The 288,358-nt window shown below is 38.4% G+C and overlaps 2 protein-coding genes and 2 long non-coding RNA genes across 4 annotated transcripts; 2 read left to right on the top strand and 2 right to left on the bottom strand.

Moving 5' to 3' along the window:
• Window positions 1-73,591: 73,591 nt before the first annotated feature.
• Window positions 73,592-86,829, bottom strand: LOC137298438 (homeobox protein Hox-B7-B-like). Its single transcript, XM_067830706.1, has 2 exons — window positions 86,228-86,829; window positions 73,592-75,285 (listed from the first exon to the last, which is right to left on the bottom strand). Exons 1-2 carry the CDS (start codon window positions 86,742-86,744, stop codon window positions 74,969-74,971), a joined length of 834 nt encoding a protein of 277 aa, XP_067686807.1. The 5' UTR covers window positions 86,745-86,829; the 3' UTR covers window positions 73,592-74,968.
• An 85-nt stretch (window positions 86,830-86,914) lies between these two features.
• LOC137298440 (uncharacterized) lies at window positions 86,915-192,802 on the top strand. The gene is made up of 6 exons (XR_010957747.1): window positions 86,915-87,042; window positions 102,187-102,287; window positions 148,162-148,199; window positions 180,636-180,698; window positions 185,471-185,626; window positions 191,798-192,802. It is a non-coding gene; the product is annotated as an uncharacterized lncRNA (long non-coding RNA).
• On the bottom strand, window positions 178,757-260,147 carry LOC137298439 (homeobox protein Hox-B6-like). The gene is made up of 3 exons (XM_067830707.1): window positions 260,083-260,147; window positions 184,310-184,959; window positions 178,757-181,934 (listed from the first exon to the last, which is right to left on the bottom strand). Exons 2-3 carry the CDS (start codon window positions 184,845-184,847, stop codon window positions 181,693-181,695), a joined length of 780 nt encoding a protein of 259 aa, XP_067686808.1. The 5' UTR covers window positions 184,848-184,959; window positions 260,083-260,147; the 3' UTR covers window positions 178,757-181,692.
• LOC137298441 (uncharacterized) lies at window positions 219,065-256,554 on the top strand. The gene is made up of 3 exons (XR_010957748.1): window positions 219,065-219,197; window positions 255,485-255,578; window positions 256,076-256,554. It is a non-coding gene; the product is annotated as an uncharacterized lncRNA (long non-coding RNA).
• Window positions 260,148-288,358: the final 28,211 nt, after the last annotated feature.

Raw genomic sequence — 288,358 nt, 5'->3', positions numbered from 1 at the left:
AGCAATACCATTGCGTCCTTAATGAAAGTCTGAACCCACCTCACCTAGGCTCCTTTGCTCATTAAATGGGGGTTTGTTTTTGTCAAAAATATATATTTCCACCGCCAAGATTCAGGTTTTTGTTCAATTCTTACCAAGAATTCCCATCGGTGTTGTGGTTACACTTAAATGGTCACTATCGGTATCGTCGCTATATGCCTGACATATTCCTGAAATGACGTTTGCAACTCACCCACTAACGGTAGTAGTGGATTTTTCACTTTGCTTCTGTGTAATATGTTTCTACCCAATCTTTTCAAGGCAATTTAGTGAATAAAGTGATTAACAAGTATATTGTACATCACACAAGCACTGGTGTGTAAACGTGGGATACTCGATGGAAAATTGGATACCTCTTTTATTTCTCAGCGGGACATCAGGAATATATGTCTTAGTATATGTCTTAGTATATGTCTTAGCAGTTTCAGTATTATACAAACCAGCGATTAATATAAGGAGCAACGATCCAAACAGCTGACTTGCAATCAAGTAACCTATTGGGCTGCAAACCTGATCCATTTCACCATACGAACAGCACGTGTTATTGGTACCAATTCTGACACTAAATCCTTACGGGGAATTTCACGGAGGTAGCGTTAAACGAGGGGCTTGGAATACGGACATTCGCTTCAGATAGTGCAGTTTCCTTTTCTAAAACGTTTAAGATGGAAACGCTCGACCGCAGACTGCTATCTTTGTATCACTGACACTCTGGTCGTTATATTCTGATCTCTGCCAATCATCAGCTGATTACAGACAGACTTCCCCGTCCGTAATGGATGTAACAACCACGATATCTCTTGCCCTCGACATAACGTTCTCATAAAGATCGCCAGTGGCATATTGTTCCCTTCGACCAATATATATTAGCTGGTTCGTAAGGCGGCCCACGATGTGTTCATTAAAGCATGTTTTCAGGTTTCCTGCTAAACATTAACATCAACAGGGCAACGCACGTTGTGCTAATTTACTATTATGTCTATACAATCATCATCACCATCATCATTATCATCATCACCATCATCATCACCATCATCATCATCATCAACATCGTCATCGTAATCGGCATTATCATTATCATCATGTCGTCATCATCATCATCGTCATGGTATGATGAAAGTGTCATGCAGATGTGCTGAATTAAACAAACTTTTATCGATACAACTAATGACACGTCATGATATATTTTTGTGATAAATGTAACGCATTGCATTAACACCGTGTATTTTAAGAGTTTGTTACAAAACTTTATTTCAAGAATAAATATCATGTATGAAGAATGAGCATTGCATTTAGACAGCCTTGCTGGGATATACACCCAGTGCTTATTCCTACTTGGGTGTGTTCTAGGAGGTTACACATCTTCTGATCACTGAATAGATAGAATATCTATGCACTTATATCCATTGGGTGCATTCATAAAGCGGTGTGATCCTGCGTTTGGAATTTGTACTGTTTTCATTGAGCACATTACCAATCTCAAACACACGGACGTGATAACGTCTATGGCAAAGACAGTTATTCTTAACTGAATAACAAACAGTGTATAATCATTGCCAGTTCTTGAGTTATGTGCACTCATATATTATATCTCCGTGATAATTCGGTCGGACATCGAGCGAAAAGAAATGCCATTTCGTCAATTACTTGTACTTTTGACGTTGATGTATCTACATTTGGGCAAATGGCAGCTGCATGTACAGACTGTTTCATGGTAATTCTCTTTAAGCATAAAATCTGTCACTTATCGTTTTCGCGACTATCAATAGGGACAGCCCAGTAGAGTAATTCCCCTTTGTTAAAGGGAGGATATCCTAGTCAGACCACATTACATTTTCACAACGTTATGGCTTGAGGTCATCAAATGTCCCACAAAACAAAACAAAATGAAACAAAGTGTCATTTCGGGTATATTTGTGCAAAATCCTGCTACAGCAATAAAAAAAAAACAAATAAACAAAGAAAACAATTCAAGCACATACAGGGAACGTGATCTGTACGTGACGTACGATGTTAGAAAATGGCTTTGCAAGATATCTTTCCACGGTGGTCTTTGTTAATCAACCGCCTCAGCTATGATCCAGTAGGTCAATGACTTTCGGTATTAAGACTATTATCGTAATAATGAGAACAATTGTTCATGCAATCTAATGAGCAATACTGACTCGACTGACATCAGACAAAGAAGATATGTTTCTTTTAGAGGCATGAAAATAGTACATACCGTGGTCTACTAGACACCCAGCTTTATCCTTCCCAGACGACTTCGCATACTCTGAGAAAGCATGCTACCACATAATACAATCAATAATTATGCACGCCTAATTGCACCTTATTGATGTTTCGACAGCTCTCATTGCATATCATCTGAACAGTGGTTTATAAAGAGGCAATGTTGCAGCTGGTGTGTGTCGAAATAGTATTGGAATAGGCATTGTAGCCACACACGTTGATACTGGTTAATGCTTTACTGTATGCAGCAATATTCCAACCATATGACAGCATTCCGTCTGTTTTTGAGTCTGTAGAAAGCAATTCTGACGCAGATGTACGATTACACGTCACCAACTACGTCACCAGCTTCGTCACAAGGTCTGGCCACACTCACCCACCATCCTTTTCTGGGACCGACTTTTACTGGAATCTGCATCTATGTAACACTTTTAGTGTACGGCCGATCATGTTCTGTTTATCAAAATTTCAAAGAACGCCACATGGCGCGAGCTCAGATGGGGTTTGATGTAAAGTACAGTATTCAAGGCTTCACTGACGCCTTCAAACATTTGGCGGTAGATTTGTGGAATACATTTCCAAATTAAAGGATACGTACTTATTTATATAGCGCACATATCCACGCAACTGGTACATGGTCAAGGCGCTGATACTTTCCCTGTCCCTTTTTGATCTCAACTCCGGAGAATCATAAAACTCTTGCAGTCACTAGGCGCACTGAGTATTGCTGCTTGCCACATCGTGGATGCAATTTTCCATCTTGTGTGCCATACGTTCACGTATTTCTTAAGCCAACAGTTGGCTGTATTTGTGTAGGTTGAGTCCTATCTTTGAGGCATCACACTCGCGCATGTTTGCGAACTCATGTATGGCGATTCGTAAGCACGTGCTTATAATGCAGATGTGCTTGCACAAATCTCAGCTTCTGGACGAGATTTCTTATGAAATACCGCTTATGGCTATGATATCGTGATTCGATAATGGTGTGTGCGAATATCGTATTCACCACTGTAATATTTCTTGGCGTTACCGGAAACATGGCACCTCATTCGAAAACAATGTAATAAGGATAAAAGAATCAAGCTGTTTCTGGATGTCATTGGTTGTGGAGATATGTAAGTGCCCAGAACTATGCTACTGCAGTCCGATACGAAGAAAAGCGTCCCTTAGAGTGCCAGGATTCGGTTGGTTTGTTAGTATCAAACCCGCGCTCGCACGTTTATGGAATCCTAAAATGTATGTTGCCGGACTTTGATTGACTTTGCAAACTTTTGTGCTTGCAATAAGACGACAGTGCCCTTTCTATGATTCATACATGTTTAATTACATACATATGAAAATGGTAAACGTATGTTCCATGGCACATGTGAAAAGTGACACAGTTTGCGGCTAGTTAATGTGGGACGGTAGGGTAGTCTTGTGTTTAATGCGTTCGCTGGTCACACTGAAGATCCGGGTTTCTATAACCCACATTAGTTAAATGTGTTAAGCCCATTTCTGGTGTCCCTATAATATTGTTGACAGTTTGCCAGAAACGGCGTAAAACCATACTCTCTCGCTCATTTAAGCTTCTGGTATGCCTCAAACACGTTCTCAAAGCACAGAAGTTTAAACACCCCTCAACCTTTTCGGAAAACAAAACAAAAACATTAATCAAGAATCCACTGGAAGAAAAACACCGTATAAGTTTTTTTGTAATTTAAAAGTGTTCCGATTCTCACAGAAATCTAAGATTATTTCATTTCCGGCCGTACGCCCCAGGCCCGTGGCATATTTGCATCGAAAGTAGTTATCTCCCTTTATATGAAATATAAAGAACATTCTTTGCTTCTGCAGGAGGCTATAGAACAGGTTTAGAAAGCGTATTTCTAGTCAACGTTTAACAACACTATCAGAGAAATTCACAAAATCTCCCGATGTTTTCTTTTATCTGACAGAACGGTACGTATAAAATCTGATAATTAAAATGAATCTGCCAAATGAAATGGATACTAGACGTTCGTTTCCTGTGAATATTGTACGCATTTCTGGTCTCACGAAAAAGAGGATGATGGTAAATTTACCTTCGCTCTAGGCCGATCGTCGTTCGTGGAATGCGAATACGCCACGTAGATTACAGAACCTAGCTAAATTCATATTTATATAATAAGATCATTCTGTGGAGCTCGTGTCACTGTTCATGGACTTTTACTAGCATGAACACATCACAGGTACAGAGCAGGACAATTTCAGACCAGGTGTATTTATAAATATACTTACCATCAAAAGTTTACACTCTCTTAAAGCACCAAGTATATGTTATGTACACTTTAAGAGAGTGTAAACTTTTGATGGGAAGCATATTTATAAATACACCTGGTCTGAAATTGTCCTGCTCTGTACCTGTGATGTGTTTATATACATACATACATACATACATACATACATACATACATACATACATACATACATACATACATACATACATACATACATACATACATACATACATACATACATACATACATACATACATACATACATACATACATACATACATACATATATATAGACACACACACACACACACACACACACACACACATATATATATATATATATATATATATATGTGTGTGTGTGTGTGTGTGTGTGTGTGTGTGTGTGTGTGTGTGTGTGTGTGTGTGTGTGTGTGGTTACATCGAAGATTGTTTTTTCCACTAACGTCCAATAACAACTGCAGACCTTATGCAGATGAACCGCACGAGGATCATGAATCAGAGTTTTGCAAAACGTGCACATAAAAATGTGCGCTTTGGAATAAATTTTTGTGAAGAATTTGCCATTTTTAACCGAGTTTTATTGAACATGTGGCAATTGATGGTTTCAGCTTGAGTTCCAGTATAAAACGTACCTTAAAACAGCGTGGGAAGTATCTAGCAAATCGTTTTTAGTTAATAGTTAATTGGAGTTCATGTATGCTGTTGCATATTTACATGTACTGGTGTGTCTAAACCCTTGATAAGGTAGTATCGTTTCAGCAGGATGAATACTTACACTGTCGAGCCCTGGCATACCATTCTCATCAGAAGAGTTCTAGACATTAAATGAAGATATTTTATGGATGCAACTCTATTCTGTTATATGAGACGTTTTGCTTGGGTACTGTCACGGTCAAGCAAGAGGTCAAGATTTAACAATATAAACCTATTAATCTTAACTTCGCACCATCTTAGAACCAAAATGCCATCTTAAAATATCTTGTCTATACTTTTTCGCATCTTCGGCGCATTACTTTCACAGGCAGAGTGGTTCCAATACAGGTAGGGCGGCGGGGTGGCCTGGTGGCCTGGTGGTTAAAGTCTTCTCTCGCCACGTCAAACACCCGGGTTCGACTTCCCACGGGCTCAATACGTGAAGTCCATTTCTCCCGTCCTGATATTCCTGGAATATTGCCCAAAGCGGCTTAAAACTAAACTCACTTTATCACTCCAATATAGGCAATTTCGAACTGAACAACGGTCTTGAGTAGATCTATGGTAATTTGCATACGATCAACTTTAAAACGTAATAATCTTACATAAGTATTTAACCGTTTAAAATGGTAACTTCCTTCAATCTAAATAAGACAGTTTAACTTTTTTACAATGTGTTGCAATATTGTAGCACTCGGTCTAACAAAAACATCTTTCTTTTATTTGAGTGTCTGTTAAGAAGGCAGTACATGATTGAGAAAGGTTTGGCGATAGGCCTTCCTTCATCAGCTAATTGACCTACCACAACACAACATCGTACTGCTGTGAGATGCGGGCGGTAAGGGTGTACTTTGCGTCTCAAATTACTTTTCAAACGTAACAAACCGATCGAAGTCCCTGCCAATTAAGACAGAGAAATAAATTGGGGACATTAATCACATTTGTCTTGGTGCACCCAGCTGTCTCTACTTGGACGACATTAGCTTCTTTCGACGGGGTTCGGATTCGCTTGCCAATGAGAATGTTCACGATCACTTTCTGTGCATTCGTCTTATTTGAAATAAAAAATGAATTTGACACAATGATCGGTTCAAGTTAGTCACTGCTATGTAATCTGCTTAAGAGCAATGGATCTTGGTCTATGTTGTCTGAGAATTTTCTTAATGACGCATGTAACATTACTGACAACTTCTTGTCTTTAGCATAGAGCGACATTCACATTGACTCACCAAGTTCTTGAATGCTGTTAAACAATAGACACTTTATGTGGTCATGCAGTGTTCCATGGTCAGTATATATGACGATATAGATGTTGTGGTCAATCAGTTAGGAATTGTGATTGTGTCAGATTGTGAAATCAGTCATTTCATGCAATGACAAAAAATTCAATCATTTCGTGAAATGACTAAGAGGGTCAGCCTGATTTGCGCCGTATATGTTTCTCAACAATCAATATCCTTCAGTCATATCATGAAATTTCATATATGATGCACATGGGTTTGCGGGATGTGACTGCTTTTGAGAAAACAAGCGCCAAAGAAACAGGTGTAAATGCTTCAAAGCCAAGCTGAAGTGCTGCAGTCGCTGCCAAAATAGTTTTAACTATGAGTGATAATAACTGATGTTGACTGTGATCCACCTTTGTGTGTAGATTATGGTATTAATTGAAATTTCATGAAATGACTTAAGAATATTGATTGTTGTTACACAAAATGATATGACATTGATGACCCTTGTAGTTGTTTCACGAAATGACTGAAATGTTTAGTCACTTCACGAAATGACTGAAATGTTTAGTCACTTCACAAAATGACTGAAATGTTTAGTCACTTCACGAAATGACTGATTTCACAGTCTCACCTTAACCAATATACGTTATACTTCGGCAATATCGAACTCAAAATCGACTTAGCTCAGTTCGTTATCTGTATTTCTACCAAAATATATTGCACCAAAACTAGTTCGTCATAGCCGTTTGATATAAGCGTATTCGTCATATACTTGGTTTGCTCTTTGTGATGTAATACGTAACGTAACTGCTAAAATTCCAACATCATATTTGAAAGACAAAACTTTTTGAAACTTCATTTGATATGGTTCTTAGTGCTATGTGATATGACTTTCAAACCTTCATTCAATGTAACAACATTTTCTTCACCTTCAATAATTCATATTAATTACATAAGGCATGGTTCCCCATGACTCTATGGTCCATTCTTTGTAATCATATGGCGGCATACGATATGATATATAAGAATGTCCAGTTTAGCTGAAGCTGGCGCGATTCTGATAACAGGGATTTAAGCATTATATTTCAGAAGATGATATTTGATGAACATAAAGAATTTTCTTAATTCATCTTTTTTTGTGCTTTGAAAACAACGTTTCAGGGCTTGTTCTGGCCCATCTCCAGGTAAGACTATATAGTTTCAGGGCTTGTTCTGGCCCCATTACCAGGTAAGACTATATAGTTTCAGGGCTTGTTCTGGCCCCATCACCAGGTATGACTATATAGTTTCAGGGCTTGTTCTGGTCCCATCACCAGGTAAGACTATATAGTTTCAGGGCTTGTTCTGGTCCCATCACCAGGTAAGACTATATAGTTTCAGGGCTTGCTCTAGACCTATGGTTCGCTTAAACGATATAGTTTCACGGCTTCCTCTAGCAACATCATCAGGTAAAACTATATAGTTGTAGGCCTTGCCCTAGCCTTATCATCAGGTAAAACTGTGTGGTTTGGGGGCTTGCTCTAACCTTATCATCAGGTAAAACTATGTAGTTTGGGGGTTTGCTCTAGCCTTATCATCAGGTAAAACTATGTAGTTTGGGGGCTTGCTCTAGCCTTATCATCAGGTAAAACTATATAGTTTCAGGGCTTGTTCTGGCCCAACCATCAGGTAAAACTATATAGTTTCAGGGCTTGTTCTGGCCCGATCACCAGGTAAAACTATATAGTTTCAGGGCTTACTCTAGCCCCAATCATCGGATAAAACTATATAGTACTAGTTTCAGGGCTTGTCCAGGTCCCATTCGCAGGTAAAGCTATATAGTTCTACGGACGTTGGGGTCAGAACAAACCTGAAACGTTGTATTCAAAGAATAAGGAGAAGATACAACTTAGCAAAATTCTCCTTGTTCAACACAGCTTTTATTATGGCTCAAACATCATTGAAGTATTAACGAAGCATCAAATTAATATGATTCACTATTTTTATCTTATGATTTATTATATTGATTACACATCACACAGTGTGTCACTGTGCACAACACTAACATTTATGATATATAATGATGATAATGTTCAAGGTACATTTGCACTTTTTGATTTATGGGCACCAGGAGAATGCAGACGGTTTCAGCTCCATGTAAGTGTCGTGTTACCTCGTGCAGCAACGTTCACTTCAACGTCCTTTGCAATTACGATGACATAACATAATGTCCAGTCTATAATATATTATCACAGTCGAGGAGGGTGTACATCATAGCGCTCAAGGATATTTTTCATTTTTTACTTTCGCTGCACAGTTTCCGTAGATTCGAAAGGAAGAACATGTAATGTTACAACAGTTTATGTAAAAAAATATACTAGACAAATAGATGAAGCCAAGAGGAAGCACATTATGAAAATTCAGGGAAAATGTGACAGTTTATTCCATTCTATTGGATATGTGTCTTCAGTATGGATCTACATTACTTTTTCTCATATACATATACATTGGCTAGTGGTGTGCTCGCAAAATGGAATATACCCCTTTGTTCTGAATGGTAAATAAATGTATATGTGCATATACAATATGTAGTCAATGGAACATGAATTCAGGTACATTTCAACTTACTTGAATATCAAACTGTAACGTATTTACACCAAAGATCCCCGTAGAACGTTTGACGTTTTTTTGCGAATGACTTCGTGGGTGTAACTCTAGAGTTTACCTTAATACCATAGGTGAAAGGGTGAAAAAGATCTGCGCTTTATGTCTTTTCATTCCTTTCTCAGACTCTTATGTTTTATGGACGAATTTCGGCATCTGAGTTATAAAAATCCATATAATTGATAAAAAACTACAATGCTAATTTGTGTCTGGTTTCCCGCTCGCCCTCGTCAAGGTGATTGTTATGAATACCTAATGGGACTTCCTTCGTCTCGTTATGATGTTCATATACAGATGTGTGCCACACACGACCGTCAACTAAATCACAAGTAATTAGCAAGGGAGGAATTATGATTGATGACAACTTAATGAATATTCATTGAGGGTCGCTGATCGGATATTTGTCTTGCGAAGACTTGTGGGAGATTAAAATTCAAAGGTGCTGGAATTTAAGATGGTTGGTTTCAGCGCAATTCATCACTTTGGGATAGACTCGGGATAGAAATGTGCAAATATTCTCTCATTGACTTCAAAAAGATCGCAGGTCGACTTCCATGTTAAGAACCCACATCATTCACACCGTCTTACAGATGGTAATGAAAACTCGCCGTGAAATTAACATGCTTTCCAATGAATATTTTGATTGTTATGTTACGTTTGATTCGGTTTTATGGAGTATGTACTTGTGTTATTCCCCTGTCTGTGAATATGGATTTGCTGCTTCCGTCCTTCTTGTTTCTGGGTTTCATCTTCCTTTCAAGAGCTGTTTGCAATGTTTACGTGCTGTGCTGGCGCTAATCCTCTACTGCCGTCACCTATATATGGTCACTGCTTTCCCTATACTCACCCTGGAATATTCTGGAATATTGCTGAGTGCGGCGTAAAACTAAACTCACTCACTATTCTCCCCCTGTCTTCACTCTCTTCTTTAATTGTTCTCACCGTTTTCCCCTGTCCCCGTTTCTATTCTACTTTGACGGTTCTTCCCAGTTCGCGTCCTTGTGCTGTACCAGTTTTACCGTGTCTTCACTGTAATGTTTTACTGTTATCCCCCTATTTTCACTCTCTTCTTTAATTGCTATCGACGTTTTCACACTTCTTCTTTCCCTTTTTCCACTTCCTTCTTTCCCACTTCTCCCCCAGTTTTCCACCTTCTGCTTTTTCTTCATTGTTGCCACACGTTTTCACAATCAGCTTTCCCTCTTCTCTCCTCGTTTTCACACTCTTTCTTTCCCTTTTATCGCCCTGCTTTCACCCAATGCTTTCACAAATCTCGCCCTGTTTTCACTCTCATGTCCCTATAATCACCCACCCTATTCTCGTCCTGTTTTGACTATCCATTTTACCTATATACCAAGTTTTCACTCCGTACTTCACTGGTCTTTCCCTGTTTTCACGCTCTTACTTTCCGTTTTCTGACACCACTTTCTCTCCCATGACTGTTCTATTCCTGCCACTGTTTGTTTTGTTTGCGTTTTAATACTTGTCGTCTGTTCACTCCCTATTTTTCTGCTTGTCATGCTCCTTGATCTCGTCTTCATCACGATCTGTTCTAATTCTGCCCTCCGTAACATACTGGACAATTCGCAAAATGCATGTTTTAAATGTCACAGGTATTATACCTGTATATACCTGTATACAGAGAACGGTACCGATCAAAGAGGAGATCTGCATATTTATGTCCACATTACAAGCCTTTGATATGACTGTGATTTTCATTTGTTTCTATGAGAAAGTAACAGACACGTTACAAAGTTTTACTCTTTCAACATTTATCAATTGTATGCACTGAGTGAGTAAGAGAGTGAGTTTATGGTCTTTTAAGAACATTCCAGCAATGTCACGGCTTTGGACGCGACAAATGGGCATCACACGTTGTACTCATATCGCGAATTCGTCGTAAGCATGTCTTCAGTGTTTTAAAGGTGTTCACATTTCATCAGCAATCAGTCGAATTGAGGTCAAATAACTCACAACTGTCTTCAAACACATTCGATAATGTACTGCGATCAAAACCGGTGAAATCAGCGCACAATGCATGTCCTAAGAGACGACTAATTTGATTGGACGGTATGACTCACAACCTTGTTTGAAACAAGTCATCGTATCCGAATTGCGTAGATCGTTGCTCATGTTGTTAATCACTGGATTTTCTAGTCCAGCCTCGATTATTAGCTGTAGATGGAATATTGCCGAGTACGGCGTAAAACTCATCTTTCTCTCTCTCTCTCTCTCTCTCTCTCTCTCTCTCTCTCTCTCTCTCTCTCTCTCTCACACACACACACACATACACACAGGGTGAATGAACCCGTGTGGTTTAATAGCAAAATGTATCCCCTGCTACGTTGCCGTGTGAAGACACACACACACACACACTCACACGCACACTCACACACACAATCACACAAATGTGAATAAGGTTTAATAGCAAACAGGCCGACAACTATCCTCTGCTACGATGTCATGTGCAGTTACACCATCATTTGCCTGACCTCAGCACCACCGTCTACGTAACAAATGTCACAGGTAGGCCAAAACTGAGGCAGGACTCCAAGGACACAGACAGAAGAATAATATGTCCAGGCCATGCTGTAATACCCTGCTGTTATAACACCCACTGTTGTTCGGTAGACTAAAGGATTAGTGCAACTGTTGAAGGATAGAGCTGAAATATTGCACTAAGAAAGCAAAAAAGGCAATCAAATCAAATTAAATGTGGAAATTATTTGATTCACCATAACGACCAGTAGGACGTATTTTTCAATCACAATGCTTATAATTTCTTTTCCATCATTATTTAGTGAGCTTTACGAGACATGATCCGTTAACCTGCAATAACCTTTTCCAGTTCATTAGTATGTTTGTTGAAAACCTGCAACATAATCAGCTCGAATCACTGCTTCGAATCCGCGACCATTTCTGTTTCACACATCGACATACAATGAACTACACGCATGGAACACCGGTCACCCTCGATCTTGTGTTACTCTTGGGGACGAACTATATAATTCAATATATACCCTTCCACTACCACCATGTGTAATTTCATTTCGACTTCAGGGGGGTTAACGTGCTGACCAGGTCCATTCATCAACAGAGATGACCTTTGCGTGCAGGCGTGTTTCCTGATGATGGCCTTCTGCAATGAGCCTGTGTCCACTCAACCCCATGTCTGGACTGGTCAGACTGTTTAATACTGGACAGGAAGGACAAGACAAAGTCCAACTGGTCTAGTCCCCTGTCAGTGTCAAGGAAATAGGAACATATTTATCGCTCTCTGGTAGTAATTACATGGCATTGTCCTAAAGCTGCTATCTTGTTCAACACAGACGCTAGTTTATGTTGGACAGATTTAAACTGTTTACAAATTTGGAGGGACCACAAACCTTCAGTACAGTGTGTGTTTTCTGTCGAGATGTCAATTTCGGACTTCATAAGTTCCCAGGGCCATGTTCGTGACCTGTGGCTCATAAAGCACGTGAATCACGTACTTTTCACTTTTCACTGCCAATCACCCGCAGTTTGATGATGTATCAATCGGTTTCGCATTGATTTTATTTTAATAATATTTGAACTACCTCTACATTTGACTGTATTTGTAAATCTATGTAAAACTGTATACGCTTAACACGTTGAATGCATTTTCCCAGGACACATCAAAATTGCTGGACAATAGTAGGTCAGTTTAGTTTTTGGCTGCTTTTAGCAATATGCCAACACTATCTCGCGGGTGATACTAGAAATGGGCTTCACTCATTGTACCCATATAGGGATTCGAACCCGGGACTTCGCCGTGACCATCGGGCGATTTAACCACTAGACTAGACTACCCCTACCCCCTACTGGACAAGAACTGTAATCGTAGGTATACTCAATGACCTTTTCACACAGCGATATAAGCACTAGGACTGTCCTACCTCTATGTTTAAGTACAGGAAATAAGCGAATTCTAACGTTATCCTCTCTTTGCGAAACGCAGCCAAGCCATGGTGTGCCATCCGTTATGCGACTCATGGAGATCCGGGTTAGAATATTGATCAAGTAAGAGGCGACTAACGGGATCGGGTGGTTAGACTGAATGACTTGGTTGACACGTCATCGGTTCCCATCTGCGCAGATCGATGTCCATGCTGTTGATCACTGAACTGTCTGGTCCAGACTCGCCATATAGCTGGTATACTGCTGAGTGCGGCGTAATACTAAACTCACTCACCCCGAGAAGAGTAAACTAGATAACCCCAGCTCAAAAACCACTGTTAAAGACGCGAACGAATCAACATCAAGCAGCTCAACTCATATTTCAACTCTTTACTAACATACAAAATCCGTTCAAGTTCAATACGATTACCATCAAATCCACATTATAGATGCCCGATCGTTGCTCACTCAATCGACCACTAGTTTGTCTGGACTAAACTGGATTATTTTACGTTTAATTTATGCGAAATGTTATTTCCCCGACATCTCCGGAGATAGGACTCACTGAACACGAGCAATTACATGATAAACGATGACAATGACACCTGGTGCTCTGCAGGGAATTGATGAACGTATTCTTTCTGTACGTACGTCCAAGTATGTTCTGTCCGTGAAGATCCGAGTTAGAACTGATATTCAGTAACCGATGCGTGTTGTAAGACATGACTATCAGGTTCGGGTGGTCAGGCATGCTAATTAGGATGAGACATGTAATTGTATCCCATTTGCGGAAATCGATGCTCATGTTATTGATTACGGAATTGTCTGGTCCAGACAAGACTATTTACTGGCCGCTGCCATAGGGTTGGAATATTGCATGGCTCGGCGTAAAAACGAACGTACTTTCTCACTCTTTCCAAGGAAATGCTACGTCGGACCAATTAAATATCTTAACTCGTACATTACTCCTTCACTCTATGACTGCTTACGTCGATTCACAACCTGAATTGGATTGACGCTAAATCAGAAATCGGAAAAGATGGAGCATGGTCGGCAATGAACAATTACGTATTGTCATAAAGGGAGTTCATTAAACACTTCAACGAACTAACGTGCATAAACCGTTAACAATCGCTACCACATCTACTGTATGTCTACCAATCTCTGGAATGGTTCTACCTTGAGGCCCTGGGGTAGAATTGGCCTTCAGCAACCCATGCTTGCCATAAAAGGCCACTCTGCTTATCGTAAGAGGCGACTAACGGGATCGGGTGGTCAGGCCCGCTGACTTGGTTGACACATGTCATGGGTTCCCAATTGCACAGATGGATGTCCATGTTGTTGATCACTGGATTGTCTGGTCCAGACTCGATTATTTACAGACCGTCGCCATATATAGCTGTAATATTGCTGAGTGCGGCGTAAAACTAAACTCACTCACTCACTCTACCTTGAGTGTATCATATCTCTACATTGTGTCTACCATATCGCGACACAACCTTATGATATTATCAACCTTGTCTTTATCACATATATACCATTTTAGCGTGCCCTCTGTACATATATCTAAGATGCATACCAATTATGAACCATACATTTGCCTTGTCTACCATATGTCTGCACTGGATCTACCTTACTTTTTTCATTTCTATCTTGTCTCCATCACAACTCTTCCAAAGCTTTAACATATCATATTGTATCTCTATCATTTATATACCAACGCTCTATGACATCTTTAACACTTCTACCGGAGGTTTATCATAATATTTGCTATATCATACCATACTATGTCTCTACCATACACCTACATGCACTGGATGTAAAATTTATCTACCCAGACTCTACTATTTCTAGCACACCTCTTCCAGAGGTTTACATTATATTTACCGTAACGTACCGTGTCTCTACCATGTGTATCCCAGTCTTCTACCATATCCCTTATAAGTTACGAAACAGTAGCCTTGCATTGTTTCCTACTGCACTAATTAGCCCGGGGGCCAGGCATCTGAGGAGTGGGTAGGCCTTATCTTGGGGCCAAAGGTTTATCTCCTTCATTCATTAGCCTCACGATTTATGCTGTCCCCTGTCAGAGCCTACCCCGTGTCAGAACCAAATTACGACCCACGTCGATTTGCAAAACATTACGATAAGTTTTCCTAACGGAGCAGTCTTCACGCGTTGTTTCATCGATGAGGCGAGACTATTGCTAGACTTCACATTGATTATTGTGTTCTTTGTCATTTTGTGTTGGAATGATCTAATGATAATATTAATTCATGATAATATCCACGTTTTTACTTCTGCTTGCCCTGACAATTATTTCATGCCAATATACAAATGGACCGACCATTTCAATTTTTATTTTCATATGCGTTTAAAGGGAATTTTAACGGAATCTGGATTAGGGACGAAACTGAGATGCGCATCAATGAAGTAAGAGTGTTTATTTGATGTAGCTTATGCGAAATTTAATGTCTTCTTGAATATGATCTAAAAGTACATTTTATCTTTTCAACTATGTATTATTTGTTGCGAATACAATTTAAGTATCGTATTGCTTTGTACTGATACACTTGATGTCGGGTGTGGGTGTAGAGTTTCCACGTCATACCGTGGCGATGGGGTAGCTAAGTGACTAAGGCGTTCGCAAGTCCCACTGAAGATCCGGGTTCTATTCCCAAAATGAGTGCAATGTGTCCTCATCTGTGACTGTGCTAGAACATTGCTAAAAGCAGCGTAAAACACTATTCACTCACCCACCGTCATACCGTTTCAAACAAAGGACATTCATGCTCATAGAAAGTGTTTAAGCTAAGAGTAAAAACCTATTTCTAAATATGATCCCTCATATCCAAAACTAATGTTCTTTCTATAACATACCGTAAAAATCCATTTAAAATGCTTGTGGTTTATCATTGATATTGATGATTCCCTGACGAAAAAAAACCACTTACGCCTTTTTCTCGCCGGAGTCCGTTGGTCAGCGACATTCTTCACATTTTGAGAGTTCAGAGTTTACAAAAAATGGCCACTCTTGAATGTTACATTTTATACGCTCTGAAAATAATTCGGATGGTATTTTCGGATAAACTGTGCAAAAGATTACAAGGGTTGGCAGTTTGACACACAGAGTTAATTTGGGTTCGATGTTCCTGGATAATACGGTGTCCAATGTATCCGAGTTGACTGAGGCCAGCTTAATAGCTCTGTCCATTTGAGACCCACAAATAATTTACTTTAATCTGCAGGAATCTGGGTCATATTTTCCAAAGTCTTTGGAAAAGACAACTCTGATGGGCACCGAACAACATGTCAGACGCCCAGACTTCATCAATCTAGCCTCCAGGACGATAGCTGGTCACTAGGGATCTTCCTGGCTATCTTTTCCGTTAGTGTGTGTGTTCCTCTAAATGATAAATAGGGGCGGTCAGACCCGTCAATGTTTGGCAACGCGAAGTTAAGACTCGGCTGAGTGTGCGTCTCTTGACCAGGGAGTCGATAGTATCTAGAACTGGTGTTTCTGTTCTGCGATATTTCCGCTGTAGTTCTGTTCACTGATGATCGCTGAAGTGGACGTCAAGACGGCCATTTTCAAAAAGCATCGAAAGCCCATGATTGAGAATTAATTTGCTGCGGAGAATCATTGAAGTGCTTTAAGATATATGCAATGTCTTGTTTATGTAAAAAAAAAAATTGAATTAATTATTGTCTTTTAGGGATGAGCATTGTTATTGCAATGGCAGTTATAGCGTGTACTGTTATTAGTGCCTAGTCGTGATGCCACTTCGATTTATGAATTATGTATTTATTTTAATTCAAATAATCAAATTATGAAACATAGAAATACATTAATTAGAACATTCATCAAAAAACCAGTTCTTTGAATTCGTTCTATATTGGCACCAAAATCCAAACATACCGTTACGTCGAAATAACCGCAAAGAGCACATTCGTCTAGTGGAGTTCTATAATGTCAGACTGAAGGATTCCTTTTAATTTTACCAGATTGATTGCACTTCTACACTCACTGAAATATATCATCTATTGTTGCAGCTGAAACTGAAGATCAAAGCCACAAACAGAGCGTTATTAATAGGCGTTTGTTTTAATTTGAATGATACATAGAAAAGAACTTGACAATATGCACGTTCCATGTATTCCGTGAAAGAAAACAAAGAGTCGACGTTCTGTTAAGAGGAGCACTGTTCGACAAGGAAACTGTGATGCATATCGTTGTTTCTGAAATTGATTCGGAACATAATTATCCGCGCTTTTGTGGTATGTCCGTCTTTGGAGTCTGTCTGGAGTCGGTATTGAGGACGTTCCTGGAATAAGGTTACCGGGGGTATTAATAACTTGCAGGATGCAAGTCTCATTAATAAATTTTAAAACAATGAATTATTGGACGTAAGTTATGAAGTCTCAGCTTCTAAATTCTCGACCAATTAAATGTTTGTGAAACTATGTCATGTTTTAAAAAAAATATTCATAGCAATGACCGTACACAAATATGTTTTCTACAAGAGTTTCAGACAGATATTACTTTTTGGTGTTCTAAAAACAGACCTGTGCTTGTTTTGGTACGCAAAAGTGGCACTTACGTCTTCCTATCTAAAATGGTTCAATGGTTTTGTATGCCCTCAATGTGGTAAAGGAATATTGCTAAAGCTAAATCGTGCACTCCCACTTACTCATTCACCTACACGAAACCCACTCCCTATACAAATACGGTCTTACATCAGATTCTCTTACAAATTATCCGAAAACATAGGCGGGTCCAAAGCGGATGGGAAGTGCGGGGTGCGGGATTGCGGACACGTTTTGTCTAAGAAGGTTATTAAATGACCCTTGAAACTCGAGAAAACGGGTAAAACAGAATTGTGAACATACACATACACACAACGACACTCCTATGCCACGCACCCCCTTTTGAAAAATGCTGTATCCACCCATGTAGTGTGCCATTGAACTGCAAGTTTATAAAATTAGTCATAACCCAGGGTAACAGACAAATCTCATATGGAATATTCCTCGCCATTCCGCCATCGGGGGATTTCATTACAGGGCACAGTCAAGAAGGGCCTCCACGGCCACGTGAATATTTGACTAATGGTTAGTGTCACAATTTCCATCTGCGGTCTCTCCTAGTTACAGGACAGGTCAGCACTAGGCACTGAAACAAACGTCAGTGTGTGCCTCAATATGATTGGTTGCTGACATAGATTATGTGCATCTTTTGGCTAGGTTGAAATATTTTCTTGTCACATCGTTATTCTTAATGCGTTTTTTCGATATATTGTCATGAATGACTATACATAAAGAACAATTATTGTTTTAAAAACTACGTAACCGATGCCACTAATACAGTTTCCATGGGGACAGATGACGTCGCGAGATGTAATGAGGTATTTGAAATGTCTCCTATTCATACGTGAAAAGAGTATAATGGTTATCTCCCCTGTTGTATACTTACAGTCAGAAGAAAGTAATAATAACATAACTAGAGTTTTCAAAATGTTTACACCCGTGAAGGTCCCAGGGTAGAATAGGCTTTCAGCAACCCCCGCTTACCATAAAAGGCGACGATGCTTGTCGTAAGAGGCGACTGACGGGATCGGTGGTCAGGCTCGCTGACTTGACTGACACATGTCATCGGTTCCCAATTGCGCAGGCCGATGCTCACGGTGTTGATCACTGGATTGTCTGGTCCAGACTCGATTATTTACAGACCACCACTATATAGCTGGAACATTACTGAGTGCGGCGTAAAACTAAATTCACTCACTCACTCACTCACTCAAAAATGTTTACACAGTGAATGCAACATCGCATAATTGGGGCCCGAGCACCGAATTGGAATCTGCGTCCAATGGATCAACACTGACTGATCACTTTCTGTTTGATCTATCGCAAGGACTGGCGTATAATTTCTTCCGGGAGGTAGACCTGAGTTCGGGTTCCCCATATAAAGTGTGTGCAGTGTGTGAAGCCCATTTATGGTTTCACCCGCAGTGATATTGCTGGGATATTCCATAAAGCGTCGTAAAACCGAACTCTTTCACTCTATTTCACGTTCTGGCAAGCTATTCTCGAAACGTTCGTAGCCCTACGTACTTCTTAAGCCCATTCTTAACACATTGGCTACGATCAAAGTTAAGAATTCATAAGGCTAGGAACGTTTCGAGAATAAGGGCCCTGGGCCTAGATTTTGGAAGCTCTCTTAGCGCTAAGATAGTCGTCGGTTGATGCTGATGCATGGCACTTAAGACTATCTTAGCGCTAAGAGAGCTTCGAAAATGTAGGCCCAGGGGCCCCTTTCACAAAGCTCTCGTAAGCCTAAGGTCTCGTAACTTTTCTCGTAGCATTCCTACTTCCTATGTTATGGTATAGGAGGTACGAATGCTACGAGAAAAGTTACGAGATCTTAGGCTTACGAGAGCTTTGTGAAAGGGGCCCCTGGTGGGTAAATCAGCGACAGGGTTCTTTACTTGCAGCGCTCTAGATCTGTGATTTGATTCATCAATGTTTGTTTGATTGTTTGTTTGTTTGTTTGTTTAACGCTGCCAGTATTCCAGGTATGTCAATAACCATTAATGACAACAAAAAGCACAATTATTGTTATGTTTACACATGTGTTTATGATGATTCTGTGTCTGAGTGAAATACAGAATGTGATGATTACAACGACTGACTCTACAAACACAAACAAAAAGCAAACAATAAACAACAACAACAAAGAACAAAACAAAAAAAGCAAGTAAACAAAATAAAAAGAAAGACACACAAAAAATGAAGAAAAACTTTATGCGTGTGCACATCGCAGCAGAAACGACATCATGACTCTGTCACGCGTACTGCCTAACGGAAAGGGTGAAAATATGAGGGTGGCACATCTGGTTAATACCGTGGAAGTTCAATGAGTTCACAGCAACAATCAAGCAGAGCAGCCATGGCGAGACAAGACTTGCGCACAGGTGTTCTGACTTGACAGAACAAGACACCTTAAGTGAGTATTTTTTGTTTACATTTGGTATTTTCACGCCGCCGCCGGAGAAGATCTGCATAATAATGGGTAGAAATAGTCCGATCTTTAAAATCCCAAGAAATCGAAATCATTATCTTGGCAGCTGATGAACCAGATTTTCTCTTCATCCTACGTGGACAAGGATGTTTCCACCGGTTTGGTTTCTCTGACTGATGGTCGTGAACCCAACGGTCAATACTGCTCGGCGTTGCCTGATTCGTAATGATTTCGAAAGATTATGAATCTGTGTTTCTGATCAGATGTCATGTCTTGTAGCCATGGATTATCAGATGCCTGCTGTATCTTAGAGTTTGCCGCCAATACTCCACAATGATGTTATTATTCTGTCAACAGTTTCTTACGGGTGGATGTGCGTGTTTTCAATGCACCACAATGACATCAGTATTTTTGTTAACAGTTTCCTTCGGGTGGTGTCAGTGTTTTGTCGAGAGTTCCTTACAGGTGGGCGTCTTCCTGACACCGAATCAGTATTTGTGTTAACAGTTTCCTTCGGATGGTGTCAGTGTTTCGTCAAGAGTTACTAACAGGTGGGCGTCTTCCTGACACCGAATCAGTATTTTTGTTAACAGTTTCCTTTGGGTGGTGTCATTGTTTTGTCAAGAGTTACTAACAGGTGGGCGTCTTCCTGACACCGAATCAGTATTTTTGTTAACAGTTTCCTTCGGGTGGTGTCAGTGTTTTGTCAAGAGTTACTAACAGGTGGGCGTCTTCCTGACACCGAATCAATATTTTTGTTAACATCCTTCGGGTGGTGTCAGTGTTTCGTCAAGAGTTACTAACAGGTGGGCGTCTTCCTGACACCGAATCAGTATTTTTGTTAACAGTTTTCTTCGGGTGGTGTCAGTGTTTTGTCAAGAGTTACTATCAGGTGGGCGTCTTCCTGACACCGAATCAGTATTTTTGTTAACAGTTTCCTTCGGGTGGTGTCAGTGTTTTGTCAAGAGGTACTTACAGGTGGGCGTCTTCCTGACACCGAATCAGTATTTTTGTTAACAGTTTCCTTTAGGTGGTGTCAGTGTTTTGTCAAGAGTTACTAACAGGTGGGCGTCTTCCTGACACCGAATCAGTATTTTTGTTAACAGTTTTCTTCGGGTGGTGTCAGTGTTTCGTCAAGAGTTACTAACATGTGGGCGTCTTCCTGACACCGAATCAGTATTTTTGTTAACAGTTTTCTTCGGGTGGTGTCAGTGTTTTGTCAAGAGTTACTAACAGGTGGGCGTCTTCCTGACACCGAATCAGTATTTTTGTTAACAGTTTCCTTCGGGTGGTGTCAGTGTTTTGTCAAGAGGTACTAACAGGTGGGCGTCTTCCTGACACCGAATCAGTATTTTTGTTAACAGTTTCCTTTAGGTGGTGTCAGTGTTTTGTCAAGAGTTACTAACAGGTGGGCGTCTTCCTGACACCGAATCAGTATTTTTGTTAACAGTTTTCTTCGGGTGGTGTCAGTGTTTCGTCAAGAGTTACTAACATGTGGGCGTCTTCCTGACACCGAATCAGTATTTTTGTTAACAGTTTCCTTTGGGTGGTGTCAGTGTTTTGTCAAGAGTTACTAACAGGTGGGCGTCTTCCTGACACCGAATCAGTATTTTTGTTAACAGTTTCCTTTCGGTGGTGCCATTGTTTTGTCAAGAGTTACTTACATGTGGGCGTCTTCCTGACGTGGATCACATCCCATAATCTCACGCTTTCTGTCACTGGTCTGCCAAAACGAGCTTGAATATTACTCTTCAGTGTTACGTATGTATTACTCCTGAAGGAATTACTCCTGAGCAATTTCAGTTTGCATATAGTTGGACAGGTGTGAGCTTAACTGTCTAATGACCCATTGACACATGTTGTCTTACCTGAAAACAACAGGCATGAAACATATTGTCATTTGTGGCAAATCGTACCGCCTCGCAGGCGAGTGACAGATGTTAGGAACAGTAAAGAACTCTCGGAAGGACGGAGTGTTTGTTTTTTTTTCAAATCGTGACAGCTTTTCTGAGATACTGCTGCAGAGCTATATATCATGTTTGGACATAACTTACTGGCATCGACAATGGTTGTCAGGGGCGTGATCTTTTGTCATGGACTCTCGTAATAAATCAGCCATTGAGGAGATGGACCGACGAGTGACCTGGAAATGTGTGTTCAAGGCACTTGGGACGAAGTGACCTGTTGTTGTCTGCAGGTCGAATGACGTACCACGGAAAACATGCAGAGACGGACTCCAACACAAAGAGTAGTGAGACCGGAAGACCATGCAAGAGGTATAGTACAATGATCATTTTTGTAAGAGCATCGTGATAGAATCAAATAGACCTGTGGCGATATACTTTTTTCATATCGCTATACGTATCGCTGACCCTTAAAATTGTTAATTTCACAAGAAATTGAAGATTATGTCAAATGTACACAGTTATTACTTGATATACATTTTTGAAGGAAATAACTAAAAATAGCATATCGTGTTGTACACCGAATCAAATGTTATCGTTCGAAGATATCGGAAAACATATCGTATCGTGAATTTTCTGTCTCGTCACATCTCTAGAATGAGAATGGATATTAGCGCTAATTTCAGATTCCTCGTTTCCAAGGAATACGAACGATTCCTGATCTTTATTTTGGTATTTGAATCTTAGATCATGGTTGTGGGTCAGACATAATCAACTGAAACAATCAACAAAGCATCCATCACAATTTAGTTCCAAGCTAAGTCCATCTTGGGGCTATTAGACAGAGAGTGGTTTAAGGAATCATTCTTGTGGAACGAGTCGACTAAAGGGGATGATAGTCACGCATGTTATCTTGCTTTATATATGTTATCGCATGCTCGCCATGAAGATCGATCCTAATGAAGTCAGTCACTAGACTGTATGATCCCCAAATGGAACATTTATAGCCCGCTGTGTAAGTGTGACTTTGAAAAACAACACAAAATGTAACCCTAAAAATCAAGCCATTACCACACTACCGCGTCATGCTGTATTACGTCAGTTAGACATATTCATTCTCCAGTAGAGCATCCTCGCAGTCGGAATCATTCGTCACCACTCGTCCCTTTCCGTTAGTGGTGAAAAATGAGTCAGAATTTCCGACTTCAATTTCTGATGGTGCATAATTATACCAGTATACGGAATCAGGATGTAGGGCTGCACGTCTCTCAGGTTAAGAAGAACATAAATGGTTGAAATTTTAAAGCATATGATGCAGCGACCGAGATCTAATTACTGGGGCTGTTGTATATTATGTCCACGGGGCGACATGAAGGTGAAAGGATGGGGCAAAATATAGCACTCGGCTTCTGAAAGCTGCGTGCCGTAAATGAAAACTCAGCACGCCTAAGATATAGGTGCACAAACTTTGTGTAGTCTAAAAGTGTATAATCAGGTTTTGCATCAAGGTTTCTCTCCTTACACAACAACGTGTGCGTGCTTGCGTTCGTGTGTGCTTGCGTGCAGTCGTGTTTTATGTACGCTTGCCGCTTGCATTTTAAGGTAACCCATGCGTGTAGTGGCGATTCAAACAGATCGGGTGGTCAGGCTCCCTGACCTGGTGGACACAAGTCATCGTTTCCCAACTTCGTGGATCGATGCTCATGGTGTTGACCACTGGATTGTTTGGTCTAGACTCGAACATTTACAGACCGCTGCCATATTGCTGGAATATACTGCTGAGTGCAGTTTTAACCCACAAACCAATCAATGTTGTGAAAGAGGACCTGTGTGAAAATAGTTCATTCAGGAATAATTCATGTTCATTCGGGAATAATGCATGGGCCAAAAGCGTCATTGTCGTTGAAAATGTGTCACCAGTCGGATGTTTTCATGCATGTTCAAGATCAAAGAAAAACAATATATCCTAAATACAAAATAACCTAACGCATTCTAACAAAACTCCAGACATAAATTAACACGCTTGGAACGAGTACATGTTCAAGTTAAATATACTTGTGTGCATGTCACACCATGTCCACCTTTAGGTGTTAGTTTGTAAATAAACGTATTTTCAACAGTGATACGCTAAAACAATATCTCACCACGTTTCTATAGACAAAAAATGAGCTGGACGTTTCAACCTCTTTCTTTCGAACATTCAAAATGTCTTCAAGATAACAATTGTCTTGACGTCACCGGATGAATGTATGACAAGAGGAGTAACTTCAGCAGTCTAAAAATACTTCAGCCGTCGAGAAATACTTCCGCCGTCGAGAAATACTTCAGCCGTCGAGAAATGCTTCAGCAGTCGAGAAATACTTTAGCAGTCGAGAAATGCTTCAACAGCCGAGAAATACTTCAGCCGTCGAGAAATACTTCAGCCGTCGAGAAATACTTCAGCAAGTCGGGAAATGCTTCAGCAGTCGAGAAATACTTCAGCCGTCGAGAAATACTTCAGCAGTCGAGAAATACTTCAGCAAGTCGGGAAATGCTTCAGCTGCCCATTTCACTCGTAGGGAACTTGTTTACAGTGAGAGTGGAGTCTGTGTGATTTTTGCGACAGAAACTTTGCGATATGTCACATCGTCTTTGTGATTTCAGTATCAACAAGGGAAGGGTATGGTAATAATTTGCCTGTTTACCTAGAAAATAAATATCACAAGACAGCTAAAAATGTACTAACATTAGGTCCAAATCCGATTCACTGACTAGATTGGACGGATCATACCCCGTCAGATATATATTTGGGATTTGGGATTAACTAACTCACTTACTCATCACCACAGGTCAATACCATATCATAATATCATAAAAATCGGCTCTGCTTGTCGCAGAGATGTCTGACAAAAACAAGATGGAATGAAAGTTTGGAAATGTATAACTGAGTTCTTTGAGGATGGTATATGAAAACAGAAACTGTATTTTGCTTCTGATTCTCTGTTTTAGCAACCAAAATATATTTCTTAAAATTTTAATACTCTTTTCCATATCAAAAATTACAAATTCGTTAAAATAAACATGAATGCAATGAAATGTTCACAAATTGTCATACACAACACATATCGTGTTATTCCATAACATTAAGAATTCAAAATATTTCTCTAATTATATAAACAAGGCTAAATTTATATATTTTCCCACCAAGCATATCTTACGACACATAAACCTTCGGGTCATCTTTTGTCCCGCAACAGTAAATTATCACCTGTGTTGGATTTCAAAGGCTTGTGTTTATTGGTGTACATTTCAGCTCGTGCAAGTCATGCGGGGAATCACGTAGGCGGACTTGGGAAGAAATCTGCCACCTGGTCCGACGAGAGTTACGATGTTGTGCCGCTTGTCCCACGTCGGTTTCATGTGGATGTCGTGTTTATCAGTGTCCAGTTAACTTTTTGGACACCGGGTCACATGTGCGTGAAATGACAGATGGGCGTCAGAATGGACTTTTGGTTTCTGTCAAAGGTTTATAGTCCATGTTAGCGTGTCTAGGTGAGGTGTGAATGAACGGCTGTAGGTCTTTCTTCGCACGTTGTTGAAAGACTAGCTGTGAAGACGCGTTGAAATGCGTGGTTTGTGTTTGTTTTACATGCATGTGTGAATGCATGCATACATAAGTAGGTGAGTTAGTGGATTTAGTTTTACGCCGCACTCAGCAATACTCCAGCTATATGGCGGAGGCCTGTAAATAATCGAGTCTGGACCAGACAATCCGGTGATCAACAGCATGAGTATCGATCTGTTGCGACCATTGCCATTAGTATTACAATAGCTGGTCGCAACAGACTATCGCTATGGCAATAGGTTTTTTTTGCAATAGACTAACTGTCATGATCAATACCGCTGTAGTCCCTGCTTCACTGAAGTGATTTCTTGAGTTAGTGATTTGTCATCGCTCAGTGATTGATGCTCATGCCATCAACCACTGGTTATTGTGCGCAAGCTCATGCAGTCATTATATCTGTGCATTATTGTTAGCTTTGGTGTCAGTTAAGGTTTATTTACTCAAAGGAACAGATTAATTTACGGTTAAGGTTAAGTCATCAATGACTAAAAATTGCAATGACGTCATATCTGACAGTACAGTCATAGTGCCACCGCTGTAGTCAGCTTATGGAATGCTGCTGTACCCCTAAAGATTTACTCTTGTATTTGTTTCTAAAATAGGAAGATGTTTCGTATGAAGAATACTATCCCCGCCTGAGTATTTTATAATACAATGTGTGTTTCACTTCCACCTGTATGAAATATTACATTTCCATATGGCGTTATGTGCGATCGTTTCCTCAAGTATAATTTTATTGATATATATATGGTTTCCTTTCACAAAGAACTAATTTGATCGTAAGTCACTACAGTAACCTTACTGCTAGTTTAAATAATATGAGTTTGGTTCATCTTAGTAAACTGGCAGCTAGCCCAACTTCCTCACTCATCACACAGAAAAAAAATTCCTAGGCACAATATCATCTCCAAACCTCCTCCCAAAACACAAAAAGGTGACAACAGACATCCTGACAGAAGAAAAGTAACGAAAAATGCTATTTTAAGCAAGTATTTTAAAAACCAGCGAAGGAACAATGGCGTGAGATCTATCTCACACTCTGTTCGTCGTGTTAGCCGTGTTATACATTGTTGGGGAAACAGTGAGAAACGGATACCTGAAGTCGATACATCAGGGACTGGCTCACCATTCCATCCTCCCCTAAAAGTAAAGGTAGAAAAAACGACTTTAGAACACAACGAGGGAGGGATCGTCAACATATGTACAGTTGCACGCGATGAGAACATTACAACGAAATGTTGCTTGTCAGTTCCGTGAAAATGCATGCGCATTGGGGTGCAAGTCACAGCTTTTTCGGTCAGGTGTACGATACGAGGATATTTGTCTTCGGACCTTCTCCGTGCGAGACTAAATGCCCAGAAACAGATGTCTAAAGGTTCCATTCCACCGTATTCCATCGTTCCGTTTGCCATCTATTTAGTTGCGAGGCATGTGCGCCGCTGACATCAATTTCTTATCGGCGCCAGAAAATCACTAAGTTAATTGTGATGAAGCGTTGTTTGGCATTCTTAAGAATATGCCACTTGATTGCGTTCTAGATTGTTATTTTGTCTGTTGTTTCCTAAATGAACTAGAAATATTGTTATTTTGTCTGTTGTTTCTTAAATGAACTAGAAATATTGTTATTTTGTCTATTGTTTCTTAAATGAACTGGAAATATTCTACCTGTGTCTGTGTTTGTTTCTGTGTTGTTTTACACAGGCAAACAGTATTCCAGGTACATGGTGGCGATGTGTAAATAGTGAGCGAATTTAGTTTTACGCCACTTCTAGCACTATTCCAGAGATATCACGGCGGATAGTCTGATAGTTACACCTGTTATGTGTTGTTTGCGCGCTATTTAAGTGTATTTTTGTAGCGTAAAATGTCATTGATATAACATCAAGTCAGTACCAGACAGCCAAACACTTCTAGCGGCCAAGCCTCGTTTTGAGATTTCCATATTTCCATAGTTCCGTTTGTATGAGCGTGCTGCACGTGTTTGCAAGGCTTAGAAGGAAACTAGTGTTGCAATATACAAGTAATTAGATGTATCAGAAATTACTGATTAATATTTATGTATCCACTTGAATGATTTGGCCTTAAAATTCTGGACTGATTATTGTACGCAGTTGCGCAATAGGACAAAACCCAGTCAGCGAGAAACGAGACAGTTGTAATCAGTGATTTGACTTGATCTTTACATCTGATCCATACGCGATCCACATTTTACCTTTTTTAGCAAACGAGGTTTGAATTTTCACGAATTTGAGCAATATCAAGCAATAATAAGGAGAAGGACAAAACAAGGGTTTCACTTATATACAGCTTCAAAAGTTAAAGATGTTACGCCAACGGTAAACGAAGACCTAATTCATTGCATAACTGATTAAACTAACAATATGGAAGAAACTGGCGCCCTTTGATTACCAAAATACCATGTGGTGGCGAGTGGTCCTGTGCGTAGTGCTCAGGTCACCATCAGTTGAAGTTAAGCACCGTCGGGCTCGGACAGTCCGTGGATGGGTGGCCGTGTTTGGCAGTTTACCTCCTGAGAGTTTCTAGGGCTTCTGTCCTGCCCCACAACGAAGCACATGGGAAACATGTGGTCTTAAGTTAGGCAAGTGAGTTTGTTCAAATTTGCCTCTGTTCACCCAGCAGAAAATGGGTACCCGGTGAGATAGAGTCTTGTGACTATAACCTTCTAACGCTTAAGAGGGCAGCTTGGGTTATCCGGGGTAATGGTAATCAGATTCTGATTAGAGCGTCCAGTGAGCAACTAGTCAGATGGATACTAGGCGTTATATAAGTGAATTATTATTATTATCATATTGTATCTCTCACGTGTATACCAGATAGTTTGTTGTTCAACATCGCGCTGTTTAACACTGAGGTCTGCAGACATTCCACAGATCAGCAGCAATGAACATCGATCTACGCAACTTGGTTACGGTGACATGTGTCAACCCGCAAGCCGAAACACCTGATTCGTGAGTTGCATCTTGAGACAAGCGTGGCTGCTGAAGATCGGTTCTTACCCGGATATTCACGTATCCCTGCTGTGCACAGCGCGGAGAGCGAGTGGTGTTGCCGCTGCGCAACCCAATAATAAATTAGTTGCCTTCGGATACAAGACCAGACATGAACTTGTTATTCCGTTGACCACCTTGTACCCCTTGTAACAGGATGCCAACCGTACCAACATTTACTGTAAATCGCCTCACTGGTGAGGTGGAACATTTCATTGAGCAACATCACACAGAAAGGTGAATGATATTCATTCAGGAAACACCATATTTAGTCCTGTTGTATTGAGAACTCTTTATTTATCTGTCTTCAGTATAGATATCAGAATGTTGCTGCGTTCTTGAGTGTTTACTCCTAAGCAATTGGGACAAAAAATTATACGTTTTTACACAAAGTGTCACAAGTTTTAATGATATGATTTACTTTTTTAGAATGCACGTTCTCAGGAACTGATGTGAACGCTTTTTATGTGAATACGTCAGTTTGGAATACGGCGTTTTAGCATTATTCCAGCAATATCACGGCGGGGAACAGCAGGAATGGACTTCATACGTTGTACCAATGAGGGAAACCAAACCAGGGTCTTGTTGGTGACAAGCGAGCGCATCAACCACTGGGCTACCCCACCCGGCTACCCGGGCGATGTTGAAGCACGCTTGACTCGGTTGTTTCAGAGTCTGGGAACGAATTCAAACCGCATTATCACAGTAATGTTTAAATGCTGCATCAACGACTGTTTATCCTGACGATTTATTCCGAGATGGGGTGGTGCTTTGGGGGTGGGGGTGGGGGTGGGGGGTTGGTTGGGGTGATTAGGGGAGGGGGGTATCATGCAGGTAGAGAACATTTTCTGTTTCACTCTCCTAATTAAGTCAGTTTTTTGCTCATTCAACCTACCAATTTATGCACATCATTGTACCTTCATCACAAACCTGCCCCAGCAAACTATACCCAATGTCGGTATGCAAACAGGTAATTCATTCATTAGACATTCTCTATAACTCAAGACGCAACAGTATTATTTACACGTCATCACTCTCATAACTTTTTTCTTTTCAACAACTCAGTCTGGAACAAATATTGGAAATGCCGACATTGTATTTGCCTGTGGTTACGCTTCCTTCACATGATTAGTTGGAAACAAAATGAGTCGGTCTTGTTCTTTTCGTGTCATTTCATTCGCTAGATTAAAGTACTTATCGATTTCTTCAAGCCCGCTATCGAGACGAAAGACTTTAAGTTGAAACAAATTAAAGCGAGCATGCTATTATTCAATTACAACATAAAATTTCTTGCGGTTGTCAATTTAGTTTTGTCGCGAACAGACGAAATTGTAAACTTCTGAGAAGGAATGAACGCGCATGATACATAAAGTAGCGGCTTTAGGGCGCCTGGGATTGGGGTAAAACCAGTCAGAGTTGCGAAATGGCTGACCGAGGACTTTTATTAGACAATATAATCTGACTTAAAGGAAGTTCGGTGATATGCGGCTGTGCCTTCAACTCTAGCGTTCGGAAGTTGTGTGATCTAACGTCCGCTGCTATTGCAAGACTCGTTACTTCACGGGGCTAAAACGACGGATCTTTGATTCTGAGACAGACCTATACTTTATTAATGAGCATAAATCATACAGACAACCCACATCTAATAATTAATCGCCGGACATCAAAGCGCCTAGCATGATGGACGGCTTGTAGAAATTTGAGGAGGCCCAAATGCAAAGGCAGTTTCATTTCAAAGCCCCAATGTGGTGACGTCATTAATCACGATACGTAAGTTAGGGATTAATTACAAGCGATGGACAATATTTTTGAATTTCAAGTTATCATTTTCGTAAACTTCAAATATGGTTTTAAATGTTTTAGATAAAATGCATTTGCTTGGCTATGATTGTATCAAACTCGAATATTAGAGTTTGCTTGTGATTGATCTTGATCAACTGAATATTGATTTATTATATTGTGGTTTCGTCTTGTCAAAGCCTTCATCAATGCGGCGCGTTTGATGTGATCTGATGTGTCAATTTAAATGATGTATGACGTCATGAAAAGTACAACATCACTTATTTGGTAATCATAGAGTTCCTTGAGGAATAAATATTGAGAGTGATGTGTATTTTGATTGTCAGCGTTTTATTGTGTCTCATTGACTGAGTTACATTGTCTGGTTTTGGGTCATGTTAAACGTATTTTCAACTTTTGTTGCAATTTTTGTCATACATTTTGGCCTTTGGTCTGTATACGTTGCAAATGAACACGCTTTCTAACTCACAGGAGTGAAGGGCATAGCAAAACACTTGCCCGTCAAGACGGAGGTTTGATTCCCAATATTATTCTATACCAAATTTAAGGACATATTGTATTGCTGCATTATGTGATGTGGATCGTATATTGCTAACCTCGACGTAAACATTAATCACTTACTCTAAAACATTGTCTACATTTCGCCCTAATTTGAATCGGTTGTTTGAGGCGGTCGGTTGTAATGAGTTGCCTCCCTTGTGCGTGACCGAACCCTGTGATCGCATTCCCAGCTTCACCCATGCTTTCATGAGTTGCTCCAACAAGATGAAGATCTATGGCCTTCCATCACATATTATTTAGTGCATCACGATATGAAAGACAACCCATAACTACCACACTAGCACTGGGCATTAGTAAGATAAAGACACATCCGACCAATCACTATAGTGTAGGTTGGACAGTCACACACACATAAGGCTGTACTACAGACATACAAATACAACCCGACATACAAACAAAGCTAAAAAAATTCAATTCACATATGTTGTATGGGTAAAAACACACAAACACATATATACGAATTCATATTGGTACTTCACCAAGGGGCTGGAAGCTGCGTTCGTTGTGCGGACCTCTGTCGCCTTGTATGCCAGAATATTCTGATTAGGCATTCAAACATCACATATGTTGTCTCCTGAATGTGATGACAGATAGAAACTCCAAAATGGTAGCCATGTTTTTGAAACGTTCACCAGTGACACAAAACCCAGGGTCGAATCACAACATCCTCACTGTCTTCGACGTGATGTTGCTGGAATCATGTGTAAAGGAAGACGTATAACCATATTTGCAAATTCACATACATAGAAAAAGGGTTGAACAGAAATATACGCTCACTTATAAATGTAAACTTGAAAGGGTAAAACTGATAAGGTCATCTATGTAGTGACGTCGGTGATCAAAGTCAAGTCAACGTCAACGTCAAATTCAATAACCGGAGACGCCAACAGCCATCCACTGTCAAGCAAATAATACATCGAACAAAACTCGTTTCCTAAAACCATGAAACATGTTCTTAACCGTTAAAAATGACGGACAAAATCTTCCTCTACACATATGGCAATTGAACCAATTCAGAAAATGTAAAGACAATGCATTCTTCGAACGGACTCCATAGGCGAGTTTATCGCGTAAAATATCAAGGAAAATTAACTTTAAACCTGTGAATTTGTTTATGCATATGTGGTCATGGGCGTACATGCTTCTGTACACGGGAACAAAACTTTAAAATAACCACACAAAAACAGGCCCAGAAATGTACATACTGTCCCACGACGCGATGTAACATGCCTGTCGCCGGCTTCGCAGCCAGGGGTGTTGATTGAAAGCATTCTTTTGTTCCAGTGACATTTCCCCTTACTCTTGTGAAAATAAATTGTTTTCTTGTGTCATGGCTATTTAATTAAGACTCGATTTTCAGTCTTCGTGATACTAGTAGAGGGGATGACAACGCGCTCGACATAAATGAATTTATCACGTTCTATTATTTTTCGTTTTTGTTTGCTTTCGTTCTTTGGTAGCCACCAAGAAGAATTGGCCGAACTTTAATGAAACATTTGAGTTGAATACAAAATATATCCTGGCTATTTATCACGAACAAGGAAGACCTCTTCCCTTTGTTCGCGTTTTGTATTCAATCGTGATGAACTCATTTGAAGCCATTGTTGGTGTATTTTTCACGCAAAGATTTAATTCAAAGGATTTTGGATGTTTTGTTTTGGGTATGAATTAATCTCCCGATGTAATTTGTGCAACATGGCTGTTTTGATCTGTTAACTTCGCCCCTGCAACCCGATGACCTTGAACGTCACAATTTACGTGGAGTCCGCCATTCCATTAAGCGTCCGGTAGGCAAAAAACCCACACGTGATCAACACACTGCTCCAAGTGTGTATAGCTATGTAACATAATAAAACACAGCGTTACATGTGCCCTTCACAAACTACATATACCTTATCGTGTGCATCCCATAAATCATAAAAACATGTCTAAACTGTACACAGCAAAGCTAATTTCAAAATCCAGATTTTCGAATAGAAAAGTACAGCATACATACCAAAAAGCAAACCACCATGCAGGAGTAGTCGCGAGAGGCGTCACTTGGGTGTAGCAGAATCCGATGATCGTGAGTTTGAATCCCAAACTCGCTATTTAGGATTGGATTAGAGTACTGGACACACTGTATCCTGACCATTTGTGGTGTTCTACTGGACATGTTGATCGCCACCCGTGGTCATTTGTTGAAACTGAGTATAAAGCGTCATCATGGACACTCTACCTTCTTGAAGCAGGCGGACGAAGTTTTAACTTAAAAGCTGTTGGGGGTGTACTTGCATCATAAATAAAAAAACGAGATGGTTTCATTTTTGCTTCATAAGTGGTACCACCGGAGGATGATTTTATAATGAGATTTTGTTTTCACTGAGATGGTTGCAAATTGTTATGTTTATTGCAGTTTTGTAAAAATAAAAGAACAAATTATGTACCGTTATGGGTCTTAACAAACAACTGTTTGTTAAAGTGGCATGTTGGTAAAATGCGGTAGATATTCAAGTTGTAATCTGAATATTATGGGTTATGTTTTGTTTACGGTGCATGACGCTGCAGATGTGACAGATATATGTTTGCATGATCTATAAACACGTCAAGTATATATATTATAAGTCGATATTTTCATCGTTTGTTACTTTTGGATGTTTGCACAATAACATGTATAATATAGCTGGATGTTTGCACAATAACATGTATAATATAACATATGTCATATTTGGGATTTCACTTTCTTAGTAAAGTACAAATTCTAGTACTTTTTTCGGTTGAGTCCCATCCGGGATTCGAACCCGCACCCTCAGAGTCAGGCACCTAATCGCCAGCACACAAAGTCAGCCGCCTAGCCCGCTCAGCCACCGCGACTTCCACTGAGCGGGCTAGGCGGCTGACTTTGTGTGCTGGCGATTAGGTGCCTGACTCTGAGGGTGCGGGTTCGAATCCCGGATGGGACTCAACCGAAAAAAGTACTAGAATTTGTACTTTACTAAGAAAGTGAAATCCCAAATATGACATATGTTGCATTTGACCACTTTCTAAATGGCATCGTGTAATCATGTATAATATAGCTGGATGTTTGCACAATAACATGTATAATATAGCATGATGTTTGCACAATAACATGTATATATAGCTGGATGTTTGCGTGATAAGATATATATAACAGAGGGATGTTAGCACAACGCTTTGCCTATAACAGCATCATTACAGTTAGCTATTTGCATGATACGATGAATATATCAGTGGCATGTTTGCATAACGTGATCTGTATTGTAGTAACTTTCATGAAAGGCATTTTAGAAGTTGTATAGATGAAGAAAAATCAAGTTCTATGGATAGTCAACTTCTTTATTGCAATGGGTGCGACGTTTAGGTACCAACACTGTCATCGAGCAAGTGATGAATTGTTGTACCCATTAATCTACAGGTGGGTGACAGAGAATGTGTGACATGTGAAAAAGTAAAGATTAATTTACACACTGAAAAGAATGCGTTGTCAGTCTGATGATGGGCTTCTCATAGGTTTATTCCTGATGCAATTGGCAAAAGTGTCTCTAAAAAATCAAATTTTCTGAACTTTGGGTTTCGACATACACAGACAAAGTTATCCAGACTTATAAACCGTTTGGCTCAAAAGCGATGAATAGATGAATTGCAGTCTAACTGGGAAATTATTTAACATAGTATACTCAATGAAACGCTGATCATAAAGAAACCATCATACCAACTCTGTGGGGTTTTTGCCCTAAATATAAACAAGCTTAACAGTCTATTGCTAACAAAGTGACACAATTCACTATTTGTCACGAGGGAGGAATGCAGAGAAAGAGCCAGCCAGGTGTTCGAGAAAGCTTGGACAGGACAGGTTAATAAAAAGATAACTTTCCCGGCACTTGTGCACGTGCTTCTCGAATACCTGGCTGTCCCTTTCTCTGCACTCCTCCCTCGTAACAAACAGTGAATTGTGCAAATAATGATAGTTTCTTAAACTACTTGTTAATTTGTATGACACAAATTCTGCAAAAAGGTCACAGAGTTGGTATGATGTTTAGATTATGATCATCGTTTCATTGAGTATGCTATGTTTAATAGTTTTTTAGTTAGATTTTGAGCCACATGGTCTATAGCATACAAAGGAGTTAAAAGGTGGATGACAGATGGATGATACATCGTTATGTACATAATGTATTGATGGATTTGTGGCTGAACACGAAAAAATATCAGGTATAAAGAAAAAAAGATATTTAAAGCGTATTATGTTTGTCTATACGGTTGTGCTTTTTCGAATCAGGATTCTCTGCATGTTGAAGGACTAAAGTCAACGGGTATACAAGGCCGGAAAAAGGGTGGCGTTGGAGAGATATGTACACCATGCCATTCTGAGGAATATTAACGACATTCTATGTCACATGCCACTCGGGGATATAGCAGGGGCGGTACAAGCGGTTAAAACCACTAATCTCATATTGTTAGCACCGAAGACACCCTGCTGAGAGTTTCGGGTACAACCCCACAACTTGGTGGCATCGTGAAAGTCTGCGTGGCGGATGTCATCAAAGGTAAAAACGTTAATGGTGCTATTACCATTGTGGACCATAGAGAAATACCTCCGTAATAGTCTTTTTGTCATTGGGACAAGGATCATGTCTTCATGACTCTTGTTGTCTGCAGCACCTGAAACTGGTGTCAAAAAGTTTCTTTTTTTCATACCTCAATGAGTGGTTTCTGATTGCTGGCACCGGATGTAACAGGTCCGGTAAGTCTATATATAGAGAGATAGGGAACAAGACAAGACAGGATCGAGGATGTAAAAGAACAAATCATGATTGATGTACAACAGGAGTTTTAAACCCAGGATTTTAACACATTTTATCATGTATATATATGAAACAATACAACATAAAATAAGAAAACAGAGTAAGAAGATAAAACCTGTAATTAAGGTATAACTCGAGATAATCCCCGCTTGATTTAACATAATTTGCATATAAAATGTGGCATATATTGTAACAATAAATCTACGAATATATATCGAACATGATAAGATAAGATAGTTTCGCAGAGTTCAATTCAAAACCCAACATAATTTAGAGCTGCAAAAATGCTGGATTTTAACACAACTTGACCACGAAAATGTAGCGTTGTTATAACCACGTACAATGTACATATTGTACAAGGTATGATAGGATCAAAATGGTTGAAAGAACAAGAACATAATTAAGGTAAAATGAGAATTTAAACGCTTGATTTTAGCATAATGTGTCCTCGGTGATGTGGCATGTTATTAAGTTGTTATTTACATAATGCTCATCAGTTTAAACCAACACACACACAGATAATGTTTTCATATGTCAGTTTCGCAATGAATAGCATTGACTGTAACATTTTCCGTTTGTGGGGAAATATGAACGGGAATACCGCTTATTAACTATCATTGCATGATCATTGAATTTTCCGAATTTATCACAACAGATATAAGTGTTTGAAAACGTTTAATGAACATCAACAGCACGATTTATTGATTACAATCTTTAACGTTCGTAATGAAGTGAGGCTAAATTCTCATGTCAAATACAAAAACAACAAAAAAAAAAAGAAACATCTTAAAAGTATAAGACCTTTTCACGTCCTACAATCCAGAAGTTCTTCCGACCCCAGTTGTGCTTCGTTCTTCGTGAGTCCGTCACTCAATCAGAACCACATATCTTAACCTTTCACCTCGTGCTGCCCTCCCGATCCACCCAGCCTGTCGACAGTGACATTCAACTAGTGAAATTACCTCTGTGCTCCACCCTCTTCTTAACTTCTCCCTGTCCCCAATGACGCCCTTGTACCCCTCCCCACCCCTCAGTTAACAAAACCTCTTGAGTGGATTCGACTTGAATACCAGCGGATTGCGCCTTTCCGACATCTTGTTTCAATCTGATTCCGGCAGCGCTTGAGGCTTATGATTCAACGTCACAGATAGATGTATTTCTGATAAACCGAGGGCGAAAATGTCAATAAATCTGTCAATTCGATGAAAGGAGAGGGTATTTTCATCAAAATCTATTTAACGCGAGTCTCAAGGATGCTTTGATTTCGTCAAAGGCGGGTCTTCGAAAGCGTCTCCCTCTCAAGCCATTTCCAGCGCGACGCCATCTTTGAATAAACCTCTCTTTGAACTCGTGTTCCGATGGCGACTAGTTGAAGAGCTGGGGTTAGTGTAACAATTATTTTATGGTGATATATTACGGTGAAATACCGCCGCATAGTTGTCACTGCCTTCAACAGTGATTTAAGCCGTGACATCGAGGCAAAACAACACGTGACTGCAACATACGTTTTGAAGTTTTCCAATACTAGTATTATTTAAAAGCGTGGAGCACAGCGGCTTTAAATTAACGTGGTATTAGAAACGTTGTGTGATTTGTTTGATGCTCAAGTGTCGAAATGGATAGGTACCCTTGGTATGATATTCTGATACATAGCCCGTTTCAGCAGGCCTTCTTTCAGCACGTTGATAAGGAGTGCTTTTATTTGACAGTTCTACTTCAGTCTTGATAAATACTTTTTAATGTTTTAGAAGTTGAAAATTTCTCCCCGAATGACATTTTTTCGGGATAAAGTCTTTGAACGCCATTTCGGTATGTTTTTTAATGCTGCAAGCATCAAAACTAAAGCAAAATCAATCTTTATATTGAATTCATGTAAAGAAGAAAACACATTTATGTTGAAATATTTTAAGATTAAAGGAACCTACGTTCGAGTTCATTGTCGGTTTCCGAGATTAATGCTGTACAGAAGAAGAAAATAACTTAAAAACGTAAGTTGAAACATTGTACAAATATACATACAATACATGTGCATGAGCTCGACTATACTATAAAATCAATAGTGGGTGAAAGAGTTTTTGACGTAATCAAAATAAACATCAGTTGCCTGTTTTGACGTACATATAAATGTTTACCCATGTTTTATGTCATATATACTATCACAAACTGCATTATGGGTAAAGGAAACACGTGCACAAGATGGAGAGGTGTTGAGATTGGGATTCCTCCCCATATGAAAAGAAATACTGCTTGAAACAAACTTTGATTAAGATGCATTTTGGTTGCGTTTGCCTTTTCAGTATGTATACTCTTAAAAAAAGTAGGGTAACTTTACTTTCAATGTACGATTGTCGAAACTGGGAGATATATGGGATTGAATCAATGTTGATACAATAATAATGTTTTGAGAATGCATTACCACATGGATTTCATTCAAAGCAAAACAGTTTGGTCAGTTATCCCCCTTGGTAGATGACTGGAGTATGGCATGGCAATTTCAGGTTTACAAATTTCAGTCAGTAGTGTGTGATTTGACCCTGAAAACCCTGACCATGCACAGATGCAGGAAAAGTATCAGAAGAAATGGTCTACAGTGATTTACCGACCTGCCTGAAAAAACGTCAAGATTCATAATGACACCCCAAGCCCGTGCAGGAGGCTCTCGTAGTGTACGTGCTTCCCATGCATTGTGTGACGTAGCGTAATATATACATTGTTATATTTAGCAATAAGTTAGCACTGGAAAGATAGTGTTCATTCCATTTTGTTTGCATGAGGATTAGATGATGATTAGTTGATCAGGATCTATCATACTATGATCCGTTGGCAGCGTGACTCCTGAGAGTTTCTAGGTCTTCAGCCCTGCCCCACAACGAATCCTATAACACATGTGGTCTCACCTTAGGCAAATTGCCTCTGTTCGCCCAGCAGAAAGTGGGTACCCGATGGAATAAGTCATGTAACCACTAACCTCCTAGCGCTTAACAGGCAGCTTGGGTTAATCGGGGCAATAATAATTGATTGTTTGGGCCCTTCGAGCATGCATTGTGCATGGAGTAATGCGCATGATAAATAGACTATTATTATTATTTACAGATTAGAATGAAAATGCAGCAGAGAGGGTTCGGGTGATCCTGTCACAGTCAGGCTGGTCAAGCTCATCATCAGCTCAGGGCCCTCGCCCCCTCTACACGCAGCCCAGACAGCGAATGGGACTTCTCCCAGGAAACACTGCCTAGTCGAACCCACCAAGAACTTTCCGGAGAATATGGAGGCTCCCCAACACTGCAGCCTTCTGCATTACCCAGATTGTCAGAAGGGCTGTGCTCCCGGTGGAGAACCCGGGCACTCTCCTGATCTGCGCCAAGAGATCAGGAGGTACCAAACCAAGGGCACCGAGAACAATGGGGAGCCTGACGACAGTGTACTTGGGATTATTATTATTATTATTATTATCATCATTATTATCTCTCCAAGGCCGAATTGTATAAGCCCACAACATAGTGGTGGCGATAAATAATATTCATTCAAAACCTAATGTACCAGGGTGTATATGATGACAAACAGATATGACAGTTCCATGTTTATGTCAATAAATATTTATGATGATATTGACGACCTGTCTGTGAAGATTGATTAATTGCCTGCGTACATAAAAAACCCCTTGTGAAGACAGAACCGGATAGTTTATTTCTCTTAATTTACACTGGGGTCAAAATAGGAGTTGCACAGCAAATGGTCCCTCACAATCAAACTACCGAGGATCTGTAATGAAGAAAACAAATACTCATATACCTCATAATCATTTGTGTAACGAGTACCGAATTACTCGACAGAGCTCGGATTAGAAATGTGCTTGCGTTTAAAAATCTTAAATCTTAATAAATCGAAAAGTTCATCATCGGCGGTACTGTATCAGTAAATTTGAAAGTTCAAAGAAAAGATGATTTCTGAGTTAAACTTTTACAGTTTTATGAAAAGGAACACATGCACAATATAAGAACAATATAAGGCTTACATAACTAACGTTAACTCCCATGATCATTACAAAGTTATTCATTTACTGATAAAATATTCACACACAAAAAATAAGTGAATCCCCCTATTTTTCAAAGTTGCAATGTGTTACCATTAACAATATATTAATAACAACGTAAACAATTTAATTTACGCTCTTGATATACTAACCCTCAACGGGAAACTAAATGACAAATCTAGACGTCAAAGGAACGAAGCGCTGTAGTTGTTCTCCGAAACAAATATGGTTACGGTTAATAATTTGCCGTGACGAAAGGTGTAAGAAGTCCACTCAGAACCAGCAAAATTGACTATCAGACGTTGGATTTGATGTTGAGATATCCTGTTTTGTACCTATACATCAACATTTGGACTGACGGATCTCTCTGGTCTATTCTGGACTGGTGACGGGCCATGGTACAGTTGCTTCCGTCTTGGAAGAAATCACAAGCGCGATGAGGTCTGGCAATTTCGTTCGTGAAGATGGCCTTCTTGTGTTTGAGAGGATGACATTCGAAATGTGGTACAACAACCCTTTTGAGGAAGACAGTAATGTACCTTTGTCCACTCATCCTGTGTCTGATGATCCCACATACTGACATGACCTTAACGGATGTGATTCTGAGAAGGGTGTATCCTCCAAAGAGGTCGACTATCTTCAAAAAGGTATCTACTATCATCAAAATGGTATCGACTATCCTCAGAAAAGGCATCGACTATCGTGCTAAAGGTGTCGACTCGCAGTCGACCTGAACAGAGTCAGCAACATTCTGCATGATGTATGAGTAGTCTTGTGATTCTCTTGTCAGGCTAGGGATCCGGGTTCGGTTCATCATAATACAGTAGTACCGGTCTCAATACCAGATGTGCACTTATTCTGTCAGTGCTCTTGCCTTCTCCTAGAATGGAGACGTTTACAACCTCTGGGACAGAGTCCTTGAACCACATTATTTTACCCATTGCCAAGCCATCTCTGCAGTGATAAAGCCATAAATGAAGCAAGTGTATGTTTCCTCTCCCTGGGTTTCATTTCAGTTAAGATCAAAATTATACATATATTCGAAGTCTAAGCCTTAGTCTACCTTCGTTACATTAGCCTGTTTGCCACATTAAAACGGACACCATTTGATACATGTGGGGTAGTTATAAAGTACGTTGTTTTCTCGCGTCGAAGGCCCAGATAGAATCACAACATGCGTACAGTATGTGAAGTCGATTTCTGATTTCTTATATCATGTGTTGTGATGGTGCTGGAATATTGGTAATCTAAAGAACCAACTAGCTCTCTACCTCTGTCATCCGTAATTTGTGACAGCGTCAGCTTTGACAACGCATTTTTGTACTTCACTTGAAAACTTAAATTCACACGCAAAGTTCGCCAAATCGTAATGACCAATAAATCATTCAATCACCAGTGTTGTGAAATCATGAAATATTTATCTTCAGTCAACTCTCCCCGGCGTCCACGCTCGAAGTGTGAACACATAACACCAAAACGTCGTGAACGAGATACCATAGCCCCAGTCTCACCCCACGAGCCTGTGGGTGTCCGCCATGACACCCCATTAAGACTCGGAGGATGTCCTCGATAGCTGTGCTGAAGAGGACGAACAATGTCCTCACTGGCTGTTATTGTACTTCAATGTACCACCACGGGACACGACGTCTGCTATCAATGTCAGCAGGTTCGTTTTAGCTTCGTCCATAGGTTGAGACGAACTATGTGAGGTAAATAAGTGCCAGTTATGGCCGTGTTAAGAATTCCTCTGATACTGTGTTGACATATATTTGGTGGTAATGGTTGTCAAACTATGGCGGAGGTGATTGCTATGTGTCAGGTGTAAAATACCGCCTGGCAGAGACACTGTGGCAATTTTTTAAACATTTTCATTTGAGAACTGTAAAGTTTTCGTTTTGTAGTATTGGTTTGTTTATTGTTTGTGTTTTTGCGCTCAGCAGTATATGATGAGTTTAGGCCAGTTAACTCAGAGATTTTTATGACCTATGACCTTCACATATTGCATAACATGACACTGCATCATGCAAGTCTGCGAGCCTGTCCGCTCAATTCGTTTAGTTGCCTACCCGTGAAGATCCCGGGGTAGAATAGGCCTTCAGCAACCCATGCTTACCATAAAAGGCTTGTCGTAAGAGGCGACTAACGGGATCGGGTGGTCAGGCTTGCTGACTTGGTTGACGTATGTCATCGGTTTCCAATTGTGCAGATCGATGCTGATGTTGTTGATCACTGGATTGTCTGGTCCACACTCGATTATTTACAGACCGCCGCCATATAGCTGTAATATTGCTGAGTGCGGCGTAAAACTAAACTCACTCACTCACTCTCGTTTGGTTGCCCTCTTTAGTCCAACGTCAGTATTCCAACCTAGGTCACCACTTGCTCCTTGTGTAGTCGGAATACTTATGCTCAAACTATAGCTAGCTTTAAATTTACAATGAAACGACGATGTTTTATGTTATCATATTAGGTAACACTGGAGTCTCGATCGTTCAATTTTAACAAAATTTGTTTTGGAAACCGGACATGTCAGAAGCCCAATATGTTGTGATTGATTACCAAATTGTCGGCAGCATATTTGCTATCAAAGATTTCAATGAGGGGAAAATGTTGACATAAAATCTCTGCTTGTCGTAAGAGGCGACTAGCGGGATCAGGTGGTCAGGCTCGCTGACTTGGTTGACACGTCATCGGTTCCCTATTGCGCAGATCGATGCTGATGTTGTTCATCACTGGATTGTGTGGTCCACACTCGATTATTTACAGACCACCGCCATATAGCAGGAATATCACTGACTAAACTCACTCTCTCACTCTGTCATTTGCGTATATTGTAATAAATGACTGATTTGCTATCGTTTTCGACTTTCGTCAGATGTATGTTGTATCTACATTACATTCGATATGTCATCAGTGTCAAGCCGACATGAAAAAAATCAAATTCCATTCCAGAAAGGAACAAATGCTGAGTAACATAATCACACGAGTTCGTACGAGGCGATCAGATGAATCCGTTAATCAGTTTAAATGACTTGGTTTATCATTTCCATATCTTACTCACATGGCTACGAACGTTGCTCGCGATACCCATCTACGGACTGTGAAGATCACACTCAATTTTGCTATCTGCCGTCATATATTTAAACCACTGTGGAGTTCGGCGTTAATAATAACACATTCAAGCTGACAGATAAACAAGTAATATAGGCTTTAGGATTTTATTATGCTGGTGAAGATTACACATGGTGAGAACGGTTAAAACGCATCAGCTCAAATGCGTCAGCTATGGAGCAAGGTTTCGATGTTTGTGATAAATAGAAGGGGGTTACACGACAACCCTGTAGCACACACATGATGGAAGGGATAACGAGGTATGTATTAACAGACACTTTGTTTTTTGTCTTGGACATTTTGTCTTTTGTGCTTACTATCGTTCATCGGAGCACATCCTCCTGTCGTCTAACAAGAATACGTGACCTCAATACGTATAATACGTCTTAATTGTCATTTAGAACACGACCCAGGTCCGTTATGCAAGCGGGAAGCAAGTGTCAGTCATGCATGTCTTGTATTTATCTGCGGATTGTAAGCGCAGAGCAGTGGTTGGTTTCAGTAATCTTTCATGTCTGTCAAGTGGCACAAGTATCCATGTACAAAAATAACTAAACAAAAGGTATAGCGTATTATGACATGTGATCCAACAAACAAAATAATCACCTAACCGAAAATTAAGTGACATGGTGTAAATGATTTGTTGGTACATAAACTAGTTAATGAGTGACAAACTATTGTGAATGTTGCTGTTTTTATTCCTGTGTATTATTCGAAAACCCAAACAACTAAACGTGGAAGTATAAAATATTTTTTTAGTGTTTTCAGCCACTGATGATAAAGCACAAACAGATTCTGGGCGAAGACAGCAGCAATGAATGCAATTTTCGAAAGCTCGTCTTGACATTTGACCGGGTTTGTGATATATGGCTTAAGACTACTAATTAGATAGCGAACTTTAGCATTTCCTCTTCAGCTATTCCAATTACAAAACATGAACGCTTTTAGCATCAATATTTGACCATAGTTCCGTCTCCGTTAATTCTTTAATTAGGTTGGCTGCTTGTCAGATATTTCATGGAACTTTCAACCAAACATGTGTCTCTTCTTCGTAGTTTGGATGGAACATATGCATCATTGCCTCACTCTTCATGAAAAACGACATAGCTCCGATCATGAATAATTTGTAGAATGCTTCATTAGGAAACGGGTCCTTTACATTTTCAATACCCACAGGACGTTACGACCCAATACTACAAATAAACGTGAAAGCTGTAATACTAAGGACATCGTAACTTTATTGATTGTATGTCTAGCTGAAATGAGAGCTCATAAACCTAATGACGTAGTTCAATTTTGACCGTACTGGGTGTTCAGTACGTTGCGGCCTGATTGCGGTGGTTATTATTGTATTATGTACAATGCCTGATTCAGCATGCACACATCCATCACTTTACATGTTTGTTCTCCTTCTTCTTCTTCTTGATCATCTTCTTCTTCTTCGCATTATTTCCTCTGATTCTTCTTCACAGGAATAGCATATGTAATGCTCATCACGAGAAACGAAAATCTTACATCATTAACCAATACCTCATTCAACTGAATAACATTGACAGTACTACGACATGTGCTTACAAGAAAGTGTCCAAATAAATGTAAGGCAACAGGAAGTATTGAAAGATTCGCTAAATTCCCACTAGTGACGTTTGCAGTTATTCGGCAGCCGTAACACAATGATAGGTGCTAAAGCCATGCTTCAGTTTTAATATGATGAGTGCTTAGCGGACACATATAATGCAAATAAGTTACACTACGAATACAACAGTGCTGATTTGTGATCCCCTTATTCGGGACCTTGTCATTTGAGAAAGTCTAGATCTTCATCGTCATTGTCATCGTGGTCGTCGGCGTCATCGCCATTGATCATACGACAGTTTAAAATGTATTTCATGGTCACAAAGAACGCCTTTTCTTGTGAGAGTTTTTTTTTTTTTTTTTTTTTTTATTTTTTATTCTGGTATAATAACCACAGCATGAAAGAATTTTGTCTGTCTTGCTGTCTGCAGGTCTTGCTTCAAACCAATCAAAGTACAGATTTCTTCATATACGTGTCGCACCCTCATCAGAAAGACAATGTGTTCCGAGGAAACTCGAACTCCGCTAATCACTCTTCACAGCCAGCCGTAAAATATAGAATATCAAGATGATTTTAAAAACATGTCAACCCGCTCCACGAGTCACATCTACAGGGGACCATTTATTAAGCTACACGTCGAATGACAAATGACAAAACTGAATGCTCCCGTCCTGTCGCTCTCCCCAAGCTCCCGACATCGTTCTCATCGTATCGGCGTCTTACTAGACGCTCGCCATGATATGTCAGTGCGGCGATATCGAAAGCTCCATGGGGATTCTCAACTTCCTTTGTGCGACTTTTCTATCAATATTTGTCGGGTAATTGATTCACCGAACCCCATGGTTCAATGCATCATCGAAGGGAGTCTTCTGTTCAAAAGCCTGATTTCGTTTGAAACGCGGATAATAACGCTAATGAGCGCACAGGTGTAGTGTCGCAGTGACTAGAAAACACCTGTATAAGAGTATAACGTCCTGTCAAGTCTCATCCGCTGGTTTCCTACCGGAACGCAGGTAAATCTATAAAGAATCGACTACACCTGTGCTGAAGATGCTTTGATGACTTTTTTTGTTTTTCATGTATCCATTTTTCCTGCTGTATCCTGTTTTTAATGATTATACAATCTCATTTAGAAAGCGGTCAAATGTAACACGTTATATATGCGACTACTTTTTTTGTATTATGACAGTAAACACCATAACTATCTTATCACATTTAGCACGCCTTTTGCTTTAAACGGGATTTTAGTGCAAAAAAACGTTGAAGAGGATATAGTCGGTGGCAGGAGCCTTCCTTGAATCTTAGTTTATGTATGATATCCCAGACGCGTAATGTCACCTCTGCGAAGGGCATCTTGAAACTTTCCTTCCAGGATTTGCTACATAGTTTTTAATACAAAAGGTCGTATATTTGGTGGTTATGCTAATGTGGCAGAATACAAAGTAAAATAATGAAACGAATTTTCGTTTACGTTTTGCAGTAGAGGGTGTAGGTGTAATGACAGACGTGGTAATTGGATTAATGTTTGTGTTGTGGGATGTAATGGTAGTTGTAGCTGTAGAGGTGTTCGTAGTAGGTGTAGCAACCGTCTTGGTAGCGTAGTAATCGTTACTGTGGTTGTAGCATCAGCTGTAGCAGTCGTGGTAGTTGTTGTAACAGTCGTGGTAGTTTGTAGTCGTTAGTGTAGCGGTCGGTGTAGCTGTAGCTGCGATTGTAACAGATTAAGCAACGTCATGGTGACGCAGTGACCGTTACTGTAGTTGCAGTAGCAATTATGACAGCTGAAGTAAAAGACGTGGTAGTTGAAGTGACCGCCGTGGCCGTTGCAGTAACAGTGATCGTAGTTGTAGGTCGTGTTTGCAAACATCATTGTAGTGTTATTCACACAAGCTGTAGACGAAATACGATCATGAAAACGCCTGCTTGGTTTTATTATGATTTGTTCTTTGTTTGCCGTTTATAGACGCACTCAACAATATTACAGATGCATGGCAACGGTCTGTAAATACTCGCGTTTGGACCAGACATTCCAGTGATCAGCATTGTGTATAGGCATCGAAATGGGAACCGATGACACGTGTCAGCCAAGTCAGCGAGCCAGACCACCCGATCCCGTTAGCTGCCATTGCATGGGTTTCTGAAGATCAATTCTAATCCGGATCTTCATGGGATGCCTACATAATAAAAGATAACATATGAACTTTGATGCATAAGAACACATGTTGTGATGTCTCATAAGCTGAAACGTCGCATACCAGGAAGAGAACACGTGCATTTTGAACTTGAAGCAAAACAAAGCATATATCATGTGACCTTGACATACAAAACCAATACTGGCGGGCGTGTTTGTGTTTTTCATTTCTCTGCTATTCGAAGTTATGGTTGCTGTCACTGTCTTTTAGGTATTGGTTTGAAACTACGATTGGCTTCAATTTGTGTATTTTCCACGTGCAGGAGACAAATTGTGCTTTAGTGAAATATGAATCTCCTTTTTTGATTGGGATATTTTATTTACTCTTATAAAATGTCAAATGCACACTGTCGTATACACATCTGATAATCCGATAAATGCTAAAAACCTTTGGTTATATGTATGTGTGTGTGTGTGTGTGTGTGTGTGTGTGTGTGTGTGTGTGTGTGTGTGTGTGTGTGTGTGTGTGTGTGTGTGTGTGTGTGTGTGTTTAGCCTACTATGCCGAATAGTGGGATGTGATTAGTCACTAGACGGAAATGGCTCAACTAAATCTGAAAATCATCGTCATCTCTTTCTTATACTTCAGGGACGGTGGTAGGCCAAGTTTTTCACCGTTCGCCTATCACTCTCTTTGGTTCTACCAAAATGACAAACGTTTACAGTACGAACCTACTGACGTATTCTTACAAACGGGATTGAAAACAACTCGCTCACTTCCGTCTGGACCTGCAGCTGAAATGATAACCTGTGGTGGTGAGGGATTTTAACAACTGAAATACATTTCAAATCCACGTTATCGCATGCGCTGTGTATATTTCCAAATATGTGTGAATATTAGATCAGCTAACATTATAAATACGACGATAATGTACTGAAGTATCCTGCTACTTTACTACGTAAAAATGTGTTGCATTCTGATTATCCAGATAGGTTAATGCATTTTCACTTGTGCGGCGGTAGGGTAGCCTTGGAGCGAAAGTGTTCACTCGTCACGCTGAAGGCCCGGATTTGATTCCCCACGTTGGTACAATGTGTGAAGGACATTTCGGTTGTGCCCCCGCGTTATATTGCTGGAATATCGCCAAGGGCGACTTAAAACCAAACCATTCATTCACTGGTGACACCACGAGTTCAATACAACACATTTGCACATTGCGTGAAGCCAATTTCGGATGCCCCTCCCGTGGAATACGTACATATGACACCTTCATGATATGCACGTGCAGCACGAGCAGTATCAACAGAGGGATTTTAGTCAATTTCATTATAGTTTTATTGTCCACTTTTAAAACGCGTTGCCATGTTTGCACCTTGCGCTTTGAAATAAGGCCTTTAACCTTGAGCAGGAAAATGAATATTTAGGGTTGAAAACAGTGTAAGTATTTTCATGTCCTGGTCAAGTGTCACGGAATTTGTCACGGCGATTCCTGGAACCCATACTGAGGGACGGTGACAAAAGTGAAACGAAATAATCTGTACACTTTTGTTTCATTCTGGAGACAAGCAAATAAGAAAAGTTATTCAGAACACGGGGTGGGCAACATGTCAAAGGGGCCAGGCCCGTAATCCAGCGAACTTGAAGGTGCCAGTATCGAGCCCACCTGTGACCAGGTATAAAATCCAAGTCAAGTTTGAGTGCCGACTCTCTCAGAGTTCTCGCAATCCCTACTGTGCAGGGCCCAAGTTTAAATGATTTCACGATACAACCACACCGTATTGACACATTAACGCTATTGTGATGTACTCTGGGCCGTGAGGCCTTAAATCCTGAATAAAGTCTCTCTGTGTGTCATAACCTTGTGCACTTAAAAGAACAAATGAATCCCTTGGTAGATGAACAGGCGGTGGTCACAAGAATACATGCATACACCTAGTTGCCGCTGCAGCAACATGCAGTAAACATGGACAAAGTTCTGTGACTATGATTCCCAGTCCGCCCAACAGTGGGTACCTAGTAGGGATGGAAAAAGCCTTTAATTCGACGCGCGTAGTAGACTGCAAGAGTTGTATGATCCCCAGGGAGTTGAGATTGAAACTTCGGTGAGCCGTTGTTATGGACATCCAGCGACAGGGAGAACACAAAGCGCCTTTGAGCAGCTGAACAGGATATCGGCGCAAGACATATGTTTAGTATTAATTTGTAATTATGTTGCGTGGGTGTGACAAATGGAAGCTTGCGATATATATTTGTTTGGTTACATGCATTTTTAGTTTTTACTTTCATATCCTCTCGGCGTGTAGTACAAACATGGCACTGTAGACTGTACTTAAAATATATAATTATGATTATGATTACAGCTGTCATGTGTTTTTTACGCTTTTTCATATTGTAGTTCTGTAACGCACAATGAGATTGAGACAATATCATTTCCATGTCACACCGCGAAAACGTTTCCAGCGTTTTGAGATTTCCACGATTTTCCGGTTTCATGTGTCAGAGCTCGATATACGACAGAGCACGCTATACGACGTGTTTGTTAAGATTAGAAGGAGCGTAGAGTTGCAATATACAAGTGCTTAGATGTATCAAATCATGCTGATTAATATTTATGCATACAGTTAAATGAATTCGTCTAAACATTTGGACTGGTTATTGCACTATTTTGCCCGATGGGACCAAACCCAGTCAAAAAGAAACGAGACTGTCGTGTAATCGTTGATTTGACTTGGAAACCTTTGGTGATAATCATCTTTGTCTGTGCCGTGTCATCCTGGTACAATCATTAGCCATTAGTAGATCCAGCATTTCTTGTCAAACAGAATGCACCGGTTTGAATGTGTAAGACCTCATTTTAGCGTCATCCACAGAGGCACTGACTGACGTATTTAGACGCGACATCAAACATTCTAAGGGTAATCGAAAAACTATCGTTTTACGCCGCAACATTCCTGCAGTATATCACTTCGGGGGACGTTCACTCATTGTGCCCAGGTGAGGAATCAAACCCGGGTTTTGGCGTCACGAGCGAACACCATAACAACTAAGAGACCCCACCACCTCCTTATTGCCCGAGATCCGTGAAACGAAAGCGAATCTTGTTATTGGAAATAATGTTTCCAGCAACATTTATATACACACAGAATGAGACCTCACTGCAGATATTAAATTGAACCATATTACTCACCGGAGTCCGTTCACAAAGACAAGTATATTAACGACTGATACTGGGATTAAATTATGTATATTACAATGTAGTGTATCCAACATTGCTGCGGGAAACTAATATTGGATTCAAAATCAATGAAAGAATTTCAGATTAAAGCGATACATATTTGTCCCCATTCAGCCCCTTCAAAGATTTACGAAAGTACAAGGCTAACGACAGTATCATTCTTTGAACAAGTCGACAAAAACCACCAGCAACAAATTCACGCGCTTTGATTTTCTTCAAACGGCAATTGTTCGTTACGTGTTTGGCAATCAATTCAACTTTCCTGACTTTTAAGTAGTGGTTATTCAACTGAACGTGATTTATATAAAATCATTTGAAAGAAATCGAACACCCAGAAAATAATACACTCTTGGATGAACGTACCAAACTTCACTACAAGCAGAGAGGCAGGAGAACAATACAATTATATAAATGAAATACAGAACGTGTCACCAAATCCCATATTTCTTAGCACCGAAATTGATTTAGACGATCCTGTTAAACCTCTAAGGAAACGGCAATATCAGGGTTATTCCGAAATCAAAACTTCCTCTGCAATTTTCTAGTTTAAGAGCCATCCGTCTGTTGAACGAGTGTGCACGTTTAGACAAAGATAAATATGTTTTAAAAATGTAATGAATCGCTCTGCCTTGCAAATGACACGGTGGTCGATTCGAGCAGAGAAAACTAGCGCACTAGTAATTTCAGGCCGTGTGTGATGACACAAGTTGCCATGACAATACAGAAAGAAACTATTGTTGATTTCGAGTCTAATGAGAAAACGCCAAAATCTAAGAAAATTGACTTTAAAAATGCGGAAGAGAATATCAATAAAAGACTCAATTTAAGAATAGATAACAAGGCATTTGACCCTTCGATTAGTCAGTTGTGAAATGTGATCCGTTATGAGTTCTGCAAGGTAAAAAATATTCTTTTTCTTTCACTGTTAATTACGGTTCACACTACTAAAATATTTCCAAGTGGATATAATATTAGATATTGAATAACTGTTTCCATACTATCCGATTACACGATGTTCCGGGAAGATCTCCAACTGGTGCCAGCTTGTACACAATGACGACAAACCTGTTTCCACGGCCTTAGGTAATGTCAGCAGAGATGATAGTATATTTTCGATTATAAAGTATGCGTTTAGAATCACTACCCAAATGCGATGATACCATGTGTTTACGACAAGGTGAGCGTATCACGTCTTACGTAGTGGTGAATGACACCTGTCTTAAGCACTCGCAAAAGACAGCTAATTTCTCATCTCAAAACATGGAAACGTTTCGCGTGATTGATACACCATGCCCTCTACATGACTACCATAATATTTAGAGCTCGAAATGAAAATTAAAGTTATCAAAAGCCCTGACCAACCCGGGCACACATTCCATTTTGATCACCCCTCAGCAAAACACCTACCAAACCAATTACACCTGTTAGGACTTGAATATTCTTTCACTTTTCCAGCAATGCCACATTTCGAATTTTCGGTTTGTAGTCATTCCCGATTTATCGCTTGGATTGTATACAGACTCGTCCAAATACGTACAGGTGTTGAGTCCTTTGGAGATTAAGGTGACGTAATTAATATACCTGAACATGTTTATAACACTGTTCTGATTGGGGTAAAATAATTACACAAGACAGCTGCAGTGGCAAAATTATAATTTCATTATATTTAATAATCAATTTATCTTTCTGAAGAAATTCATAATTATTGAAGAAATTATTTTTTGAGAACTCGCGATTTAAATAATTCCTTGAAAGGATGTACACGTATATCGTATTAACGCAGAGGAACTAAGACGTGTATATTTCAACTATGATTGAAATTAACATAAATGTAAACAAAACACAATGTACCATAAGACATGCATACATTACAACAACAAATGGGAACGAACTCGGTTCATCGTGTATTTCTTGTTCCCCAGACTGTTGAGTCGGACCCGTGACGTCACACATTGTCAAGGTATGCCACGCATTGTGTATGTATCACATTGCTTAAGTCAATATCTGATTGCGGTTGTACATTTCATAATTGGCTGTAGGGTCGAATGAACGTCACTGCTCTTTCACTGCTTGACTTTTAGTGAGGAGACTATTTGCCGAAATAGACATTTGACTTCGTAAATATACAATAACGTATTGTTTAATGCCTTTCGGACAAGGCGCAGTGTGTGTTTCAGTTGTTCAAATCCGCGATATCGGTGGTTTCTAAGCATGCCCTTCATTGTTCTTAAGGTGTGAACACCGGGTATGGATTTCAATTTGACAAGCTCACTGCAGTCGATCACGTAAAGTTCTCATAACTTGTCAAGGTAAATGCCGGGGTTATTGAGTTCTTGAATGACATGTGATTGAAACCATGGTGTACATGGCAGGCCAGGGGTCACTGATTTCGAAAGAACAGCAACCCTTTATGGCACTTCAGTGATAATCGATCACTGAAGAACTCCGACTTTATCGACAGCTGGCGACGAAAATGATCAAATCGTTATGAAATTGACGAGTCGTCCTATTGTCCATTTAATCTTTGATAGTGTTAACATGTCACTTTACACCCCTGTCATGTCTTTGATGCAAAGGCATGATTCATTTCAGTGTCAATATCTGTCATGTGTAACTTTCTAGGTGTACATAGCTCATTACGCCCTAATAAAGGCTTAATAAAAAGAGTTAAGATACTGTATGATAAGGGTATACTTTTACACACGCTCCCTTGAAGGCTTTAAGGACGCGTTTTCGCAAATATTTTTGTGTTGAGTTGTACATCAAATTACAAGAGGATATATATTTCGTTTACAGGCGTGTGTGTCTGCCATCACAGTACGAGGATGGGTTTTAGGGAGAAGAGACAAAAGGAAATGACAATTGTTAATTTTCGTGTGGAACAGAGAGTTCTGTGACTCACAGGATATGTCTGGAGTGACTCAAGATTTCCTTAAACAAGTATGACCTGCAGTCATATACACGACATGTTGTTTCTCCATACTACATCCATCTCCAGTGTGGAAATCGACACCTACATGGAAAGCATGTCTGTCATAATTTTCATTTTCTAAAGAGGATATTTACTTTTGCTGTCTCTAGAAATAAAGACTATAGTTGTATAATAAAATAATATATTCTAACATGCTTTACCTATTGATTAAAACGACACATTTATATGATTCTTATATTGTATTTGTCATACCTGTATGAATGTATGTGGTATTGATATGTCACTGGCAAGAAAGTCCATTTTAACTGGACCGTATTCAAGCTGGAATCGATTCGGTCATTCTTGGCTTACGTTGTGTTTATGAATTTGTTACAACTTGGGGACCGGTGCCTGTCTTTTGATTTTATTGAGTTATACTGCGAATGATATTACAACGCAATGGAGAATATCAGTACAAAAGATACCTAGTCTTGACTCAGGAACAAATACCATCTGAGTGATGCACATTTGCCGTTAACATTTAATGAGAGGATTACTAAAGATCAGTAATGACACCTAGTGCACGCAAAATTAATCAGTGTAATATACTGTCCAGTACTCAAGGTTTCTCTTAAAGACCATGGGTGCACTTTGTGTTACCTTTTACTTGCAATCTGTGCTGTTGTAAGATAAAACAGATTGGGTGGTCAAGAGTGGTGACCTATATGACGGGGGCATTTTACACAGGTGATCTTGATTGATGCTCCCAATAACAATCACTGGTTTGTATACTTACTCCAGTCTGTACTGACTCTCATCGTGCAACTGATATATTGCTGCATTATTTCTTAATCAACAAACAGACAGTTAGGAGGTCATTGAATGAAAATGATGCATGATTTGAATCATGCATGAATGATTTGAGTCTGTTTACTTGTAATTGACGCTTTGATACATCAACAAATGTCTCCCACCACCACCCACCACCCCCTTCCCCTAACATAATCCTAACTTCATTTTAATAAATTTAACATGTTTGTATATTGACATAGGCGGCTCTTGATGTTTCAGTTCTGTACAATGTTTTCCACATAAGGATTTTGCTGATTACAAGTAGAGCTCATGAAGTTTCTTCTTGCATGTTGGCTTGGGTCATATCTAATGCATTCTTTCATGCATGTTCATTTTGAAATGTAGTGTATTCATTGATGTCATAGGGATACTTTGGTCAGGGTAGCTTGCATTGATTGAATTTTGTGCAAAGGAAAATTAATATATTAGTCTGAGAATTTATTCAAATTATATTTAAGATAGTACCATTAGTAAGACGATCACTAGTAGTATTCACTTAATACAGCAATCACATGTCACTCAATATGACTTATTGAAAGGATAGAATTAAATGTTCACGACATTCACGATTTACTTTGACAGAAAACATAAAACGACAATATTAATTAAATGTGAACCATTTCTCATTTCAGTCTTGTTCGAAAGAAATTATTGATAAGTATATACAAGTTAATAAGAACGTACACTAAATAATCATCTGTTAATGTTGTTTGTTTGTTGTTTCTTTATACGCTGTGGAGGTAACGGCTTCCCTGCACTACGAGAGATTGTTGAACATTTGTAGGGTGCTTCTTTCAACCTGTGGGATCACACTTTTACCGCCGATTCAGTGTCTTCATACTTCCGCGAGGACTAGACTTCATAGCATGGAGCACCACGCGTGGCTTTACCAACACAGTTTCATAAATTTATTGCTGTAGTAATTCTGTCGTATTCTCGGGAACCATTTATAAGCTATAATAGTGTCACCGAAATTTACATATTTATATAATAAATATTGACTGAGAAATATAAAATATTATAACCACGTTTATGATTCATTTATGAAATTTCTTAGGTCAATAACCTACCTTATAGAGGTTCAAGGTCGAGCCGAACGAGATTTATCGTCATTGGAGGTGCATTGAATACTACTGACAATTTAATCGATATTATTGTGTAAGAGTGGCATTTGATATGATAATCAGAATGGAATATATTTATGTACGTCTTAAAATATCGTCAATAAGGGGACCTTGAATGCAGCTGTTACGCTCATATAACGGCTGTAGCTATATTATGAATAATGCCTGTCGTCTTTCCGTTTTCATGTACATGTACGTGCTTACATCAGGTGCGTTTGGTAATACATTCAAGATTATTTAGTTAGACGAATTCTTATTAATTCGTGCGGAATAATGCAATGTAAGTTGTCATAAACACAGAATTGTGGACGCTGGTTTGCCTGATTCTGACTCGATCATTTTCGAAATGCCGCTGTATAGCTGGAGTGAGTGAATATAGTTTTAAGCCGCAATACTCCAGCAATGTCATGACGGGGGACACCAGAAATGGGTCCACGCATTGTACTCATGTGGGGAATAGAACTTGGATCTTCGGCGAGACGGCCGGACACTTTAACCATTCGACTACAACACTGTCTGAAATTGAAGACATTAATGAGACGAATCGTCTCCATTACTTAAATGTATATTCAATGTACCGGTGGGTATTCACAAAGTTTATATTAAAGGAAGATAGGAATGATATTTTCTTTCCAGAAATTTACATTCCTCTGTGTAGAAAATATTGGAACAGTTGAAGCCTTCGCGTCTCAGCTGCACATTCTTAGGTACATTCAAGCATGGTCTTTCTATGGATTTTCCAGGGACTTGTACGACGTGAAGGCTGTAAAAAGTAATGATGGGGCTTTGTGGGTTTTAAGCGCAAACCCGGAATTGGAAAAAGTATAAATAATGGAAATGGGTATATTATCCAAGGGTCGCTCCATGGCATCAGCTAGCTTGTTTGAGAGACGTAAGTTTGAATGGGAATTTCTAATAAGCTGTGTTTTAAGACTGCTTAATGTTTTTGTTGTTGTTTGTATCATTAAGGAAAGTGTTGTGTTGTTTCTTTGTCATTATTTATGGTATGCCGGTTTTATCGCTTTAATAAGGAGACTTGGATAATGTGGACACCAAAGACCTCTGCCTGAAATGAACGCCCTGATTGGATTGACAGAATCATATCGCTTTGATCATTTCTTTGATGATTTCAAAACCAATCATTCACCAGTATGCTCCCAACTGGTGAACTTAATCCCCTGATCATATTTTAACAACGTATATAAAAACCAAGTATGAAACAACATTATCCAAACTTCGTTAAGTCAGCTTTAAATTAAAGAAACTACGGTTTACATAAGTTCTTTTCAGCATCGTATTTGTCAAAACCAATATTTGTCTTGTGCGAGGTTCTGCATAGAAGAATTGTAGCTATACCACAGCTTATCTTATTTCAAGTTGTACTTGTCGGTTGTTTATCATGACCCAGTATCGTGTCCGACATTTCTTGTAATATTCTTTCAGCCATACCATTGTCAAATATCCGAAGTGAGATGGCGGTTTAGCCTAGAGGCCAAAACGTCCGATCGAAAACCCGGGTTCGATCCCTAACATAGGTACAATGTGTAAAGCCAATTAATAGTGTCCCCCGCGCGATATTGCCGGAATATTGTTAAGAATGGCATAAAACCAACCTTCCTAACTCTCTGTATCCGAAATTCGTTATTGTAGCCTTTTAGCCACACAAGACACGAGTAAATCCGAAATTCGAAATTTATAAAAATACGGTGTACCCCGTTTTGTCAGAGCAGCTGAAAAAGCTACATTGATCTTCATATTTGAAGAAAGACGTGAAGATCCGGGCAAGAATTAGTTTTCAGCAAACCCGCATGGATAAACGATACCGAGTGGCCTGTCATGATGACTTGGTTAGTAGCTGTCCTCGTATACCAGTTAGCTTGATCGATGCTCATGATATCAATCACTGGGTTGTTTGCTCCAGACTCGATTACTTACAGCCCGACGTCCATTCGCATATTGCCGAGGCTGAGTGCGGCGTTAAGTAATAGGAAGCACCCAAACAAACATGGATACTTTTAAGGGCAGCGTGATTTAGAAGCTCTAAACAGGTTTCACAACACGTGTAAGCATGTGTTTAATCTTATATTAATCATATCTTATTCTCATATTTATAAGCATGCGAATTTAGTCATGTGTGAGTGCAGGTATCTAATATATGAACTTTGAAAGGTTTCCGTTGTTATTGTTAATGCTAAGTCACTGTGTCCTGTGTCGTCAAAGAAGTATAACATGCGTTTCGTTATCATTAAATGATTTCACTATAGTATGATGCGCTTACTGGTGATTAACTGTGCATGCTAGAACCCCTATTAGTATATTTGTGTAAAGAAAGTTGTTGGGACGTTAAGAGTACCGCCTTCGTCGTTATGCATAATATATAACAATGAAACATTCTATCACAATATCTGAAATCACTATCCTAAACCAAATAGAGACCTATAATCAAACGTGATTATAGTTAGTCATACACGGTAGCTACAATGACGTCAACGTAAACCAAGGGACACAACTCCGCATCTACATCTAGTTTCCTTTTTAACACTGGGGATCAGTTTGTGTACATAAAGGATTTTATTCACGGTAGGAAAGGGGCCTATGTCATGGAAAGGGAAATAACTCTATGTCACGCAACAATAGTTATCTCCCTTTGATTACGTGCTTAGGCTTCGAAATCAAATTGTGCTTTTGGCAACGTTTGCAGGTTTTGGTGAAATATACTCATGGCAACAAATAATTGAACACATTGAAATAGAAGTGTTCCCTTATTCTATTCCAGGTTTCTTCACAAAGTACGTATTGCACTGTGAGCGAAATTCTACAAATATATAAAGGAACACTTGTACACTCATGGCTTCCCTTATCCGTTTCTGTGAATATGCATTTCACTCTGGGAATGCATTCGGATTTTATCGAAGTTAATTGTTAATGTCCAAATGCAGGTCTGAGGTGAGCATGTGATGAAGTGCAGGAAAGATTGTCTTTTATCGCCTTTCTCAGCCTGTATCGCTCCTTTCTTTGTAGAATCGAGTCTGAACAATCTAGTGGTTGATGGCATGAGCAGATTCCATGGCCATGTGTAGACAGCAAAGACGATGGCTTGACCATTCCAAGAATTGTGTCCCATGGTGCTATTCTATCTGAGGAGCAGTGTTTTATTTCGATTCTATATCCCTAGGGGTCCACAGTACTTACGACAAATTGAACAATTATTGTTAGAAAAATTGTAATCGCAACTACCATGGTAAACAAAAAGGTTAAACACATGTGTCATGTTTCCAGATGTGTTCAAAACAATACACGCCTACAGCTAACACCGGCTGATTTCCAGGTCCACATTCTCTTGTGATTAAGTGTTTAGAAGTTATATTTATCGTTGAGAAACACCTGGGGAATTTTCGATTTAATCTACAAAAATAATTAAAAATTAAATTAATTAACAAACAGGTTTGTCGACTGAACAATTCATGCTTGAAAAACAGTGACTACAAATGTGACAGACATAGCAGATTTGAAATCGACATTGAGATGAATGTCAGTTCCACAATACTGTGCAATCCGTACTCATAAATTTCATACATTTCACTTGAGTGTCGTTCATTGCTTTGATAATTTAGTCGTGATGCGTAAAAAGAATTGTCATTCCAGTGCATTGAGACCGGCGGTAACATCACAAAGTCAAACACTGTTGTAATTGACAGTTGTGTTTAGCAATCTATCAGATGTCAATTTCTGTCATTTCTAACGTGTGTGTACATGTCCATAGTCGATGCAGTCATTGCTTGTACCACAATACTATACACCGTTTTCCTATTGTCAATTCTCTTTGAAAGTGTAAGTTCAAATTGCCGAGAGTGCGTCGGAATTTACAAAATAAAACAATTACAAATACCCCACCGAGACAACTGAATACCTAGTAATTCACCAGTTTGCAAAGGTCAAAATTGAATGTTTAGACTGTACGGTAAATTAGTAGGGCAACTGCCCTCCCTTTCATCTTCTTCCGGACGCGTTCGGGTATTTGTGTGTTGTATTTAATCATTGATCTTCAGCAGCAGTCGAGAAACTTACAACAGTACGTTAACTCGATTCACGACCGCTCATCAGTCAAAGAGCGACAAGAGGCATTGTCCGTGTAAGTGATCACAACATCTTTAACACGAGAAGGTGGGGTTCTGACGCAACGTAAATACTCGTAGAATCACAAACTATTGTCCACACCACTTGTTAAATATGTCGGAAGATATTATCTGCACTTGAACTGACCACGGATCACTGGTCACTCGGTAGGGAGGCAGGGCTGGACATACCTGACCTCGGACAATGGTTGAATATAGAGCGAGGTAGTGGTCAAGCTACTTGACCAGGGGCTAGCGTCCCAAGGGAGGGATTATTGGTTTGTTATCATCTCACAGTTGAAGAATTCGACGAGAACTTCAAAGAAGCTGAAATGATAGAAGTAATCGTGATAAGGAGATTTTGAGTGCTGGTTTTTGAGTTATCTGTCATTGTGGCTTATGAACCACACCGTGGTACCAACTGTTAGGTACACATGTCACTATCAAACATGTCACTATCAAATACCGACAGGCACTGGAATCTTGTCTCGTTACATTCGACAGAAAAGCCATTAGTCACGTGACTCATTCTCCGTCAGTTGATATCACGTCTACGTCGACTGTGCAGATATATTTCATTGATACTACATTAACTACAAAAAGGTATATGTTGAGTAAGACTCAAACATTTTTTTCTAATAGAATTGTCATTACAGCAGTTCACGCTATCAAAGTCACATGCCCCATTAATGCACAAGGTATATATTAAATGTTTCAATCATCGCCTGTTCTTCAAATCTTTAATACACAGGAAACTGTTCATATTTACAAAGTACGCATTTCTAAATACGGCAAAACAAATCTGAAAATATTTTTTCCAAAATACCATTTGTGTTCATGGGTTTGACTTGTATATGTTGATATCGATGACTATAAACTTTATCAAGACACTTAATATCATGTTATGCATTTCAAATTTGAGTGGCATACACTGTGATTCTCAAACATGTTAGCCAGCGTCGGAATGTTACAAACAGATCAAATACCTTAGGTTCAGTTACAAATAACCACGGGTCGAAATAAGAACCAGCACGCGCCAATCTGTTATCAATGACAAACACTGTCCATTCCTATAACCCTGAAACCCATCAAGAGTATAAGACCCCAATTGGAAAACGAACCCAATATTGCTAACAATAACAGCCAGTGAAGGAAGAGTAACATCTAAAGCAAACTCAATAAAGAGGGGAAACTTTATTACAGGGTAGATCCAATGAGATCAACCCCCTACGGTAGCTTTATTATTGTTAAATTGCGACCAACTCCCTCATTGTGCGCACAAACGAGATGATGATAGGTTTGCGTACGGTTACGTCACTAACGGTGTAAGGGAGGTAACTCTAAATACTTGAGCCGCCAGCTGATGTTTTCCCGGCGTGGCGTTTATAACATAACCACTGTTTGAGATCTCGCGTGCTGTTTGTTTACGTAACAAATAAGAAGATAATGACGTTTGAACAGTAAACTGCGGTAATAAATAGATAAACAGATGAACAACCATTCTGTGTTTGAAATTATTTTTGGAACTGTCGTGTCTAGCTATTTCACCTTAGGCGATGCATCTATACTAAGATAACCTGACATGTTTTGGTACTAAGGTGGAGGTACTGAGGTATCACTTCTTCCAAACAGATAACGTTAATAGGACTTCATACCACTGTATAAATTTCGTCTTAATTTAAAAGCATGAAATAAATCCATTTGATTATTTGGTACTATCTGTCTGCAAGAGATAAAGCTCCAAGTTATCAAAGATATCAGTCAGAGAAGCATCTTATTGTTTAACTGTACGAAGCTACAAAGAAAAATTCCAGTGCAATAAAAACATTGTCCAGACAAATTCGAAGCAGTGCATGATCTTGTTGAAATCAACTGTGCAAATGAGGAAAATTTGTCAGTCAAAAATCTAAATTTTCGATCACGGAAATGGCTAGACGTGATTATTGTATGGCTTTGTGATATTTATGGACCAATTGCCTTGTTTAAACATCTTAGACGGGGTAATAAATCCTCCATACTCCCACTGGGGCTATAACAGATCGCGGATGGAAGGCGCATTTTGTGCGTGATTAGGGGTTTGACACAGAAGAGGAAAGTGTAAAGACCTCTAACACCCAGACGCTAATTAAACATTGACTTTCTTCTGACTCTGACTCTAACTTCTGACGTCATTCTTCTCTTTCATTCATGAGCTAAAAATACCTTGAAATTCACCCTGTGCATTCTGTCACTCTCATCCTAATTTTAAACTTTTGCGGGAATTTTGGAAATACAAATAAAATTCGTTTACGTATTAAATATGGGTTTTGTGATTTTTAAGAAAAAACGGATCAAATTTTAAAATTGTGGTTTATGATGAGAATGGATCCTCAATAACTGAAAATGTGAGGCTCATTTCTGGTGTCACCCGGTGTGGTATTGATCATACTCACTCACTCACTCACTCACTCACTCACTCAGTCATTCACTCACTCACTCACTCACTCACTCACTCACTCACTCACTCACTCACTCACTCACTCACTCACTCACTCACTCCAATAACTGAACATAGGTTTAACTTGATAATTCATATTTTGACTAAATATAGCAGGACACAGCAAAAGCTATATTGCAGTCTGGACGTATCGACGTCAAGTTTGTCTCCAACACGGGTATCTCGATATACTTTCAGTGGTAGAGAATACTTCGAGTTATTTGTGAATCATAAGGATCACGGGAAAGGAAGGAATTGTATTCCTTCAAAAAAGACGTAGCATCGAATCAATAATGAACGCGCGACAGTAATTTAAAACATTTTCGATCATATCGAATTATCTTTGAAAAGATAAAGTCCAAACTATTTTCCTCATAAATCGTATTTTGGAAATACAAGACGTTGAGGTTGAAACGTCAACTCCCTTGAACGTCGGTTATCTGGTCCGCATTAGCAGAACACCCCAGAAACTAGTTCAACGAAATAACATGCCGTTTGGGGGTTCAGTAGGATCTGACTCAGTATCGTTGAAGAGATAAATGAAATCTCTTGATGATCATATATAACGACGAATTTCCCTGTATTCCCTGTAATGTCGTCCACTGCATATCGTATGATAAGGTGTTATATTATTTATAGTCGAGAGTTTTAGTATATATTGATGAGATCAAATGTCTTGGAAGATGTATTTAGGCATAATTAATAAAAGACATTTTTTTATATTTGTCTGGATGTATTTAATCTCGTCATTGTCAACCTTCTGAGAGACATCGTCATCCCATGTATGCCGGGATCAAGATGTGGTATCGCGATATCATATAGGAAGGTTTGGTAGTCTCGTTGTTTCAGTATCAGTTCATCCTGAGTTCGAATCTTGTTATAGGCCCAGTGAATGATACACGCATGAGCGGCCGTGAGAGAGGGAGTGAGTGAGTGAGTTTGGTTTTACGCCCATTTGTCCATGAGAGGCACTTTAACTGCCCAATTAACACCGCTCATTCACGCGTGTTTAACTACAGACCGTTTAGAAACAATGTAATGACAGTGCATTTAATAACAGTATCGTTGTTTTTTTAATCAATTCTCAGATTTGCCGCAGTATTCATTTATCACTGTCATATCGGTGTTTGAAGAATTTAGCAGTTTGAAAAACGATACCGAAATGGTCAGCGCAAGTGAATACCAAAATCAGATTAAAAGCACTTTTCATCCATATTTTTGTAAAAATGTTTTGCTTATCAGATATATCCGATCTTCCCAATGTTGTCGCTATCACAATGTAATGTTGACTTACATGCTGCTCCAACCAAATTCCTCATCCATCTGCATCATGCCTGTTTATCTCACAGGGTGTTGTAGTTATTCGGTGGAGGAAGCGGTTGTAGCGGTTCATAATATCTATATCATGTTGCCATATGCATGTACCTCCTTAAGGTGTTTCCACCTTGTCAATGTTTATCAGTCAGCATGTGTTTGCAGCTTGTCAGTATGTATTTGCACTCTCAAATTATATCATAAAGGTCTTACTAGTATATAGTCACACCCCGTCACTATTTCTTTGCATGTTGCAACTTTATGTTTGTACCTTTTAGTTGACATTTACATCCTGTAATATCATGTTTGCGCGTTGAAGTGGAAATTTACACCCTCTAACTGTATGCTTGCCCCCTTTGGTGGACAATAACACCCTGTAACATCATGCTTGCCCGTTTTACTGGACATTTACCCCTGTAACTATATGTTTGCACCTTTAAGCGTGCAATTATCCTCTGTAACTTGCACTTGTAACTGTATGCTTGCACCCTGTACCTGTATGGTAGCCCTCTACCCGTAAGTACTGGCGCCTTGATACTATATGTTGACACCCTCTCACCCCTTGTACCCCTATACTGCATGTGTTTGCACCCTCTCAGGAAATGCTTATTCTGCCAGTGTGTGACTGCACCATGTACGTCAGTGCAGGAACAAGTGTCGCTGAAATAATACCCTACCTTTCAATAAAATAATGAACTAATAATATCTTAATTTACCTAATGGCTCATAAAGTGAGCGCCCTATTAACACAGGACAATTGACACGCTGGGTCACCCTCTCTCGGAACCTGATGAATGTTTCAAGTGATGATTCGTTACAAGCTGGTCTTATTCAACAGTTTCCAGGTTATCAAACAATGATGTGATGGCTTATGCTTTATTTTCGCTCAGGCGCAGCGTGGCGAACCAGGAGCTAATACGTGATAAAGAAAATTCCCTGTTTATTCACAAATAACGAATAAACAATGACGTTTCTGTTTGGTTTGCAGGCCGGGACCAGCTCTCAGATTCATTACTTTACCCAGTCTCATTTCGCTGCAAGACATATTGACTTTGCATGGTCAATCACCAAATGCAATAAAATCCGAATATTCTCAAAAGTATATAAACAGTAAATTAAAAAGTAACAATAAAAAACTGAAATCGATCTCATGCCCTTATAATGGATTAATATCAAATGTTTGTTCACAAAGGTATATCACAAGAAATTGCTAATCACATCCACTGCCGATATGTCAATCTATCTGTGGAGCTTAATGTGGATGCTCAGACACTGCAAATGTTCGCTTCGATTCATATGAATTATGATATGATCGACTTGTTTGATCAGCGCCTATTGGGGCAAAGTACACACATTCGCTTTTCCTTCTAAGAGCTTTTGGTGGATGCTTGATAAACAGCGACTGTATGTGTGACATCATACGTCACACGCGACCCGTCACAGTTGGTGACGTGCGTGTTGGTTTCACAAATGAGTTAGAATCATTGTAAAGGCTTGAAAGGTCTCGTTCAAATAGCTTGTCATTAATTAGTACATGTCTCTGCAATGTTTGGCTGGTTGGGATGAAAATAACACATGGTACTCCGAAATAAAATTAATGAGATGTACAGAGAGACATATTGGAAATGGTTATCGATATAGCAATGGCGTCAATGCAGCTGTCGGGAAAACGGACATGTACATTTGGAAACTGGATTCCCCGCCTGACATACACATTTCCCCACCCCCTACACTGCCTCATTACCTGTACCACCCTTTCAAACATGTCGAGGGGCGGCGGGGTAGCGACGTTGGTTCGTCACGCTGGGGACCGGGTTCGATTCCCTACATGGATACAATGTGTGGCCCAGTTCTGGTGTACCTCGCCAAGATACTGTTGAAATATTGCTGAAAACGGCGTAAAAGCATACTCACACATATTGAAACTTTACTTGCGCGAACGATTCACCGAGGTACTGAGAACGTCAAGCCCACAGCTACGCTGACACAATACCCTCAATTTACCATTTTCCTCATACCATTTCTCTCCACCATCGAAAAATGTGTAAACTTTCTTTAACGATCCAGTTGCATATGATTGATTGACGTGATTGATACGATCCATTACAATTACCTTAATATCCGTATCATGAAGGATAATTAAACCAAAAACCTTCAATACGTGTGAACTAAGGTTGTACAAAGAAACTCTGTCAATGTGGATGATGTAGAAATCGTCCGCATTGTAAGACTTCTATATTGACGGGGTTCTGGATTCACAGGTGTCGGTCTGAGTGGACATGGTTTCTTCAGACCAAGAATGATTCAAATTATCAGTATGTATTGTCATCATGTGAAATCGTGTAGCACGGTGATAGTGTTTCATCGAAAAGTATGTTTCTTTCTTCATTTAATGAATTTCTTATTTGGGATGGATGATAATGAACTGAATTCCAACTTTGAAATTCACATATTTAACCTGTTCTAGTTTATTGAATGTATATTTGTATGTTTGGGGTCACGAATGCATGTCAGTTTGTAATTGTGATGTTACGAGCGGAACTCTTACCCAAGGGTTTAATTTATAAAATATTTTACTTCTGAATTGGTCTGTGATGTTCACCTGAAGGACTTAATTCGATTAGTTTTGGAACTAATAATGTTGTACTAATGCCTTTAGCTTGAACTGAGTTGAAAATATCGTGGGTTATGAGATCACTCTCTCAGAATTCCTCTGACATTAGTCGAAATCACGTTTCAAGTTTTTTCCCTCACCCTTTCATTGTAAACAAATTCCATAGCGGTGACACTTGCCGAATCTGATACGGGGTAGACACATATCCGACACACTGAGACGAGAACTAACATTGAAACAAACCCAAACCCCAAACTCGTCACCTTGCCTTTGTGGAAGGAGAGAAAGGAATTTTTAAAAGTATTGTTCTTTTTGCCTCGAAAGCCGTTACTGGGAAGGAGTTTTCTATTTGTTACAGGGACGCGTACTTCCAAGAGGTAGGGGTATGAAATATGCACCCCTTGACATGCGTGACGGATGAAATGAACAAGGGCGCGAAACACCTCGTAAATATCCCGTTTCGGAAACCGAGACTTTCTTCCAATCGCGGGGCAATAAGTCTAAATTCCAGTTTTATTTTAAGGGAATGCTCCCAGAAAATTTGTTAACAATAGTAGCTTCCGCCAAAAGATGATATACGAGTGTTTTGTTCCACTAATTGACGAAGGGTCACGCGATATCGTGCCGGCTCTGTTGTCATACCGTTCGTGACGCCGCGATATTGCAAGGGGAAGTAACTCTTGCTTTCCAACCTGTTTGTCATCCAGGTGTTGTGTGTGATGGGAGGGCATTTTGTATTGTATGCTTTTCGAACAATTATTGCTAGCGATGGGTGGACTCGAACATGCGTTGTGTCAAAGAAGTATAAACCATTAACCATTTCTAATTACTACTTCAGTCATGCTTCGCTAATCCAATGGTGAGTAATGAAATTAACAATTAAAGTGGTTTTCCTTCGACATGCAGATTAACAGAGCATAGAAACTGCCGAAATGCTTCATATGACTAATCATGTAAATATGCTGATTTGGATGAAGGTATACGCTTTGTAGATTTCAAAGTCTTTTGTTTGGAACATAGCGGCTGGACGTAAGTGATTTAGCGACAAATCTTAATTACTATTAATCAAAATTATTACGTCAACGTGAGGTGCTGCTCAGCGGTAGGTTTTGCACAAAACGTGACGTAAAAGGAATTATTAAAATCGCCATTGATCCAAGAGGATGATACAGCGCCAGCTTTTTCCTAACACAAAGATGGCAAGATATCATATTCACCACACTCCGCATGTTGGATGATCAGTTGGAAACTGACAAGGGACCGGATTTTGACAATGTATTACATTGAGTGATTGACGTGATATTGACAACTGTCATGTTTTACACAACCCGCCAAGCTATGGCTGTAATCCAATTGTCGCTAGAATGATATCATCAGCGTATGGCGCGATATAGCCGCTGTCGGTCTTGATGGCTACACATGTAATGCTACATGCAGTAGGAGACTGCATGCAGTGGCTGTAACTGCTGGAAATCATTACCTAATGTCTGCATTGTTTAGAGCTGTACCTTTATTGTACTGTTCCGAGTTAAAGCTAACGTATTACTTTAGATGCTAATAGTTTATCTCCATAAATTGCATTATGACGAAGAACACTATGGAGTGGGGGCATTTTAAATACTTATGGGGACTATGCCAAAGTTCGAAGTAAATATTATCAGTTGCACTGTTCGAGGCAACCAGTATCAATTGCTCTTGTACTATTCATCTAGAGTATGTTGCACGTATTTGACGCAGGTAGTATCATTGTTTGTATATCCCAGTCAAGCAATGCAATCGAATTCATGTAGAACAAAATTGCTCAAATGAAACACGACTCGAAAAGAGTATTTGTACCCTACACAAGACATGCAAGGTCAAATAGTGTTTGCAGTTGCCATGTGGTGCGGGTGCAGCCATGTGTTTTGAATTTTTTTTCCTTTTTCGTTACTAAGCATGAATGCAGTTACATTCTAACAAATAGGCTTAAGGTGTGTTAGGGAAACCGGCGTGCAGCTTGCAAAGCTGAATGTAAAACAGGCATACAGTGCGTGCAATGATATTATGGAAACCAGAATGGTTACAGCACTACTGGGCGTGGTAACAGCCATGTACGTGTGCAATGATATTTTGTCCACCATGCATACTTATTGCTATTTTTGTAACACGCATATTGTGCGCAACATTGTGTTGAGTATCAAGCAAAGCGATTGCTCTCGCATGCTTGGTAACATCTTTGCAACGTACAGCGATATGTTGATTGCAAAGCGTGCGTATTGCACTATGTGCAATGACATGTTGCAAACCAACCACGTCGAATGTACCTTCAGGCTTTGAAACATGCATACTATGTGCAACGATATGTTGTGTGCCAAGCATACTGACTGCACTTTTAGGTGTTGTTACAAGAATGGTTGTTTGGCCTGACGTATACTGACTGCACTATAACCTTCTGCGTTTTATGCGTTTTACAAACCAACCATGCTGATAATTAATGTTCATAACATGCACAGTGCGCACCGATCTGCTGTGTATCACGCATGCTGACTGCGCAACTTTGCTGAATACAATGCTGAATACAATGTGGCACACTGAATGTATTGCTGGTATCAAGAATATATCCCACACTGTGTACAATAAAAAGGAAAATGCATCTACCATGCATAAAGTTCCACATTAAGTGAACATAGCTGCATACTTTATGAGTAAGAAGCAAACCGATGGCCTTGACACGCTTACTAAGAAACAAACTGAATGTAGTGACATGCTTAGTAAGGAACTAACTGAATGTGGTGACATGCTTAGTAAGGAACTAACTGAATGTGGTGATATGCTTAATAGGAAACTAACTGAATGTGGTGACATGCTTAGTAAGGAACTAACTGAATGTGGTGATATGCTTAATAGGAAACTAACTGAGTGTAGTGATATGCTTAATTGGAAACTAAATGAATGTTGTGACATGCTTAGTAAGGAACTAACTGAATGCGCTGACGTGCTTAGTAAGAAGCAAACAGTACGTGGTGACATACTCAGTAAAAAGCAAGCCGAATGGCACTCTTTATAAGAAGTAATCTGAAAGTTGGGACATGCTGAAACAGAAGCAAACTGAATCAAGTAGCATGCTTAATAAGGAACCAACTCAATGTGGTGACACGCATGCTTAGTATGAAGCAAAGATTATGTGGTGACATTCTCAGTAACAATAGACTGAATGTGGTGACATGCTTAGTAAGGAACTAACTGAATGTAGTGGCATGCTTAAAAAGAGGCACACTGGATGTGGTGACATGTTTAGTAAGAAATTTACTGTATGTGGTGACATTCTCAGTGCGAAATTAAGTGGATGTAGTTACATGCTTAGAAGAAAAGCAAGGTGAATGTGGTGACAAGCTTAGTAATAAACAAACTGGCTGTGACGACATACATATTAAGAAACAAATTAGTTGTGGTAAGAAGTAAGAAGCAAACTGAATGTAGTGACATATGTTATAAGACGTAATCTGAAAGTTGTGCTTAGAAAGAAGCAAACTGAATGAAATAGCATGCCTAGTTAGAAACGAACGGATGTAATAACAACCTAAGTAAGACGCATGCAGGTAGTACTATAATGAGTAATGAGTAACTATCGGCATGTAATCATATGGTATGTAAGAAGATGGCGAATATAATCATATGCTAGGAATAACAAGTACTGAATATAATGGTAAGGTCTACAAGATACGTGCTTGGTATCTAGATAAGAAATATAATGAATACAATGTACAACGTAAGAAGAATAACACAGAATACAGTGATATGATAGCTATATAATGATGAAATGATTAAAATGAAACATGAACGAAACGATACATAATGTAAGGAAAATACCGATTATAATGATACATAAGGTAGGAAAAATACCGATTATAATGATACATAAGGTAGGAAAAATACCGATTATAATGATACATAAGGTAGGAAAAATACCGATTATAATGATACATAAGGTAGGAAAAAGACGTAGACCTGATACATTCTTATACAATGTAAGAAGTGTGCTGAATATAATGATATACAATGTAAGAAGTGTGCTGAATATAATGATATGCAATGTAAGAAGTGTGCTGAATATAATGATATACAATGTAAGAAGTGTGCTGAATATAATGATATGCAATGTAAGAAGTGTGCTGAATATAATGATATACAATGTAAGAAGTGTGCTGAATATAATGATATGCAATGTAAGAAGTGTGCTGAATATAATGATATGCAATGTAAGAAGTGTGCTGAATATAATGATATGCAATGTAAGAAGTGTGCTGAATATAATGATATGCAATGTAAGAAGTGTGCTGAATATAATGATATGCAATGTAAGAAGTGTGCTGAATATAATGATATACAATGTAAGAAGTGTGCTGAATATAATGATATGCAATGTAAGAAGTGTGCTGAATATAATGATATGCAGTGTAAGAAGTGTGCTGAATATAATGATATGCAATGTAAGAAGTGTGCTGAATATAATGATATGCAATGTAAGAAGTGTGCTGAATATAATGATATGCAATGTAAGAAGTGTGCTGAATATAATGATATGCAATGTAAGAAGTGTGCTGAATATAATGATATGCAATGTAAGAAGTGTGCTGAATATAATGATATGCAATGTAAGAAGTGTGCTGAATATAATGATATGCAATGTAAGAAGTGTGCTGAATATAATGATATACAATGTAAGAAGTGTGCTGAATATAATGATATACAATGTAAGAAGAATACTGAATATAATGATATAAAAGGTAAGAAGAATACTGAATATAATGATATGCAATGTAAGAAGTGTGCTGAATATAATGATATACAATGTAAGAAGAATACTGAATATAATGATATACAATGTAAGAAGAATACTGAATATAATGATATAAAAGGTAAGAAGAATACTGAATATAATGATATGCAATGTAAGAAGTGTGCTGAATATAATGATATACAATATAAGAAGAATACTGAATATAATGATATACAATGTAAGAAGAATACTGAATATAATGATGTACAAGGTAAGAAGAATACTGAATGCAATGATATACAATGTAAGAAGTGTGCTGAATATAATGATATACAATGTAAGGAGCATACTGAATATAATGATGTACAATGTAAGAAGAATACTGAATGCAATGATATACAGGGTAAGAAGAATACTAAATATAATGATATATAAGTTAGGAAAAATACTGAATGAATTGGTATACAAGGTAGAAGAAAAGTGAATCAAATGATACACAACGTAAGGACAATGCCGAATATGATGATACACTAGGTAGGAAAATGTATGAGATGAGTAAAATACATAATGCAATGATATGATAAGTAATAAGCATTTTCAACATCTTCATAAGCTGAGAAAGACAATACTAAATGTGATGCTGTGCTACGTTGGACATAATATGTCGATGAATACAAAAGAATACATCTACATTTTTAAGAAAGATGAACCCGTTTGAGAAGAGCATGTTGTGAACAAACACTTTCTTTATATCGTTTATATCTGGTGTTTCTAGATAAGTTAAACGTTGAGTCGTTTCTTTCGTCTAGGATTACGTTCATCGTGGTAAGTATTCTGTGTGACCATGTAAATAGTAACACATGCAATATGCATATGTCAGTCAGTAGTTACCCTGATACATTATTACCGGGAAGGTGTGAAACGTTTTCAGCTAATTCAAAGCATGGATGAAATAAGCAATATACACATATTGTTCGTGACGGCTACGAACGATTAACTGCCAATCAGATAATTGACAAGCTTCGTAGAAAGCATGACATACGTGTTATAAAATACACTCTGAAATGCACTAAAAACAACACGGCACAACGTATTTTAATCACGACTGACGCTGGTATACGGCACGGGATGAAGAAGATATATATGCCGCGTGGGAGATGCAGCGTGTCATCATAATCATTACAGAAACCTGCAGCAATATTGATATTGATTAAGGCCAAATTGTAATTAAATGTCATACACAATCAAGGGATTGATCCGCTGCACAACTATTTCAATAACTCGCTAAATCTGACCAGCTGTATTGTGAGATATGTATTGACATGATAATCCCATGAACGAATATTCATACACTTGGCCGCCTCTTGTGGTACAGTATTGTGTGCACGTTTATAACATTCCGATATTTTGTACTTTGAATTAATCATCCACATTTCATGTACATTTTGGTTGTGTAAAGGTTACCCAAGTTAGAGGACAATAACAATATTTGCATTTGAGTGTACATGTGTGCATTGCCGTCATCAAACGACACCAGCTGATTGTTGTACATTTCATTGTGAGTGGCAGGTCTAACGTTGAGTAGCTTTGCGGTTTGTGTTACATTCAGGGTTGATTTCTTATCAACATTCATAGCTAACGCATATTGGTGACAATCATCTTCGACGCACTGGGTGTTAACTGTGCGTTTCTATAACTGTGTCGCCTGTATAATTAACGTGTCTTACAGGTAAGCGCATACGCGTGTGCATGTGCGTCTGCATGTGCATGTAAGATTTCAAATACACGTGTTTGCGTTTGGATTAAATGCATTTTTATGAATTTGCAAGTATATGTTAAGAGACAAATAAACATTAAGTCTATTATACCACTTTTGTGTTTTCAGTTGATTTCATAAATGATGCATACATCTGACAAGAAACCCCACAATACAAAATATGCCCCTTGTAATCACAGCAATTAGTATATGAGTATACAGCAATATCTGTGAAATGAGAAGGAAAAAGCCCACAAAAATGACAAGGAAAGCGCCCCTCCCGTTTATAAGTCTTTACACATCCTTACACTAATTAAAAATATACCAACGACACCTTGGAGTTTACCTTTCAGCTGACGCAACAAACTTCACGTGCGTGTGTTCTAGAGGAACTTCTGTTTACATGTACCAATCTAGACCAGATGCTAAAGGCTAATTCAGTTGCCCTTCGTCTGCAATTATTACTCAAATACGATGTTGAAAGATCATCCCACTATGACATAAGGCAGGCATCTACTCCCACTAATGCTAAAGTAGAGAGCTTATGAGCACAGTCTTCAACATATCTCTCTTCGGTTGGTTCGTACCCTGTCTCCTTTAATTTACGCTCGTGGAATAACGTATTACCTGGGTTTACAAGCACAAGACAGAAGACTAATTCCAAGCAGAAGGAGATATGAACCAAGAGATAGTCATATCTTCTACACACGTCCTCTCGGCACGGACGTAAATCAATTAAACACTCTAGAGGAAGCATTCTATGGCTACAAAACGAAACAGGAGCCTCTACCACAGTAGATGCGAAAATGATAAATGTGTGCTTCAGAAACGAAATTGACATTCTGTGTGATTGCAATAGACATGTTCAATGTTGGCTGACTATTCAGTGGTATATAGTTTTGAGTGCATACTTTTATTTTCAACTTTCGAGTTGTCATTTCTTAAATATCTTATTGCAACACGAATATTAAATTCAAACAGGAGCCACTACCACTGTAGATGAGAAAACAAAAAAAAACAAAAACAAAAAAAACAAAAACAAAAACATGCGTGCTTCAGAAACGAAATTGACATCCTGTGTGATTGCAATAAACATAGTCTATGTCGTCTGTTTGTGGGTGAATAATTTTTATTTTTGATTTTGAAGATGTCAGTTTTTAAAATGTTTATTGTAACACGAATCTCACATGCAAACTGACATTCCGATTCACTGCAGGCATAATTTAATTTAAGTTGAATTTTCACATAAATATACATCAAAGTGAATTTACGTCAAACAGCTTAACATTTGTTATAACACGAAAAATATTATTATTACTGTGCATATTTGTGTTCAAAACATACAGGTGTGTTTTGAACAATTATATCTATAGTATCACGGCTGCATTTGTGATACTATAACATAAGTTGGAATTGTTTCAAAACACATATATTCCTTTGACCGTGCCCCAAAAGGGGACTTTGTAAATTAGTGTTTTCAGCTGAATACTTACGTAATTCAAATGTACTGTGTACCCTCGACAATATAGACCGACTATTAAACACATGTAAATTTGAATAATTACAATAGGGCGACCTAGCAAACAGTTTGTCGTGTAAAGTAACAGTCGACGGTGCATGTTGTGGTATAATATTTGAGGATTCAGTTGTTTTCAAATTTGTTAGTGAATGTCGGTGATTTAGTGTTCATAAGAAAGAGATCTATAAAGTCTAGCCTTGGTAGAAAAGGCATGAATATTTAACAAATGTAGAACACTGAATAGAAAAGAGCATCTGATCAATTGTCAAATAATATACTTATGATGACGGATGCAGCTGGTGCTGTACAAAATAGAATTAAATTGAAAAATAACAGACACAAGACGGTAAACTGATATGACATTTATTGAAAACAAGATGATATTGTAACGTAAGTTGATAATTTAAACGTCTAATCTTGACTACTGGTATTGACAAATGGAAATGAATATACAAATAACAAAATATATTCATAATTCTCGTTTTTGCAAAAAAATGATGAACCGAGTTTTTTCCTCGCCTGCGCGCACAACACAGAATAGCACTAAATGGCCAGTTAGGCCTGTGGCTATTTATTGTTTTAAAATCATAAATATATTTACATTTCATCACTGTTGGGCTTTACTTGTTTTATGTATAACGTTAATGTTTTGGGACGTTTGATGAACATGAATTTCTTTTGAGCATCTTGTATTACTAAGTCAACGGTTTGTCATTGAGGATTTCAATATTGTGCTGAAACCAACACAGGCAATATATTACATATTAAAAATTCTCGTCTACTGTTATGCAATCAACGAATACAACCCCTAGAAATATGCATTCAAACACTGAATTTCCAGCATTGTATATATAAAACACACAACCCGATACACGGGTTTGTGGGTGGTTGAATAAAACCGGAATGGTAACTAAAAGCATAAAGTTTTACTCCCTCGAAATGTGTTATGTAGACAATTATCACGAAATTACATTCAAGACTTAAATAAATTGGTTGGACAACAATTATTCGTAAAAAGGTATATGGAACAAACAATTCGCAATAGTTTACATATATGAAAATGTTGGCTAACATTTTCCAGACAATTAATGGGAGTCTTCATTTGGTCTAGTTTTTTTGGCGAATGGTTCTCTCTTCCCTTTCATCCTAACGTCATTTGAATATCGAAGATAATCTAATGTGTTTCAGTTTTAACTGAATTTCGATATGGTATTACACTGCAAGGACCAGGAACATTCTGAGATATTTAAAAAGATACTATTTTTTGTTTGAAGATGGATAATGACCGATGAAAGCTGGATTAACCCATAGGTAATACAATATCAGCGTTTCAAATGTAAGAATTGAAGCTTGGCTCAGGGGCATGAGAAACACATATCGTGTCTATTACTGTCAATTGCACTTTTTTGTCAATTTCATCTTGTACATTTCAAGTCTATTTCCTGATCACACTTGCAAGAATCATCACCAATCCGTACGGGCATCGTCCTCCTTTGTAAAGTTTGAGGTGGCTTAAATGTCCTTTTTAACGATCGAGGTACACGGTTCGAACGAATGGACAAAAATCCACCCGCATTCGAGTCTCCGATACAGTTGAATCACTCAAATTGACAAAGAAAATGAGTTCAAAGATCAACTGGTTTAGACATTTACCCTGAGGATATACCGAGACTGTATTTCTCGTTTTCTGTGGTTTCAAGTGGGAGTGGCAAGGGAGTAGCACCCTACCCTGTCGAGTCCTGGGGCGATGGGACATTCATGTTTATGGGGGTGCTGTTTGTGATGCTCTGGGGTGAGAGTGACTCTTCCTTCATGCTTTTATCGGGACCTGTAAGCTTCTGTAAATTATTTTCCTTTTTCCATTTCATTCGTCGGTTTTGAAACCAGATTTTAATCTGGCGTTCAGTAAGTCCCAGCATATGTGCAATCTCAATCCTTCTCCTCCTAGTGAGATACCGGTTAAAATGGAATTCCTTCTCCAATTCAAGAGTTTGGTACCTTGTATACGTTTGTCTTGTCCGTTTCTGTTCAAAATGCACCTCTGCAATCAATAGAAAAACATGTAAGTTCACATTTTTTTAAAGATATCTACAAATTATATATATTTATACGATCCTACACATTTTGCAAGTAAGTTGTGTCATATTAATCGGTGTATTGACTTCCGCGCTGCTCATCAGCATTGCCATTGGTCCAGATTTTTTTCTGAAAATGAATGTAATGAATACATTTTATACTGTGAAAAATATTAGAATAATCATCAGTGTTGTTTCCATTATTTAATAACGTGTTTCATTTTCTTTGAATGCAAAACTACGCACATGTTTATGATGTTATTGCTATAGATTTAACATATCATATCGATATTTATAGATATTATAGACAAAAATGATATTGTGTATCTATAATATTGATATGATCAGTGAGTAAATATATTATTAATTTACATAAAACCAGACATATCAATGCGTACATGCATTTGTGCTGAACTACCTTATTTCTCAATGTAATGTGCAACTGGTGATGGAATGTCATAATAGGTCTGCATGATTTGTCAAGTGTCGTTTGTTGAACGTATCACTTTTCAGTGAACCAACTGTATCCGTACATCATGAAAAATGTCATTGACACTTTGTACTAGACAATCAACAAAGCTCCTAGTTGAAGTTTCCGACGACCAAACACCGACATGTTATTGCTAGTTTTGAAATCGAGCAAAACCGCCCCTTTTTTCAAACCCGCTCATGCGGTAAACAAGTGAAACCTCGCACTAAGCGACAGTGTATTAAACCATCTGTTTTTATACGTATGCATTTTTGATGATTTAATTTCTGTCTCTAAGCCTACATATGCCTTAATGGCCCGTTGCATTACAAAAGCTTGTCTCAGCGCTCTTCCGATTATTACCCTTGACTAGTAATATGAACACACGTAGAGTATTTACAGCAAGAAAAGCTCCACAATCCGATTTTCGGTAGGCCCAAAGTATTATGACTGAGCGGTGATCCTTACCAGCTCTGTCTCGAGTTTAGCGAACCGTAAACGTCAGCATGGGATAAAAGTGTGCGGGAGTTTTCTTTGATTCTGGACCCGATGCTATCTAATAGGAAACAGACAGGGCTATAGGGAACTACCCTACCTGTCCCAAGTGAAATCAATAAATCAAACTACATGATCAAAGGCGTTAAAACCGGTAAAAGAATACGTCCAGAGTCGCGGACAGCCGAGCGACATTTACTCGATTTGACGACACGAGGTAACAACGCCGTGCGAGTTAAAGATCTCCCAGGCACATACTATGCTGTCTGCTATCTCGGTAGAAATATACATCCGACCTCAATATGTAAGTGCAAAGGCAGCGGTTGTGGGTATTGGCGCCTATTCGGCATTTATGACTCGGTGACAGAGTCGAATAAATTTGACAGCAGTCACATGTTGACAATTAAAGACAAAGATTTCGATGGCTACTTGAAAACAATATACAGGGTGTGTTAATCGGTTTATTACCAAAGGGAGATAATTGCAATTCTCTCGCCTTGGCTATTGTTTGCGAAATGCCCAGACAGGCAATAAAACTAAGTGCTACTGGAATAATTGCTTGACGACACTTGACGATAGAACATCATGAGGTGTGATTAGAAGTGATTTTTGTTCCTTGTTGAGGATTAGGCTAAACCCTTTCATTAAATTGTCAGTAAAGAAATTTCGTTTTATATCGAATGCTGTGATTTATGAAATGCTGGGGGCATGTTTATTTACCAAACATTAGTCTCATTGAATGGTCTGCTGGTGTGAAGGATGACCGAGTGAGATTTATCAACCCATCGTGGGAAGATTTATGTCATAAAAGCGATAAATCAAACTTTGATATAACGAGTGAAAGGCATTGATTCCAGTGTCAAACAAGTAAAGTGCCGGGTAAAGGAATGTATCAATTGGATCAAGACTTTACGAAAGTCATCAAAACGTTACTTGGCTGAAACCTGCTACCGAAACACTGTAAACTTAAGATAAATAACACAGACATGTTTATGGTAAACAAACTATTACCACTAAATAATGATCTGTTGAATGATTTAGTTTAAGCTACTATGAAGCATAGGTTGTACTTTCTTTCTTCGGTTTACGACATTTTAACAAACTAGTCATAATTCTAAGTATGTTTACAGGGACACTGGCAGCCTCATAAAAGGCTTTACATATTTGTAATTCAAGTTTTGTATGTAACAAATATCTGTCACGTTAAACTAAACGAACGATGCCAGGTCAGTTCTATATTTCTTTTTTTCTGTTGTTGTTTTAAATTTACGAATTTGAGGACGCAAATACATTGTGACTTGCAACGACAGGATGGTTTGAAATTTACATATCTGCCAAGTTTAACGTCGCTGAAAATGTCAGGTCAAATTGTTTTTCTTTAATTACTTTTTTTTTGTATTTTACGAACTTGAAGATACGACGGGAAATGACTTGGTACGGATAGAACGGCCTAATGTTACGCGATGCGTTGCATGTCTGCAACACTTAACACCTTAAAAATATCAGGTCAAATTCATCTTTTTTTTCAATTAAGTTTTTCTGAATTTTACGAATTTGATGATACGATGGCGATGTGACTTGGTACGGCAAGATCGACATGAAGTTACGGGAAACGTGTGATGTTAGTGTCCGATACACGTAAATGATAATTCATAATGCATGGCACGTGAGGGAAAGAATGAATAATGTATTCAAGACGACTCTACACCATGGAAACACAAGAGATGAATACACCGACGTCGACATTATCGGCACATGCACACACCAAAACATATCGAACACAAGATACAAACAAATCACTGTTCATATCTATACGCAAACATATATTTACAGACGAATGGGTATAATCTCTATTAAGGTTTTCGTAACAAAAGAGCCTAATACTTTAAACATAGTTAAAAATGTGTTCTATGTGGACAAGAATGAGATTTGGCCAATTTCGTGAACTTAATACATTATTGTTTTGAGCAAGCAGTGAGTTATTACGTTTATTTGCAATGTAGCGGACTATTTTTGAGAGGCTGCGGGCTAATTCATTAAAACAAAGTTTATTTCAGCGTGTGCTTTTGAATAATGAATGATGACGACAAAAACATTTATTGATAGACATTGTCTTTTCTCTTTCACATTTCTGAAAATAAAATAATGAAACCTATTTCAAAACGGAAAACATCGGTGATGCCTCGAAACTACCTGTCACTCAAATGTCAATCAAAGATTCGTGTGTATAAATTATGAAAAAAGGAGCACGAAACGCCGTAATGTCGTGGGGAATATTTTAATTCGTCAGTCTGATGCATCATAAAGTTCATATAAGGTATCCCTATATTCACTGTAACGAAGCTCTAAATTTATTTCAAGCTTTGGATTTGTTCTCATTTACTCAGAAAGTTTAACGACTTCTAGAAATACAGTGCGTACACTGGACATTTTTGAAGATATAATTACTCCCGCGCACTATAATGTAAATATCATCAGATAAATTGAATTAAATTAAATTTTATAAACCATACAAAAGAACAAAGAAAACAAGCACAATAACAGTGGGGTATATACGTGTTCTTGGCCGACGCGGATTGGGCGAAACTGATGTCTTTTAGGACAGAATTAATGTGTTTTTTGATCATTAAAAGCAAATTCTCTAGCGTGAAAGTTTAACCCGGGAGCTTTTTAATGTCCGCGTGGTAAACACAAACGCTACTCTGTGTGGATTTTGGTTGTGAGAAACAGCACATCCATTCCCTACGGAAATTCACAATACTTTGCGTGGAGGGTATTCCACAGGGTATTACGAACACTTACAGTAATTGTTTAAGTGTTTGTGTCATATAAGTTTGACGGAATTAAACAAACCAAACCTGACCTGTAGCCCAATTGCAAAGACAATAATATTATTAATAATAATAATGATAAGAATAATCCATGAGTGTTTATCTAACTGGAAAGTATCTCTCCATCAATTACGAATCATACACAGCACACTTGCCTAAAAAGTATCCCCTTGTGGCACGTTTCACCGACTTAGTGGGTGCCCTCAATCGTTAAAGTCTCACACACAAAATATCACACCAATATATCTTCTCTACCCTTGTTCGAACAAATAAGATGAACTACTGTGATACCAAATAATTGTGATTTCCTCTCTACTAAAGTTGAAATAGGTATCTGTAACTCATCGGCTGATGAAATGAATAATTCTGTTTTCCTTATGTCTCATGTCTGGTTCAAGAAAACTACATTATGCAGCTAAAAGCCATATCTTAGTGAGAATTGTTCATGCTGAAATTGATCGATGTCACATCGCATGACAATTCGCTCATAGCGATGTCGATTTCGATATATTCTGCATAAGCCGGGCGTTAATCAATAGATGCCGAAAGCCATATGCCTTGGTAAGATGAGATCCCAACAAGAAATTCAACATGATCACGGTGAAATCAACAATAGCCTATCAATTAGCTTCGTCTGTAAAATAATCCAGATATTAGACTATTGATTGAAAGCTAGATTGTTAAATGCCAAAGTTTGTTTTGAGACAAGGAGCTTCGGTATAGGTCACAGGTCTAAATATAAATTGAAGGTTCCATAATGAATGATTTGGGACTATGCTTGACTGGTAGTCACACTTTCCCAACGCTTGGCCTGTTGCAAAGTGGATTGCTTTAAGGTCTCTTGTAATATTCATTGGACTCGTCTTCACAACCTATGTCCGAAACTCTCAATTTGTACACCTGCGGCGTATTACTTTCGTCAAATAAACGAATTATGAATTATCATTGTGTCACTGACAATTCACGCGAAGAATAACATTTTCGGCCTTAATGCTGTAATTAATGTATTGCACAGAACTACAACTGCAACGATTCCAAAAGAGACCAAAATAGTATGAAACGTTTCTATCTTATAGAAATTGTATTTCGCTTTCTTATAAATTCCTAAATGAAACATTTTCATCACATTCCTTTTGAACAGTTGTGCTTTAAAGTGGCTGAACATTTAAGTCATTTAAAAAAATAATCTTCTGATTTAAATATGGATACATGTTTGTGTTTTATTGAATCGCTAAACGATCTCTTTTTTCTGGATCCTTGAAACCATCAACTTATATTTTATGTATAACATTCTTGTTTTGTTGTAATACTCTTCTTTAACCAATTAACTGAGGCTTTCGCTGCGTATGTTCGTGTTTTCAGATAAAGGGTCTCTATGCACATGGCCGAAATGATTAAGTTCGTATACATATTCACTTAACGAATCTGTCAGAGATCATTAAGTATGTTTCCATAAATTCATGTGTGAAGGTTATTTTTCTGAAACAGCCACGATTTTCGGTGAATATCCACATTTACCCTATTTAGAACTTGTTCACCGTGAGTACAAGGTAAACTAATTACGTTTAAATGACTTCAAACCATCACGTGACTTTAAGCACTTCGAAAACCTGCGTTATCGATGCGTGGGGTACAACTTAGTGAAGTTTCTTGTTGCTGTTCTTATAGACCACAAAGTAGCCGTTTCAAGGAGAAAACTTACAGTTATGACAATTGAAAAATACTCAAAGATACGATTGAAGGAGAAAGCTGTCAAGACGTAAAAAGGCGATGGTGAGATATTTTCTCTTGCTTTAAACACTGCTACAATGATGACAAGATCGATCAAAATTGGATTTCGGTGTAGTTTAAAATTAGTGAAAGTCAGGAAATGAAATTCTGAAAGTGAGAGAGCTTTTTAAAGTGTCTTGGAACTATTTCTCAGTGTACCCCTGACCAGGGTTTGACAGGCTCATGGAGGAGTTAAAAGGAAATTCTCACTTTTAAGCGAAATACATTTTCCGGGCCATTAGAAGCCGAGCTCTATTTCAACATGTCACCACCCTGATGCAATAAAAGAAATCTAGCGTCAAGCTTGTAAACCCCCATCAGCGCTCGGTTTAGAAGTTGTTGATTTCAAACGAATAGAAAAGGGTTATAAAGTCATTTCGCCGTCTGACAGCAGTTCCCATATGTAGAGATGATGAAGTGAAACCGACATCGGTAGCGGAGTGGTCAATTTCAAGGAGGGCGAAAACAAACATCCCTCCTGGGCGGTTTGACAGGCTATTCCATAACCCATACGTGTCTTATGGGAGTGTTAATTTCGTTGGTCGATGGTAGTTTAAGCTTCGGTTTCTTTCAAAGAGAAATGGATGCTAAAGATGGGGAATCGTGAGAAATCAGATAAATCATGGTGTAAAAGACTAACCCTCTTTGATCCTTGTCAAATGAATAAACGTGTATATCCAATAACCGATTACAAAAAGCCATCTATTTTCCAAAATTAACTGGGCATTACGCGAAATTACTTTCATCGTTAAATAGGTATTAAGTGAACAACTTCTTTTGACCTAAAATGCTGATGTGAAATGATGTGAAATAGACCTTGATAAGAAAGTCATGTCTCAGTGACATGTATTATTGAAATCGACAACCCCCAATTACAGGTGAATATCTCAATGTGTTTGGACTGACAACGGCCATAAGGAACATTCACGATAACCAGCCTTGCTTGGAGCATTTAACGTTTTGCTAAACTGAGACCAATTTGTTGTTTGTTTTTTTTAACGGAGAATACAACAAAACACAACGAAGTGCATGGAACGTGTATGGAACACGTTATGGAGTAATAATTTTAATCTTTCTTGCAAATTTTGCCTAATTTGTATTCATAATGTGATTCGATAAGAATAAAACAATTTTGGTACGAATATTAACAAAATTATTCAAATTATGTTTGATGTGTTAATTTTCAATCCAATATACTTCACAAAAAATGTACAGAATATCGTTTTCTTTTCTCTGGAACTTGATGAATCGGTTTCAGAAGAATTACACGACGGATAATTGAAACAAAAACCACAGATAGAAAGAATGAATAAACGCCCAATCAAATTTCATAATCTAATTACATTTTTATTTGTTCATTCGTCATTTTGCGATCAATATCCCAGTGCCGGGCTTAACCATCGCTGCAATATTTTATCTTCTGTGCACTTTACCATAAATCAGCACTTCCCCATTCGCCTTCGTTCAAACCATCGATTGTACATTGAAGGGAATTGAGACGGATTTCGCTCTATTTAGGTCTGAATCAGAGTGTTTTTGGGTCAGTGTATTCATCGTTTGATAGTGAAAAGAATTGCTTCACAAAGAAATTACAATTCCTGTGACATTTGCACCTCAGGATGAATTTCCAGGCTGGCTGAAACATGCAGGGCTGTTTCCTTGAAGTAATGACACCCAGTTTGTGTTCGCTTTGCCTACAAATTCTGCAAAATAAACATTTTCCCCCCGAACAGCATCTTTCAAGACATTTATTCCAGTCCCTCTTTATCGATCGGAGAGTATTGTGAAATTAACAAAATGGCTTCTATAAACTGAATTTGTCTATATTTGCCGCACGAAGAGACGAGGAACGCTCTTTAAAGCGGCATTTCGCTTTATTTCCGTTTAGTGAACATTTCTATTCAAAGTAAATTTCATTTAAAATTTAAGCCCTTAAACGTTCAGTGAGGACGATTTGTTTAAGCGATGTTACACAAAGTTTATAGGATATATACATAGGAAAAATAACATTATCAATACATATCATGCGAATATTTTTTCTCGTGTTTTATGTTATCTGCTTTTGAAGTCATGCTACTACATCGACCGAATACGTTTTATTATATTACGAATTGCGTTTTATTAACGCGTTATTGCAACCGAGGGAGATGGTAATAGTGTTAGGAAAGTCATTCTCCTTTTATTACATTTGCTAAATGAATTAATCATAATCACTAAATGCTATTTTAAACAAGGATTAACCCTGTACACACCTCAGAAGCAGAAAAGTACAACACGGGTTACTAAAAGAAGAATAAGTAGAAATAATACTAGTTTTATTGGACACTTTTATCGTTTTACGACGTGCGAACACTTTACTAGCCATTGAACCTACGGTGAATAGCCACGTCATATAACGCACAATAAATTTCATGGATTGTATATACAAGGTGATTATTTGGTTAAACATGTATTTGATGTTTAACTAGAAATAAACACTGACCTAAACAATGTATATCTAGTCAGATTGGTTAGATAAACAGCGCAGCGTCCATATGAAATATCACCGTTAGACCTTCCCTTTACGACATGTTTTCTCATGCTCTCCAGTGCATTGAGATATTTACATAAGGTTGTACATTTCAGACAGTTAGCAACACAAAAATCATCATTTCGCTTGTGCATTGCAGTCAATCATACCCATCTCAACCGCTCCTAACGGTATGAAACCGCTCCGTAATACATGTACACGGCGCGACCAAGGTTGACCTGTTTTGGCATATGTACATAACCGTCTCAAATGTGTATCATAAATGTATTCTTGCAAGAGTATATACATTTCAATCCTACATTTGGGATTGAAATGTACAATAGCATAACAGGTAGTTGTCTTGTAGACCACAGGAGTCGCTGAATACCTACACACTCGCGATAGCCAAAACGCGAAGAGGCGAGGTGATTTATTTCAACTGTTTGTGGGGTCCTATTTGTTGGGTTTCGTATTGTAGTACGTTCCTCTCACACACTTCAAGGTGTGTGTGATATACATCAGAGAGCGCCGTACTATCATAATGGCCGCGTTTATTTCGTGTCTTTGAAAAACAGTCATTAATCATTAGCGCCTTCTTTTCGCCTTGCTTCTCACGACAGAGCGCGTTGAACGTGTTCGGTTTTATTGTTATAATATTGTTATTTCCTACACAGTTGTTTCACATCAAATAAAAAGCATGTTCCGATCATATTAATAACGGTAATTTATCAGGTTACGCGTCTCAGATTAGAAATACGATGCGTGAATGAATTTATTCAAAATGAAATTGATTTTATCACAAGGATCTTGATGAAAAATATATCACAACAAACTCATTACATGGTCATTTATACTGAGCACAAACCCGTTTCATAACCATAATATCTAAACTGCATGTTGCTATTACCTTGTGTTTTTTGTGTCAACACAACTCAGGTTTTCCTTTTAGTAAGGGAACATCCTATTCAACAGTCATCTGACAAAGCCACGAGGCTTGAGGCTATTTAGCGTTGTCTGTTTACGTACATTTCATATGACCCAGTAAATGGTGACAAAAGGCCAATGTCTTGTTCATATACATATGCTTAACTGTACATTTTCCCCAAATTGACATCGGCCTGTGGACAACTACATTCTATGGATCTACGCAGGCCTACATTTGTCTAATGCTGGATACATATTAAGAAAATCGGTGTAAAACCTGCCCGGCTATAAAATTGACCTTCTTTGTAACAAAACACTGTAATAAATGAGTATTATTATGACGTATTTTGTGAGGGTATCATGCGGGTATCATGAAGGTATCATCAGGGTATCATGGTTCGTTCATGTTTGCATTATGTCGGCGAAAGTTTACAACCAGCAAGGTTTTCTAGGGTTTGTAATATTTTGGTCAGATCTAGTTTTTATATGGATACCTTTTGTGTTTACATTTGATTATTTCTGGTGATGTATGTGTTTGTATCAGTACGTCCATGTTCATATTATATAACGTGCTAAATATATGAACATTGAACACATGCCTATAGTGAACATGAAACCATATCACCTCATACTCTTTAGTGAAAGAAAGCAGTTGACTTCTGTATTTTATTTAAACAATTTGACGAGAATATTGCCAGGTATCGTTACTTGATACACTTATGATGAAATAATTGGATAGCAATTGAAAAATATACCATTCGTATCAGTTACAGTTTCGTTCAAATCAAGTCGTGAAACAAACCATGAATGAACACATGTGCTTGCCATATTCACTGTATGCTTGATTGTTTGACATGGCTACATTATCAAACAAGATATGTCTTGTTGATATGTGCTTGATGTAGTAAGAAATCAACAAGTCTGTGGTGGGCATGGGATGAGTCATGCTGACAGGGAGGTCATGTTGTTAAACATATGGAAGTACACTAATATGTATGGACATCATACAGATGCTAGTTGTCAGCGTTTGTGTATGTTTGTATGTATTCCTGTATTGTTGTGTGTACTCCAGTATTATAAAATAAATGTATTTTTATGCTTTGGGTTTTATCAAGTAGACTGAACCATCATTCAAAGTTTAATCAACGCCTAAAACTATTGATAATTTAAAAGTTTGATTGATGTAATTTTGATGAAATAACAACCATTTTCGATTGATATAAATCCCTATAAAATATCAGTCCTCTCTATTTCAAGCATTTTCTACAAGTCCTGCATTTAATTATTTTCTCTCTTTTTTCATTCATTCCTTTTTATCGTTTTCACATTATGGCGAAGCAATTTCAGACGCCTCGCGCTATTCTGAATAGTGATATTCGCACTAATCAATAGCGAAGCCATTGAAATCAACACCATTACATTTCAGGGAACACGAAATTGACATTGTCTCTCATTCGGCTTTGTTTCGTGCAAACCTCTTCCATAATTTGAAAGCAGAGGAACAAAGTATGGCAGAATTTTACCGTATGTTTATCATACAGAAAGCATTTTGCACGTGTTCTATTATCCAATTAATGCATAATTCAGAATACATATCTCGTGCACAAACTGTCATATACATTGTGAAATATACAGGATGAATATGCAAAGAGTCTGTGTTTTATCCTTGAGTAGCACAAACGCGGTAGTCATACACTGACGTTCAACTTAAACTGTTGATGGCTAACCTACTTCTACGATTCATTCATAACACGTAGGGGTATTTTTGCCGTTTCGAGACTAGACCGCGGAGTGTATTACACAGACGGTGAGAGCTACAATATTGGCAATGACTGTAGAACTGCAACATATTGGATACATTTCATGACATATCTTGTTTCGTGATATGAAATAACGGTGATTATACATACCTCCATTCGCTGGCCTCATCCAAGGGTACACAGGCATATTTTGCGAAGACATTCCGTTTAATGGACCATAGCCATTGGGACTGTTCGTCACCTCTTGCATTCCGCCGAGTTGTTGTTGCGGATGGTAATAAAAAGGTGGCATTTGGTTCGGAGGGCACCCATCACTATTTTTACAGTCTGCCATTCTGTTTTCGAACGATGTCCCATATATATTTTCCGTTGCATTGTGATACACTGGATATTGAGCCGACGCTGGCGGTGAACAACTCGCTAGCTGCTGTTGTTGTTGCTGTTGCTGAGGTTTGATGTCAGTTGTTCGTGGTTCAACTCGCTCATAACCTCCGTAGCGCATATAAGTCCCTGTGCCATATAGCGGCGAACTGTCATAAGACATTTGTGGCGAATTCGGAAGATACATATTTTCCAACTTTGTATCACTGTGATACAGTGGCTGGTCCATATGGACCGCTGTGCCACCAGAAGGCCCAGGCAAAATATTACTATAGTATGAGCTCATGCCGTTGAGGCAGTTTATCTCGACAAATGATTTGTGCTTCGAAGTCCCTTCAACATGTCCAATCTGCAAACCACCCCCACCAAAGGATAGCAGCCGACGGCTGTATGACGCGAACCTCACAGCCAATCAGACGGCGCGGCGTAACCACGTGACCTGCATCGTCTCACGAGAAACGCACCTGTGCGTCTGAAGGGCTTACCTTTTTGTTGTGAGACTGATGAATGACACGAGGTGGAGAATGAATTCAACGCATTGCTCCTGCTATTTAACAGCGGACTCTGACGGAATTCTAGCCAAAGTGAGTTAGTACCCGTTTCTTCCTATTTCACTCGCGATTTGGAAAAGAAGCAAAACGAAGCAAATTTAACGAAAATGTGTCGGCATGTTTAATGAAAATGGGCATTCGAGATTGAATTAATTCTCTAAGACACACTTGTCCCGATCTTGCAATAAAGGATTTACGACTTGATAATACTTCACTCATAAGAATGCATCAGTCGTAACGATTTTATTTAGCAACGATTTCGAGTTTATGACCATTGGGAGACAATCGGTAGCCGACAGCGTGCAATACCTTTCAATGGCCAGTCATTGAGGACTGTAATAAAATATCCCCACTTCTGTAAGCGAACTGTTTTATGGGGGATCAGGTTCCACGGATCCAGAGAAGATAGAATGAGAGCTTACGGTTTGTCGAGTCAAATGCATCTCTATTATCTTGTGAACAGACTTTGATAGGCGATAATCCTCAACCCCTATCATTCTATCATTAGCAACCCTAATACAACCCTTTCGTTGACCCGTCAAAGACGTGTCATGTCGAAGTTCAACAGTTATGCTTCCTCCATTGTGTACATGGGTGTCAATTTCGGAGAAGTTGTCATCTACAACATGTACATTTCACGGACGAAATGATTTTTCGTACATTTGGATAGTGTCGAATGAGCATGAATATTTCCACATGAATGAGAATGCCGGCTCATTTTAATAATTTTGCATAGGATAAATTGTACTAAATAGTGTTAGAGGGAGGGGCTGTATTAAATTAATTTTGTCAAACATTGTTTATATGATTTTAAAAAAATTTAAAGAATTTTATATTATCTTTTCTTTATAATTTCGTGGAAGATATTTTTTTTTGAAGAGAAAACACTTCTTTCATTTTATGCTGTGATATCCGTATTATAGTTCGTATACACACGCCAATGTTAATAAAATTCCTCCTAAAAACTTACCATGTTTTGTTTCAGGTACTCCAAATTTACCAAAACTGACAATACGGAATTTTATTAAATAAAGAAATTGTAAGTGATGTAATATTTTGTTGTTTCTTATATACGTACATATTTTATCGCTGTCATAAAAGCTATGCAAACCAAGTAACACCGAAGTTCGATAAAGACGTATTGGTATTCGGAAAATGAAGATAGTGTTTTCACATGCAGACAGTCACAACATATATGACGCTTTAATTTCAAATTTGTATGCAAACGCATAGCACCTGATTCCAACAATTTCAGAAACATAGCAACCGAAAATGTTGCAAATTCAAAAGAAAGCCCTTTTGTCAGATATAGTATATATAAATAGAAATATGATTTATTGCGAATCCTCCTCGATGGTGTTAGTTTCCACCGTACATGTATCAGTCAAAGATCGTGCATGCTGGGAATGTTGAATTATGTATGACGAAATATACACCACATGCAATATACACTTTTGAACTTAGGTAGATATTTCTACATTGGACATAAATATGATATAATAATGATTATAGAATTGCTTTGCATAGCTCATAACACAGACAATGAAATTGGGGTATGGTGTTGTGTAAGACACACAATCACGACTGGTTAGTAAGGTTTTTGCCTGCTTTTAGAAACAAATATCTGTTGCTGCCATATGTCATATACATTTTAGGTGATTTAAAGACCTTCCTTCGACAGATGAATATTTTGGTATATAAACATGCCTAAAACATTTTGTGTTTAAAACGATTAGTTTTCAGTGAATAAACAAAAGCTTATGGACAATCATATCATAATATTTATCTATGGTAATTACTCGGTGTTATTGTGTGCGACAAAATCGAATACATTCCACATGTTGACACTGTATAAAAATACAAACATGTGCACAAACAGGTTTAGAAATATTTTTCATCTACTTAACGTATTGTGAAAACATACAAATTGAAACGATGAAAAAAAACATGACCTGCTCAATAGGCATTGTTTTTCCTTTGGCTGTGTTGTCTAAGATTTTCCGCATGAATGTTGTCAATGAATAAATAATAGCAATAGATCCAATGAACGTTTACGCGTGAAGCCATATCTTGGAGGTAATTAAATCACTGGTTCACTCGTAAAATGTGAATAATTAGAACCTGTTGTTTATTTTATTCTAATGACTGTAATGTTTTACATATTCGCCTTCGTGGGATGTTTGGCAAGATGATACTTGTTACACATGGGTAGTACACGATATTGTATACACTTCAAAAGGACTCACTCCATTTAGCTGAGATATATTATTTAATAGTTTATGCAAGATAAATTTACAATGTGTCGCGGCATTTATGCAACACTGCTATAGAGCATTTGCCACATATTCAGCTCCTGCACAAACCTTTGATGACAACCTGGCATGCTTTACTTCAAACCGAATGATCTGTTATGATCTAGATAGTAATCAGATCATAACATATTATAAATGGAAAATGGATATCGAGTTTCCAGATAAAACCGAAAGAAAATTTCTATATGAAAGCTCAGATATTTCATCTGAGAAGAGATTGGTCCCGTTTCAGCTGGGCAAAGATACGGAGGAACATTCGTTAAGCACTTGTAGGAATACATTTAAATATTTGACACCATCTTAGCATGAGTTCCCCCGCCTTTGGCCTCGGTCTGTCAGTAGTTATGTTGATACAGTCATAGCAGCTACTTCCACCCAGAGAGAAAACTGGCTTATTGGCCCATGGGGTGACATCTTCCTCTCACTACGAAATGAAGGAGCCGTGGTAATGTCAAATTTATTTATTGCATGAAAATGTCATACCCTGCAGTAGCACTATGCATTAATAAGAGAGCGGAAGCGTGTGGCGCTCGCCTTGGATAATATGCTCAGAAACGAATTTCGTTTAATGCCCTTGAATGAGGAAATTCAAATTGTATATTTATGTATATCGTTATGCATTGCAATGTTAGAACGGAAGTGATAAATATTCGATGTGGGTTATATTATATTTTACTTTTCGTATTACAAGATCCGTGACATTATGCATTCATTGGCTATTAAGAATGATAAATGGAATGTTGTAGAATAAACATACCATATTTCTTAATGGTTTGTGTATTAATTGCACAAATCACCCGAAAACCTAAATACTGGAAAGGTTTATTTGTTTAACAAAGAGACAATGATCACTTCTGAAAATATCAGATCTAGATGCGTACAATTAGGATGTTTGTGTCGAATATTCTTTCCTTCTAAAGGTACACGTGGCAATAAAACTGAAATAGGCAGATGGAAATTGACGCGAGAGAGACATAAATTTCGTTCTTGATTTCAATGAAACTGACAACTGTAACTCGCACCATTAACGAAAGATAAATGTACTCGTAAACAAACAGTAACAATCCTTCTTCAGCAGCCTGTATTGCGATATGTGCAAATGCACCGTGTTGTGTCTAAAAGGAATAAAACCCATAAAACATCGAAAATTGCATAAAAACAGTTCATCGATATGCAGTGTAAAGAAGGCCGTGGATATAGTTAATGTTAAAAGGACACCAAAAATGTTAGAATGGTAATGAATAGTAAAGCCTTTTCTTTTTCAATATACATTTCCAAAATGAAAATATGAACATTTTCTTAAATAAAACCTCACTCACAAGGAACTGACGTGAGTGTCTCATATCGTTTGTGAAGTGTAGTCGATGATTCTGACATCAGACTTCCTATGACTCTGTTGGCTTGTCGAATCAGTTCAGCACCAGACAGCCCCAGTTCCTAATATGAAAAATGTGGATTTTGTTACCGTTAATTTGACATTCACAAGTAATTCGTTAGGTGTACTCTGTGAATGTAACGTTTTGAGCTCCAAAACACGGATATGTAAGTTTCGCTCATTAGTGTAATGCGGTCCTGTCCCAAAGCCAGCTTTCAAGAGTGATGAAGGACCGAAAGCACGTAGACCTCAATTGGGGCTATTTTTAAGTTACACCGAATCTGTGAGGTAAATTCATTTTAAATTTCGTAAGTGATCCCATAAACATTGCTTGTCGGGCGATATTCAATGAATATGGCTTGGGGACGATAACACAGTAATCTAGCAGATAAGCAAATGGCTACATATTTAGCTAGATTTTGGGCCATTGCTCTGAAATGATACTGTAGAATGAACTTTGTGAAATGTTTTAACGGATGCGCGACACTGCTACATGTATCCTTAACGGTTGTGATAACTTGATCAACAATATATAACCCAACGATGTCGAAACTGCAACTTTGATCAATTTATAGTTGTTTCTTAGACGAAAGAGATAACCATATATTACATGACAATGCTTGACTACAAAGAAACACAATATGACACATTTCAGACATCGTGGATGACAATATATAAACGTGTTTATAAAATGTGTTATGCATGCAAAGACTGTCAGACGTTTTGCCCACTTTAAGCGATCCGAACACACCTATCTAACACTGTTTGAAATCGACCACGGATGATCGTCAGTGCAATAAACATAGCGCTTTCAATTACATCCTAAAGAGACTTTAAAGCTTCCCAATCACATGTTCTCCGTTTTTGGCGACGTTGGTACTTAAACACCCATAAACCTACCCCCAGCTGTGGGGTGGCTACACAGTCAGCAGCAAATCATGTGGAAATGAATTAGTCACTCGGAATTTCAAACTTTTGCTTCAACAGAAACGGAACACGACTTCAAGCTTATTTTGTTTTGAATTTGACATTTTTATGTTTTTCCTTAAGTATTTGTTTGTATGTTAGTTCTTTGTAAAAAGACTGAACTGGTTGACAGTAAATCAAAGATACGACCCTTCGTGTTCCCTATGTTAGCCAGGCTGCGGTTGTTATGGATAAAGGTTTGTTGGAGAGATATGTGAGAGTATGTACTGCCTTTGTTTGTGAGCTGTTCGACAGTTTACTTAACACAAACAGTTTCATAGTTCAGTCACTGGAAAGTGAACGTCATTTAGGAAATCTTCACGTGTCTGGATAAAATAGTTTATGTTTATGTTTTGCGTACATAGGTTGCTTTGGAGTTTGTTGTTCTGACAGAAGCTGTGAGTTTGTCACACATATTCACGACTTTCATACGAAATTCACTCTTCATTTTCCTTCTTCTTTCTTCTTCTCCTTCTACCTTTCTTTTTCTTCCTCTTCTTCTCTATTTGTGTCACATCTATATTTCCATTTTCGGGTCTTAACATCTGGTTCATTTGAACGCAAGTTAACCTGGCATGTATCATTACGATGTTCCGTAACGAAAAGTCTAAACCAAACGTTTTATTTAATCTTCAGCGAGTTATCTTAATAGAACACACATTGAAAATAAATAAATTTCTCAAATTTTGTGTTGCACAATATATCTCCACTAGAGAATATGTTCTGTCAGTTAGGCTGACACCTTTCTATGGTCGACATTGCCTGTGAAATAATGTTGATTCTTGCCTTCTCATCTAAGTAATATCGAGAAGAGTTTTCATGTGAGCAAAAACTTACTAAAATATTACATTGATCGTACGAGAATAAGTGAGTTCATATTCATATTGATCGAATCTAGATCTCGAAAGAAATAAAAATAGACAACCCATCCGCTATGGAATCTCTGCAAAGGGCGTTCCATCTAAAATGGCATTATCCTAACTTTATGGGTGGAAGTTTACACGCAAAAACTGTTTTATGAGGTGCAGCGCTATCGATACGTTATTGCTGAAATTTGAAAAATGATACACGTGAATATGGTGAAAAACGGATCTTAAAATGAAAGTGTTCATTTTTTAAAACATGTGGCGCCAAACCGTTAAGTCAATAGATATCCAGCATCACCCAATATTATCTCTCTTGTGGATCTCTGATGGTAAAGGCGTCTGTAATGGCGTCTGTAATGGCGTCTGTAATGGCGTCTGGTGATTCTGATACGGAGGCTCTGTAAATTCTGACAAGCAAAGACTTATGTTATAAAATAAACATACCACCGGTGCGTACTATCTGGTTTGTTGTATGTACGTGTTCGTTGATACTGCAAATGATCATCAAGCAGAATGCAGCTTCCAAAATGTCATCATGTATCAGTATTTCCAGTGGTAGCCCTTCAGAAATAGATTTTGTTAACTTGGGTTTTTTTCAAAATGTTAAAAAAACGCGATCAATGGACTTTTGATAGTAAAACGAAAGTAAGGTGACAAGTGTAAGATCAGGTGATTGTTTTGTTCAGTTCAGTTACCTACTGTACAATTTTTCGTTCTTATGTTATAATGCGTTCTCTTCACAATACTGAATAATATTAACGTCATGTAATTGAAGTAATTCGTGTACCAGTAACACCATTCATATGCAAAGAGCTCATTATCATTTGTTTATTGCTTGTCTAGTTTTGGCGCACTACATTAACAAATTATATCACTATGGCGGTTATTGATTCCGCCACCGTTCCTAATAATTTGCACAATACGCACTTTCTAACATAATTAAAAATTTATCTGGACAGCGGTCAAGCGTGCCCAGTAATTAGTTGGGCTTGATGATTGTCCCCTTTCATGAACTAATGATAATATATAATATAATGGCGGCATACAATGTTTATAGGTAACGGGTCTCATTGTCTGATGTACTAATGTACTATCTTGCAGGACATTGAGTTCAGTAATTGGAAGGTGTAATATGAGGCATATTATCAAAACTGACTTATATTAAGATGCATACAGATATGCATATGCACTTATGACATTATTTCAATGTCATTTATTTTGTAGACACGTTTTCACGGATTCTATGCCCACAGTGTTTTCTGGGTTTTGTGTACATTGAAATATTGTTGACATTATGAATGGCGTACAGTTGTTTCTGATGTTTCTATGCAAATTGGATCAAGTGTAATTCTTCATCCTGTGTGCTGTCTAGTTGATGAATATTAACGCTTACATGTGATGTTTGCTCTATATTTTCTTCTATGTGGGTTTCATCCTTATATTTAAACCAGTATTAAACACTGGAGGTGTTGTGACCGAACGAGAGAGTAATGAATGAGAAGGGAGAATTGTAGCGTATATATGTGAGTGTGTACGTACGTACGTGCGTGCGTGCGTGCGTACGGATGTGTCAGCGTGTGTTAGCCCACTCCCAAATTCACTTCCAAGTTCAAGCCTCGTTCTTGAGTATATATCCGACAGACTGGCACATACATTGACACGTTCATCGCTTAGATACCGCGAATCAGGCGCTGTAACATTAAGTACCATCTTTCGCATATTGTGGCTCGACGCTAACGCTGGATTGAAACACCAACCTTTCTTCTTCCGGTCACAAGACGGACTGAATCTGGTCTACAGCCTGTTCGCCTTTATTCAATCCTCTTGTGTTTTAGTTCTTAAGGACTGAAGCCGGTTCATTGTACTGTTCGTGTATAATCAAATACGGCACAGGCGAATATTATAACTTTTTGCAAGTGCAGGTTGGGATCGAACAAGCGAATTCCTCTCACTACTCCTAGGCCAAATGTAGAGATATCATCAAAATCAGGTAATATGATACATCCAGCCTTATCACGCATACTGCATATCTTGACCACGTTGAACACCAGTGCTTGCCACCACCCTTTAGACAATGTGATCAATACTCAAGCAGTTTCTCTATGAACATGTGGACACTGTTTCAACAGTGGACTGAACCCAGTTGGTTTTTAGAAACCTGATACCTCCTTTCGCTGGTTCTACTTCAACAAGAATTTTTGGAGGGTTGGAGGTGTCATGCTAATTACTGAATAACACCTTCAATGCTGCTGAGAGATCCTAAAAGATAGGTACTTTTCTGGCTTTTGGCCGAGGGCTATCACCGAGCAGCACCTTGACCGATACACTACCATGGAAGTCGATACGACCAAGCACTCTGCCCTGCCTCAGACCATGCGTATTGTCAGGATAGAAATCGTAGACTGAACCTTGCGGTATCGCCATTTAAACATAATCCGAGAAAGGATTAGGATTACAGGATTCTGAACAATGGATTTGTATGTGTTTACAGAGGCATCTGATGAAATTTGGACATACACGTGGAAAATCAAAGAAAATGTCAGGAAACATGCCTTGTGTGTATGTGTGTGTGTGTGTGTTTTCACTGCGTGTGTAGTTCTGTGTGTTACACTGTGTTTTTTTTCTCTCTCTCTCTCTCACTCTCTCTCTCTCTCTCACTCTCTCTCTCTCTCTCTCTCTCTCTCTCTCTCTCCCTCTGTATGTGTCTGTGGACTTTAGATAAGCTAGGGTGTCAGGCAGTGTACCCTGAGATGTGTTGAACTTAACTTTTGTAGAACCATTCTTCTCCGTCAAGACTAACGTCGTTCTCAGAAGAATGAACGAAAAAATACTATCTGTGATTAGTAACTTTCACAAGATGCCATCAATAACTTTTGTGTTTTGCATCATTTTACCAAAACCTGAAATCTGTTCTTGTTTTGCTTATAAAACATGGCTACACTTTAGCATACACTAGCGCTGGAAAAAGAAAACGTATTTCATTGCATGACCTCAAGTCGGACTCATACGGTTTTAATAGCGGTAATGGTTTATAAAAATGGACATTAACTTTGTGTTTGGTCGAAGAAGATAAACGCCTTTATATGGAAACCTTGTTTAAACGCAGATCACTACAAACATTTGCTAACCTTTGTACATCTGCAAACACACTTTGAGCATGTACTGCGGACGCCTGTCAATCAGGACAGTAACATTTATTGGGAAAAATATTCCAAAACTATGACAACATATTTTCTGTTTGACCATTTTGATTCTCATTTCATTTGGAACAATATGTAAATTTTAATACGTGTATCATACCACCGTTGTAGAGTGCCTTTGGTAACGTGAATGCATTTTTTATACACTTAGGTACTGGTCATTAATAAGATTTGATATCACGAGAACTGTTCTAGACATACCATTTGTACTGTCACGTTATACGTTTGTGACTTGTGCCATTATACTGACCCAATAAAGATTTTGGTGAATATGGCTGTATCATTGTAGATATGTTGAATATTTGTATTGTGTCACCTCTCCTGTTATCGTCTACATTTCTAATTTCTATTCCAGCAATTGTGATTACTAATTATGTAAAACAACTTTAACAAAAGCAAAATACAAAAGCAAAAAACAAGAAAAAAAAGCCCAAACAAACAAAAAACCTCCGAACAGATGATTAGTTCATTTACCATCAGAACATGGACCATATTACTATGTTATCGACACACTGTCAATAAATGAGATATTTTATAACGATAATGACATTATAACCTCTCTGTGTGCCATGGACATTCTCTAAACGAGATGCTATTCTTCTTATATTTTGATCGAAACTATTTTGAAGGCTGTCACAAGACTAATGTCTAAACCAAGACATCGTTAACACGTCCTTACTATTATGTCCTACAAGTATTTGCACAAAGACACTCTCCGAAACCGGCTCCATCAACAACCCATCTAATTTTGTTATCAGACACTTGTTTTTACTCTCGGATACCGGATAGCCTACAACGAAATCGAATCGCGTGTAGTCATCTTAACATTTGTATTTTACCAATAAAATAAATCTGTTCGAAATCAAACATCCCTTTTCATTTCTGTTTGCATCTGTTAACTTTATTCGTTTTGTCCTTAATATCAGCCGTCATTAAACACTATTCCACGCACTGATTGACAGCAATTTACAACAACACATATGCGCCTATATCAGCTGGTATTACAGTGAAGTATCATAGTCCACACACTCCAAAAACAGTCTGGCTGAAAAGCATCGATATTAATGGCGTTAACACGTTGTGTGTATGGCCAATTTTGAGCAGATGCGCATCAAATCAAACGGTTAATTGTCAACTCTTTTTGGTTTTAAATAATATTAGGTTTGATCAGATCGATCTACGCTGCACAGTCCCGAACGAAATAAAGAAAATACAATTATGGTGGTAACTCCTAAATGCTTTGCATCGTTTGTGGTCCACGTACCACCTGTATCGTATTGAGAATATCTTATTTCTAGTTAGTAACTGTATACTGTGTATACAATTGTACTGTACAAAACCACCGCGGTTGTATAATGTACCGAGTCTACGTGTGGTTGTAAAATGCATGCGGTAGGGAAGTCGATATTATATCGGAATAGTTCAAACAGTTCTAATTTACACCTATACCCTGCTATCGGAAACAGCATGCCCGCTTTTAAAACAATAAATCCACATCGGATTTACGCAAACTGACCTTTGTCACGAGAGGGACAAATAAGTCATAAGTGACCACACTGAATTAGTTTCAGTAAGCGTAAGGTGAGGGGGGTACAAAACTTTAACTTTTAGAAGCAAATTCAAAACACTTTCAATGGCCTGTCCCTGCCATGGAAATCTGAAAAGAACGGTCGTCAAATTTACGAGGGAAGTGTTGTATTGGTTCCGTGGTTTTGAACCTTAATGGCTGCAAAAGCGTGAGGTAGATTCCCTTGCGTTCGTCAGCTGTCCGACGTCCATGCGTCATCGTCCGGACAGCTGACAACAATGTACTGACCACACGACATCCAATTTGACCGCACGAGCTCCAAATGACCACGTGAGTCCGCGAATAGGATTATCATATGTCAGCTGTCACGGCCCCCGTCTTTGTTGAAAATCTGCTGAATTGTCGCTCCAGTCAAGCTCATACTGTCGCTATAAGATTATTACTCTCCTACAACGCTAATGTGTGTGTGTAGTTTCCTCCTATCGATATTCTTGATTTGAGTGATCTACTGATGTTAAACATAGATCGCATCTATCTCCTCATGCCACTTCACAAACGAATATCACGGCTCTCCATCCACCTTCTACATCAGTTGTAGCTGTTATTCTAGTCAGGCTCAGACCACGACTCTCACACATAAAATGTAGGATATGACGTAAACGTTTGAAGGATAATCCATTTGCTGAACTAAAGAATTTAAAAAAATAATAAAAATGCTAACATCTATTAAAAAAACTACCAGTTTATCCTGGCAGCATGCAAGGTGTGCGCCAAGGCTATTCTCTAGCTATTTGGCGTTTGTAAAATTAACCATAAGTTACGTTGTATTCAAAGGTAATCTTGACAAGTATATTAAACATGGCCTATTTATCGGTTTTTCAATAAAACGCTGTCCTACTTAAGAAATTAGAGGTGGCTGTTTAACAGGCGTAATAAGATCGTTTCCTTTGATTGTCGCCAGCAGTCCCGTCACAATAGCGATTCTGTGAACATTTATCGCTTTGAAATACTGGGAATAAAAAGTATATTAAAGTCTAGCAGCTTACGTTCTTAGTTTTTCACCAACTTGGTTGATCTGATTTATATTCTGGCAACAATTTCGGGTCAAAGTACCCGAATGAACAGAAAGCCATAATATGCACCCAGGCGAGACCTACGGGTGGAGCATCAGTGACCCGAGAAAGCGAGTCAATTTTGCGTTAAGTTCGTAAACTCTGGCAAAGATGCGGAATATGTGAATACTGAAATTGTGACCTTCCACACACACATTTTATAGTTATGTACCTAGTGCAGTGGTTACATTTACATAGGTAACCAGGGACACGTTTTAAAAAATTGGCACAGCCCATACATATCTTGATTCAATATGTGTATGATATAAACATGTTCCCTTTCCATAATTCTTGTGAAGTGCATTTATTTCACCTTTACGCATGTAATTGTGTTATTGCTTTGTTAGTTGTCATGGTATATGCTTTAAATACAATATCACATCGCACAAACACACTGGACCTCTTTTCTAGTCCAAGAACTAGTCCTTACAATAATGGACAATGCGTACCTGTTAATTTGAACCGAATTGTTCTTATATAAAAATTCGTAAATTCTTTATGTATAGGACATTAATAAGTAAGTCCTGCAGGATAAAAGGTCGATTCACAGATCCTCGTAATGGTCAGGTATCTTGACCACTGACGTTTTCAAGTACATCCTTGTAGTGGTGAGATGATATTTCAAACGTAGCGCTGTCAACTCCACTACAAAGCAACGACGCTTACTTTCACTAAGTAAACAAGCAAAGCTTGAAAACCTGATTTATTTTCCTTTACCTCGAGTGTATAAAGTTGGTGTTGAAATATTCCCAGTGTAAATGCTTTAGACAGAAAGCCCATTGAGAGAAATTTATGTCCTCTCCTTTGATTTATAGAGACTTTGTGAGTCCCAGTTGTGTTGAAACTGATTACGCTCACGAAGGCAAATGCTATTGACATACGACCGTGTGAAATAGACACTGTCTGTGGTGAAATTGATTCATGTGAACTTATATTCATTATCATAATACTTCAATGTTGTCGGACGTCAATTGAGTCATACATAATGAATTCAACCGTTTCAGCATTTACTCACGATATTTTGTAATTATTTCCTTTCAAATCAAATCGAACGCTACTCTCTCATGACGAAGATGACTGGTACTTTTGACATATAATGAAATTGACATAAAATATGATATTCTGAATTAAAGCAGTATTTGTACATGCATTCCTGGATGATTTATTTTATGAGTTTATATTTTTGTATTTTTTAAAAGTAATTCGGGTTATATATGTTTCTAGCGTCACGGAAATATAGCTGAAATTATTGTTTAAAAATATTTTGATATGTAAATCCAAAATACGCTACTTCGCCTGTGATAAGAACACAGTAACCATTACATTAGAAGCACCGTTTCAGATTCTGTCAAAGAATATCAGGAAATGAAATATTGATAATAATACCATGTTTAGTAGGAATAAAAGATTGAAATAGAAAAATGAATTGTTATTGCTTTATACTTTCATGAAAAAAATATTCTCATGCCATGGACAGAGTAATATTTGTTTGACCTTGAAAACATAATAAATAGTTTCATTCATGTGGTAGTCATGCACATGCATGAATTTGTTAAATGCATGGAGTGTAATGAAATTGATGAGTAATATGAAATGAACATGTGACACTGACACTGTCCTGAAACTAGGACACATACACCGTTTTAATGAGATGTCGTTACATATTCTAAAATTTACAATATCTTTCGCAATGAAATGTATTTGTTTACTCAACTTAGGTATGATTATGTTTTACATTTTTGCTTATGATTTGTCACGTGTTGCGATTTGTTTCAGTCGATGTTCATAAGAATGTCTCCTCTTTGTGAAACCGAATTTAGGTCAATATGCCATTGTTTTGTCATTTAATTTTGAAAGTAAATGTCTTAATTACAGTAATGTGAAAAGTATACTGTAATACATAAAAATGGAAATGTTTGCTTTGAAGACATTAAGTATAGACTCATATATAATTGAAATAGTTATTACGCAGTCGCCTCTGCTTTCTTTCAGTGGATAAGTCTATACAATATATCATGACAAAAGCAAAACCACATGTTCTCAGGAAGAAACAGGGCCCCGATATATGTTATATTACATACACGCTACTTTGTGTCTCTGGAACTTTTGAAATCAATTAAAAGGGAAAACCACCAACAAAGTTAAAATATGTCAATCAATAATTTTTATGGCGTTCCAATTATTGCGTATGCTAATAAACTCCCTATCATGTGCCCACACATGCAACAAGGCATCGATGTTAGGCATCTTTTGTCTCCTTCGGTGTGACCTGTAGAATTGTGTTAGCCTTACAAGCACATGGCGCGCTGTAAACAACAGCCCAAGTCGTTTCCAGCACGTGTTCTCTTGTGTTGTAATTTTAAGGGATTCTAATATCCAGTGCCTTATAGCACTTTTATTGCTATTGGCATCTGTTTGCTGAGTGACATGTTGCATGGAAATGTCTTTTGCATTGTAGGTTTTTAATATATCTGAAAGTCGAAAACGTAGATGTATTTTTTCCGTTCACCTCGAAAAAACAGTTGTCTCATTTTCATAGTCAAAACATGAATTGATAACTGCACTTTGACTTTGAATGATTATTTGGAACATACAACCTGCACAGTCGTATCTTGTACATTTCAAAATATATTTTCTGTCAATCAAATACCATGACAGTCATGAATGAATGCATGCCAACGTGTTCTATTCTGTCTATTCTCAATGTTTCTCTCGACATAAAGCCCCATCTCTAATGTGCAATTGAAAGTGTATTTAAACTGTATGAGCCGTAAAGTGTAAATAGAAAAAAAGCCATGCAAATCACAAATTCACACAAAAAATCAAATTTGCATTTACGACCGTTTGGGTACATTTCGAAAACATTTAAAGCACATTCTGTCATCGTTAAGAAGACTGTATACTATTACAATCACATTATGTATATTTACAACACCTGCCCAGCAGATAACATCGACTGAAATGAGCATCAATCTTTAGCAATGTCTTTGTAAGCTACAATAGCGAGCGCAATAAATAATCAGCTGATTAAAATCTACAACAATAACAATAATAGTTAACTTATCAAATAGGATATTTATTGTCCCATTTGGAGAATTAATTCATCCCCTATGGTAATCAAGGGACTAGAAATGTTTATGGAGCTGTTTAGGCTAAAATTGACATGGAAACTGTCATTAGAGAACTGTTATCGCTGACGATATGTACATCGCTGCTGAAATGTACATCAGTTCTTCAGAAGGATGTTGAAAGGAAGGGTCGGGTTCTATTGTGTCAGGGATTTGACTTCTGAATACAGAACATCTTTAGGATTGGGGTATAGTTAATGGAACCGAAATCTGCAACAAAAATTCAGGAGGAGTGATGGTTTTAGAATCGTCGTCCAAATCCTCGGATCTGTGTGTGGAATCAGCTCTGTGCCATTCAAACTTTACCAATATACCAAAGTATATCTTAATCGTTCGCGACATTGTTCGTATGGCACTGTTGCTCATTGTGCTCCCGGATGTGTGAATTCTTGAAGGATGTACTTCAACTTGAAATGTGATGTCTCCAAATAAGAACATTGCTTATTGTGACAAGCAGTGTCAACAAATCTACTTCTGGATAATCAGTAATCACGAATAATCAATCAACAGTACTTTTGTGCCATCCATTTTCTGGATTCTGGATTCAACAAAAATTGAGGTCATCGTCAATTCATCTCATCGTCGACAACTCGTATGTGTCGAACATGTTTTGCGTATACGACAAACCGTTGATACCTCAACATTTCACAAGCCTGTCGTTCTAACTATGTGGCACATATATGCTTACAGCTGAAGTAATGATCAAATCAAGAGACACTTGACGAAGAACATTCATCGCCCCAGAGTGAAAATCAGACAACGAATGGACATTGCGTGCTGCAGAGCCCAAGGTAATCTTACATTTTTAACCCTTACTATAATTCATTGCAGTCGTGATGGTCCATTGGTCAACATGTCGGACTTTTGACGTTGATGATGGGAGTTCGAATCCCGCCTTGATATATTGTCTGAAATAGAACATTATCTGTTGTTTGCTAATTATTACAATTAAGCCCTGTTTAATGATGAATGATTCATAAAGATAAGGAAAAGCAATAATTATTGTCTGTTGACGAACGCCTGGACGTTGACACCAGGTGTCGACGTTGAACATGACCGACCCTTTCGTAATCTTGGTTTACTCTGAATGGAATGGATCAATCGAGACGGGTCATTACTTTGTCTTAACACACCTTAACATTTGTTGTCTTAACACTACTTTTTTAGTATGTTGAGGCTGCTACGAATCCTGAGGATGTATTTGAAACCGTATACTGAACAACGTGTCTATTTCATGAACGGGGCAGCAGAAATGTCATCAATTAAACGTTGCTTTGTGAACGTATTGACCCACGAACACACCCTTCATTCTATCTACAGGCAGTCAGTATTTTTAGGATCTCGAGGATCATTTTATCATAAACTGCTCCGTATGGACAAGGCATCCATCAATTTCAGAGAGCACCTTATATTTCCATGTGTCAATTTTATATGTGTGCGATTATTTCCACATATGGCTTCACGTGTTTATAAACAGTCGCCACACGTCAAGCGTTTGATCTGCTGAAATTGACGATAATAGACAAGCTACGACTACAGTATATTCTTAATCAGTGGTGTATATTTCAGCGAATGCGCTCCAGTGGCTTTAAATCCTTCATGTGTATTTTGAACTATTCGTGAAATGGTCGGGCTGATAAAAGTGTTTCAAGTGGAAAAATGGTTTGTAGGTTGATACCATGCTGTTACGTGTATTTTAATTGCCAGTTGTATGACGTGTTTATCTATTGTAATATACAAGATATAAGACTCATGCATACAAAATATCAAACATTGTGACATCTGAAAATAACTCATTGCGGAGATGTAATGTAATAGAAATGTAAAGAGTGCTGTAATATTGAGATATTGGTGATGAATTGACTGAATTTGTAAAGGAAGTTCTTCATTTATTATTAATTTCACAGAAATACAGCCAATTTAGGTTCAAAACTAGCGCGTATCATATGTTGGAAAAGTGTGGTTCTTTTTTAAAACCTTATAAATAATAAACCCCATAGGTATAGGTTTCAGTCAAGTGGAACAAGCTTGTAAATTCAATATCTCATGCTTCCATCAATAACTGCTGGTTTCGCTTGTGGATTAGCGAACATTCAGAGATGATTTATATCCGTGTCATTGGAAAACGGATCAGAAAATCGTTTGAAATATAGAATGATATTTATATATCTAAGTCGAAATTGTACAATGCGAAACATGTGTTGTTGGAATTTAGGATTTTTTTATAAACCAAATTTCCTTCTCCAATAAGTGATTGTGTGTCTTTTCAATGAAACCAACATGGCCGTTGGTTTACTTAATGTCATCATATCACAGTATTTGTATGTCATTATTCATTGTTTGCTTAACTGCAACTGAAATATGTCGACATTTATTACATACTGCTTGATCTACAGGCTTACTTTAAATTATATTGCCTGTCATCTCACGATTTGTCATATTTTATAATCAATTAAATATGATTAAATATACTGGAAATCTATTTAATCTTAGAAAACAAGGTCATTGGATATTTGCATTTGGACGCTATTACTACTGGTGATTTCATATGTACAATGAATACATAAATACTTTACATGAATTCATATTCGGGTTGACCAGTGTCACTTTGATTTTAATTAGCTTGTAATGTAAGTTAATTTATCCCCTGGCCTTGCGCATTTATTTACGGCAGTAGTTCAGCTGTTTGAACTGTCTACTGTATGATAGTGTTTGTGTGAAACATAGCTGCGATCGCCATGCCTCTTTAAACGTATCCGAACCCACATGATAATGATATTGATTTGAACATTTGAGTGACAGGACACTTCATACGTCATTACCCATCATGTTCGCCCAGTCGGCGTAACGTGTCGATTTCACGCGGCAAATTTCTGACAGCTATAGACACTGATAAATACTGAAATCAGACAGAAATGGACATTATCTCTCACGGTTTAATTTAAACAAGACAAAAAGATGCTGGACACAACTCGCTAAAGCTATTAATGTCGCAGGGGTGACATATGTGCACTGTAGGGTGGAGAGGCGTTAGGGTCGAGATTGAGTCGAATCGTACGGTCCAGATGGGAGGGGGTGAGGGTGTGGGGTGTGGGTGGGGGGCACTGGACTATAACGCCTTCTTGCAACAGGTGGGATATATCTCAACTGACGCAAGTGCATCAATTTAGATCAAGTGACCGACAACTTTGCCTTTATCAATGTGCAGCAATAAAATGTTATTGGAAAACCACAGACGTTTGTTACTTCAGTGTTTATTACAAACTAGCAACACAATAGTGATAGCTAAACGTGTATGTATACATACACGATATATTGTCAACAACGACAATGGTCCTCTTAATTAGTTCCATTTCTCCGTTCGTATACATGACAAGTAATTAATTCACGAACATTTGAAACTGATTGAACATATAGGTGTGAGTTCGTACTTGGAGTGGGTTGCTACCTGAAAAGCAATATTCTTCTCCAATTTATTTTTATGAAAGTGTTTATGAAAATTGCAAAATTCTTGATGTAGAGTTTATGATAGATCATATCATGGTCAGTACAGTTTGTGCTAAACATTAGCGGCTACAAGACGTTTTCTCAAGGTATGTGCTAAAGACAACGTCAGGGTACTACCTGCATTGAACAACGCGATCTGTTTGCCAAATCTGTGTAAATAAAAAAGTGCTCGACATTTGCCTGATCGATTGCCTTCATGATATTCCCATCTCATACAATAAATCCCATTGAGATACATTTTAACGGTTACATCATCAAATCTGGACTCACAGCACTACACGAGTAAAACTATCCAAAGTGTCTATTTTTTAAAAGAAATCTATACACAAAATCTCTGACAAAGTGATTCAGTGTTTTGTGATAAAATCGAACAACGGACTCTAAAATGCGGAAACTCAAAACATTTGGATAACTAGTTATTTCCGTCAACGGAGTCCGCTATCATGCCTGCCTCCGTTGTTGTGGAATATACTACGAGCACTCCGCGAACCTTTCCCTGTGGCAAATCGTTCAATTGGAGGATGTGATATAATTTTATAATGTGTGAATCGTTCCAGGGCATAACCCGCAGATAGGAGCTCACGTTAACGGTATATACACATATTCCCCTCACAGACTCAAAGTTAGCCTTCAGTGATAATACTTGGCTTTTACTAAACGTACTTACGATATATTATCAGTAAACCTCGATAAGTTCCATTGACTCGACATTAGCACTCAAATAAAACATTATTTTCATTAAGGCTTAATTAAAACATCATAAACTCTTAGGGGTGGCTTTTGCAGTAAATTTGATATGTTAGATGTTCTCGAAGTTTTATATCATGAACGCGGCATATGTCCGTTGATGTAATGAGTGATTGAGTTGAGATTTAAATGGAATATTCAAGGAATTGAGATGTAACCCTTTGCTGTGTGTGATTTACATTACTGTGTATCGGTATTATCTTTGTTTGGCGTTAATGTGACAAAAATTCTAGATCCAATGGTCAAACATATTTTAATTATCAGTCTTCAGGATGTGCTACCATTTTAGAATGTGTTATATACAGGGGTGTCATTGTGTCGATTTATAATGTGTTATATACAGGGATATCATGTTGTCGATTTCAAACAGTTTCCAGTTGAGACAATGTTTACGAGTTCTCAGAGGCATTGCATCGTGTACATCGTCTCTTTGATGTTCCGTACATGCTGAAGAAAGCGTATCTGAGAAAAGATGGTCAAGTCACAAATCTTTCCAGACACAGAAAACCTGTTGAAAACTATTTCTGCAAGGTGACCAGGAACTTGTAGACAGTAAATCACCAACTATTTTGGTTGTAAAAGTATTTCCTCGCCTTTCATGTTACCGTTTCCGAATCAAAAGGCCATCTGCGCATCACGTGACAAACGTCATCGGGTGCTGCATGAGTGACCGTCGTGAACGAAACACTGTAGGTGACGTAAATTTATTGCCGTCCAAAGGCGGTCAGTGAAAGAAAAGCGATGTAATAGATTGCCCTTGTGTGTTTTTGTGTGCCTATCGCTGCTATTATATCTTACGTGGACAGGAGAGTACAAATAATTATAGCTTCTGAAAGACCCCAAGGCCTATCCGATCATCTTTGTAATATCGCATTTATTAAACCCATTGACAATTAAACTGTTTTCCAGCCTGAAAATAGTCTGCTAGTTTGAATACATTTTGAATCGTATGAAATTATTGTTTGTGTATGTATATCCACCTCTGGTCTATTTTGTAGAAGTTTCAATGGATATTCATGAATTGGACTGTATCACATATTGAATGAAGTTTTCACTCTTTTGAAATTTTGTCCTCACCATATATGCATGGCAGGTCTGTGACATTTAAAGAACGGCTACATCACAAACGATAGTTCCATATATTTGATCAAGTACAAAAAGTTCGAGAGAATACTATATTCCGTTCGGCGCTGTTACACTCTATGAATACTGGCCAATTCATTCCTTTTGCGTCTCTGGCCAAGCACCGTTAACTGACAATGCTAGTATGTCGCATTAACATGTGCAAATTGTAATGTACAGGTGTTCGGGGCTTGATCTGTCAGAGTGAAATACATTGTTGCTGCGAAAGGTGTTAGTCAATAGGACACACGCTATGTACAAGCTATCTACAACTGTGAAACGTCCATTTCTTGCACCAATTCCAACACGTATTATCTTGTACATTTCACTGCTGGGTCAAAAGTGTTTAGCTCTACTCCAGACCGACTGAAAATTGAACTGAATGTGATAACAGAGAGGGTTGTATATTTCGCTACCACATCAAAAGTATTTCACTCATTGCCTTGAACATATTTCATCAAGGCAATACTTTCTCGCAGCGTTGTGCATTTACAAGCTATCAGTGGGCTGTATTTCAACCAGTCCTTGCCAGAGGGGTGTCTATTGCACCATGTCGATATCAACTTCTCGATATATCGGCGGCTCTTTGATCTCTGACGCATGACGTTAAATATGGGTCAGTGATTGACGGTTTCCTCGGGACAGTGAAAAGAGCAACGGGTTGCCTCTAAAACTGGACATGGTGTGTAAACGAGTCAAGATTCACAGAGAAGTGTATCCGCCAGGGCCTTTGATACATTCAGCGCAATGTTGTTTTTCCTTTTATTGTCGAATGTATGATCCCTGTTCACTGGCGTCAACAAACACTCATAATTCACCGTAGGATGAACGCTGCAAAGAGTGATGGCAGAGGCCCAGCAGGAGTCCGACTGGCAAGCTAACAGAGCTTAGAAATGAGTCACACCCAGTCCACCTATATCGACTAGACATGACTCTTAAGTGGACGTTAGGAAATTGACATGTTTGAATGTGAAATATACCAGTGTGCTTAAGAATGGGATTTCGCACGCGCCTCTTCTACAAGACTACGGTGTTAGCAGAATCGCATATAATTCGCACTTATGGGGGCTATGCATTATTGTTGAGAGATGGGTTTGATATTTTTTGTTCGTTTACATCCTGATTACCCTTTGTTCACTTCTAGTTTTTCATCACCTTTGTGAATTTGCTTTAGACATTATAATCTATATGGAAGTAGTTCATTACGCTTTAACATAACTTTCTACTCCCGTAATACTGGACGACCCAACAAAAGATATATTATAGCTTTTTGCAGCAAAGATGCGACTATATACGCCCGATGTTTCAAGTTAAAGCCAATATTCTGAATATTGAAAGCAGTTATTGCTGAAGTTGAAAAGATTTACTATAGCAACATCCATTCCTACTTCTAACGCAGCAAATTCCGTCATGGTTACATGTACTTGTTAGGGAAATGAACAGCTTTCGTGTAGATTGCATATGGTTTGTTTAATCTGTTGGAATCTCTTTTAAATGATTTTCTTCCGATATTTTGTTCGTAACGACTGGTCCGTGAACTGTAAAATAAGTCAAATTTTCTAAATTTCTCCTTTTATGCACAGATGCACAATTTCTGAAGAATAATTTTGTTAATAATTAAGATAAGTAATACAAAGATACACATGTATATTAGTTCTGACCTTATAACACACTTCCTATGGGTTAGGCTTTATCCAGTGACGACATGCCATAGGGAGTTGTGATGAGTTTCTCTTTACAGTGTATATTTCAAATGGCCTATTATTGGTGATGTTTTTATCTTGTAATTCATCTCTCCGTACAAAATGCTTTATGGGGTTCATATTGTTGAAACACATCCTTGTAGGTATAATAGGATCTTTCGTTTATAGCTGTTTTCTATTATATGACAATATCTCCAATATCTCAGAACCTCAAAATATAAAACTGTCATGTGTACAGTGCGATGACAATTAACGTGTGTAAAACTGTGTAAACAGAATCGTTTGATCGGAGACTTCACGAAAGAAACGTGTGAACGGGGCTACTGTGTTTAGGTCCGTTTAATTTATGGTGTGAATGTTAACCGGCGACTCTTTTAATATAGTACTCATCCAAAGCTTAGACTCACCAGTGTAAATGTAGCCCCTGAACAGATTCGTAACGTTGGAAGTATTATTGTCATGGGTTCAAGAAAATGTGAAATTCTGTGAAAATCGACAAAGTCTTAACACAAACTTTACACCTAAAAGCAGCTGTTCTTCGATGTGCCCATACATATTTGCACAGCACTGGTGGATGCTTAAAGTGAGTCTAAACTTTTGATGGGTAGCATATATGCTGAATTTTGTCCGTCATTTTAGAAACATTTAATTGCACAGAAATTTGTACTTTTAATTCTGATTGAATACGTTATTTTCATACTCGAAACTGATTGCTCTTTTACATTGTTGTGACAGTGTTTACATCAGTCGAACCACAAGATGTATTGAAATTGACAAGTGTAATCAGATTGCAATTGATTTCCTGTCTACTTAACTCATATCTTCTGTATGTAAATATGTGTATTATCAAATATCTGCAAATTATGTTGTTGTCAAAATTCAATTCCTCGTTTGCAACGATAAAACGCGACATTTCCTACCACAGTGAACTACGCAATATGACTGTCAATCATGGTTCCATAATCGACTTAATCAACGTGAACTTTCACCTCATTAACGTAAGCACTGTCTTTTATGTCACGTCACTGTCTTTATACGAACTCTAACAAATCCCACTCTGAGTAAAGCGAATCCGATAATCTATGTAGTGGTCACGAGATGGTCTCTATGTAATGACCATTCTTTCTCGGACATCAAAAGGCCACTTTACCTATTGGTGGTCAACGATCCGAAACGCCAGGGAAGTGTTTGTAGGGACAAGCAGTGTCAGCATGCGTTCCTTGTCAAGAACGTCCGTCATTCGTCCCATCATTATGCCCATCGTCTATCACACCTTGTAAATGTGAATTTGATGAAAAGGAAAACTTTGTTGCCGGGGTTTGCGGCCCCTTTCATGATGCCTAACAATAGCGTGAGGGCAGCATTTCCAATAGATCTCCTTATGTTTTGGCGTATATACTTGTTCGTCAATTGAAAAACGAGGTGGAGAGGTTTGATTAATTTGTGTTAGATATGGCCATCGTTTGGACACCGGTACGGCACATAGCAGCTTGTCTTTGATTAAATGTCCCACAGATATTCCTGGGATTTCTTCAAAGATGGGCGTCGACTGCAAGTCCTTTGAAGATGAAGGGATTGGTATTTTTGCATGGCAACAATCCGTGTGGTATTTATGGTATAATTTACTGCTTAAAGCTGGTATGTTCCATGACTTGTGTTGTTCACACTGTTGGTTTCTTGTGTGTATTGATTTATATATGTGCGACTTGGTATAGGGTCACTTTTAAGCAACAAGCAATCGACAATGCCATGGGTTATGTAGATAAGACCCTGTGATGTTGCAAACAACGCCGATTCCGATGTTACAACACGATGCATGACACAATACATGACATAACACAAAACACAACGTGGAAAACAAAGTACACGTAGATAGTTTTCTTCACTTATAGAACAAGTATTACTTTCGTATGTCAGTCAACCTAAATATGATACGGACATGAGAAGAAGGTGATATGAACAAGACTACTGCTGGTGGTGGTGGTGTTGCTACTATTACGACCGTTGTTAGTACAACTACCGCTACTACAACTACCACCACCACCATCACTACTACTACTACTACTACTACTACTACTACTACTACTACTACTACTACTACTACTACTACTACTACTACTACTACTACTACTACTACTACTACTACTACTACTACTACTACTACTACTACTACTACTACTACCACCACCACCACCACCACTACTACTACTACTACTTTTAGTAACTAACTACTGACAGCCAACTAAAGTCCACATAATCTTACACGTGGGTGTAACGCTGAAGGTTCAGTATAGCTGTCCACAGGAGCTTTCATACGACCTATATACCCACGATAAACATTGACAGGTGATGTAGATGTGGTTACTAGAGGATGTCATAAGCAATTTGGTACAGATGCATTTACAGCTCCCTTGGAAACAATTCTTGGGTTTCCGATGATTCCCACTCTCCCGGAAAGGCGTTCCAGAACACCACTGCTGCACATATGAAGCTGCGTTCCCTAAAAGGTTCTTTGCACTGAGGATTTTGCAGCAGTTATTACCTTGGGAAGGCCATGCCCCGATATGCCGCTGAACTAGAGCCTTAGACATGGGGAGCATAGTCAAAGCCGCGGCGGATATGTGCGGGAAACAGAATCTTGAAAGATTTCTCCCTGGAAACTCTGAGATCGTGCGTAAGAATTGGGGTGATGTGATCATTGTGTTGGGCCTCCTGATGAAGATGCCAGTTCCTGAATCTCATAGAAGCTGTAGTTTGTGAATTGACGTTGATCATTTCGTATATATTGATTATAAATCGTAGCTGTGACTGTTTGACTGGTTGACTGGTTATTACCATTGACAGACTGAATGTTGAGTCGCTCACCGGTGTGTATACAAAACAGAACATTTGCAGTTATGAGTTTCTAAATATACTGTTTCAAAATATCCATTTATACCTGCAATACGTATTTGGACTGATTAAGTTCTTTGTTTATCGGCTCCAAACCTCATGGTTTATTGCTTTGTAGGTTATTCAGAACCATGTCAAATGGTTTCTGGGTTTATGAGCACCGTAGTGAATGGTATTGTGTATTTCTACATTTGCCAGTATCATATATGTATCGAGATTTCAGTACTATAACTTATGGGTTTCTAGCTGTGTTGCATTGAAAGGTTGCGAGTAGTTAGTAGTAGTAGTAGTGGTGGTGGTGGCAGTAGTAGTAGTGGTGGTGGGGGTAGTAGTAGTAGTAGTAGTGGTTGTGGCGGTGGTAGTAGTAGCAGTAGATGTGGTGATAGTAGTAGTAGTAGTAGTGGTGGTGATAGCAGTCGTAGTAGTTGTGGTGGTGTTAGTAGTAGTAGATGTGGTGATAGAAGTAGTAGTGGTGTTGGTGGTGGTAGTGGTAGTAGCAGTTGTTGTTGTCGTAGTAGTAGTGGTGGTAGTAGTAGTAATTGCGGTTTGGGTAGTGGTAGTAGTAGTAGTAGTAGTAGTGTTGTTTGTAGCAGTAAGAGCAGCAACAGTAGTAGTAGTAGCAGCAGCAGCAGCAGCAGCAGCAGCAGTAGTAGTAGTAGTAGTAGTAGTCTTCGTAGTAGTCTTCGTAGTCTTAGTAGTCGTAGTCGTAGTAATCGTAGTCGTAGTCGTAGTCGTAGTAGTAGTAGTAGTAGCAGCAGCAGCAGCAGCAGCAGCAGCAGCAGCAGCAGCAGCAGCAGCAGCAGCAGCAGCAGCAGCAGCAGCAGCAGCAGCAGCAGCAACAGCAGTAGTAGTAGTAGTAGTAGTAGTAAGAGCAGCAACAGTAGTAGTAGCACCAAACTGGTTGGTTTAGCCAAGGCGGTATATGTTTGAGACCTACATCGCCTCAGGTCTTTATTACTCGCCCGTTGATGATACTGCAGTGTAATATTTTCACTTCAATATTACACTAGTGTAATACCGCTTGACGTATGACGTCAAAATGGTTCAAAGTTGTGACATCACAATGCTAATGTTGATGTCGCGATTTTAATAGACCCTGCTTGACTTGAAAGCTGAGAGTCCTTACACTGTAGGCACTTTCGCTGCAGTTTCTGTCAATTTATGTTGGCGAGTAATAAACAGAATACTAAACTCGCTTCCGTGAAATACCATTTTCATTAAACTCGTTAAAGATTTAGTATCAAACTCGCTTTAGGTCGTCTGATACCAAATCATTAACTCGTTTAATAAAAATGGTATTACACGGAAGGTCGTTTAGTATCCTCTATTTCTCTCACAAGTACGTAACACGCCATGGGATAATTTAGACTTTGGTGAAAACTATGACCCATTTTCACCGACACAAACGGCGGCTGCAAATCCCTTAACCTTAAACTCTCATTCAGAGCTACATTCATAGTTTACATGTACACCAATAAAGTTCAGATCTGAGTAGCCAATAATAAAGACTTCGACAACGTGTACCTCGTGCCTATCTTACGCTAACCACTCCATGAATATAAAATGGTTACTCTTGCTTATATCGAAAAGAAACCAGTCTGGTAACAGTATAATTACTCTCTCCTTCTAATCATGCATAAAATCTTGGTATTATGAAGACTTCGCAAGGAAATCATGTTTCTCCGTGCTTCAGTTTTGAAAATTATTCAAATCACTTTCGCCCATGTCTTTTAAACGACCTCGACCCACCCCCTCGTTGTTTTGACAATGTTAAGGGCCCGACCCTCAGACGGGAACAGACAGGGGTCAGAGTTGAAGTTGCTCCTGTGTGAAGAGACTTAGACGAACACATGCATGTACTCATGTCAATTCAACTCACGAAATATGCAGATAGAGGTCAGGCAACTACTGAGGGACCTTGATGGTTGGTATTTGTAGGACAATATCAGGTAATAGCGTTGTCTGGACACATGGGGGCAAATACATAAGTAGTGATACTTGGCTCTTTATAACTTCTACTGAACAAGTATGTTTACTATCTGTTTATTCCTCGTTACATTTAAAACTGTAATTGACAGTGATCCCCCAATCACCTAATAGCAAGAGACAAAGTGAGTGTTGATCATCCGAGTTCTACCTGTACCACAGCAACATCTCAAGTACAGGATTATGTGTTGTTTTAGAGGTGATCATGGACCAATATGCATTACGGATTATAGTGATCATATATAAGCATAAACAGAAACGATAGGGCAAAATCAGACCGTTGCGTGAACGATTTGTCAGGTGACATTTATCTGGTCGATGGCACGACTGTGTAGCCTAATGGTCAATGCGTCCGCTCGTCACGCCGAAGACAGGGTTTTCCTTTCACACATAGGAACGACATGCGAAGCCGATTTCTGGTGTCCCACGTCGTGCTGTTGTTGAAATGTTTATTATTAAACGCGGCGTAAAAAAACAGATTCCCTCACGTACTTGTGGAAGAAGAATTTACCGAGCTGGTATACTTATATCATGACACCAATGTTTATTGTTATCAAAACAACTGCATGTTCTTCGGTAGTATATTGCTACAAATATAACGAGAACAAACACGCATAGTCTTTGTTTATTCGAAAAAAGATTATCACAAATAAATTATCGATCTTTCGTCTTTCTTTCACTGTACAATTTAATGTTTTCAGATAAATGATATTTCGTTTCGTTGAAACAGATTTCGTGTTATCGAATTGAAGCTAACCCGTATCACCAGATCTCAGCAAGGTTTCGCAGAAAATAAGTAGCTATATTTGATTCAGTCAAACTTTTATGACAACCTATGATCTCTTTCCTTAAAACTGGAAAAACTGGGTCAAAAATATTTCAGTTGTGCAGTGCATTCGTTGATGCAAAAGAGACGATGGGGATCTTTCCTTGTTTGTTAATGTTGGGAACGAAAACACTTGTTTACTGGAAAACATCACGATTCCCTCTGTAACCCTGAGGTTGTCATGAAGTGCAACGAAGCTTCGACTTCAACGAAAACAAAGTCCATGAAAATGGGGAAAATCTTGTTTTCAGACAATTATGTTTCTGATTTGGTTCTGAACCAGAGCACAAAAAGCAAGTGCAAAATTTGATACAACAACACAATTTTCTAGCTAAAGACTTCATTAATTTCTTTTGAAGTCCAAACTTGCCTGAGATGTGTTTCTCTATTTAGCGCGCATTAAACAATCTCTAGCGGGATTTCGGAAGCAATAAAAACAAATTATAAGTCATAACTAACGATTTGATTGGCTGAAATTTTGATTGGTGGAGCATGACGCTCTGTCGGCTCCGCATTGGCGAGCGGGAGTTGTTGTTCTAACGAGGTGAAATTTACTTTCTGTTAGCTAAGGAAACAATAAGGCAACAACTTGCGTTTATATCCCCGATAAATCGATAAGCATCGTGTTTTTACCATGTTGCACGAAAATTACCAGAGCAATGCGGAATAGGAAGTTATTTCAGCGGGGATCGCTGACTCTATGAAAAGGATATAAGCCCAAAATTTCGGAAAGGACATACCCATCAAAAATAGCATTTTTATCAAAAGAGACAATTTCAATCCAACACGTGTCTTTATTTTCCAGTCGCGCTGTCATGCGAAAAAGTTAATGCTTGTAAGGTTAACAAATCCGGATCCTCTTCCGGAGAAAATTTCGTACTTTGATATAACCGAAAAGACTCCAGGAAGACGAGGACGCAATAAAGATGATAGTGGCATCAATCATGGGACGATTAATAACCAATGGGCTCTTTAGCCATCGACAACAAACACACTACAAATACGTTAATTTTCATGGAAAAGTTTGCGAGTCGTTAATTGGACGCCAATTATTCAATTTCGAAATGGGTTAAATTTCGCCTGGTTCATACCGTACATGACCAGTTTGAAAAGTGGCCCCCATTTTTTCAGCGCCGTTGTTAATTACGGTTTAAGTCCTATAATTTACAAGTAATCGGTGGTTTTAGTCGGAACTGTTGGTTCTGTGATTATAACATCTAGAGTCCAGCGACTCATGGTTATTAACGCGATAAAACCGATTTTGTATTCAAGCAATTTAGACCATTTAACCATTCTTGTGAGGTCGACTGGGCGCATTCTGATTCAAAATTATTAGGCCGTGTTATAATGCGGGGTATTTTACTACATAGTATGCCTAGCGTAAATGATGAGAACTAGTTTATTAATATATATGTAAAGCGATAAAGTGGACTTAGACATCGCGATAAAAATCTCCATGGTGCCGATGGGAAGTCCATAAATTTCAGTTATTAAATACAGCGCTGTATAAACTTCGGGGGTGGTCACACAATCTCTCATTAGACCTATAGGCGTTATGGAGAGTTGTCTCCCCTGTCGTGATCCTGTTGGTTGAGTTTCGAATCCATGTTGGTCAGTGATTATGACCCTAATTTGTCAGCTTCTTAGTATCTTTGTCGCTATGGGTTTCACACAGTTTTGAACTTCGAAACTAATATGTCGGCTACATATATTTTTTTCAAAGGTGTATTCATTTCCATGCTAACGTGAGGGAGTGAGGTTAGTTTTACGCTGCCATTAGCAATATTCCAGCAACATCACTCACCAGAGAGTGGGCGACCCAAGGAATGGAGTTCACGACTTACGAGTGAGTGAATGAGCTTAGTTACGCAGTTACTCGCATCTAACGACAAGCATGGGTTACTGAAGATCACTTCTAACCCTGTTCTGGACGGGGTCTTCATACATTGTACCCATATGGAATCGAACCCGGGTCTTAGGCGTAACGGGCGAACGCTTTAATGAGCATGTTATGACATTCGTATCATGGACAACGGCGTCATTCGTTTTTTATTCACATAGATACATAAGATTCAGAAAGGCAAACATCCATCCAGAAGACAGTATGAGGGTAGGGATGCATCAGTCACCTTTCGCAGGTTCAGGAGCTCTAGAATTTAGTGGATACTGTTTCTTGATGCCACGATTTCAAAGCAAGTCAAACGACTTAATCTCAGATTATGTTAATGGGGTAAATCATACGGGGTACGGTTATTAGTTTTTTTTATTTTTATTTTTATTTATTTATTTATTTGTTTTGTTTCTCTTTTTTCTTTTGGGTGGGGGTGTGATTCTTGCACATTGGGGGGCCTCTTTTACTTAAACGCATCAGTGATAAAATGATGATATTTCCTGTGTGGACTTTTGGACTTGTACAATATGTACCCATGTTTCTTTCCGGCGGACAATGACGTGGCTTTGCATGTATTTTGTGACCAATTCCACCGTTGATGCAGGATACGCTCCTTACTAACTTGTGATGCAATCAGTACTCGACGGTGACTCATAAAAGCATCCCTTAAGGCTGTCGTAATGGTTCAGTATGATTGTGGGAATGACTTTTTCGCTTATATTCAACGTCGTTGGAACCGAATTTACCACCGCGAATTTCGGAAAATATATATTGAACAATATTGTCAATAATCATTTGATCGTATGACTTCGAATCTACAAGCAGAGATCGCGGATAAGTTAGTGTATAGAGCACTTGCTCCCTCTCTCTCTCTCTCTCACACACACACATACACACATACACTCTCTCTCTTTCTCTCTCTCTTTCTCTCTCTCCCTCTCTCTCTCACTCACTCACTCTCTCTCTCTCTCTCTCTCTCTCTCTCTCTCTCTCTAATCTATTGTTTAAATTAACCGTACAACCATTGGTAGACGGTATTTACTTCAGAGGCCATTTCTACAGATTTGCCCGCTTTGAAACATTGCAAAGTCCAACTTTAGTGTATCGGATTGCAGCCTACAAAACGATTTATAGTCGGTCAGTAGTGCTTTAAGTATTCACCGTTGAACATTCATTCACAAAGAATTTAAAACCCTACGCTAAACCATTTGCATCGGGAGCAATGAATATGTCTTTGTCTATAAAAATTAAGATTTTAAACTTATTAACAGATTTGTACGCTAAGACACTTAAGTGTGTAAAAGGTATGAAATAGACATAGCCGAGATGTCTGCGACATGTGCCAATCATCGACATTGCTACATGTGGTGGAAGAATGACAAGCGTGTTGAAGACATCGTCTTGGCCGTCAGCACGTGGCTTCCGTGCCAGCGCAATGCATTCTAGATGATTCTACTAAATATCTCTTTGTCTCTGAGCATTTAGTTCCAACGTTAAACGAATATATTTTGACAATAATGACTTTAGGAGCAAGACATGCACTTGTGTGCACCTTTATGCATCGACTTGTTTTGCTGTTGAGAGATCACAATGGTCGGTCTATATGTTGTGAATTTTAAGCATGAGGGGTTTGAATGGCAGTTGATTTTTCAAAAGCTTATAAAGTCATTGCTAAAAATAAACTTAATTTTAGGTTGAAACAGTCAATGACATTTCCTTGTTCGTCTAGTTAGATGTAGCTAGTCGTCTTAGGTGCATGGGATGTGAAGGGATGCGCGATGCCACTGTCAAAAGATGGAATTGCAAAATGTTTCCTTCGTGTATTTATGCTAATAGTTAAGCATAAAAATGTGCTTTTAGTTTTCTTCTTTCAAATGACAACTCAAAAAAATAGTTAACCCTAAGCTGATGAGAACGCTGGTCGTGCTTTCTAACGGAACTGACAGTCACATTGTCAGACTCGCTGACTTAGCTGACACACGCCATTGTATCCCAACTTCTTTGATCGATGCTCGTGATGTCAATCACTAATTTGTCTGGTGCAGACATGAACATTTACAGACCGCCGGCGGCCACCATATAGCTGGAATATCGCGATGTTACACAACAATCCCATTCCAGTCAAATTTACTTGTACCTTCTGTGTATAATGATATGGACGGAGAGTTTATTTAGATGTCTAGTAAAATTAAACTACCTGCGCGTGTGTGATATAACGGATCGCAGGCTGCATGCCAGTAGGAGCACTGCTACAGGTAAAGGGCATGTCAAACCAATGACATTCAATGAACGTTCCCGATAATAAACTAACTCCCCGTTTTATGAAAATATTATTCAGAAAGGGGTAAAATACGGATTCCGTAACGAAACTATTTCAGCAATTAACACAGGGCCATAAACCGTCATGTAGACGATTCTCGGATAATTCATTTTAACACCTGTGCTTTGTTAGAAGAAGGAATACCTCGCGGTCAAATGAATTATTACATTTTAAGCCATGTAATTATATGCATACGGCATCTTCATCACTCACGCACATTTTCAGCACGACAAGCACATGTGGTTTTTATCAGGACGTCTCAAAGAAATCTACAACTCCTCTCTTACTGTCTGTAGAAACGTGCGAAAAATCAAATATAAACACTGTCTACAAAGGTCTCCTCTGCAGAACCTCTCAGAGCTTAAGGATGAAGATGCGATCATTGCCAGAAATATAAATTGGTCGTGTTGTAGCCACGCGCTCGCACCGTGTTTGAAGGTGCGCTGGAATTCCTTCCAGCACTCCAATAGGATAGACAGAGCTTGATGGATGAATACAGGCATTTATTACAAGCTAAAACATGAGTGAGTAGAAAACCCAGTCGCCGGTACACTAAACAGTGTCCCTTAGATGTGAGCCTGTGTTGTCTTGGTTGTATCATTAATCATTTTGTCACCTAGGTCGAGAAAACCCCGTGCTTCACGTTTGTCAAGACGAAGAAGAGTTGTCTTAAAGGGGCTGTATGCCACAGGAAACGAAACATCCCCTGTCAACCTGTCTTTCATCAATATGGTCCTCTGAAGTATGAAAACAATTTGCGTGCTCATGTACTCAAAACAGAAATGAAATGTATGGTCTCTGCTCAAACGTGATAGACAACCATCTGATCATCTTGTTATAGTCATGAAGTCAAGGCATGGCATTAAATATGATAATATATCCATGGGAACGAATAAGGGAAAACATGAAAGCATAATTGTTCCTTTATCTATTTCCAGATTTTCGCCCTCAGTGCAATATAAAGCATCACAAAAAATCAGGAAAAGGGAACATGAACGCTTGCACTATCGGGTGTTCCTTTATTTGTTTCTATGAGAATATGAAAGAATCGGAGGCTTGATATATATGTAAATTTTTGTTCAAGAATGGACATTGAGAAATGAATTTTAATCAAACCCGGGTAGTGTAATGGTTAAAGCGTTGTCTCGTCTTGCTGGAGACCTTTGTTCGATTCCCAATGTTGGTACATATATTTAAAGCAGTGGCACCACTGGTGACAGTGTTGATTTTAAAGGCAGCATAAGACGTGCTTGCGATACCCATTTAATCATTCGATGTTGAAATAGCTCAAGCTGAGTTTACATACTTAAGGGTATGTTTGTTGGCTTTTCGAGAATACACGGTAAAGTCCGTCATGTTGAGCTCGTGCAAAAGCGTTGTTCTTAGTTTGGATGTTATGAGATCGAATCCCAAGTAACTAGCAATCTTTGTTTCCCGTGAGAAGTGACGAAGACTTTCTGTTAAGGCCTGGCAAATGTGTAGATCATCTCCCAGACTTAAACAGACTGGTTAAAACATACAGGTTTGATGACAAATTATTTAAATGGAAAGGGGACGTAAGTTAAATGGGTGGAAGGGGAAAAAATGCAGGACTATGAGACAAAATAATCGTTTCGTTCCCTTGCAAAGAGCATTTGGGTAGCTTAGTGGTTAAAACGAAGACCTGGGATCGATTCCCCACAAGAATACAATGTGTGAAGCCTATCTCTGATGTCCCACGCCACGATGCTAATACTGCTGGAGTTGTGCTAAAAGCGGCATAAAACCAAACTTTCTCACTCATTCGTGCCCTTACGGCGTCGATCATGTTCACAATATCAATCACCTGCCTTATACGGCCGCCGTTGGAACATAGATTTGGAGTGCAGATGGGTCATCCAAATGCATTACTAGGATTAGTAACGCACGTGCGTCAGTTGAGTACGGGAACCATCAGTAATGTTGGCCAAAGATGTGCCCCGCTTTGTTTAAACCAACGAGAATTCAATTGCTGATCATTTTGACGGTAAGTCCATAATGGAGGCCACTGTTAAGTGTCCTTGATGACTATAACAAATGATTAAGTACGTAAAAGGCATATAGAAGGACTATTGAGGGTATACTATAGATTTTTTTCATATTCCAAAATCGTTTCATGAATGAAAATCTATTAGTGAGTTAGTTTAGTTTTACGCCGCACTCAGCAATAATCCAGCTATATGGCGGCAGTCTGTAAATAATCGAGTCTGTACCAGACGATCCACTGACCAACATCATGATCATTGATCCGTGCACCTGGGAACCAAGTCATTTAGCCTGACCTCCCAATCTCGTTAGTCGCCTCTCACGACAAGCATGAGTTGCAATTCTAACCTGATCTTCAAGGGTTTTGTGATGAAACATCTAATTTTATGAACCTCGATAGTCCTGCGTTAATACAAAGTCCAGACACTAAATCAGATTAAGATGTCAATACATAGCACTGTCCGACTAGTGGATTCATGTTTCAAGTCGTTTGAATCTTTCGTCGGTGAGAAAGACATATCTTGAACAAGTACAAGACACATCGTAAAACCATCTAAAGTTGTTGGTGAAGAAGATAATGACGCGCAGATCCGCACTTATACCTTGAACTTTACATCTTTCGTGCTCCCAATTTCTACAATCTCTTTCATAGTAATACATTTGATAAAAAATCATATTTTGATGTAAGCTATCTGGGAAATCAAAGTTTCTGAAATGGATCATATGTTGAAAGGCTGCGCACACTTATCATCTAGACGTCTAGGAAACATCAGTGTTCTGATACTGCTCTTTGCAAAGCTCTGGCACACCCACAAAGCTTCAGGTGAATTTCGTCACATCTGTCGGATTCATTTCCCAGTGCTTGTCTTTCGCCATATAATGGCCTAGCACCAATGACTGTCTATTGCATGTTCTCATCCCGTGGCTGTCATGCTTGATTTTGTCGTTGAAACGGAAACAGTTAAAGTCAATGTCTTGCTTTTTAACGTTAAAGTGTCTGGAGAAACCTTATGGTTGTTTTGAAAGTTCGTTTAAAGAACATCACACCTAAATCTATTCAATACACAGGATGACTGGTGATGGGGAAATTAAAATTGGTGGTTGTTTGGAGTGAGTTATAAACGTAATGTTCTGCGAATTCTGAATGTATAATAAACCCGTCGCTATCTAGCTCAGTTGCAACCAGCCCTCGTGGGCACTCGCATTGATGTCTCTCTTCCTGTTCTTCTCATGCTCGCCTTGATACTGTTGCGATGATACCTCCTTCTCGTCCTCGTAGGCGCTCTCAATGATCATCGAGGAGATTTCTATGGATATACAGCTTCTTTTTTGTTATATTTTCAGAACACTCCTCGTTTTTCAGTTCTGTTCTGATTTCTGAATGACACTCAAAGGAGTACCCTTAATGACGTATCTCTTCTTGTACTACTCATATTTTCCTTGGTATTGTTACCAAAATACTTCCTTCTTGCCCTCGTGGGCAATCTCAATGATGTCCCCTTCTTGTTCTTCTCATACTCGTCTTGGAATTGTTACCATAGTACCTGGTTCTTGTTTTAGAGGTTGGCATCAGGTCCCAGGGAGGAAAATGCTCTCATTTAATGGACATTTGTCCCAACCATATCAATTTGAATGGATCTTCCCTAATATCAAATAAGAAGAAATTTCACCGCTATAATTAGTGTAATACAATACATGACATGATTATATGTGCACTTTGTTAAATCAGTATAATATAGCGAATAATCATTAGTCGTGTTCGATCATATACACACACATGGAAGTACAAGTGTTCCTTGGTTCTGTTTCCGGTTTCTTCACCGGGAATGTATTGCACTGTGAGTGAAATTCTGGAAATAAATTCAGGAACGCCTGTACTTTTCATGTGTTCCCGTCTTTGTTTGAGTGAGTATAATATTTTGATATGGTCGAATGAACTGCTAACTCAAACATTCGGGTTAACAGAATGTGAGCAAATGACAGATGGCTGAACATCGGCTCATCACCTTTGTCTTGTTAAAAAAACAAGGTTTAAGAAGTTTGACATTGGATAGAATTGACCCGTGAAGGTTCGGGGTAGAATAGGCCTTCAGCAACCCATGCTTGCTATAAAAAGCGACTATGTTTGTCGCAAGAGGCGACTAACGGGATCGGGTGGTTAGGTTCGCCGATTTGGTTGACACATGTCATCGGTTCCCAATTCCACAGATCGATGCTCATGTTGTTGATCACTGGATTGTCTGGTCCAGACTTGATTATTTACAGTCCGCCGCCATATAGCTGTAATATTGCTGAGTGTGGCGTAAAACTCAACTCACTCACTCACTCACTCACTCACTGAAGATACAATCAGACACAAAATCCACTCACCTTCACCATTTAGATGGTATCCCACCAAAGCATAAACCTACTCACATATCCCTATGTTTGCTTTCAGATTCAAATTACACCAGATACAATGGACAAAGAAGTAATGTTTCCCAGACAAGATATAAAACGTCCATAACGGTTAAATCGATCTCTGTACATGCAATAAGTGTATAAATATAATACGACCATCCACCCGGCCTAGCGTGTGGAAAAATAATTCACAGGGTCACATTTACTCTTTTCACTTTAAACATCTCGTTACTTGTGTAGGTATGATCAAATGGGAACACAATTTGATTCTTCAAACAATAGAGTCACGTTTGTCTTTTAGGAAATAGAGACTTGTAAACATAAAAATGCATAGATTTGCAAAGGAGCCAGTAGGTCATTTCAATAGCGTAATGGGATGGGAGAACTTTATCTTGACCTGAATCACAGTAAAACGTGTTTAGATGTATTACTTTTGACAAAAATATTTTTTGTATTGATAATAGTGCTCATAATAGTGTTCCAATCTGTAAGAAGTGCAGCAATTGACACGAAAGAAAGAGATCAACATGTGTCTATATTCCTCCGAGATTGGCATCTGAAATTGACACCGTTTTCTTAATACTCTATTTCAACGAGAAACAATAGGTACACGTGCTATGGTCATTGAAACATGTTTCTTTTACGAGAATTGGCACGGTTTTCAGCGGATTTATGGTACTTAGTTTGGCAAATGTGAGGCGTGTCGTACAGATATGTTTTATCTAACGCAACTGATCACAATGGTATTGAAGATGAAGGGCAAATAGTATCGTTTCAACAAGGTTGTTATGTTTTAGTAAACTTAAGTGTAAAATTCTGCTTCTCATCACATAATGCAGGTAGTATTTGTCAAAGGTATCAGAAACATTCTGACACCTGTGCATTCTCTACATCGTCTTCTTCACAATTCACTTCACTAAGGGTCGTCGATGCAGTAATGTTGTCAAAGCGTTTTCTCTGAAGGGATTGATTTGATCCCTATTTGGGATTATATGATGTGACTGAGTATGGTTTTACGCCGCCTTTAGCAATATTCCAGCAATATCAGTTCCGGAGACACCAGTAATGGGCCTCACACATTGTACCCATGTGAGGAATCGAATCCTGCCGTTTGGCAGTATAAGGACTGTATGCCCTTGGATAGAGGACAGACTTGCGCGTGTCTCTTAGTCTATAATTGTTTAAGTGTATGCAAGTGTAATATATATTTATATAAATTTTATAATGTAAGAAACCATTGTTCCAATAAACAACATCCCCCTCCGCTTGAAAAGTAGGATTACTGTACATGTACATCCCCGGGCGCATCATTCAGTCTTATAGATCAATACAAAGGTTACTGCTTACATTTAGTCTCTGTTAAACTGCATCATGGCTGCGTTGCACATAAAATATGCATATCAAGCTATGTACATGATGTTCGTTGCTTGTTAGATAGCATTAACTTCGTAAACAGAATGTGTGTGAAATAAACACTGTTTTTGTTGGCTGTTAAACTGCCTACTCAGCAATACTCCAGCTATATGGCGGGAAAAGGATACTGACATTTCGATGTTAACAACGAAACACATCGAGCCAAAATTATTGATTTCAGAGCATCTCATTAAATCTGTATAATAGTCCTAAATGTTTTTCGTAAAATCTGGTGTTTCTTACGTTTTTTTAATCTGTTCAAGTCATGCGCACTACTGCTTTGCGATTTTCGTTCAAATGAAATCCGACCGACAATAGGAAAGGACAATTCTCTGTGCGTGCACTGTAATCTATTCATGCCATACGGACTACTATTTGGCGATTTTCGCTCACATGAAATCCGACCGACAATAGTAGAGGATTATTCTCTGTGCGTGCACTGTAAACTATTCATATCATACGGACTACTATTTGGCGATTTTTGCTCACATGAAATCCGACCGACAACAGTAAAGGATTATTCTCTGTGCGTGCACTGTAATCTATTCATGTCATACGGACTACTATTTGGCGATTTTCGCTCACATGAAATCCGACCGACAACAGTAAAGGATTATTCTCTGTGCGTGCACTGTAAACTATTCATATCATACGGACTACTATTTGGCGATTTTTGCTCACATGAAATCCGACCGACAACAGTAAAGGATTATTCTCTGTGCGTGCACTGTAATCTATTCATGTCATACGGACTACTATTTGGCGATTTTCGCTCACATGAAATCCGACCGACAACAGTAAAGGATTATTCTCTGTGCGTGCACTGTAAACTATTCATATCATACGGACTACTATTTGGCGATTTTCGCTCACATGAAATCCGACCGACAACAGTAAAGGATTATTCTCTGTGCGTGCAGTGCGATGGAATGAGTCGGGAATAAGGAACAATCGTAGTGCGGTGTTGCATCTCTTACGCATGCCAGAATTCGATGAAAACGGATTTGAACGAGTGAGTGAATTTAGTTTTACGCCGCAGTCAGCAATATTCCAGCTTCTTGGCGGCGCTCAGTAAATAGTCGAGTCTGAACCAGAAAATCCGGTGATCAACAAACATCAGTCTCGCTCTACTCTTTTGGGATATGATGACACGTGTCATCCAAGTCTGCGAGCACGATCACCCGATCCCGATAGTCGATTCTCACGACAAGCATGGGCTACTGAGGACCAGTTCTAATCTGGATCGTCACGGGTCCACGGATTCGAATTTCATAAGCATCTTAAGAATAATTCTGAACTGTCAGGCACAAAACTCATTTTTCACTTCACATCTTGATTCTTATTCTTTTTGGACAGCATCAAACCCTGTATCCCTGGGTTTACTGAATGGTAAATATCTTCACCTGACCTTCAGTGTTGTCCTCCTAGATAAGACTGATACACAATATAATTTTCTTTGAGAATTATCTGAATGTTTTTAGAAACTGTAACCTCGATGAAACTGATATGGTGCAATACGTGGATAACATATGGTACAATTCATTGATAAGATTAATTACGCGAATCTGTTCTTTGTTTATGATATCACTACACAATCTCCTTACCGTATAAAACCTCAATTCATTATGAATTATCATGATATTGGATGGATTTTAAGGACGAAGGATATTATATCGTAACGCGATTATTAATATGTCCACGATTATATTATATTAAAACGACAGGGAATTAATGTCAGATTCAAAATAATTTATACAGATTATTAAACCAATGTTCCTGTCTGTTTCTCGGGCGTGTGGTACATTCAGCTTCATCTGTGACAGCGACTTCACAGCACCACCTCATCGGGGTCAGTTCGGCCACTCCAGCGAGCTCTTAGTATGCGTCATTGGCCCTTTTCGGATTAACTTAAATCCCAGCTAGTTCACCGCTCACGTCGCTTGAAGGACAGCCGAGAAAGCCCCGTCAAGCCTTGACATCCGTATGCGCAATTCCCTCAGACTCACACACCTCGAGGGAGGAACTTTTATATTCCTAGTCATAAAAATCTCATAAACAGTCAGTAAAGATACAAGTTTATAACATATTTCTCGCCTCTCGGGTCCAGGCCACAGGATACCGTGGACGAACGTCCAAAGTATTACTACATTCAGAAGTAATCTGTTAATTTATGAGATGCAAGTGGACGTGTTACTAAGACAAACTGTTTTGTAATACCAACACGGATATCTTGGGATAGAATAGCTTAGAAGCAAAAAATCCGACCGATATGGTCACTGGTCATATGAAAGTGACCCACGACAGTTTTATGACCGACTGTCCAGCTTTGAAACCTCGCAGCGATTATAGGATCATCGCATATTCTGAAACTATTTTTGGGGACAGGAAACGAAATTGTCTTCAGTGATATTTATGAAGGCTGAAAATGAGGGCCCGACCTTACCAGGTGCAGTGTGGTTTATGGGTTAATTCTATAAAATTATTTTGTCCATTATATTGTCATCATTATTAATTCGTTAGAACATTTTTGTGTTTTAAATGATTAAATAGATATTCTTTGGGACAAGCACAAATTTAATTTGAAAATGTATTTTTTGGTTTTCAGACCAGAATCTAATTGCTTGCTGCAGTGAAGACGGTTAAGTCATGTAATATTTTCATCACTTTTCAACCAATATCATGTTTATTATGAAAATACCATTATACTTAATTTAATCATTTACATGTGACTACTTTCTAAAAGGCAATGTGTACTTAGTGTAACAAGATGTTTGCAAGGATGTCTGTCTGTCTATGGAAGTCATCCATTCACCAAACTACTGATTACACTATTGTCAGCTAGCCATGTAATTTACAGTTGTTTTGTTTTACATGTTTTGTACAGGTTTGTTGAATTCATGCTGTCCGGAAAACCATTTTTGTTTCCTATTCAACAAAACTTATTTTCAATGATGTTTCATAACGTTTGGATCACTATATTCCCCATCAATAAATCTTTTCCAAGAAGCTTATTCTGTAACGGATTGACTTAAAATTTCGAACTTTGACTTAAGCATTCTTCCTACAAAACATCAAGGGTGTAATTATGTCGCTTTGATGACAAAAGAGCAATACTGAAAACCGACATTGGTGTCACTGTTCCCACTTGAGTGTGTCTACAAGAGTTCCTTAAAGGGATTTAGAATCGGAAACGCCCTCTTGGCTAATATCAGACACGACGGAATAACAGACCTGCCCAACAATCGCTTATCGCATCGAGATCACTTCTACATAAACCATGACCAATTGTATAGTGTATTGCAGCAAGTGACACCTTGCACCCAATTGAAATAAACATGGTTTACGACCCAAATAAAATATCAATTTGAGAAAATATTTAACCGGGGGCTGTTAGGGGAGGCCACGTCATGGTTGCCTATGATAGCTGGACTGGTCATCTGTGATCTCTGACCACTGACAGTCTGTCGGGGCGGGTGAATTACGTTCGTTCCTGACATTGATTACAGTCCGTGGACATTAAAACATAGCCGACGGCAATCTGCAATGACTTTAGCCGCGAGACAAATTTGGGCCTTGCGCCAATGCAGTTTAAGACTTGAGGGCTCGCTTTTATTACCTTTGTCTACAAAAGTAGACGAACTGCTCACCTTGAATTCGCCGTCTATCATTGTTCATAATGAGTCTCAGTGAGAAACGGTAGGCGGGGCCGATTGATCTTCCTACATAATGCAGTGATTGGAAACTGACAAGTTGCATGAAATGAACATGTCAGATTTTTCTTTGATATCAACAAGCAATGAACAACAATACGTTTCACATGTAATACTTCAATCAGCAAATGTCATCGTTCCTTTGTGCTAATTTACTTGCAGCCATTAAGTGATGATCTCAAAACATAATATTTAATCTGGAAATCCATGTTTCCCGATGGTTTATTTGTTTGGTCCAGTTTATGAATACCATGTTATGGAATGTTATGACATTATGTATCATGAATGGCTTTAATTCGTTCAATGCAATAATTCCAAAACATCTGCGCACAAAGATCCTATTAAAATCTTATGAAATCACATAAATATATCGTTTCCAGGCAACATTTTGTCCATAGAGAAATATAGTCACTCTGCTTGCCAAAATAAAGCTCCAGTACTCTATCTAGGAGCAGGTGGTGTCCTCACATAAGTCATTACGCGAAATATAAAAACAAACTATTAAGTGACCAGTTTATTTATGCATTCTCGCCAAGAACAACACTTCCCCTTAGAACACAAAGCCAATAAAATATGTTCCCGGCTCAGAAATGCAGAGGTCATCCGTGTTGATACGAAGAAAGCAGCTGCAAGACTTGTTTATCGAACACTACTGATTCTGTAAATATAATGTTGGACTCCTCACGGTTTATGTTTAAAATTACTCACAAGTCTACATTTGGTACAAACATCTTTAGAATCGTTACGTTTTGCAAACTTTCATAGTGATAAAGGCGCAGGGTATATGTTTCCGTCGTGTGTTGTAACGTTGTGGAAGGGTTTCGGATATGTCGATGGTCACAATTAACTCGACAATGTTAACTTATTCAACTTCTTGCTTAGTTGGCAATTTTTAGTCCTGAGCCACTGCACACAATCAAGTCGTATAGTAAAAATGTGTTTTCACATCTGTCTTTTCAAATAGATGTTGCATAATAGAGTTGTTTGATGTTGTACAAGGTGATACTCTTTGTTCCTTCTTATTGCCGACAGTTCTTTTTAAAAATGTTCATACGCAATGCCGGCACACACATGAACAAACTCAATAATTTGATTTGACGAAAACGCTGAACTTTTCAAAAATATCATTACGTTGTCTGTGGCACAGCTGCCGAAGCACCGCATACAATCACCAGACATAGATGCAGTGCACCACAGACGAAACATTTCTGCTGTTTCGCTTCACCCCAACAACAATTATGGTATATGTTTCGTTCCTGAACGAATGCGTTTCACCTCATGATGTCATTTATTTATTTCAACATGGTATGTCTGAAACCGATTGTCGATACGTTTCGACGCATGTCGATTCACAGTTTTTGTTAGTTCACCATTTGACAACGTACCTTTATAACTAAGCTCTTACTAGCACTTGTTCGTAAGAACCTATTCGGGTAGCTTCGTCACATCCCCTTTTCGTAATAGTCACAGTTTGGTCAGACATCGACAGAATCAGATATTGCCGAAAAATGGGAAAAAAAACTATTTCTGTGACAGAAAAAAATGCATATTATGGACGCTGTTGACATGACGTTGACAAGCCTTTTCTTTCAAAGTCGACTAACTGTTTGTGGTTTGCGCGAAGATGAGATGGAGTTTGAATGTATTTTTTATGTGAAACTAATTATTTGTAAACAGTTGTCATTTGACATGTAAAACGAGGACAGATCACAAAATTGTAATTTCCTTGCTTTCATCTGAATTTGCGGGAAGGTTGTAACTTATCTGTGCCCAATCTTGCAAATGACAAATATCTTTTCTTGCCGAGCTTGTCGCGATAGGATCTCCCAGCTTGAAAAACGCGCCAACTTGACCCAAAATGGACAAAGGTTGCTGCAAATTAAACCATAATCCCCCATGCTCTCTTTGCCACAGAAGGATCTATATTATGATGCGGGATTATTTGGGCTTCTCAAGGGAGCTATGTGGTTCCTTATCACTGAGAAATTTATTCATACGCTATTGATTTGTAGCATTGATGAAGAAATAGAGCCAAATATGACAAAACGTGCACGTTAGAAGTTTGCGACGGCTTGTAGGGCGCAATGTCTCGACAGAAAATCTCTTTGTTTTATTAATATCTCGTTTTATCCGCTCTTTATCTGCAATTTGTCTTGTTGATATTTGAATAAACCGATCCATTTGTTTTTGTATCAGAAGAAACTATTAATCACAAATGTTTCGAGGATAATGCTTATGATATAAACTTAAATTTGTCGGCCACCTCCTATCAAGGTTCATTTATTAATGGACATATTGGAAGTTGTCGCAAAGCTCCAAGCGGAACGGTTGATTCGTTGTTCACGAGCTTGCTCTGGTGACGATGTTAATTCATCGTTCCTGCGTATGAAGATGCCGTCTTCGAAGCTGGCTTAATGTGCTGAAAATTAATTAAAATATAGGCGACAAAAGTAATAAGCTTATGTTCAAGAATCTCTATCATCTCTATGATGACATCATGTGATGACAAAAATATGGTCATATGCTGCCCATCCTTGGCAAGACAAGTACATTGTGTACGCATAATAAACGAAAATGCATTTTACTATGATATCAAATAGCTGTCATATCAGGTAAAATTCTATTCAGCGTTTACGTTTGAAACACGAAAAAAATACAAACTTCAAAGATATGTTACTGAAACCTAATATTAATGCCAGACACATTAAGGCCACAAAAACAAAATGAAGGTTTGCTAATTTTTATTCAACATACCTCGCTTTGGTTACGACATGTTCATGACAACGTACAGTGCTACAATCGACTGATAAAACTGCGTGTCATCAGTAGCGCGTGAGTTTAGTTTTAAACCGCTTATTGCAACATTTCAGCAATATTACGGCGGGGAACACATTGTATGCATGAGAGGAATCGAACACGAGTCTTCGGTGTGACGACCGAACGCTTTAATCATTACGCTACTCCACCCTGTCATGAGTATGATGTGAACATAAACAGAGCATCTTCACGACTTGCAAACAACAACCAACCTGTACCACAACATAAGAACATGAAATATATTGGACAAAATACCTAAGGGATATTGGTATTTTTTCATTGATAATTTATCAGTGTGTCAGTGGGTAGAGAGGTCATTATTCACAATTTCAACATTTAGGTATACCCCTAACCATGTTTGCCCAGTATATATGCAAATATTGTGTGCAGAGCATTTTCAAAGGTTTCTCATGTGTAAATGTTTCCTCCTGTTTAAATGTTTTCTGAATAAAATACACATATTCGTCTTCGCAACATAAACAGCCAGAATGGGATCTTTATTTGCCTGTGTTAGTGTTCAAATGTTCGTTAATCAATACAACAGATGTGATACAAAACATTGTAAAGAAGTGAGTAACATGTAGTTTAAATACCCGCATTTGCGGACAGACTGTTCCGAATTAATGGAGCGGGATACTAGCTTAGCATTTCAGAACACCCGGTGTCATACTAATTTAAGCACATTCTTAGGATAAATCGTTGCAGCACAACGGACATTTTTGGAGATTTTTGGATTATTTCATTTAAGGGAATTTTATGAACGTTTTTAATTAAATCCGTCATATCATGGACCTAAACGTATCAATTCATTCGAGGCTCATTTTTGTCCCTCAAGAGGATGTGTTCCAGTAACAGATGAGTTGCAGCGTGTGTTCGAAGCTCGAGTTTAGTACTCCCGTCGTAATGTCGCTGGGATATTGCTAAAAACTCTTACCACTATTAACAGAATTTTATATAACAGTTCGAAATGTCCATTGCCAAAATGTATGAAACCTTCCCTGGTTGATCCGGGAATACATTATTAACTTAAGCTGAAAACATTAACGGAACTAAAGGTGTCGATTTACTTCGTATGCCTTGGCGACCAAAGACAGATTACCTTCAGAATGTCTTTTAGGTACTTTTCGCATGGCGTTGTGTAGAAGGATAAGCGACTTGTAAACGCCCCTTGAAACTAAGTAGAATTGATTTCCCTTCTCTTTCCCAGTCTGACACCAAAGCCCATGTGAAACTGTACGAACAGATGCATGTTATGTTTTATAAGTTAATTATTTTTGAAAATCAATATAACAGCTGTCACGAAACACATATAAACAAGCTATGAAATTCATATAGACCCAAAAAACATTGTTAAACCTCCTGCAAACTAATTGTACAAAAAACTTCAAATATTCTTGAAAATAATTTACAACAGGAATTTATATTATTGCGCAATATGACATGCGGGTGTTTAATCAATTAGGCCATTTCAGAAACAAGAGACAACCGTTTACTAACATATGCTGCTGACACCTGTGACGACTCTTTCTTTTCTTTAGACTTGTAAACAAATTACTTTTTAAAAGACTTTAGAAACGAACATTTTAGTGTTTCAACAGCATGATACGTGTCGACTACAAAGATATATACATTTGGTCTGTTGTGGGGAAATGATTCAGTTATCACCCAACTGGTTTATTTTGATTGTCTGACCCGGATGTTACGCAGGCCTGATCGATATATATCGCGGCCGGGAACCAAGGGATGCCGACTGAAATGTATTTGTAACAGAGTTGCCTCCCTTTGGGTGTAAGATCCCACAGGAGCGGGTTTGATCCCAAGCTGATTCTAACTTCGTATGGAGGCAACATTAATAGTTTGCTTTTGGGTTTCGTCAGTGTGATAAACATGTAAGATCTGCATATGCATACGTCAGCATCTTTATGCGCCACTGCATCCATCCTCCTTTCATTGAAAGAAGGTGAAGGGACGAGTATGAGCTAATACCATCTGATGTCACCGGATTTTTGTGAAAAATCGTGGTCAGGATCGCTGACTTAACTGATTGAAGGCTTTTTTCTTCTTTATTTTTTCTTCTACGTTGGCAGAGCCAGTGGGGGCGTCAGGGGATTCAAGCCCCTGCTTTCCAAATTCCTGGATCCGGCCATGATATCCCAACTGCGTAGAACGATGTTCATACTGTTGATCACTGGATTGTCTGGTCCACACTCGCTTATTTACAGACCACCGCCATATAGCTGGAAGACTGCTAAGTGGAGTGTTAAACAACAAACCAACCAATGATCACAACAGCTTCGGCGGTGTCTTTCAATTTATATGTTAATTTGTTGGGTTGGGTCAACGTTAAATTCGTACGCTTCAAAACCACTTGTCCACTTTTATCATCATACTTTTGAGAGACCTTCATTTGTGAAACGGTTTTGGAAACTCACTCACTCACTCACTCACTCACTCACTCACTCACTCACTCACTCTCTTACACACTCACACACTCACTCACTCACTAACTGAAAGTCAAATTAGCAGTGAAAGAGACCAATGAAATTGCCAGATCTGTTTCATATTTCGAGACGGGCTTGAAGAAAGTGACAATAGGCTTTCCACAAGACTGTGCATGTCGACTTAGCTATCCAATTGCCAGCTGTCCCTTTATGTCCAGCAAATATTCATCTGTTTATTCCGCACCTTTGGCGTCCATACGAGCATGTTTTGTCTGTGATAACCCTGAAAACACCCTTGCACAAAAGTCGATTGATCACAGTAACAACATCTAGCGCCTTAGTAAACATAAGAACAGATTCCTAAAACATTTATGACAGACTCGAGGAAGTCATTCCAAGGATAACAGGATCCAATTTTGACGCATCAGTGACCAAAATATTCTCCGAAGGTTTTCCTAATTTGAACACAACCATATGTTTCCGTGTTTGTTCAGGTGGACACTTGCCTTGCCTTTGTGTGCGTCTGTGTGTGCGCACGTGTTCAGGGCCTTTGGTCGGTTTGTTGTTTAACACCGTACTCAGCAATATTCCAGCTAAGTGCGACGTATCGGTGTAAGTACTAACCCCGTTATCAACCATTAAAGAAGTTGAGTATCCATAGAACGTGATTTTCCGTCACATTTACGACTTCTAAAATGTCTCTCAAAGAAATATTCCAACTATATGAAGGCCGTCAGTATATAGTGGAGTCTGGGCAGACAGTCCAATGTTTAATCTACGCGACTGGGATTCGGTGACCAAGGCTCTGACCACCCGATCAAGTTTGACACTTTTTACGATTACTATGGGATGCTAAAAACAAGTCCAACCTGGATCCTCACCGGGATCAGGACCACTGACAATACGGCTCTTTGTTTGTGATACACACAGGCGTGCCAGCGGTTCAGTCGTTCGTTGGACCGAGGTTTGGCAGAGGTTCCTATCCTATGGTCACGATTACAAAGTTTAAATTTAGGCGCAAATGTAACTCTGCCATGTACAGAATGGGTGCATGTTGTTCATCGCTGCGCTTTCAACGTATATCAAACTGACTTTGGATCCTGTCTACATTAGACAAACCAGTGGTTTATATTAGGAGTGCAGCTACTCCAGTCGGATAACAGGATACGCTTGATTCGTTCCAAAAACAAATCTCAAATCAAACTGTACCTGTTTCCACATGACGAAAGAGACAGTGCAACGTTTAACTTTAGCCAACCAATCTCTCACTCATATGTATCTTCCTTAGAGGTCCATAAAACAACTTGAAAATGAAAATTCTTACTGATGTACATGTAAAGTGAGATAATACTCCCCAGAGTTCCGTCGCGCATCACGATCAATTTTGCGGTGCTGGAATTCCATATTCGCTGCGAATTTAATCTTTCTTTTGCACACTACCCGTGTACGTGGGTCTTACGAAAATCTGAACTGCTGAACACGTCACTTGGGGCCTTTTTCCACAAAGCATACCATAACGGATATTCGCACTGTACGAACAACCCAGACAAATTAAAGCACGGACACTTATGATATTTGGATTCGTTGATTTCACAAGTAGTTCAGTATATGATTATTAAACAACATGCTCCAACCCTATTAACCGAATAACTTCAAAGGGTTATGATTGTTATCGTGATAACACGAACACAACTTCAGCGTCATAACTAGACTATGAGGTAAAATGTTAAAAAAGTTAATGGTTCAAAAGATGTTTTTAAAAAATAGTGAAAACCAATCTGGAGTCGTTTGATACGGTCCGCTTATCTAGACTTGTCCCTTCGCAGGCTACGTCACAACGTTGACGTAGAAGCATTGACGCAGACAATAAAACATCAACACCTTTTACTCGTGTTGTTTCGTTAACATCAACAAACATTGTCAACAATGTTTCTTACATCCACACATTTTTGTGACACCTGGTGTTTTTAATTACTGTCATTGATCGATTTATCTGATTTTCATTGCAATTTTGCCTTGTTACCCTCGTGTAGCCCTGGATAATCTCCCCTTGTTGTTTTGTTGCTTTACGTTTTAGATTAGAGCGGAGAGGTCATTCGTGGCATTAACTTAGGTCTTGGTTTACTAATAAATGAGTCTGTTTTACGAGAACTGTATCAACGTTGCTTCATTCGGCTCATCAGTCTGCATATTTATTGTTGTGTAAAGACTTGGCAAATAGCCGCATGCTATTAACGCCATGTGTCGTAGAATTTGATGGCGTATTTCATGCTTGATCCTTCATCGTTGACAGTTTGTCGTTTGTCATTGTGATTGTTTCTCATGTTTATGCGTAACTAATGAATGCTATGATAATGAAATAATCACATGGTCAAAGTGTGTATTGGTAAATCTAAAACCAATTCGTCAATTCGACAAATGTGTTTAACCATTTCGTTCGGATCAACGAACACCCGTAAACACCGACTCTTCGTCCCCATGAACGAGAGGTGAGCGTGATTTGGCATGTGGGTCATTGTCCATCGTTTGAACATGTTAGCCGTTGTCCGACTTGCTAATCGGTAAATCCATTCATTCGCAGAGGCCAACTGTGTAGGACAGACTATGTGGCGGCTCGGATAGCTAGCTGTGCATTCGCCCCTTTCCTGTCTTCATTGTGATTTATTCGGTGACGTGGCCCAGTAGTTTAAACGTTGTCTCGTCTCGTCTGTGGCCTCTGTTCGATCTCCACATGGTGCAATATTTTAAAGAAACTCTCCAGTTTCTCCAGCAGTGATATCGTTAGGGCATTTCTAATGCGGCATAAACCTATATTCACACACATTGTAATAGGCCTATACTTACAGTGGATTCATTTTATCCGGATGCGATTGCTTACAATGGTGTTTTGGGTCCTTTTTCTTAGCGGAATACGTTAGATTGTTTTCCATACTCACAAGGACTTGAAAGTCCTATATTTTGCGCTCTCCCTCACCCACTCACAAGGACAAACCGAGAGAACCCAGAGTTGGGTAAGCCGAATGCGTTGTAACAGGGAACCGAACCGGGACCTCTTGTACAAGGAGCAGGCACAGGGGGTATGGTGAGTTAAACGTATTTAAGGTCCCCCATTTCATAAACAACACTGACGTTAGGATACAGATACAAACTTATGTGTCCTATCAATCTGAAGATTTAATCTGAAGAATAGTTACCTGAAATGATGAGTATTAAAAAGTGCAGTTGTTGACAATTATTGACCACATTTGCATAAAATTCACAACTTATTACCGTTTTATTCGATTTATTTCGAGATGTGTCTTTTGTGTCTTCATCCATTGCGTCACTGACATTACAACATGCTTAATTTTCAAATTTGCTTCCGTATTTATATCCACGATTCAAATTATTTCTCCATTTATTTTTTAAAACAAGACCAAAAAAACCCATATAAATGATTAGGTATAAAGAATATTTTATAAGCGTAAATATGGTTAAAATAGAAGAACATTAATGGTCATGAGAAAATTAAGTAGGCATTATGAAGATCTATACATCCAATTGCAAGTTAATATTGCTTCCATAAAAATATGATTGTAACCTCTGTAATAGTACCATTTATTTTGCTTATACAGAAGTGGAACTCACACGGATTTATCACATAAGGGTAGATTTTACAAATCTATTAAACTGATATTTTATTCTACTTACAACAATTGCCTGATAAACATAAAATTGCTTTAACATTGTCCAGATTATCGTGTCATCAATTACTGATTGAGACCGGTAGATGATACAGATTTGACATTTGTCCTAAGAAAATGTACTGTGTGTGTTATGAATGACATTGGAGACGAATACCTCCATGTGTTTAATTATTTTAAAACTTTGCGAAAAAAAGTATTACAAATGTTGTACATCAAGAGACCATCTGTAATTAGAAAGTTTGTTTCAAAGTAAAAATGTCTGGGATTTAATTTAATTGTCAACCTTTCGTCGCTCTGTTTTCCGCAATTTTAAATTGACGCCATTACTTATTTAATGTTTTGACCTCTGTAATCTTCATCGTGCTGCGTATGTAGCTTTGAGAGAAATATTGTTCAGCTCAGTTCAGTAACAATGACGTACAACATACCTCCATTTTTCATTTGAATATTTACCGCTTGGGTGTTCTGATCGTAAACCATGACACCGCCATATTGCTGGAATATTGATGAGTACGGCGTAAAACTAAACTCACTCACTCCCTAAACAGGGAACGGTTATTATTATGTAGTGCATGTGAACGGGATGGACAGGTCAACTTTAAACATGGATAACCTCTATAAACCACGACCTTTATTTGGTGTTGTGCGAGATTGGCAACAAAGATAGGATTACAAACTACTCGGCCCCACAGTCCCTTAACCAAAATATTTTGCGTTTCTACCAAATCATTCAATCATGCAACAACCCTAAATAAAGCAAGAGTAGATTTCTATCAGGCTTTGGTGTCTAGGGCCCCATGCGCTATAGAGTTGTCGAGAGACTAGACCATAATCAAAGACAAGTCATGCCTCCTTTTCGTCAAACACGTGCTGTCGTTGTAATTGACGTTGTTTGATCCAAGTCACAAGGCGTACATACAAGGCCTCACTAAAACTCTCTAAACGTTTTGTGGGAGCAAAGTGGAGGACGTTTCCAAATTTGGTGCATCAGTCACAAAAATGTCTGATGCAATTCCCTATATTGACGTAAATCATGCTACGTTACGTTACCAAATTACAAGACTTAGCATATGATTATAACGGGTGCCACCGGTGGGGCAACGTACACTCAGCTTTTCGCTGTGATTCACAAACACACGCTCTGTCATGATATTGCATGGTGAGAGTCACCGGATTGTGCTGTTGAGACCCGATTTGTTTGCAAACAAATATCTGCTGATACAGTGAAAAATGCACAACCGACTCTTAGCAGAGAGGTTTTTTTTATGAAAGTGGAAAGGGTTTTGTGGCTTTTGTTAAGTAAATCAAAGGAAGTGATGTCACACCATATGAAATGTGCCACTTTTCACGGGCGTTTTCTTTTTTTAATTTCTCTGACACAGCCATGGAGGGTATGGCTTTCTGTTATCCCTTGTTTTGAAAGAGTCGTCATAATAATTGTCGTGAGATTTGTAATAATGTGTAACACACAAGGAGACTGGTTCGTATGCCTCATAGTACAAGCAAACATAAAGGGAAGGAAAAATGAGTTCACACAGATTCACTGACCCATGAGCAGTTGCTCATTCCAAAACAGTATTATCATCCCAAATTGTGACACAAACACCAAGGAAGAGGAACGGATATTTAGTGAATTGACACATCGAAACACTTCTCCAATTGTTCAATGGCCGCGTCGTAGAAAGAAAGAAAAGAAAGAATGAATGAATGTGTGGATGACTGTTGCTGCACGCCGACGCAGCAATGAACGAAAGAATAATTCAATGAATGAATGTTGCTTCAATCAAGAACGAATGAATGTTCCTGCACGCCGACTCAGCAAATAACGAATGAATCATTGAATGAATGAATAATAATTATTGAACGAATGAATGAATGAATGAATGTTGCTGCACACCGCCTCAACAGTTTTACAGCTAATAGTGGAAGAACATACAATATCAGTCAATAACTTTACACATAGACCTAAAAAATGTTAGATTATTTTTCTTTTGGCACAGACCATGGTATACTTACAAGAGCACCCATGCTATAATTACAAAGATAGGTTTTGTTTCCAAAATGACTTCGGGTTGGAAAGACTTGAAAACATCCAACATCTTGTCTCTGAAGAGACTGAAGCGTTCGTTCTTTACCAGACCCTGATAATTTTAAGCTGTATTAAAAACCCCGCATACAGCTCCTACTGAGCATCGTGTGCCACGAAAGCAACAGCTTGTAAAACAGATTTAACACAGTTCTTTTTCCAAAATGAAATATAGACTTCTTTTGTCCAGAAAAGTAAGTGCCGTGTGTTAGTCGTGCCACGCATCTGGACTCAACAATAGCCATTACTGCCAAAATAAACACAACACAAGTCATCGTACCCGTTGGTGTGATGTTTGTGGCGGTGAGATGTTGCCAGGGCGAGAGCTGCTGCTATGAGTGTGATGAGATCAGGGTGGGGTCATTGTGAAATGGTCATAAACCTCTTCCAGGTGGACAGTCCAGGTGGGAAGTTCACGATCGCCAGTGGTCAATCTACTCCCTGTTTATCCACCGCTCAGGGTGTGACGATCTGCAAAGTACCGTACCTGATTTATTAGCGTTACTCGTCATACCTAAAAGCTTTTATTCACGGGGTGCAAGCATATTCACAAACGTTTATAGATTTGGATGTGAAGCCACATAATCGAGGAGACAATACCAACTGCTCCTCGATGTGCATGAAAGAATCTATGGCGTTATAATGATATCAACATGAGCCTTTTGTACGGATAAAAGAAATAATCCTCATGCTTACACTATTATCCTCGTATATTCTCATGTTAAATGACAGAATCATTTTCGTATAAACGACGTCAAAAACGCATTAGCCGAACGTTAATTCACAAAACGAGATAACGGATTTGACAAAAATAAGGATCAAACTGTTTGTGTCGAACTCGAATGACTGTACATAACAATGTAACTTATATTACTAGCGCAGTTATTGTCGAAGTATCGTTTAAAAATATGCTACTGTTAACAGGTTATTCATCTCAGTAGCTGTACATGCTGCTCGAATTTCTGGGAACTCGAAACTTCTATTGTCCACAGGAAGTCTCCGGTAGTATTCTTGCGCTAGAACTCAAAAGAAAGGCAGCAAATTTAGGTTTCGTCTTAAAATAACACCCGACATGTGACCATTGTTTTAATGTCATGGTATTATATCGAATAGCTTTCTAAGTCTATTGTCTTGGAACCACACCCACATTTTATATCTCCTCCCACTAATCCCGAGACAATGATATGCTAAACAGATTCTGATGTAACGTCACGGAGAAGATGGGTTTTGTGGGCTGGATTTTCTTTTATATTTGCAGAGACTTGTCAGTAGTCCAAAATGGCCATTAGTATAAAGACATGCACGGGTTGGCTGGGAAAAAGATTAAAACGTCGTAGACATCCGCCAGAACAGCCACCCATTGTGTCTGAAATATGACGGTAAAGGCGACACTAAAGCGCCAACTGTTCACGTAATTTCGTACATGATGGTTTTATGTTGTGCATCAGTACGTTCGGATCATATCTTCAGAAAGTTTAAAACATGTTTGTCCAAACATATTGAGATCTGTTTTCTTCAAGTATAACTAAAGAAATGGTGGCTGGTTCCAAACAGGAAAACACTTGTTATCCAATGTTTGCCAAGAAAACAATTTATGCCATCCCTGGATGATAGTATAGACAGCATGTGAAATTTGGGGATAGGACGGTGGAGGCTTTTCCATTGGCTCCAACCTGCAAAGAAGTTGAATGGATTATCTCAAATAGTTATGAAAAGACCTTTTCCTTAAACTGATTCATCCTACTGGTCTAGGAATGAAAAACAAAGCGTCTCATTCGATTCATATAAAGTCTTCGTTTAAATATTTCACAGAGTGCTGTTCCGAACATGTTCAAAAGTCGATCAAAGCCTTCGATAACCCTTCAGAAGATGTATGTTGGACGTGCGAAGGACGCAATGGCGTTACTAGTATCATGTCTTCACGATGTCTGGTACCTTTTCCCTTCTGCCTTACAACATTTGCCCCCTGTGTCTTGTTAGGGCAAGTAGTGATATCTGTACATGTTTTTGTGGAGGTTCGACACAAACTCTTCTTTCAGTTTATCGCAAAACTTTAATTTCATCATCCTTCTTTCATAGTCATTACTTTGGATATTTTTTTCATCCTGCAATCGGAGATATTTTCCAGAAAGGATGTTTTTTAGAACAGTTATACAAGTTCTTGCCATCTTTCCAAACAACTGACTTTATTCTGTAACCCTTCACAGAATGTGTAGCGAGATGCAGGACGTTCATGAGTAAATGTTTGAGATATTCGGATTACATTAAGCGTATACTATCGCCCGAGCTCCCAGTGTTCTACTTGCCATCGGTCTGGTAGCTCCAGACCTTTCAGTGACAATCAGCAGTGTATGTTAATGTAGGTAATGCAAGAGCTGTCCGTGTTCTCAGCAAATGTGCTGACTGTATCGACTTGGCAGTGCTTCCTGGAACAAATCCCATTCACTGTCTGGGTTGCGTGTACCATGGACCAGGGCCCAGGGTGGCTAGTAAGCCTATTCTACCTAGCCCAACTGTGTCTCGAAATCCCTTTGCTGAGATGTTCAAAGAAATATGAGTACATAATAACAATAACAATAATAGCAGCCTACGATTCTGTACCTCACTAACGGACGTTGATTTGGCGGGAATGTTTTGACCTCCCTGAACTACCATTTTTTGTGGCTCAAGTCCTTTATGACTTGACAACTTAATCTCTGAGGTACCAGTAGGAGTTCTTTCGGAGTCATTTCTGTTAGTAGTGGAATATTTCGAATAACTCACCATCCACTCTTTCCTCATTTACATGACAGACTTTGCAATTCCTGCCAAAGAGAATCCCCCAAAACAGATTCTCTTTGTCGAGTGATGGTATGTCATTGGTCTCGACAATACAACATTCATTCATCTGAAACATGGCTGTGAAGCAGCTGCAGTCAATTCACTGAAGGTGGAAAATTAAGGCCTCTATATACCCAAAACTGCCAACTCCAGGATGCCCAATTAAAATGATAAACTTGGCCAGAATACATGTGTAGACCTAAAAAAATCCGAAGCTCCGAGCTTTTAAACGTTCGCATTAAAATAAAAAGACACAAAGCTATGCCTGTCCTTTTATAATTTGTTGTTTATCTTGACGAGACAGGGCATTCGGGGTATTGACACCCTCAGACGAATCATTTGAGAAAATAGATCTCCCCACCTCACTTTTCCCCTAATTGCATGTTTTAATCACCTTGAGAAGGGGTTGTTTGCGTAACATGAAGACTGCACTACAGAATGTTATTGTCCGCGTTTCACACACTTTTTTGTATGACCATTCTCATTTGAAACATGGCAAGGCTCATTATAAAAACCAGTCGCTCAAAGAGCGAAGGATGTTGGACATAGTCTTAATTTCAAGGGTATTTTTCCTGATGGTTATGTACTTCTGGGATGTACAGAAGCTGGTGTCAGTCGAGCAAGGTGTCGTATAGATTTGGCAAACGCTAATTTCCTCAAAGGAAGCCTCACTAAACGACACCTGCATCAAAGTTTGTATGTCTTATCTGCGAGACGAAGAGCTGAGCTATAGTATGCATCGTTTGGGTATCTCTACTGGCCTGAAAAATGAAACGGATGTTTTGGGTTTTTCTGTTGCTATTGTTGTTGTTGTTTTGTTTATTATTATGCTGCATTGATTCAGCCATCCGCATCTTGGAATCCCCAATGAATTATTTTTCATGAAAATGTTAGAACAGAAAACAGATTTAAAATGGATTTAATGAGACTGGGTGTCCAGCATCTCGTCCAGCTCAGTAACTTAATCCACATAATGGCGAGGCTCAATCATATTATCATCTTCTTCTTCGCTTGTGGTTTTTGCCAAAATGCATATCCAGGATGCAACCTGGGATAAGCAGAGAGCGGCCTGGAAGATGTTAACAATGAAATTCTTTTAAAAGGCCAATATTCAGCCTCAGACGACTTCGACACAGAACTCCTCGTCGGATGTTGTTTTGCTTAAAACCAGGGAACTATTCATATCACGTTGAGGTTTCTAACCCTTTGGACACAATGTGTTGACATAATACAGATACAAGGAGGACTCATATTGGGAACTTCTCTCGCGGAATATCAGCGCTTTTTGGAAGAAGTGCCATTCGCACCCTGGGCTGCATGTAAAGGGGCTGATGATCATCCCAACCTCTCTGACTTTTCAAGGATCATAAGCACTCTGTTTATTGACTTTATTGATTCTTTGATGTTGCTGCTGTTGTTGATGATGCTGAGTGTAGCAATATTACAATATTGTGACACAAGAAATGGATTTTACGTGTGTTAGTGTATTACCCATGTAGGGTGTGAAGATCCGCTCATTCTATGATAGACCCTTGAAGATCCGGGATAGAACTCGCCTTCTGCAACTCATGGTGGTCGTAACAGGCGACTAACGGTGGTCCGGCTCGCTGACTTGGTTGACACGTATCATCGGCTCTCAGAAGCGTAGATCGATGCTCATGTTACTGATCACTGGACTGTCTGGTCCAGACTCGATTATCCACAGGCATCCGCTATATCGCTGGAATATCGTTGAGTCCGACGTATAATTGAACTCAAGCACACACACTTGCCCACACGCCCTCACGCGCGCGCACATACACACACGCGCGCACGCACACACACACACACACACACACTCATACAGCACAGAGTGTGCATTAGTCTTTTATTTCCCAGTTACACCATTACATGGGCGATATTTATATAATCCAAACAGAATTACTAATTATATTGAAGGCATTACCATTGCAAATAGCATTTTTGAAGGACACGTTTCAATACACGTGTCGATTTACTGACAATACACTTGAGAATACACTCAAAATCACTGTCAAAAAAGTATATTTGGGTGCAACCTCTACAAATATATTGTTGTTAACCCACAGCGTTGATCAATTATGCACTCATTTATGGAAACGTGAAAGAATATGTCAACCTGCTTGTGTCAATAATTCCTAAAAGGTAAGATTTGCAACGTTTGTCACTTGAAATTATACATATATTCCTAGTTTTGCATTCATAGCTTAAGAACAGAAATTTCTTTCATAAACTTGACTTACAGATGGGACACTCCATATAGCCCCATGGGACATTGTCACATTCAAGTGAAGCATGCTTCACGCTCACTTTCATTCAATGTGACACACATTTACGTTACTGTTGCTCACTAAAACATTCACATTTTACTGAAATATGACACATTCACATTCATTTTACACACGACAAACTTGCCACATTCATTTATTATTCCTCATAGAAAGGTGTTTAGCACTTATGACTTGGCAATATTTTATTCAATCCTGCTTACATATTATCATAACATAAAATCAAACCTCGATGTCTCGAATGCCGGCGTCTCGAATATTATGCATACCTCGAAGTACCTGGTCCCAACCATTTGTTCTACCATCCCAGACATACCTATGTCTCGAATACATCGATAAGTCGAATTTATTACTTAGTCCCCAGCGATTCGACTCATCGGGATTTGACTGTGACACTGTAAATGTTACGTTTTATTGCATGACATTGGATGACATGATTCAGGTTGAATTAGTTCTGGGATGACATATGATCCCTATGCATGTTGAAGCATATATTATTTCTTTTCATTTGCACACAATATAGATCTTCCACATAAGAGAAATAACTGTCTGCAGTATGTGGGTGAGTTAGATGTCACTCGTCGACCTTGTTCCGATTTGTATCTTGTCATGGTGTTGTTTTGTGTTTGAATAAATTACGTTTTAGAAATGGGCACTGTGTGTTTCTCAGCTAGTTCTATGTCATATTTTCTTGCAACTATTTTTCTACATCATGTTTTCGTAAGTTTAGTTTCACATCACATTTTCCTGCAACTAATTCTATATACCGTCTCCGGGCGACTGTTTTTCCATTACGTTTTACGGCAACTATCGCCACAAAACGTTTTCTGCAAATACCTCAATGCCGTATGTTTCCTAGAACCTTTTTTGCAGTATGTAATCCTATTTCCTGAAATACCATTTCTATATCAGGTCCTCCGGCGAACCATTTCCTTCATGTTTTGCTATGTCTCTCTTCGTTTTCTACATGATGTTTTCTTGCAGAGATTTCTACCAAGCATTGCCTGCAACTATTTCCGCTTAATGTTTTCTGTGATCTTTATTGCGTAACGCTTCCTTCAATTACTCCCATACAACACTTTCCTGTAAAAACTTGTAATCATGTTGTTCCGCATTGATTGTATTTTGATGTGATACATACCTTTTCGGGATGAAATATATTTTTCATTTAATGCTTACTTGTTTCGTTTTCGCAAAATTAGGATGTTTCTATGACAACCAGTAATAGGTCAACAAGTAAACATCTAAATGGATATTTAATATTTAAATCTAATATGAAAAGAAAATCTATTTAGTTTAACTTAACCATTCTGTCAGTTTCAAAACTGAAACCCAATATCATCCATTCATATCTTTTTAAGCTGTTCCCTTAAAAAGCAATTTGTCATTTTCCCGTTTCTTGTCGCCGAATCAACTGAATGAGTTGGCCACGATATCAATAACATATGCTTATGTCTGTATGAATATATGATTGATATTACAATTTCGACTAGTATATAAATATATAATTATCAAAATGTCAACTAATTCTACAAACGGACAATCCCAAATGCGTGAAAGCTGGGGGTTGTTTTTATAATTGATCAAAATCATCCCAATTCATGCCACTACTTTTCAACAGCTCCACACAATAGCCCTTCAATTCCCCAGTCCCAAACAACTGCTTGGTCGGTTAAAAGCTTAACAAAAGCTTCCATGTGAATTGGACAAATTTATGAAATTTAATATTAAAAACAATATTCCGTGTCATGTTCGCGTTTGGGAGGCTGCGTGTCGCTCTCTACATCTTCATTATAAGAAGGGACCCCCAGCGGTTTTATAGCTACCCCGTTGAGTCTCTAAAGCATTAATATCTTTTCCTCTTTTCTGTGAACGCTCTAGAATCCATCGTGTTTTGGTGCTGATAACAAAACATAACATCAGCTGCCTTTGCCATGATATCATGCACCTAATGCACTTTTGCAGACGTTTTTCTCTGTTTATTTTGCGAGAGTTTTCATCGTTGGTTCTAAGTTATGCTTGTTTGAAGGAAAAAATATAACTAAAATATTATTAGCAGATGGTTAGAAGATACTAATGACAAATGGACTTTCAAAGGATTGGAAGTTTTTGATATTCTTTTTGTATGTAGATTTTAGTCTAAAACGCTGTCCAGTAACGGTAATATATATGAAAACTGTATTCAGAAATGTTGTACTCACTTCCTATCATCTTTAGCTTATATGAGTTGATTTCATTGTATATTAGTCATAGTTTAAATTGACAAGAACACAGTGTATAAATGATATATCCGTTCTCTTTGTATCTCTCGGCGATGTTTTTCAAAACAATGGAACATAACGTTATGGAAGAGACATTTCGTTTCTCACATCGGAAAAGAAAAAACCCGTTAATTTTCATCCCTGAATAATTGCACAGATTTACGGGTAATTTATAATTACCATGGGATACAGGGGTGGTATCAGGTTTGAAATTGATGTTACATGGGCTAGATGTCAATAGTCATTACTGTAATCGTTATTACAGTAAAAACCTTGAAAATGCCAACCCCTTTTCTATCTCAGCATTAAGAACTCAAACATAACACATCATTAGAATCGGATGCCGTTTCGTCCACTTGTCAAGAACAGAGGCTATTGGGAATCAACACCCATGAAATACTGGGATGGTAATTAGTATTATTTGCGTTTTACAATATTTCAAGTTCCTGTCGGTTTTTTAATCGTGATAATTGTTGCCTATGGATGTATTTGACTGGGACGGCTAATGAAATATGCAGCGCTGGATTTGAAAAGGGCGCACACTTGACGAACTGTCAGAGCCTCGCTGAAATGAAATTGATTACTCCTGCATTGCAATTGACAAGCGAAATGTTCAAGGTTTGAAATATATGGCCTAATTACAACCTGTGCCAGCCCCTCTAGACATTGGAAATTTATGTTACGGGGTAAGAATGTTTAATTGTATAACCGACATTGACGGAGAAATGTTTGATTGGGGAAGAAATATGTTATGCCGAAACTGTTAAATTTATTGAGCAAGATGTAGGTGTGGAATTTTGAGAATGTTGAATTTGCATAAACGGTGTTGGAGCTTATTTTGAAAGATAAGTTTTGTAGTGTATTTATATCACGAAAACCTACAATTTTAGCTAAAGACCGAAAAATAATCTACATCTTCGGCGTATTTTATGAGGAGTGATTTTTCATGGTTTTGTAGCAAACTAAATAAATTCATTTTCAAATGTCTAAGAAATTTCTTTTCAACAAATCCGTTGTTGACGATCGTTGTCTATTTGTCACATGAACTTCAGGTAAATGCGAGATATCATTTATCTCATATATGCATGCTGTATCCATATATAAACAGGATAATATTTAAGTAGTGCACATCTTAGGTACACAGCGTAAACAGAAAATTAAGACATACACATTTGTTTAGTGTAAGCAATTAAATAAATACACAAATACAATTTATTTATAATATAGTGATAAAAATATTTGTCTAACATTACCAATATTTAATGCCCATCAAAATATGTTTATTGGATATTGGGCATATATATATAAAAACCCAAACATTTACGCCTCTTAACACTTGAGACTCGTTGTTAAGCCAGGCAATAGGCCTGATGAGAGTTGTTTATTGCAACATCGATAATTGACAGATAAAGATGCCATAAACTCGTCACTGGCAACGTCGCATGTGTAATAGACACATATCTATTGTCATCTGTTGAATTTCACTCTCAATAATGGAATTATATCGCCTGGGGATGCAAGCAAATCCCGCCCATTTTGAATCAACGTCAGTCGGATGTACATGTCAATGACGTTTTATTCTGCCAGTCGGCTTTATGAGGGAATGCCATCAAATGTAACAAAGTGCATGTTTATATGTATTGTTTAAACGCCAGACGTTCGAATTACATGTCATCTCACGAAATGTACATCGCCCGGGATACATGCATGTCTATTTCGGTTTCCAGGTTGTCAGTTGCGCCAGCTGAACGTACGTCATTTTCAGGTAGGTAGAATATTGTTAATTTAATTCACCGGTTAGGATTCACGATTTTCTGTGATTTGTTTATACGTGTTACCAATTTGATGTTAGGGCAAATGCATATATATATACATGCATATATGTGAGCATTTGTTCCTCCCTATCTCTCTCTCTCTCTCTCTCTCTCTTTATATATAAGGAAGAAATGCTCACATTTTCATGCTCATCATTATTTTGAAAATGATTTTAAAACGCATGCATATGCTCATGATAATCTCATAACTTATAATTAGTTAAAGGGTTTTGCAGCATTTATTAACAAAGTTTAACATTAGTCGTGCATTGTTCTCTGTTCTTTTGATCATCAATGTATCGAAAAAAAACATTCACCATCAGACCAACAAAGAACCATACAAACAAATCTATTTTAACTATCTACAGACAAACATAAAGGAAACCTACTTTGTGTTTGTTGTAATGTACTTCAGCTCTAGTAGTTCCTGTCATATATTTTCTCGTGCATGTAAGCACGACTGCGTTTGTTATCGCGCGATATGTTTGTTTCATGGTGTTTTAGAATGGTTCAACGTCAAAATGAAATATTTGACAAGATTTGACTATATTTTACATGATTGTCGGTCTGATGGGGACATCCCTTCCATGCTTGCGTTACTGTTTGTACATAAAATATAGCTAATGGTTTGTTATTGTATATTTATATATTCTTAAAGGTAAATGTGCCGTGCATTTCAAGATATATCTCATTCGTTGACATACCACCAACGCCAAGCTATTTTACATTTTATTGCGAACAATTATGATAATAGTCCGCGACGAATTGTCATTCTCGATCTGATGATGTGTATTTATGTGAAATTCATGTCTAAGTCATACGCATTTCGTTTCCTAGCGTCGCTTTATTGATATCAAAGTACACTTAAGTAAACTTATAACATTCTGGCAAGCTTCTGCCTACCAACTTTTGACAAATGTCAGAAAACTAAATGCAGCTGTGTAATTGTGGATCGTTCATTGCATATATTATGCGAACAGTCTTTCCACACACCGTCGACTCCAATTTTAATCCATGTAATATTTCAAAACGACGGGTGCATTTTATTTTAAATACTTAACGTCTCACCTCAAGACGAGACATTTGCAGATTTCACATTTCACTCATTGGCGTCTGAGACAACTTTAGCATGTATGTATGTATGTATGTATGTATGTATGTATGTATGTATGTATGTATGTATGTATGTATGTATGTATGTATGTATGTATGTATGTATGTATGTATGTATGTATGTATGTATGTATGTATGTATGTATGTATGTATGCACGCATTTATATTTTTACATGCATGCATGTTGTTTTGTATAGTTGATATGTTCTATTACGTATAAAACACGTTATGGCTAATTCTAATGATATTTAATAATGTAAAATTAGCATCTGTAAGATTTAGATTATTGTCTTTATATTACATATCAAAATACATATTTCTTGTGGGCTTTCTGGGGTTATTTACCGTGACGCATCCGATTACGGAACTGGAACATGCCATGAAAACTATTATGCTAATGTTCCTTTATACAAATTGAATAATTTTGAATTGCTTGATGCAGCAAATAGGGATAACATTAATCAAGTGCACAGCGTCGTATACTTCACACCAGCAGGCATATTTTTATTGATTATAAATCCATTTAAGTGTGTGTATAATCTTGTTGGTTATGTTCGACAAATTCCTAAACCCTTTGCCATGGAATTACTCCTATCGGAAATAAATTACCAGAGTGAAAAATATTCAGATAAATTTTTTGTTTAAATTTGCTGAGAACTTAGGATGATGTCAGTTTTAAGTGTTACCCAAGAACGTATTTCGACATTGGTATCGTGTTTGAATACGGGAAGATTAGTCACTCTGATTCAATTACATTGCAACCACAGTCATTTACTGATTACAGCGGAGGGTTCAGATCATCAGTGAGAAAGCGACTGGGTGTGTTCGGTTTTAAACCTTTTTTAGCAATATTCCAGCAATATCACGGCCTAGAAACGGGCTTCGCATATTTTACCTATGTGGGGAAGGGAACCAGGATCTTCGTCGTGACGCGCGAACGCTTTAACTACTAGCCCACAGCCCCCCCCCCCCCCCCCCCCCCCCCACACACACACACACACACACACACACACCCCACACCCCAGGTAAGAGAGACGATTCGAGACCAGCATCAATGATCAATGCAAAAGCTAATATTTATACAAACTTCTTTCAAAGGAATTATTTTTTTACAGCGAAATATACCAAATATGTACAGGCAGGGATGAGCAAAGCCAACCGTTTGTAACACATGATAATATGGTTGACTGAGGTCGCGTGTGTGTTCGAATGCACAAGCGTCAGGTTGTTATTAAACAATTCACATACAAATATAAACCTTTTGATCAAACGAGAATGGCTTGTTCACAATGGCTCGTTAACAAATATGCAGCTATATTCGTTATCCGAGAAACTCAGAATAGCAACGGTAAAATGTTAACAACCAACCGGTTTATAGCTATGCATTCACAAGATGATAGCATAAAAACGAGGAATAAGTATAGGTTTCCTCTTATCTCCTTTGTTGTTAAACTGCCCACTCTTCAAATGCCCAGCTATATGTCTGTAAATAATCGTGTCTGGACCAATCCAGTGATCAACAGCATGAGCATCAACCAATGACAAGCGACCTTGTCGCCGCTTACTACAGGCATGGGTCCCCGAAGAACATTTCTAACCCGGGTCATCACGGGTCATCACGGATCATCATGCTCAAAGATGAAGGAAACTAGCTCGGATTCGTTATCCTTGCATGGTTTGTGTACTTCTGACAGGTTGTATACTCGCGGTCAGAAGTAATGAAATATATAGTATTATCTTAATCCGTCAGCTTGTACAGCGCACACTCATTAAATTGTTCACGAGAAACCAACTACGTCATTCTCATTGTAACTGTTCCTATCGGTAAATCATTACTGTGTATCTTTTCCTCGTCTTTACTATTCTCTTCAGAAGAGTTTACACAAACAACCGATCTATATTTTCTCCGTAGATAAACGTCAATATATACTCATTCCGATTCACAGCGGTTGGTGAGGTCGGTTGTCACGCACGAGACATGTGTTCGATCCCAAATATATAACATTACTTTAGCCTATTAATCGCTTATGTGGACACGTATTCGTTACTGAAAACCAAACCTTACCCAGATGTCCTTGTCAGCTGGTGTTTACGTGGCTATGAACAGTTTTTTTCAGATACATAACGGCTTGATAAAGAAAACGAAGTGATTAATGACCGTTATAGCTCATATGGTCTAACCGGTTTCTTTGTCATGACATATGCTTAGTCAAAAAGTACTTAAATGACTCTAATATTATAGCCACTAGAGATCCAGAATAGAATTGGTCTTGTTCGAGGCGTCTAACGGGATGAGGTAGTGAGATTCGCTGATCCTGGCATATGCCATCGTGCTCAATTGCATCGATCGATGCTCATGTTGTTGATCACTGGATTGACTGATCTACACTATTTACTGACTAATGGCATCTCAGTGGAATAAAGCAGAGTGCAGACTTCAGCAATAGCCAGCATCTAATATGACTCTGGGGTGTACAATTTAAAGGATGTGTGCATTCAAATTAACCACGTCCATATCCACGACGTGGATCGATGTTCATAATATCATTCACTGTATTGTCTCGACCACACTCTGTTGTTTACCGGGGTTACGTACCTTCAATATTTCTGAGTCGGCTTTTTGAAATAAATAATAATCCAAATTTAGAGTTGTTTGGCGCAGATATGATTTTTTTAATCAAAACCCAAATTATGAACTAAATATTTCCCAAAATACTCGCTTGGCATATACACGCAGACTTCCTGATAACGGCAGAAACTACCCAGTGGCGATTGGCCCTCAAATTAAACTGGTTAGACAAGGCAATAAAGCTCCGAAAAGTATATGAATGAATGTACTATAAACCACGCCCTCCGGCGAGAGCCTTAAAAGATATCTTCAGCAATTGCACTAGAAATACCTCGAAACATAATAAATTTTCATAACATAGCGACAGAGTGAGTGAGGTTTTACGCCGCTTTAGCAATATTTCAGCAATATCACGGCGGGGGACACCTAACTGGGCTCCTCACATTGTATCCGTGTGGGGAATCGAACCCAGGTCTCGAGCGAATTGCAGAACATAGTTCCAGCTGTGTGATAACGTAATTCTTATAAATATACAGAGGAAGTTCGATGCGAAGGCAAATATGAACCAAGTAAATGAACGAACAATACGTATGTTCAATGTTAACACGGAAAAAATGTATATGGTTCATGTAATTAGATTTTCAAAGTGATAACTTCGAAGACATTTGGTTGTATTTGGTTCAAGGCACACAGAAAATGTAGTGTAATTAACTTATTACTTTTTTCCTTAAAGTGCATGACATTACATGGTGATATATAATATTTAATATGACATTTTAATACATTACCTAAGGGTAAAAATGCAATATAACTGCAAGAACATCGTGTGCTATAAAACCTGAAGTTTTCCAATGAATGTATCAAATGCGTAATCACAAAATGTATTTTGTAAATTTTTTTCTCAATACAAAATTTATGATTAGCATAACATTTTACACGAGGTATGAAATCCGACTTGACACATGATAACGCCTTGAGGTTTTCCAGAGGATTTTCGCTCGAGATTGAAAGCTTAAATAGTTTAAATGTATAAAACTTTACACTTTAAATACAATCCTGAATTCAAGTTATTTCCCTTAATATATCAGGAAATTATCCCTATGAATACCCTTGCAAATTGACAAAACATCAGTCATAAAGTGCCCATGTATTTTACAATCAGATGTGAATGAGATCCTTACTCCAGATTCCGGACATATCTGTGTCTATTTGACGATTATCCCGCCATATTTGTAACATATTTCTTTCTTTATGAACATTATCACGTCACCCAAACATACATTTGTCTCGATGGTGACCCCTCTGGAAACGACTTCGACTGTATTCGTCTTTGGCATTGGTTGATCTTATTTAGGGATATGAATTTTGAAGGCATCAGGGGCGTAAGTTCCTTTGGTGAAATCAGGATCATCTTTCTGTTCTCGGTAAATACATTATTTATCATTGGTTGTTTTAAAAAAACAATAATAAGTATGGATTAAAATGGTTCACTCATTCGTGTTATTAATAACGAGTCGTTTTCTTCCTAATTCCGCCATTTTGTCCTGAACAGTCTGGCAGCCTGAATCAAACTTACTCGGCACATCGATATCTGGGGAGCAATCACAGTTTAAATCTCCTTACTATACTCAACTTAAAACTGCAATCGAAACCCTTCCCGCAATCCCAAAACGAAAAGAAATTTACCATAATTGAAGTGGCAACGCTATAAGGTAGTTTATTTTCTAAATATATTCGAATATAGGTTTTGGTCACTGTTACACGTTAGCTCAGAGAAAGATCTCTTTAATGTAACCGCGATCAAAAACCTGCTAAGAGTTGCATTTAACAAGTACTATATTTATATACCTTGTACATCAAGATATGTGCCAAGTGCAATTACTCTCATTCATGAGGTGTAATAAAATAATGGCGGGAAAGCCGACAATGCGATCTTTATATATGACTCTGCACTCAGTATCCTCTCATATAAACACTTCATCGTAAGCTAATATCGATTTTATCATACCTCTCAGAAAATCACATAATGCATTGTAATTTTCTGATAATATTACTCGATGAGTATTTTATGGTCCATGGGCCATTCCAAGTTTTGTAAAACACCTTCTCGGTGATATTCTAACTCCTTTGCTGCGTAACTGCTTTCCTTTATGGATAATATTACCCTAAGCACAACCTATTTATGGGCCGAATCTCGCGTTTTTATTGCCCCTTGTACGAAGGTTCTGACTATGTGACAGACAGGAGACAGTTATATAAGGTTAATGCTTGAACGAATAAGAATTTCTTGCTTCCCTTAACACGGCAAACCAGGACGTAATTGTATAATTCTATCATCCGAACAAAGCTATTTTAAGAACAGAACGTTTAACAAAGGGAGGTAACCCATCCGTATCTGTTGCGGACAGAAAGGAGCTCTCCTTTACTTAGAGTGCTTTTGTTAAGCAAGTCCAAAAGGCAACGAGCCTAGCAGGGGATGTTTTTAAATGGCTCTTGGTAGTTTGGCATCTAACAACACATAGAATACCTTTTTGTCTGTTTGGTGTCTGTATCATTGGTACCAGCAGCAGAGGATTAAGCCTTTATACGGAAAGTGGCGTCAGATTATGTCTTAGTTCGTTGTTCGGCCTGCGTCCTTTTGACTGTCCGTTCCTCTGTCCGTTTTTCGTTAAATTTTCAGTTGTATCTAAAACGATGCACGAATCGTTGTAGATGTATTGACTAGAATATGCTCCCAGGGCAGAAATCAGATCACCACGGTTGCCCCTCTCATTTCTGTGCAGTATCTGCAAAGACCGTCCTAATTTTTAATATTATCATGATATAATGATATATTTCTTTGTTGTGATATTTTTATCCGGACTGTGTCGTTAGGTTACAGAACATCAGAATATGTTCATGGCATCAATCAACCTCGTTGATTTAGTTACGTTTGTTTAAATTACTTCGATTTCGCAGTTTGTTTTGACTCAATTCAGACTTTTTTCACTGTTATTCAGCTTATAAATTAATTTATATTATATTTATATTTATATTATATTTATATATTTATATCACAATTAAAGACTGTAAAGTGAACAGCGGAACGTTCTTGTTAAGTTTCTAAGCGAAACAAGCATGATAATGCTTTCGTTTCATCCCCGCTGAGTTACGAAATACACATTAGGTGCAGATTAGTCTGACAATTTCAGTGTACAATCTGTACACATGAGGTAAACGAAGCAGGATTTTCTATTATCTGTTTGAGTTTGATCACAGATCTCAAGCATTCTCAGATTCGATTTAAACCACCAAAAGTACCTGCCTCCTCGTCGTTAAGCACGATGCTAACGTCATTAGCTGCCTCACGAGGCGACTTGGAATCCGTTGTCTCGTTGTCTGTGTGTCACGTGTGCTCTGGCTGCAAAGTTCAGACAGTATAACGATGGTGGCACTTGTGCAGTTGACGTTTTTAGCAATATGGGTGTGGTTGTCTCTCGTTTACCTTCGCCCCGGCCTGTCTCTGCTGTGCAATTAAACGAGCCGTATCGTTCGTACTTTGTAATTACCTTTGATTTTGGTTACGATTCATTGCATTTTATACCAAGCACCTGTACTTTTCGGGCACCCGTGTTTCGCCATATTCCACAGCGCACGTGTTACGCTTTGTCCCTTCCGTTTTTGTGTTATTTTGGGTAGGGTCTTACTTCGTGACAACACACCAAATTTCAACATAACCACTGACACGTTACCTATCTCAGTAGACGAGCGGTGGGGTAGCCTGGTGGTTAAAGCGTTCGCTCGTCACGCCAAAGACCCAGGTTCTATTCCCCACATGGGTGCAATGTGTGAAGCCCATTTCATGTGATATTGCTGGAATATTGTTAAAAGCCTCGAGAAACTATAAATTCACTCACTCACTCAGTATACGAGCACAGGTTCTAGTCTGCTCGCATGTGGGCATATTATGGAACTGAACGCTAACCAAGCCGACATAACATGTCTTTCCATTTCGAGTTGTGGCACCTTTGTGTTCGTCTTAGTCTTCGTGGACACGCGTTCACGAATGGCGAGTGACTGTATGTTATTTCTCGTTGTATCACCCCACAGTACAGTCATTACATGATATATCAATTCATGGTGTACAATTCCTGGTATATAGGTACACGTAGAATCATTGAATTGCTACATTACAAATTATATCTGTAAGCGTCACGCAAAATTTGTTCTGAAGAAACATGAATAAAGTAAGCGATATATTTGTCGTTTAAACCAGAAATTTAAACATTTAATGAAGGCTCATCACATGAAGGCACATGATGGCATGATAATATCATTCCAAGGTTTATCGTTCGATGGTAACATAAGTCACGATAGTATTTCACGGTATATCATCACATGGTTTATCGTTCGATGGTAACATAAGTCACGATAGTATTTCACGGTATATCATTCCATGGTTTATCGTTCGATGGTAACATAAGTCACGATAGTATTTCACGGTATATCATCATATGGTTTATCGTTCGATGGTAACATAAGTCACGATAGTATTTCACGGTATATCATCACATGGTTTATCGTTCGATGGTAACATAAGTCACGATAGTATTTCACGGTATATCATCACATGGTTTATCGTTCGATGGTAACATAAGTCACGATAGTATTTCACGGTATATCATCACATGGTTTATCGTTCGATGGTAACATAAGTCACGATAGTATTTCACGGTATATCATCACATAGTTTATCGTTCGATGGTAGCATAAGTCACGATAGTATTTCACGGTATATCATCACATGGTTTATCGTTCGATGGTAACATAAGTCACGATAGTATTTCACGGTATATCATTCCATGGTTTATCGTTCGATGGTAACATAAGTCACGATAGTATTTCACGGTATATCATCATATGGTTTATCGTTCGATGGTAACATAAGTCACGATAGTATTTCACGGTATATCATTCCATGGTTTATCGTTCGATGGTAACATAAGTCACGATAGTATTTCACTGTATATCATCATATGGTTTATCGTTCGATGGTAACATAAGTCACGATAGTATTTCACGGTATATCATCACATGGTTTATCGTTCGATGGTAACATAAGTCACGATAGTATTTCACGGTATATCATCACAAGGTTTATCGTTCGATGGTAACATAAGTCACGATAGTATTTCACGGTATATCATCACATGGTTTATCGTTCGATGGTAACATAAGTCACGATAGTATTTCACTGTATATCATCACATGGTTTATCGTTCGATGGTAACATAAGTCACGATAGTATTTCACGGTATATCATCATATGGTTTATCGTTCGATGGTAACATAAGTCACGATAGTATTTCACTGTATGTCATCATATGGTTTATCGTTCGATGGTAACATAAGTCACGATAGTATTTCACTGTATATCATCACATGGTTTATCGTTCGATGGTAGCATAAGTCACGATAGTATTTCACGGTATATCATCATATGGTTTATCGTTCGATGGTAACATAAGTCACGATAGTATTTCACTGTATATCATCATATGGTTAATTGTCTCTTGGTATGTTATAACGCATCTGTTTTTGGAGACCTTGCATCTCCACTGGAGTGAGTGAGTGAGTGAGTGAGTTTGGTTTTACGCCACTTTTAGCAATATTCCAGCGATATCACGGCGGGGGACACCAGAAAATGGGCCTCACACATTGTACCCATGTGGGGAATCGAACCCGGGTCTTCGGCGTGACGAGCGAACGCTTTAACCACTAGGCTACCCCACCGCCCCCGCATCTCCACTGGACCTGTAAAAAGAGACATATGTTTTTTTATAGCCAACATCAAAGTAATTAGGGTTTAGGCAAATCCAAAGCCCAGGCCTACCACGCCCACCTTCAACATTGAATGACCGGTGCCTTATTGAAGTGGTCCAACCAGTGCTTATTTTGTGATAATACCATTCAATCATGTAACAAGTGTATATAGCGTAAGGATATATTCCTGTGTCATTGTACAAATAAATGTCCCAGTGTGATGGGCACAGGCGACGTTGGCGGACGACCTGTGATATATCTGACAACGACGTCTTGACATATTCAGCAACTTATGTCAATCCTGGAAGTAAGAGGTTGATAAAACATATCCGACAATTAGGAGACAGCCTGGGAAGTGATTTCGCGCAGATGGTTATATGTGTGATACATATTGTTCAAGTGTAAGAGCTCAGGCTTTTAGCAATATTGTAGTCATGTCACGTCGTGACACATTTCATATGAGGTGACGTTTTGGTGAAACCCATGTGTATTAAGTAGACGTACACTTGGGACAAAATGCAGCGCTCTTATGATGTAACCTCATATCTATTGTGAATTTATATCACATATATTTATGTTTGTTTGTATGGTTGTTGTGACACCCAGGACATTGATGTTACGTACACAACCAAAGGCGAGCATTACACCATTAAGCAAATATGGGGCCTCATCAGTTGACATCTGCTCAACTATGGCAAGCTACTGGTTTGCGTAATGCTGCCATGTCCTTGGGGACTATTACAAGAGATGTCAGCCGATTGGTTAGAAAACATCAGGAAAATAATGGCGCCAAGGACTGTTTTCGATCAGGTCGACCACCAGTGGTACCTCCGGAAAGGATACAGCCATCCTCAGAATCACTAGTGTCATCTGACTTAGCAGCTTCCACATTGGCGTTGTCATTCCAAACGGTACGAAATCACCTAAAATCATTCGGGAATAGAGCCGACTGTCAGATGCTATTTGGTTTCAAGCTGGTAGTGGAGTTTGAGGTCATAGGCAAACGTCTACTGGTCGGACGAAAGTCGATTTCTTTTGTTCCTAGCTGATGGTCGAGTTCGTGTTTGGCGACAGAAAAACACTGCTTGTACGGTGTATCTTTGAGAAAGGACCTTTTGACAGGAGTAATGTGTGGGATGTTTGACCTTGACGTTGTTACTATCAACAACAATTTAAATGGACAACGTTACACCATTACGTACCACATCTGGATGATCATCCTCTGAACACTAGGCAATGCTTAACCGACAACAATTCTTGGTCATATCGTGTCCGTGCCGTTGCCGATGTCTTACACAAAGGGGCGGTATCAACCCTATTTTAGCCCGAAAAGTGTTCTGATCTCAATCCACTAGGGCATGTTTGTCGCATTGTGCAGGTCATAGAATATGCAAGAAAGAATTTTAGTACACAATTTTTATGTGTATGTATGCAACACAAAAAGAACGTAATACCCTGAACATGAACTTCTGTTTCACTAGGAGTGTAAGCAATAGTATTGCAGCGGGCGGATGTAGCAGCAGATATTGTCAGTGTGCTCGGTAATTGATGCTTGTGCGATTTCTCGAACGTTGAATTACAGAATTGTTACCTCTGTTTGCTGTTTCAAAAGACTTTAGTTGTTTTTCATGTTGAGATTTGTCATGCAGGTATTCCTAGGGGCCAGAAAGTAAGTACGTTCAGTTGAAGTTAGGTACGGTCATATGCCCTGGTGAAGTATAACATATCTTATACTAGTACTTATGGCAAACATGAAGCGTTGCGAAATAGTTTTCCAAATAGATGGAAGACTTCAAAGAACACGTGACCGAAAGACGTCACAATAAATTTCTGTGTGCACATTAAACCATTGTTTACCTAACAACTAGAAGTCTACCTTGACAACAAAAAGCAGCAGGGTGACGCAAGCACAATTCCAGCTTTACACAACAATTCCAAGCAAAAATGCCTAGTATATTATATATACTGACAATATATTGACACGTGATAATGATATATAGAATTAATTTACCACATCACATGGTTTTATGACTTCGCCCTTACTGATCGTCAAATAAAGTAAAATGCATTAGTTTTGTAGGTTCTGGTGTAGTTTATGAATTTGATATCCTCTCAGTGCAGTTGACAACGTTCGTTAGCCTACACACCTATTTAACATGTAGATATAGTGTGTAGGGTCTTTCAGTAGATCAGCGATGACTTGAAAATAATCGACTTCGACTTCAAGTGAATTTCAACAATTTACAAAACAGGGATGAGTTCGACATAGGTTACCTTTGTATTCTATAACCTCTTAACAATGGGCATTGTTCAGGTGATATAAAGCATTAATGTGTACATTAACGTCATATTTAGCAAAGCAAATTATGCCACAGAATGGGTGTAAAATGCTTTCAAGTTAAAAGATACTTATTGGTGAACAATAACAAAGAAATAACATAAAGAACGCGTTCGTTTCCAGATTACATTTTTCTACATCAAAACAAATTACTAGGCATTTAAGAGGCCTTTTTTCTCTTTATCTGGATCGGTACATAATTGTTACTTGAAGCGTTATGAATCAGTGCAGTGAAAAAAGTTCCACCGTGGATTAACAAACTCCACCAGTTTTGTGCTTTTGTATGTCTCCCCACGCTCCATGTCTCGAATGCCCCAGTAAAAACGTTTCTTTGGAGTCTTGTTGAAAAAACCTCTTTTAATAAAATTTAAAATTTCCGAATAACTTCATTCACCTGCTGTGGTTTTAAATGGCTTGAAAAGAAGCTTGAAGATTTGCCGATGAAGGATATACAGGGATACATGGGTCAGGCTATGAAGGGAGAATTAGACACACACTATCAGTGTCACTAGGGACAGGCGGCGACCAAAGATTAAATGTTCAGCAAAGATTCTTTTATGTGTTCAGTCTTTTTAATACATCATATACTATCCACACAACTCTCTCAACATCGCATATTCTTATTTGAAAATCACCAGACTATATCGAGATTTCTAAAAGTAATTATATCCATGGAGACTCGCCAAAATTGGCGTAAAAGACACATCGCCGTGTTGTCTGAAAACGCTTCCTCGGATTATTTCAGTCGGTAGATTTAAAGACTTGAGGCCCAATCCTCCCTCCCTAACGATTATCATGTTAACTCGACGGTGCCCAGTCTTGCAATAAATGGCTGTCCCTCTCAGCTGGTAGTCCAAAGCCTTGCAAATTTCATCAAAAGCTATTATACATGCAGGGGCACATGAATTGACTTCAGATGAAATGTTGGAGAATTGCTGAAAGAGGAGTTCGCCGGGGCGACACTCTGTTCCCTTTATTATTAGGAAAGCAAGCTTAGTGACTTTATTGAGTATAATTAGGAAGGTAATTCATCTTGCAGATTCAAACCTTAGTCGCAGGGGATATTGTATACACAAGTGGTTGACAAAGTTGGTTAAATATTTCGTAGAACAAAGATCCTGTCTGTTTTGCTGATGTAACAAGTTAAAACGACAGGGGACAGAAAGAAATTAACCCTCGGTCATAAATTATCTGGGGTGCAATTATGTTCATGATAATACATGATATGATTTATGCAAGGAATTGAATTTCAAAGGCAGCGTTTAAATTAAACATTGTATACCTTAGGAGTATTGTTTTGACTCCAATTTTGAAGCGCCAGGATAAAAGCGATGTGAAATAAAACGTTCATCATGGAACGTGTTGGCTAAAATATTTGCAGACGCTAGGATAATATAACCTTTCAGCGTTTTATTCTTTGACAAAAAATACACACCTTGGCTTGTTTTGGAAGCGCTGGGGCTGTATGACACTGATAATGCTTGTTATGTTGACTTAACTTTATCACTGCATACGACATCAAGTTCAACATAATGGACACTAATTGCGGGTTACTTTCGTGGTATGAGCGGCACAACCCACGGCATTGCATAAACATTAAGATGTATTTATCAAGCTGTTAGCTATACACCACAACTCATGCAAGCTAGTTTATTTGGTAACTAGATACACCTAACTAATATCGCTTTAGGAAACCGAGCTATCTTTTTTAAGACGTCTTGAATTTGATACATGTTTTCACATTAATTTTTTCATGTGATTGCAGATTTATGTTTTAAATAACATATTGTTGCCCTTTTTTTGAAGTGATCCCCTTGTGTCATTTTAGAATTAAGACGTTTTTAAGAATCAGTGTGATAGATGTAAACATTTTTATGAGGCACGCCGTCAAAAATAATTCGAAACCATGAGGATTAACTGTCCCTCAACCTGTAGACAAATGATGCTTTATTAAAAAAACATGTAGTCTATGCCGAAAAACTGAAGGAAGATGTTTTTTACATGCTATATCAAAGTACATTAATGTGACACTCCATCGAATCCGTTTGATTCTGTGTTAGCTAAGGATGATAATTTAGCCAGGTTTTGATGTAGGTTCATCCTCCTCAAAAATAGAAGACTGTATCATGTATCTGCCAAATGTCGAATTTAAACACACTTCGAGACATTCATTCACTGTGGTGAGACGTCTACGTTTAAGCTTGAAAATGACCCAGAAAGAAGTCCCACATTAAAGTTGGCAAACAATGTCTAATTGCAGGAGCAATAATGGGACTGCTCATCCCTGATCGATCGCATTTCGTTTCCGAAACCCAGGGGCAGTTTTAGATGATACGGAATTACTAAAAGTGTTCCTCGAAGATGGGCCCCGGATTCAACATTCGATTACGCCTGGGTACAGATGTCGACGGTAGATTGCATCTGTAAGGCAACTGCTAAAGCGAATTGAGCGTAGGCCATAATGTCATTTAGTGCTTCTGCCCATGCAGTAAATCATGGGTCAACATGTGTCGATGTTCGGGAAACTCTTGACCACTGGCCAACCTTTCTCCGGATACCTAACCCCGGATTGTTCGAAGCGCCCGGGCAGTATGCGTCAGTGCTTTAATTTCTCGTAGGATAAAAGCCCGAATGAAGCATGTTTCGATTCAGTAAATGGTAATATATGGGCGCTCTCCCTTAATTCAATTCTGAATCTAGTGGTGTGTGTCTCTGGGCATTACACGACGTCGAGTGTCGCGGTTGGGACTAATTTCGTGGGAACTGAAAACATAGCGGAATTGCTAGTAACTTAATTTAGGGATCATTTGAATCAAAGGATTGCGAGGGAGTGTGGACACACTACACGCACGTGTTGTTTGAAATTGTGAATCGCAATCGCCCACAAGACATAAATTTTCCAAACATGAACAAACGAAGTGTGTAATGATACGGGCATGAAGTCACTACAGCTTTAAGCTTCTTCTGAAGGCTATAAACCAAATTAAACATGTTTTCTTTAAAAATTAAGATAATTTTTCTGCCGTTTCAATTAATTTGCATAAGATTTATCGCTGGTTCTGTTGATGGTGTAATAATCATATCGCGTAATTTGATGAAGATTATTTTAAGCATGTTATTATAGTTAAACAACCAGAAATAATCATTTATCAAGCGTTAACTCCTGGGTGATGCAGGCATTGTTTATGACACATGTCGAAGTTTTCAAAAGTGATAATTTTAATTTTGGGAGAGTATTTTCCTTTCAGCTAGAACCCATTTGATCTATTGCAATGTAATATTTTTTTAAAGTTCATGCATGTTTGTGTTTATTCAGATAGGTCCAAAACTAAAGTCGTTAATAAACTGTAAAAAAATTGCCATGAACATATCTGATTACATAAAGCGATTAAAAGGAAATATGCCACGTGTTTTAACTTGTCACGTTCTCATGTGATATGCAGGTTGATTGCGATTACGTGCAATCTAAAAATATCTTCCTTGAATGCCTTGTTCATTAAAGTTCCACAGGTTTATCCACGATATGGTCATAAATGAATATTTCTCGTTCAATATTATGATATATTCATAAACCAATGATAATTCAGGCCCTGCTCCAAATCTGGTTCTCTAGTTTTCAAAACCAATCAAATCTGTTAGCATATGTTAAACTATGTGTTAACAAATATAAAGGATAAAAGAGATCTTCAGATCTGTGTTCCAGTGTTGAGTAATATGACAAACTACATGTTCGCAAATGTAAATCATAAAAGGGATCTCCAGACCTCTGCTCCAAAGTTAAATATCATGACAAGGTATATGTTCACAAATATAAAGGATAAAGGAGATCTTCAGATCTGTTCCAATGTTGAATAATATGAGAAACTATATGTTCGAAGTGTAAATCTTAAAAGGAATCTCCAGATTTCTGCCCCAACGTTGAATATCATGACAAGGTATAAATATGAAAGATAAAGGAGATCTTCACACTTCTGTTCTAATGCTAAATATTTAAAAAAACAAAACAAACAAACTATTTATACACAAATGTAAAGGATAACAGAGATCACCAGATCTGAGCAGCATCGTGAAATGACAAAATATACGTTCACAAATGTTAAAGATAGTATGGATCTCCAGATGAGTGTCCCAACGCTAAATATGACAAATTATATGTTTACTTCAATAAAGGATAAATGGAACTCATCTCTAGATACATGTTCCAACGCTAAACATAATAACAAAGTACATGTTCACAAATGTAAATGATAAAAGGAACTCCATATTCGTGTCCCAGTGTCAAATATTGTGATATTCCATACGCCCATACATAAGATGGATGAACACGTATGAAAATCCCGTTCGATAATGCTCATTGTTATTATACTACATGCTTATTAAACAACTATATAGCTAACTCATCTCTATAACATGAAGTTTATGTCGACATTTTTGGATATTAGGGATGACACATGTTAATGACAACCACTATTATAACAAACTCAGATTCACACACACCTGCATTCGTAAAGGTCTATTTTATCCCTTTCTGCAGTCGCCTCACACTATCTCGAATATACCAACATCCCAACCATACTTCCCCGATTAACTCACTATTTGAATACTACAGATTTCTTGCGTATCTTCAGTTCAAGATAAAAATACAACAGTGGTATCTCGTACATCGATGTACCCTCCACGCAAACATGTGTTATGTTCATGTCTAGGTCTTAGGTCTGTTCATGTCTTACCTTGTATCTATGTTATGTCTAGTAGTATACTAGTATACTAGTATACTAGTATAGTAGTATACTAGCACATGCTCGTTGATATGTATGGCTCGTTATCTCAAATGTTCGAATATCTCGAGGCCAGAACACATCGAGGCCCATCTGGGTTCGAGATAACGGAGTTCGACTGTAATACTACAGTTCAACGAATGACACATCTAACAAACAACAGATATAACCAGCCAACGTTCAATCCATATAGACATATCTCAGTGGCTATTTTGTTGAAAACTATTGCACAAATTGAACACACATCCCACGATAGCAATCAAGACAGTGTGTTCAAAGACATCCCAGAAGCCCAGGGCGTCCCAGGGCGTCCTGTGGCTCCAAAGTCATGGAACCAGTGTGTATTGATCGAATATAGTTGCCCGAGCTTGTATTTCGTTTGTAATGCTTTGTACAAGGATAAACCAAGGACAGACTTCTCGAAGCGTTTGCTGATCAGTAGGGGCCTTGTACAAAGAAAACTGTCTGTAGCAGATTTCTCTGAGCATTCGTTTCAAAGATGGATGTTTTATTTGGTACAAACAAATGAAAAGCATGTCCCGTAGATACAACGAACATATATTTGTTACGGTTTGTAGTTTTCATTTAATGTGCTGTCATTGTGATATCAAGTGAAATATATAGATATAACCGTGCCTGATTTGAATTGATACAATGATAAACGGTTGGATATATTGTTTAGATGCATTGTGTCTGAAAAAAAAACCCGCATCCTTTACTCATCCCACAAAGCAGGGGAGGATCTAAAGAGTTCTGAAGGAGCTATGACAATGAGAGCTACGTTCGACCGTATCCAGTGTCTGGGTGAGTGAGTGAGTTCGCATTAACGGCGCTTTGAGCAGTTGGACGCTGGGAATCGGGTTAAGACTTTGAAGGCATTGTGCGGACACCCTTCATGGGTATAAGCAAACTGTTCAGCTTAACTAATCGGGACAGTATGTACCAGTCTAAATGAACCTATAGTCAGTACCTTTCGTTACACTCCTCTACAGAGTCTAACAAAAACCTTATGGGAGGTCGTGTCAGGTAACCTTTGATATTAAGCAATGAGAACACAGCTTACCAAATCACGAAAGTGGACATCCGCACATACCTTTTGAACTTTTTATCTCGAAAAGGTTCGCACCCGAACGATTCCGAATGCAATTTAGCGTAGGGTTCTGGGTTCGCTTCCAGGTGATGTACACGGCGTACGTAAAACCATGACAACGGTGAGTAAACAGTCGCTGAAAATAGTATTTTTGGCAATATTCAAGGATGTTGTCTTGCAGAAATGTTAGTTAATGGTAACCATGCCAACAGAAACCTCAAAGCGTATATACTGCAGGTCAAATAACTGTGTTGTATGCTGATTTTTTGTATGTGGAGAGATCTGTGTCAGTGACCAGAATATTTTGAAAGTCCTTCCGATCCGGAAATAGTAGTCGTTGTCTGTTTGGTTAAATCTATATAACCGTCTCGCGTTTGACTCGACGGCCATTGGTCGCTCAAAGGTTACCTGACGCGACCTTCTACTAGGTTTTGTTAGACTCAGTGGCGGAGTGTAACGAAATACACTTAGACTAAGTTTACTTAGACTGACTATGGTACAGGACGTCCATCGGACATTTTGAAATATCCTCCTCATGTCTGCCATTACACGTTGTGGCGGTTCCCGTCAAAATCATGCGATGATGACATACTCTTCAAAGCAGCGCTAAACAACATTCGCTCGATATTTTCCATTTTTAACGATACGTTACAATGGGCTCCTCGTTATGTGACGTTGTCAGGCATCTCCGTTAAAATTCAATGCGCATTTTCCACACAACGCTTTCAAAATTAAATTAAATTACGTTTCCATTACTTTAAGTAAAGCTAAACTTTAAATCAAACAAAGGGTAACTATAACCTCCCTTTCATGTCTAAATGGTAAAGTACTTGTTCTTTCTGAAAAATATGATTTGTCCTTGCATGAAGCAGGTCTTATTAAACACCCTCTATGATAATAAAAAAAAAACATTCAGGCGCCCTTAAAATGTATCTTTATTCTTGATCGTTTCTGGTGATTCATTCCAACTTGCAAATATTAATAACGATCAGCAAAATGTTTGGGTCATAAATATAAAAACGAATGATGTTAAAGAATTAATTCCGATGAGTTAAACAGTGCCGATGATTAAGTAAATATTTAAGTTCTGATAAACATTGACCCCGAGGGCTAAACAGTAATTTACAAGGCGGTGCTGTTGTAAATTAACAATATGTAAATCCATCTAGTGCACCTCATAGACCTGGCTCATATTCGCGACTCGGTGGTATTTGCATGTCTTCAATAATACCGGCAAAACCAGTGCGGAAATTGATTTTTCCGGAAAATATTACTAGCTTTATTTGAACTTTCAGATTATTATTGCTCTTTTGTTTACGGAAGAATGCACCCAATTAGCGAACATATTAATATGAAGTATGCACGAAGCTATGGGCTCGTTACTATAGTGTGTCCTTTTCAGCACTGGTCAGCTTTAGATTAGCTTATCGTCACTAATAGATGTATTTCATTTGGCCTCATGTTGGGCTCTGATCCATATAAAGGGCCATAGAAATATCAGAAATATCAGCTGTGTATCAACCAATGGTTATCTGAGATATTCGCATTTACTGCCAATGCAATATATACAGGCTTATTAAAGGCTGGTATCTATTGACGATCGCTTCAACTGATAGAAGCATTGCCTTATTTGATAAACTGGTTGGTTGGGCGATAAACGAACTCTCTTTGTGTTCAACAATTAATGACAGTATTGAAAACGCAGAATATGGATGTAATGTTAAAATAAATTGCAAACAGATTTCATTCTACATATGCAAACATTTCTCTTATAGTTCTCGACAATACACAACGTTACAAACTAGAACTAACTATGTCAGCTGGCCAACATCTGTCAGAAAACATAAACAATGTTTCTGAGTATGTGGTTGGGAAACCCTATGGAGTTATATGTTTAAATCTCTAAAATAGTCTCAAAGGCTAACTTGTCGGTTAACATAGGGAGTTGTTCCCGTAGCAACGCGCCCTGTGGATCTCTGCCGTTGCTATGAAAAAAGAAGGACTAAGAATGTATCCTTGCAACACCAGATAAATTTGTCATGATGTTTTCTTGTCTGTGTATGTTTTAAGCGTCAGTTGAATGATCAACCCAGGAAATGAAAGGACACTTCGCCCCATGATCTCTCAGGGTAGAACATAAAACGGAAATCTTACAAGCAGTAGATACGCTTTCGTTTGACTCCAGGGTTTATCCCACCGCTGTTCTGGAACATTTCTCTCTATGACATATAGTAATAGGTCATGTCTTTCACCATTAAAATAGACTACCTCCTGTTAGCTTCGGCAACAAAAGTGTCATCGGACTATGGAATGTATACCTCTTAATCCGAACAGTACCTACTTTTGTCCATGGTACAGCAAGCATTACCTAATTTCCAATCTAGCCCTTTAGAGCAGTTGTCCCTTTATTGTCGATACATGTTTCTGGCAAACAAAGACGTGTATAACTGCACACTACATGTGAAGATTTTAATGTCCAGCGATTATGACGTACACAGTCACCTGTGTCATTGGTTTGTATTAAGCTCATCAAAGTAACTCAAACAGATAATCGCGAGACTGATTAGTGTTTTAGTGTTTGGAACGGCCTCTTAAAGTGTTTAGATGAAGGTGATTTTACTCATTTCCAAACAAAATCGAATGTGTTATTTACAATATCTTTATCTTTGCATCAGGATGGTGTGTTTACCAAATCATGATTTCGTTGGGCATCACACTTATTGTCGACACTTCTTGGCAATGGTGTAGACTAGTAGGTACATCGTTTACGCGCCAGAGCGATGACCAAGAATCGGCTTCACGAAAATGAACGCTAGAAGAATTCTATTAGTGCAAGATATCAAAACGAAACTCTCGCTTTGACGAAAAAGTAGTTGTAGTTTCTTGTAACATACACACTCAGAAACGAATGTAGCTGAAACGTAGCTTTGTCCTTTCGTGAAAGGTGCAGGTGCACCCTTTGTGTAACAATGTGACTCTATAATGCTTTGTTTGAGCATATTGTTTTGCCAAATATTTTCACTCTGCACGCCGACAGGTTGAGGTTATGTGATCCTCAGTCCTTAAAGCCATTTAGTATAAGTTGATGACTGCCTTAAACACACCTTGCAGAGATTACTGATTGTTCTACCTCAGCTCTACAGACCAGGATAGAGCTGTCCCTCAGAATGATTCGAGGATTGTCTTCGCATAGTCAATAACGACACTGCACGTAACGTGGTCAATGTAAGGAGACACTTATATTGAATTTTCATTTCAGTTGATCGTTCAACTAGAATCGCTACTCAGAACTGTTTTCCTAAAACAACAAACACCAACACACAGTCCCGGACGTCTGCCGTTGACATGCATTTTGTGTTTTCGTATCAATAGAAACACTCAACGGGACCAATTATATTTCACTTGTCTGCGGGCAAAATAAACTATTATCGAAATGGTGTCTTAGTGTGTGGTGGACGAGATCACCTTTGATCGATTCACCTATCTAGTAATAATTAGAACAGCTAGGGCTTTAGTTATGCACCCTGGCGCACACAAACCATAATGACTGAAGTAGTTGTTTGACAGTCGGCGTACAAAAGGCATGCTTATGAAACATTAATGGATAAACATACAAACAATCATAAATGTCATAAATCATAAATGTTATTCACAGTTTATTAAAGTACATTCACCAATTATTTGACTAGGAGAGCAGTCTTGGTGATAAGGCGTCCTCTTGTTTGCATGAAGGTACAGGTTCGACTCCACATATGTGTGGAGTATATTCATGCCATCACGATCATGTTCACAAAGTACTCGATTTCTGAATTTGTTATTTTGTGTTCATTATGGATAAATGTTTTGCTTTGCATTCCATGCCATGTAGAAATGGGTCTCGTTATATAGTACTCTGTCCTTGACCGTCCTTGACACGAAAGCTGGTGTCATCGCCGATTTCAGTTGTTACTTTGGTTGTGTCATTTGTGTACTACCGGTAGAGGAGGTCATCCTTGACATGAACACTAGTGCTATTATTCACTTCAGTGATCCTTTGGAATACTGGTAGACTAGGTCATGTCCATCCTTGAAATGAACACTGACGTCATCACTCGACAAGAGAAGTCCAGACATCCCTGTGTCACAGACACGTGTAGCCCACTGATCTAAGACGTCACATTTTACTGTGGCATGGACAACTGTAGCCCAGTGACCTACGACGTCACATTTCACTGTGGCACGGACAACTGTAGCCCACTGATCTAAGACGTCACATTTCACTGTGGCACGGACAACTGTAGCCCACTGATCTAAGACGTCACATTTCACTGTGGCCCGGACAACTGTAACCCACTGATCTAAGACGTCACATTTCACTGTGGCATGGACAACTGTAGCCCACTGATGTAAGGCGTCACATTTTACTGTGGCATGGACAAGTGTAGCCCAGTGACCTAAGACGTCACATTTCACTGTGATATGGACAAGTGTAACCCACTGATCTAAGACGTCACATTTCACTGTGGCACGGACAACTGTAGCCCACTGATCTAAGGTGCCACATTTTGTTGTGGCTTGGACAAGTGTAGCCCACTGATCTAAGACGTCACATTTCACTGTGGCACGGACAACTGTAGCCCACTGATCTAAGACGTCACATTTCACTGTGGCACGGACAAGTGTAGCCCACTGATCTAAGACGTCACATTTTACTGTGGCATGGACAAGTGTAGCCCAGTGACCTAAGACGTCACATTTCACTGTGATATGGACAAGTGTAGCCCACTGATCTAAGACGTCACATTTCACTGTGGCACGGACAACTGTAGCCCACTGATCTAAGGTGCCACATTTTGTTGTGGCTTGGACAACTGTAGCCCACTGATCTAAGACGTCACATTTCACTGTGGCACGGACAACTGTAGCCCACTGATCTAAGACGTCACATTTCACTGTGGCACGGACAACTGTAGCCCACTGATCTAAGACGTCACATTTCACTGTGGCATGGACAAGTGTAGCCCACTGATCTAAGACGTCACATTTCACTGTGGCACGGACAACTGTAGCCCACTGATCTAAGACGTCACATTTCACTGTGGCACGGACAAGTGTAGCCCACTGATCTAAGACGTCACATTTTACTGTGGCATGGACAAGTGTAGCCCAGTGACCTAAGACGTCACATTTCACTGTGATATGGACAAGTGTAAACCACTGATCTAAGACGTCACATTTCACTGTGGCACGGACAACTGTAGCCCACTGATCTAAGGTGCCACATTTTGTTGTGGCTTGGACAAGTGTAGCCCACTGATCTAAGACGTCACATTTCACTGTGGCACGGACAACTGTAGCCCACTGATCTAAGACGTCACATTTCACTGTGGCCCGGACAACTGTAACCCACTGATCTAAGACGTCACATTTCACTGTGGCACGGACAAGTGTAGCCCACTGATCTAAGACGTCACATTTCACTGTGGCACGGACAACTGTAGCCCACTGATCTAAGGTGCCACATTTTGTTGTGGCTTGGACAAGTGTAGCCCACTGATCTAAGACGTCACATTTCACTGTGGCACGGACAACTGTAGCCCACTGATCTAAGACGTCACATTTCACTGTGGCACGGACAAGTGTAGCCCACTGATCTAAGACGTCACATTTTACTGTGGCATGGACAAGTGTAGCCCAGTGACCTAAGACGTCACATTTCACTGTGATATGGACAAGTGTAGCCCACTGATCTAAGACGTCACATTTCACTGTGGCACGGACAACTGTAGCCCACTGATCTAAGACGTCACATTTTGTTGTGGCTTGGACAACTGTAGCCCACTGATCTAAGACGTCACATTTCACTGTGGCACGGACAACTGTAGCCCACTGATCTAAGACGTCACATTTCACTGTGGCACGGACAACTGTAACCCACTGATCTAAGACGTCACATTTCACTGTGGCACGGACAAGTGTAGCCCACTGATCTAAGACGTCACATTTCACTGTGGCACGGACAACTGTAGCCCACTGATCTAAGACGTCACATTTCACTGTGGCATGGACAAGTGTAGCCCACTGATGTAAGGCGTCACATTTCACTGTGGCACGGACAACTGTAGCCCACTGATCTAAGACGTCACATTTCACTGTGGCACGGACAAGTGTAGCCCACTGATCTAAGACGTCACATTTTACTGTGGCATGGACAAGTGTAGCCCAGTGACCTAAGACGTCACATTTCACTGTGATATGGACAAGTGTAACCCACTGATCTAAGACGTCACATTTCACTGTGGCACGGACAACTGTAGCCCACTGATCTAAGACGTCACATTTTACTGTGGCATGGACAAGTGTAGCCCAGTGACCTAAGACGTCACATTTCACTGTGATATGGACAAGTGTAACCCACTGATCTAAGACGTCACATTTCACTGTGGCACGGACAACTGTAGCCCACTGATCTAAGACGTCACATTTCACTGTGGCACGGACAACTGTAGCCCACTGATCTAAGACGTCACATTTCAATGTGGCATGGACAAGTGTAGCCCAGTGACCTAAGACGTCACATTTCACTGTGGCACGGACAACTGTAGCCCACTGATCTAAGACGTCATATTTCACTGTGGCACGGACAAGTGTAGCCCACTGATCTAAGACGTCACATTTCACTGTGGCATGGACAACTGTAGCCCACTGATCTAAGACGTCACATTTCACTGTGATCCAGTGATCTAAGAGTGATGTCCGATGTCGTATTTCATGGACGAAAGTAGCCAAGGGATGTAAGATGTCAAATTTTTCTATGGCAAGGGCAAGAGAAGCTCAGAGATCTATCGTAAGAGTGATGTACGAAGCTCCGTGATCTATGACGTCACATTTCCCCTTGACATGGGCAGGAGAAGCTTAACGATCCCAGAAGTCACATTCCACTGTGACATGGACTCGTAGTGTCCGGTGATCTAAGACACAACATTTCACTGTGACATGGACTCGTAGTGTCCGGTGATCTAAGACACAACATTTCACTGTGACATGGACTCGTAGTGTCCGGTGATCTAAGACACAACATTTCACTGTGACATGGACTCGTAGTGTCCGGTGATCTAAGACACAACATTTCACTGTGACATGGACTCGAAGTGTCCGGTGATCTAAGACACAACATTTCACTGTGACATGGACTCGAAGTGTCCGGTGATCTAAGACACAACATTTCACTGTGACATGGACTCGTAGTGTCCGGTGATCTAAGACACAACATTTCACTGCGCCATGGACAAAGGTAGTCCAATGATGAACGACGTCACATTTCCCTTCATCATGGACAACGGAAGCCCAACGATCTCAGACGTTACATTTTACAGACTCATGGACACGTTGGGTCCAGTGATCTCAGTCACATTTCCCTTTGTCATGGACAAGAGTGGATCAAAGTTGATCAAAGACGTCACATTTCAACATATACACATTGAGACCAGTGTGCTACGCATCGTTGTTCACTGTGGATGGATAATAGTTGGTCTGTGATCTAAGAGGTCACAGTTCACAGACCAGTGGTCTCCAACATCACATTTCAGTATGACGTGGCTACAGTGATGTCCTAGTGACAAAAGACGTCACATTTAACCGTTACATGGTTACATGTGACCGGGTGTAAGATGCCATAATTCACTGCCACGTGCCTACTACAAGGTCCAGTGTCAGATCCATTCTGATTACAGTCCCTGATTTTTCATTTCATATTATACTCTATATCTGCTGACCTTTCATATTGAAAGGCGTAAAAGGACTGATATGATACAATGTGCACACCGACACTACATCCTACTACGAAACGGTGAAAAAACATCATATTTTTGCATCGCACTTTATAGCATAACATACAAATGCACCATAACCAACAACACCTCACTGCATTTCTCAGCAATCCTGTAATATCTCCTATACGTTTCATAAAGCTTCTTAAATCTACATTTCATCACTCTGGCAGTTTCCTTCTCAGGGGGGTCACATATTCGAGGTTAAATTGTGACATCCCTCCCAAGATAACGTACAAAAGGTACGAAATGTCAATCTACCTTCGTGCTTCTTTCACAGGTGTTAGCTGTCAGGGGACGGTATAATACGAGAAGTATGCTCGGAATTATACAGAGCCAGGGATGTTATACCCTTTTTATGACCAAGGCGTATGAGACTGGCAGTGTGTATAAGCAGCCCTGTAATGCCAGTAGAGGTGGCTTTTATTTGTGATTGAGCTCTCCTCCGTTGACGCTCAGTTCCCGTGTTTTCTGACAGGGATACAGCGTTGTCCTCTCAGCGGATGCTGAATTCCATCTCGAGTTTAACAGCCCGAGGATGCCATGACGTCTCGGACGCATTTACGCCCTGTATATAATGATCCGGGAGGATAGGTTTAGAGGGGATAAACTACCCCTAGAAAGAATGCACCCTGCTGCTGTTGTGATAATATGCTTTTAGTCATTGTAGACCAAAGGCGAGATTTGAGGATCCGAAACGGCGGACGGAGTGAGAAGAGGGATGTTAATAAAAAGATGATGAGTACGCATCATCATCGAGACAGACATTGCATTTAAACTGATTGCAGTGACATCTAACAGCAAAGCATCAATAAACCCCCTCCGCAATGCTGTTATGCTCACTGCCTATCCCTCCCGTGGGCCTGATATCGTGGCCAGGTTTTCACGCCCTTTTAGAGTACTCATTGCTTCTCCGTATACATATATAAATTCACATGCACTGAAACGAATTTGGGATGAACTTTATCTAGATCTTCTTTATTAAAGTTTGTTTACAATATATTTCATGGTTGATATTGTAATGGTTTTGAAAAACATAGACATTGCTTTTCGTCCGGCGTCAATTCTGGTCAATTGTCCTTGCAGCGCTCTTATGGAAGGCATTTTACGTGCGCTGTAAACAATCTCAGACATACCGACTTGTGGCATTTGTGTTGAACAGATCGATATCTTTCTTTCCTTATTGTATTTTATTTGTTTGCTTTGTTCGAAAAGAGATGCCAAGCATGAAAGTATGGATCATCGCAACAGTGCAGTAATCCACGATGTTTTAGCTAAACTTTGTCTAACAAGGCAAATATAGCGTTTCTTTCAAATCACCAACGGTAGACATTAGTCATCCCCAAAAGGCCGCTCGTTCAAGCCATGCTTTTATAAAAACATAAGATTTAGTTTAAAAAACCACATCATCGCCTGGAAAATTTAAAGGATTTTTAGATACATTTTTCAATCCGCTGTAAACGTTGGAATAAACAATATATTATTTTTCTTAAGGAGATAATATTTCTTGTAGTGGTCCGTATGATATATGATGTAGACGATGTTTACCTCCCTTTGACGCCACTCCCGCGTCCATATATACATCAAACAGCACACAGCACGCTGGATGTGACAGATGACAGATGTATCGTTTTTTTCAAGTAAACTTGCATCTTTCTAACATCAGGATAAAAACCTTTATCGTTATAGTTATGCACTTACATGCTGGCTGCTGATATTAACATTCGAGCGCAGTCGATAGCAATACGTGCATGTATTTGGTATTTTGAGGTTGACAAATAATGACAAATTGTGAAATGTATACGTACATCTGAAGTTGACACAAGGAGATGACATGGCATTTTTCGAATGAAGATGCTTATGTCTGTTTGTGTCTTTGTTTAATTGCCAAATGCGGTTTCCCATTACATGCACTCAATGTTGAATTTCTTTCGGGCATATTGAAACATACACGAAAACCTCATTACTATTAAAAGCTTTATACCGTTATAATTTATGAAGATTTAATTTACAACAACAATACCCTCGGTATTAAAGGATAGAAAAGATCCACTCGTCTCGAAATTCAGATGCCATTTCGTCCCAAAGATCTCCAGCTACGAGGTTCTATTTTTCAAATGTAGCATTTAAATTATAATATGAAACGAGGGGAGCATTTCGGGGGAAATTCCCTTTCATTTTGACGTCACATGTTATGCCATTTTTTAAAATATTTTTCACTGGAATGCCCGAGTTCAATAACACCAATTATTTTCATGTTTGTTGAGAGCAGCTGTTGAGAATTTGATTCGTCTCGTTGAACGAGTTCGAGTCGATGGTTTGACTTTTTCGATACCCAACGTTCTTTTTATCCACTTGACATCAAAAGAATTGTGAATTTAAACCATTGTAAGTTTAACGCCACCGGACACGGAAATTTCAACGAATAAATGGAAGTAAACGATTATGGATAATCAATACTGTTGTCGCAGCCTACCATTAACATCTTCGATTAACATAATCGGTTATTCAAGTAATCAATTATACGTGATCACAATCAGACAAGGTGACATGTGCACGGCCATCCATCGGAACAGTCGCCATGTGGTTGATAAGAGAAAATGTTGTGTAAGAATCGAACAGACAGGTCTCCAGCTAGACAACACCCCCCGTATCGACGTCATAATGGGGGATTTCCCTTATGGCCGGCCATTAATTACGTAATTTGTAAGCTTAATAGCCATTGGCTGGCTTTTGATTACGTAAGTGCCGCGAGGTGGCGCTGTCACGATTCACGAAGCACAAGGAGACTTCTGAGGCTAAAGAGCTCACAAGGGGCACATAACTGTGTTGAGATATTGGCTAAATGTCGGAGTGTAATTCAACGCAGTTAATGGACTTTTACGATTCCTTAATTGACATGTTCTGATATATAGCTGTTGTACATAGCAAAGGCACCATAGCGCGACGGAAGAGGGGACGATTTCAGTGACGAGGGTAATAAAAAATATTTTCTCTAGTATATTTCGTTCGGTGTTAAATCAAGATAAAGAAAATAGGTTAGATCCAGTGATCGTATTTAACTTTAACTTTGGAAAAAGGAAAAAAGGCACTCCAAATCAAATACTGAGGGACATTTCTGAACGTTGACCGCAGATTACAAGAGTCGCCTAACAGCACTGTCATTTACAATTCAGTTGTCTATTACAATGGCGATTGACCCTGGTCCAACCTGCCCATAAATTCAGGTCGACTGGCTTTCAATAGTAGGAATATGAGACAAGAAATTAGCACGCTAAATCGTTATGACGAACACTACCGCCATCGTATCTCCTACATCCATGCTGGTCGAATCTCCGAAACACCACGTGACCCGGGTTTGACCCGCCTGTCAAGTCTCGCGAGACTTCGCCCGCAGACAGGGGCATTCACATTCTGATAAATAACATTGAATTTAAAATGTAATCGAATGATTACCATCGATTTAGATCTCGTGCGAGAATGATTAAAGCTTGGGGGTTGTCAGATTTAGAAGAAATTTATGTCATTGTCACCGGTCCGTCGCGCGGGCTATCGCAAATAATGCGTGGTAATTTATGGAAAAGTGATGGACATGTTTCATTCTGACAAAAGATGTGAATTCGGTCATAACGATGACGAGAGACAAACACTGGATTGCATGTGCGTTTGAATGTTGCATGACATCTCCCCCGTATTCTGCCCTGTTGTCAATTACATACACATTCCATGTAATTGATGTTCAACCAGAATCGACAACAAACAGCGAGGAATGCAATGAGAATAGACAGTTTTGTAAATTCATAAACAACTCACAGATGGCATGAGTTGAGAGGCAAACTTTAAAAAAGCCATGCATTTTATGTTGAGGTTTTTGTGGTTAGTCAAACAAACAGGCAAATGTTTAGTTTATCCAATTAGTTGTAAATCGGACAAACAGGTAAATGTTTAGTTTATCCAATTAGTTGTAAGTCGGACAAACAGGTAAATGTTTAGTTTATCCAATTATGTACATACAATGTGAGAATATATTTATGTATGTTACATATATTTAGCGTCTAATATCTCTAGTTCCGAGCCAGTGACTCAAAAGAGGAGCTGCGCTACTGATTAAGTTGGAATGTCATAAATTCACATATGTCCTCTTCTTTCTGTATATAACACGTACCTAGGTAAAGTTGACGAAGAGTAATTTAACTCTCACTATTTCTTTCGGTGTTTGGGTCACACCATTCCAGAGTCACTTACCGATTGTGTTCCTTCTCATTACACTTCACTGTGATTTGTCGAAACTGATCCCTTGCGAACGATCTAATTTTCTGAACGAATTCTCGTGATATAAGTAACGAAAGTATATTTTTTCAACGATATTACATTGATTCTATTAACACGAAGTGTTTATACTCCCAACGAAACCAATCGCCTTCTTAGCGATTGAAAATATTATTCGTTTATTCGTACTATTTGTCACTGACAGAATAATTTATGACGTGTGCTGTATGCCTATAAACAACAATATTTTCAGTTTACCGTTACACGTACGACACAACATTACAAACGTTGATGAAACCGTTTTGGGTTAAAATGCTTCGAACTCAACGCTTAAACCAAAACTCGTAATAAACGCATCACCGTTGAATAACCATTAAATATATTTTCGTTCGTGTGTATAATATGCATCAAACATAAATAGCTTTTTTTGCCTTATAGTACACACTAAAGCCAAGATATTTGACATTTTTTGGTAAAATTTCTCGATTTTCCATTCCCGAACCAAACAGCCTTAATATCGTAATTGTTTTGGTGAGTCGTGCGGGGTTATGTTTTCAATTAAATACGACATTTCATTACTGAACATAATATTTGCTATATAATTTGTAGCAACGGCAGCTAAATATAAGGAATAGTACCGGTGCTGTAATATAAAACAGAAACATTTCTAAGAAACTGCGTATTATGTATGAATTTTCTTGTTTAAATATTCACATGAAAATGAATACAAAACACACTGGTCTGTTTCATAGTTTATTCTGTAGCAAATAATATATGCAATTGCATATATAAACAATACGTGACGAGAGCGAAATTGCTATAAGACATGCAGGATGAATCTCAAAATGCCAAGCTGAAACTATCACAGTTTAAGGTACAACACTATGTTCGACTTATAAACCGATTGCCAGACACATTGCCTGCGGTTCACCCACATCGGCATGACAGTGTTTGTCGTTTAAAAACCCCACTTTTCTGTATTTAGCTATATGGCATAACTTCTATGACCTGAATATAAGTGAAACAAAAATAAATACAAAAAAAATGCATAATTTTGTGACTATAATATGTATATTTCGTTCAGAACTCAAATTTAGTTTTGTGTGGAATACAAACATATGAATACAATAATTACTGTTAAACGCAGTTGACAAAATATTGTTTGGAAGACAAATCTCAGCCAAATGCAAGAAATTTAATTTTAAATATCATCACTGTCATAATTTAGCCCATTTATTAGCAATTTCAATGTAATAAATTATTTTTTATAAAAAACAAACAAACCAAAATACAAATAAATACCCCAAAAGGACGTACCCTAAGAATATTTAAAGAATAAAGCGCAGGGTTATAGCACTGGCAGAATGCCGGAAGGGGTAAGGTTTCTTTTTGGCGTTGAATTATTCATACGCAAAGAAACTTTCTAGCGCTATCCCCTGAGGTGACCAAATATAATAACATTGAAGCACGTTCAAGCTAAATCTGTACGATAGTATAGTTCTCAAAAACAAAGTATGGCACTTGTAGTTCTTTGGCTGTAGCTATTTCTTATAAAACATTAAGACTTAAGCCACAAATTCATGTAAACCTGGAAGCGGCATTGGTGAAGCTGGCGAAGCTAATCTTTAGCGCTAAAGTTTTTATGTTGCGTATTTACAAGAAGCCAACAATGATTAAAGTATATTCTATTTCGCCCAAGCGATCTGATATATTGGCAATATCGTAACAACATTCTCGTTTTGTAGGTACAGCGGAATTGTCGGAAAACGAATTTCGCGCAATTCTCTTTCAGTTAAACACTTTTAAACCACAACTAATTTTTGTTACTATTGAAGACATATGCAGCACAAAAAATGAATTTGTAATTCTTTGAAGTGTGTTACGACTCTGGGGAAGCTGAAGGATATTTATATATCAAAGACAAATTGAGCATGGCTATTTATATTCAATATACTGGCCAAATAGATCAATCAGCATGTAGACTGTCCGTAAAATTCAATTAAATATTTAATTTTATAAAATGTTATAAAGCTACGGTAACTAAGTAAAACAATGACTAACATAATCTCGCAAGGATGTCAGAAAGTGAGGATGCTTACATTCAAAACATCTCATTTTTAATTTCATAAATCTTTAAATTCAAAACTGAAAATAAAGAGCACGTTGAACAATATCATAATAATGCTGTTTTCTGCATGTGGTTTAATGTGTATAACAATATAACTGAATAATGAAGTTGGTAATACAGCTGACTGACGTGATTTGTGAATGTGTATGTGAATATTTCGGAACAAGATGCATGAACACAGACAACGCACGACATAGACATGTTGACACACATGTACACAATCACAATAACAATAACCAACATTCATATGATATGCAGTACAATAACAACAATAAAATGAATTACATAAACGTAACATTTACTATATACCCTTTTTACGACCGAGATAAGTACCCTTTCGACCGCGTAGAAATGCTAGAAAAAATAGTCCCTTGTCTTTGGTATGTAGTTCCGCTTACGTTAGAAGTGATGGATTGTAAATTTATAAATGGAATGCAACCAACGCTTGTTTTAAAAAATAAATCATCCTGATATTTAATCTTTGGTTTTAGAATTGAAGTGTCATCTCTGCTGACGTTAGACAACATTATCCGTGGAAGATCAAAGAATTCGAGGTACGTGTGGTACTTTTAAATTAGGAATCAAATTAAAATTTAATTGTTAAATCTTGAATTATAGAGTGAGTTAATTTATCCATGCAATGCTTTGATGAGAACACAATTTAAGGTTCACTTAAGCAAATGATGCAATGTCACTTGCCTCAGTTCTTGTTAATGGAATGTTGAAGAACCAGGAGACTTGAGGAAAAGCTTTTTTGTCAAAACTCTAAAGAATGAAGTATTTATAAGAATGATTCATCCCAATTAAGTTTTAACCTAATTTATCGCACGATTCATTCACACATTTTCGTTGAACTATCACCAAATTAAAACTCATCTTACATGAAATTGTTTTCTTGATATTTCTGGTAATCGAGTCTGGCAATTTTTGATTTTTCATATATATGAAATTACATATTTTCGAACACAGGAAACATTAAGGAAGTTAAATATTCTAAAACGTTTTTTCAATAATCATTTATGGTCAACACTTCTAACTGTTCCGTGAAAGGATGGAATGGACTAAATTCACTATCCCCAAGACGATTTAAGTGGGGTTTGTCAGAAATGACGAGATGGTCTAACAGTTAATCATTATCGTGAGTCATTGAAAACAAAAATATTGCTTACATCCATTTGAAAACTTTACAACAAGGCTAATTTCAAATCCTGTAGACATAACGTCCAGAATATCTGTCATGAATTGAGTATGAAGGTAAATATATTCAAAGGCGATGAACACACTGCAATAATTATTCGCACTGAAGAAATTGATATAAACTGACCAATCCATCAATTCTCCGCAAGGCATTTTCTCGTGTAGATATCAAGGCGGACTGCCTCACTAGTGACTGTGTGCATAGTACCATTAACTATGACAAGTTACGTCACATGACTGTCACGCAACACCAGGCCACCAATCAGCATGCGGTGGGCGTGGCCTAATTCGGTGGCATCTGTCGGACTTCCAACCCCATCAGTCTGTCGCTGCCAGTTTTGCTATGATGCCTTATTTTTCCTTATCGGAATCCCTTCCCTCACTACCTGGTGTATCGATCTGCTTGCTCTCCTTCTTCCACTTCATGCGTCTGTTTTGGAACCAGATTTTTATCTGTCTTTCTGTCAAGCACAACGCATGCGCAATTTCTATTCTGCGTCTGCGCGTGAGATATCTGTTAAAATGAAATTCCTTTTCCAGTTCTAGGGTTTGGTATCGGGTGTATGTCTGTCTGCCACGCTTTCTGTTAGGTCCTGCAATGGTAGAAATGATAAGAGTAGCGTTGATTGATGTAAACTTCAAACTTTACGACTTTTGGAAAATGTGGATAACGAAATCTTGATATCTGTGACACTAACGGATTAAACTTTAGCAAAGACGCAGCTCATTAATATCTGACATGACAATAACTGCAGAATAAATATAAATTGATAGATCAAACTTGCAAATAAATATTATATTCGAACGCAAACATGTTTAATTGCCACGTATTTCTAGACGGGTGTACCAGTAAATGTTTTAAGATAATACGTGTTTTGCAAAATTTCAAATATGTGAAGTTATGTAAAATTTGATAATCTGGAAAATACTATTTCTAAACCTATCTATCGCAATTGTGGACCATGCAATATATTCGTAAAATGTTGCCAGAATTCTCACTCTGTTTATATGATCAGGCTTTCGCTAATGAATGTTTGGAGAAACGAGATACTTTGTAATATATAACAAACAAACAAACAAAGTGACAAGCGTCCTGGATATTTTAAACCCCCTACGGAGAATGCCGTCAAAGGAGTGCCAGGAGTTGTCTCCCTTACACTAAAAACAAACCAGCGCAGCAGGTACTCGCCGTGAGTATTTTCAAACGATTCGTTGGTACAACTGTCCGCTGCTTCGTAAAATCGTCAAAAATTATCATACTTAGCAGTTAGGGTCTATTTTTGTCTGCAACGGTTTTCTCTCAGGAATCATTGTTTTGAACATACTCTTTATTCTTTTAACCTGTCCATGTTATCACTCAGTTTTCCTTTTCCAATTTAATTTAAAACCACAGCCATAACAGTTGTGATAACAATTCTCCTCAAACTGATCTAATTTTCAGTTAGACACACATTCTAGCAGCCAATACTAGCATTCTCTGATTCCCCGCTCATTTGTACATATATTTAAGAAGATAAATGTGTTTTTATCCGTGTAAATACAGTTATTTTATTGAACATGTCCTAACATTTCGAATTCGAAAATTTAGTCAAATTATGTTGCTATAAGTTACTGATGAACTGATGCATTTTTTAGATGATTCGTTTTAACATGGATACAATTAGCTAGGATTATTTCATTTTCATCAAGTTATTATATCTAAAAGATTTATGAGTTTTTGTCACTTAATAGATACAGCGTTTTAAGGTAATTATGTTAATAGCATTATCTTCTGTAAGGTGCATTACCCCTTAACTTTAATTAAACATAATTTCGAAACATTGGGGCATATACTTTTAGGGTATCTTAATGCTTTTCAATATTTATGATTTTATCAAATGCTTAACTGTAAATCTTCAGCGGAATTTCACACAAAAAAAAATGTATGCGAAATTTGACATAAAAACGTATTTGTTTCAAAACAAATAACCATTTAATGACATGAAATATCGTTTTCGGTATTACTTACTATGCAAAAGTAGTCTATGTGGGTGTGTGTATTCATCACAAATCATTTCAAATCGAAATCAAAACTAGTAGTTATATTGGTTTCACTCCCACCGTTTGAGTTTGATATACAAATTTTGAAACATTTCACCAACGATACTTTGCTTGCCACTCAAACATCTAAGCATACAATTAAGGGGAAGCGACTCTGCCCGTCCTTTGTTCCACCTGCATGTTTTTTTTCCCTGTACTCGATGGAGCTCGACGGTTATGACAGGTCGTTGTAGGGTTATCGATGTTATGTGATCATGCGAACGAGACTAGTCTTTCCTTTGAAGTCTGGGCCATGATAAAATATTAGTATATTGCGTGACTGTCATCACTTAACTGCTGAGGTTATGGCGACAAAGACTAGGCACATTTCTCTCAAACGTCAGACGAAAATTCGAGATTACAACAATCAATTCACACCTGCGCTTACAGATAGACGAAACAGATGATACAGTTTCATGTATGTCCGTGTATCGAAAGCATGTGTTCACACAAACTGTTCATGCTCTGTTTTTCGGTAATATCACGTTTCCAATCAATTCCTACATGCCAATATTATTTTCAATATAAGATATAGATAATGTGTAGCTGCTAAATATATTTATTATATGTTAATAATTTTTGTGTTTGGAATTTCGACAGTCTTTCGCTTAATTGAAAACGTTGGCACTTACATATTGCAATGGTAATGGGTAGAAGGCTAGTGTTTCTTTTCTGCTTTATTTAGGAAAAATTACAAATTATTATTTCAGCCCAGCTTAAACCTAATTGTAGTCGTCGCGAAATGGTAAAAATTAGACCTCTAGTTAAAGCTCTTTCGTATATTGTTTACATATTTAAAATATAAATTCTATGGTTTTGGTTGCTCTTTCTGTTAGTAAAGAATGCTGTTTTGCTATGTTTAACGTTTGTACTTTGGAAGAGGCCTCACCATATTGGCTCCTCATCCAGGGATAAACCGGAAGTGTTGAGGTAGAGTTGCTGTCACTTCCGGTGTCGCCACCCGTTTCATTTGGGCACCCTGCTGGGTAGCCATCTGACCCATGTGGTGATGGGCTAGGGGAGTCAGATTGCGGCAAGTCAGTAACTGTGTCTTTATCACTGTACCCGTGTCCGCCATTAAGTTTGCAGCTACTGAATTCTGGGATGTCCGCTTCCGGTATTCGTTCGCCGAACTGGCGACAGTTTTCGCTGTTAGGATTAGTGTTCTCATGTGTGCGATAAAAGTCATTTGACTGGGCGTGACCCCCCATGGACCGGACATCCAGTCTGTCGTATGATGGGAAACGGGGGTACATTGACTGAGCATTATACGACGAATAGGAATAGTTCTGTAGCTGCCGAACTGAAGGATAACTAGAGTTCGGCGTCATGTGAATCTGTCCGCCATTGCACGAACCGAGCGATGTTGGGTCAAGGCTAGTGTTGTAGGAGTTCGGGATGTAGGAACTCATAGTGGGACCCTCCATCCTTGAAAACGAATGAGAAGCCGCAGCACAGCACAACTTCAAAAGCGTTCAACCACCGTTTCCCGCCCTCCAGTCTTCACAGATACTAATTAATCTCGTCAGCCCCGCAGACCTGAAAATATACAGAGAACATCAACAATAAGCTGCATTACTGGAAATTACCCTTGTCTTTTGAAACAGGCTCTACGATGAGAATAAAACCCTCAACGACACAATCAACCATGATCTTCAGACAGAAGAAAACAATGTTAAAATGTGTAGGTTATCATTATTTGTTAATGTTCCAATCCTGGCTTAAGTCTCTTCAGGAGCCCCCCCCCCCGAACAATGTCCGGGGCCTGGTCATAAAATCTTTGTGTCCGCTTCCCTCCCTCCCAAATCTATTTCCAGTTAAATAAATTTCATCTGAAGGAGACATGGATAGATAAAGCGCTTTGCAGTTTGCCGAAGTATCCAAAGTGATTTCATTGAAGTTTAACGACTGACAAAAAACGCTCCGTGGAGTGAGGGGGTGCCTTAATGCACCTATAGTATTCGCGGAGGAGATTTCTTTGATTTTATCATAAATCACCTACACCGATAACACTTATTTTACATGGGGAATATTTTGTTATCCATTCTAGCTTCCGAGAAACGGTCGTAGGAGTAAAGTCGTAAATCAGCCCCGACCCACAATAGTGAGGTGACATCAAAGGCGCGTAGAGCCACGTTCGCATTTGCGCCCGAGCAACACAAGACACCGAACCTTTGTACACGCTGCCTGGATTTAAATTTTGGAGGTAAGAAAATATCGCAGTTTTAACACGATAAGACACAGTTTCGTTAACTTTCTAAGTTGGTTTCAGATGCAGATTTTGCCTGACATACCCTCGATGAAAGTCAAGGCAGGTAGTGAAATATCGGCATATGAAACATCGTTGTTGTGAATGTTGTTGTGAATGCGTGTCTGTTATATGTTTTGCGTTAGAAATTTGTTGTACGCTATGTATAAATTGTAAGGCTCTTGTGAACATAATGAATGACACGTGTCTTCAACCAGTCATGCGCGAAAGAGTAATATATATATATATATATATATATATATATACACAACATATATATAACACTCGACAAATAATCCGGACTGTGTACATGGGATATTGCAAAATACACGAAATAAGTATTTATGTTGCTGTAATTTGACCTAAATTACCCATATCCTCGTGCCATTTTCTTCTGAACTAATCAGTGTATTTTCACTGTCACAGGTATTAAACAAAGTGTGCAAACGCGACCCACAGGTCCCCTCAAGGTTTCCGACAAAAACTAATTTTTCCTAAGTGCAATATTTTAGTCGAATATCGAAATTAAGTAAACAAAAATCATGTCAATAATTATGATTTAAAAATATGCAAATATATATTAAAGTGAGTGGTATCAAATTCAAATGTGAGTAAAATCAAATCGTACATGGTAACTCAACAAGCTCAATTTATCGAAAATTCAATTAACTTGTTTCTTTCAAGCATCAAGAGCCTTGACACAATGTAAACAAATCCTTGCTGACATTCTTTTAAAGCAAAGCTTGTAAATGTCACTTGACTGTGAATAAAGATCACTTACTGTAGTGGTCACCGTTGTCTATTACTGGTCATTTTCCTACATTACCAACTCCTGCTAGATCTCTTTAGCTATTGTTCAGCGGAAATGGGAGAGAAAACTCGCCTGTTCTTGTTAACTGTAAAAAATCAATCTTTCTGCCAAGCTGGTTTCCCAGTCGACGCCATTTTGCGGGCTTTCCGGCCATTTTGTTTAAACATAACTGTGGCGATAGATCGTACATTCATCATTCATTCGTTGAGCTAAACACACAAAATTGATGAAAAGAGACAAGCTTGTGACTCGACATGACCAAGTGTCTCAATTAACGACATTCCGTTAGAAAATGTCGCCAACTTCAGTCATACTTTACCATTACACCTTTGATGTTACCAAAGATTGACGCTAATTCCCGTTAGTTAGATATTCTACCCCTTTCATATTTTTGATAAAAATATTAAATTGATATATTTTGAGGAAGGATTTATTTTATTTATTTTATAATATTGCCTTTGAGTAATAGATTAAGCGTCGTGGTAGTTTTCATCAATCAATTTTACAAACGTCCATGAAATAATTCCATGTTCATTTTATTATTCGCTTTATATTCAACAATTTATTGACGATGTGGTATTTCACATTTCTGATATATTAAATGAATATATTTTGACCCAACAAACTATTTATCACTTGAAGTATTTCAGGTAAAACTTATTTTCCATTTGCAGTTCAGTTGCTTTCTTGTTTATTCACTTTGCTACTTAAATAAAACCCACACAGTTGTCGTTTCTGTTAGTGAATTAATAATTACACAGCTTGCCATTCGTGAATAACAGTGGTGCTAAATTCCATATCACCTGGGACATTTCACTGTACCTTAACAAGGAACAAACGGTGAGCCCTTGTCAAGACTGACTGCCATGAAATATACATGTGGTTTACATGAAACATACATGTAACTCGACAAGTGCAGCTATGTTTACATAGTTCCGACGACAACACATTTACAGTTTCAGCATCTTCCGTTGATAATGTGAATAAAATGGAAACTAATATCGACGTCCACGCCTTTTTATTATTTTCCAAGGAATTATTTTGTAACTAACATTAATAAATTTTGTATTACTTAACAGTAAAATGTATTTAAGGATATATTAAAGAAAAATTAATAACGTTGTTTCATTACTAGATATAAAATTGCCGAAACACTTCTATCGAAAACAATAGATTGGGGTGTAGTATTAAAGCATTCATTTCGTTTAACGAACGTAAAAGATATCTTTTTAATGGAAAAAGCATAAAAAACCAGAATATTTCCTATTAAGACATAAATACTAGAAATATATTTGACGTGTAATCAGTAAATATTGAATGGCGAATATTAATATGAATAATTCATCATAGTTTTATATGTGTTATATGCTGGCATTACTATATGCCTCAATCCTAATAAAACGCGTTGTTGTTATAAATATATCACTCTTATGTCATGTCCTATCGAAATGTTTTGTAAGTTTGACAGACATTTAATTATTCGTTTTCGGAAAAACATTTGGGTTGAATCGATTATATTAGGGCTACTTTTTCAATATTTTCTTTTCTGTTAGAAAGAACAGTACGTATTGCGGTGGCTTCTGTTTGACGGGTAATAGAAATAAGAACTAATTCGTTTCTAAATTCTACCTAAGTACAATATAGTTTCTTCAGATCAACATCAACTTGTCCTCGACAGGAGACCCGCGTGATGTTTATAGCTTTCGTTTACAACGCCCAGGCGCTCGGGTAGTTGTAAAAATCAATCCCGGGGCTGTTTATTGCACGAAACAGCTAATATCTTCAATCGATATAACGTTTACAAGACTTCTTCAACATAACGGTCACTTTAGCCCATAAGATCGATAAACTAGTCTGAAAAATCACTAACACCTTAAATTGATTAGCCGACATTGGCAATCACCCTTACTCCATAAAGTGATGAGAAAATGACCCAATAAATTGTACCCATTGAAACACGACGGGGGAATAAAAGAATGTCTGTTAATGTTTCGTTTCGTCTGGATGCCCAGTTGTAGTTTTCCACACAAGACAAATTCGCTTTAATTTCGACCTATTAGGCAATGACTTTCTCGAAATGATCGTACTTCGAATAAACCAAACATGGGAACGTTTCGTTTCGTTTCCCGGTTATAGCTTTATACACCTTAAAACCGTCTCGTATTCTTTCGATCTGTTTAGGAACGGTATTTTGAAATCTACACAGCGGGATCTCAGATGTTTAGGCTATGCGTCTCATACACGCGTTTTGCCTCTTTTTTTTGCTCAATGCCCGGGACTACAAACTCCGAATATGAGCATGCAAAGCAAGAAGAGACGCGTCACAACTCGCTCCCGAAGGCTTTGATAGCAAAGCCACCTGAGAACTCTCGTAGACGTCTATTCAAAGTCAGGATCCGTTCTAAACTCGGCAAAAGATCAAAGGCACATTTCTTTTTCTCCCCCGCCGTTTAAGCATATAAAACGTTAAAAGAAAACGCATAAATCATGTAACGATTCAAGCATAGCGCCAAGTTACTCGAGCTATACGCCATATCGCTTAGCACATCGGTAGCTCGTAGGTAGATGGGAATTTCATCCTCCCATCTGTTTTCAATAAAATTTGTATTGTCGTTTAGTTCAATATCTATTATTTATTTTTTTCAACGTGGTGGGCAAATGTATTTTTGTCAAGGTGCAGTTTCATTCTTAATATCTATATCTACAATCAAGATTTTGGACGGGTGGAAGGTGCAATGTTGTATACATTTCTGTACTATTAGACTGGCAGTGTTATAAGCTGATGTTCGGTTTTAATGGTTTATTAATTAATTTTAATGGATTTAGGTTTAAACATGTTAGGAACTAGATAAGAAACTAGATGTCTGTTGTGTTATCATCACCTGGAACATTGTTATCGTGTATGCATGTAACACATTGCGAAATGAAACATAACGCTTTCATTTTTCAAACAATATTAATTTTGTTTGTGGTGTACGAATGTACATTCTTTACGAAAAATCTGAACATGAGGCGGTTTAGTGCTTAGATATGATTACAAATAGCCTATTACAGGGCAGGTCGTTTGGCAAACTTCTTAAGACAAAACATCAACGATAAAAACAACAATTATATTCTAAATTAATTTGATAAAATTTCCATTAACCTATGACACGGCATCTCATAATTCTTGAAAAAACACTAACCCCATATTAATATTATTTATGACGTAGAAAATTCAAGTTGTAATTAGGCCGAATTAAAGCAATAAATTTAACAATATCATCCGTTTTAAAACAGCGTGTTATAATTGCTTTGACATTGGCGATCTTCGCCTATCGTTTCGATTATCATCTGACAATACCGCACTGCACTGGTGTGCCAGGTGAATTATCTTAAAACAATTTCACGTGGCCAAATACTGATTTTCCGTGACTCAAACCCATTCCACGGCCCAAAACCAGGGTTCACAAATCGAGTAAATTGGACTTGAATATTTAAACTTCTTGTCGTTTAAGTGGTTTAAAATTCAAATTCGTCTTTCGTGTAATTTTGTACGCTTGATTTTCACTGTTAAATGCTTTGCAGAATGTCAGAGTAAAATCTCGGCCCGTAACGCGCAAGAGCACGAACGATTCCCGCTTGATTTGGTAAGGTGCAAGTACAATGACAATAACATAGTTATGACTTCTCTCCTAGGCCGTAAACCTTTGAGGCTTTGCCGAGCAGTCGTTAATTCGCTGTGCAGTCTCTCACAGTCACTTGATATACTGAAACCGTTCCACTAGCATAGACGGTACATTATCAGATCATAAAAAAATCATTTCATTTGAAAACCGATTTGCCCGTTAACCGATCATAAACATTCGCCACTGACTATACCGTAGCAAAAAGCAGAGAATTTATAAGCCTTACAAGTAGCTATGAAATTTTTGATTGGTATGGATGATTTACAAACACAAAGTGAGTGATAGATAAATTTGTGATTCGCAGGTTAATTACAGAGAACATAAACCAGCGTTGATTTACTATCGACAAAGCGTAATAAATCTCTCGCCTTTCGACCAAGCATACAGCGCGTGTTTATATCCAGGCTTCCGCTAGGGAAACGAAGCAGAGAGGCGAGTATCATGGTGAATATTCTGTTGAGTATCATGAACACTTTTCTATCAGTATGAATAAATTGCCGTGTATTGTATATCCGAAATGAATGGTTAATTTGACATATTTTTATGGTTCTCTTTGAATGTGCATCCATCACCTGCCATTGTTACATGATACTGTTTACTTGTCACTCGCTACAGCTGAAGTAGTACAGGATACTCCATGTAATAAATAATACAATGTATCAGTTTCTGAGTATACTATCAATAAACATATTATTTTTATGAAATCTGTTTAATTATATGAATCATCTGTCGATTTTTCATACGTATATGGGATTCGAAATATTAAAAGCAAATAAACAGTTCAGAGTTCGCTTAAACAATTCTCAGCAACCCGTCAATGGAACAAATCCGTGCAGTTGGTTCAGTATTTGTGTACATAAAGAAGTCCGATTCAAATGAGATCTCAAGGTCTGACCATCTGCTACCTAACGCTAAACGTTCAAAACAATAGAAGCACGCATTGATCACGAATTCCCGCAGTGCTGTTAAGTAATCAGCGAGATCATATAATCTCGCCACACATGCCAGAAAAGTATAAATCTAACGTCATCGAAATCGACTCGCTTTTACACGTTTGTCAACGACAATGGTGTTTCAGTGTGACTGACATTCTTTCCTGAGCTAGAAAGATTGCCAGTGTTTACATCATAAGCAAAAACATTTTTCAAGAATATTGCAATAAAAACGAGAACATCTGTGGAAGGATTTAAGAGGCTAACTTACCCCCATAAGAACTGCTTTCCCGGCTGAGAGCATAAACACAGATCACGTGACCACTTCCCACCAATCACTTTATCCCTTTGGCACCCGTCACTTAACCTTATGAACTAAAGGGGTTTCTAGGCTATAAATTGTGTCTACAGCGTGGAGATCTTTCGGGAGGCAAAGAAATGCTCCGCTTGCTAATTTAGCACAAATCTCGGCTTTGATGAAAACCATAATCAGAATAATCAGATTTTACCGGGTTTAAAAGATTTTGCAAAGGTGTTTATTTACTTATTTATTTATTTATTTATTTATTTATTTAATTAGTTAGTTAGTTAGTTAGTTAGTTAGTTAGTTAGTTCGTTAGTTCGTTAGTTATTTAGTTATTTATTCTCAATTTAAATTACATATTCATATAGTTTCACAAATATTATCATACGTTAATTCATTATCTTATTCTTTCAGATGTCAGAGGTGAGAATTGATGTTTTCGTAAGTATGTTTCAAACAAAAGATGATAAAAAATATTTCACTCACACTGGAAAAGTGTTCTGTTTTGCTATAAACGAGAACTGATTCAAGAAGTAGAGTTGCCATTTATTAAATATTGATAAGTTTTATCACCCTAATAACATTTTCTCTTGTGTTGCTTTAACTACTTCATCCTTTCACATCGATCGTCCACACTGTTTTGAAGGCTAGGAGAGCTATTTATACCAGTAATAAACAATGATAACGGCAAGATATATATTAACTGTGCGGAGTAAACGAAAACTTACAAGATACATGGATATGACAAAACACAAATGACAGAAACAGACATCACCGGACTTCGTGAACAAAGTACATCTGGATATTCAAAATAATGATGAGTGTATTCATGAAGCTGTTGAAAGACAGCGGTAAGTATGTTCTTTCGCCACAGCAACCGGTATATTTAGACGAAAAGAAAAGCAACCTAATGGATGTAATACTGGACGATTAGAATGATTGACAGGACAAAAGAAATGTACATCAAACATTTTTGGCTGGAATCGGGTTACCAACAGTTGCTGTGGACTTGCACACGAAGACGGTTTATGTTTGAAAGAAAGCGAGCACCACCTCAGAATGAAAAATTGCTTTGAGAAAATGTTAAACTTGAAAAAGGAATGTTTGCATGAATCTGGTAAATCGTTAACAAAACAAAAATCATGATTTTTTTGTTGACTTATTTGCAAAGTGAACCCCACGAGCAATTTCCATCACAAAGGAGGGTATGTTAGTGAGGAGGACATACGGTTGAAGTAACGAAATTCTGACACTGGTGTTCCCGTGTTTATTATTATTGGGTTCCAAGCTAATTACCGAACGTCTTCTATAATTGGGACTTGAGTATAATTAGTTTTTTGAAAAGATGCCGTAAAAAGGACATTATATAATGATATTTCCACATGTAATTTTTTAAACAAAGATAAAGACATTTGAATAAAATTTCTGTAGAAACGCCAGATCAAATTGTCATTTTGTCATCACCGTATTTGCAGTAGAACGAGCAATACAAAAGGAAATCACATTAATTATTCTTTTCACGTGTTAACATTAGTTTGTCTTTTTATAACAGTAAAATATCGGAATGTTCGCGCTACCTTTCCAACAAGCAATGCTTGCGCTTTACTCAACATCAAACATTCATCATAAAAGCGACAAAACATCGATCCTCTGACGCAACCACACAATCCTCGGAAACAAATACATCATCGTAACTATGAAATATACATCAATATTTTTGATGCAAATCAATTCCTCATCAAAATACCCATTTCAAAGAAATAACATTGACACAGGAATAGTAAGAGACGTAACTAGTGTCTCTAAAATATATGGATGGAATCAAAGATTAACTTCAGCTGTGTCACCTTGAAACTACACAGCAATAAGCAGCCGTGATCGATTTCCACGTGATTCTCGTGGTTGTCGATTTCATGAATTATTCACATCAACCTCTGGTCTTGTCAAGAGCTCTTACATGACATTACCTTAGAAGAAGTGATTAGACATCGCATTTAGTGAATATGCATTTGTATCACATTTCTGCCTGTAATTTCCTCTTAGAAATACGGTCTCATATCCGCATGAGTCAACGGGTACCAAGCGCCCCAGAAGAGTTTGATAAACAGCTGATAATATGCAATTGATACCCAGTGAGAAATCTTTATCAACCATTTCGTTGCTACCTTCCATTTGCCATTTTGTTAAGTTAAAGGTTCAACAAATTCTGTTTTGATGAACATCGTTGCCACAGCGAGAGACGGTTATTATAACTAATTCAATTTATTCTTATGTCACATCAGCCTAGATTTTTAATTGTTTTTTGATTCTGATGAACATATGGTGTTCGTTTAGATGTTTGTTTTTCTAAAGCCTTTTTAACATTTTACTTATCAGGAGTTTGTTAAAGTTGTAGACATTGCACCTGCACACTTGGTAAAAAGTATTTTTCGCATTTTTAATATGTTCTCAAGTTTCTTCAACTTGGGAACGATTTCAGGAAACGACCGCATTGCAGACTTTATTAAAAATTCAAATCACACGCTTTTAACGAAATATCGCATAACACGAAGCTGTAAAATTTTATTCTTGAACAAAAAAACGAGTTCAAGTTACACTGGAATTGTGGCCTGTTCAAAGTGATTTATGCACAGTTCGGTAGATTATGTCTCTAGGTAAATGACGGATACATCTATGGAAAAGGACCGTCATTGTTGATGCTTCGCTTATTTGAGACTTTCATTCAGAGCTTCCCACACAACACTTGCCAACACCAGGAGCTGGTGTTGGTAGCACTGGGTCAAATCACTCAACGAAAGGGAATCAATTCATATGGATACATTTACACGTTGGGGAATTGAACCCTGTGATCGATAGTACGTGACGTCACAAATCTGCGGCTCGGTGCACTATACTCAGCCTGATAAGAAACGCACTACATGTAACACACCGTCTTCGCGATGAATGAAAACGGTAGTAATTCGATCGATGGTCAGTACGTGTTTGTTTTCATAGATGGTTTATGTTGTCAAACACGGAAAGGGGGTGGTGGCTTCGTGGTTAATGCTTTCGCTTGTCACGTGCAAAGTTGGGTTCGATTCCCGCATGGATCATGTATCATATATAGGCGTACCCTACCGCGACAGTGATTGAATAGTCCGTAAAGGCCAAACATCCTAACACAATTATTGTTCTTTGTGATACATGGCCTGTAGCGCTTTACATGGCAGAACTTAGCTGAACATTAAATAAGATGTTGTACAAGCTGTATGCAGCAGTGTGCCTTCGGTGTTTAGCCGAAGGGTTGATCAAGTTATTCTCTGACAAAAGAAACAGTATGACGTGTATTGCGCTGTCATCTGGTCATAATCACGATTCATTAAGCTGTTAAATGTTACCAATTCCAAGATGGCTGCACAAAAAAACAAGATATAAACCCTTAAAAGAAGTAAGTCTTCATGTTAGGTATAAAGTTATCACACATACAATATTTGACATTCCCATGGAACTAGCGCATTTGTACGTAAATCGATATCTCTCGGTAGGCAAATGTTACTGTTTTCTTACCGTACGCTAGTCTGTCGTACAGACTCTGAAGCAAATATATCAAAGAAAGACCATGCAAGTCTAGACAATGTGTCAAGATGGATTCCCTTAACTTCAGGGTCTGTACCAGTCTGCTGAATTCATAGCCAGCACATGGCTAGTAATTATCAGTAGATCGCTAGCTCTGAAAATAACGAAAGTCTCAGGGCTACATTTCATTATATTGTTTTACTATGAACTTTGTTCAGTAAAATATGTTCATTTCAGAGACTAGTTGTTAGTCAAGAAAGAGCTTTAGAGGAAGCTACTTTCAAAATACGTTGACTCGTAATTTTTCGGAGAATCATATTGTTTTTACTTTGAAATAACTCAAGAAAGAAACACTGGAACAAAAGGTGGTCATTAGTGGGGACACACAGTTAACCCTATCTGAGGAACATGGTACAAAAGGTGGTCATTATTGGTGGACACACAGTTAACCCTATCTGAGGAACATGGTACAAAAGGTGGTCATTATTGGTGGACACACAGTTAACCCTATCTGAGGAACATGGTACAAAAGGTGGTCATTATTGGTGGACACACAGTTAACCCTATCGGATGAACATGGTACAAAAGGTGGTCATTATTGACGACACAGTTAACCCTATCTGAGGAACATGGTACAAAAGGTGGTCATTATTGGTGGACACACAGTTAACCCTATCTGAGGAACATGGTACAAAAGGTGGTCATTATTGGTGGACACACAGTTAACCCTATCGGATGAACATGGTACAAAAGGTGGTCATTATTGACGACACAGTTAACCCTATCTGAGGAACATGGTACAAAAGGTGGTCATTATTGGTGGACACACAGTTAACCCTATCGGATGAACATGGTACAAAAGGTGGTCATTATTGGTGGACACACAGTTAACCCTATCTGAGGAACATGGTACAAAAGGTGGTCATTATTGGTGGACACACAGTTAACCCTATCGGATGAACATGGTACAAAAGGTGGAACATGGTACAAAAGGTGGTCATTATTGGTGGACACACAGTTAACCCTATCTGAGGAACATGGTACAAAAGGTGGTCATTATTGGTGGACACACAGTTAACCCTATCGGATGAACATGGTACAAAAGGTGGTCATTATTGACGACACAGTTAACCCTATCTGAGGAACATGGTACAAAAGGTGGTCATTATTGGTGGACACACAGTTAACCCTATCTGAGGAACATGGTACAAAAGGTGGTCATTATTGGTGGACACACAGTTAACCCTATCGGATGAACATGGTACAAAAGGTGGTCATTATTGGTGGACACACAGTTAACCCTATCTGAGGAACATGGTACAAAAGGTGGTCATTATTGGTGGACACACAGTTAACCCTATCGGATGAACATGGTACAAAAGGTGGTCATTATTGACGACACAGTTAACCCTATCTGAGGAACATGGTACAAAAGGTGGTCATTATTGGTGGACACACAGTTAACCCTATCGGATGAACATGGTACAAAAGGTGGTCATTATTGACGACACAGTTAACCCTATCTGAGGAACATGGTACAAAAGGTGGTCATTATTGGTGGACACACAGTTAACCCTATCTGAGGAACATGGTACAAAAGGTGGTCATTATTGGTGGACACACAGTTAACCCTATCTGAGGAACATGGTACAAAAGGTGGTCATTATTGGTGGACACACAGTTAACCCTATCTGAGGAACATGGTACAAAAGGTGGTCATTATTGGTGGACACACAGTTAACCCTATCTGAGGAACATGGTACAAAAGGTGGTCATTAGTGGTGACACACAGTTAACCCTATCGGAGGAACATGGTACAAAAGGTGGTTATTAGTGGTGACACATAGTTAACCCTGTCGAAAGAATATGGTATGATGCTGTGTTATACGGCTGGCATATATTTTAGGGCAGTGTTTACTGTTCCCCCGTACACCTGGGTCTAGATTTTCGAAACTCCCTTAGCGCTGAGATAGTCGTAAGTTAATGTATGGCACTTACGACTGTCTTAGCGCTAAGAGAGCTTCGAAAATCTGCACCCTGGTGTCCACATCGATTAGTCCGTTCATTTGATAATCACAACTATTTTAAATTTTACGCCCAATGTGAGTGGGGTAGGGATGGTGTACCTTTTCCGTGGACACGCCGTGTCGCCAGCGATATTCAGTTGACCATTCACATGATATTCACATATGATTTACTTTATATGATCAGTTGGAGTGACCACGGTCAGGTATGGCGAAACAGTTTTGCGGACACCTGGTGTCGCCATGGGCATTCAGTTGACCTTTCAGGTAATATTCACAACTACGCTTTGCTCCCAGTGTGAGTGGAGGCTGCTGCTGGTGGGGTAATATCTCGTGGACACCCGGTGTCGCCACCGATATTCATTTGTCCATTTATATACTATTCACGAGTATTGTGACTACTATGCCAAGAGGTATATGCTTTGGCAGTCAGTCGGGTTTGGTTATTCTCTGGTTTTAACGTCACGCATATATCACACAGAAGCTGTTTCATAATCCCTAACATATCTTGGTACATTTATGAAACACTGTACATGCATTTCACCTCTAAAAACATAACAGAATTTTGAACATCCACATGTTGATGTAAAAGTGTTAAAAACGGGTTATAATGATAATACAAACATTTCAAAAACATTCACATCCTCCCTGTTCCAAATTGTCTGCTAAAAATATTGGCTAAAATACATTCATGATTCTAATTAAAATCTATTTAACAAGTTTTTTTTAATAACGTTATTAAGTAAGTCATTATCCATGTTTCACTTTCTGCATGTGAGTTATGAAACAATAGATTGTATTTTCCTCACAACACTGGGTTAGTTTGGAATTAGTAAGTATGTGTCATGTACGGTTTTTTAATTCCAGGACTCAAATAAATGTCGTTACATTTTTAACAGTTTTGTTGGAATATTTATGGCATTGTTAGTCTACAAGCTAAGCAGGTGAGAACAAATACGACACGCATGGATACCACAATAACATTTGAAAGTGGCATAGTGATGTTTTGGCGTTGTTAGATAGCCATCAACCAATCAGTGTCGTTGTTCCAGTGTCACAACCAATCAAATTCTTTAGCGAATATGTGACAATATATCCGACCTCCACGACAGCACGGATTAGCGGGCAACGTGAGTATTTGGATGGTATGTTGGATCGCGGACCTTTACACCGAGACGTGTGAAACGCGCTACAAACCTGACAAAGTTATTTAGATATAGCTAAGGCATCGTAATAAATGTTATCCTGCTCCTGGCAGTGAGTGACAGAGAGCTTAACTTTCAAACGATACACCTGTGAATCCGTACTTTTGTTACAACAGGTGGCTGGCATAACAATTTTAACACACACACAGAAAAAGAAAGAAGGAAAACAGAAACAACGAAATAACAGTGCTTAATAATTCCAATTAATGGAATATTGTAAATTTATATTCGTTACTAGGCTGTCACAAAAGAAAACTTATACACGTTAATACTGCACCAATATAATTCCATATCCATGTAACTGAAAACTTTATGAAACGTGGACTGAAAGCAATCGCCGAAACACTGCCGGAAATAGCCTCAAAATTGTTGCGCATCCCCTTTCAAGTACGTCTCCATCGAATAACGATTTGTTTTGTTTCATTTCAGCTACCATCAAACATTGTCCCATTTTTTGCGTTTGCCCAACCGTTCCAAACATTTCTTAATTCGTTATGAATAATTATTAAAAAATGGTTATTGTTTTTCCACGAGAGATGTGCGCCTCCTGCCTGAGGTTTAAGCTCGAAGTCATGAAAACATTCAGTTTATAGTTCATTTAGATTCGTTTTCCCGGCTAGAAATTATTGGAACGATTTATATTATATGTGACATAAGACTGATACATATATCTGTAGAGATTTTCAAGTCAAGTGTACGGGTATATTATCGGTTGATTTCAAATAAAGTGTACGGGTGTATTATTGGATGATTCTTGTGTTCTATCTGCAAGGCCAATCAAGACGAGTTTACATTTATGCTGATCTTCCACGTGAGACGAATGAATGCAGCTTTTACCACTTAGCTGAGTTGTCCAAAGTGTTCTGTGAAACGACAGCTTTAAGCATCAGGCTTGGAAAGATATTTGGTAATTGAAAAAAAAGCTGGCATTGAAAACAAACGTTCCTGACATAAAAATCAATCTTAGGATTTAGTGCTCACCGCTAAAAAATGTTGTGTCGAGTTAAAAGACGGAATTGTTAAGCAATGAATCTGAAATATACAATCTGGAATCTCTAGCCATATGTAAATGGCGGAAATTGATGACGCCGGGAATATATTACTGTCACATTCAGAGATTCTGCGGCTTTCCTTACAAAGTTCCCTGGAAGTGATTCCTGAAAATAATCTGAAACAAACGCCGAAACGACATGAAACCAGGAATGGTTTCTACGAAAACGGTTGACACTGAGGAGAAATGAATTAAAAGGGCTGCATTTATTCTTTTGCCATTCCTCGTTGTGTTTTGGTTTATACATTTCATGAACACTGAAATAATTCATATTCAAACAAAATTGAAACTCCAGAACGAAATGACTACCTGCAGACTTAATGCATCATCACGAAAGAAATAGTCATCTCTTAAAACTTTCTTTGAATTGGCAGATGAATAGTGAGACCTTGTCATTAAAGCTTGCAACAGAATGTGATGATATATCCACAATAACAACAATAACATCAACATAAATAAATAAATAAATAAATAAATAAATAAATAAATAAATAAATAAACTATTTGCAAAAAGATATAAAATGTGGGCACACGACACCGACCAGTATTAGCCTATGTAGCAAAAATAATACGCACATCCTGTTGAAAAAAACCCGTTTGTTTACAGCGACATTAACACGTCAATTACTGTATCAGTGTCTTGGGTTATAACAAGCCAAAGTCATTTTTTCCTGAGGAAGTTTTTCCTCTGACCTTTTCTACTTAACATGAGAAATTAGTTAAAACTGTCGCTGATAAAGATCGCGGTTGGCGTTAGACCTAATCAGACTCTCGACACAAAAATGCGGGCTGGAAAATGTCTTGTTAAAACACATTTAAGTGTTGAAATTGAGTGGAATTGACATGAGAAGTAATGTTGTCAATTTCGTCTCTTGACAAGTGACTTGTCTCTGTTTGTCGGGTAAATTTGTAAATCCTGACTTTGAGTATAAACGAAACTGTCTGCAAAAGTGTTGCGAATTCAGCCGAGTCACCCGACCTGTGGTATCGTATTTGGATGTGTTTTCAGCAAGCTCTGCAACAGATTTTGGCACCGTAAACATACCGAGGTCTGATTCTTCTCCGACAAAGCTAAAGACGTCAGGCACGTGAGGTTGAGTGGCGACAGGGTGGGGAGGTTTAACGAAACACTGCTGTGTGTGTAAAACTGACACTGTGATACAAAACCGAACCCGGAGCGAGTTTGTGAAACGCTGAGCGATCGTACGAAGGACATGTTTTCCGAAGTGTCAGTTTCAAGAGTGTTTGTGAAATTGAAAACTTTCTTTCACAGACATCAGGCCTGAAATGCCAAATCCAAACATATTTATGTCTCTGCACTGTTTCTGGTGAAATATACCCCAGCTCCTCAAGCTAGCGGAACACTGATCACAAGAAACACTGCTTACTATCCCAGCATAAAATGGCCGCTGGGAATATCAGATTCCACATTCCGAAAATGGCACCGATAATTGAAGCCAGCCTGTAAGGGAGCTCTTCATCTGATCGGCTTAAACCTTATCTCCCAAAGTGTCTGAACGGCATGGAAACCACGGACAATGTCAAGTTTTTCGAACTTCTGAAATCTTTGACCAATCGCTGGACACGTTTAGACCAAAGTTTGGCACTCAACAGTTGGGAACTGGAATTCCATGCGAGCACGACTAGTTCTAGCGTACCCTCATAAATCCCTCAACAGTCGTGTTTGTGGAGTTTCCCACCACGATGCCGGGTTCCCCACGATCTTCCGACACTGGCAGTTTACAGGGTTGGAACTGTTCGGAGACTTTTATGTATTCAGTTATCCGGCGTGGTTCATAGTCTGGACTTCCGAACTGCTGACTGTATTTTCTGTATTTATTATTTCATTTTTCATCTATGTTTTTTTTATTATATTGGTCTCCTAGGACAGTACACAAAATGACGCATGTTGAAAAATGTTGGTTGGTTGAATTTTTGATTGGTTGGTATATTGTTTAACGACGCACTCTGCAGTATTATAGTTTTACAGCGGCGGTCCGTAAATAATCGAATCCGGACAAGACAATCCAGTGACTGACATCATGAACATCGATATACACATCTGGGATACGATGATACACATCGACCAGATCAGAGAGCCCGACCGAGTCATGTCGTACGACAAGCAATAGGTTTCTGAAAACCAGTTCTACCCCGAATCTTAGACTAACAACCAGTCTCTGAAATGAACATATTTTACTGAAAAAACGTTCATAGTGAAAAACAAATAATGTGATGAAATAGAGCCTTGAGACTTTCTTCATTTTCAGATTCCTGAAGCTAAGGAAATCTAGACTTGCCACATTTGCGAGACTTGCGTGGATATATTTACATCAGGGTCTGTACGGCAGATTACCCGAATCATCACGGGCCTAGTTTAAAGCTCATTCATTTTTTCACTTGTTGAATTATTATCTCTGAGTCTCAGCTTAAATTAAAACTTAGGTATGTCTTCACCACATTGTGATTCACCTGAGCTCTTTTCTGTAATTTTATGAACAGTCGATATAATATGTGAAGAACCATAATGATTTGCTTGATTTACCGAGATCAAACATCAATAATCATGTCTAATCAATAATCATTTTTAACGCCACACTCAGCTATATTGCAGCAATATGGCGGTGGGGGACACGCATGGTGTCCATATGGGGCATCGAACCCGTATCATCGGCGTAACGAGCGAACGCTTTAACCACGAGGCTACCCCACCGCTCCATTGACATCATGAGTATCGATATACACATTTGAGATACGATGACATCTGTCAACCAAGTCACCAAGTCTAATCACCCAAACCCGGAAGTCACCTAATCCCGGAAGTCACCACTTGCGACGAGCATGGATTGTTGAAGACCTACTTTAACTAGGATCATCACACGTGTACATTATGTCAAATAAGCGAATATGATATAACACCATGAAATTCTTTCATATAAAAAAATAATAAATCCTAATGAAATAGAAACATTCAGTTGCTAGAACAAGGAGCGTACCAAATCATTTTTAGCACCATAGGTCACAGCCCAAGTCCAGATTCAGAGTCCTCGGCATATCGTAAGAGTTGTCTCCCTTGAGCGTGCGTTTTATACCTCTCAGGTCAAGACGAAGTATCCGCTGAATTACCGTTCCTGTGGAATCTTTTACGGAGATACTCCGCGTTTCGCTGTATATGAAGCAGACTCCATGTGCTGTAATCACGGGGTCTGAGATTGAGAACGTGTGTTGTGTTGAACGTCAGTACTGGCGTGTGAATGGGCAAACAACCCGATCGGCTATAAACCATGCAGCGCTCTTTTCGGAAATAAATCGTTCCCTTGTCAGCGATAGGAACAACACATTATATAGCTTTCACTCTGACACTGAGCGTACACGCGCATCGACCCTCGAACATAAACCAGCAATATAGTCTCCGAGGATGCATTTGCAGGAATCTATCCGATGGACCATTATGATGGAATGGCAGCGATTTACTTGGCAAAAAGTCATAGAAGAATACTACAACAGTGTTAATTGGATAACGATGTCTATGAACAGCAAAGTGAGTGAGATTAGTTTTACGCCGCACAATATTACGGCTATATGGCGGAGGTATGTAAATAATCGGGGCCCTTACTCTCGAAACGTTCATAGGCGTAAGAATTGGTAAGTTTGATCGTTGTCAATGTGTAGAGAATGAGCTTAAGATGTTCGTTGGTGTAAGAGGGTTTCGAGAATACCTTACCGATTCTGGACCAGACAATCCAGGGATCGACAGCATGAACATCGATCTACGCACTTGGCAGCGGATGACATGCGGCAACCAACTCAGCGACCCTGACCACCCGGACCGCTTAGTCGGGTTGCTTTCAACTTGTCTAAGCTGAACCTCTTCACGGGTCGTGAACAACAAAGAGTGAGTGAGTGAGAGAGGGAGTGAAGGAAGGAGTGAGTGAGTGAGTGAGGCAGTTTTGACATAGAGCATGAGGCCCATTTATCCGTGCCACAAAACGATGTTCGCACAAGGTTATCGTAGATTTATGATCATCGTAGGAATAAAAGGCGCTTTCCAGAACCGGGCCCACGTTACGTGGGTGTACCGGTCATATTTGGGTCTCACGGGGACCCTATTACACAGACATTTGGAATTCACAGACAGTCTATATCTACCAGTTCAAGTCAAGCGTTCCTTGGAGCTAGGATTCGAATCTCAGGTTTACCTCCATTACATCCATCGGTACCATGCACGACATTGTTGACCAACGTCTTTGTCCTGTCCATCAGAGATACAAGGTTCTGCAATACCGTTGACACGGCTTTAAACCGATGGCGCTGTCCAAATGACGACTAACAAAAGTCGTATGCAGTCCGAGCTGGTCACAAGAGACGACTTACCGGATTGGATGTTCCGACTCGCTGACATCGTTGATCAATGTCAACGTATCCTAGTTGCGTAGTTTGATTCTCTTCTTGTCATTCACTGGATTGCTTGGTCCAGACTGTATTCTAGTTAGGTATAACGGTGACGCTTCGAAACAGATCATTTGACTGTCATTACATGGTTCACATGGCATTATAGAACCCTGTATGCCCCATTAAACAGTTTCCCAAACACTTAAACATACAGTTATAGTGCCAAACCACGTGATTTTCCAACTACATTTGATCTAAAAATAACATCATACAAAACAATAAAGACTGTAGACATACCTCTTGTTTGAGCCAGCTTGCTCTAAGCAGCGGTAGAACGTAATTTTAAAATTTCAATTGCTACCAAAATCTTGTTCAAATTTCCCGCATACATATAGCATTTCTTTTAATCATCAAAAGTAATCGAACGTAATCGAATCTGACTTCCAGTACGATGTGTGCCCAGCTGTACTTATTTGCATTGTTGTTGAGACAAAATATATACTAGTTCCTACCCACTCACTTGTTTTCAATACAAACATATGTTACCAGCTACCATCCTCTCACGTGAAGGGTATGCCAAGAAAAATATATTTTCTACTCGGCTTAACCAAACACATTATTTTCGACCCACCTGTTGTTTCTGCCCTGTTGTATGCAATAGGAGCTAAATAGCGCCTGACAACAAACTAACAAAACTGGTGCAATTCATAACCTATTGACAGGAAAGACACTACGTACGATCGTAAACATGTCAACAGGTTCCCAAAGGGACAACCATTACAATTGTTCATACACTAGTTTCCTCGAGTGGGTTTCAAAGGACCAGGGAAGTCTCTCCAGAGGCCAATAAGTCCCTCAGGGTTCATTACTCTCCTGGAACAAATTCGCTCAAATTCCAAACTTCCTAAAACCTACACAGATTCTCTTCACACAATAGACTCGAAAACATACACAGGGTACATGTGACCAAGCATACAATAGCCCAGGTTAAGACTGATCTTGTATGCCTATTATCATAATTGGTTTGTACCTGATGAACCCGGGTTCAAATGTATCAGGGCCCGCTTGAGGGAGAGGCGAGTACGTTGTGTCGAATTACCATAATGAGAGGTTTTCGACTTCGAGAATGTACCGTACTTTATAAACAAATATATTTTTAAGTGTGTGGTTTTAGTATTTTTATTTTAAAATATTTTTACAATTTAGTTGCTTTTCTTGCATAATTAATAATAATTGATACTAACGGACATTAATAATAATATTCTTACTACGAGTATGTTGTGTTTAGTGACTGTTTTCAGGCAAATAACATTTTGGTCACGATCGTCGAAACAAAAAATATCAACACAACGCCTGCAATGACTCCATGATAATATGTACTTCCGCACACTTCACCACAGTGTTAGAAACACAGTGGGGCTAATGACCCGAAATGTCACTAGTCCTTCAGACACCTTACTGGCCCGAAAAATTCATGATCATTTCTGGACAATAAAACAACGCATATGAGAACAGTTATACAGAGTATTCATTTTACCAATATGTTCTTGCAGACTATTGACCACGAGCCTCTGACACTGGTGGGACACAGTCTAAGAGTACCCGAATCATCTTCATATCAAACTAGCTTAAGGACTTTATCATCACTGTAAGAATACCATACATTATAATAGTCTACATCTGAGATGCTGCCATCACTATTATAGTCACAGTCAGAATCTTGATCTGTTGAGACCTTACCATTCAACGTCATCGTCATCGTCGTCGACATCAAGACCGTCATCATCATCATCGTCGTCGTCACCACCATTCATCATCATCATCATCATCATCATCATCATCAAGTGTGAGTCATATATAGAGGAATGGCATACTCTTACTGACCATTAAGCGACCACTGCCATGATCATCACCATGATCATCATTATGGCAGATTCTCGTGCTCATGCTTAATGTTGTTTGTTGTCTAACGTGTAAACCAATTCATAAACTCCTCCAGCGTGAGACTTCCTCATTTTGTTATCATCGGACTAATTTCAAAGTGCTGTCAAAACCATTGGAGGGTGTATGTTTCTTACAGGTATCATCGGTAGGGCAGGACTCGCTCTCATTCCACGAGCACCTGGTATCCAATGTTTGGGTATTATTTCTTAAACGCATGATGTTGCTTGAATCCTACACTGGAGTCTGATAGTTTTGGACAATGTTTTGACGGTTTAATTCTAATTATGAACCACCATCGTCATCATCATCGTGGTCGATATCGTTGATCTTTGATGTTTGGAAATCGGTTGTAGCAGCATATATGAGTGAGTAAGTGAATTACGATTAAATGTCGCATCGACATACCGTCATCAACGAGAACAGAAGTTACTATCTACAAACACGTAAACGTGAGTGAGTTAGTTTACAGTTACATAGGTAGTATTTAAACCACAACGTGACGACAACTTGTTATCAAATCACAGTAGAAGCGAGTTAAAGAAATGTGTAGGGTTAAATTAAAGCTAAAAACAAATTTATCAAACCTATTTTGCTTAAAACTCGATCCGTCACCTTCGCCATGAGGATGTTCGCAGCCGCATCGTCCTGTACGACACCGCAACATCACGACGACAACTTCAAACGCTTGCTCACAATACAAGACGACAATAAAATAATTACGACCCATTACTAGTGACAGTACGGTAGGTGTTTTGTAAACGCTATTTCTCAACCGTTGAACCCTTGCCATCTGTGATTAAGATATAGGATTGTTCCCTCCCGTGACCTAAGGAAAATAGCACGGCCACTGAGACTGTTTATCGGCTATCGATACCCCACGCAAATCCAAGATGTCTTTAGCGATTTACATTTGTATCAACAAGTATTCACTTGACGGAAGAAAAATGAATAGCGCCTTGGCGAATGAAAGGCCGATATATGAGTTGTACATATAAGACAATTGCATTAAATAAATAAACATTGCCACTGTATAGATTTCAGTAAAAGCTTATGTTCTTTCTCAGGGTGAAATTGGTGCGGGTGTTATTGTGAAAGAACGGAAATATGTCAAGAAGGCACTCAAGCAAGTGTTATTTTTGTAATGTTGTTTTATCTTATATTTAAGGCTTTTGAGGTTTTCATTTTACCAAGATAACAGCGTCCCTTGTAGACATTGATAAAAATGAAACAAGAATTACATACAGGCCCTGTTTACCGATTCCGTAAAAGAACAAATATCTCTGAAAACACCCTGACTAAAAATACAAACGTTATCAAGACTTTACTATAAAGTAAAAAGAGTTCATTTGATGATTACGGTCCCAAACAGTACCATGGTGCTCGTATATCACCATGGTGTGTCCTTTTTGGGGTTTATTTGTAAAGTCTTAAAATCAAACATGACAATCTACTTCTCTAGCGTGAAAAAAAACTCCGGATTAATATGTTTATGTAATAAGATATAAATCATTTAATCCGGAAACTGTTTAATCCGGACCAGAATACGTCTTCAGCAACCAGTGCCAGTTGTAAGAGGCGGCTAACGGGATTTGGTTTTCAGCTTCGCTGACAGGGTTAACCAATGTCATTGTATCAAAAATACTTAGAAAATGCTCATGATGTTGATCACTGAATTGTCTGGTCCAGACTTGATTGTTTTACAGATCATCGCCATAATGTTGGAATATTGCCGTGTGCAGCATTAAACAACAAATTCATTTAATACCTTCATCAAAAATAACCCCACATGCGTCTTTTTACCAACTGTGTATACACGTGTAAAAAGTCGGCAAGTCATAATATCATGGAATTAATTATATCCAAGGTGAGGAAATATGTTTCCTGAATTATATTCAAATGTGGTATTAACGCCATAATGAAGATAAATACGAATCAGTGCGAACGAATCCTGTCCACATTACCAGCCGAGGCGGTTATTGTGGCACATGTCAGGTAATACCACGAGTTTCATTTAAACAGACGTAAAAAGTTTAACTCCCAGTATTCATTAGGATCTCGGTAATTAAAGGACGTGAAGGTCCGTTCTCATTACAGTGTGTGCAAATGTTCACACTATAACGGAGAATTTTGATGCGATTACGTATATTTATGGCGGACACATCTGCCGAGTGAAATTAACAAGGCCACGCGCATGTGGTGGTCACGTGGCATGTCAATTTCTATAATCCAATAAGATGAGCCACAATCTTGAAATATTTCAAGACTTGTTAGAATTGACAGCTGAGAGTGGTGGGGTGTTAGAGAGATGATGCGCCACATTCTCCCTGTCAGTGCTGAAAAGACCACCAATAGTTGGCGCAGCGGTAGAAAGGGTGCGCATGCGTGTTAACAGGTCTGGCTAGTTTAAAATGCAAATTATAACGGCTATCAACGGCGTTACGTTAGCGTAAACGTCGTCTGAAACAGAAGAAGCCCACAGAGTTGAAAAAGGGAACTTCGAGTTTTCGATATAAAAGAGGTAAAACAGGCAGGATGTCACTGAATCATGCCTAATACAGAACAACCTCATTAAATCGGTAATTGGGAATTTCGAAAGTTCGATACAAGAGAGGTAAAGGAGGTTGCAAAAATGCCTAATATGTAACACCTTCATCAAGTGGGAAATGGCGAACTTAGAATGTTCGCAGAAAGAGAGTTAAAGCAGAAAGTACGTTATAAATACACATAATTCAGAATACACTCATCAGTTAGAAAACTGGGACATTCAAAAGTTCGACAGAAGAGAGGTAGGGTAGAAAGGTCGTTGCAGACATGGCTAGTGCAAAATACACACATAGTAAATTGGGAAGTAGTGAATTCGACATAAGAGAGGTAAAGTAGAAGGAATGTTGCAAACATGACCATTTATAGAACAGACTCGGGAATCGGTAAATTGGGAACTTCGAAAGTTCGGTATAATTAAGAGTGATAAAGTAGAAAGCTTGTCAATATGTTTTTATAACCGTATTTAACTGAACTAGTTGTAAACTGCGAACGTTCGAATTCGACATAAGACTGACAAAATACAAAGGGTGTCACAACGATTTCACTTATAGTAAGCAATATTTCGCGAAACAATATGCTAGTAAAGAAATGCTACCCGACTTATTAGATTTAGAATACATATACAAAGCCAAAGCCAGAAAATAACCAGTCTCCATTATTTGCCGTAAACAGACTTCGTTGTGCGTAATAGGCGAATTAGAATTGATGCTTCTGCTGAGACATATTTTCAACTGACACAGCATAACTGATAAATGCTGCTGTGCGCATATTGAAACTACAGAAACACAGGGGATATCAGTTCAGACCAATAAATAAAGAAACAGAAACGTCATATTACGTTAAGCCACTTCGGGCGATTCGGGACATAGTGTAATGACATACGTTACATACTACCATCATATATTTTCCCCCATTTTTTAAAGATCAAACACATTTTTCGAATGACTGTGTCATCTGAATTATGAGTGTAGTTACACGTAAATAAATCACAATTCGTTAGCTCGTCGGCGCTAATTGAAAACGAAAGAAAATCGCCATAACTTAGTTCCGAATTCAAAAGTTGTAAAAGTGTCTTCAAAATGTCTTCACCCTCTTCAAACAGGTATTACTCACTAATTGATTAGGAAGAGGGCGCCAAAAGCCATTTAATTTTGACATAAGCATCAAGAATCGTTCAAAAACTCTTAGTTGGAAGCTGTAAACTGAAAATAATTCCGACAGCTGAAACGAAATATTCCTGACAGTTGAGGGGTAATGTCAAGTTTTTCATCAAAGGGAAAGTATGAAATATTGAATTTCCCGCCAGTAAATTGAAGACGATGATAACGACAGCCTGCTTTACGTCCACGGTGTAGGTCATGTTCAGCCGTCTATCCCATTTGGGGGGAACTGTAATGGTTTTGAGAGAAAATTATTGAGATTGATCATTTGGTTTCAAAGGTCAACCATAGACTATGATCAGACACTGTTGTTTAAAGTATCCTGACGGGTAAAATGCGTATTCTCCGGCCTGTTACACTATCAATCAAGGAACAAATCGTAAAGAACGCCGAATGAGACCAAAGAGCGGCAATATTCCAAGGCTTTTCCAGAACATGAAAGAAACGTCTTCAAGACTGAAGCCATTAAACAACAATAGAACATAAAATATGAGACGAAATCGCCCCTCGCTTTAACATTGCTGTGGTTTTATAGCCCAGGTCCCTTTTATTGCCAGCGTTATATCTCAACATCGAAATTTCTATGCTCTTTTAAAAGCAGTTGGTAGGGCCCAAGTCGTCATTCGTAGCGTGGCCACACGCACGGTGTCTGTACATACAGAAGCGAGGACACTTCTTTCAAATGGATTGTTGTTAAAAATGTTTGGATATTTGAAAAGCTGAAACGGATTTCTTGTCGAAAGGCGGATATATATGTTAACACATTGGGGATAAGAGTGACCATATGAGCTGTGTGAAATGTTTTCGTATTTCTTCATGGAGAAATAGCAGTGTTAAAGCTACGTACCTTTCTGTCCTGAAATCACAGCGGAATTGGAACCCCAAACCTGTGTGTGTGTATTACATGTTTTCGTGGGTGGAACGAACCGGATACTTGAATTCCGTGGAGAAGTCAGATCTGTATTTGGTTTATTTTAATAAAATTGGACACTTTGAACGACCGGATTGTATTAAACGAAACTTTTTGCTTTGTGTTTATGTCGTTGATACAGTGATTTTAATGCTATTTTAAAGAGGTTCAATCTGTGTTTTTCATTTTCCGATTTAATTTGTCCTATTCATAATTCATTGTAGTGATTTGACAAAAAGGCTCTGATATCTTCAAAAGTGTATTGTTTGAGACTTCTGAACACAATCGTCGTACAAGGCATTTCGGGAAAAGCATTCGATATTCAAATACCTAAATGTGGAATTTGTAATGAACGATGTATCATGTTACTATAATATATTTGCATAAAAAACTCATATCATTTCCTCTGGCACATGCGGAACCCCATTACAAAATGCATGTCTATCCGTCAAAATCACACATGTCAATACCGGTGCCTGTTCTACATTCACTGTTTCTACATGATGATGTTATTGTCATGTAAATTTCAGATAATGATTAGTTATTTCATCAGAATGCCAATTTCCATTTGCCTGTGCATAATGCTAGAAATTAAGAGCGTTTGGCTAGCTGGGTCCTCTTGATTACCGCCATGAAGATAGTTACGAGCTTCAAATTTCGGCTTTTTTTCAATTTTGCATGAACATAGCATCGTCTTCTCGTCGTTCGCAATCGCTCTGTCGTAAATGTACATATTTCGTTGGTTTTATTGATAGTACCGATTTCATGCTGTCGAGTTACACTATGGGTATTAATGTAAATTACTGATAAAAATAAATGGCCTGTATTTAGAGCTACAACACATGAATACACCTAAATCAAACAAGCTGTTGAATTTAAACGATAAAGGATATGGGTTGAATTTTACCACATGCTACAAAACGTGTTCCGTGGAAACAGCCAATAATACGGTGGTGACCGATCTATAATTAAATGTGGATTATTAACAATAACCAACAATCTCCTTCAGCATCGAGATAACTTTCCTGGGGACCTTCTATGAAACATGCTTCTCATCTGAAATATATTACTTAAGTTTCTTTCCTGCATATATTACTCAAACTTTTGTGTCGCTGACTAATTCCAACAGCGGTGATTTATATGAATATGTTAAAACAGGAATTTCTCAAATTCCAAACTAAACGAAACATTTGTATAAATAAATAATATTAACATCCGCACCTCTGATTTATGTGAGTATTTCCTCTTCACAATAAACTATCTTAAAGTTTTACTGAAATAACAAGGAATGCATTCTGAGATAATATTTGATAAATCTATTTTTGCCCATTTAACTGATTGTTTAACGTTAACAAATTGAATTCAAATGCACCAGAATATCATTTTAGCTTCAATTGTTATTATACTAACATTTCTCATTCTTTAAATGTTAAATTCACCAAAATTCAATTAAAATTAATCCATAATCTGCGACAACTCCGGTAAAATAATTGGAATTTAAAAGGCGAAACAAATAAATCACACAACGTATTAGTCACAATGTTGAAAACAAATGGACCACGGCTGATCGTAACAATATCGAGACTGGCTGAATTAAATCAATTTGGGGGCGCAAAAGATGAATTATTTGACAACAAGCTAATATCCACTTGAAAATGGTTATATATATCTTCCCATGATATGTAAGTTAGGAAACAGGTATCGCCGTATCAAAAATTGAGTTTTCAAGAGTCCGCAAGCCAAATGTCTGGGCCGAGCTTAAAATCGTTTTTTCGTGCCGCGAGAAGTCCTGTGCTCTTGATTACACTTACATCGATCGGGTATGGGACGGTAACCTCCTAAATAAGATTGCTGGTGCCGACCGTATCTTCGCGGGGCAATCTTCAACTTTAGCTCGGAAATGTACTGATAGCGCTCTTATAATCCAACCGTATTTCTCTATCTTTCCCCACACGCAAAGGGAGCGGCGAGAATCGGAACAGACCGATTTATCAACTTCTCCGTCTTTTAAACTCCTTGGCGGGTCTGTCAAAAATGCAAATCGCTGATTTTCAGGAAATTGAACGTGGAATCATGTAAAAAGCATCTATTTCTTTGATCTTCTCCTTGACATTGAAATCGGATTTTTATATTTTTTTTGTAAAATTGTGGAAGAAATTTAGATTAAATTGCAAAATCCTGTGAAAGCGATACCCTTTGGTATTTGTCAAGGAAATCATCCCAAGAGGTTATCGATTTATAAAAGTTTAATTTCAGCACTATGTGAAGTTTCGACAATAACGTTTTAACACCATGTCAAATCTGAACATGATTTCTTATTTTTTTCAAAGAGCAGCAAAATCTCGATTCCTCACGATTACTCTCAAATATGCACATTAGTTCATGCCCTCAAAGAAACTATAAAAACGATGGCTACATTTAAGCAGAATGACAAAAGCGGGAAAAGCATAAGTCAAAAATGCAGTTATAAATATGACCATAAACTGTTATCATGTATATAACCGCTGGTATATATGATCCCAGCGGGAGCACAGCTCTTTATTCCTTCTAAATCCATGAAAACACGACGAGAAATTACCAGTGAATACTTTGTCACCGAACTATCACCTAAAAGAGGTTTCCATGAGACATGAAATGAAACGAGAGAATTGGAAATTAATAATTCAAATTAGGTATGACACCGGGTGTTCGTACAAAAATTAGCACCGGCACTGACAGAAAAGAATAAGTGTTAAACACTGTCCTAAACTAACAGAATTTCAAGTCATTTACACGGATGAAAAACAAGTATATTTGTTTATCGAACGAAATGTTTGCTGCGCGTCATCATATTTTGTGTAGACCAGTTCATTTGGTTCCGATCATGACAAAAGAACTCATAATAAATAGATAAAACGTTGAGTGTATTCATCTAATGCATATGCACTAAGGTTGTTTATCAAATGTAGCATTGTAATACACATACTGTTTGCATATTGAGAAAGACGTTTCTAATAGCTTAAAACTCACTTTCACAGACACAGATAGAAATGTGTCTGACATATAAACAAGCGCCTAACAAAGGCATGGAGATTTAACATTCTTGTAATCGCGCGCCGATGAAAGCCTATTTGGGGGAGAACTAGAACTCATTTTGACTTAGCACATCCATAATAAAGTTAAGTCTCTACGTTGATGTATGGATGTCCCGTTCGCACGTGCCAGGAGTAATTTTATTTGTCGCATTTGGTACTGTCGGATACGGAGGTTAGGACAGGCCCTGTTTCGTCGCCATTTCTAACAACGTAGATAAATTAGAGAAACGCTTATCCGAACCAACCTATTATTCATACTTTAAGTGGTTCTATTCTTGTTGCTATTGTTTAATGGGCATATAAACCCGACGACATGAGATTAATGTCTTTAATCTCTCCTCTTTATAAGATGGACGTGAAAGTCCTTACTTTTGAAAGAGGTTCTAATGATGAGTGAGATATCAAAACTACTTGTATGTCTTAGATTCCATGTGAATTGTCCAAGAATTGTATTTCAGTAACAGAGAAATGCTATTCAGGAGAGTGTTTGTGTTTTAGACGTTTCCACGATAACCAAATTTCAAACATTGCGGATTTTTGACAACGATTCACGTCACGAATGATATAACAATTAAAGGGATGCTGTGAGCACGCAAAGCTTCCAACCATGTAAATTGTATGTGTAAATTTTGTTCGTCGGGTGGTTGGGGTGGGGTGGGGTGGGGTTAGGGTGGTTGGGAGGGGGGGGGGAGGGGGGGAGGGGGGATGGTGAGTGTGGTTTCCGAAACAGGCCGAGAGATAACGCGGGTTACATGTACACGTCTTAGCCCTTTTTACCAGCGGATTAATGAATATGGGTCGAATCCCAGATTCAAATTGATTGCGATCCTCACTTGGGGACATTACGCTAGTGCTGGTTGGCATCACCAAATGGTAAATGTGACGCCCAAGGTCACTTTGGCCCTATTTTTCTCTTTTCTTCCGTTCGCTGTTCGGTTTGTGGAGTGTTTTACTGTGTGACCATAGTAAGACGTCCTCGTGTCACTGTTGAAAGGATCTTGGCAAACACTTCGAGTTACCCAAGGTTCGTTTCTACCGTAAAATGTCACAAAGCAATAAGGCTCACTTCTTAACTTAGGGACAACTGTATGATTGACAGATGACAGATGACTGTACCTGTAGGTGTAAATGTTAAGACTGTGTAATGTTTTAGATGACCTTTTCAACTAGACATAGTCTCCACAGAGAGAGAGAGAGAGAGAGAGAGAGAGAGAGAGAGAGAGAGAGAGAGAGAGGGAGAGAGAGAGAGCGAAAGACAATGCCTTTAAAGAATGCATGCCAGGTGATTTAACAAATATGAAAAATGGTTGACGTCAAAGAAAATCGCTGGAATAACATTATAACCAGCGAGAAATACACCTTGAAATACTGTTGAACGAACTGTCATGTCGAGTTGCGATAAATGTATGAAAAACAAGACAATGATAAATATCTGTTTCACGAATAATCTTCCAAACATGCGCCATGCATCATGGAAAACACCTAGTTTCACAAACCCAGTAAGATTTTTCAACCAACGTAACGATTCCGACATGCAAGAGACCATATTCAGCCAACTAATTGGACTGATGACGAATCCGAATGTCTTACGGGTCTATTAGGGTCGTAATTTTCTCTGTCGTCCTCTGTACACGAGCATGTACATCAAGTCTCGCAAGATGAGAGCAGGGTGCCCCCCTTTCCCCCTCCCCCACCCTCGTGTCTGAGATGAATTCCCGTCCCCCAGATGTACGAGCTCCACGGCAATGCTGTTATTTCTTTGACACTTTGATAGGGCGCTTCTTGGCAGAGAAATAACAGGAGTTTGCTGTGGGCGTCTTCGATTGGAAGAACCGTGAGTTCAGCGCAAGGGGAGTTATACACTGTTCGGGTTCTGTGTCATCTTCGATTAGGTTTAAAAGTCATAACCTTGGTGCCACAGTGAATTCAACTGCCTCCCCAAATGAAAAATGTTCCCGATGCACGCTCAGTATTCAATTTGGGTGAAATCAAGCTACATTGACTGCCGCGATGCCAAGGAATATTTGCATACAATCTCTGCGCATTTTTTCCCTTGCAGACGCTGTTCCGCGTTCGTCCAATCATTTTGTCTTGAGCTGATTCAGTGATTTGGTCATGAATTACAGGCATAGAAGGTTTTTTCGAGAAGCTTTTCCATTTCGACCAGTGTTTTAAAATGTTTGAATTGCGAGTTCAGATAAAATGCTGTATTCAGTGATCTTACAAAAATACATCAGGGATGTATGGGCCAATAGTTGGAGTAATATCTAGCAAATATGCGATGATCTAAACTCGAAGCCTGCATTCAATAAAACACTGTCCAGCAATAAAATAACATTATTCAATCACAAAGTATCTCTTACTCTAAAAGTAAAAACGGATTTCAAACAAATTAAACGTTTACTAAAAGACATGTTACCAGATTTTACTCAGCTCGTGAATATTGTTGATCAGTTTCTTGGTGGTAAACTTGTTTCAAATTGCCAAACATTACACAAAACGTTTAGTTTACCTCGTTGATATTGGTCACGACAGGTTAACTGTGTGTGTTGCTCAAAGACTTAACGAGATTCTGTATAAAGCTTTAATTAAGATTTGTCGGATGATATCTTGAGTGTGGAGATCCACGGAATGCCGGTAAGACAAAATCAATAGGACAAAACCACAAGATCGATATTGGAAAAATGACTTAATTACTTTCAAGCTGCTACATGAAAGAGCCGAAATGAGCTTCACACGAAACTGTTAAACTGACGTTGATCATAGTATCATTCAGCAAAGGATACTTTCCTAGGCACGTTGTTAGTTCAGAATTGTGAGAGCAAATATTGTAAATCAGTTTGTCTCTGAACTGAATTCCCTTCCAACAGTCCTATGCAGCGACGGCACTCTTTCGATGCAGCGCAAAGGCAAAGGCAGAGCATTTACCTTCATCGCTAACATGATACATATCTCAAAGTATCTCATAAATACTTAAATCACGTGTGTATATTGCATAGATTTTCAAATTGCATGATAATAATAACAACGGTACCAAAATAAGAAAAAATAATGATAATGATAATACGCCGACGTCATCGCTGCAAAAACATGCCTCGGGCACCAACGCACGTGCTATGTAAAGGGTCTGTATGAGGAGTCAAACAAAACAGTCTGGACTTAGTTTTTTTTTACTCTTTGAGGGGTAATTAGCTGATCATTCTACTTCCACGAAACATTTACGTCGTATGTCCATTAACTAAAGGATTTAGGTTACCACGTGGGAATGAGAAGCTGGACACATCTGTCCCCACAATGAAAAGAATGGCTACCCGGACACAGCTAAAAGCACCTGCACTCGATTCGCTTTCTACCGAGTACCCACGAACACATGACAGGATGGTGAATCCAAAAGACTGCAATATATGCAAACAATTTTGAAACTGTTTCAAACTGTTTGGAGCATTTGTTAACACATTGAAAAGAACGACTATTAGGCGAGAACTAAATGCATAAGCGCCCGATTCACCTCCTGCCGGGTACCCATGAACATATGACGCTATGGTGAATACAAAAGACAGTAATAGTTGCATATAATTTTTAATTTGTTTCATCCAATGTCATAACTATGCCCAACTACACATATATACTACTGACTAGAACAGTACATTCTGGTCGCCGCGTATCCACGCCAGTGTTATGATTCAGATAAAGGGCATATTCTTCTCAAAATGGGAAGATCCAGGTGAGGATTGATCTTCAGCAACCGATGTATATAGGTGGCTACTAGTGGGATCCGATATACTCGAGTATTTTCTTGATACAAAGCCCTTGATGGGTTGGAGGACAAATGGTGTTGGACTTCATATTAACTGATAACAGAAAATCAACCATCACATCGGGTTAGAATGAAAAGGAGACCATTCTTACTCTACTTCTGGAAAGCCAAACTCACACAATTGTGACAAAAACGTAAGGTACTAAGTGTTATTGGACACTAAGTGTTTTGTAGAGTTCATAGCAAACGCTCAAGTGATTAATTCCGTTACCACTATTACGTCTTGTTATGATTGGTATTAAACAATAAGAAATGGTGGAACCCCACTTGCCAGGACATTTTGTTATAACTTATATTACAAACACTCAAGTGATTAATTCCGATAACACTATTACGTCTTGTTATGATTGGTATTAAACAATAAGAAATGGTGGAACCCCACTTGTCAGATATTTTGTCATGAATGTATGAGACTCTTGGTTGACTGACCAGAGTTAGTTTCCCTGCACAGCTCAAACCCACAACTCAAACGTTCAATATTTCCTTGCATTTATTCCATTCTAAATAATATTTCTTGATAGAAAGCGTTTTCCGAAGTATCGAGTTTGTCATTGATTGAAAGTTTTGTAGAGCAGATAAAAACTCCTCAACTCGTCAGCATGTCGATGGAATGGTAATATTTCAACTTTCTGAAATTCATCCAAGATGTGAACCAAATGCTGAGAAAAATCAATTTCGCTTTCACTTGCAAAAGCGCATTAGGAATGGCGCTACAGACATATCCAGTGTTTGTGGTCACTTTTAAAAAATACAAGGAAAATACAATATGTGTTTTGGACTTAAATAAACATCTAATATCCCCACTGGTTGAATGAACTGATACCAAATATATCTTATACCGACCGTTTGGTATGGAAATATGTTAAATACAACGCGATTGAAAATTGTATATTCCCCGAGAGAGTATTTTTCCGGCATAAACGTTTTTTCGCTTTTGTTCTCTTTATACCACCCTTCTTCGTTATAAAGAGCATGTTGGATATAGCACACTTGCCTCCTTTCGATAGCTGATAAAATCATGTGTAATATATAGGATACGGTTTATGTTTACATTTAGGCATTGGAATGTAGTTGACTATGCAATCCCTACATAACGAACCCGGATATACCGAATGGTTCCTTGTAACGAAGACAACTGAATCACCATCTTAATAATACGTACAAAGAGAATTTCGGAGACGACCTGCTCATTTAAAACATTGTAAAAGTATTATTAAAATGGATTATTGTTTTACGATTCACAAATGAAAGCAATGGTTTTAAAAACAAACTCAGTCATAATTATTGGACGCTTTTCTAAAAGTACTTGTTTATTGCACCATTCCGATGACGTCATAAGCATGTGTTTGTTCAAATATCATGACGAAAGGTGAAAAAGGAAAAGGTAAGCGCGTCCTGTCAACACAGATACGTCACAAACACATGCAAATGCAAGCCCATCTTCAAACATCCGCGATATTATTTGGCACAAGCTGAAACGTGGAATTGCACCGGATATCATTTTTGTCACTGATACGTCATATTTGGCAATGCCTTACAGAAACCTACGATGATGTTACCATGATTAAAAACTGTTGAGTAGTGCCTTTCAAGTCGCGCGATGCTGTTTATATCATCGTATTAAAGCACACGTGATTGTGTCTTAAATGTGGGGACATGTAGACACGAACGAGTGGAGATACTGGGATCCTTCTCGATATAAAATAGACGCTGGTTTGAAAATGAGAGGAAAGTGGAAACATATCTGACCGGTTCGTATTCTGTAGAGTGCAACACACACAATAATCGTGTCATGTATATGCGTTTTTATGAAGCATGTTTAAATGTCTTGAGGAAACACGGAGTCGGATCTGTCTTACAGGTCATGTCGTTGCTACCTCATGGCATGACACGTTAATCCCTTATCTAACACCGGGTGTCATGGTGTTTTTTTAAACACCTGATATGTCAGTGTGTGTTCCCAGTATAAGATGGTATCGCTTCACTTCCTGCGAACGGACAGAGAGTTGGCGCAAGGTGCACGATACTCTGTTCCCCATGCAAGCTATTATCTTTAACTCGAAAACTGAAATTTGTGACTATCTGCGAAGGGAAAATTTACGAATGTGGGCATACACAGACTAGCGTCAAAGATCAGAGTAAGTACCATACCATTTAATTGCGTAAACTTCAGCAACAATACAAGTACTAGATAGACAATGGAACCTTGTTAATCTGGATCGTAGCTTGATTGACCTCCAGATTAACGAATTTAAACGGTAGTTATGGTTATCGAGTTATCTACAGTATTAAGATAAGCGAAAAGATGAAATTATGAAATATATCGGGAACGCATTGATAAATCGTATTTTGCAAAATATATATACTGAGTTCGGTTTATTGATAGTTTTACTTTATCTGTCATTTGCCATCAGTGTTAAATTCTATGTGTTGGATTATGATGACCTTGGTTCCTTTTTCGAATATTTCGGTCTGATCACAAAGTCAAAGCCGTTGAAAGCGTCGCGAACAGTGTACCATGTTTATTCAGGTTAGCGATTAATTATTATGCCGCTGCATGTGTTTTTGACGGATGTCACATGTGGAAGAGAATAAACTAAAACACCTGTTTTCATCACTATTCAATAGTGGTTTAGCAAGCACATATAGGACTGAACAATTGTTTTAAGAATATGGACATAATTCCACGTATCGTATAATAATAGTTTGAGGGAGTGAATTTAGTTTTTCGCCACACTGAGCAATATTCCAGCTACATGGTCTGTAAATAATCGAGTCTAGACCAGACAATCCAGTGATCAACAGCAGGAACATCGACCTGCGTAATTGGGAACCGATGACATGTGTCAACGAAGTCAGCGAGCTTGACCACTCGACCACGTTAGTTGCCTCTTATAAATACGACAGGCATGGGTTACTGAAGGCCAGTATTCTTACCGAATAAAACTGTCTGTCTGTATTCTTACCCGGACCTTCACGGGTCAATAATGGGCTGAGCTGTTACAGAACAGGGCCACTTGAACTACTATATTGGGAAACAGATATGTGCCATTTTGTTAGTCAAAACACGATAATTGTGTATAAACGATAGAGAATATCGGCACTATTCTCACTTACCGCTACTACTATGCTATGAATAAATATTCCAGTTGTGAATATTCTGAAGGCTGATCGTAGTTCATTAATTATTAATGAGTGCTCATAAATGACCAATTCGAAATTATACACACGTGTTTTCAAATTAAACAATCGAAAATGGAATACTAATTTTCGGAATGAAAATAAAAGCATATGGGGCATCAACTCCCTTTTCTTTAAATAATGTGGGGTGTGGGGATAACGTAAGGTACGGAGAGAGCGAATCTATGAGGATTAGATTGGAATGGAATTTGGAATGTAACAAATAGAACATACCCTGTTTACAAACAAATCTCAAATTTAATTATGCAAGACAATGTATAAACAGATGTGACCGATATATGGCAGATAAGGTAAGGGAAGTGGATGTCAAGGCCCAAACCTGCTGAGGTAAACGAGACATTCCCATAAGAAGAAACAACTGAATCAGCAGTTTCTAAAGAAAATATGAATGACCCAATCAATATCACCTAGAGGACAAAATATATTGTCTGGTTTGTTTTGTCACACTTATCCTGCTGTTTTTATATATAGCTCGCTGTACTGTAAATCCATTACATAATGGAGTAGCCTTGCATAAGTCTCCATGGCAATGAGTTTGCAGTTTACAAACTGTCAATTCCGTTCATGGTATTGGCTCAGAGGGGTCAGCCTATTTTCAGTACGAGTGTATTCCTTTTCACTCATTCCAAATATTTATATATTCCGATCCAAAATCCTTCCCCAAACCATTTCTATACTTGATTGTCTACCTGCCCATTTCCACAACTAATACCTAAAGGATAGCTGAGGAAATTGTAATGAATGGTTACCGAGAGACGCTAAAATACTCACAGAAATATATTTTTTTTCAAACGGGTCATCTCGTTCACCTGGACATGCTTTGGATTCGGGTAGACGTTTCTTTCCCTCACAACATTTACACAACATATTTTAACCACTGAAAATGTTAATGCATGTAACAGTTTCTTAATTTATTTTTATTCGATAAAGCTGGTAAATGTCCACAACCACTTTGCAATATCAGAGGCTCGGGACGTGTTTCTTCTCCATATATTGACAATGTGACAAAAATATTTTCCCGATAACATTTTCTGAAAACCGGTATGCATTGTTGTAAATCATTGTGGATATTCACCCCAAATACGCTCCCAGGTTTAGTGTAAATCGCATGTTTGGTTCAGCTGCCATTGCCACTTTTTTGCGAACACCTGGTGTCAATACTGATTTTACGTGATATAATGATAAAGATATCCCAGCTATTTTGACTTTTCTCCATCTGTTGGATAATCGAGCCTGGTTATTTTCAAACTTTTCATGCTATACTTGTTACGGTCGCGCAATTCCCCCTTTCACATGAAACTACAGGTGTTTCTGTCGCGTTTTCTTAGATGATGAGTATAGTTACGATTAATTCTTACCTTGTTTATAACTGGAAGGTTGAGTAATATTTTTCCGAGACCAACACTGTCTAAAGGTACAGGGTTAAATGTTATAGCAACGCCAGGCAGAGCATGCCCGTAGAACTATCAAATCACAAGATGCTACACAATGCTTTAAGTGTGTATCTATATCACTGACGCTACTTACAAACAGTGTTACCTATCGGCCAGATCGGGTTAAAGGCCTGACACGTATAGACCTCATTGCTTACATCCGTCACGTGTGACAGAGGTATATGTCCATTGTTGCCAAGCCTTTGTGAAAGTACTGTCTACATGACGTCAACCTGAGGATATTCATTGCTCAACCCCCAGTCAATAAAACATCGCAGGTGCTTATGTCTCGAATAGCCGGATCCCAAAATTCCCTTCTTGACATGCCAGAGCAACAAAAGCCCCTCTAATCCCCAGCCGACCGCCTTGCCAAAACCCGAAAATCATCAGATGAACAAAAACGAATCGCGAATATTTCAACTTGAAATGTACAATGGCAAGACGAAATACGCATGCATGCATTTCATGCTGAAATGTACACCCATGTCAATAGTGTGCTAAACAATAAATGTCAGCGCATTAGAGTCGTTTGTTTAGTGTTGTTTATATGGGCGCTGACATGAGGGGGCGGGGCTGAGATAAATAGATTGGTGGAGAAGTAAGCAGTATGCAGGTGGCGGGAACTCGAGATAAGGCTATCGGTGTTACAGAGGGTGCTGGCACGTTGACACTCTCCTCCGTTTTCCGATGCCATGCGCTGTGACGACATTACACATTCTTTTGCGACTTTTCGGACATGTCTATGGGATGGGGATGCTGGTTGATGTGAAATACTGAGGAAATGGTTATTTCTGAGTAATTCCAATTAGCAAGGATTTAGACAAGGGATTTCGGTAGGATCGTGTATATTTTATTGCAGTGGTTACCATGCATCAACATACATACAGCTGATAATTAACGTGCAGTTTCCATGTACCCAGCTGTTGCAAACTCCAATTAAACCTCCGTGGAAGCGGACGAATCACTTTGAAAACAAACGGCTTCTCTCAGAGGAATTTATACGCTGGTGCAGTAAGGAATTCGAAGAATAAAGTATATAAATAACATTATTACAATAATGTCATAAAACTGTTTATGCATATTATGTTTCCTTCTATATAAAATGGTTATTTTGTGGAGCGTAATGTGGTATTTTTAGTTATAGCTCCTACGCGATAAATGTAAAACAATATGGTTTTGTATTGAGCACAAATAATCAAAGTAATAAATAGTCAATACAACACATGATTTCATAACATTAGGACTAATCAATAAGGAAATGTCAATGCATATATTTCAAAACTATTTTCACGATGTCAAAAGCAGTAGGGCTCATAACTTCTTTTCTCTTTTGCTATTAATGTGTTTATACATTGAAACTCTTGCTTACATATATTGAGAAACTGCTGGAAAGATTTGCAGATTTAAGCAGAGATTTCTCATGTTAATGGCAAGCTTTTCGTCGTTTGGATTTCATTAAATTAATGAAATTACTGATACATATTTTCAAAATTCATTTTACAGCTATTGCTAACTTTGTGTTATTGAAAAGCGAAATGATATTAAACATTGTTATATTAACATACGTACACCGTTAATATCCCATAGTAACCACCTGTGCAGACTGTTGATATTTCATGATTATTCGGCATTGAACCTGCCATAATAATCATACCTAAATCAAGCTGTTATATGTTACCTTATATGACCTTCTCAAAACTGACATAATGCATCGGTTCCTAGTGGAGAGTAAACGCAATCAGAGTATCTTATGTATCAGCTGTATGACGTTCTGATGCATTAATTGGATGCATAATATTATCCATTTAGATACCTAGTTGATACCTAGTTGAGTATGGATGAATCAAGAACGGGTTTGAACTCCGATATTATAAACAGATAATTATTTTTTGTATATATTTAACACAATTGTAATATAATTAAAGGGAAATATAATTGACAACCTATTCTTCAATAGATTGACATCAACATCAAATTGGCTGTTCATTAATAAAAGGGGAATATCAAATATGCGTTACACTAGTAAAATATCATAATAAGTAATTTTGTTTGAAACAAGCGGTAAAAACATATTCTGTGTTAATTTTGCAGACGTAGTCTTAAATAGGATACCCTCAACTAAAGTAGATGTTTTTGTGTCTTAAAATATTGAAATAGAAATATCAATTTAAAAAAATTGAAAAGTCTCAAATATGTTCATTTCCGTAATAAGTAAATGCATATTTTATATTAATTTGCAACGTTGAATATAGAATACGATTCTTTTATAAAATTTCTGTTGAAATCAAAAGCTTTAGCACAGGTCAGATTCTGCCAGATCACTGCACTCGTAGCTGTAAAATATTAGGAGGAATGATTAATTGTTATTATGCTGTGATACAATGAGAATGAGAGCATGATGATAACACGACTCACTCAAGCATCAAGACTGGTCATACAGCATAGCTCTGGTGAGTGTAGCTTTGACTTTCAGAGCGGGTCGTGAAGACTAAGAGCTAATGAAATAGGTGCCGATAGTGAACAAATTATTTTACTCAACACGAGCACACCCTGACCCGCGATGGGAAATGGACATGTGCCGATCAGCATTGCTTCAACGTGTTAATGAAATCTACAACTAGAATATGACTCATTTGAGCCTTATTGCGACTAAATTCGGTTATAAATCTAAGAAAATAATCCATCAGACTGGGTCTAAACTTTTCGTCTTCGACAGCCCGATATCGAAGCTTTTCCATGCAGCTGTATTAGCGCTTTTGCACGTGCGAGTTCCGAACAACGCACGTGGAACCAGCTCCCATGGTCACGTGATGAAATTGACAAAAGATGATATAATGACGCGACATTGTTTTGAAACGCAAGCGAGTAATTAATTGATTTCACAGCCGCCATAACTTTTCTTGCTCTTGCTGTCAAAAGAGGCCTTTCATGTTTGGGAAATAAATGTGTCTGTTGGAAGAGAGTTTAGGACAGTGACAACAAAACTCATTCGCCGTGGAAAACTTGCGACCCTTGGCGAAAAATACGAGACGGGAGTTACAGAAGCCGCTATGTCTACATAGCTCATAGCTAATCTGTATTTTCTTTGCACATCCTTTACTAAAGCTCAGTGATTCGGATGAATTGCACAAACACACGTCTTCTGTCAAGCACTATCGGGACACTGGACGACTCAGCCAACTGGAAGGACTAGTGAAGCCATTCCGAGCAAAGTCAACAGAGTCTTAACACTGTGACTTGATTTGGGATTTTCTTCAAAATCTGAAATGAGTTCTTTTTTCAGCCGATTAATTTATAGTTAGTTTGAATTCTACATGGCTATTTTTTGCACTTTCTTGTTCATACAAGTGCCGTGAATATGTACGTTATAGAAAAGTTCAGTAAAATGTTCAGGATGGTGAGTGTGTATGCTGGTTCCCTGTGATGTGTTAATCTTGTAATGTGGTTTATGTGTTTGCTCTGTGCGTGATGGTTTCTACGATTCGGGTTACTATTGTGTGCAATGTTATGTAACTGGAGGGTTAAAAACAGAATAAATATTTCTCTGATCAGTGGTGTTTGATTTCGAACACAGTTAAATTAATTAGATGGCGTTCTACGTACACTGTAGTGTGTAATGCCATGTGCCAGTTTAGGGTTTTGACCTTACTTCAGATTGTTTCTATATGCCTATGCAAATGGTTCTTGGAGTTAAACCGATATGTTTTCCGGTTTTTATTTTTGTAAATGCCGAGCGCTTCTTTTGGGGTAGACAAGGACGTGATATGCTAACTACAGTAAGTTATTTCAGCACTGATGGTGCTTGTTCACTAGTGGTGGTATTAACTTTGCAGGTGTTCAGTAGTCTTGTATTCACTTAAGTGTTCTTCACTAGTTGATATCAACTTTGCAGTACTGGTGTATTCACTTAGATGATTTCACTGTTAGTGGTATTAACGTTGCAGGTGTTCGGTTCTGGTGTATCCATTTAGTTGTCCACTAGTAGTGGTATTAACTTTGCAGGTGTTCAGTACTAGTGTATCCATTTAGTTGTCCACTAGTAGTGGTAATAACTTTGCAGGTGTTCAGTACTGGTGTATCCATTTAGTTGTTTTCACTAATAGTGGTATTAACTTTGCAGGTGTTCAGTGCTGGTGTATCCATTTAGTTGTCCACTAGTAGTGGTATTAACTTTGCAGTTGTTCGGTTCTGGTGTATTCACTCAAATGTTGTTTACTACAGATGGTATTGATTTTTCAAGTGTTCCGTACTGGTGTATTCACTTAACGTTGTTGATTAGTTGATGTTAACTTTGCAGGTGTTTAGTACTGGCATATTCACTTAGATGTTTGTCACCAGCAGTGGTATTAACTCTGCAGGTATTTAGTACTGGTACATCCATTTAGATGTCGTCCACTACTAGTGGTATTAACTTTGTAGGTGTTCAGTACTGGTGTATTCACTTTAAACGTTCTTGCTGATATTAACTGTACAGGTGTTCAGTATTGGTGTGTTCACTTAGCTGTTGTTCACGACTGGTTGCATTAACGTCGCAGGTGTTCAGTATTGATGGTGTATTCACTGTGATGTTGTTTACTGCAAATGGTGTTTCTACTGATCCTGCTTCTTACTGATGGTGTTCTGTATTAATGGTATACCTTACTGGCGATAAGTACTATAGATATCCTTTACACTGATGTTTCTGTGCTGGTGCTACTAACTACGTTTAGTTTTCACCACTGATCGTGCTCGGATCTTTCGGTTACTGTTGGTGTGAGCCTGTTGACTGATTTTGTTTTCACTGCACATGGTGATGACTACCTTCGGTTTTCTCTACTGATCGTGCTCGAGTACGTTTGGTTTTCACTATCGGATGTGTTCACTACTTTGGGATTTTACCTCTAATTGTGTTCATTACTTTCAGTTTTCACTACCGATCGTGCTCAGTACTTCTGGTTTTCACTGCTAGTGATATCGATATTCACTACTTTTGGATGTTATCCCTTATTGTGCTCATTACCTTTAGGTCATTACCTCATTTACCTTCCTACAGACAGTGTTTATCACATACGGTACTCGAACCTGACAATGTTCAGTGCACAGGCTGTAAATGACACAAGCTGTTTATTCCTGCCGATGTAGACTATGTCCGCTACGTACGGTAAATAATCCTGCCTTTGTCGAGTACGATGTTTGCTACCAATGGTGATTAAATGCTGATGTTCGCTATGGTCGCTTCTGATTATCATCACCAATATCTGTGTTCACTATTGTTGAATTCAATGATCGCTGATATGCTCACTGATGACATGTTCACTACTGCTGGTGTTCACGACAGTTGATCACCTTTTCAAAACATATCCTGCCACTAATGACGATGTTCACGACTATGAGTGAGTGAGTGAGTTTAGTTTTACGCCACACTCAGCAATATTCCAGCTATATGGCGTAAATAATCGAGTCTAGACCAGACAATCCAGTTGGTCAATCCAGTGACCAACAACATGAGCATCGATCTGCGCAATTAGTAACCGATGACATGAGTCAACCAAGTCAGCGAGCCTCACCACCCGATCCCATTAGTCGCCTCTTACGACAAGCATAGTCGCCTTTTATGGCAAGCATGGATTGTGGAAGGCCTATTCTACCCCGGGACCTTCACGGGTCAATAACGACGGATGCTCATAACCAATTACAATGCTTCTGTTGACGGATTTCAATTATGATGGTGTTCAATATTAGGGTGTTCACTAGTGTTAGGAGAAATAGTATATATGTGTATCACAGCGGGGGACACCAGAAATAGGCTTCACACATTGCACACACATGAGAAATCGAACCTGGGTCTTCGCCCTGACGAGCTACCAGGCCACCCCTCTGTCTACAAACAAAAACAATGTTCATCTAACGTTGTTCTTACTTTGATGAGGATCTCAGCGTGAGTTTAGAAAGGAACACCCAATGCCGTCAACAGGATGCAATAAAAGCCATCATCTGATGTTCTTCTGCTGCGGAAAATAGAACCACCGACAACACACATCCACACTCACTGGCACGGATATCCATAACAATTACACATACAGCTTTCGGGAATTAAATCTATTTCCTTATCCACAGAAAACGAATCCCAGATGGTTTCATAATTATTCATAAAATGGCTTTTCGGGGAAAAAATCCACAAGAAAATAAATCGGTGTCTGACGTCTCTGGCTTGCGCTTGACATAAATGCAACGTTTGCTTAAGCCTTGTCACATGGCTGCAGGATGCGTCTATACACAGTTATTATATAAACATACATGGTGTACGTATCACTAGAGAAAACACAGATGCACACGCATCCCCCAGACTGGACTCTACAGCACATGCACAGGCGATACAGAAGTGTCTTGTTTCACCTCTGACGTTTGAAAGTTCTTCTTAGTACAGAATGAAGAAAATTTGTTTCTGAAACTTTTTTGAAGAACATACTGCTCCTCTGACATTTGAAAGTTCTTAGTACAGAATGAAGAAAATTGTTTCTAAAACTTTCTTGAAGAACATACTGATAAATATTCTTTCAAATATAATGAACTAATATCATTTATGGTTTACCAATTCATGAATAAATGTGGACTTTCGTACACCATATACATGTTCTATATGAAAATGAATTGGACATTGTCTTTCTCTGATAACTGTTTTTGAATGAAACATTACAAAATAGCGACGTCATGGTCAGATCAGGAAATTTGTAACCGGCACTGTTTCTAAATCAATAAAGGTAATCGAAAAGTAAAATATTCCTATCCAATCCTATTGCGCGTATATGATTGCTCTGGGATGTAAAGAGATAAACATCCTTTCAATGCAATACCAACATGTATATCACACGTTTCTCTGTGAAACTATGTGAAAATAATTCTGGCCAAAACTTACCATCACTACAAATTCATGTCTTGACATTACATTTTTTCCTTTCTGTCACAAGCATTCACTTTTTCGTTGCACACACAAAATAACGTAATTGACATTATTGACGGTTGTGCAAAGCTTTTATCAGCGACTGCAGAATGGCGTAATGTCACGTGACTAAAGGGTCAGATACGAGAATGACGGCATCATTTTTGTTTGGCGTGTTTATAAAAGGAAACGTTTAAATGTGAAAAGCATATTCTTATAAATTACATCTAAGTTGAGTTTTATTTATTTGACTTTGTTTGTCAGTAGTTGAGTGCTTTTAGCCTAAACACTTTGCAGTAATATTATTTTAGTGCTTTTTCTCCTAAATATGTTTAGCGTGTCAGTGACAATTTGATGTACAAGAATACCAATGAACTAGCAAATGGGATTAAAGCCTTGTGGCGTTGCGTGACTGCAGCACCAGAGGCAAAACAGAGATCACAGACGATCTCACATTTCGTTTTAAAAAATGAAAAGAAGACTTCTTCTACGCATACAGTACAGTAACACTGTAATTCAACAACAAGCAAAACGGAATGTAAATGTGAGTTATCAATACTTATAGCAATGCATACCGAAATGTCAAAGCCTTGTTGTTTTGGGTTTTTTCTGGCAACACAGAAGAGCAATGACATGCAGATGCACCAAAGCTTCTAGTTATGTAAGGAATATGGTACACCACTCTGATGTCTATTACCTTTTCGAATATCAGTTACAGATGCCCTTATTGTTTGGTATGCTGCGATGGCTTAATGGTTGAAACGATATCTCATCATGCCAGACTAAAGGGTTCAGTTGGTGAGGGCTTTGGTTTTGACGAACACCATCGACTCTTACCGTTGATAACGTCGCTTGTGTCGGTGGAACAGTAGTCGTTGTGAAACTTATGAGTTACTGGACTTCAACGACCTCACCCATGTTCATAGGAGTTTGGTTTTGGCGTTTCACTTATGTTTTGGTCAGTTTGGAACTGCTGAAGTGTCGCAGTTCCTGGATGTCTTTCAAAGATGAATGCATTCCGTTACGTCATTGGTGATTGTTGTTGAAGTGACGGTGTAATGTTATGAACGAACCTCTTATCATTTGTAGGAAACGTTGTTTGCTATGCAACGAATCACGTAGTTATCGATGATGTTTGAATAAACAACCCTGATTCTGTTATTTACAAGAGCAAATACAGCCACCGTCACAACTTGCTTTTATCTTTTCATACACTTGAGATATATCTGGCGTCGAAATGTTTGGAAATGACGCCCCCTTTTTTCCGAATGATGAAAGTCAAATAAACTTCTCTCTATCTGAGCTATTTCTTGTTGACACATCAGCTCTCGGTTGCCCTGACTTTTTTCATAAATAAGAGCAGGGTTTTCCAAACCTGCGGAACTAGCACAAAAGATGGGACTGAGAGGAAAACGCGAAATAGACGTTTTTGACAATTAGTTTATAAATTCCAAATGGACTTTTCAGGCTTTAAGGAACTATAATACTTGCATGGACGTTCTCTGAGGAAATGACGTCTTTGATGACGGACAGTTATAGCTTGGAGATGGCAATAAAGATAAAATCTTTTCATTATTTAAAAAAAAATCGAAATTGGACACATGTTGCCTGTACATGCTAATATCATTTCCAAACATCCATTCATGCAAAAATGCATGTAATTAAGAAGATGTCAGTTCATCATTGAAATATGTTCCTGTTCATTCAAAAAGTAAAACGATTCGTACAAAGTTGGATATTCCTTACCCTGGCTTTCCTACGATATCTGATGATTACTAACACAGGAATTTGATATCGCTGTCTGGGTTTGTCTCGTCGTTGAAACCCCACAAACAGAGAAGGACGACAAGAAATCTTCAGGAAACCCGTCAAAGATAAGATTATATTGATACATTAAACATACCACAAATCAACTGTCAGTTTTTATGGTTGTATTTGGAAACAAAGACATGTGTGCTCTGTTGATATTAACATTTAACAGTAAAAGTGCTGTTTATTACAAATCTGGAATTGAAATATGACATTCGTGGATAGAAACATCCAAACGGACTGTATTACACAGATGTAATAATTGTAGCAAGTGGGTGGATGTGACACTGTATGATTAAAATCACTGTGATAAAACACATTAATTGCAGCATGTGTTTCATGTCCATAATATGACAGTTTCATTGTGATAATATTTACTTGTTTCATCTCACAACGCATCCTCATTATCGGATTCATATTCCGATGGTGCAAAATCGGACAATAGATTTTACTTTTAGAAGAGATTTATTTTTTGAATATGGAAAACGTTTTCTACGATTTAATTAACATTCATCTAAAGGCGTATCATCATTGCACGTTTGAATGCGCTTCCTCAGACGTGCTCATGACAAAACATGAATCACACTTTGAATTCTGTTTTAGCAAAATTTTCGTGGAATAATTTTGTGGAAGGACTTTGGAAAGTGATCTGTCGTTTCGATTCATATTCAAGTCTGGAGGATTTGTAACACATGCTCTTGATATAGACTGAATCATAAAATACCTTTTGGTAGATGTTGTGACGACTGCGTTAAGATTGTGATCGTTCTTATTTACACTCCTCATAAAACGTTGTTTGTAATACATGCTGATTATTAATGATTCACAATGATAATACAGTATTATTGGCGATAAATAACCAATACAATATGTGTCAAAATTACGAAGGCTCTCCCTTACAACACTTACTATGTCGACGGAAATGGCCCAGTGTCAAGCTGTGGCTTGTTCAACACGATTATTTCTGCTTTAGTAAAGTTCCAAGTCATCTATCTACATTTCACGGCCACAAGGGCGCGTGTTTCCTCTTGGATGAGTAATGTGTCTACTTGCACCGTCGTAGTATTTTCCATCCATTCGACACCACTACCGACATAATCAGAAACCAATTTCTGCTTGCTGTAGGTGACATTTCTTACACCGGTTTATTGCCTCATATACAATAAAAACCTACACTGATTCCGTCTGGATGAAATGAACAACCCCATGTTGGTTTCAGATTCATGTTCATTTCAGACATGTCAATAACAAAGCGTAGCTTTAGATGATGCTTATAAAACGCTTATCTACACACGTGACAATATATTTGGATTGGTATTTTCCGGCCACCCATAAAAGGGTCATGGTCCTTAAAAACATATCTATAAAAACGTTTAGATCAGAGTTTTGTCACTAATCTAAGTGATCATCACGTGATGGCTGTATACTACGGCTGGTCTGAGTAATTGTTGAGTTGACAATATGATGTATTATCTGCCCACACAAAGGGCGCAGGGACGGGTCTCACACAACCTTTGTTAAAGAATGTTATTGTATTTCGATTTTATCAACAAATTCTCCAAAATCTAACCTTTGTTGAAATGAGTCATCTTCGCTTCATCTTTTCGCATAAGTGAACACCAACAGAAGAGAATAACGCAATATTCACATGTTTTCAACGCGAAGCTCGAGTTATTACTTTGAGGAACGCTGGTAGAATCATTGGACGTTCTACCCAGTTTCCCAAGATGATGGTATCATAGACACTGTGGATTTTATCATGAAGATTGGACGGGTAATCTTTTTTCGTGACGTTCGGGTAAAAAATGTGTATATTTTCGGACTTGTGGGTGGCCCCTCTGCCACACTCCGGCTAACGCTGCCCCCCTCTGTTAGAAACCCCCTGTGATGTGCCCTGTAACTCGAAGACGCAGTATTTGCTGATATTTGAATCGGTTTGCCGCTACAACAAAAGCGCTCCAGGGTTGCAGCGTAAATGAATCCCAAGTTAACTCCCTCCCCATCAAGTCTAGCCCCCTCTGTGGGGTGTATTTGTTCGGCACCACAGGGATCATGTTTGCTGATTCTCATCCTGGTTTGATAATCTGATATCATGAAATAGCAGGGGTTGACTGTTTTAATCATTTGTTATGACGATGTCATTTCACGAATGCACTGCAAATCATGTTGAAGATGGATTTGGGTGGTTAAGAATTTGGTTTGAGTTATAAGGTAATCTCAAACACATGCTTTAAAGCAACCACAAATTTGGAAATTGATAAAAATGCAAACTGACTAAATTCAGTTCCGACCTGTCTACATACTGCAACATAAACAGCCGAATGTTAAAATATTAAAAATGATTACTTATCAAACGTTGTTTCCACCCACAAGACGCATGCTCAAAGCGCAAAATGAAGTCATTTTCAGAGAACGTTCATTATGCATCTGTTTATAGCAAGAAATTTCAAGGTCAACACACTAAAACTGTGGATTAAAGAATATGCATGATCTTGCCCTCAAATGTAAATAAATATAGCGAAAGGTTATTGAAATAATGGGCAATAATAAACAGAAAAGAGTTGTTAATTCTACATTCTTAATAAATAGTATTTCATCCTATGGATGAAGGATGCCTTGCTGCACACCTTCATGGCATGTCTACCCGTTTCGATAACATCCGTGTCATCACGGATTTCAGAGATCTAGTCACATAATCTTCACAGCTATTTGTTCTTTTTGATCAAACGGAAGTTGTTTCTGAGGGTTCTTTTTTAAAACTGCATTCTTTAACACTGCCGCTCTGTGTGTGAAGGTGTGTTAGAGCTCATATAGAACGCCCAGTTCCTTTTAACCTCTCATGATAGTTTTTCATGGAGAATATGACGATTGTGAATGCAAAATCGTCATGACTATTATGATTGGTAGTTTTTTCGACCCAAGTGACTGTGAATGGAGTATTGTCATGGTGGATTCTGATGGAAAATGGCCAGTATAATTGATGAAATTATATTGGAACTGTTCACTAGATTTATACCGTGCATCACTGATATTCGTTGATCTATGATGTAGAATATTCATGATGAACATTAAGAGAAAATGTCCCTGATGAATGATCGATAACAAATATCCATGATATACGGTCAATAGCAATAATAATGTTCATGCTGAACACCGTAGAGACTGTTCATGATGACTTAAGATTCATGATGATATTCGATATATAATTTACAACTTTTAAGAAAAAACATATACTGAAAAAATAAGATTTTTAACGATAATGTAAAGTGCATCAGTGTCATGAGATTATAAGGTTACTTAAAACAAACTTTGACCATTTTGACAAATTGTTGTCTGAAATACTTCCTGACTTTCTTTGCCGGATAATGCACTGTTTTCCAAAAGAAAACACCCCGGGATATGACTAGTGTCTAGTGCCACACGTAAGGCTCTCTCGTGTACACCCGATACCTCTCCCCAGCTCCAACACTACTGTTCCCGTTTTAAACAAACCGCGCAGGGTCACACAGGCCAAGCTTGCTCAATTGCTTACTAATGCTGAGTATGTTGAAGTCATATTTCTAAATAATTAATGCTTTCTGATACGGACATCTGCTTAGAACACACCGATAGATCTTGTGCCAAATGTCTTATTTCATGTGGGATATTTCAACAATGCGCCATCCCTGTTAAAAAAAGTATGACGTGCTTTGTTAGAGGCATAGTCATGGTTAAAACCCGACTCCTGACTTATGTATCTTAATTTGTCATCAGGAGATTGCGGGGTGGTGTTCGTATTGAACTATTGAATTACGACTGTATTGTCAGAGGTTTGTGTTGTATACATACTTCGGATGTTGATCAACTTCCCCTATTACTTCTTGACAAATATAAGTTGTTATTCTTTTTTTTTCTTTCTATTTTTCTTTTGAATGAGCAGAATGAAAAATAATATTCGTTACACAAATATGCAAAAATATGTAATTTCAGATAGTTGTGTACACCTATGGGATGTTGATCAACTTGCTTCTGGACAAGAGGAACTTTTTATTCAGTTTTGGGCAATTGCAGGGTCACTATAAACAGACAAACATGCTTAATTTAAAATAGTTGTTTACTTTTTGTTTGCTTTAGATAGTGATCAACATTTCCTGTTGCTTCTTGTCTAAAATAATTCTTCACTCAAATGTTGAATCACAATATTCGTTACTTAAACAGACAAACATGTTTAATTTCAAATAGTTGGTTAGATGCTTAAGATGTTGATCAACTTGCCCTATTACATGTATTTCTTGACAAAAATAACTTCACAAACATGCTTGATTTAAAATAGTTGTTTATATGCTTTAGATATCGATCAACATTTCCTGTTACTTCTTGTCTAAAATAATTCTTCACTCAAATGCTGAATCACTATATTTGTTACATAAACAGGCAAACAAGCTGAATTTCAAATAGCTGTGTACATGCTTTAGTTGCAAATCAACTCCACCTAATACTTCATGATAAACATACCGTTTCGTTCATTTTTGCGAATGAGCAGAATAAAAACATTCGCTGCATGAATGGGGCAAAATGCTTAATTGTTGTGTACATGATTCAGATGTAAATCAACTTTCGGTATTACCCTTATCAGAATTCATTTTTCATTCATATAATTGCATGGACAGAATTGTACTTGTTACTTTAACAGACAAATGAGTCAAGTTTCGAATAATTCTGTTTATGTTCTTCAGAAGCAGATAAACATCCCCTATTGCTTCTTGCTAAAAGATATTTTCATTAAACATTCTGCGTGGACAGAATTACAATATTTGTTACAGGCAAATATGCCTAAATTCAAATTAGCATTTGTGTACAGCCTTGAGATGTAGATCAACTTCCCCTCTTACTTCTCTACAAAATTCACATTTGTGCATGGGATGAATGCCAACATCTAGTTCTTTAGCAGAAAAAATATGCTTCGTTTCATTTCGTTGTATTTTGAAAGATATTTTCACATTCTGTCATCGATTACAGGTCAGACTGACTTGTTGTTTTATAACCATCTTCATCACTGAATGCTGAATGGTTGATATTTGAGCACAAGGCATCGTTTGACTAGTGCAGTAGTTTATCACGTTATGTCTGTAGGCCTACACAATCTATTTAAACCCATATTCATCCTCCAACAAACGATTCGCATGGCATTTCTACATATATCATATGTCTGATCTGAATGTTGGCATATTTCATGTCCTTTTGGAAGTTGGTTTAGCTGTTCGAATGTTTATGTGATCGTGCACGTTCCTGGTCGAGTCGCGAAGAGGTTCATTCTTTGAACAGTCGCTAAAAAGAATAATGTTTGACGTCACGCTGAAAAAACGGTTTCTGTTTTATTCCTTAATAATGCTTACAGGCCAACCACGGTCTAGATTTCCAACAGACCCGTGAAGGTCCCGGGGTAGAATAGGCCTTCAGCAACCCATGCTTGTCATAAAAGGCGACTGTGCTTGTCGTAAGAGGCGACTAACGGGATCGGGTGGTCAGGCTCGCTGACTTGGTTGACGCATGTCATCGGTTCCCAATTGCGCAGATCGGTGCTCATGTTGTTGGTCACTGGATTGTCTGGTCCAGACTCGATTATTTACACACCGCCGCCATATAGCTGTAATATTGCTGAGTGCGGCGAAAAACTAAACTCACTCACTCACTAGATTTCCAACATCTGTATCTAGATGTTGTTATCACTTGTATCATGAGGCTGGAGACCTATTGTTTATCTGCATCAGTTATCCCCGTCAACCAGAGGAGAGCCACTCCAAAATAATGTCAACTGCTTGTCTCGTTAATTTTGTATTCTTCCACTAAAAACAAAGGTTTGATAATCGGTGAAGGTATACTACTCAACCAACCAAATATGGAGCATTTAAAAAGATACAATACTGGACACGCCGAACTCAATCTTATTAAGTAAATTTAATATTAACAATGAAGGTGTTACTCTGATGATTACAAAAGCAACATTTTGCGCATTGTTAACATGGCAACAGCATTGCTTCCAAAACATTGATTTCATATTAAACAATGACATACTCTCTGAATTACAAACTATCATACCTAAAACCTACTTTAGGCGGTTTTCATTTTAATCGTCCACGTCAAATATGGCCCACTGGTACACGTGTAAAGTGAAACCTGGTTTTAGGTCATCATGCTATAGTTTCATAAGGAAGCGACCCGTGAAGGTCCCCTGGGTAGAATAGGCCTTCAGCAACCCATGCCTGCCATAAAAGGCGACTATGCTTGTCGTAAGAGGCGACTAACGGGATCGGGTGGTCAGGCTCGTTGACTTGGTTGACACATCGTAGATCGATGCTCATGTTGTTGATCTCTGGATTGTCTGGTCCAGACTCGATTATTTACAGACAGCCGCCATATAGCCGGAACATTGCTGAGGTCAGATAAAGGCTGTCTTACGTATTTTGCTTTACTATAATGTTACATGGACAAACAGTAATCGGCAGATGTAGGAATAATGGTTTGAATCTGGATATGTGGATATGCTTCAGTTTCTGCATCAAATTCCTAATCAAATCCTAAATAAATTAAATCCACTTCCGATTAAATAATATCTCAGAATATTAGAAACTGACATCTGTTGATTTGGATGTGTTCTACAGACATCAGTCAAGTGTTCTTTTTGACGGCCAATGAGTTGCTTCCCTTTACCGCACAAGGCTCCGCGGATCGCGGGTTGAATCGACCGATTAGGATATCTGGTTTTCCGGTACCGAACTACCACGATGGAATAATTAATCCAGCATAGAGTGGACAGGTAGTGAAATAAATGAAAATATTTGTCACGTGGACTCAAATCCTGCTTTGATTTATATGAAGTCAAATTTGAATACATGTAGCTGTAAACTATCTTCCACCTGGGTCCATTATCTGTTATACCTTCATTGTTAAGGGGTCACCTGTTTCAGGAGGGGCTCACCTTTTCGCGAGCACCTGGTGTCATCACCGCCTGTTGGTTATTTATACTGACATACGTAGAATGTAGTCGCATCATAAATTGAATTGCTTTTTGTGTTTTGCTTTTGATTATATAGCATTAATTACAATGAATGTAAGAACATAATGCAGATTTGATCTGTAATCAAAATGTGAAGCTACAAATCATACATAATCACCTCTTGCTATGCATCTCGTGAACATCTCACCTTATGCATATAATCGAATGGTGAAAACTGCCTTGCCTTGCACCGAAGATGTATTGAATAGTGAACCCATGGATGTGTAGTATTTCTATCCTTCGAAGAGGCAAGTCTAAGAACCCATGTATGCTATTTATTATTATTTTTTAAGAAATTAAAATTTGAATTATCATTTTTAAGCTTTGAATCTTATGCAAGTCTAGTATCTCCAATACGTTGGACAATGTACACTCAGGTACAAAATAGCCTTCCCCGCATTACGCTCAGGTAATCGCGGATATTTGACTATAGCACAACAGCATCGCTAATCAGTCGCGTGTGTTTGGAAGGTATCGGGGGAACGTACGCTTTGTGCGGTAGTGTAAAACGTCTGACATGGCGACCTTTGGAGAACACCTGCCGTGACTGTCATCAAATGTGGAAGCGTGTTCGCTTGATTTTGTCTGCTACATGTCATTAATCCCGAAATACCATCCCACAGCTGACTAAATATACTTTGTCTTTCGCACACAGTAGCAGCAGACCAAAAAGTATAAAAGAAGGCGTTAACTGTTAGATTGAGCCAGCTGATTGACAGGATGCTATCACTTATTTCTTTTATGTGTAGTTGTAACATTTTTACACCGTAGATATAAGACCACAAATGTCATAAATTCATTGATATTTAACATAAGGGACCAAAATGGCCCCACGTTGCCTCCAGGTAGATCGGAAAAAACTACAAAGGAAATATATATGTTTCGTATAATGGATACACATCACAGCAGTAATGGGAAATCGGTGATATATTGGAAATTGCCTCTTATGTTTTATTTTGATGAAATACCAGAGCGATTCCTTGATACAAAGACACCTGCAATCAATACTATAGTCTGTCTCACAGTCCCTGAACCACATTAACTTCACTGCTGACAAGCCATCTCTGCCATGCTAAAGTCTTAAATGAGCAAGTCTAGATTTCCTCATGTTTAGGCTGAATCTCTGGTCTCCTAGAGGCCTCTTTTCAAATCAAAGTTAAATATATGTAATCAAGATTACATATATTCAGAGACTAAGCATTAGTCTGTCAATATTGGTATGCGGGAAGACGAATTTAGATAGGTAATATTAATGTATCCGTTTATTACAACAAAAGTGTTGTTCGTTTGCGAAAGAATGTGTGTTGAAGGTTGGGACATTGTTGTGGCGTCGACGCACACCCTATTCAAATGAGAGATAAAATACTCTTATATGCTGCAATGGGAAAACTCTTTAAGGGCTGAATTGTGTCTCCATTAATAGCAACGTTCACGGGTCATTGTAATAGGAATCTTCCTGTCACACCCAAGACAACAGATATTTATAGCTGATTTCAAGATGGTGGCGTCATGTCCAACGAAATCCCGTGTGGTACACGCCCGACTTATCTGACCTGAGAGGACATGGAAGAAGCATGTGTTTGAGATGGGGCAAGTCGTATCCTTCCTCATTTTCTCCTTCTCTCTCTCTGATTTTCGCTCTCTCACTTTCTCTCACTCTCTACCTACTTTCTTTCCCTCTCACTTTCTCCTTCACTCTCTCCTATCGTTCTTTCTGCCTCTTTTTCTCTCACCTTTCTTTCTTCCTATCTCTCTTTCTTCTCTTTCTCCTTTCTTCTCACACTCTCTCGCTCCCCCCTTTCTTTACCTAAATCTTTCTTTCTCACTCTCTTGTTCTCTCTCTCACACACACCTTTGGTGGAGTAACACAGAGACACCGTTGATGAAGTAACACTGAGACACCGTTGGTGGAGTAACACAGAAAACGACGAACAATTACACAGATAATACCACAGTAATACCGGTGGTCATTTCATAAAACAGTTTCATTTTCAACCTTTCCTCACCTTAAGACAGCCATGTTAAGAACGTTTTCACTTTCATGGTATCGAGATATTTTATAGAACTATTTTTTAAAACTGGTAGGAAGTTTATTTGAGGTAAAACTGAGTTACTTCAATTAGAGAGACAAAGCTCAGAGAGAGCACTATCTGTTTCACGAGAAAACTTTACATATTCTAGTACATAGGAGAACGATGTTATACTGATGGTGACCACAATTATATAGTGAACAATTATGTTCTATGATATAAGTGCGATAGAAGATAATCAGTTAGAGAACAATAACATAGTGAAGAAAGTCTGATATACGACAATCCGACTGATAACAAACCGAACAATAGCGGGAGGACAAGATCAATTAGATTCTATGAGGATAGTGTGATAGAAGATAATCTGATAAAGATCAATAACACCGATATCCAGAACAATTACATTCTATGCTATAGTGTGATAGAAGATAATCTGTTAGAGAACAATCACATAGAAATCAAGAACCTTCATAATCTACTAGGAAAGACAGATAACCTGACAGATAACATAGAGACAAAATCAAAAGAGAAAGATAAGTCAGATTGTATGAGGAGAGTGTGATAGAAAATAGCCTGATAAAGACCTATAGCCTAGATATCAAGAACATGAAGATTCCCACAGAGAACCATGGCATAAAGGACAATAACATAGAGGGCAATATCAATTGTCTCATAAAGGATAATTATCTGAATATAAAACAAGGAAACTGATACCGAACAATAACAAAACTTTGTACATTGTATTGTTCATTTTGACATTTCATCATATTTTTCAGGCTTTCTCACACTTATGTACGCATGTCAATTATAACGGTTCGGTTTGATGTAAAACATGTATCAGCACAGTAATGGCAGCGAGTTATATTATATTTACAAGCCACAAGAAGCATTTAATTGAACTGTTTTTGCAACTATATGAAAGTCACACTGTTCAGTACCACCTCTTGTGGGATATCAAGCACTAAAACTGTCACTAGCATCACTCCGAGCACAAGCCACGCCACAACACATTAATCAACATTATTATATTATGACGTATAGAAATACATAGTTATGATACTAATGTCATATGTGTCAGGTCGACGTTTATGAAAATGCTAAATATACGCTATTACGTTCGTTCCAAATACACTTACTGTGTCTCTTTAGAGATACCAATTAAAAGAACTATAATCATTTAGAATTATTATAATATTATAAGAAGAATAAAATAATGTCAAAATTATATTATTTATATTATTTATGTATTTATCTTTTATTCTCAAGAAAAGAAAACATGGTGATGAAAAACGGCATTAATAGTTTAAATGATTCTCGTCACCCTAAAGTGTGTTCAGAAAGAACAACAAGGTATCAGATTGAAGGATTAAAAAACATGCATGCTTTCTTGTTCTCAACAATGAACGAACGTACGAGTCCGAATGTGTTTCTCTTAACAAAAACGATGTAACAAAGTCAAGGTTGATGAGGCATCTGATATTCACCACCCGCGACTGCTAATGACAATGCCTTTGACCTATACACTGTTCCTCGACAGCCCAGCAGGCAATCGTGTATATATCACAACAGTGCTTGTTTAGGGTATGTTCTTGAATAATGAACTAGCACAGGAACACACAATACACACTCAAGAAATTGGATATTAGCCCCTACTTTCAACATAATATCGATTGGACTAAGAAACCACACTTGTGGCTGCCTGTCCTGGCTACACAGGGACATTTTATATTCCAGTGAACGAGTTATTGATAGTATCTTATTGTTGAGTGCCCATAAAGAGACGCACGTGCAGCTCGTGTTTTGGTCACGTGCTCGGTACTCTCCAGAGCCTCAATGATTTAGGTGATTAGGGAGCGCTAATTGATATGAAATTGAATAAAACAGATTGTGCTTATGGTATGTGACTGGTGTCGATTGCGTGCTCTGATAAGCAACATGTGAAGTGGACAAAGACTTGTTGACTGAAGAAAGGTGAAATGTTTGATGGTGTATTTGACACGTAACTTGTATGGAATGTGTTTCACTGAGTATGTCCACGTTGGGCAAATATTGTGCTACTGGTTGACATATCACTTTGACTAACTCTATGTTATTAACATATATATGGAGGTAGGGCACAAATCAAGATTGTCATGTTTCTGTTTCATCAAAATATGTCATGCATGTGTGGTGAATGACGTGAATGAATATGAGGGAATAACAACTGCAAGGAAATTTCATTTCAACACTTGGTTGAGATGAATACAACGGAATGATATCTTGTATCATTTTCATCTTAACTCTTGGTTCTGAGGGTATGATGAGCACAGAGGAACGACATCTTGCATCTTGTTCATCTTAACATTTGTTTCTCAGGCTATCATACCATTTGGTTGAGATGAGTACAGAGGAACGACATCTTGCATCTTGTTCATCTTAACATTTGTTTCTCAGGCTATCATACCATTTGGTTGAGATGAGTACAGCGGAATGACATCTTGCATCTTGTTCATCTTAACATTTGTTTCTCAGGCTACCATACCATTTGGTTGAGATGAGTACAGTGGAATGACATCTTGCATCTTGTTCATCTTAACATTTGTTTCTCGGGCTATCATGACACTTGGTTGAGATGAGCACAGTGGAACGACATCTTGCATCTTGTTCATCTTAACATTTGTTTCTCAAGCTATCATACCATTTGGTTGAGATGAGTACAGTGGAACGACATCTTGCATCATGTTCATCTTAACATTTGTTTCTCGGGCTATCATGCCACTTGGTTGAGATGAGCACAGTGGAACGACATCTTGCATCTTGTTCATCTTAACATTTGTTTCTCAAGCTATCATACCATTTGGTTGAGATGAGTACAGTGGAACGACATCTTGCACCTTGTTCATCTTAACATTTTGTTCCCATTCTATGATATCATTTGGTTCATGATGAGCACAGTGGAACGACATCTTGCATCTTGTTCATCTTAACATTTGTTTCTCGGGCTATCATGACACTTGGTTGAGATGAGTACAGTGGAACGACATCTTGCATCTTGTTCATCTTAACATTTGTTTCTCAGGCTATCATGCCACTTGGTTGAGATGAGTACAGTGGAACGACATCTTGCATCTTGTTCATCTTAACATTTGTTTCTCAGGCTATCATGCCACTTGGTTGAGATGAGTACAGTGGAATGATATGTATTTCATTTTCATCTTTACGCTGGGTTCTGACGTTATGGTATCTGACATCATGTTTACCAGAACACTATGGTTTGCGAGTATGACGAGTGCAGCAGAATGATATATTTGCACAGCGGAATGATATATTGCGTCCGTTTCACCAAACACATGGTATGTGCACAACGGGAAGATATCTGGCATCATGTTCATCACAACACTTTATGTGAGGATATGATGTGTGCAACGTGATGTCTTCCATCATGTTCATCACAACACTTTATGTGAGGATATGATGAGTGCAACGTGATGGTGTCTTCCATCATGTTCATCACAAAACTCTTTATGTGAGGATATGGTGTGTGTGCAACGTGATGGTGTCTTCCATCGTGTTCATCACAAAACTCTTTATGTGAGGATATGGTGTGTGTGCAACGTGATGGTGTCTTCCATCGTGTTCATCACAAAACCCTTTATGTGAGGATATGGTGTGTGCAACGTGATGGTGTCTTCCATCATGTTCATCACAACTCTTTATGTGAGGATATGATGTGTGCAACGTGATGGTGTCTTCCATCATGTTCATCACAACTCTTTATGTGAGGATATGATGTGTGCAACGTGATATCTTCCATCATGTTCATCTTAACGGTTGGTTCTGAGGTTATGGTATATGACATCATGTTTACCAGAACACTATGGTCGGAGAATATGACGAGTGCTGCAGAATAACATCTTCCATGCTTTTCATCCCAACACTTGGTCCTGGGGTTATGGTGACTGTCACGGAATGGTATCTGGCATCATATTCATCGTACCTCTTGATTTGGGCGTTTTCAAGAGCACAATGGAGTCATGTCTTCCGTTAATTTCATCATAACACTTTGGTCGGGATGAATACAGCTGAATGACATCTTGTGTCATTTTTGTCATAACACATGAGACTAGATGTCGACATGGCCGAGATAAGTGCAATGGAATGACATATTTCATCATTTTCATCATAATTCATGGTCAAGATGAATACCACGAAATGATCTCTTGTGTCGTTTTCATCAAAACACTTGCTTGAGTTGAACACAGCGAAATGGTATCTTGCAATGTTTTCATCCTACCACCTGGTTCAGAGGTTATGATGAGCGCATCGGAATGGCATCGTGCATTATGTTGTTCATCTTAACATTGGTTTCTGAGATTATGATGGGCGCAGCGGAATGGCATCGTGCATTATGTTGTTCATCTTAACATTGGTTTCTGAGATTATGATGGGCGCAGCGAGATGATATATTGAATCATTTTCTTCGTACCACTTGAAATGAGCACACATGAATGATATCTATCTTCATTTTCATCTTTACTTGAGGTTCTGAGGTTAGATGAGCACAGCTTTATGTTATATTGCTTCATTTTCACCATACAACTTGGCTGAGATGCGCACAGCGGGAAGACATCTGACATCATGTTCCTCAAGCACTACTTGTGAGGATATGATGAGTACAAAGAAATGAAATCTTTCACCATGTCCACCTTAACACTTGGTTCTGAGGGTATGGTGACTGCCATGAAATGATATCTAGCACCATGTCCACCTTAACACTTGGTTCTGAGGGTATGGTGAGTACAAAGAAATGATATCTAGCATCATGTTCATCGTAACACTATGGTCTGAGAGTATGATGCGTGCAACGGAATGATATCGTCCATTCTGTCCATCTTAACGCTTGATTCTGAGGATATGATGAGCACCATGGTATGACATCTTGCATCACTTGAATTGCAAAGTTCAATTTATGCCTTTTCACGGGCGGAAAGGAAACATGTCTTGCATTATTTTCATCATAACATTGTGGTCTGCGGATTTAGCAAGTGCAACGAAATTATATCTTTCATCATTTCCATGATAAAGCAGGGTTGAGATGAATACAGCGGAATGATATCTTGCATCATTTTCATCACAACACATGGGCGAGATGAATACAACAGAATGAAATCTTGCGTCATTTTCATCGTAACACATGGTCAAAATGAATGCAACGGAGTGATATCTTGCATCATTTTCATCATAACATATGGTGAAGACATCATGCTTACAGTAACACTATTTCTCAGAATATAACGAGTGCAACAGGACACTGTATTCCATGCTTTTCGTCTCAAGACTTGGTTTTGTGATTACGGTGACTGCCATGAAAATTGTATCTGATATCATGTTCATCAGAACACGGTGACTGCCATGAGTATGATGATGAGTGCCGCGGAATGATATCTTTCATTCTTTTCATGTTAACACTTGGTTCTGAGGTTATGGTGAGTGCCATGGAATGGTATCTGGCATCATATTCATCATAACACTTAATTTGTGTGTTTTCAAGATCGCAATAGAATCATGTCTTGCATCATTTTTTATCATAACGCTTTTGTCGGAACAATATCTTGTGTCATTTTCATCATAACACGTGGTCGAGATGAACACAACTGAATGACATCTTCATTCTCATCATAAGATCGCGATGAATATAATGGAACGATATCATGCGTCATTTTCATCATAACACATGGTAGAGATGAATACAACAGAATGACATCTTGCATTATTTTCACCATAACACATGGCCAAGGGATTAAAACAATGGAATGACATCTTGCGTCATTTTCATCACGATACTTGGTTGACAGAAGTACAAGATGCCTGGCATAACTGGCTCTGAGGTTGTGATAAGCAAAACGGAATCACTTTTTGCATCATTTTCATCTTAACCTTGTTTTCGAAGTTATGGTGAATACCGAGTGATGATATCTTGCATTATGCTCATCGTAACAGTTGGTTTGAGGGTTTTGACATCGAAATGATATCTTGCATTATTTTCATCGCACCACTTGGCTCTGGGGTTATGTTGAAGCGCAACGGAAAAGAAAATCAATCTTGTAACTCTCTATGATAGTAGGTAATAGTTAATTGAGCAGCCTGAAGTTAGCAGCGGGTTCGTGTTTCGTCATTCGCTTTTTCGAAACACGAACCCTCTGCAAATACAGTACACTGCCATTGTCTTACATTTCATAGAACTGATGGGCATACATTGAATAACAAACCCAGTGCGGTTTAGTATTTCATTATTCAGAGGTTCTGTATAATCCAACACCCATGCACATTTGGTACACCCGCAGTCTTTTATTTCATGACTTTATATGACAGAACTACTGTGGAGATTCCACGTAGAGCGTTTGAATAACGAACCCGCTGCTAGCATGTTATTCGTTTTTCGGAAGACGAATAACGAATCAAGAACCCGCTGCTAACTTCAAGCTGCTAGGTAATTGATGGTATTTTGCACCCTTTTCGTTACAGCTAGTCCCGGCACACCAGAACGGAAGGATATTGTGCACCTGTTTCATCAAAAGACGTGTATCTTGTACCTCTTAAACATTTAGTTGTGGAGGTGCTGATGAAACGATGGAATGCCTGCTCCGTGATCACACTTTGCACTGCAAGTAGTGGTAAGAGCAGAAAATGACACCTTGCACCCGTTTCCATCAAAACGCATGGTGATGACAGTTAGGTTGACGCGCTGTAAACCATCTTTCATTCATTTTATCACAATATATGATATGTCTTGAGCATATCACGCATATCATAATTTCTGATAATACTTGTACAATCAAAATCAATTTGTTTTAGTCGAAATTTGGCATTTGCATGATAAAGAGAGGTGATCGACGATTGGCTTTGGGTACAACCTTCATGTCCTTTAGCATGGATCTGTAGTTTTGCTGGAATGCACTCACTCACTCACTCACTCAATCGTGGTTTAAATATTCAAGCTGTTCCTGACGAAAATTCAACCTGACATAAAGGTTATATAAATCAAAAATCTTTTTTCCGAAAAGGTTAACTTCATATGCATAAGTTATGACGCGTGAGTATCATACTACAACATACGCGCAACGTTAAATATCAAACGGACATCCTAAAGGTCGCATTGCGTTTCATCATTAAGATAAAGCCTATTTAATTCTGTTTGATCAAGCAGAAAAGAGTAATCTGGATATTATGCAAACATAAATCCCTCTCAAAATTCCCGTTAAAACAACATCTTGATAAATACAGCAACAATGACGCGGTTAATCTTCAGATTAATATCGGATTTCCTTTCTTTGCGAAAATTAAAGAATTTGATTACGAAGCTTAGAATATCTGAAATTAAACCAAAGGAAGGCCTTCACGATAATACGTCCTAAACCAATATTGGACCGACAATGTCGAGCTGCATAGCGTGATAGACCACTGAAGTGCAAAGTAACATATTTGTCAAACTTCTGTATAATTCTTCGCGAAACCATCTGGTGGTATCAATTCTGGTTCGGTGGAAAGGCGCATTTATTAAGGGCGATACATATGGCAAATTTGGTCGGGAAAATTGGTTCATCGAAGAAGCTATTTTTCAAGTCAGCAACTTTTGGAAAACCTTCAGATTTTGGACGATCATCCAATCGAGATCGAACGCTGTCTTGTGACACTTTCAGGGGTGATTCTTTACTGAATATTGTATTTTACGGTTGACGTGATTTGGCTTAATTCATGTAACGTGCTTCCAAGCCAGTGCGGGAACACAAAGGACATTATCTGGAAAAAGACACGATTATAAGTGACAAAAAGGATATTATGAATTTCTTTATAATCTGTATCATGAACCAGTGCGTACTTGCCGTAACAATTGTGACATATTGAATAACTGCGGGTTCTAGAGAGCATCTAACGCTTTCAAGATGCGTTAAATACGTCTTTCGAACCACGACGTGTGACGGTGAAGGTGACAAAGGGACGTAATGGCAGCTAAGGATAGTTTGAAGGATGGTTCAACAAACTTATGATTGGTAAGTATATTACCTAGAGGTATGAATGAGACGTTTAATTTGAAAATTGACAGTTGTACCCCAATAACAAAAACCAACATCGGCGATAAAAAGGCCTACTAGATGCGTTGTGCTATTCCAGTGAAAGCCGCATTTGTTTATGAATGACAACAAAAATGTATGGACACCGGAGTGCCGTAGTCATGCCATGCCTGCTAAGATCTCTTTTGTATATCGACACAATGGTATATGAGACGAGTCCCAAACACATGCAAAGGCAGGACAATGTTCATACAAATAGGGCACCTATATAAGTACTGTTGCTCTTAGTATCTCTCTTCGCATTCGTTGATATTGTGCACATATTGAATCTAATATCAAATCAATCAAATCTTATCGTTTTACCTCAATTAAATGTTGATAGACGTTAGAGTTCTATGTAAACGTCAAGGTTTGTTTCTTTTTCTACAAGCTAATTAAAATTGGGCCTGTTGGGTTATGGATTGTGATCTGGCTAATAGATGATGTCTTTGCCGAGAGAGTTGATTGACACTCATGCTATCAACCACTAGTGTTTTAGCCCAATACCGTGCATGCACGGACTGCCATCGTGGCATAATCTATCTTCCGCTTTTCTTCAGAAAGAAGACCGATGATCACTTGCTTACCGTTTACATCTTTAACTTTGCAACCCAAAGTCGTCTCTTTATCGGTTTTAGAACAACAAAGATCCGGGATAGAACTGATCTTCAGTAGCCACTGCTTGTCCTAAGAAGCGACTTACTGGAGGTCAGACTAACTGACTTGGTTAACACGTGTCATCGGTTCCCATATGGGCAGATCGATGCTCAGGCTTTTGATCACTGGATTGTCAGGTCCAAGCTCGATTATTTACAAACCGCCTACACATAGTTGGACTATTGCCGTAAAACAACAACCAACGACTAAAGCATGTTAAGGCTTTAATTCCAGCAGCCAAGATACTGGTTATGGAAAACGCCAAACTACACACGTTTGTGTGAGTGAGTTGAATTATAACGGGAAGTATGTTTCTTAGATAACATTATTTTGTTAATCTACCCCGCATAGTGGATACTCTACTTTGAGTTTTTGCCCATACGGATTCCACTGGACACCAAAATATTCAGCAATGCACCGGGTGTTTTTGAACAGAAGAAGCTTGTCCCGTTCCACGTGTATCCCATTCTCATCAAGGTGTCATAAGGACAAAATGTTAGCTGTTGCTGAACCCAGTAATGGTCTTGTGAACGGCCGATTCTGGACCAGACAACCCCATGATCATAACTATGAGCAATGATCTTCCTCGATGGGTTACGATGCCAAGGATGCCACTTGCTTCACATGCTGTGCGCGTGCGTGTGCATGTGCGCGTGCGTGTGCGGTTTGTTTGTTTGTTTGTTTGTTTGTTTGTTTGCTTGCTTGTTTTGATTTGTTGTTTGTTTTCGACGTCGTCAGCAATCTTCCACGTATTAGACGAAGGTCTGTTATAAATGGAGACAATCTAGTGATCGACACCACGAGCATTGATTTGCGTATATGGTATACGATGACATCCATAAAACGTCACCATCTCCTCTTGTTACAGACATTACTGTAGGCCAATTCTAATCCGGATCTTCGCAGGTTTTGATACGTTTAGTAAATGTCAGTGAGTAAGCCAGTTTAGTTTTATGCCGCACTCAGCAACATCGTAGCTATATGTCGGCGGTCTGTAAATAATCGAGTCTGGACCAGACAATCCAGTAGTCAGCAGCACGAGCATCGATCTATGCGGGACCCAAGTCAGCGAGCCTGACCACCCGATCCCGTTAGTCGCCTCTTACGGCAAGCATAGGTTACTGAAGATCAATTCTACCCGGATCTTCATGGGTAAGTGACAGTGAAAAGAGAGGTGTGCAAACTCCCAGTTAAGGTCGAAGCATGGGATAATATCACGTATCATATGTGGGTGCAAATCGAGTCACGGGTCGTAAGTTCCTCTTCCCGGATGTGGAAGCGAATGATAGAACCAACCCGTGATTCCTACACTATCAGGATATGTATCTCTGCACAGAAATTTCAGTGTTTTATTTTGAAGAGCCGCCAGGTCGAGCATATCAGTTCCGAACCATGGTACGACAGCTGAATGTTACGGTATATTTGTTTGTTTGTTAGATCCGGACACGGGTGCTGGAGTAGCAGAGTGGGTAACGCGTTCGCTCGTCACGCAAAAAACCCGGGTTCGAGTCCCCACATGGGTACAATGTGCGAAGCCCACTCTGCAATGATATGGCTGGAATAGTTGGTAAAAAGGGCCTAAAACCAAACTCACTCGCTCACTTGATCCAGACAGGGAACACAAGTAGTGGCCCACTCGTTAAAGGTGATTTCGCTGTTCAAATTTACGTCCCTTGATCACGCCAGGAAAGTATTACTAGGGGTTCGAATCCCGGGTCTCCGCTTTCTCTAGAGTTGTAACCGCTAAACCAGCGCTCGTCGAATAAAAAAAATGGTGTACGTCAGAGATCTGCCTTAGTTCATTTTTTCTCTACTTTAAGATGCCGTATCTTCCCAAATAATTCACCCTGCAACTAATAATTATTAATGACGATAATTATACTGATATATATGTTTATATCAATCAAAACAACCTTTACTCACTAACCTGTCACAAATATCCTGAACGCTATACACTTATCAGTATACCTACAGGTTCGTATGTGTAGCCGGGGACGATTTCGCTAAATTTAAAGAAAAAGATCAATATTAATGACGATCTTATAGATAGGGTCAGTAAAAACATAACATTACCCTATAAAGGACTGTTCAAAAACGCCCCCTGTTTCTAGTGATGACCAACATATCAACGAATACGAACATGCAAATATCACATTCGAAAACACTTTTCATTTTTGTGTCTTTTTTCAATTACCTTTTCGCTACTGATTTAACCTTGCCAAGGCATTGTGTCAAACAGAAAGGTGATTGGTAGGATGGTAAACGATTATTTTTCTATGTTTCATTTATACGCCCAGGTCAAAGCGTTCCCTCGTCACGCCGAAGACCCGGGTTCGATTCCCCCCACATGGTCACAATGTGTCAAGCCCATTTTCTAGAGTCCCCCGCCGTGATATTGCTGGAATGTTGCTAAAAGAGGCGCGAAACTAAACTCACTCACTCACTAATACGTCAGGAAGTAATAATACCTTACAATAATGTGTTTATTATGTCAGGAACAGTTCCTGAAAGATATTATCTGGGACTTATTTCTGAAACGAATCTTTCACTTACCTTGAAGTGCAGGAAAGACGTCGTGTGTTTATTATAACGAGGTGTGGATAAAACCAGCATACCTCGTTAAGTGCGTTCGTGGGTTCGTGGGTTTGCTAGTGTAAGAATTGATATGAGTAGTTGTATGTACGGCCGTTGACTCACCTAGTCTATCATTCACTATACTAATGATACATTTGTATGTGGTATTTCATATTTGAGAGAATATGTGAAACACCTGTAAAGAATGTATGACAATATCAATTCGCTCTGGAGATCCCCAGGCGTCTTTTGTGCGTTTTGGTATTTCTGGTGTTATTAACCCCTGTTAATAGTAATATCCCCTTAACAAATTTATATCTTAAACGAAATATTGAAAGTTTGACGCATATAACACTGAACACTTTTACTGAAATTTTGAAACAACACATAGAATTTTGAATTACGTTATTTGGGGAGTATGTTGGACTATTTAAGAAAGGTTAACTGGGGTTAAGGTATTACACTAAAGATAATTACAGAAGGTAGTTAAATATTTATATCAGTGACTTTCAAGTTCACGAATGTTTTGATGGTTGTGCCTGGACAGCCCAGAAGTGGCATTGTTTCACTGATGAATTCAAAATAATTGATCAAAATTCCTCATTACAACAGAGATGTTTTAAAAGCAAGTCATAAATTAAAACGTCATTTTTGCTCACGTGATGCCCACTTTTAAGAAACGTATTTATTAAGTGTTTTCGTTGAATTCATAAACGCAGCTCTTTGTGGTTGAGATACAAGTAAGTAATGTGGAAAATAGATGTCTTTATGAGACACGATGATACAGTTTGTTATCTTCAAGTGTCGCGTGTGCAGAAACGTGTCTGCACGTCAGTTATCAATGCATGCAAAAAGCAAATGGTTCAGGATTGGTTCAGTCTAACTAAATAAATATTGTCAAGATATATGATGACTAGATGACAATGCGTCTTACTGGGGGCCTGGAGTGTTGTAGATAAAAGATGAGGAGGAGGGATAGAGAGATTTTCATGTTTATCCACGAACTCAGCAATATTCCAAACACATAACAAACACTAAAATAGACACTAAACGACTAATACATATTTACTATCACTTTTTAAGAGCAATGATTACTTCTGAACTTTCATACGTTTAATTTTTACAAATATACAGAAATACTTGCACTAAAAAGAATGTCTAAAGACAGACAAACAGGCAAGATATGTATATATATACATAAATATTGTTTTTAGGTTTGGGTGATTAAACTTCATTTGAATTTGGAACGACGCAGGTATGTTATTTCAGAAACACTGATTTTGATTTAATTTTATGAAATATGTTTTGGGTGCATAGATTTGTGACTCCTGGAAGATACACTAGTTAGTGAGTTGTATAAACAGCTCAGTACACGTGACTATTATTAATTTCTTTGTATAGTTTTATGTCTCCAAATAATGACAGCATCATATCATAGCGAATGTATCCCTTTATGGTACGTTAATTGAAAGAATGGTGTTTAAAACAAAACACCTATTTATCTGAATGTTGCTATGTAATTAATATAGGTTTTAATTTTTAATATGCGTTTTATCTAAAGTATGGTATTAAAAAAATCTCCACTGTAAATCGGTAGTGCATGTATTAGTAAAGTGCATTTTTTAGAATAAAAGTAAATATTTGGTTTGCATCTAAATCTCATTTTTCCATATCATGAATGGAATCGTTTGCGGAGACATTTATGAGGACTTGTAGGATGTAACTGACATTTCCAATCCTCGACAAATCAACGACTTATCCATCGCTGGTTGTCCTCGTTATAACAACAGTATCGGTAGATATGGTATCTTAATGCGCTATAAACGTGTCTAGGGCCCTATTTGAGCATTAATCACAGCTATAATCCCGTTGTACAGTGATAATAGGAGGCAGGGGCTTCAGTAACACTGTAAATCTTACCTAAAATGTAAGTAATTGATTTTACGATAAAACCGCCCACCAAGGAGCCATTTCGTTAATAGAACATTTGTCCCTTAACAATCTTACAAATCGTGATCTTGTCAAATCAATATAAATTAAACTATGAGTAATTTGATCCTTTGTTTCAGCAATAATACTTTTAAAACCAATTTGAGGGACAAAAAATAGAATTGTGCGGTTTTACACCGAAAATTAATGACGCAAGTTGCCATTTCAGATAATACAAAGAACACATGTTATTTTCACGTGATTTTTTCGAAATAACATGCATGCATTCGGAAAGAACATTCTTGAAAGACCATTAAAACATGACTGTGCTATCGTTATGATTTGAAATATAAAAATAAGTTGTTAAAGCTTACCTCAGTGCGTGAGAAGTTCGTTGATCGAAGTTCCTATAAATACAAATATGTTGCTAGCATTCTCTTCATCGGTCGATAGCAATTGATACTATTATGTTGGCTCTGACTACAAACCTAACTCTTTTCAGGAAATATTGCCAATATCGGCTATAAACATGGGAATGTATAGATATGCCCCCCTTAGTGTCCTTCGATTGGCTCGTAAATGTCACGTGATTAAAATAAACCAATTAAACGGCAGTATCGCCGTCCGTGTCGCTCGATTTGTCATGATTGAAAAATGACCCCCGGTGTACCAAAGGAGCAATATTTTGTCTTAATCAGACACGCTGCATATTTGAAGTTGGGTCGACATGAATTTTTCATTGCTTTCTATTCTGTTTATTTCACATCTATATTCATTTGAACGCCTAAGCTAACAGCAAAATGGATAGAAGACTTTTTTCCGCATCCCAAACAAGAAACCTATAATTTTGTAAAATTCACCGATGTTGAGATAAAACGAGCACGGTTCTCTTCAATCAAAATGAACGCTTTAATCAAGCCTGTCTGGGTTCGAGGGATCCAATAAAGATGTGGAACTCGAGATATCATGACTCGAAATTAAATGTCTCCTGTCTTCGTTCCCCTCCCCGAGCGTTCCCCCTCCCCAATGATCTGCGCACTGTGAGAAAACATCATACGTCGATTTTGATTCCATTTCGTTTTGCCCAATCAATGGTAACTCACTAGTCTAAACTCAAATCCAAAACTGACGACTGAAAGATAGATTTTATTCCTTTCAATAATTGACAGTTTCCTGTTACTTTGATGAATGGTGTCCATTCGTCAAGGGAGGTAATTCTATTATCCAAGTCCAGTGATAGTTTTGCTGAGAAAGTTTAATTTTCTAGGTATCACTACCATAGCTTGCATCCGTATGCGACAAGACAAAACCAAATTAAACAGTATCTTCCTTTTATTCAAGCCATGCTTTGACACCATGTGTGGAACTTGGAGGTTTTGATTTGTGAGATAGGAATGAATCTACAGAGTCAGTCTCAATTTCTTTCTGGTCCTGAGTGAAATTAATTAAAAGCTTTAGCGATTGCTGCGTCTTGGTGCTCGAGAATCAATAACAAGCAAGAAAAGGAAATAGTAAATCTTTCAAGAAGTCAATAGTAATCGAGAGAGCGAAAGACTCGTGGATGCATGATTAGCGCGTGGCCGTAGCTTCTTCAATCATGGCCCCTCTCCTTGCCCTATCCGAGAGCTACAGCTGTGATCAGCTCACAGAATTGTCAACTTTTATAATTTGTCTCTCACCCCAAATCAAACGACTCAGCGAACGCTGGCCTTAGGGTCGGTCTCATTTGGTAAACGACTTATTTTGGCCAAATTGAGCAGAGATGAAAGACTTCGAAGAAAAAATTGAGAAAATCACAGATTTGGCACAGAGTCACAGAGGATTTATGCTTCACAAATGAATATTTATTGTAATATTTTTCTGCCAAATAATGATGTTATTTCGGCAATTTGAATTTCATGTCATTGTTTGATAGCTGAATGAGAACCGTGATTTATGACAGATAGTTGGAAGATTAGAAATCTCACAAGAATTTCATTTTTTTCTTTCCCTTCGTTCGCATTCCTTTACACTAGGTCAATCTAGCCTTACCGCGGTGAATCAAATATCGCATTATGCCGTAGTAAATGATATATTTATCAAAGAATGGATTTAACTCGCTCTTGCCCTTTTCATCAAAAGCTACTAAAATATGTATATAGGTTATTAGAAATACATAACATTAATCATTCAGTTGTGTCTTTCCTGAATCAATCCACGGTTTTACGTTTTGATCCAGCAACTCTTATCATGGCACGTGCTAATTATGCAAGAAATATCTCTGTATCGAGAATCCTCAAGGATAAAAAACACCTCCTCCATTCATATCAGCATAAAGTATTAAACATTAAACATTAATGTTTGAGCATTATAAATCTTAATTCAAAAGATAAATTCCCTCGATTTTGATATCAGTAATCACGAAAGAGTCATCATGTCATTTTGAAAATGCTACGGTCGTTTTATTGACAATCAATGCAGCATACCAGCTGTTAATACTGTATTCCAATGCATTTACTAGAATAATTCGTTCATTAATCTATATCCATGTAATAATGGTTGCATTAAATACACATGCAATCACATTTAAACGAAATAAACGTGAATACAACTCATTGTTTCATTCGTCCTTCTTCATGGTAGAAGGACTGTGATAGACATTTAACCCTACGCGTCGATTTCATTGTGTACATTTGGAATGAAATGTACATATATATATGTAATATTGACTAGTGGCTATATCAGTGAATCTCCCTTTCGCGTGATAGGATTGGGAGATATGAAATATACCTATCGGGAACGTTGTGGGACGATGAAGCGGATTGGGATTGTCTGGCCTTGCTGAAACAGGATATTGATCACGCAAGTACATTACTGTCTTGATTGTGTATGTTTATTAACATATTTATTTTTTTTCTGTTTCTGTCAACTGCTAAGGTTGTATCCTGATCACGTGATGTATCATTGGAGTATAAACTCACATATGTGTTAGTTATGTTTTCAAATATTTAATGATGCTGGTTTATTCCTCTTGAGGATTTAAACATAACTGGCCCTTTTACTTAGTCCTGAGTTTCTTTTCTATGTTCCTTTCTGCATCCTCCATCGTCTTTATATTTAAAAAAAATACATAATTTACATGAACGTTCCCTAGGTAACAATATTTCGATTTAAAAATCTACATATTCATTGCGATGTATTTCATTAGCTGGTGAATAGAACGAAATGTGCGGGTTTTTTTAAAAATGCTCAAATTATTACCTTGAGATGAATATGGAGATTGAATCAATACATATGAAACAGTGTTTTACAGGTCTGTCATAAATATTCCTGTTTTGAACTTGTTTTTGTTTTTTCAGATTCACAACTCGACCATTTGTACAAGGTTCTCTTAAAGATTCATCAGAAAGACGAACTACTTCTTAATGCGGAATAGGGTTTCCATTTAAAGAGTGGACAGTGTATAAAGAACACATTAGGGGGGTCCCTAAACAGTCAGTGACAAAGTGGAAGCTCGGAAAACACAAATCACCGTGTAGGATTAGTGTCGCACTGTCAGGAGACTTTCAAGACTAGTGAATGAAAGATAGGACAAGCTTTCTATAATGTATTTTGCACCCAAAGTAATTTTCAGCTGTTTAGGCACTACTTTTTAGCGATTGGTACCTAATCATTAGGAAAAAAATCACTTGTCTTGAAAGCGATGTGCCCCTTAATCACAATCAGAGATATTACAGGAGCAGAACTTGGATCCGACCCCCTGTGGAGTTCGTTTCAGCCAATGGCAATTCATCACTAGGTGCTCTAAGTTTGTGTTTGTTAATGCAAACAAGGTTAACAAAACCATAATCTTATGATCTTTCAAAAATTCCTGATTTATTGAAATAAAGTGTCATCGGAAAATTGAAAGTCAAATCAGTCTCTTGTTTGACCCCTTTCGCATCTTAGCTCAGACTTTTTGGCTCCAGTCGTGATATTCGTCGTTCGTTTTTGTAACCACTAGACAGATTTGCACCTCCATTTGCATAATGCCATGTTGGATCGAATGAAAATCATTCACGAATTGGGACCCCGTGATTAAAAAGAAGACTTACAGGAGCAAGTTTTAAAGAACAAGAATATTTTAAAGAAAATTGCTTTTGGGGGAGAAAAATTATGCACGTGACAAATATGCGTCTTTAGGCAGGACTCAGGAGGATTAAACACATCCACTGGTCATTTTCATCTTCAAGATATTTTTATCCCATGCATTTCCTTTCAAACATTTTGTGCATTTTGTATGACCCGTTCGCTTGTGTTATACCCAAAGACAAAGCTTTGCGAATATTGACACTCAACGATATCATAAAAAACATAACAGTCAAAATATACACAAGGAAATGAACAAGAGAACACATGAAAGAAAGTACAAGTATTCCTTTACTCTTTTCCTGGTTTCTTCCCAAGGCACATATTGCACTGTGGATTACGTTCTGGAAATAATAAAAGAAACACTTGTACTTTCGAGTGTTCCCTTATCCGTTTCCATGAATATATATATATATATATATATATATATACTCTTTTTGGCAAATACACTATCCGAGTGGCATATTTGCATAAGCTGTAACGCAATGTTCTAATGTGCAATAGAAAGAGATGATAAAGGATAAATATAGTTCAGACAACGATATAAACTCATTTAGCTTAGTTTGACATACAGTCCTCTCATTTATAATGTAAGTGGAGATTTTATATTCATAACGCCTGGAAATGGACATTTCAAAGGCCACCAGTCTCACTGAGACATCGGTATCCATTACTACCGTATTCGGTTATCTGGTTCTCAACAATACAAACAGAATGTTTTTTAGTCTTTGACCTTTGATTACCCCTGCATGCATGTTTCACTTAGACACACAAGAATTCTCATATTAATTCTGAATACAATGCTTAATGAATGTATGTTTTTTTCCATTATTTTACACTACAATTACTGAGTAAAATATCTAGCTCGTCATTCAAACATTCTAAATATTCTACCGTGTTTGTGTATTGTAGGACTCTAAAAAAACACCCCCTAAAAGGAGTCAGGGCCCAACTGAAAGTTAATTACTAAAATTGGTCCGAGTCTTTGCAGTGAGTTATCGTTAATGCCGACAACAATTTGGGCAGATGTGGTTTAAAACCCTCTTTGTGTTTTATCAACGGACCGAAAGGCAATAAACTACGAGGGGGACAAATGTCGTCATACCCCTCCTCATTCTCACCCGTCCCTCCCGGCGGATCCCTCCCCCACTCTTCCGAGCCCCTGCCCCTCAGTCGCCTCAGATGTAACGGCCAGTGATTAAGTCATTAAGCCAAGCAGTCATAAATTACACACGGATTGAAGGTGGCTTTTTCATTTCGATGATCTCCTTCAAACGTGCCACGTGGCAAATGACGCCCCGTCGTACCGTCAACTCGGCGACCCCACCCCCTGCACCGACCGACTTCGTCACCCCCATGTCTGAATAAGTTTTTCGTGAAAATGTGTTTTATTCGATATTTTGATGACAAACATTTAAGAAACACGTGACGAAGTGTTTCAAAGTGACAAAAATATTATGTCATTTACATATCTAATAAATTATTCTTGTTGAAATCGGTTCCATTTCACATCAATTGCTCATGGGGTGTTGACAAGTCAGATGTATGGGTGACACATTTGTATTATCGACGCTTTTGTAAGAAATTAATCAGTACAAGCGTTAAAATAATTAAGTGACGATTAAGAGTGTTGGATACGAATACTAAGATAGTAATATTTCATTCATGGAGACATAAGACCCTTGGAACACAAAGAAAATTTCAGTGATGATGTCTCAGTAGGTTACTTGAAGGAAACATTAATGAGACTGGCTTATAACGAAATATCATCAAAACATCAAATCAGCAACTCCAAAAGTTCACAAATGGACGACAGAATCATATATAATAACTGCTCAAAGAATAATATTCATAGGCGAGATATATTAGTGTGGGTTTGGATACCACATAACGCATGTTTTTTCACTCACGTGTCTTTTGTGTACATTGATACACTCTAACCTAGGCTGTTAGTTCTATAGACACGAATGTACACAGACAGTTTACATCTCGGAATGCCAGCCTAATTGGTGGGTAGCGAACTCAAACCAACCTCTGGCATCCAGAAACAATAAAAGTCCCACACAATTAGCCGTATCTTTAACGAAGGCTGCAAAACCAGCGTTGTACATTTTAATGTCCCAATTAAAACGTACATTCGGAAAAAGAAGACAAATATACCGACGTAATACTCGTTACAATGTCAAATTCTAATAGAGGGTCGGGGGGAAGGGTCGGGTGAGGGATTGCCACTAATGTATGGTAATCCTGATGCCAGACAGAACACCGGTTTAGCATTTTTCACCACAAAGAAAAACAACATTATTACCTGAATAGTATTATCTGTGTATATGCATCTTTTTGTTTTTATGTATATATCACGTCCGCTTTCTAGGCTTGTTGCTGTTTGTACTCTATGGACGTAAATCCGGTATAGACTGGGCACAATTATTGTTAAAATGTACCTACGAATTTAGACCAGCACAACAATTAAAGTAAAGTTTATTTACCTGTTTCTTAGGATGTTCACCTGATTACGTGGTCCAAATTGTGTGCCACTACCACACAACTTAAAACTCATTTCATAAATTTGTTAACGGTGGAACGATGGATTAAAATATGCACAAATATGGAAAAAATAGTTTCACGAACCATCTTAAACACAGAACATGTTCTTTGCAAGGAAAGAAGTATATTATCATATTATATTAAGTCATATCATATCACTAAGACAGTGATAAGTCCTGTGTTAAAAATACACCACCCTAAATACCGACAAAATCCTGACCCCACCTAAAATCCTCGAACCACAATGACCTCTGACCTTCTTGATTACAGACACCTATGAACTAGCGGCGGAGGAGTTCTTTTATCGCGAGCAGCCCTCGGTAACACTTCATAATTCACCACTGAAATCAACGCCATTCTCTTCTATCTCTGTATCGGCAACGGAACAATAAAATCGTTACAACGGCAATGTTTATGGGGCAAATAACACCGAAACGCTCGTAATAGCTGCCGGTTATAGATCATAGCGGCCCGTCTTATTAGTATAGGTACATGCATTAAAGCTTGATATCGACATCGTAGCGACTATAGACAACTTGAAATCTACAAACTGAGAATAATTTTACGAGACAACGAAAAAAATGAAGACAGGAAAAATGGTAATAAATTCACACCCCGATGTAATGGGGCTAAGTATTATGCTCTCAGTTATTGCGCCAATTGTAAATCAAAGTTTAAATATAGTACCCACCTTGCGATGCAAAGATTGACAGGTAGGGGCAACTATGCAGTCCCGTCGGCTTCCTTTGATCTTTCCGACAGACCCTCTTATTGGACAACGAGACAGTACGATAAATTCATAAAACTAGTCTGTTGATGGCCTCGTGTTCATTTCTTTCTCGGTCGTATCATACTTAGGCTGTTTAGCGGCACTGGACCGGAACTACTTCATTTGTATAGCAGACGGGCTCTTCGCGGAGTGATATATATTCCAGCCAATCGCATCGCTTGTAACAAAGAGTTGTTGGCGAGCCGCGGCAGCAGACAAAATTGTATTCTTGAAATGGGAACAAGATATGAGGCGATTTTACAGCAATTACAGGGCTTCTTGTGAATGAAAAGATAACAAGCTGTTATTAACAGCAGGTTAATCTAGAAAAAGATCCAGTTTTAAGTCAACGGGGTGATATTTCGTTCAAATAGCTACTTAAAATACCGATTTTCTAGCCAGAGGGGCATGTACATTTGTATATGACCTTCTTTTTTAGATTCGTTATGCTTGTTCACCAGTTTCCACGGATGAGCAGCTCTTCAATTGCAATAAGTAATGTTTATCAAAGTTGTGATACAATTGTTTAGAAAGTGACCAATTTTATCCCTGAAACATATTAATAATCGTATTTGTCTTATCACCTTGATATTTTTAAAACCACAAAAACATATCTTTATCAGAGAACACCATTCAAGCATCTAGTAGTAGACAAAGTAATTTATGTATTCCAGGATTTTTTGGGAGAAAAAAACCCACAAACAAACATACACAAAAGAGATCGCATTTCAACAAAATATACAAACAGAGACGACTACTTAAGGATTCTTTCCTTGTGAGTTTTGTTGGATATTTCACACAAATTGTGCCAATTTCACCGAAATGCATGATAGATGTCTTTCACAGTATGATAAACAAGAAACTGACCGGAGTGTAGTATGTATTTGTTAAATATAATAACATAATAAAGAACACAACAATGAATAAAATTCACTATTTCCGAAAATCCATTATTCAAAGGATTAGATACAGAAAGTTGCCTTTTCTGGCGCCTTGACGTTTAGAAAGATTCTGGAGGCAAAACCTTTGAAAATAGCATGGAGATTTTGCATACTTTCACACAACTTGAGTCTGAATGATTCATATTCTTGCGTGGACACAAAATCGTTAACAACATGTCTCGTCTGATTTGAAGCGTCTTTTCAGCAGTCAATGACAACCGTCATAAAACATTCAAGCATTTGTCCGGAAAATTAACGGTTAGAATTGTTCCGGCAGAACGCAAAAGAAAATTATTGACAAAGCCCCCCAACGATTTAACAGCTATAGCGAGTCACTTTCTCCCCTCACACACGGAAGAACTTCCTTCAAGGTAGATAAATCACCTCGCAACCTGGCCGTTGTTTTCGGAGGAAGCAAATTATTTATACACATATCTCTTGTGATCGGATGGTTTGGAAATACCTATATATTTCTTCCATGTGGGCTTGGCACAAAAGAAATACGGCTGTGATTTTATCATGTTTTTCTTTGAGTGACACTTGTCAGGGACGAAGTAGTGCTGTGGAACATTCTACCTCTCTTACTATCAATTATTCACAACGAGGCATACGTGATGTTGAGGTGTTCGCCCTTCGTTTCATCATTGCCACTTTGCGAAACTCAGGAGCAGAAATGAAGGACAGAATTTCATCTTTGGGAATTGAAAGAAACGCCTTTTCGATTTTATGTCGCCGGCGATTTAAGAGTTAAATGTTTTAGAGGTATTCAGAACTGAAGAGTGCAAATCAGTGTTGGTCTTTATTGGGATTTAACGATTTGTCTTATTTTGTATTCAAAGTAAGACTTTAAGTTCGTTATTTATCATTGTTTGTTCTTTTAAGAGCTGCTTTGGGACGTGATTCTCAAAACAATGCTGAATGCAATCGTACATATTAATTTTCATAATGATGTTCTGTATCTCCACATAAACTGTATCAATTTACACGTTCTTTAAACTTTGAACGTGCGGATGTATTTTCAGACCTGAATGTGTATGTTTACGGGGTGCCTTCATTTTCAGGAACGATGGCCAAAGATTAGATCAACTCTCGCTTTATTTTGCAATAAACATTTTGCCCAAGTAACCATAAACCTGACATACGGGAAATACCATGGAATATGAGCAAACACATGCTCTATTCTCTCACTTTGATTACCATCGCCACCCTTTTCTAGTGTTATACATTGCAGAAATAGAAAGACGGTACAACGCGTGTGTGGACAGAGTTATCTCCCCTTGACGGGTCAATCGTTGCAAGGCAGTTATCATGGATGTTATAAACTAGCCCCGACACAATGTATGGCACCCAGGCGCCTAACTTTACAAATGACTGGTGCGTTTGTTCATAACCACTAAGTACTCCTCGTTATATCGTCAGAGCCTTTGAGCAGCAGGATTCATCTTTCTTCGTGGCATTAAAATTATGATTATGAATTATAACGTCATTATATGAGCCTTCTAAAAGATTGATGTCAAGCCTACATGCAATCATGATTTGACTCTAAACACATTTAACAGCACATTAAGTGAAATGGAACACCAGCGGTCTTCATGGTAGTTACGTCCCTTTAAGCGTGCCGGAGCTGGTAAATTCGGCGATGGAAGGGGTTCTTGGTATTATTATCATTGCCCGTAGTGATTGTGAGCTGGGAAAGGTTTATTTCTTTTCATGCCGAAGTTGCAACTGGACGATGATGTTTGGCTCTAGTGCTGTGTATAGTTATGCCCCTTGGATGAGACAGAATCCGTTGTTAGAGAGGAGATAGGTAGTGATAGTTTTAAATTTTTTAGCACCGTTGCCTTAACCATGTTTTTGTGGACTTAATCAGTAAATCAATAAACATCATCAGTGTTTTGACTGGAATATCAGTTTCAAAGCTGAGTTAAACCAAGTAATTAATACAAATTTGTTAAAGCGGTTCAAACTCGAACTGCGCGGACTAAACGATCTATGATTTTTTTCACAACGATCTTTTGCATGTTTAAGGATTTACCACTTAGCGCATCTATATGGTGTATTGTGGTAACTTGTAGGTTTCAAACACTGCCTAGCGTGTCCTATATGGCGACCTTCATCACTATCACAACATTACATGTGTAGCATTAAGCATTCGCATAAAGATGAGGATCATGGGTTTGAATGTATCAAAGACTAGGCACACAGCGCGCATCTTGTATGCATTATTCCACGACACGGCCACGTTGCTTGTGGAATCACGGCTTGGTAATGGTTCGTTCTGGCATTATAACGAGGTTAATAGTTTGAGTGCATTGTTGTACGCTAACATGTTATTTGGTATAGTTTTATTACTAATGTTATGAGTGAGTGAGTGAGTTTAGTTTTGTGCCGCACTCAGCAATATTCCATCTGTACTGCCGCGTTCAATAAATAATCTAGCCCTTGTATTACCTACATAACGCGTTGGCATTCGCCATTTGAAGGTCCATGCTTGTTTTGTTCTGTTTGATGTTCAAACCCGTGCACAACAACTGTGCAGAATAAATAACCGTGTCTGACAGTCAAATTCAGTGATTGACATCATGAGCACCGATTTACGCAATTCTGGTACGATGACGTGCATTAACCTAGTCGGCGGCGAGCTTGATTACCCGATAGTCATCTCTTGCTAGTAGGCACCAGTTCTAGACCGGGTCAGGAGATCGTGTACATAGTTATAGAACGTAAAATACAGAAGAGAATAACAGTGAAAATTATTCTGTAGGTGTCCCTTCCCAATTCATTGCAGACCCGTGAAGACCCGGGTTAGAACTGATCTTCAGTAACCCATGCTTGTCGGAAAAGGCGACTAAGGGGATCGGCTGGACAGACTCCTGACTTGGTTGTTTCATGTCACTGTGTCCCAGTTTCACTGAACGATGTTCATGCTGTTGATCACTAGACGGTCCGATCCAGAATCGATTATTTTCAGACCTCCGCCATATGGCTGGAATATTACTAAACAACATCCGAACCAGTTCATTACAATGAATGGCAGTGCAGTTAATGAGAGGTGATTGGAGCGCATAAAGTGAGCGGGTGAGTGAGTGACTTTAATTCTACGCTGCTTTTAGCAATATCCCAGCAAAATCACCCGAAAATGGCTTCACACATTGTACCCAATCGGGGGAATCCAATCCGGGTATTCGGCGTGACGAGCGAAAGTCTTAGCCACTTGACTACCCCACCACAACACCCGGTAACACGAGGGTGTTATTTAGAATCGGAATGCGGCCTGTGTAAACAGCACTGACCCCATTAACACCCCTTTTAACTGTACACCTCACAATGCTAAATAATCTGAGGTTTGACTTTTCTTTGGAACTCCCGACGAGAGTCCGAAAGTCTGTTGGTTATGTAAACATGACGTAACAGCTCATCCCGCAAATGTTCTTCACTGATAAACCAGCATATCAGCCAGGTCAATACATTCTGGGTCAGCATTTCTTGTGAGTCGAGGGGAACTATCTAACTTAAATATAGCAACTACAATATCGCTCAGCAACATCATGAACACTCACACGATTTTATTTCAGCAGTACGCGTGACCACGATCACACAAAATGGAGTATTTTCACTCCATCCTCAAAATATTCCGCTGTAAACAGGTCTATTTCCATCATTTCATTAGACACTGAATCAACTCGCATCACGAAGGGAGCCTTGCAGAACAAAAACGGCTTCTAAACTTGTCCATCGAGTAGTGATGGTTTCTGTATTATGTCCAATCCAAACCACACTATCTCTTCACTTTTCAGTCACTATCAGTGCGTCTGTCTCAAAGACATACTGTCCCTTTATATACTTCCATCTGTTTCCGTTTGAAACATCTACTCAAACAAAACAGCCTCTTAAAGGTGAGATGGCCTAGTGGTAAAAGCATCCGTTCGTCGCCGATGACCCGGGTTCGAATCCCCACAAGGGTGCCTTGGTTGCAGCCCATTTCTGGTGTCCCCAGCTGGAATGTTGCTAAAAGCATCGTAAAACCCATCTCAGTCACTCTTGCCTATTTAAATGGATGAAACTATCCTAATGAACATTTTGTGTGTCTCACTGCTCATTTCAACCCCATGATCTGCCTTGACATTACTCCACCTGTCTCGAACCACACTGCCAGTAAATGCATACACACACACACACACACACACACACACACACACACACACACACACACACACACACACACACACACACACACACACACACACACACACACACACACACACACACACACACACGCACACACACACGCACACACACACACACACTTTATGTCAATGTCCATCGAATGATACGTGTATTTGGATTTCGGTAAGTTGAATTATACTGTATAATTTTGTATGTCACTTGTCACAAATCACACTGTTCATGGTGCAACTGTTTCGAAATATATTGCACCTACGTCTCCTGGGAGAGCGATCTCGCCGCACTTTTTACGTGCGTCTCATTGCAGTTGACACAACAAATTGCAGTTGCGTTACCCATTGAAACTAACCAGAAACATATTGCATACATGTCTCTTATTGCAACTCGTTCGGGAAACATTGCACAAGTGTCTCGGATTGCAGATATTATTGCAAAACATCATGCACGTGCGTTGGGGATTCGCGACACGAATTAAGATATGGTTTTCACTCCATTTACCGCGAAAACTATGGAATGTGCGTCTCGAAGTGCATGCAGCTATCTCGAACTTGTTACAAAAAAGTTTCTCACAATGTTTTCACATATAGCACTTGCATCTCTTATTGCAAGTTTTTGAACATATTGAACGCATTCTCTTACTGTGTTGTGCTGTAAATAACGCATGTGCGTCTTTTCTGTGTTTATGTGAAAATATGTAGTCTCGTAATGTAGTCAATGAGAAATGTATTGTGTCTTAGTGCGACTTATTACACGTGCTAATCCTGGGGTGGTTATCTCCAAACGCGTTGTACATGAGCCGTTTAGTATTGCCCTCAAGAAAAAAGTTGCTCATATGTGTCTTATGTATTGCATCGGCAAATCTTGCACATGTGTTTCTAACAGTTGCTATTAAGAAGCTGATTGCACGTGTGTGTCTTAATGCAGACAGATAATAAACGTGTTGGCCTTGAGTTCTATCATCTAAGGTGCCTAGTATTTGTTTCATTCTCTATGAGTCTTAATTAGCTCTTCAGAACGATAGACTCAATGAAAGAGAAATAATGTGTCATTAATGTATATTTATATTGTTTAGGAATTTGCTCCTTTCTTCCCCAGAAAAATAAAAACAGTCATGACCAGGCTTTCTGTGGGTCTTTTTTTCATCCAGCACAAGATCACATGTGCCAGTTAATAGATTAATCTCGACAAAACACTAATACAGGAAAAGAAAACGACTCTCGGTGTAAGGTCCAACAAACGCATTTCCACAATTACTGTGCAATCAAGTCCTCTAATTAAGCTCGTGTTAAACTGTCGGGATTTTAGCCAAACACTGAACACCCATTAACGCGAGACCAAATTAAGCTGTAACAAATCGCACCATGTTCTTTAAAAACACACAGAGAAATCTGGATGCATTCCGATAGGACGTTAATGATATGCATTTTAGCCCCGCGGGATATGGATATCGTGACCCTATTTCATTGAAATGAATTCGGTTATATCTGAGAGAATTTGTCACAAGTCGCTATAATTCATAAATTGAACACATCAAAATTATTCCACATCAAACGCGACATTTAAGACATCAGAAGTGCTGTTTTGGACTTCCATAAGCCTGTCGCCAAATCCACATCTTCAATAAGCAATAAACTTTATTTTCTGCGTTTTTGATTGACAAGTGTAATGACTACCGCGATCATTTAGCGATATTTCTAATAAGATAAGTTCTCATTTGATATGTGTTTAGTAGCGCCTCGTCTGCTCATAATCCCAAATGAACAATTTACAGACTTGAGGCCAAAGAACGCCGAGAAGCGATGACGATTAGGATTAAGTAATCGCACATCAAAGCAGGGTTTCTTGGCTTGTTTCAGAAAGGAATCCATCGATTGGTATCTGCAGAAGCAGTATCTAGAGGGTTGCAGCAATGAATCGAGTAGTAGTTGTCTCCCTTTGATGTACTGCGATTGCAGCAAAGGGATTTCACATTGAGCTTTACTTGGCTGCTCCTATCAATAACGTAACCATGAAAACGTTGCTTGTAGCGAGTTAGTTGGGATATGAATGTTTCTAAGCAGTGTTTGTACATTAAGAACGCCGCAACTCATGTAATATTTGAACGTGAGGCGGTTGCTCGTCATTGAATCAAAGGAATAATATTGCCGAATATGTTGAAAAAAGGTTATTAGATTCAGGACTATTTTCTTCTTCTTTCAGAACATTATGTAGAAGATGCCCCAATTCCTTTAGGCATTTTCAGTAAATATGTTATTTTATTGTATGTTATTTATGTCTCCTAGGAAATCAAACAAGCAGCCTGTCCCCATGTCTATTCGGCAATTTTTTCACGTTCTCAAAAAGAACTAATATTCTCTTCCTCTCAGAAACGATGTGGTGTTTTGAAATTCAACGTGATTGTCTCCAATACGAGTATATTTTGATTTTATAATATTTAGGAGAATATTGTTAATACATGCATTTTCAAATGCGGCTTAAGGAAGCACAGATGACTCGTATAGACATGCATAAAAAATCTGTGTTTTGTAACCTTTAAACCTCTTTGTATTTGGTTGGTTGTTAAAATTAAAGGCCCATGACAATGAAGATCATTTTTAGGGATGAATTTTTTTTTCTTCCTGAATGATTACTAGTAACATACATTGCTGTCGCAGAGTTATGTCCCTTAGACGTTGCCAGTATCTATGACGGGGTTCGATTCCCGCTTTTCCTCTTGATGTGCCAGTACCATTTAGTTGTGTCAGTACCTTTCATGGACACAATTGGGCCTTTCTCCCACATTACACTGTTACATCGTGATATAACATAAATACGGATTTAAACTCACCCTACTCACTGACACTGAAAACGGTGATGGTATGGGCATGTCTAGAGCAACCCATGCTGGTAAGAGGCGACTAACGGATATGGTGGTCAGGCTCGCTGACTTGCTTGAGACATGTCATCGTATCCCAACTGCGTTGCTCGATGTTCATCATCAGACCCAAAACATACACTGAAAACGCAATATGCTAATGTCTCATTAGATTAGTGTTTCATTAGTTTAACAAACCACTTCCATTCTTTCCGTGTGTGTTCCAGCTGTTGTGGGATTAAATAAAGCTGGAGAAACATCAACCTTCCAGACAACCAATCCAATCAAAGCCAACTGACACGATTCCAGAATGATTCTCATCTAACAAACACTGCGTCGATTACTTTCCCAAGAAGGCCTCACGTACCAAATTCAATTAGCAGCCGTACCTAGAATGAACTATGAATACAATTTACACTCTATCTGATTTTTTTCTGAGATCAAACAAACCAGAAAATATCCACCTAAAAAAACGGGTCCACTTGGCAAATCTTCAAAGTCGAAAAAGAGTTTTCGATGCAGTTCAGATTAAACACTCCAAGTGGCTTCTTCAGGCGTCCTCCGGCACCAGAAGAAACTCCTTCCTTCTTTGCAACATCTTAACAAATATAACCTTAAAGACCTTCTCTCCTTCCCCCTTTCCCTCAAGCACCCCCTCAAGACATCGATTTGAACTTGAGCAACTCTGCTATCTACTTTTCCTCCGTCTTTCCAGTGGGACTTGGACTTGCGAGCGTCCACCCCAAAAGACTCGTCCTCCTTCGCATGCTGGCATGCAATGTTATTTATGGGCCCAAAGACACGAGATGGGTTTTAGTTCAAGTGAAAGGGATAATTACAACGAGATGGATGTAATTACAGAAATGGGTGTTTGTATTTAGTGTTGAATATATGGCGCGTTCCCCACATGTCCCAGGCGATTGTCGATCAATGCTTTCTTTACGGGGATGGCGAATATGAAATGTAGTTCTTGGATTAATCTGAGACGTAATTGTATTACGAGAACCAATGGGGTTCTCCCTGATGTGAAACTATGGCTATTTTAGAACGCCTTGCTGGGTTGAACCGGACCTTTTGACATGTTTATGCGCAGTTTGATTTAATTTACATATAACTGAGTCGTAATTACTGAATCAAGTACATTCTCCATTGCGTTTGTAATGTATTTCAGGGAACAAGATAACGGTCGTGTGAAGGTTGTTTTTTTTCTTGAGAAATAGTGCGATCTTTGCAGACAAAACGATCAAGAATGGCTTTATAGTAGTAACTGTGATGATGGCGGCGGCGACGACGACGACGACGACGACGATGATGATGATGATGATGATGATGATGACGTGTATCAGTATTTTTATAACATTATTGAGTCACCTGCAGTTTCCGTAGGACCACCCGCAGCTGTTGTAGAAAGATAGAAGCAGCGAAACCCTTTCCACATTCCACATTAAAAACCTCTGCCAAAAGTCGATTGTAGTAGTTGTAGCAGCAGCAGCAACAGCAGCAACAGCAGCAGCAGCAGCAGTAGTAGTAGTGGTAGTAGCAGTAGTAGTAGTAGCAGTAGCAGTAGCAGTAGCAGTAGTAGTAGCAGTAGCAGCAGCAGTAGTAGTGGTAGTAGCAGTAGTAGTAGTAGTAGTAGCAGTAGCAGTAGTAGTAGTAGTAGCAGTAGCAGCAGTAGCAGCAGCAGTAGTAGTGGTAGTAGCAGTAGTAGTAGTAGTAGCAGTAGCAGCAGCAGCAGCAGTAGTAGTAGTGGTAGTAGCAGTAGTAGTAGTAGTAGTAGCAGTAGCAGTAGCAGTAGCAGTAGCAGTAGCAGTAGTAGTAGTAGTAGTAGCAGTAGCAGCAGCAGTAGTAGTAGTAGCTGTAGTAGTAGTAGTAGTAGTAGCAGCAGCAGCAGCAGCAGCAGTAGTAGTAGTAGTAGTAGTAGTAGTAGTAGTAGTAGTAGTAGTAGCAGTAGCAGTAGCAGTGGCAGCAGCAGCAGCAGTAGCAGCAGCAGCAGTAGTAGTAGTAGTAGTAGTAGTAGTAGTAGTAGAATGGGGAGGAGAAGCTGAAGTAGTCTGTAGTCTTTATCGTAGATACGATGTTGGTACTCGATACCATTACGTGACACATGATCAGTAACAGCTGTGATAATTGTTTCATTACATGAACAATTTATATTTCTTCACGGTATAATAGATCATCTGTGATGTGCTAGGAAATGTCTCTATGAACACCCGATGCTAAGTTATGTGTAGCAGTGGTCACTACAATAAAGATCATGTCAGTTTTAATCCAAGTGAATCGTAATTATTCAGCTCAATGATGCTGAACAGCAGTTTTATCTGCAGCTTGATGGGTGACACGTTACATCATCAAACATCACTTAAACACGGAAGCGTCAAGAGATATAGACAAGTTGTTGATATCACCAGCCCTCTGAAAACAAATGTCAATTGCATTCTTTTTTATGACTTCGAAACACGTAACATTCTAACTGCCTCACGCGCGTAGGAATCCCTTGTTACTCATAAAAAAGAAGTTCCCACTGTTTTTCTCGTGGCCAAGATACTCAGTTACAGATTTTTATTAACAGAACTTGTTATTATTTTCTTCCCCTCCGATTCTCACCGGGGCAGGGGAATCGCCCATTACGGAAGATCTCCTGAGAGTCGAATGCGAGGTCTCGTGGCGCCGAGATGAAATTGACTTGTCTACTGTCGAGGTGAAATAGATTACTTCATTGTCTGAAGTCAATCATGGTTTGATTTAATAAGATGGAATATTGCTTTTTATCGCATCTTTGAAGAAAAAACATTCAATCATGTATTGGGGTACTTCATATCACAGATAAGGCAAACCATCCAAGAAACGTCATTTGTGGGAAACAACAGCTTTGTACCAAGAGTCCTGAGCGTATCAAGCAAAATCGTGTTTGTTGTCTGTAAGAAAGAAACCATCAAATTTTGCGATCATTGAATCATTCGAAAAAACAACACCAAAAGCATAAAGTTGCAAAAATATAATAATTAATGGCATGTATGTCCGTTGAGAAAGGTAGATTTATCAAACAACAGAGCATCAATACTCCGGAACGTCAGTGGGTTTTTTTGCTTGTTTTTTCTTTCGTATATATTTTGTGCGTCGCGCATCGAAATAAGATTTACTGTTTCAGCTCTAGGCACCACGGTTAAGTAGAATTATGAATCAGGGATCAGCTTGGGAAAGTTCTTGGAAGAAGAAAAATTATTTTTTTGTGTGTGTGTTGGAAGATTGATTAACAGTCGGGATATATATGCGTATCGTGTAAGTCCCAGCGTCCTAAAGTTCAGCAAGAAAGATTGATGTAAGCATGTTGACCTACTTAAATATGGTCATTTTAGCTTGAAACTCTTAAACACAGAACCTCGAGTTTAATCACCACAAATGGGCTTCACAAATAGTACCAATGTGAGCAATCGAAACCGGGTCGTCGGTCGTCGTTACGAGCGAACGCTTTAACCACTGGGCTACCCCTACTGTCCCAGGTATCATGCCAGATGTGTGGATCCTGTTTCACCCGGCCGTATCCCTCATCTGTCGGATTCGGATGGTTGATCATCAGTATCATACTGAAGCTGATGGGTTCAACCATCGTGGTGAACTTTTTTGTCAAGCTGTGAAATGTTGCATGAACTGACGTCAATCACTCACTCAGTCACTCATATAAACCATCTTGTGTGAGATCCGTGAAGGTCCGGATTAGAACATTGACCTGCAGTAACCCATGCTTGTCGTAAGAGGCGACTAACGGGATAGGGTGGTCAGACTCTATGACTTGGTTGTTACATGTTCCCAATTGCGGAAACCTATGCTGATGCTGTTGGTCATTGGATTATCTGGTTCAGACTCGATTATTTACAGTCCGCCGCCATATACCTGGAAGGTGCTGAGTGCTGCGTAAAATTAAACTCACTCACTCTTGGGTGAGTTTGTCTAGCGTCGATGTAACAACTGCCAGTGCCTTTGCCCTTTATTTATATACGAACATGATGCTTGAATGTGAAAGAAAGGTGAATACGTTTTAGGCAATAACGTTCTCTTTTCTCTTGTAGTAAAAGTATGTACAAAGCAACGGGTTAATTATTTTGTAGCAACGTTTGAAGTATTATTTGGCAAAGTAAAGGTTCAATAAATTTTGAATTCGAATTCACACGCTGAGAGTTAGCGCTATCTGACCCACTCAGCCACTACAAATGGTAGTCAAGATCGTTTATACCACAAGCCTCAGATGCATAATGCCACTAGCGTATGTTTTCTAAATGGCAATATACATTGGTTTAGTCATTATTAACAGTACAAACCGAATCACTATCATAAGTTCGTATACCCCCTTAATCGATTCCGCACATGGGCACGATCTGTAAAGCCCATTTCTGTTGTTCCCGCTCATGATAGTGCTGGAATATTACCGAGGGCGGCGTAAAAATACACTCGCTCGCTAATCGAATTTTTGTGTTATTGTTCTTATCTTATTGTGGTTGAGTGAATGTGTGGCAATGCTGAATATTTTTTTTTCATTGTTCACACAAAACAAAGGATACCGATGAATGGCATTATTTCAATCTGTACACATCTGGAAGGAATAGACAACACTGTAACACGATTCTCATCTGCAACGCTTGACTGTCGGTCATGACATGTTGCCAGATTAATGTCAGTCAGTTCCATGTGAAATATCAAAGGCCTCCTCTATTGATTTATTTTCACCTTAAGACATGCCAGTGATTAATTAATTGACAGTAATATAATTACACACAAAGCCATATCCAAACACACATTACATTATTGGTGTGTATTTGACAACGCTACGTTGTCAATTGATTTCATGACAAATCATCGCTTTGTCACTTTTCTCTTGACGCTTTTAAGAATAAATGCATTACATTGTTTGTTCGCTTTGTGTGTTTGGTGATCAGATTGTAGTGTGAGAATGGCGATGTAATTAATTGCAATAATGTGTGTAAACTATCAACTAGACAAAAAGACAACTATGATCCTTCTAGATGTGTGTTTTGGTGCAATCTGCAAATTAATGATGAATAGCATGCATTCATGAATTCTCGAGTCAAACTTGTTTTCTTTCTCATTTGTTTCGCATGTGTTTCTCAAATGCTTGAAGTCAAAGGTATCAATAAGATGCCAATTTGAACTAATGTGTACTAAGAATGTTTGAATAGCATGCATTCATGATTTCTCGACTCAAACGTGTTCTCTTTCTCATTTGTTTCCCATGTGTTTTTCAAATGCTTGAAGTAAAAGATTTCAGTAAGATGTAATTTTGTACTAATGTATACTAAGACCATGCATTCATGAATTTTCCTAGTCAAACTTCTTCCCTTCCTCATTTGTTTCTCATAGGTGTTTCAAACATTTGAAGTAAAAGGAAACAGTAAAATGCCAACTTGAACTTATGTGTACTAAGAACCTTTGAATAACATGCATTCATGAATTTTCCTAGTCAAACTTCGTGTCTCATTTGTTCCTCAGATGTTTCTCAAATATTCGGACTAAACGCAATGATGAACATTCCAATCTGAGCTCATGTAAACAAAGAAACAAAATATGACATACTGTTTTCAAAAGTCCTCGAAATTGTCACAAACAAAATCCGATATAAAACGAACATAAATTCGTTTTAAAAGTTTATTTTCAAACTTCCTGCAAACATTATATATATATATCACATCGAGAACAGTAAACTTTAATGTTTGAAACAAAAGTCGGATTACTTAAATGTTTTCAGCCTTTAAAATTAAAATCACAGTTTTCCACTTTAGGATCATATTCTTATGGAACCAGATGCTCTGTTACATCCGACATCATCAGGTTTCAGCCATTTTAGCTTAAATTTTGTGTTCTTGGAGGCTCTGGTTACCTGACTGCCGACAGCACGAAGACTGACGTGTCTAACGCAAGGGAGACAATTACTGTAAGAAAACGCAGATTTAGAAGCTATATTAACACGATCAGCCTCACGCTTAAAGGTCAGTGACACAAATGACCCTCTTTACGGTAATTAGATCTTTAACTGATTTTTTAAGATAATGTTCTTTTACATCTACGAGAAATACCCGGGTTCAGGAAGAATATAAAAATTACGATTTTTTTCAGTCGGTTAGTCATTTGTAGTATAAATTTTTTTCACATTTTCTTGATGGCTACTACTTTGTTACAATTACGAGGAACATAATGCCAACTTGGAATTATCAACTGTGACCTTATTTCACGGTGATTAAGATGTCATTGTGTGCAACTCATGCTGAGATGCAGATGGACATTTCAACGAGAAACAAACTAATATTTAAACAGACAATATTCTTACGAGTCATCATTATTGTATATTTATCACACATTTACGTTTATAGTTTTCATCGATCGGCGTATGGCTTTCCAACCAGATAGCCTGAAATGTCAAATGGAAAAATGTTCATTATTAAATGAATTTCAAGATTTATTTTGCATTGAAACTTAATGGTCGTCGTTTGTTTATATTTTGAGACACAATGTAAACATAGTCATCAAATAGCTTGTTACGTAAAATAAAGTTTCTAGATGTGTTTTGTGTTGTATGAATGCATGAATGGGCTGTGTATTGTTGTTGCATAACTTGTTGTATGAATTGTATTGTGTTGTTTTATGGAACTGACACCTAAAGCCATACCAAGGATTGTTGCTTTGTAAATACATGTTCCACGTGTCTTGTGTGCGAATGTATATGTATTAGAATGCTTCGCTGTGTTTCTAACATAATCATTGACTGACGTTAGGTTACCTTGTCAGTTGTGTTTACACAGTGTTTCGACTAGACATTTCAAAAATGAAAAACAAAGTATAATTATTAAAAATCATGATTTTTACACAGAGCTCTTTATACTACAGACTAGTGTGCATATGTGGAATCTGTACTGTATACTGAAATTATGTTGTGTAATAAACATAAAACTGTCACCATCTGCAACAAATGATATGTAACATTCTGTATTTCACTGATGGCTCATTCTTCACTGGGTGTGCAAATCTTCAGGCATTTGTGCATACCGCTGCGTTTTGGTTTGGTTTTCCGTCACCACAGTGACGATAAGTACTCATAAGATTTATTCCTCGACACATAGCTGCATCACAACACAGATCGCATATGATCTTAGCGCTACAATGATTGTAACCCCCATTCTCCAACATAGGCTTAAGACTGTCGTAGCGCTAAGGTCGCTTTATATCTTTATATTCACGGGCAAAATGCAGTAAAATGTTCATGTCGGTAGCCAAAAGAGTACATCTTCCTGTATCCACAGTCATTCTTAATCTCTGAGTTGGCATCTGGTCAGATTCCATATCTATGAAAATCCTTTGGGCTTCATGCAGTAAGCAAATATAGAATCGGTATGAACAATTTTAGGAAAGATACTTTACTGGTTATGGTGAACACTGTAATGGTAAGTTCGAAGCATGACTCTGTAATCACACTTTGAAAACATATGTTTCTAACTTTTGTTTTACAAGAACAGGGCTTGAAGCAGTTTTCAGCGACCGATGCTATTCGCAATAGGTGACTATAACGGGATCGAATCGCTGACTTGGCCGGCATATATCATCGTATCGCAATCGCAGAGAACTATGCTCATACTGCTGATCACCAAATTGTCTGATCCAGACTCAATTATTTAAAAACCGCTGCTATATAACATGCCTATTGTGTTAAACGGCAAACAATGTTTTTCGTGCGACTCACCATATGAAGTACAACAGAGTTAGCCGTGTGAAGCCTCTATTTTATGCTGACATGTTTCCAGGTACTGTCCACCACAGGTAAAAATCCACGTCTCTGTGTTTAACACACTTTTCTTATGAAAAATATATACCCTTGCTCATGAAACAGAATCCTCAAAGCCATCTCCGTCGAAGGATACGTTACTATGGTTATATCTGTATCATAAAATGTCATTTTTTGTATCTCACATTTAAGTTTGTATATCATATTTTCAAATATCGGTGTAATAAGAGCACAAAAAAGTTGCTTGTTTATATGTCTTTATTTTTTTTCTTTGTGAAAAGGTATAAGTTATTGATAATAACGATTCTGTTTCAGTGCATTGCAGTGCCTTTTAACTGACGGGTAACAATTGGTGAGCGCATACAATATATTCTGTTAAATGGTATCATTGTGGAATCGTGATATATGTACATTGATTCATTGACTGTGATTCACTGTAAAGAGAATTCTCGAATTCGTGGAGACATGAAGGTCTGAATTTCCACAGACAGACTGATTCATGAATCGATGATACGTTTTATGGGTTCATGTTTCGAAGAGTTGTATCGATCATCCATTTCTCTTTAATTTCTTCATTAAGGGAAACAAAACCTTTAAAGGTCAACGCCAGTTAACATCAAATAAACATTTTCGATATAAACGGAAGTTAGAATCAGAAATTCTCCAAAGACATGTTGTCCAACAAATGAACATTCAGCGACATACAAGCTGGTTACATCAAGCATAATTAACAATAGACCATGTCCAACAAATGAACATTCAGCGACATACAAGCTGGTTACATCAAGCATAACTAACAATAGACCATGTCCAACAAATGAACATTCAGCGACATACAAGCTGGTTACATCAAGCATAATTAACAATAGACCATGTCCAACAAATGAACATTCAGCGACATACAAGCTGGTTACATCAAGCATAACTAACAATAGACCATGTCCAACAAATGAACATTCAGCGACATACAAGCTGGTTACATCAAGCATAATTAACAATAGACCATGTCCAACAAATGAACATTCAGCGACCCATGCCACATGCTGGTTACATCAAGCATAACTAACAATAGACCATGTCCAACAAATGAACATTCAGCGACATACAAGCTGGTTACATCAAGCATAATTAACAATAGACCATGTCCAACAAATGAACATTCAGCGACATACAAGCTGGTTACATCAAGCATAATTAACAATAGACCATGTCCAACAAATGAACATTCAGCGACATACAAGCTGGTTACATCAAGCATAACTAACAATAGACCATGTCCAACAAATGAACATTCAGCGACATACAAGCTGGTTACATCAAGCATAATTAACAATAGACCATGTCCAACAAATGAACATTCAGCGACATACAAGCTGGTTACATCAAGCATAACTAACAATAGACCATGTCCAACAAATGAACATTCAGCGACATACAAGCTGGTTACATCAAGCATAATTAACAATAGACCATGTCCAACAAATGAACATTCAGCGACATACAAGCTGGTTACATCAAGCATAATTAACAATAGACCATGTCCAACAAATGAACATTCAGCGACCCATGCCACATGCTGGTTACATCAAGCATAATTAACAGCAGTCAATGGACAATATTATTTCCCTTCTGTCAGGCTATTTCGGTGACCCTAAGGCCTAGCATCTAGCAAGTCTATATCATATGCAAGTTTCAAAACCCATTCAACTGGAGTATTTTGTTACAATGAAAATGTGCATTTTGTTAAATTCTTGAGGTATATCATAAAGTTGGTAAATCATTGGAAAATCGGCGTGGGAAGAGTAAAGATTATGAAAAAGGTTCATGTTATATTCAAGCAGAAATGGAATTCTGTCTGAAGGTCGTTCTGGTCTTGTACACGTTACAGTTGGTTTGTCTTCTTATGCGACCTAGCGTGGTTCCCTTCTTGTGTATGTAAAGGCTATCTTAACCACAAGTAATTGTGGGATCCATAATGTGACCAACAATGCCTCACATAAACTGCACTCTGACCTTACGTGAAGGTGGAATACAAAAGCTCAGACCTATTAGAAAAGAACAGGGCGGTCTCTTTGCAGGGTTGTATGGCAACAACGGGACCTAATCTCGGTGTTTCGTGTCGCGGGCTCCATCTGAATGGGACAAGTGTTTACAGTTGCCTGGTTTGAGAGATGCAACGGTAGACGGTGTTTTGTTCCGCTGGGTTGCCACCGTGAATAGGCAACATGGCACCCACTGAGGGCCACGTGTTCATCTGACTTATTTGAAAGAAATACGTCATTGAATATGATCCGTCGTGTCTCATATACGGTCCGGGGACAGAAAGCTTCTTCCAAATGAGACCGAAGTCACCATCCCCCGTTGATTCGATGATCTTCGAAGTATCAAGAAGCCGACTGGGGCGGCCATCTTGTCTCGTGCACTGCTTGGCGTCAGCGGTTTGAAGAAAGCCCTAACAACGATTAATTTTCCTTCGCACTGTTGGGTGCTTGACCAATAGACTTTCACAAAACATCAAAGGGATGTCTCATAATATCGGAGACATCGCCTGTACGACAAATAATAATGCATTATGATTAGGGTTCACGGCCAAGAACCGAGTCATAACGAAAAGGTCCGCTCTACTCCGTCAAATATGGAGATTATGAAAATTTGTCAAACGGACACAATAGACGAATCGGGTCTTAAAGTTCACAAAAGACCGGATTATCTCCCCTTTAGTAAAAGAATTTCACATTTGTAAAGAATGACACTGAATAAGAGATGAATTTGAATAATCGGCGTGATATTTTTGTCATATTTATTTTTAATGTTTACAGCGTGTTTATTTATCTAAATATTATGGAAATTAGTCCACGTCTGTCCGACGTCATGTGGCTGATTACAATGTATTTGAAGAAGTAAAGGCTTTACACATGCATTCCGTAAAACGTAAAGGTAACTGCAAATCCACTGAGTGTTATCCAGCTTCTGAACTGAAGTAACCTAATATTTTAGACAGTTTTGAAAAAAATAGCTAAGTACATGTACACACCTGACAGAGGTTACAGTGGAAGAGGAGATGGGAAGGCTGGCAATTTAGATATAGATTAAATATTTGCCAGGATATAAAGAAGAGTATTTTGGTATAATGTACAATATCAACAAATCTCTTATTTCACATTTGAAACCATTTAAACAACTATTACTATCGGGTGTAGACAGAGAGACAGACAGACAAACAGGGGGTAGGTAAGTAGGGAGGTAGGTAGGTAGGTAGGTAGGTGCTTACGTACGTAGGTTCATTTACATCAGTTATAGGTGCCCTATAATGGTGATTGGTGTGATAAGTGTGATCACCTTTACATAGGTGTTATATTAGACTTGTCGTTAAAACAACAAATCGTCGAGATTATATCATCAATGAAGTGTTCATAGACACATTCAGTGTCATAAAATCTACCATGAATCTAACAGGGCGTCGCTCACATTCGCATCGTTATATGATATCACAATAAAGTCCGTTGAGGAAGTTGTTTATTTCCATAACATACTAAATGTCAACATTCAGAAATTGTAACTCGCCACACCACGAATACGTGCAGTTATTCACGAAAGGACACATCTCAACTTACGTTATTAACGTTTTAAGTATCCAAACCCCAACGTCAGAAATCTCAGTTAATCCCCTCTGAGGAGAAAGTTGTAAAGTACAGTGTTCCACGACAAGTGGTTATGAAAGAAGACAAATTCTCAGTTGAGTTTATATGTCATTGTCAGTAATTTGAGGAGCCAACAAATCAAATCTACAAAGAGATAGACTAGTGTTTTTAGCAGAAATCCTATTGTGAAGATTCTAGCATTAGCTCGGATATACAGCAATGAAAGACATATTGTTTCAGTCCATTGTTCTGGAAGACAGGCTAAATCGGTGGTTTAAACAATGTGTTGTGAGGTATGTCCGTTTTACAAAGGATTATAATCATCATCTAGCATCTGCAGATGCATGTGGGAGGAGATTTAACGAAACGGGAATATCAGTCTAAGGGGCATAACTCCTGCTTAGTTTCCTCGCGAAGGACGTCGTTCAGTAGATCAGATATCGACTGATTGTTTAGCTCAATGAATCAAGGCAGTGTTTAGCGTCTAATAGATACATAACATGACACAGACTAAGCCCTGTAGAGTAAATCCAATTTCGACAGATAAAAATCGACAAGTCGATCTTAGATCTGTCTTCAACAAAACGCGCGTTGAAATCGGCGAGGAACTTGCAAAGGGATTGCCCCCAGTCACGAAGCATACACCGTCGGGCGTAGACTACAATCAATTCTGTTTTATTGTAAAACCTGCAGGTTTCGACAAGACACATTTGATCTCACAACCAGTTCTTTATTCACGGCGTAAGATTTGAGGATGAAAGCTTCCAAAGCAACAAACAGCATTCAGATAAATCTCATACGGGTTTGTCACAAGAGATCATAGCTCCGTTCGTGCTATATTGCAATAGATAAGAACGATAACTGATCTTTTCATGTTTATATATTTGTGACGATCGCGTGGCAGTGAGGTTATCGGTAATAAATCCTCGAATAGTTTGTCTTTGTATTGTATATTGTCTCAAGGTGTTAACAGGTGTAAGCTTTACACCTGATTTACCGACGGGAATATTACCAATTCCCTTCAACTCTTGAATGCCTATCATTTCCGAGAAGCATTGTTTTTGCGTCAAACATGGAAACTGCAACACATATACGATGAATTAGGGCCAGTGTTTTTGTGATGTTCACTGCTGTCGCAGAGATGGTAAATGAGATTTAAGTCTGATCCTGTTAGAATCTGCTTCTAGTCAGTATCCGATATTACACAGGCTTCGTAAACATATGCATCAATAAGCAACTGTTTAAGCGTTTAACTAAAGATTACCTCCCTTTACAAATTCTGACATTAAAATACGGCTCTGCAAAGCCTCGTCATGGCACATTTTCACTCCATGAATGACGGTAATATCCAATCATGAACCCAAAACAAACTACATGTATTTCATATATGCAGTAATTCATTTGCTCATTCAGTTTGATAAGATCTCACAAACTGGCGGACAACAAATGTTAAGAGACTGTGTTTGATGCTGGTCCAAAATGAAGTGAACAATTACTGGTGATGTACTTATACGTCTATCACTAATATGTTTCGGATCTTCAGTTTGCAGTGTTTTTCAGTTTTCGGGCTTTGCTTTTAGTAGCGTTCTGACCTGGTTTGTAATGCATTTCCAAATACAACATATTCATTCAAAAACCCAAAGGACATACATATCAGATGGAATGTTATAAAAACATTTCTGTATGTAGATTGTTACATTTCTACATTGTTTGCCACATGTGTAGGCATTAGGATCCCAGTAATTCTAGCTCAAACTGCACAGGTGTAATTACAGATACCGTTGGAGAGGAAAGTATAAAAATTTCGCCAAATTCAATGGTGTATGAGAACACCCACAATTTCTTCGACCACTTGATATAAGTCGCGGAATGTTATGATATTTTGGATGTATATATTCCGTAAAACTGTAAAGTTTTGCATACACGTAAGAAATGACACACTTCCAACAGGATCAAGTGGACAAATGCATAAAATGCACCTGTCTTCATCAATCTCAAACGTCCTAACATCCAATAATAAATGATTATTAAACTATTTTCCAATTTCGATAAATTATTTTTGTATTTCAATTTTTCCCTGTTGATAAAACAGTTCATAACAATATAGAAACTGTACCATGCGAAGTGAAAACCACCTCGATTTGTTATTTCTCATCACGTGAAAATCGGGGAAATATTTTCGTCAGTAATTTCTCCTCAATGAAAATAAATTACTTGTTGAGTAGAATCCGATCAATAAAACGGTTATGTTCTGGAAGCATTACGTTAATTAAAACATCGTCACTCATTGTGGATCATTACTATCCGTGGGTCGACTGATCCATAGACACAGACTTCACGACGCTTTAGGTATAGACAAAGCCTCAAGGCATTAAGCATCTTCGCTTGAATGAACCCGACATAATAGACAGCCCTGTCTGACACCAATGTGCATCCATCACTGGATAGATGGATCTTTAAATATTAATACAACACAATAACCGACTTCATCGAATTCCCATCTTCATATATATTTGACTTAGGATGAGAGACAGATTAAACGCCTGTGTTTATATTAATCCGCTTAGAAAATCTAACACAATAAGCGGATTGGAATTAATACCTGCCGGGTAATGGCATGTATGAGTTTCTTTGATTTTCATTGCAGCGCGTCACTCACACAGTCAAGTAGATTCCATGGTAGCTGAAATATAATCATACACAAAGAGTTGATGAGTGAGAACATAAATAGATGTATGTAGATAGGTTTATGCTTTGTAAAGCCTAATGAACGTTTCATTACAGACCAGGATGTAGACGTAGCACAACATGAAATGTCAGTGTGTTGGGTACTTCAGCGTATCGTAACGAATGTATCATCTACTAGCATCACCTAGCTACCATGTCTTTCTAAGGGGAGATGAGGCAGTCTAAAGGGTAATTTCCGGCGTTAGGGTTTCGGGTTCGATTTCAGATATATCCCTTTGTCCTGGAAGGAATGGGATGTTGCTAAAGGTGGTGGCTTGATCGTTCATTGTCTTTCAGAAGAAGTATGTAATGGCGACCGCGTGTCATTCACCATATGGGAACGATTGTTGACTGTCGTCTTGGGATGTGAAGTGAATACATAGCAAGCAACAAGCAAGCCTGTGAACAAAAGTAAATCACGTCGATTTCTGACATGAGATTATGTAATAATGACCATATTCATCACCACCCATTCAAGCTAGAGAATAGAAAAATATTGTAACATGCAGATATTAATTTCCTTCTTTTGGTTGTTTAGTTGATTTATATAGATTGATTCTACTTCATAAATGAACATCGTATTGCATATGTTATATTTTGGCCTACATTTAAAGTACATACATGTATTCTAATATTCACTAGGGAGGGTGAGTTTAATTTGATCGTTACGTAATAGAAAGTTGTGAGTGCATAGTAAAGTATATATCGTGGTATTTTATGGGCTGAGTACCACCCTGGACTTTGCTAAGAAGCTATAATCTTAAATATTGCATAATTTACATTTGATCACTTTCTGAAATGCATGTTCCATCATAATATCATAGTTTAAACTACATTACACAGGTACGTACTTATCATTTCCAGATACAAAATGCATGTATCAAACGTACATGCACTAAACACAAATGTATGACTGAATGAGGCAGCTGATGTTTCAAATGATGTTTCAACTGTTGTTTAGCAGTGTCATGAATGAAATTCAGCTATTATTTTCCATGTTCGCTTAGCCATTTCTAACATCCCATGGCAAGGTTAACGCCACACCTCCACTCACCTCCGACTCAGTACCAACATAAATGTTTCCATTGTTTCAGATAAGGAGTAATATATCCAATAAACACTCAAACACGAATTACATACACTGATGTTAAGTTTACATCTGCTGAAGTAGAATCAGTATTCCAACTGCATTGAGACCGATCGTTGGGATTATGTTCCCATCATTAAACAAGAACCCACAATTCAGTGTAAGGTAAGTAGCAAGTAAATTTCAGAAGTTACTGTCAAAGAAATCCCCAAACCCCCAAACAAATGCACATCATCTGAACTACCTGTTAACACACCTATAAAATAAAATCCGACCAAAAGCTTCTTAGTTTACTTCCGCCAGCGAAAGGTTGCTTCGGATGCCTTTATGCTTATTTTATCTCATTTTCCAATGACTTGTTGTAAATAAACCTATTAGTGTGATGCGAGTTGCGTAATAAACAGCAGCGCTTAAGAACTGCCTATCTGAGGAACTGGCATGAGTACAGTATTAAAGAGGTCGCTAAAAGCTGTGTTCTTTTTTCCGAAAACATGGTTTGCGTGGGGAGTAGTGGCAAAAAAAGAACACGAAAAAGGCCACAGGAAAGAGAATTTACGTTTTTGTGGCATCTTAGAACTTCACAACAGTGAGTTCTACATGATAAGTATCTCAAATGTACAACAAATGCGTTAGCATCATCATCATTGATGTTCATCTTGTCAGTCATGAACATATTGAACTCTATCACAGATTTCATATAGGATTACTCGGTGTTGCTTCAAACACCAACGAACCAACCATCCAACCTGCCAGCCAGCCAGCCAGCCAGCCAACCAAGAAATCTTCCAAACAAACAAACAAACAAACAAGCAAGCAAGCAAGCAAGCAAGCAAGCAAGCAAACAAACAAACAAACAAACAAGCAAACAAGCAAACAAACAAACAAGCAAGCAAGCAAGCAAACAAACAAACAAACAAACAAACAAACAAACAAACGCCAAGCAAGCACTAATGGTAAATGTGTCTTCGGTGTACTAAAAAGAATAATACTTCCGAAATCTTACTCACCGGTCATTGTTAATTTGGTGCTGTAATTAAATAATAATTTCCTATACTCGTAGTTGACATGAACAACGTGAGTGGATATCAAAATGGACGTAGACGCTACATCGTCAACGTCTGGCAAGCCATTAGCGTGTTCACCGACGAGGAGGATGTTCTCAAGTGCCATTCCGTGGTCTTACATATACGTCAAGACTGTGCTTCAGAAGAAAAGTCAGATCTTCAAGTTTTATCTTGTTTTGATCGATCCGTCTGAACGCTGCATGGTTCGATTGTCTCTGGACTTTAGTCGTTATGCAATCTGAATCAAACAGAATTTCAAAGATATTAAAGGGATGTCTTAGACCGATGAGAGTGCCTACATATCAGATATATCCTCCAGTCTAGCTAAAGACGTCAAAGTAACTTTGAAGTGTTGACGGGATATCATAGCGCCCGGTATTCCTATATCAAAGGTTGTGGAGTTTCTTTGGCCATATGCGATATGAATGTTTCTGACATACATGTCGTGGTATTCAAGCTTGAGGTACTAATTTCGTTAAAGCTTATTACTTTGTGAACACCAGCTAATATCAAATGATTCGATTAACTTATTAACAGATGCACTCTTAACGCTGTATCTAAGATAGGATGATTTTACTTTTATGAAATATGGTTTAAATTTAATCTGAAGAAAGTTGTTCTCCTCAAACACAATCAGGTAACAGAGTTTAGCAAAATGACAAAATCGACAAGTATTACTGTAATTGTGTTTGTGAAGTCATATCGAATTTATATAGACTTGGTGCCATTATTTGGAACGCCTGATGCTATTTCGGTACAACCGGTTTTAAGTACGACTAGAATTGCCATCCATTAAACAAGGCTGTGAAACACTACAGTACCTTGTGTTAGCCTTTATGAGGTGTGTTCCTATTTTCATTTGACTGGGTCCTAACTATCGAATGAACGTCCAGGTAATTCTAACCTTTCTCTGATTGATTTTTGCCAACATTCTAGCAGATTGCTTCAGATGGGTGGCCATAAAACCTAGCAGCATCGTCAGATTAGCAGACCTTGGCTAAAAAGGTCATACAAATGTTCGGTCAATGATTACTTTTAATCGATTTTAGACTTCTATGGCGGTATTGACCACCGAGAGCTTTCGTTTTGGTATCAGACGATGTCTGGTTGTAGTCAAGCTTTCTACATGACTAACCTGCAATTGGAAATTTGTTTGTATGAGATGTGATAGCGCCAGAAATGGGCAAAGAACAAAATGGCGGAAGTCGTAATCGGGAGATAACTCAGTTGGGGAGACGATGATGTCGTTAGACAGAAAACGTGACTTGAAATCAAAGTATTTAATAAAGATTCTTTTTTTGAAAAAATGAGAATAACAAAGAGTCATTATTGTCCTAGCTATAAGCCGTTTTCAGCAACACAGGTATGTACAGGATGTGCCATTCACAATTCCTGTTTCAAAAAGTGATTTGTCATGACGATCTTTCAAGTTAATGACGAAACTGATGATTTTCCATAGCTCTGATTAAATTCATCAAATTACAAACGAAATGTGTATACTGAAAATACCAGGTGCACCGTTAAATATATAATGAAACCCAATTTGTGAATAATTTCCTGACAATCAGCGACGTTTTGTTATAAGATAGAAAAATTACGCTTTTACGTCCTAATAACGGCCTCTACTCTGATTTTATTACAAAACAAGCATGTCGGTTGTAAGGCCTATCCGGTGAAACTATCGTTACACGGCTTTTAATTTTGCAAGGCTATGTTGAGCAAGAAATAAAAAACAATATCTATGTTATGGATTTATTGGTATTGCCACTTAAACTTGTGATCTTTTTTAACTTTAGAGCAATTTAATATTCACTTTAGTAGCGCTGTCTGTATTCTTTAACGATCTAGTTTGCTAGTCTTGCTCATTTACAAGCTTTTACAGGTCATAAAATTCATTTTATGCGCAGGTTGGGTTGAAGGCGCGACTTTTTATGCTTCGGATTGGGTTTGTCATATCATGCGTGTGTGCCAAAACATCAAAGGGTTGAAATGTTTAGAATATATATATTATTGTCACATTAAATCCCAAAAGTCACACAGGGATTATTACAGAAGCATTCATTCGTGTATATCCCCTTCGTGTGGCTTCTCTGATATTCGAGACCGGTTTTGCGAAGCGTGAGTTTGAACAAACTCCTCAATATCCACCACTAGTATCCAAGATCTTCCCTTCATTCCTTCAAATCAGGCGTGTCAAGGTTTCTCAAATGCGGCAAAGAAATATAGATTGTCCATCGTTTTGTTAAACAGGTCCTAAATCAACTCAATACGAGCGCAACCATTGAATGAAGGAGGGGCTATTCAGGTAGTCTTTTTGTTGCTCGACGGGCGACGGGTTTTGAGGAGGGAATCGGTGAATAGACGGCAAACGCTTCCAGAATGCAAGAGACAAACACTTGACCCAAAGCCCTCATTAGGGTAAGCTACAAAGACGAGCTTTTCTGATGTGGCTTTGATCTTCAAACCGAAAAGGCTAAACGCTGCGGATTATAAGCTTAAAAGCGCGACGGGAATAGAGTTTTCGTGAAATTCAAAATGGCGGCGGCCCGTTCTGTGAAGCAGACGACACATAAATCCTTCAAGCAAGCGTTGTAGCGATGTGTATAGGGTGCGCATGCCATAGAACGTGACCCAGTCAAACCTAGACTAAGTTTTATGGCCTGTCATTGAATGAGTTTGGAAAACAATCATTTTATTTAGTCGGGGTGATCTATGGCCACCAAATGGCCATTGGAAGCGGCCAGTTTTATACCCCACAAGCGTTTGACGAATTTCTCGAGTGAATTCTTACCCGTAAATTCGATTTCCAAATGGCACCAAGATGGGAGAAGAATGATTTTAAAGATGATAGGAACCCGATAACTGTCATTTAAAGAACATTTATTTACTCTCACTCCATTGTGAAGCCACTTTCATAAATGTGCTATCGGTGGTTCAGGGGCGCTCCTTCTGGAGAAAATTAAAACATTGGTGAGAGTTAATCAAACGAACATAATTCTCAGACGAGAACATTCTTGATATTTGTGCACATTCACGATAGCTTCGAGTAACATTCCAGAACAGCCGATACTGAAAACATTAACAGATTTTCTGATCAATACAGTGTATTATGTATCAATACAACGAAAATCAAACTGCGATAAATATTAAGTCTAACCGATGTTTTATTGGTGTTGGGATATATGTTTCTTGACCCCATTCCTACTACGTAATATGATGACGAGGTATAAAAAATGGTCATGGTGATGTATCGGAATCGTAATTATATCTGGCAGCAGGTCAGTTGTAAATCCCATATTCCAAGTTGTTAGAGGTAGTTGTCTCTCGAAGGAATAGGTCTAAAGTTCTGATACATAAATTTACCCAAACGGCCAAAGGATATGTAGTGTCATCACCCGACCCAATTTCTCTATCTTAGGACGTTGAAGCATTTTATCGCTTCTGTTCTTCTCTCACGACACCAAGGAGGAGGAATGCTCAGACAAAGACGTTAGTGTTTTAACCAATCGATATTTGTAAAAGAGCAACCAGGAGTTGTCCCCCTTCTACTCGTTTTCACATTTCTAGTGTTTTAAACGTTTTATTGCAAAGCATGGAGGATTTTAGATGCAGTGTCTCTTGTTATCAGATTCTACGGCAGACAGTTGTATATTTTATCTCTGAAGATGGATCTGGCAAAGCGTGGTTTATAATAGAATCCCATTCACATTTTGACTTGCAAAGAAAAACAAGATAACTGGAATTATTAACGCCTATTGATGATTTCAATGTTTGCAAGGGCCCTGCTATATTCTGTGTATAGAAAACCCAAATGATGGATTGATTTTGTATGTATAAAGATTTACCCCGAAATCGGCAATTATTCAAGCACCAAGACAAATGTAAATAATCAAGGCTGATCTAGACAATCCAG

This window comes from Haliotis asinina, chromosome 10 (assembly GCF_037392515.1).
Source record: "Haliotis asinina isolate JCU_RB_2024 chromosome 10, JCU_Hal_asi_v2, whole genome shotgun sequence".
In the NCBI taxonomy this organism is placed as follows: domain Eukaryota; kingdom Metazoa; phylum Mollusca; class Gastropoda; order Lepetellida; family Haliotidae; genus Haliotis; species Haliotis asinina.
Note: the sequence above shows the minus strand (reverse complement) of the source record. Positions and strands in the feature narration are given on the sequence as shown.

Bases quoted from the DNA above. Each gene is read 5' to 3' on its own strand.
- LOC137298438 (XM_067830706.1), bottom strand. From the start codon at position 86,744: ATGAGCTCATACTATAGTAATATTTTGCCTGGGCCTTCTGGTGGCACA. The intron at 75,286-86,227 runs GTATGTATAATC...TATTGATTGCAG, and splicing joins GATGAGGCCAGCGAATGGAG to AGGTGCATTTTGAACAGAAA.
- LOC137298439 (XM_067830707.1), bottom strand. From the start codon at position 184,847: ATGGAGGGTCCCACTATGAGTTCCTACATCCCGAACTCCTACAACACT. The intron at 181,935-184,309 runs GTGAGGCCTCTT...CTACCATTGCAG, and splicing joins CTGGATGAGGAGCCAATATG to GACCTAACAGAAAGCGTGGC.